The sequence below is a fragment of the Canis aureus genome, chromosome 17 (assembly GCF_053574225.1).
Source record: "Canis aureus isolate CA01 chromosome 17, VMU_Caureus_v.1.0, whole genome shotgun sequence".
Classification (NCBI taxonomy): Eukaryota; Metazoa; Chordata; class Mammalia; order Carnivora; family Canidae; genus Canis; species Canis aureus.
In genome coordinates, this window is record NC_135627.1 from 59,820,043 (window position 1) to 60,108,400 (window position 288,358).

Sequence of the window (288,358 nt, forward strand, 5' to 3'; positions counted from 1 at the left end):
CCAGCAATAATGAACTGATATCCTAGCTGCACATGATTCACTTTGACAAACTGTCTACCTCTCAGGGCTACAGTCCTCACCTGTAAAATGATGATGGAATTCATAGAGACCCTGCGGGAAGTACTTTACACAAGTCATTTATACAAGTCCCGATTATAGTTAACTGTAGTAACAAAAGGGATTTTACTTTCATTATAAGATGGCTGTTGACCTCTCAACTGATCAGGATATAGTGAGAATTTTCTCAAGCTTTAATGTGAAAATGATTTACCTAAATAGATTCTTCAGCATAAAATCTGAGAAAAATCTGTTTTATTCTTTTGTGTGCTCAGGTTACAAATATGACTTATGTATGAAATGTTGATTGCTAGAATTCTAGGGTTTTGGCATGACAGTTCTTATTTAAAGAAAGCAGTTTTTAAAATAATGCCAACAAGAAATGGTATAATAAAACACATTGCTATTAAAATAAGTAAAAGAAAAAATAATTTTAAAAAAGAATAAAAAAATGGAAAAATAAGAAAAACCACATTGTTAATGAAAATATTAGGTCTCCCAAGAGCATGGACAGCAACAAACCAAATGTATTTCAAATATTAATTGCCTTGCCAGCTTCTCTTTCTGTATAATGTATACTAGAACTTTTCCTTGTCTACTTTAAGGTGGTCCTCTGTCCTATTCTTTTTTAGAAGTAGCTTTATTGAGATATAATTTACATACCATAAAATTTGCCCAGATATATATACAATTCAATGACTTCTACCCATTATTACACAGAAAATAAACTGTACTCAGTTTCTTTCCATCACTGCACTTATCAAAATTTGTAATTACCTATTTACTTGTTTATTTATTGTTTATGCAACAGGATCCCAATTTTGTGAGAAAAAATAATGTGTGTATTGGAAAGACAAAGACCAGAAGAAATATAGGCTTATGATAAATTTTATTTTCTTCTTTGAATTTTTTTGGTGTGTGTTTTCTAGAGTTTCTACAATGAGTTTGGGTCCTTTTTTTTTTTTATCAGAAAATAGAGGTCTCTTTAAAAATAGCCCTCAGTGCGACCATATAGGTGAATCTTTGCAATGTAACGGTTAGCTAAAAAGGAGTTCCAAAAGAGAGCAAACAACATGATGTAATTATTATGGTATCAGAACAACCAAAATAAAAATATGATTTTTGTGAACAAGTATAAATGCAATAAAACTACCCCCCCAAGAAAATGAAAATGAAAACAAAAAAACTGCCACCTGAAAGTTGAACATGGGTTCAACATTCAATTAGAATGACAATTATTTCAGATGGGTGAGGCCAGTGGGATGGGACAGGAGAGTCATATAGTTAGAGAGAAGATGTTGTTAAAAACCTAAATTTGGGGTCACCCGGGTGGCTCAGTTGGTGCCCTTGGCTCAGGTCATAATCCTAGGACTCTGGGATCGAGTCCTGCATTGGGCTTCCTGTTCAGTGGGTGGGTCTGTTTCTCCCTCTCCCTCTGTCCTTCCCCTGGCTTGCATGCACTCTTTCTCTCTCTCTCTCTCTCAAATAAATAAATAAAATCTCTATAAAAAAGAGAATCTAATTTTTGTTTGTTTTGTGGCCCTTACAATATTATTAGCATAAAGACAGAAAGGGTGTGTGGGGGGTACCTGGGAGGAGGAAGAGAAAGGGAAGGGATGGCTGGCTGGATAGATAGATGATAGGTAGTCGGAGACCGTATCTCCTTATTCAAGCACCTGTCTTTTTTCTTTTTTTTTAATTTTGTTTTTATTTATTCATGAGAGAGAGAGAGAGAGAGAGAGAGAGAGGCAGAGACACACAGGCAGAGGGAGAAGCAGTCTCCATGCAGGGAGCCTGACACGGGACTCAATTCTGGGACTCCAAGATCACACCCTGGGCCAAAGGCAGGTGCTAAACCCCTGAGCCACCCAGGGATTCCCTCAAGCACCTGTCTTGCATATTACAGCACTTTTCAAGTAAATCCTGTCACTAGGAAGTGCTGGGGTCGCCAGGGCCAGAGTCGCAGGCCCAGCACCAGCAACCCAATCTCTGTGTCCTCCTTCCTCTGCGAGGAGCCAGAACAGGAGTCCGTGTGGGAGCAGGCAGGGCTGACAGTCAGCTGGGACACAGCTGTGTGGCAGGCCAGCCCATGTCTGTGCTGTTGATTGGGTGCCTGTTCTGATTGGATGGGCCCCTGTCCTGGCTGTTCAGTATTTTCAGCATTTCCTTCTGTGGGGGCAAAGCTACCCAAGCTCATTCACCGACAGGCCCATCGACCACACTGACGTGCGGCAGCATGACCACAATCAACTTGTACTTGGGCTGATGATTACAAAGAGGGGGAGAAAAAGAGATAATTGCAAGGTTCAAAGAGACAGTACCTTTTTGTGTGATCAATTAGAACTGTATGTGGAGTGAAGAATTCGAAGCCAGAAAGAGGCTCCACATCTCATGGTGCTCCCGATGTCTGTTCGGCTCTGTTTTCATAGTATTTCCTGACGTGAGATGTGTCATCACCTCTCGTCTCGGCTACTCATTTTAGACACATACTGTAGATGAGAAAGATTTCCAAAGAGAGGAAGTAGACAGATGACAAGAGGCTCTTTAATAAGCCTTTCCAAATATAGATTCAGGCATCTGGCGTGGTCCTCAGAGAGCTCCCCACTCCACGCGCCTCACTACACAGGCAGGACAGAGGCCCTGTGGGGCTCGGAGCTCTGCTGGTAGTGGCAGGTCACCCCCAGGACCTGGTCTCCACCTCCCATCCCGGCGGGCCTTCCACTGTGCCACACCGTGTAGAGCATTTGCATGTGAAGAAATCTTCCCAGTTAGTATTTATCTCATGAGTTTTACGCTGCCTGACCTCAAAAAAGAATCTCAAATAGCTTATAACGTCATGATACCCTAAAATGCAGAAGAAAAAGATAAAGAGGTTGGAAACCACGTAGAATTGGTCTCTGTGTTGGAGCCTGAGTCTCTGGAACATATGGGTATCCTAGCATCCGAGGAAAGTGAAGGCCTGGGAGTATCTTCATATATGTGCAGAAAGTGGTGAGAGCGTGCAGACACCCAGACATGGTAAAGGGCCACTTGACCCAATACAACTGAAAAGTTGTCTGAAAGTCAAAACAAATCCTGTTCTGTATTGGAAACGTGTCCTGGGTCTGCGGACTGGAAAGAAGTCTTGTTTAGCTTCTGGAGCCTGAGTGCTGTGGCTTCTGACAGGGCGCTCCTTGCTGTGCGGGGGGCCGCTTGGAAGGTGGAACCAAGCCCCCCCACCATAGGCCGGGGCTGGTGGAACCGTCTCTACACCTCCCTTCGCCGCCATTTAAACTCACGGGCGAACCTGGAAGAGGACAGGAAGGGAGGAAGCTCGTAGCTGGAACTCACTGGATAAAACCACGTCACGTGCTGCCAAGAGGCGGGCCTGTAACGTTGGTTGTGAAGAGGCTCATCGAAGCGCCGCCCACTGTGGGACTGGCCTTTACGGTGTTTTCTCTCCTCTCAGGAGCCAGGCTCGCAGGAAGACGGTAGGCCGCACCAGGCTGGCTTTGTCCTCAGGTGGCCCTGGTGTCTTCTGCTCTGCATCCAGGGGTCACCGTGCCTCTTCCCTGGTGAGTAACCTTAAACCATTCCAGTAAACGTCCTTGACCTGCTGTGTTGGTAGCCGGCATTAGCTTCTTGTTGAATTTTCTAGGATCATGGTTGCACCCTAACAGTGATCTTAGGGCGTTTCGTTAGGAAAAGAGAAGGTGATATGGGCATTTCAGGCAGTTTCAGGGTAAGAGAGAGGCACGTTGTGGGTAGGGGACTTTCAAGCCACACCAAGTAGTTGCTTGGCTTCCACTTTGCAGAAGAGTGTTCTCGGTGCACGCTGCTGCAGAGCGGTCCTTGTTAATCAGAACACAGGAGTTGCCTCTACTCCCCATCTGTGTTCTTTGATGACCGAAATCAGAGCTAATAAAATCTGTTTGGACACTTTCAGAGACCTCCAAGGTTTGGATGGTGCCAGGGTGTCAATGATTTCAGAGGCTGGAGCTGAGCGGGGGTCGGGAGGTAGCTGTGGCGCGGTATCATTATCTGGGTTAACACCAGGTGGGTTAAGTCCCCCCACCTGTTGCTCACAGCCGCCCAGACTCTGGGGAAGAGTCACATCTTGGATGGTTTGGTCTCCGGGCAGCCCCCACGTCCTGCCCGGTGGTTCTTGCAGAGTGTCTGAGGTGTGCTCCCTTAAGAGGCCCCGGACTTGCAGAAATTGTGTTTGCAGCCAGAGAATTTATAATTTGCTACATATGGCCAGTCTTTTTTAGCAGCTTTCCTTCTTTCTTTTGCATTTTCCCACACCCACTCCCACTTACTGTTGGCTGCCCTCCCAGTACCTTCTCCCCACCAGGGACTTATATTAATAGGCAGATTTCTGTAGGCAGAGAGAGAGAGAGAGACAGAGAGTGAGAGCCCCCAATGGCATTATTTGCCTCTTGTTCTCTTTTAATTATTATTATTTTTTACATTACTGATCCTTTACCCTTGGAGGTTAGACATTAAATAGAAGTCAAGGACATGGTCATTGGGCCAGGAAAGGAATCAGGGACCCCTGGCTGCTGGGGAGTGGGGAGGAGACAAGACAAGGCAGCGCGGGACAGGAGAGGGTTGCCTCCTGCAGAGGCGGGAAGGCCGGGGCCGGGGTGACAGGCCGCGTGGCAGGGACGGAGTCCCACGGAGCGTGCGTGGCATGCCAGCTCAGCCAGCGGCCGCCCGCCTGGTCACGGGCCTGGCATCCGACCCCCCTAGGCTTCACTTCTCTTTACCTTCTCTGTCGAATGAAACGGAAAGCTTATTCTGATAATCAAACGAGATGATGGATATGAAAGTACTTAGTGGTGCATAAAAGGCACTTTGTAAATATTATTTTCTTTTTTCCTTTCACTTTGAGGGAATGAGGGGAGAAAAAAACCCCAAAGACATGAAAATCTCCATGTTCTATTAATAACAACTCCCATTTTTTCTTTTCCATAATATTTTCATAATGCTTCAAACCATGTGGGTAATTGTTTCAACATTTAATTTTTCCACTGAATTATTTAATTACATTTATGACAGGCACATATTTATTTTGAGTATGTCAGTGGAACCATTCATTTATTCTAATGGATTTACAACATGGCCAGAATTTTTTTTTTTTTTTTTCACCATTCACTTTGCGGTGATAGAAAGCGGTGCGGCCTGCCATCGATTGATCTTGCGTCAATCATATTTTAATCAAAATGAATTCTGGAAAAGTCTAGATAAGGATTCCCCCTAGAGGAAAGGTGTAAGGAGATCTTCTCCAAAAACTGTACCTAGGCCTGATAGCGCATCATCAGGATGATAGGACTCCCCCCTTCCTCCAGCGCTAGTGCTCGGGAAGCTTGCTCAGTTTACCCCTGGTGGGGGGCAGAGAAGTAGGGAGGGGAGGGCTTTCTCGAAAGGAAAGGGTCATTCTGCCCACGTGGAGACTGGTGCAGTCGTTTGGCTGCTTCCCCAAGCGTTGGCAGCCTGGCATCTGCGAAGCTGTCCGCCCCGGCGCCTCTGGCCTTCGGGGAGCTCTGGGCCCGGCAGCAGTGCTCCCGCCTGGCCGCTCCCGGCCTCTCCTGACGGTGCCTCCGGCTGGCCGCCCCGACGGGAGGCTGACTACCCGACTCCCCAGGTCGTCCTCTCGGGTTTTAAACACTCAGAATGACAGGACATAAAACACCTGCCTTTCTTCACTTTTATTTTCCTATCCGCTCAGGGCTCGGGAGTCTAGGTTGACCTCTCAGCTGTAACGGGGTTGAAAGGAGCAGCGAAAGCCTCCTAACAGTTCTTTTTGCAATCTTTCCTTTTTAATTGTATTTATTTATTGGAGAGGGAGAGGGAAAGCATGAGTGGGGCCGGGGTGGGAGTGGGCAGAGGGCAGAGGGAGAAGCAGACTCCCTGTTGAACGGGGAGCCCAATACAGAACTCGATCCCAGGACCCTGAGATCATAACCTGAGCCAAAGGCAGATGCTTAACTGACTGAGTCACCCAGGTGACTCCTTATTAAATTTAATAATTTAAATTTATTTAATTTAAATATTAATATTAATATTTAAATCATATATTTTATCATCATAAAATTATAATATTTAAATAATATAATATATAATATTATAAAAATTATATTTAAAATTAATAATGAATATTAATTATTATTATTTAATAAGGCCCCTCCTTTTTAAATTAAAAAATTTTTCATTTATTTATCGATGGGGAGGGGCAGCAACTGGGGTGTGAGATTTGGTCATGAGCAACAGCTGCGAAAGGAGATGCTAAGCACGGATAGTTGCAGGTGAAAAATACTTTCACACTTAGTGTCTTCCACCTAATGGTTTAAAGGTGGAAAAAAAATTTTCCAACTGCTGAAAGATATTACAAAATAAGGACAGGCTGATAGATCTTGTATTAAAAAAAAAAATCTCATTCTGGGAAAAGCTTTACCCTTCTCATTCTTAGTCACAGTTAAGACATGGCAAGTAATTTTTTTATTTTTTTATTTTATTTTTTATGTATTTTTTATTTTTTTCAAGTAACTTTTTTAATTAGTGTGTCCAGTGGAACAAATTTCTCCATGAAAAATTTACAAAAGCTCCAGAATAAACATCTGGAGAGCTGTATGGGCCTTCACTTGAGCTAATAAGGATGCAGTGCAGATGACCATGTTCACAGCTTAGAAATGGACTGTTTGCGTTAGCATGAGGTGGGCTGACCTTAAAAGTGTAATAGCCACCATTTATCTCCCTTTCTGCTGACTTTACTTCAGAAGACTTCCATGCTTGAAATTTGAGGAGGTCATTTCAATGGCATTCCCTTTTTTTTTTTTTGATAGTCATTAATGCTTTGTCACAAATACATGATTTCAAATGGCTTGTCACATTCTTTATATGTCTTATGCACAAGATGTTTCTTTTATGGGAGTATTAACGAAAATCAAGGGTAAATGTGATGCTATTTATAGAAATTTGCTTTTTTCCTCAATGACTTTTTGAGTCCTACTTCTACATGTTTTATTCACTCTCAAGTTGGGTAAGACAATGAGGAAAGAAAAAGTGGCTTCTGAATTCTTGAAGACCAAACGTGTCACCTTGTGGAAGGGCGTTCTTCCCATTTAAGTTAGGAAGGACTCTGTCAGCAAAGGCCCAGGACACCTTCATCTGCCCTCCGGGACCCTTCTGAGGCTCTGTTGGGAGGCTGCATCTGGAAGTAGGCCTGAGGACACTCAGTCAGCCACTCACTGGGTCTTGGTCAGACACCTGGCTTCCCTAAGCCTCCAGGGCCAACTCCTAGAGTATCAATGATGACACCAATGAGGAGACCGCACCTAAATTGCAAAGTGGCCTTCTCAGGTCATGCATCTACTAATCTGAGAGCTTAGGGAAAGAACAACATAAGAAGCAAGCGTGCGGGCAGTTTTCATCAGGCCAAAGCTTCCAGATGTCTTCCCAGTTAGCCCGAGCTATCAAAGTGGTTAGGACTGCTAAAACAATTTACATGGGAGTTTTTTTGAAGAGCAAAAATTCAAAACAATGCCAAAGGCAGCCCAGTGAGCCTAGTGGTTCTCTCAATGAATTGTAAAACATTGCAAGCTGTCAGTGCAGACGTGTAAAACAAAGTGCTGCTTTTTTTTTTTAATTATATTTGGCTCTTAAAAAGCATGATTTTCCTGGGGGAGGGTTGGGAGAGAGGGTTAAAATGTTGTTTTACTTTGTTTCAGTGGGAGAGTAGAGAAGAACTGTTGACCAAGATGCCTAAGGATGGAAGCAAAGGATGGAAGCAAAGCACAGGTAAGGACAGTAAAGGTGCAATTGCCTTGATGGAACGGGACACTCAGAAGAATGACGGCTTGGCCCGGTGGAGGGAACATACATATATTTTATTTTATTTTATTTATTTATTTTTTTCATATATTTTAATCTTTGTATGACTTTCATCTATATATAGGCTATTTCCAAAAGCGATTTGAGGTGGTTTGTTTTTATCCAGGACAGCTTGGATTAGGGTAAGACATGGATGCCCAAGAAGGGTCACAGTCTGATGCTGTTCTCTTCTGCCCTGAGACTAGATGTTGGGCTATGTGATGACTTCAGGCCTGAGGTGGTGACAGGAGTCAGGATGAGGAGGAGATGGTACCAGCTGCTGGTGCTAATGTACTCACTTGTCCCATAGAGTTGGGGTGTGTGTGTGTGTTAAGCATAAGATGGGGTGGCTGATGGTAACTGTCTCCGTACGTTCTCCTGGGGCTTTCGATGGCCATTGCTGAGAGTGGCTCACCTTTGTTCTTCCTCCCTGTGGAACATCCCTACCTCCTGTTTATCACTGTCTTGCCTGGTTAAAATGTGGGCTCCACTGAATGGGATTGGTCTTTTTTTTTTTTTCTTTTTTAAAGTCTAATCTGTTTTCAAATTTTTTTTAAAATTTTTATTTATTTTATGATAGTCACAGAGAGAGAGAGAGAGAGAGAGGCAGAGACACAGGCAGAGGGAGAAACAGGCTCCATGCACCGAGAGCCCGATGTGGGATTCAATCCCGGGGCTCCAGGATCACGCCCTGGGCCAAAGGCAGGCGCCAAACCGCTGCGCCACCCAGGGATCCCAATGGGATTGGTCTTAATGTTCATCTGCGTAAGATTTTACCTGTATTTGCCTCTATGTGTGTGTGTTTGGAGGCACACGCACACACGTTTGCATTTGTATCTAGTAGTTTGCTCTGTGTTCTACGCTTCTCGGAGAAGTTGCTGACCCTTTCCTAGCTTAAACTTAGCAGGGAGATAAAATGGGCCCTTGCCCTCTGTGGGTTTAGACAAGGTATGGGACCAAACAGATGTTGTTTTCTCTCCTAGAACTTGCCAGCAACCTTCTCTCATTAGGAAGTGGTGTAAAGTCAGGAGACCTTTTCTTTCCTTACATTGCCAATAAAGGGAGACAAAACGAATCTACTAACACTAATTTATCTACTCTGTTGCATTCAATAGAGATCGTTGAAGATCTTATACCATAATCCAAAGGAATAATTCTTATCATGGAAAAGTTAGGCTAAGTGGAGAGGCTTTCGGAATGCTTCACATCACCTATAGTGGTGATCACCTGCTGGCTCCAAGAAGCTGGTATGACTTTTTGGAGAAAATGGTTGTCATGTTGTATTTACGTTGTCTGTGAGACATTCAGATGAGAATGTGAGGGGATAACTAAAAGTGCAGTTTTGGAACTTAGGAGCTAGGAGAGGGCCAGAGGTGGGAAATTTGGGAGTCATTGCTCTGTGGGTAGCACTAGAAGTTGTAGACATGAAGAATCACAGAAGTGGGACGGCCTGCACTAATGTGTGGCTACCCTCTTAGTGACCTAGTGATCGATCTTGCTAGACTGATAACACATATACAAGAACCGATTGCACGATACTGCAAGTTTAAGGAACAAATTATTTTAAGATTTGTGTGGAATCAGAAAAGACCCTGAATAGCCAGGGGAATTTTAAAAAAGAAAACCATATCTGGGGGCATCACAATGCCAGATTTCAGGTTGTACTACAAAGCTGTGGTCATCAAGACAGGGTGGTACTGGCACAAAAACAGACGCATAGATCAATGGAACAGAATAGAGAACCCAGAAGTGGACCCTCAACTTTATGGTCAACTAATATTCGATAAAAGAGGAAAGACTATCCACTGGAAGAAAGACAGTCCCTTCAATAGATGGTGCTGGGAAAACTGGACATCCACATGCAGAAGAATGAAACTAGACCACTCTCTTGCACCAGACACAAAGATAAACTCAAAATGGATGAAAGATCTAAATGTGAGACAAGATTCCATCAAAATCCTAGAGGAGAACACAGGCAACACCGTTTTTGACCTTGGCCACAGCAACTTCTTGCAAGATACATCCATGAAGGCAAGAGAAACAAAAGCAAAAATGAACTATTGGGACTTCATCAAGATAAGAAGCTTTTGCACAGCAAAGGATACAATCAGCAAAATTAAAAGACAACCTACAGAATGGGAGAAGATATTTGCAAATGACGTATCAGATAAAGGGCTAGTTTCCAAGATCTATAAAGAACTTATTAAACTCAACACCAAAGAAACAAACAATCCAATCATGAAATGGGCAAAAGACATGAACAGAAATCTCACAGAGGAAGACCTAGACATGGCCAACAAGCACATGAGAAAATGCTCTGCATCACTTGCCATCAGAGAAATACAAATCAAAACCACAATGAGATCCCACCTCACACCAGTGAGAATGGAGAAAACTAACAAGGCAGGAAACCACAAATGTTGGAGAGGATGCGGAGAAAAGGGAACCCCCCTGCACTGCTGGTGGGAATGTGACCTGGTGCAGCCACTCTGGAAAACTGTGTGGAGGTTCCTCAAAGGGTTAAAAATAGACCTGCCCTACGACCTAGCAATTGCACTGCTGGGGATTTACCCCAAAGATTCAGATGCAATGAAACGCCGGGACACCTGCACCCTGATGTTTATAGCAGCAATGGCCACAATAGCCAAACTGTGGAAGGAGCCTCGGTGTCCATCGAAAGATGAATGGATAAAGAAGATGTGGTCTATGTATACGATGGAATATTCCTCAGCCATTAGAAACGACAAATACCCACCATTTGCTTCGACGTGGATGGAACTGGAGGGTATTATGCTGAGTGAAGTGAGTCAATCGGAGAAGGACAAACATTATATGTTCTCATTCATTTGGGGAATATAAATAATAGTGAAAGGGAATATTAGGGAAGGGAGAAGAAATGTGTGGGAAATATCAGAAAGGGAGACAGAACACAAAGACTCCTAACTCTGGGAAACGAACTAAGGGTGGTGGAAGGGGAGGAGGGCGGGAGGTGGGGGTGAATGGGTGACGGGCACTGAGGGGGGCACTTGACAGGATGAGCACTGGGTGTTACTCTGTATGTTGGCAAATTGAAGACCAATAAAAAAAAAGGGCCAAATTTAGTGGGAAGTTAGGCAATCTGCTTAATTGTTGTTGAAAATGAATTTATCAGACTCTTTTAAAAAATATTTTATTTATTTATTCATGAGAGACACACAGAGAGAGGCAGAGACCCAGGCCGAGGGAGAAGCAGGCTCCCTGCGGGGAGCCCGATGTGGGACTCGATCTCAGGACCTGGGGTCACGCCCTGAGCCCAAGGCAGACGCTCAACCGCGGAGCCACCCGGGTGCCCAGACTGTCTCTTTTGTCCAAAGATGGAGGTTAATAGAACGCAGCCTACCAAGGATTTACTAACTGTAAAGACCTCTGTTCCATGCCAACAGAGAAAAACCACAGATAAATTAGATCGGTTCTTACTTCCAAGAAGCGAGGGAGGCAGATGTGTCAGCGCCTGACTGTAATGTGAGGGTGAATGGAATAGGGGCTTTGATGGTTGAACGCTGTGGTGGGAACTTAATTTTAAAGTGGAGTTTGAGGCAAATCTCACAGCAGAAGGGGAAGGGTGAGTGGGATTCCACTAGGTAAAGAAGTGAGGGGGAGACCCTCGGAGAGATGATGTGCGTCGTGGCCAGCGAGAGGCACCATAGGCTGAAGCGGGCTACACCTGCCGGCCACCTTGTTAGCGTCTACACCTCAGGGCCTCCACGAGAGGACGAGGGGACGAGGGCCTCTTCCTAACCAGCAGTGAACTGCGCCCTCCCACTAGAACTTCCCAGTGACACTTCCAAGCAAGGAAAACGGGTACTTCACAGCTCCTCATACGCGGGAAAGGGAACGCGGGCCGAACAGTGCGCCTCCCACGGCTTTCCTACTGAAATACGGCTGGGGTCGCTTTCAGAGCACCCAGGGAATTTTAGCAAGATACAGTCTATTTAAAAGATAAAAAACATCGGGACGCCTGGGTGGCTCAGTGGTTGAGCGTCCGCCTTCGGCCCAGGGTGTGGGTCCCGGGATCGAGTCCTGCATTGGGCTCCCCGCTGGGAGCCTGCTTCTCCCTCTGCCTGTCTCTGGGTGTCTTTCATGAATGAATGAATGAATGAATGAATGAATGAACAAATAAATAATCGATCTTTTAAAAAAAGAAAAGATAAAAAACATTGCTTTCAGTAGCTCAAAAAGAATAAAACAATAACAGACCAAAGCCTACTAATTTGGTGGGAATTTATTCTGGTGGAGATAGTGCCTGGAGTCCATACCCATTTGGTTTCCTCTTTTCTTTCTTTTTTCTTCTCTTCTCTTTTCTTTTCTTTTTTTTCTTTTTTCTTTTTTTCTTTTCTTCTCTTCTCTTTCTTTTCTTTCTTTTCTTTTCTTTTCTTTTCTTTTCTTTTCTTTTCTTTTCTTTTCTTCTTTTCCCTTCCTTCCTTCCTTCCTTCCTTCCTTCCTTCCTTCCTTCCTTCCTTCCTTCCTTCCTTCCCTTCTTACATTTTTATTAGATTTATTTATTTATTTGAGACAGATAGAGTGCAAGTGGGGGAAAGGGGCAGAGGGAGAGGGAGAGAGAAACTCAAGGAGACTCCATACTGAGCACTGACCCTGACTCAAGGCTCAATCCCAGGACCTTGAGATCAGACCTGAGCTGAAACCAAGAGTCAGATCCTTCACTGACTGCACCACCTAGGTGCCCCATTTGGTTTTTAAAAGGAGAAAAAGCAAAAATGAAAGAAGAGGGGACTACTTTTCTCACATTTAAGTCTTTCCCTGGCATGCACCATGTTGTCAGTGTATTTACGAAGCCTTTGTATTTGAAGAATTTTGCAGGGTGGATGTGAAGTTTAGTCTTTCCTTCATGTGTTTATTGTGTGAGACTTATTTTTAAAATATTTTCCCAATCTTCTGTATCGCATTTAGTATCACATTTAGTTTGCATCACATTTCATTTAGTACATGGACTGCACTGGGATTACACCTCAGATTCCTTTTCATGCTCTCTTCCCAAAAGTTAAGTGCTAATCCGTTTGTTAACAAAATAAAAGAAGCATCCAGGGTATGAAGTAAATTTAAGTAGACTATACTTTCCTCTCTGAAGCCTTCCTTGATGTCTCTGACAGCTTCCTCCATTTTATGACTTCTATACTGTCGTAGTTGATTTGAGCTGCTGTAACAAAAATAGCCCAGATTAGGTGGTTTATAAACAATGGAAATATATTTATCATAGTTCTGGAGTCAGAAGCCCAAGATCAGGGTGCCCAGGGTGAGGGCCCAGGTCACAGACATTATATCTTCATATATGGAAGGGGTGAGCATGCTCTCTGAGGTCTCTTTCTATTAGGGCCCGAATTCCAGTCATGAGGATACCCCATGATCTAATCACCTCCCAAAGGGCCCACCTCCTAATACCATTACCTTTGATATTAGATTTTCAACATGGGGGTGGAGTTTTGGGGGGGACACATAAACAATCATATTATACCATGTACTTTGTAGTTATAACTGTTTCATATTATGATGGGTAATAAGAATTCAATTTTATTGACTGTTGTCTCCTCCTTTGGACTGTGGGTGATTAGAGGGCAAGGACTGTCTTGTTAAGTAGTTCCTGCACCCAACTTGGTGCCAGGCACATGGTATGAGCTCCATAAATTCTTTTCAAACTGAATATATGAGTATTATAGAAATTATTATATCCTAAAAATCCTCTTTGAATTCTCCGGAGCCATTTTTATATATATTGGCCAAACTGCTGGAGAAAATTTGTGAAGACAAATTATGTTCCTGAGCACATTCTACTCCTAGATAAGGCAATGCCAATACGGCTTGGAGGAGCCATAAGACAGTGGGTGTTATTAATGATCTAGGTATAACTGGGTCCTAGCTGACTTTGCACTGCAAGTCTTGTAGTGGTGGCCAGGTTTTGTTTTATTTTGTTCTTGTTTGTCTTTTTAACCTCTCCAAGTGTTGTTTTTCCATCTTTAAAATCATATTATTGGACCAATCAGCATTACAAACTGCTTGGGGGTATGATCACTGAATACAAAGTGGGATTATTATATCCTGTGAGTCCAGCTTTTGTGAATTTATTTATTAATGAAGCCTAAGGTTACCCACCTCCCTCAATCTCTTTTTTAAAAAATTTATTTATTTATTCATGAGAGACACAGAGAGAGAGGCAGAGACACAGGAAGAGGGAGAATCAGGCTCCCTGCAGGGACCCCGACACGGGACTCGATCCCGGGACCCTGGGGTCACGCTCTGAGCCGAAGGGAGACTCTCAACCACTGAGCCACCCAGGTGCCTTGATATATTTGAATTTTAGTTCTGTATTTTATTTATTTTATTTTATTTTTTAGTTCTGTATTTTAACATATTAGTTATCCTGTTCATTGTCAGGTCATTGGTAGATCTGAAAAGTGTACTTCCTAATTTCCATATAAATTATTAACTGAAAATATTAATTATAACAAATTTAAGGATAGAGCTCTGTGCTACTCTGTTGGAGATTTTCTTCCAGGTTGATAACAACTGATTAATTAGCACTCTGGCTATTCTTGTTTATAACTAGCTATAAATCTGTCCTTCCCAACTAACTAGTATTCAATATATGCTCACAAATATTCAAATTCCTGTCTGACCCTAAAATATTGGAGGACTCACTAAGTTGAGATGTTTTTAATTTGTACTACCTGGAAGTCCAAAACAAATTTAAATGTGAATTTCCCCCATAGGAGCAACCAAGACTCCTGAGGGGGTCCTAGGACCCGTCTCTGCCCCCAGTATAGGTTCTACAAGGTTAAAGCTGCTTGGTCAGAAGAGACCTTAAAATTGGTATATGTAGGCCCTCAAAAAGCTCAGCTATCTGGTTCTTTCTTGTGATCTTAGAGTAAACTTGGCTTTAGGGTAAACTAAAAAGTGGACCAAAATTACCTTATTGCAGTTTGGGGGAACTTTCCCTTCTCCCGTGACACCTCTTGCTACTGGGGGTTGGTTTGGTCTTCCTGGTTTCTCCCAGCTTCTTCTCCTTTATCACTCACCAGCTGGGACACACCCTGTTCTCTGAGCTTGCTCCTTCCTATCGGGACGGTCATTCTTTGGTGACCATTGCCTGCTGCAAGGTAATGGAATGGAGGTATTTGCTTACGTGAGTGCAATGTATACACATACACACACTCATGCGTGCATGAGAGTGATAAACCAGGGGACTCTTGGTCTTCTGGTTACATAGCCTCTGAGAGCTGTCTTTCTGACTAGTGTCAGTGCTACCCTCCTTGACTCGTTTTACTGTTGTGGATGAAGAAAGAGCAGGGCATGTGACCTGTGCAGTTGCTCAGGGATGTTGCATTCAGAAGAGCCCTGCATTTGTTTGAATTCTCTGTTGTTGCCATCTTTAAATTACTAATTCTTTTTGGATGGGTTACACTGCATTTGTGATTTGCACTGGGCAACACAAATGATGTAATACGTCCTGAGAAAGAGTTAAGCATTCTGCTGTATGCTGTGCCTATGCCCTGTAGCTGGGGAATCTCTCTATATGCCAGCAATTGCTAGAAGAGTCCACTTTACACTTATTTTCTAGCTGCATATATACAATAAATTATCTTTTAAAGCTATTAATGAGTGGTCTTTAAGAAAATTGTTTCACCCAAGCATTTATCGGATGGAACTATTTATTTTACTATGCTGAGGTCTCAGTGGTCTCCAGTCCTGATTTTAGTTCATATTAATGTCTATGTGTTCTCTAATTCTAAAAAATTCCAACCAGGACAAATCTATAATTGGACAAGGAGAGATGCAGGATATATTTGAGATTCAGCATAGATTCATTCAGTACCTAATAGACGCTAACTCTGTTCTAGAGGTGGGAGATAGAGCAAAGATTATGACAGCATCCCTGATTTCATACAGACTACATTCTCGTGATGGAGACAGACAATAAACTGATGAATGAATAAATAAACTAGTAAACACACAAATAGGTGAGATAATCTCGGTAAAGGCAGAAGGTTAAATAGGGTCATGTGGTAGAGTTATTGGAGGTGGCTTTAGTTTGATGGTCTGACAGGTCTCTCTGTTCAGAGGAGGTGACGTCTGAATTGAGACCTAAGTTATTTACTTGGTAAATTTAAAGTTTTTGGTAAGGTTTAAAATGTTAGCTGTGATTTAAGCATTGTCCACTGTTTTAGTCAATCATGAAATGTATTTAATAGATGTTCACAGAACGATGGTGGTAGTTCTTAATGAAAACATACATGCTTCCCGAAGGCATCAGGCCCGAACTCGGTGGTTGAGGTCACTGGTTTCTACTCCAGGGCATTTCCAAGTTCTACTTCACTCTCTCATCAAGTCGATTAGTCTTGTTTATGTGCCACATAATGTGTGGGACACTTTACCAGGAGTCATTTGTAGTTTTAGAGGAAGCAGAAGCTACAGAACCTACCCTTCCAATTTACTGAAGAAGACTGGGCAAAATCAAGGAAAGGTAAATAAGACTGCAAACTACAGAAACACAGACATTATCAATGACAGCTGCACATGCCCAGGAGCCAAACAGGATACTAGAGCACTGGAGCCCGATGGGAGCAATCTCCATGTGCATGGATTTTTCCTAGTTTTAAGTGAACCTCTAATTCCTCTATTTTAGAACCCCATTCTTTTCCTTTCTTGAGGTTCTTTTTGAGAAGATAGTCAGAATAGACATTTTTTACAAAGAAGATATCCAAATGGCCAACAGGTAAATGAAAAAGTGCTCGATATCACTAATTGTTAGGGAAGTGCACATCGAAAGCACAGTGAGATATCACGTCACATCTGTTAGAATGGGCATCATCAAAAAGATAAGAGGCAGTGCACTCGGGTGGCTCAGCTGGTAAAGCATCTGCCTTCAGCTCAGGTCATGACCTCAGGGTCCTGGTATCGAGCCCCACATTGGGCTCCCTGCTCAGCGAGGAGTCTGCTTCTCCCTCTCACTCTTTCTCTATGCTCTCTCTCTGTCTCAAATAAATAGATGAAATCTTAAAAAAAATGATAAGAGGCAAAAAATGCTGGCAAAGATGTGAAGAAAATGGAACCTTGTACACTGTTGGTGGGAGTGTAATTTGGTGTAGCCACTATGGAAGTTCCTCAAAAACTTAAAAAAAAGAACTACCATATGATCCAGTAATTCTACTTCTGGGTATTTATCTGAAGGAAACAAAATCACTATCTCAAGAAGATATCTGACTCATTGCAGCACTATTTAGAATAGCAAAGACATGGATGCCTAAGTATGCATCAACAGATGAGTGGATAAAGAAAATATGATATATATGTATATATAATGGAACACTGTTCAATCATACAAAAAAAAAAAGGAAATCCTGCCATTTGTGACAACATGGACAGACCTTGAGGGCATGATGATAAATGGAATTAGTCAGATGAGAATTTAATGGAATAAGTGGAATATAAAACAAATAAACTTACAGAAAAAGAGATCAGAGTTATGGTTTATAGAGAAAGGAGATGGGGAGAGGGGGAATTGGAGGAAGATAACTAAAAGGTATGTACTTCCAGTTATAAGATAAATAAGCACTGGAGAGGAAATGCACAACAATATGACTAAGGTTAACACTGATATGTGGCATATTTGAAAGTTGCTAACAGTAGATCTTAAAAATTCTCATCACAAGAAAAACATTTTTTTTCTTCTTGTAACTATATGAGGAAAAAAATATTAACTGAAAGTATTGTAATCATTTCATAATATGTATATTAAATTATATAATACCCCTTAAACATGTCCAGAGGTGTATATCAATTATATCTTAACAAAACTAGAAAAAAAAGAAGGTCAGAAACCAGGTAATGTGTACATGTTGGAGGGTTGAGGGCATGGGGAAGCACTGGTCACTTTTTTTAAATCACTTAATTGATTATTATTCATGACCCCTGTGATTATTTAATTATATCCCAAACTGAACTCATGATTTTGCCTCAGTGCTCCTCCTCTGACTTCAACATTTATGTTCCTTCCTCTATCAAATACTATTGGTCAACTCCTATATTTTTATTTATTTATTTTTTAAATATTTTATTTATTTATTCATGAAAACACACACACACACACACACACACACACACACAGGCAGAGACACAGGCAGAGGGAGAAGCAGGCTCAAGGCAGGAAGCCCGACGTGGGCCTCGATCCCGGGTCTCCAGGATCATGCTGTGGGCTGAAGGCGGCACTAAATCGCTGAGCCACCTGGGCTGCCCAACTCCTATATTTTTAAAACCACTTTTACTTTTCTCTCTTTTGAACTTTCCAGTAGTCTTGTAATTAACTCTTTGTATTATATTCCATTTGTCTGACACAACTGGAGTAGTTTCTGTTTTCTTGATTATATGATCGTTGTATCTGGTTTTTTTTCCTTCGTTCATCAATTTAAGACATTTTCTCTTGTCTCCTCCCTGTAAGTGGGAGCTTAAGCCACGTCACAGCATCCATTTATCCTCTTTTTCAAATTTGATACTCACTACTTAAAAATTTTCAATGTTTTTTATGTACCTATAAACCTCAAACCTTGTACAATCAACTGTAGAGATGATCTCTTGACTCCTCACTATGGTAGATGGGGATATTTATATTCTTAGGCTTCCTTCTAGCTATTTTATATTATCCCACCTCCCATCTTCTGACCATTGAATCTTTATTTTTATATTATTAAGGCTGTTAGCATTTACATTTTGTTCTATGGCAATATTTAAATCTTATATAGTCGATTGATTATAAAGATTTAAAGCTATTTTATTATTATGCATGGAAATAATATGTTGCCATTTCACAACCCCAAATTTTCTTTCCTAAGATTGTATTTCCACAGTCTAAGGTTATATTTATTTCTCCTTTGTCTGACATCATAAACTCTTGACCCTTAAACAGACATTATTCCCTCTGCAGAGGTCAAAAGGATAAATGGGTTTTCTTTTCTTATAATTCATTAATGATTCAAAATTATTTGGTGGTTTGGTATTTTAATTTTCTTTATATTTGTACTATGATTTTTTTCAAGACCTTTTTCAAGACCTCAAGACCTTTTTCAAGACCTTTTTTCCCTTGGAGTTTCTAAATGTTAATTCATTATTGGGATAGGAAACTTTTCTCCTTTTTCCAAGTATCATGCTCTTTTTGATTCTGTCCATTGCTTGAAATCTATACAGTTTTTCTTGAAGATATTTTTCATGGAATGTACTGATACCTTGCTCCAATTGGGCCTGCTGCTAGGCCAAACACAACTGTCATCCATATAATTTCTTTCTGTTTGTTACTTGGTTGAGTTCCAGCCTTTTTTTTTTTTTTTTTTTTTTTTGATTTCCAGTTTTTGTATTTTGCTTTCACCTTCCTGGAGCAAATCCTCAAGTAACTTTCTCATAAAAATTGCATACGAGGTAAATATTCTGTGTATTTCCTGTCTGAAATTGGCATGGTGATATAGCTAGGCATTGCTATTTTTTCCATTAGTTCTGTTAAATGTGTTAGGTGGTTTTTCCTCTGGGTATCTTCTAAACAGGGAAGGCTGCCCGAGGTTTGCATATGAAGGTGGAGCATGTGGACTGGTAGGCCTTACTTTAGAGTGAGTTGATATGGAGGCAGCCCTTAAACAAAGAGAGGCCTTCACATTTCAGAATGAGAAGAGTTTTCATCTGGGCTTTTATCTCCCAAACAGCCCTAATTCTTCCCAAGAAGTTGACTTAACTTCTTTAGAGAAGATTCCTCTAGTTGTTAATTGTTTTGCCTATGAGATGGAGAGAGAGAGAGAGAGAGAGAGAGACCAGAGAGAGACAGAGACGCAGAGAGAGAAAGAGAAAGCCAGAGCCATACTTTCAATGAACATCATTGTTGTCCGTGTCACAAATTACTGACAAGGTCAACGCTGGGGTCCAGCTTTCCCGTGAAGTCAGGTGTATGCGTCTTCCCTTAGATTGCAGGTTTCCTTTTGTGCCTGAAAGAACTCATGAGAAATTTCTCCACCTTAAGTGAAAGATATGTTTATGATGAAAAATGAACATTAGCCAAAGTATTTCAATAGATAGATACCTGGACTTTGTTGGATAAACGTAGTAGCAAAATTTTAGGTCTTTCCTTAGCTCCATGTTGTTAAACCTTCATGTGGAAAATAATAGTTTGGCGACTAGAGATAAAAAGGAGGAAGAAACATCTGCCTTTATTTGGTGGCCACATTACCAAATAAAGTAATAGTTTTTTTCTTGCTTGGCCAGATTCAATTCTGATACAAGCTTTGGTAAGTCTTATGAAGCATTTGCAAATTGTCGCAAAACTCCAGCCTTCCAAACTGCTGGAATTTTTTTTCCTGTAGCTTTTTTTTTTTTATGGTTTTGTGACAGAATTATAAGGAAGTAGATGTTACTCTTTGCTTTTGAAAAAAGAAATAGTTCACATGTGTGCACTTTTTAGAAACTTAGTGTGGAATATTACACTGTATGTTAACTAACTGGAGTTCAAATAAAGATTTAAAAAAGAAAAAAGAAGAAACTTAGTGTGGAGAACCTGACTGGGATACTTTGCACCTACCTAACTCTTAAGAATGTGAACTAAATTAAATGGGAGGATGCACCTGTTTTATAATAGGTACTGGAAAATGCACTTTCTATCACCAATAGTGCATATTCAAGGATGGAAACAGGAGGATAAAAGAGTTATAGTGTGTACGGTGAACAGGAGATTTTCATTCTGAATAAATAAGATCGAGCAGACCAGTTTTATCTATGTTGTTGCAGATGCATGACCTCTCAGAGACTTACAGAAGTGATCTTTAAGTTGTATGACACCATCATTTTGGTCTAAAAGAATGATCAGTGGGAGAACAATCATCTCTGATAGTAACCTGGATTTTAGGTTTCTCCTTCCCCACCAGTCCATAGCAATGTGGACATTTTGGGGAAAAAAATTAAGAGAAAGAAAGAAAGTAAAAGAAAGAAAGAAAAGCTTTCCCACATTTATTTCTTCAAGGATAGGTTTCTATCCATGTCTTTCTGCTTATTAGGACAAGGATTATGAGTGGCAGTTTCCAGATGTATTTCTAAAAAAGGATGAGTGAGAAGGAGCTGTGTTTGGTTGACCCTTCCATTCCTGGGAGCAGTTGAGTTAGTGGAAGTAGAGAGGGAAGTGGATCATGGGAAGACCGACGTGGGCGTTTGCCCTTCTCATCCCTGTGTTGGCATGTGCTCGTGCTTAGGTGTTTAATGTTAGGTATGCTTAACCTGGGTTTCGGTCAGTGTGGAGTTTAGAAATAAACCTTCAACAGTGCATGTGGATAAAACATCATCCTTTAAGTGAATTTTCTTATGTATTAATTTTAAGTTTACTCTCTTTGGCATTGTAGCTGAATGGCTCTACTTAAAACATAGATCTAACCTTGTTACCTCCCGGATTATGATCCTGTTGTGGCTGGTCCCCAAGCTTCTAAGTAATAGTATATGAGCCCTTTGTGCGATGCCTTCTCTTGGCCTCCCCAGCCTCATTCCTGCCCCCCTCTGCTTTGCACTTGACATTTTATACTCTAGTGAACCCAGCACTACATCTCCCCACGAGATTCCCTTCTCTTTGGAATGCCCTTCCTGTTTTCCTTTTCTTGGATGACTCTTCCTGAATAAACCATCATTCTCTCCAAAGAGTCTTCCCTTGAATGAGGTGGGACTGAGGGCTTCTCTAGATTCTGTGGCTGCTGTCTTACTACTGAATATATATTAGCACTTCTGCTCAGGTGTCATTTAACCTTTTAGTCTAGAAGCATCTTATAGGAGGAGACTATGCCTTATTTGTTTTTGCATGTATCAAGTGCAGTGCCAAACATACAATAGGTGCTTAGTAAGTGTTTACCAGCAACTTCTGAATATTAGACATTCATCTCAACTAATATTTCAGTTACTTCCTACTTAGTGGTAAGATTGAACTGAAAAACCACAAGAAAGTTTCACGATGATAAGTGGTAAGTAGCAGTTATATCAGGAAGTGACTGATAGATTATTATTTTTCTGTCAATGGTAGGGTCACAGTATTTTTAATGAGTTTATTTTTATTTTATTATTTTTGGGGGGGTGGAGGAAGGGCAGGGGGGAGAGAGAGAGAAAATCGTGAGCAGGCTTCACATCTGGTATGAAGCCCCAAGCGTGGCTCAATCCAGGGCTCAGTCTCACAACCCTGAGATCACCACCTGAGCTGAAATCAAGAGTCAGACACTTAACCAACTGAGCCACCCAGCGCCCCTTTTTAATAAGTTTAGATAAATCCACCACACACGTGAAGTATATGTGTACATACAGCATGTGCAGGAGGGATCACAGATACTACTTAGTCTTAAGGGCTATAAGAATTGGGAAAGGCCCTTGATGTCTTCCAGGCCAATTATCTGTGGCACAAGAATACTTTTTATAATATTTTTGATAAATAGACATGTAATTTATATCTAAACACCCCCTGTAATGGCCTGTTTTCTCTCATTAGGCAGCTCATTCCATTTTTTGGACCATAAAATTTTCGGAAAGCTCTTTGTACTAACTCAAACCTACCTTTCCTATAACTTCTATCTACTGGTCCTAATTCTTCCTCTTAAAGAAGAAGAAGATACAATAAAGCCAGTCTCTCTTCTTCCTTAAATCTTGAAGATATTGGTGAGGCATCAAGTGTCCTGTAAGACCCCCTCTTGAGGTGAAATTTCCTTCCATTTGACAGTTGTTCTTCAGCTTTCCTGGGTTTGTTCCCCTCACTATGCCAGGCCCTCTACTCTGCTTTTCTTTAGTTTGTCTGGATGGGAGCCTATAGTCCAGGTTCTGCTATCAGCACAAATTTGAGCAGAACTCTGACAAATGTTAAACTGAACGCTGTACTTCGGTTCCTGAAGATTGAGGTTGTGTTACCTTCTCAGTTAACTATGCTTTGGAGCTTGTAATCAAATGAATTCTTAACACTGTCCCCCTCATATCATTGCTGAGCCTTTCTGTGATCCGGTGATGTTGCCTAGGTCTTCAGAACAACACCACACAAGAAACTTTGAAATCAAGAAACATTGACCAACTGTTGATAATGTGTGTAGACCAAACACAGGATGAGGCAGTGCCTGTGCCTGAAGACATGAAAAGTACTTTCTCAGTGTTTTCATTTTATTTACTTGTTTTTCCTGCGACAAGTCATCCAACCATTTAAAAACTAAAATTTCCAGAATTTAGTTTTTCAAACAGTATTGCTCTTTAAATCAATGCCCTTGTAAAATTATATGCTTAGTCTAATGATGCTTTCTTTTTTAAGTTATTGGGACGATACAAATTTTTTGAGTGCCTACTATGAGCTTAGTGCTCAAATACTTTTTAAAACTTCTACCTTTGAATTGTTTTTAAAGTCAGCAAATGAAAAACAGGAAAATCATTCTATATTCTATCACATTTTTTTTTTTTTGATCCCAAGCTTCTAGTACAGTGGACTTGGTGCCATATGACCTTTAGCTATTTCCAAAAATCAAATTTGTCCAACCAGGGCAGTTAACAAATGTCTTCACACAGGCCCCAGGAACAGGTTGTCTTCTGGGATGGCCACAAAGCTTCACCAAGGCCTTACTTGTGCCTCCCTAACAACAGGACTCCTAGAAATTCTGTCAGGAGTTCCCAGCTCCTGTCAAAAAAAATGTATTTTCTCCTCTAAGAGCAATTGCCAATTGCTCTGTGGCAAACCCAGATGAAATACTGTATTTCCCTACCCAGTTGGTAAGAGAAGGAATTAAACTAACCTGCTGTGCAGAGCAGGCCTGAAGCCATGCAACAGTCACAGCACCTGCAGCGGGTGCACTTATACGAGAACAGGTGTTACAGGCCTGTGCATTTCATAATCACTGTCCTCAGCAATGGCAACCAAGGGCCCCGTCTTGGTTCAGAAAGGCAGTTCACAGCCCTTGTGGGTATGGTTTGAGCTGCCATTAAAAAGCAAAAATTTTAAAAAGCACACACTAAGTGTGCTCGTCACCACGGCTGGCAATGGTTGTTCATGGAGCTCAGATAAACAAGTATGGACCTACTTAACTGGATCTAGGATGGATTTGCTCTCAAGAATTGCAGTGACATGAGCACAACTTTTGTTTGATGAAAGATAGCCTTTGCTTTTATTGGTCAACCGTTCCATCCATCAATTAGCATCAGCAAATTCAGGAAGCATATGACTTCTCTTAAGACGAAAAATCACAAGGTATCCTGTAACCTACAGTTATCAGTCAGGGCAATCTGAATTTCTATAGCCTCTTTGAACTTACCAGGGTTTGCTAAAATTCTGGAGAACTGTAGAATCTCTAGTGTTTGAAAAGTGTAGTAACACACATTTTGTTTCAAATGGCAGACTGAACAAATTAGATATAATTCATTGTCCTTTAACATTGCATAAAATTTGGTTAAAAAATTTGTTTAGTCCTTCCTAGGTTATTAGGAAACAAACAAACAAACAAACAAACAAACAAAAAAGAACAGAAAAAGAAAGAAGAAGAAATGGAAAACTATCTTGCTGAAATAAGGAATGTATTTCTTTTAGTCAATAATAATAATAATTGTGTTGCTGGTGGCAGTTTTGAGACCATGGATTTTTTTTTTTTTTTGAGACCATGGATTTCTTTAGCTGAAAAATTGTCCATAGACATGCAGTACTTAAGAAGTTAGTCTGAGTAATAGAACTAAAAAAAAATTAGTGAAGCAAGAATTTCAATGATTTTAAAAAGACTAATAATGTATTGTATGCACATAGCACTATGAAATTTATAAAGCATTTTCACATTTCAGTAAAGAGTTTTGCAAAGGAGGAGGCAGGTCTCGGGCAGTTTAAGTAGCAGGCCCTGGATTTGCTATTCTGGTGCCAACTGTTACTAGTTGAGTAAAATGCACTCAATCAATCCAAGTCTTCCTGATTTGATAGAATTTTTTTTTAAAGATTTTATTTATTTATTCATGAGACACACACACACACACACACACACACACACACACACACAGAGGCAGAGACACAGGCAGAGGGAGAAGCAGGCTCCATGCAGGGAGCCCGACGTGGGACTTGATCCCGGGACTCCAGGATCACGCCCTGGGCTGAAGGCAGGCGCTAAACCGCCGAGCCACCCAGGGATCCCCTGATTTGATAGAATTGTAAAAGACTGTGTGTTGAGTTTGCTTGTGTCAGATAGATCCTTGACCTTAATGGTGACAAAAATATCTTTAATGGAGCTGTATTAAAATTATTTTTCAGATGTATTGCCATCTACTGTGAATCTTGATATTTTGGGGGCTTCTCACTTATTTTATTTTTTTTAAAGATTTTTTTTAAAAAAGATTTTATTTATTTATTCATGAGAGATACAGAGAGAGGCAGAGACACAGACAGAGGGAGAAGCAGGCTCCTCGCAGAGAGCCTGATGTGGGACTCGATCCTGAATCTCAGGATCATGCCCTGAGCTGAAGGCAGATGCTCAACTGCTGAGCCCCCCAGGCGTCCCAGGGCTTCTCACTTATTGAAATGATGGGCTCAATAGACCAATGGAAGTGGCTTTTCTAAATATCTGTAGACTATCAAGAATCTGGTCTGGTGTGCTCAGATCATTCAGATTTTTGATGAAGTGTTCAGAAGATTGCTGTTCTGCCTCTGTAGGTAAAGCCAAGGGTCTTGCCCTTGGGTAGAAGGAAGATATGATGTAAAGAGAAGTAAGCAAAGTTTGCTTTTCCAATCTGGGAAAATTAAGGGGCTAAGGAGAAAGTGAGATGTCAGGGTCCTTGTTTCTCTTTTTTTCTTAGGGCCCAATGTGGGATGGGGAAGGGAGTGTAGCTTTAGAAAGTGTCATCCATATTGGAATGGAGAAGCCAAATAAACATTTGTTCCTTTGGACTAGTATGATGAAGACTGAAGCCCTGTAGAAAAATTGCAGCTGTGAGCCTGGTGCCACGGGCAGCGTAGCATATGAGCAAATTCAGGTGGTGTTAAGAGTCCAGGTCAGCAATGCTGGACCCCCTGGACCTCTACATGGTACCAGGACTTTTAAGTTACTTCATGTCCTAGGGAGGGGAGGTGGAGATGCTGGGAGTCCTGGTGAACTAGCAGAGGCCCTATTATAGGAGAGAGTTCATTTTGGGTGAGCCCTTCACGATGAGGATGAATAACCTGGATCATGTGTTCCTATAGTGAGTGCTAACAGGTGACCTCAAATGGCGAGGTATACCTACCCCATTTGTACCTCTGTGGTCACTAGTTCAGAGAGGGCCTCAGTCTGTCCTCTCTGCAGTAGAGACCTAGTGAGAATCCAGATGACCCCGTGTGCCTCTGAGGTCTCCCTCTTCTCCTTTGTCACACTGTTAGGTATGACCACTGCTGTCCTCTTCAACCAGCCACCATCTTGTATTAGAGGACGGGGAAGAAGAGGAGATTTTACCCGAATCAAATGGTTAATTAAAGTGACTGCTATAATTGCTGGATTGGAAAGACATTTTAATTTTTTCCCCAGGTTTGGTTAGTGGGTAGGGGCTTATGAGGATAATCATATGGGCTATGGAGAGAAAGTAGAAATTCCTATATTTTATCAAAGCTAAGATACCATAGACTATTAAAGGAACCATTTTTTAATGAATTAATGAGAAAGAAAAAAACTATATTAGTTAGAGTTCAACTAGAGAGACAGAACTTTTCGGAGATATATATTAAGAGATTTATGGCAAAGAATTGGCTTACATGATTGTGGCGGCTGCCTGGGTGAGTCCAAAACACTTAGGGCAGGTTGTAAGGAATTGCAGGCTGTAACTCTTGGGCATGGGATGAAGCTGTTGTCCACAGGCAAAATTCTCCCTTCGTCAGGGAAGCTTTAACTTTGCTCTTAAGCCCTTTCAGCAGATTGAATCAGGCCTACCCAGGTTACCTAGGATGATCTCCTATACTTAAGTCAACTGATTATGTACTTTAATTACATCTATAAAATACTTTCACAGGTCACATAGATTAGTGTTTGAATAGCTGGGGACTGTAGCCCAGTTGACACATACAACTAACCATCACAACTACCAAGTAAACTATGATATGTTAAGTTTTAGGTATGTTAAAATGTAAAAAAAATTATATTTTAAGCACTATGAAATATAGTATGTTTTCTGGATGTAGTGTGAGTGAATTTAGACATCTGCTAATAACTTCATTTAGTAATTCTGGAGATTAGTAGTGATTCTGTAACCCTGTAATGGTTCGTAGTTCTAGAGATTAGTAGTGATTTTGATTGCCCATTTGCATACAGGAAGTCTGAGATACGGAGAACAGGAAGCCATTTCCCAAGGGGTCACTTCAGACAATGCTAGAATTAGGATCTGGTTTTCTCCCTCTTTGTTCTTTGAGTCTATCTTTCTGTTTTATTAGAATCACGTGTAAAGCAGATTGGTAAAATGTGAATCGTGATTCCCAAACTGGTGTCCCTAAGTACCTGAGGGGTCCAAAAGCCATGCAAACTATTTCAAGGAGCCTAATGGAAAGTGTACATTTAATCTGAGGCAAAGCTTCATGGGCTAAATAAGATGTCAAATGGGTTTGTTTTTGGCCAGACTTCTTTCTAGTCCCTTGAATCACTTTGTTGCCATATGCTGATCAGAAGATCTGGTCGCCAGTTAACCGGGTTTTGTGGGTCATTTACCTGTTTGCTTTCAAATCCGTTGTCCATCTGCTGTCGCCCTGCTCTGTATCCGAGGGAACTGCATTTCCTTGGTTTACTTGCTAACCGACTTCTGAGTAAGTTCAGTCAATGGGAGGCATTGGAGCAACACCAGAGGGGGTGTGTGGGGGGAACCAGGAACCTCTCCCTTCTGCTCTGCCTCAGGCCATGCCTCCTTCCTTGGCTGTGTTTCCTCAGTGGCTCTGACTTCCACTCGATAGCCCTTTGCTCCATAGTCCCAGCCCACCAGGCAGCCTCTACTGTGGGTCTAGCTCCTGATAGATGATCCCAGCTTTGGACACTAAATGGCAAATCTTCCATTTTTTCTTTAGCCGTAGGAATGGCAATGGCTTCCTGTTCTTCTGGTGGTTTCCTGGGTACTCTCTCAGCTCTTCCATCATCCATGCCATAAATTCCTTGTGTCCAATCCTCTCTGCTTGGAATGTCTAGGGTGGTTTTTGTTTTCCTTACTGGGACCTCACCAATGCATAGAATTAAAAAAAATCAATTACAATGGGAAAAATTAGATCAATTGTTACCCGAGATACAAATTTGGTTAGATACCATCCATCTAAAAAAGGAAAAATATGAAAAAGAAGAAAAGGGTCTTTGGTACTGGAAGGGTGAGGAGGACTCCCTGAGCAGCAGGGTGTACAAGGTGGTGCTGAAGGGAGTCTTAGGAGCCACTTTTCCATAGGAGGAAAACAAGTCCCAGAGAAATAGGATGACTCGTCTCTGGTCACTCAGCAAGTTAGTAAATGAATGTCAGGACTAGAACTCAGCTGCTTCCAGGCACATCTCACAGAAGTAGAAGGGCATTTGCAATCAAGAGAGATCCAGTTACCACCCAGTTGCTCTGTGACTTGGGGCAAGTCTCTTATTATCTCTGAATCTCAGTTTCCTCATCTGCAAACTTCACAGAGTTTGTGAAAGTGAAAGCAGTCACTGTTAAAGAACTTAGCCAAGAGCAGGGCCAGAGTAGTCACTAAATGTGTTACCTTTCCTTCCTCCCCGTGCATGATTTTTCTAGAACACTCTCCAGGAACAATCAACATTTTCAAGATGGGTTTTTGTTTTTTTTTGTTTTTTGGTCTTATCTTGTTTTTAAACTTTCTTAAAATTTCTCTTTTGCTTTGACTGACTTGCAACCAAAGAGAATAAAGGGGTTGACAAAATATCTCAATAACATGACCTAATGCTTTTTTTTTTTTTTTAAAGTTCCTATAGTTGTGCTCTGAACATCCTTCTCCATCCTACGTGAAGAGTGCTCTGGAGGGTACCTCTTTTTATGCTATCTTTCGTTTCCATTCTGCCTCTTAAGACACTGAAGTGAGAATTATTATCTGTCTGAAGTCATGTATGCTTGGACTTGCTCTATGACATTGGCAATCAGCAGGCATTTAGGCCTATTTTCTTCCATTTCCTGATTGGTTACAGACCACAAATAGATTCTGTTACCCAAAAAATGATGCTTTCAGAAGGCTGCTCCTATGGGCCCATCCTCGGAGAGCTGCAACCCTTTGGCTCAGTTGAAAAGCTGAGCTATGTAAGTTGTCAGCCGCATGGCAACCAGTGCTCCCGCCCAAGTCGTACTGCTGAAGCGATGTAAAGAGGTAATTATACCCCCTAACTCTGTTCTTCTCTTTGAAACTCTATTAGATTGGAGAACACCTGTGAGAGCAAGGCCTGGAGCACAGTGAGTCCCCCTTCTCTTCCCCCTCATCAATCCCATGTTTTAGAAGTTGTGCTGCACTAATCTTTTATTTTCTTTGAATATTGTTGTTACTCATATATAACACCTTGAGATTCTTGGCTGCATATGGAGAGCTTCCTTACTTTGAAGTGAGTTTGGATTTAAAAAATTGTCTTTCTTGCAGTTTCCTTTCAGGCACTTAGGTTGTGTGTAGCCATGATGCAAAGCAGGCAGACAGCTGGCGCAAAGGACACGGCAGCCTATGGAAACAGACTTTCCCTGGTTAATGCTATAGGTTCGCTTTTATTGAACAAATGAATGGAATAGCCTGGGGAGGGAAGGTTCTGGAGTCCATAGTTGCCTAGCTAAGGCCACCAGAAACGTGGATAGATAGGTTTATGTTTAGAGCGCCAGTCAGAAGGATTTAGATTCTGTGCAGACTGCGTTGCAACTCTCCAGGTTAGAACGCTCTTTATGTTTTTTGCTAGCAGAGTGCTAGAAACGGGGACCTCAGGAATGCAGCTCTATGTATGACCTGGGGTGATGGGACACCTCTATTTATGGCAAATGGCTCTGACTTCTGTGGGATTGGGTCATATTGTTACAGCTGCAAGACTAAAAAGGATTTGAATGATTATATTTTGACTAGAATTCTTCCTACACTTTTAAGGAACAGGGAAGCTTTAGTCTCTTTTTTCTTTCTCCCAATCTCTCCTTATTTTCCCTCGTTCCATCTCCATCCCACTTCTCCCAAATTCCTTTTTTTGGTCACTGTGTAACACCAATCTTTTATTAGTTGTCATGGAATATGGTGTGCCACTCATCCGTTGCACCTTGGTATTCCTGGCCGCGTAGAGAGAACTTCACTTTGAAGTGAGTTTGGGTTTAAAAGTTACTGTTTTCTTGTGGTTTCCTTTCAGGTGATTTCTTTATATGTGATAATGATGCAAAGCAGGCAGAGAGCAGAGTTCAGGCTTTAGGATGGGCCAGAACTATGGAAACAGATTCTTCTTTAGTCAGTACTACAGATGTGCCTGACTTCAGCGTCATCCTGGGGACGCGGTTGATTGTTGCCAACAAAGAGGAGAATAAGCAAGAGAGAAGGAAGGAGTTGCATATGATTAAGAACAAAAAGAGAAGTGCTCTGTGTTTTCAATACTTAAATACCAAGAACATGTCTAAGTTATCAATTTTCCATCATAGTTATTATTTTTGTTTGAAAAAACAATTTATTTGCCCTTCAGTAGTACACTTTCTACTGAGTAGTGGAAAAGGGAACTAATTGTCAGATATTGTACTGGGCACTTTACTTCCATTATATTATGTAAGCCTTGCAACAACACTGAGGTAAGCATTTATGCTGGTCTGTGGAATGTTGGTCAAGTGCTTAGCACGCACACACACACATACAACATACACACACTGACAGGTACGCACGTGTGTCCACTCCCCTGTTGGAATTTCTCAATCTCAATAACTGGGATAGCCTCATTCCTCAGCCTATAAATCTACTGAGGATTTTGGTTCGTCCTATATCACCATCTCTTCCACCGACTGCAGCTGTAAACTGGATAAAATACAAACAAAACAAAACAAACTGTATTTGAGGATTCTGAAAATGTGGACACGTGACCACATGGTGGTGAGATTCTCATCTTTTCCCCTTCTTTTCTTAGAGCTGTACCCCAAGGGTGGTACTGATTATGGAGTAGTAAGGGAGTGATGGCAGGACCAGCAGATAGAATCTTAATAGAAACCCACTCCTTCTGGCTGGAGGAACCGGGAAAAGGAGCTGTTGCAGCGTGAGGGTGAGGGGAGAATGCCAACGTGGAGAGAACTGGAAAATAGATCCCGCATTCTGTGTTTGCATCTGCACAAATCTCAGGCTCATTCTTGAAGTGCAAATGGGAGTGACAGACTTAACTAGCATAGCACGGGCTTTGACAATGAAACCGAGGTTTGAACCAGTACCCACAGATGGTAAGATAGAACTTGCAATCTGAGCCTAAACAGTTGATTGCCACTAAAATAAGAACATCAACATTCTCTAGAGGATTATAATAGGACTCAGCATCTAAAAAATAGAACACTTACAATGCCCAGGCACATTTCAGCAGTTATGTGACATATTAAAAAAAAACCAAATGTGCTTACATTTTTACCCCAACAGAAAAGATGATCAACTTATGTTAGACTCAATGTGTCCTGGATATTGGAATTATGAGACACAGACTTTAAAGCAGCTATTATAACTATGCAGCATGAGGTAAGGAAACACACTTGAAATCTATGGAAAGATAGAAGCTTTTCGCAGAGAACTAGAAAGAGAAGCAAATGGATATTTTAGAACTGCAGAAATCACATAGAACATTTAGAACTAAAAAAAGCCCCCAATATCTGAAAACTGGATAGCCTCAATAGCAACATGGAAATGATAGAGAAAAGAGTCTGAACTTGAGGATAGAGCAATAGAAGTTATCTAAAGAAAGGAGAGAAAAGATGAACAAAAATAAATGTAATCTCAGGGACGTGTGGGACAATATCAGTACATGTGTTTGGAATCCCAGAAGGCAAGGACAAAGAGACTGAGGCAGAAAACATTTGAAGAAATAATGGCCAAAACACTCTCCAAATTTGGAAAAGGGCTCAAGAAGCCTAGTGAACCCCAAACAGTATAAAAATTTAAAAATACTATGCCTAGAACTCATCAAAATCAAACTTCTAAAAATGAATGATAAATGTAAAAATCTTGAAAGAAGCTGGAGAAAAATGGCACATTATATACAAGGGAATACCAGTTCAAATAACTTTAGGTTTCTCATCTGAAGCCACGGAAGCCTAGAAGACAGGGAGACAGCAAAAAAAAAGCTGAAAGAAAAAAACTGTTAGCCCAGAAATTCAACCACCACTGAAAATATCTTTCAGGAATGAGAGCAAAATACATTCTCTAATAAAGAAATTTTAAAATAATTTATCCCCAAGATAAGAAATGCTAGAGTGCCAAGTGCCCATCGACTGATGAAGAGATAAAGAAGACGTGGTACCTACGTATACACAATGGAATAATATTCAGCCATAAGAAGAATGAAATCTTGCCATTTGCAAAAAAAAAATGGATGGAGCTTGAGAGTATGATGCTAAGTGAAGTAAGTCAGTCAGAGTCAAATACCACATGACTTCACTCATATATGGAATTTAAGAAACAAAACAAGCAAAGGGAAGAGAGAGAGAGAGAGAGAGAGAGAGAGAAACAAAACAAGAAACTGGTTTTGGTATCAGGGTAATGCTGGTCTCATAAAATAAGTTTTGAAGAGTTCTCTCTTATTTTTTGGAAGAATTTGAGGCAGGTTGGGATTAATTCTTTAAATGTTTGGTAGAATTTACAGCGAAGCCACTTGGTCTGGGATTTTGTTGGGAAGTTTTTTATTAGTGGATTGTAAGTAAGATTGATCTCCTTACTTCTAATGGGTCTGTTGAGATTTTTTGTGTCTTCACAACTCAATCTTGGCTGGTTGTAACTTTCTAGGAATTTATTTCTTTCATATTCTCCAATTTGTTGATATATAGTTGCTTATAATAGTCTATTATGATCCCTTGTATTTCTACAGTCTCAGTTGTAACTTATCCTCTTTCATTTCTTTTTTTTTTAAGATTTTATTTATTTATTCATGAGAGACACACAGAGAGAGAGAGGCAGAGACACAGGCAGAGGGAGAAGCAGGCTCCATGCGGGGAACCCAGTGCAGGACTCAATCCTGGGTCTCCAGGATCACACCCTGGGCTGAAGGCGGCACTAAACCGCTGGGCCACTCGGGCTGCCCCTCCTCTTTCATTTCTGATTTTGTTTGAGCCTTCTCTCTTTTTCTTGGTGAGTCTGGCTAAAGGTGTGTTAATTTTGTTTTTCTTTTCAAAGAACCAACTCTTGGTTATGTTAACATTCTTTATTGTTTTCCTATGCTCTATTTCATGTAGTTTTGCTACAATCTTTATTATTTTCTTTCTTCTGCTAATTTGGGGCTTAGTCTGTTCCCTTTTTAGCTCCTTTAGCTGTAAAGTTACGTCATTTGAGATGTTTACTTGATGTGTTTATCACTATAAACTTCCCATTTGTTTGTTTTTTTAGAGAGAGAGAAAGTGCTTGCACAAGTGAGAGCACACGTGTGCAAGATGAGGGGAAGGGCAGAGAGGGAGGGAGAGAGATGCTTAAGCAGGCTCAATGCCCAGTGGGGAGCCTGCCAGGAAGCTTGCTCCCAGGACCCTGAGATCAAGACCTGAGCAGAAATCAAGGGTCGGACACTTAACTGACTGAGCCATACGGGAGTCTCTAAACTTCCTTTTTAGAACTGTGTTTGCTACATTCCTAGTTTTGGTATGTTGAGTTTTCATTTTCATTTGTCTCAAGACAGTTTTTGATTTCCTTTTTGTATTGTCCTTTGATATGTTGGTTGCTCAAGAATATGTTGTTGAATTTCCCTGTATTTGTGAATTTTCCAGCTGTTTTCCTGTAATTGATTTCTAGTTTCATTTTATTGTGGTCTGAGAAGATACTTGATATGGTGTCTATTTTCTTGAATTTGTTGAGACTTCTTTTGTGTCCTAACATGTCTATCCTGAAGAATGTCCCATGTGCACTTCAGAAGAATATGTATCCTGCTGCTTCTGGATGGGATGTTCTGTAAAAGTCTTTGGAGTCTGTCTGGTCTAACACGTCATTGAAGCCCAATGTTTCCTTATTGATTTTCTGTCTGGATATCTACCCATTGATGAAAGTGGGATATTGGAGTCCTCTACCATTACCATATTGCTGTCTATTTCTCTCTGTAGATCTGTTAACATTTGCTTTATGTACTTAGTTCTCCTTTGCTAAGTGCATACATATTTGCAAATGCTTTAGCCTCTTGTTGGATTGATCCCCTTGTCATTATATAACGACCTTCTTTGTCTCTTATTACAGCCTTTTCTTAAAGAATATTTTGTCTATGTATAACTAGACAGCCTTTGTTTTTGGTTTCTTTTTCAAAGATACTGAGACTTGGAGTGGGGCAGAAGGAAAGCACAAAGATGGCACTCAGTGGCCTCTCCAGTCTCTGAAGAGAATTGCAGTTTGCCCTCTAGATGTATGTTAAATTAGAAGCCTGCCTTCAGCCACAGCTTTTAAGATAAGCAGATAGTCCTATTTCAGAAAAACTGGGTGTTTCTTTTTGCTGCCTCTGCACTGTGCCCTGGAAGGAAAATCAGTAAGAACTTTCTGTTTATTATGATCCTTTGGGACCCACAAATGTAGGCCTCATTGTCCACCAGAGCCAGGAGATCAATATGAGTCATCTGGGAAGCAGCCATAAAAATTGGGGTGCCAGATGTGTGCACAAACTTCTTTCTGGACTATTCCGGCCACCTGTAGCAAGGCAGAGGGAGAGTGGGAAGATGGTGCCTGCTGACCTCTATGGTCCCTAGAGATTATTGCAGTTGGCCCCTAGATATGTTTTAAATTAGAAGCCTGACCTTCGGGCTACAGCTTTTACAATAAACAAATAGGCTTCTTTCACAAAAAAGACACCAAATTTTAGTCTGCTGCTTCTATACTGGAACCTTTGGGGACAGCTATAGTGAGTCTACTTGAGCCCTTAAAAAACTGTCTCGGTTTGCTATGACCTTTTTTGGTCTTGTGGATGCAAGCCTTTTTGGCTTTAAAAGCTAAATGATTTGGAGGCCCATTTTCAGGTGGAAATTTTAAAATTCGGGGCCCTAGACATGGGGTCTAAACCCTTCAGGTCCATACTTCTCAGAGGAAGTTAGGAGTTCTGTGTTTCCTCTCAATTGTGTGTCACCATGCCAGAGTTGGGATTTATGTTAGATTGTGTCTTAGCCTCTCCTACTCATGTTGATGTGGGTTTTTACTTGTTCCCTCAGTGTGTAGGAGTCACTCAGCTAGTTTCTGGATTTCTTTCAGAGCTAATATATTCACTGTGTTCATGCGAGGTGGAGAGTTCAGGAGTCTCCCTATGTTACCATATTGACCAGAATCAACAGTTTATTAAAGATTTAAAGTACACTTACTCCAAAATCATTCCACTCCTAGATATTTGCCCAAGAGAAATAAAAGACCATAAGCCCATACAAAGAAAATGATCATAGCAGCTTTATATGTAATAGCCTCAAACTAGAAACAACGCAAATGAACATAACAGGAAAAAGGATAAACAAACTGCTGTATATCCATACAATGGAATATTACCCATCAATAGCAAGGAATGAATTGTGGGTACATGGAACAGCATGGATGACTCTCAAATCATGGTGAGTGAGGGGTGGCAGGTAGTTCAGTTGGTTAAGCATCTGCTTTCAGCTCAGATCATGATTTCTGGTCCTGGGATTGAGCCCCACGTTGGGCTCCCTTCTCCATGGGCAGCCTGTTTCTCCCCCTCTCTCTCTCTGTTACTCTGTGTACCTACCCCATGCTCTCTCTCTTAAATAAAAATAAATAAATAAATAAATAAATAAATAAATAAATAAATATCCTAAAGAAAATCATAAGTGAAAGAATCCAGACACAAAAGAATATATACTATATGAATCCATTTATATAGAATTCCAGAACATGCAAACTAAATCTATAGTGACAGAAAGTTGATGGATGGTTCCCTGGAAGGAGGATAGAGGGCGGAAAGGATTGCAAAAGGACATGGCAAAACTTTGGGGGTGATGAAATATTTGTTATCTTTGTGGTGTTTGTTTCATAAGTATGTACATTTGTCAAAACTAGTCAAATGATATACTTAAAATTTTGTGATTTATTTATTGTATTTCAATTATACCTCAATAAAATTTTTTAAACTATTGGAGAGACATTGTAGGAAAAGATAAACAGAAATATGTTGCTTCTCTATGGACTCTTTATTCTTTTAACACTTGAATTTTAATGCCTTGTATATCTTTCATGTTAAGTTTAAGCTCTATCCACGTGCAGGACTTAAGAGAAAGGAATCTAAGCCAAAGATGCAATATTGGTTTTTGAGTAGGAAATAGTCCTTAAAATCTCAGGAGTAGATGTATTTACCAACACAAGTGCAAGAAATAGAGATAGAAAATCTGAAACTGAGCTCTGAGGAACAACACCAGCAATATGAAGGTAGGAAGAGGAGGTGGAGCCAGTGAAGGAGGCCAAGAAGGAGCAGCTAAGAGGGCTGAAGGAAATCCAGGGAGTCGAGATCAGGGAAGCCAGGAGAGAAAGGTGCTTCAGGAAAGAAGGAGGGTTCGCCTACGCTGAATTCTACTGAATGCTCAGTAAACTGAAGCTATAATAGTGTTTGAGAAGTATGGTATTTCGAATCTGGAATCAGAAAAAAAATAACACAAGTAGAGCTAAGCAAAAACTTGCCAAAATGTAACAACTTTTGCCTGATTTTTTTTTTGAGTTAATGATCTCCTCACTTAAATTAAATATATACAAAAGGCTGGTTTATTATAGGCCATTTTGATGTATCACTGGGTGTAAGTGATAGCATTTTACTGGTCCTGAAATTTTATTTTATTTTATTATTTTTTTTGGTCCTGAAATTTTAATTGTAAATAATCATCCTTCTTATTACTATAATTTTTAATGTTCATAGCTAAATGATTTCTGAGATTTGTGGCTGACCCATACGATGAAAGCACGAAACATCCTTATACCACCGAAATAGAAAAACCATGGCAAAAAAACCGTTGGAACAATTGAGTTACATGAATGGGTTACAAAATGGTTTACAGTGTTAGGTTTTCACCTGGAGTACCAGCCGTCAGACCTTCCTGGGAAATGCTAAATTAAAATAATGGTGTAATTCCATTTTTATTTGTATAGAGAAGGATTTAAATAGTAATGCAGTGTAAACAACCTTGACAGTAATCTTGATTTATAAGTTCTTGAGGGCTTCAGCTAGGACTTTAGGGCATGAAGGGCATAAAGAGAACTTGGCAAGAACTTGAGCTGAGGAAGGCAAAATACTAGCCAGCAGCGTGTATTTTCTCCTCTTCTCTCACAGGAGGAGGACATCCTCCAAAAAAATCACGGAGGCAGAAGTTGCCAAAGAAAGTTGCTAAAGCTAAAATTATAGAGGAGTTTGAGGCAATGACAGTTAATCATTTAGAGAGATGGACTCTAACTGGATGACTATACAATGCTATCCTTTCTAAGAAGTAGGATATATCTGCTGAGAAACAGCTGGGAATGAACTAAGCTTTGGCCTATAATCTTTTTGCTGACATTTTGCCATATTTTCAGTGATGCATAAGAAATACTATACTGGAATCATATGGTTGCATAGCTCTATTATCCATCCAAAGCATAAGAGTGCCTGGTTCTCCCTCTCCCCCTCTCCCCCAAGAATTTAACACCTCCTGAGCATGCAGGCCCATTTTGGCCATAACGGGGAAAGTTGGCAGCATAGTCATCCCTAGGGCCCAGCAGTGTCCATGATGGGGATGCATCAGTAAAACATTCTGGAGGAAGTTAGGGTGAAGGAGATGACCCTGCCAGCAAGTGTTTAAAGGCTTTGGCTGATCTGCATAGAAACTACTCTCTTTTTACCTTCTCAAGGCCAAGAAGGACTGCCCTGGCTTATGCCAAGTATATACTCTCCTTGTCTTTTGTGGTTTCTTTTTCTCTGTGTAGTTGCCTTCAATCAAGTTTATTTTAATTGGTTTCACACTTACACTGAACAAGGGAAATGCAGGGTGGTGATAAGGCTGACGGGCGGGGAAGTAGAGGCAGAAAAGGAGCTAAGGAGGAGAAGGGGTGCTTTTTCTATCCTGCCCTGGATCCAGATCTCTCTCGGATGGTCCTGGGCACCCTTGAAGTCTGTCCACTTTGGGCCACAATAAATGAGCGAAGGACTTCAGATCCTGAAGACACAAAGGCAACCGCCTCGCTTTGTACTATTACTTTCTGCTTTTTAGTTGGGAACCTGTAGGGCATCACTTCAGGTGGGTAAGAGATGAGACAAAGCAGAGCACTGGCTTATGAGTTAGGAGATGTATGCTCACTGTTTACTAGTGGAAACATTTGGAGCCAGTTACTCAAGTCTCTCCATGTAGGCTTACCATGTAAAATGGGAAAAAGAACATTCATTGTCTCTTTAGAGGATCTACCTAAGGATCTGAAGGTGATGTACAGTAACCTCCCCATGGGACTATAAACGTCTATTAAAAAGTAAAGTATAAAGGCCCTTTAAGAATTGCATTAAAGTCAGAATATTTTAAATTGGAGATTTGAAATCCATTAGGGGAGTTGCATTTTGAGGTCCCTTGGTGACTCTTGTGTGGTATGAAGAAGAGTTAAAGTATGCACTCTAGAGAGAACTCCGAGAAACAGAGGCATCCCGATACAGGAAGGTTAAGGGGTGATTCCACATAGGCAACTAGAGAAAGGTTGTTTTGAGTGTAGGAACCAGAATGTGTGTAGTGAACGAAAACCATTGGAAAGAGGTCCGTGCAGGTTTGTGATCTTTATCTAGAGCAGAACTTCCGGACAAGTGTGCTGTGATTGGATTCATGGCATGAAATATTCATCGGGAATAGCTTCTTTGGCGAAAAACACACAGTTCCAGGTGGCCACCCCAAACCTCTGCCCTCAGTTATTGGCAGATCTGTTCACGTGCTATTGAGAGGCCCTTTTGGTGGCATTCAAGTTGTCTTCAGAACTACAGCAACAACGTGTGTGCATTCTGTAAATTAGAATTTCATCATTATTTTGAAATTCTCATCATGAGAAATCTTGTTGGTTTTGAAACATATTTATGTTGTCAACAGACATTGCAATTTAAAATAAGAGGAAGAGGTTAGATTTGCTAAATATAGGGACTCCTTGGTGGCTCAGCGGTTGAGCATCTGCCTTTGGCTCAGGGCATGAACCTGGAGACCCGGGATCGAGTCCCACGTTGGGCTCCTTGCATGGAGCCTGCTTCTCCCTCCGCCTGGGTCTCTGCCTCTCTCTCTGTGTGTCTCTCCTGAATATATAAATAAAATCTTTAAAAAAATTTGCTAAATGTAGCTTTAGTGGTTGTAAATTATTGAACGATTATATAAAAATGTTTAAAAATTTTAAATTACCTGCAAGTTTCTCATTGATGGTGGTGATCACGAACCATACAGAGATCATGATTTAAAAAGGCTTCGTCAGAGAGTACATGTAACCAATTTTTACATGAAACCATATAAGAAGAAGCTATGTTCAAAGGAGTAATCTTAGATTTCTCATTAAAAAATCTGAAAAGGTCTTATTTGGAAGCTTTAGATATTTCAACACTTAGTATCTTCCCTGCTACTTTTACTTTATTTTTCAGTCATAAGTATATAACAATATAACATGAGGAGGCCGTAATGATTTCCCCCAGCCCTCCCCCAGTTTACCCCATTGTGCCACATGGGCGTCACCGTTTTCTCTGAATGCCACCATACGATGACGTCGAGGAGCAGTGGCCCAGGGAGAGCCCAGAGCACAGGGGTCGGCCACCTGTTCATCAGCGAGTTTCCAGGGAGCTGGCGAGGACCTTGCCTTCATCAGGTTAGCCCGTTGCCAAGAATTCTTTGCATCTCTTCTTTGTATTATGAGCTAACTTTACTCTAAAGCTCTTGAGTACTTGTGAATCCAAGCAGGTGTCAGGGCACGTGGGTTCAGGGACTGTGGATGGCAAATGTGCGTGTCTTACTGCACTCCAACCTCAATTTTATGCCGGAAAACAGCCCAAGCCACATGGTCCTAAATGGTGAAAGGTCGTTTTTGTTCAGAACCAAAATGTTCCTCCCACTAGCTGGTGTTTTAGGGGCTGCTCTGGATTCTGTAGATAATGGGGGTGGTTGCCTTGTGACCTGAACTCGGGCCCGGAAAGAGGTGGCGGTCGATGAGGGGGCCTGTGCTTCCTTCCCAGAGTGGGCTGGAGAGTGGGGTCGCTGCAGGGAGCCAGTGCTTCTGCCGTCCTTGGGGCCCGACAGCGTGAACGGGGAGTGGGGGGTCTTGCCAGAAGCGTAGTACTTCACGTTTGACTTTAAGTTCTTAGGTCTAAGCTTTTTCGGTTCTAAAACAGATAACGGTAGAAACCCAGTTTTCCGATGACTGCAGCTGTGCAATCTGGCTTAGAGGAGAGGACTCAGCCTTTGGAATCAGGCCTATGTTCAGGTCCTAATTCTATCACTTAGTAGCTAGACGTGACCTCTCTGAGCCTCAGTTTCCCCATTGTGTAATGGAACAAGCACTCCATAACTCATGGAGTTGGGACGAGGATTCAAATGGGAGAACAGACGGCAAGTGCCTGGCTTGGCACATATTTAGTATTGAGTAGATGATGGACATTATTCCTCTCACTACTATTATCCCACAGCTGTATTAAAAAGGACATATATTCAAACGAAGATTGCTAGAAGCTTGAGCGAGGGATAGCTTATCTAACTTTTGCGCTCATTGCAGGCCTAAATGTGAGTTCCGTTATCTCCGAACTCAATCATAACCGTTTCTTTCCTCCCCTTCTCACCCTGGGGCAAGGGTGAGGTGAGGGGTGGCTCACTAACCTGTGAGTGAAAAACAGAAGATCTTTAAAAGTGAAGATACTAACAGTGATTCTTTCTGCTAGTGGAATCTCAGGTGCTTTTTCCTTTTCTCTTCTTATTTTTTAAAAAAATGTTATTCTGAAGTCTAAAAATGTTAAGCTATTTCCATTTTGGAAACATAATCCAGAACAATCGAAGTAAATGAGTTTTACAACGTTGAGATTTCTTTCATTTCATTGGAAATGCGCACTGGCAGCCAGATGCATCCCACCCCACTCCACTCCTCCCACCAGGAGTTGTGTGGGGCCAGGTCTCCATCCTCCCTCTGCCCTTGCCCCTACTAGTCAGGGGCTGGAGCAGCCCCGATGATGGTGCTGGAAGGTTTCCCTTCTTCCCTCAGGCAGGAGGGAACATGATCCGCTTGGCACATGAAAAGCAGCAACAAAATAATACGGTTAATGTTAAAACGCAAAACACAACTAGAAGCCTAGTGCAAGTTTGAGAATCTGGGAAACCAACTAGAAAAGAGGAAGGGAAGAGGCGAAAGCAGGATGAATAAAAATACACGTACGACAAGAAGGAAATGGAAAATAAATAAAGGAAATTACTTAACCCAAACTTAGCCCCTTGAGGGAGTTTTGTGAGAGTAGATGGTGGTGGTGGTGGTGGGGGGGGGATGGATAAAATTCGCAGAGGATTGTGTAATTTGTGGGGGATTCCTCTAAAATCAATTAAAAAAGGACTGCCTAGAAGAATTCAGATAGGACTCATTTGGGTTTACTACCCTCCCTGGCAGTCTACACTTTCGAAATGTGTGGATTTATGAGCTTTAGATCATTTGTTTCCAGTCCCACTGAGGTAAATAGCCCAGAGCAGTTGGTGCATTTATGACTGTTGTGCAGAGGAATGCAGCTGATGAATTACTTCCTTTCATTTGTCTTTTGACCAGAAAATGTATGGTTTTCTAGCAACTTGACTTTTAATCTGTAACATTTTTCTTTTCGGGTTTGTCACAGGTGTAGTACAGCTGGTTCTAATCCAGGGATGAACAATAGTCTGCTAGGGTGACCCAGAGGGTAGGACTATTGAACACTTGACATGTGGCTAGTCTGAATTGAGATACGCACATTGGATTTCGGAGTCTTAGTATGAAAAAAGGAACGCAAACTATCTCATTAATAAATTTTTATGTTGATTGACATGCTAAAATTATACCCTGCGTATATTGGGATAAATAAAATACGTTATTAAAATTAATTTCATCTGTTTCATCCTCTTCTTAAATGTGGCTACGAGAAAACTTAAAATTACATATGTGGCTCACATTTGTGGCTTACGTTCTATTTCTATTGGACAGTGTTGAATTTAGAACAAGAGCATAGGAAGTCTCGGGGCCCTGCCATTTCCTGCCTCATGGTCTCGGATCAAGTATTCAAACTCTTAAGCTTTAATTTTCAACGCCAGGTGAAAGGGAGATAATAATATCTATTTCACAGGGTCGTTAGGAGTATTAACTGGAATAATTCCCGTAATACCTGGAACATAATAGGTTCTTGACACGAGTTCTCTTCCCTGTGCATTTGAGTAACTGCTAGTACATGGAGCCATTTGGTTTGTGAAGAATTGTTCGGGATCAGGATAAGGTAGCCTGTACTTTTCATTCAAAATGTTAAAATGGTTGGCAGATATGCAGTCATATGAGGTCTGAGAAAGGAAGACACCATTTTTGGCTCAATGGAGAATGAGTCTGTGATTGAGCTCTGCGCTGTTGGCATTTGCCCCTTTCGGTCACGCTGGCTGCCGTGATTGTTAGGTGCATTTGCAGGCCCTGGGTGATGCTCTGCTAAGCTGCTGAGGCGTCTGAGCTTCCATTGTACAGCCCCATAGAAGTCTCTGATTGTGCTGAAAGGACACACCTTCAGCTTCAAGCGCTAACCAGTAGAGTATTCCTGCAGGTGTCTTAAAGCACACAATTAAGAAACAGGGTCGACCTCTTTCCAACCCCACTCTGCCTCCTCCTTCATCTTCGCCCTTTGAAGGGGACAGAAGAGCACAGTTTGGAGTTGGTTTGCCTTTTCGAGTGCCAAGGCATCATAACCCCTTGGTTGTAGGTTATCTGCAGGGGTGGCACTTTGCCGAGAATCAGCCCCTCATCAAGCACTTGTGAAAACACATCTTTCTGTGTAGAAGGGTAGGTGTGGAGCAGAATAGAGAACGGAGAGACAACGCAGACGTAGATCTCCACAAATATAGTCGACTGATCTGTGGCAAAGAAGTAAAGGCGATTCAGAGGCTAAAGGATAGTCTTTACCTTTTCAACAAATGGTGCTGGAGCAATTGAAAGTTAATATGTTAAAAAAAAAAAGTGAACCATGACACAGATTTTACATTTTTGAATAGTTGATTTTTGAGCTGTCATTTTTTTACTTGAAATTTTATTAGTTTATATTTAAGAGAACTTAAGTTTCACCACATTCATAAATTTGTCAGATATATAGAATTACTTAAAGTTCATGGGAAAATGTGTTGGTTAAATATAGCTGAAATACTTTAAAAAATAGATGGAATATATTAAATTTATAAATTTAGTCTTAAATATTTGAACATTAGAACCGATAGTTTCCAGGATGAGCACTGGGTGTTATTCTGTATGTTGACAAATTGAACACCAATAAAAAATAAATTTATTAAAAGAAAAAGAACCAATAATTTCCAAAAGTTCTTAAAAATTATTGTTAAGGAGGTCCCTGAGTGGCTCAGTGGGTCAAGCTTCTGACTTGATTTCGCCTCCAGCCGTGATATCAGGGTCGTGAGACCACGCCCTGAGTCGGCCTCAGCATGGAGCCTGCTTAAGATTCTCTCTCCTTTCCCTCTGTCCCTCCCCTCCCACTCCCACGCTTGCTCCCTCTTTCTCTAAAAAAAAAAAGTCATTGTTAAAATTTGCTAGAGTTACAAATATAATATTTATAAGTTGAACTTAAAAGTTTAGGGAATGTGCATTCTTTATCAAATGGGCATCAGGTGCTCAGAACTGGATCAGTTGGGATCCTTGGTTTGCGACACATATCCATCATCGGTCCATGTGTTTATTGGTTGGTGACTTTAATACATTTAACACATTTAATATTAATCTTTAAAATGAAAGTAAACCTCTGAATCATCTTCATTTCAAGATTTCTGTGAGCACATATTCATAGGATGGGGAAGGGCTGTGTCAAGTGTCTAAAACATGTTTTTATGTATAAAACAACTTCAGAAATAGCAGCATTTATCTTGTTTATTAAAGAGAGGACATTTCAGCAATAAAAATAATATGGATAAAATGGGAAAACGCTTTTTGGATGAGGTCTCATTGTGAAAGGCCAACGGATAGGAAATTTAAAATAAAGAATCCTATACTTGGAATTAAATGGATAACTAAATTTAATGGGGTGATTCCTGACACATAAGGACACTCAAAATGTTATTGCTGGAGGTTCTGGTGAGTTATATTAGTGAGCGATGAGTTTGGGCCATCTATTTTTTTTTAAGTTTTTTTAAAAAAGATTTTATTTATTTATTCATGAGAGACAGAGAGAGAGAGAGAGAGAGGGAGAGGCAGAGATACAGGCAGAGGGATAAGCAGGCCCCATGCAGGGAGCCTGACGTGGGACTTGATCCTGGGTCTCCAGTCTCAGGCCCTGGGCTCAAGGAGGCGCTACACTGCTGAGCACCCGGGCTGCCCAAGTTTGGGCCATCCAGATGAAGACATGGGTGATTACAGACATGTTACCAGCACTTTTTCAGAAATGGGGATTGAATTGAAGATGACAATGTGGGAATCACCAGTTTAGAGTCAAGAGCACTCTTATCTGCTCGCACCTCTGGCAGGGAAGCCCCCACTCTCCTTGGACCGTCTGCTCTGGACTCCAAACTGTATTTTCTCATAATTCTAGAGCCTGGAGGTCCAAGATTAAGATGTTAGTGGGTGTGGTTTCTCCTGGGGCCTCTCTCCTTGGCTTGCAGGTGGCTTCTTTCTTGCCCTTCCTCACATGGCCTTTCTCTAAGTGTGTGTACTCCTGGTGTCTCTTCCTCTCCTTATAAGGACACGAGTCAGTAGGGGCCCATCCTTATGGCCTCATTGATACTTATTTATCTCTTTATTTATTTAATTAAAAGATTTTATTTATTTGACAAAGAGAAAGAAAGAGAGAGAAAGAGTGCAAGTAGAGAGAGCAGCAGGCGGAGGCAGAGAGCCCAATGTGGGATTCCATCCCAGGACCCCGAGATCATGACCGGAGTTGAAGGCAGACGTTTAACTGACTGAGCCATCCAGGTGCATCCTTATTTATCTCTTTTAAAGGCTATTCTCCAATTCCAGTCACGTTGGAAGTTTGGGATTTGGGAGGGGGGGCGGGTACAGTTCCATCCATAACAAATGGTAAACTGAGATTTGTTTACTGCAGGCTCCCTGACACACGGTGCTCAACTAATGACTGTAGAATGAATGAGGTTGTGACTAGGTAACTCATGTCTTAATGTGTTGCCATATTTTGTTAATCTTCATAAACTGCAGCCAAACAAATCTCCATGTTGCAAAGGTTGGGAAAGATGTCTGAATAACTTGGTAAATGTGTTAAAATAATAAACCTATCTTGGGCCTGGACCCTAGAAAAGGGTCAAGTGCAAGACCATAGTAGGGTTGGTTTCCTCTCTTTACCCAAGTGTAGTGCCTGAATAACACTGCAGTGAAAGTTTAAAGCTAAATATTGAAGATCAGATAGTTGTGTCATCTTCGGAATGATACGTGCTCATAGGCCAAGGGCAAGCATCTCACTTCCTTTTTACAAAGAGAGAAACAGATTGAAGTGGTTGAGTAACGTGTCAAGATCTCACTGCAGGTTAGTGCCAGAGGTGGGATTAGAACTCAGTCTCATGTGATACCAGAGTACAGGTTTCTTTGATGTACCTTTTTTTTTTTTTTTTGAGAGAGAGAGAGAGAGAGAGAGAGAGAGAGCCAGCATGCACAAGTGGGTTGGGTGGGGGGGGGAAGGAGAGGCAGAGAAAGAATCTTAATCAGGCTCCACGCTGAGGCACAGGGCTTGATCTTGGGACCCTGAGGTCATGACCTAACCAGAAATCCAGAGTCCGATACTTAACAGACTGAGCCACCCAGCTGCCCCTGATGTGCTGCTTATTTAGCACATTTAGCCAGTGAATGTCAAGGTCCAAGGAGAAAGGCTCTTCGTGTCGATATACAAGCAGCTAAGTTCTCTCTCTCTCTATTTTTTTTTTTTAAGATTTTGTTTATTTATCCATGAGAGACAGAAAGAGAGAGAGGCAGAGACACGGGCAGAGGGAGAAGCAGGCTCCATGCAGAGAGCCCGACGTGGGACTCGATCCCGGGTCTCCAGGATCATGCCCTGGGCTGAAGGCGGCGCTAAACCACTGAGCCACCTGGGCTGCCCGCTAAGTTCTCTCTTGAGGAAATTTTTCAGGCACGTTCAGGTGGATTTGATGAATTGATCATTGAAGGAATCCAACAATAACCTTGTATTCATGAAATTCACCATACTTATCAATTTTCGGTTTACAGATTAAAATAAGCCTATTACTTACATTCAAAATATTATCTTTGCCAGTACATCAGTACAGCCTGAAAACCTTGAACCACACACAGAGTTAACTGATAATACAAATCGAGTAGTTTGCAGAAGTGAAAGGACTTAGGGATGAATTCAGCCAACAGTGATATGCTTAAATACAATGACCCGAAAGAACTGTCATGTTTCATAATTGAAAATAAAAGCGTGCATGACAATTAACACTTTCGGTGGGTCCAGTCAACACTAGTTAATAATTTTCATCATTCCTCAGCGAGGTGAACATCAGCCTTATTTTGCAGATGCACTTGGAGTCCTGAAAGATTACTAGAGGACACCTCCTACCTACCTCAGTGCTATGGAGGGTGAGCATTCATGATATTTTGCTGAATTGAACAGGACACAATTTCTTTTAGCGGCTTTATTGAGGTGTGATTCACATACAATAAACTGCATAGTATGTGTGAGAGAGAGAGCACATGAGTGGGGGAAAGTGGCGGAGGGAGGGGGACTCCCAAGCAGGCTCCACACCCAGCATGGAGCCTGACGCAGGGCTTGATCTCACAACCTCAGGGTGAGATCTCAGGATCATGACTGAGCCAAAATCAAGAGCAGATACTTAATTGACTGAGCCACCTCATTGCCCCAATATGTACTATTTTTTAAGTCTACTTTCTTTCACTCGGAATAATTGTTTTGAGACTAATTGATGTCATCGATGTATAAATAGTCCATTCTTGTTTGTTGCTGAGTAGTATTCCATTGTATGGTTATACTACAATTTGTTTATCCATTCACTAATTATTTTTTTAAAATTTTATTTATTTATTCATGAGAGACACAGAGAGAGGGGCAGAGACCCAGGCCAAGGGAGAAGCAGGCTCCATGCAGAGTTACTCGATCCCAGGACCCCAGGATCATGACCTGAGCTGACGGCAGACGCTCAGGTACTGGGCCACTGAGGCACCACCATCCCCCCTCTCTTTTTAAAAGATTTTACTTTATTTACTCATGAGACACACAGTATCCATTCACTTGTTGATGGACGACATTTGGGCTGTTTTCCAGTTTGGGGCTATTACCAAAAAAACCCAACTATGAACATTTGTATATTTGTGTACAAGTCTTTGTGTGAGCATTTTTTTCTCTTGGGCAAATATCTGTGAGTAGAATTGTTGGATTATACGGTAGGCGTATACTTAACTTTTCAGAAATTGCCAAATTGTTTTCTGAAGTGAGTGCACCATTTTGCATTTATATTAACAGTATCCGAGAGTTCTAGTAGCTCCGATTCCTTGCCGTCCCTGGATATTAGTCTTTTAAACTTTAGCCATTTTCATAGTTGTGGTGTGGCACCTTGCTGTGATTTTAATTTGTATTTTGCCAAACACTAATGATATTGAGAATATTTACATCTGTTTGTTTGTCAGCTGTGCATCTTCTTTGGTGAAATTTTTGTTCGAATCTTGTGGCCATTTTTAAATTGTGATTTTTGTTTTCTTATTACTGAGCTTTTTATGTGTCCTTTGTCAGATGTGTGATTTCCAACTATTTGTTCCCAGTGTGTAGTCTTTTCATTCTCTTAGCAAGGCTTTTGAAGAGCAGAAGTTTTTGGTTTTGATGAGTTCTAGTTTATTAATTTTTTGCATGTATTGTGCATTTGATGTTATATCTAAGACATTATTGCCTAACTCAGTGTCACAGAGATTTTCTTCCAATTTTTTTTTAAAGATTTTATTTATTTGAGAGAGAGAGAGCAGGAGTGGAGGTGGGACCACAGAGGGCGAGGGAGAAGCCAACTTCTGACGTGGGGCTTGATTCCAAGACCCTGAGATCATGACCTGAGCCGAAGGCAGACACTAACTCACTGAACCTCCCAGGCAGCCCTCCTGTGTGTTTTTTTTTTAAAATTTTTAAATTTATTTATGATAGTCACAGAGAGAGAGAGAGAGAGAGAGAGAGGCAGAGACATAGGCAGAGGGAGAAGCAGGCTCCATGCCCCGGGAGCCCGATGTGGGATTTGATCCCGAGTCTCCAGGATCACGCCCTGGGCCAAAGGCAGGCGGTAAACCGCTGCGCCACCCAGGGATCCCTCCAGTGTTTTTTTAATATACATTTTATAGCTTTAGGTTTTACATTTAGGTAAGCCTATGTTTCATTTTTAGTTAATTTTTGTATATGATACAAAGTATGGATATTTTTGCATGTGGATGGTCAATTTTCCCAGCACCATTTGTGGAAAAGTTTATCATTACTCGACCATCTTGCTTTGCGGTTTTGTCAAAAATCAATTGTTTGTGTATTTGTGGATCTATTTCTAGACTCTCTCCTCTATTCCAGTGATTTATCTATCTCTATGCCAATAAGTATAATATAAATATAATATGTCTTTATAATAGGTCTTGAAATCAAGGAATGCTAAGTCCTCTAATGTTCTTCTTTTTCAAAGTTGCTTTAGTCATTCTAAATCCTTTTCATTTTCTGTATGAATTTTAGAATTCAATTCTCAATTTCTGCAGAAAAATTTGCTTTCAAGCTATGACAAAAAATGGATTTTTGATTGGAATTGCAGTGAATGAAGAGGTCAATTAGGAGAGAACTGACATCTCACCAAAATTGCGTCTTCTGAGGTTGCTCACAAATCCACTTAATTAGACAAAATGACAACCAACCTCTGTTATGTCATGGAATTTCCACTCTTCCCTTGGGGCAGCATATGGAATTTGATGTTCAAACTGAGTAAGATGTTAGTGCTGGTTCATATAATAAATGCAATTCCAGTAAATCTTAATTCTTTGTCCTTTAAAAATGAAAATGAATTGAAAATCCAGTTCTAATATGTTCTTCCCATACCTCAGTGGATCAGTATTTTCTTCCCAGTACCTCAATGGAATGACGTTCCCTGTCTAGGAGAACACTGACAATGCCTTTCTCTCTCTGAAGTGCTTCAAAGGAGTGAAACAAAATGCGCTGTGCTCATCACAGTGATCAGAGTTGCACTCTGTTCTGTGATCACGGCATTTGGTCTCCGAGGTAGCAGCCATGGTGTCTTACCTCTTACCCTCTGTGACCTGGGGGAGAGAAGAGATAATAGGCAGCAGTTGGCAGCCTAGCTTGGCACAGTGTTAGAAATAAGACACAGCTATTACTTCTTAGCCATATTGCTCTGATTGCTATTTGTTGATGAAAGCTGTGGGAAGAAATGGCAATGCATATAAACAGGAGAAATTTAGTCATAATTTATACTTCTTTAGAAAATGCCAGCAGCAAAAATCACTTCCAAAGTATTCAAACCACCTATGACTAATCCCAGGATGACCTGTGTTACCCTTGAGGAGTGGTAATCAAGCGCGTTGAAGACATTCCCCCTCTAATTTTGAGCATTTTTTAAAGCAATATGATGCCACAATTCAGATTTTCCTAGTGCAGGTGTCCACAGTGTTTCCAAGTTTATAATATTTTGGAGCCTGTACATTTTTCCTTATAGGCATTGATGGTGCACACTAAGTAAAATTAGCAAAGTGGGGCCTTTGGTTGCTAAGCAATTCTTAGAGTTATGACGAGCTGGATCCTGTTCGAGTTTGTCATGGCAGCTGTTCCAAACTTTTGCATTCATTAACATCCAATAAATATTGACTACAGCCTTCTCTGGAGCAGTACTGTACCCCCACCTTCTATCCATGTTTTCTTCATTCTTAGCAGATGAATAAAGATTTCAACTTTTCAACTAAACATCTTTTTTTTTTTTTTCTAAATGTGTCCATACCCCCACATTTTTAACTCTATCCATCCAACTCTCAGGAATAAGCATCCTTTTAAACTTATCCTCACCCCCCTGCCCTTATTCCTGCTGATCTTCCCATGTCACTAGGAACTTGTTCAGATATCCTGCTTCTCTTAGGCCTTCAGTCAGTCCAACTGGATCCATCTTTCCAGAATGCAAATCCGATAGTGTCTCCTTGCCTGCCTCCCCATCTCCAAACACTTAACGCTCGAAGGGCCACTTATTACTCTTAAGATATCCTAAGGAAGAACTCTTCGATGTGACCTCCGAAGCCCTACACAGTCTGGCTCCTGCCTGCCTCTCCATTCTTGCCTTGTACTCACTCCTCCTCTCTTTGCTCTACACATGCTGGACTTTTCAGTCCCTCAAACACATCCTGGGCTTTCTTCTACTGCAAGGCCCTGCCTGAGCTCTTTTTTCTTGGCTTAAGTTCCACTCGTCATTTTCGTTTGAGCATCATTTCTGTAGGGAAACCTTCCCTGACAAGGTCTAATTCTTCTACTGCCAAGTCTAATACTTCTAGACTCCCATGGGTTAGCATGTGTCTTTTTCTTAGCCCCTTATCATAATTGCCATTTTATATTTGGTTCATATGATTATTTGGTGAGTGTCCAGTCCCTCACCAAGCTACAAACTCCATAAAGGCAGATGCTTGTCTTGCTTTTACTATTTAACGCCAGAGGCTGGCCCTGTGTCTGATACTTTAGAAATGCTCAGAAAATAATTGTTGGATGGAGAAGCTGTAGTTTCTCAGAGGTCACCTGTGACCTTCAAATTGTCATATTTCATACCTCCCTTTCCCTGATCTTATCCTATTTAAACTCTGCCATCTTTGACACTGCTAACTACCCCATCCTTGAAATTCCTTCTTCTCCTCTTTGTGACTGAACTCACTTTTATTTATTAATTTATTTATTATTTATTAATTTATTTTTATTATTATTTTTTAATGTTTTAACTTCTTTTTTATTTATTTTTTCTTAATAAATTTATTTTTTTATTGGTGTTCAATTTGTCAACATATAGAATAACACCCAGTGCTCATCCCTTTAAGTGCTATTTATTTTGAACTCACTTTTAAAGTTTTATCACTCTTCTCTCTTCCTTCATTGTCTTTTCTTTCTTTCTATTTACAGTGTCATTATAGGTAACAAATATTTGTTGGACAAATAAATGAAATGTTAGTTTTCCTTAGAGTTCTGCCATTGACCCTTTTTCTCTTTTTCTCCTGCCCTCTTTTCCTTGGTGATCTTATCCACTAGAGTGACTTCACCAACATCCATAAGCTGGCCCAGACTTTTATTTACAACTACTTATCTTCATGGAGTTGTCCTAGAGGCATCTTAAACTCAACCCAATTCAAACTAAAGCAGTTTTCTTCCCTAAATGTTTTCCTCCTCTTGTATCCTGCTCTCAGTAGAGTTCCTCCCTACCCAATTTGGAGAGTCTAAGTATGAGACCTAAGACCATCCTCAACTCTTTTATTCTTTTTACACCAATACCAAATTCTGTTGATGTAGGTGAGATGTCCTACCCCGCTATACCCATCTATGTATTCTTAACTACTAGCACCTAGTTCTGTAGTTCTCAACATTTTTTAAGAGAATGTTTTTAAAAGTGAATCTTACACAGAGAATTATTATATAAGGCAGAGGAAGGGGAGCTGCTCTATTCGAAGGTCAGGGAAGAGATCTTGGAGCACTCTCCCTTGCCTCTATGAGGTGAAGATTCTGTGGTTTGAGAACCACTAGCCAATGTGATTGCAACAACCTTTCAAAAATGCTTTAAAATTGTATTAATATGTAAAACACAGAAATAATACTCAAGAGAGTAAGAAAAGAGAATTATGAAGATTAAATTAAATATAAGGCTCTTGGCATGTGGTACACACTCAGCAAATGATGAGTATAACCATTGTTATTCATTATAATCTTTCTTCAAACTAACTTCTTAATAAGGCCTTGCTCTTCTTCTTAGACCTATCCAACTAATCATGTAGTCTGGACACTTCTTAATATTTCCTCTCTTTTCATTTTCATCCTCACTTTTTTTGTCTAGACTTTCATGGCTTCGTTACCATCTCCTAACTGGCCCTCATTTCTCCCATCAGTTCCCCTACTGCTCATCTGCACATTTTATTCCCAGGCCAAAAATACTTCTTGGCTCGGTAATGACCACAGGATAAACTTCAAACACCATGGCGTGGTCACTACCCTGCTCTGTGACTGGTCTTTACTTTCACATTAGCATTTTCTCCTTTTACTTCCTCATACAGTCCCTCTTTTGGAGATAACCTAGGTTCTTCATTGCTCTGAAGTGCATCAGGCATATTCCTGTTGCTTCTGTGTGTTTTGTTCTCATTCACAGCAGGAGAAGCACTCTGTTTTTTAAGTCCTAAGTCTCATTTAAGGCCTATGTACCTATAGTCCAATCTGTCTTATCAGTTCCTGAAGAACTCAACTGGGTTCACTTTTGCCTGTTTGGGGCTTTCTTAGATGTACCACGCACCCCAGCAGGTAGGAACCGATTTATTAATTGGTTCATTCATTTATTTAACAAGTATTTATGAAACACATATTGTGAACTGGACATTGTAGTAGGTGCTGGGAATACAGCCTCTAACCTCAAGGAGATTATACCTAACAGGGATGGAAGGGAAAAAGGCAATTATAGCAAAATAAAGTAAGTGCTCTGATGGGGGATGCGAGGAGTTGTGGGTGTATATAGAAGAACCTAGGATAGTGCAGGGACAAGGCGGGGTGCACTAAAGGTGGCTACCTACTGGAGGAGACTGTTAGGCTGAGACATGAAGGGTGAGTGGAGTTAAGCAACAAAGAGGAGGGATGATATTCCAGACAGAGAAAACATTGCTGTTGGCTGTCTCAGGCAGGTCAGTTACTGGGAAGTAGAGTAGCAAGAAGTGTTCCTGGCAGGGTTCATCTCTAGCTTTAAAAGAACCAGAGAAACTCTGGAAAGTCAGGATGTAATGCTTTCTCCATCTTTTCCTTGGCCCTTCCCTCCTTCCCTCCCTCCCAACTCCCCCCCACCCCACCGCCCCCAACTCCCGCCAATGCACATGCACCTCTTCTTTCAGTTTTGGTACTTTTTGGGATTAGTTCCTCACTTCTAAGTTTCAAGCCAATAATTTGATCTGAAGCAGATGACTTTCAGCAAACGACCAGGAGCCTACCCCTTCCCCACTTCCATGTGACAATCCAAAATGATTCAGAGCTACACAAACCTTGAAACCACCTAAGCCCCGCCCAGAGGTCTCATAACTCTTTTTAAAAAATCTTCCTCAAAAAGAGGAATTTTGTGGGGCTGTTTGATCTTTTTATGTTGCTGTTTTCAGGATGTAACTTTTCTCTTTTTCTCTCAAGCCTGATCTCTAGGCAGTTATCCAAGAGAGGAGAGGTCTGGGGTCTTTGGCCAGCCCCAGGGCACACATCAAGGCAGAGATGAAAATATAGGCAAATAGGCTGGGATGTCTTTATGAACACTACTCAGATGACTTGGCTGATGTCTTCTTCTTACATCACAACTCAATGGTTTTAATGACACAATTTGATAAAAACATTTTCTTTAGCAGTCATGTTACAGTCATTAAGATGTAACCTAAAAAAAAAAAAAAGATGTAACCTTAGGAACTTTATACATGATTTAATTCCTCTTTGAACTAATTTCACCTAGTTTTATAGACATTTACTGAGTTCCTTTCCAGCTACAAAAGGAGTTTTAAAAAATATTGTCATATGAATTCTCTGCTTAGCAGAATTCTCTAATGTTTGAGTATACTTAGTTAAAAGTTAGTATTATACACAAAGCAAAATAAAAATTAGTTTGAGACTGAGGTACTTTCCAGTCTTAAAATAGAGATAATAATACAGGTCTGCAAGTTCTTATATGAAACTTTTGAGGCCATATGTATGTAATAATTAGATGTTTTGCAGATACCGGAGCAATAATATGGTGGCTGTATTACATAGTATCCCAGGAAGGACTGGGGGCAGCATCCTCTAACCAAGCATACTATTTCTGATATGGCACATCTGAATATTCAGCTACATGGGATGACCTGATGTTAGTTAACCAAATGAGTTTTTGATGCCAAACTTAGTAAAAAGAGTTTTGGTTTCCGTAACATTTGGGATTTTGGAATTGGTAATAAGGAATTATGAACCTGGCCTCATTTCACTTCACTGAAACAGTTGTATCAAATGTGTTGTTAATCATAAAAATGTTATCTCAACATAATATGTTATTTTATAGCCTAGCTCAACAGCATTAGAATATCTGTCCTTTCTGGCACATATATGCTTACAAAATCCTTTATAGTTATAAATAAAGTAATTCATCTGTCTGGAAGTTCTATATACTACCCTCTGATCTTACTGCTTATCTTACTATCAGCTGCTCTTTGCTGAGCTGGTTGGCATATATACATACACATATATTTCCTTTACTACAAATTGTAGGGTTTCTCTTGCTAGATGACCTATTGAACACAGACCCTAACATCTTTATCTCCTGTTTTGAGAACATTATATTATTTATTTATTTATTTTTTTGGAGAATCTTTTAAAAGTTAGTTGTTTAGTTGACTTTGTCAGCCTGATGGCAGTGGAACCGGAGAACCCTAGGCTGGCCTAACCCCAGTAGCACAACTAGATAACTACCAAATCATCCTAAATACCCCCAAATTGACCAGAAGACTGGCAGAACAAACTCACAACTAAAGACAGAGAAGAAGCCATATTGGAGAAGGAAGGAGGTTTGGAGATATGGTTTAGAGGAGAAGTGGCTCATGGCCACTGTGGTGGGGAGGGAGCCATTCATTGTCCTAGAGAAGAGTGAGAGACAGGTTGGCACACAGGGGAGCATATGGCGAAACGGAATTGGCTTGGAAAGTGAGAGGGCCTGAACTCTATGACTTCTGGCAACCAATGGGCCTTAAAGTCCAGAGTGTTGAAGGTTAGCAGACTTGGCTGGGATAGAGCCCAGAGGGCACTGTGTTGCTCTTGGAGAGAAGACAGACAAACAACCCATGGACATATAGCATGGAAACAGCAATCTGAAGAGCACCGGCGCACATACCAGGGGAGGTTATTCACTCATCTCAGGGCATGTTCCAGAGAGACAGTATCCACAGAGAGACCCCTCTAGAAAAAAGAAACTAGTCAACACCATTTCCCTCCCCTGTCCCTCAGTATAAGCATAGGGTCACCTGCAGGATCCAGTGTAGCACCTAAACTGGCTGTTTAACTTGCTTATACCAAGCCTCACACCCCCCACACTTCAGTGGAACTGCCCTTCCCAGTCTCTCTTGCCTCAATCCCAGTATAGCAGGCTGCCTGCCCCAGCAGATGGGCCCAACGCATGCTCACATCACATCTCCCAACTGGGGAGTTTTGCAGAGCCTCAGTTTTGGCAATAGTGGTGACAGGTCTTGTTTCATAAGAAGACCAGGGAACGCCTGGTTAAAATGCACCACATGCAGGTCAGGGACCAAACACTGCCCATAACAGACAAAGAGAGCCCCTACAGATTGGCCTGGAGGATAAAGTGGGCAGGACAAAACAGCAGAGCACACACAGCACATTGGAGACACTCCCAGAAGCACCAGGCCCTGGGGAGCAGGGGACACTATATGGTAGGTGCCACAGGGCCTCTTCTTTATAAAACCATTACTCTCAAGAACAGGAGACATAGCTGAATGCCCTACATAGAGAAACAGGCACAGAGACGTAGACAAAATAGTAAGAGAGATTTATCCCAGATGAAAGAACAAGACAAGACCATGGCCAGAAATCTAAGTGAAACAAATATAAAACATACCCGATAGAGTATTTAAAGCAATGGTCATAAGGATACTCACTGGACTTGAGAAAAGGGTGGAAGACGTGAGTGAGACCCTTAACACAGAGATAAGTAATAACATAGCTGAGATAAAGGGCTCAAGAAATGAAATGAGAAACATGCTTGATGGAATGAACGGTAGGCTGGAAAAAGTAGAGGAGGAATTAATGACTTGAAAGAGCATGGAAAGTAATCACACTGAACAAAAAAGAGGAAAAAGAATTATGTGAAACAAGAATAGACTTAGGGAATTCAGTGGCTTCATCAACGTAATAACATTTGTATTATAGGAATCTCAGAAGAGGTAGAGAGAAAAGGGGGCAGAAAATTTATTTGAAGAAATATCTGAAAACCTCCCTAATCTGAGGAATGAAACAGATATCCAGATCAAGGAGGCACAGAGAATCCCCAACAAAATCAACAAGTCCACACCAAGACATATTGTAATTAAGTTTGCAAAATACAATGATAAAGAAAAAAAATTTAAAGGCAGCAAGACAAAAGAAGACAGTGGAAGCCCCATAAGGCTAGCAGGGTACTTTTTAGCAGAAATATTCCAAGCCAGAAGGGTGTTGCATGATATATTCAAAGTGCTGAAAGGAAAAAAAATCTGCAACCAATAATACTTTATACAGCGAGGCTTATCATTCATAATAGAAGGATAGATAAAGAGTTTCCTAGACAAACAAAAACTAAATGGAGTCCATGACCACCAAACCAGCCATGCAAGAAATTTTAAAGGGGACTCAAAGTGACAATATGAAGGTAGGAAACACAAAACCAGTAAAAATTAATATTTCCATACAAATCAAAGAACTCACAAAATTAAAGGATATAAAATATGACAACATATACCTAAAATGTGAGGAGAAGAGTAAAGAATGGTTTCAAACTTAACCATCAATCTAATATAGACTGCTATATACATAGGATGTTATATACAAGTCTAATGGTAATCACAAATCAAAAACCACTAATAAATATGCAAAGAATAAAGAGAAAGAAGTCCAAATGTATTATAAAAGAAAATCAGCAAACCATGAAAGAGAGTAAGACAAGAAAGGATCAGAGAAAATCTCCAGAAACAACCACAAACCAAAGAATAAAATGACAATAAATACATCTTTATCAATAATTACTTTGAATATAAATGGATTAAATGCTCCAATCAAAAGACTTAGGATGACAGAATGGATAAAAGAAAACAAGACCAATCTATTTGCTGCAAGACACTCATTTTAGTCCTAAAGACACCTGCAGATTGAAAACAAGGGAATGATGAAACATCTATCATGCAAATGCATATCAAAAGAAAGCTGGGGTAGCAATACTTATATTGGACAAAAAAGACTGTACAACAATGATTGTAATAAGAGGCACAAAAAGGACACTGTATAATAATAAACAGGGCAATCCAACAGGAAGACATTAATATTGTAATTATGTAAGCACTCAGCATGGGAGCAACCAAATGTATACAATAGTTAATAATAGCTAGTTAATTGAAAATAATACAATAGCATGGGACATTAACACTTCACATACATCAATGGACAGATCATCTAAACAAAGTAAACAAGGAAACAATGGTTTTGAATGTAGCATTGGAACAGATGGATTTAAGATATATTCAGAAAATTCCACCCTTAATCAGCAGAATACACATTCTTTCAAGTGCACAGAGAACATTCTCCAGAATAGATCACATATATTAGGTCATAAGTCTCAACAAATTTAAGAAGATTGAAGTCATATGATGTATCTTTTCTGACCAGAATGCTAGGGAACTAGAAATCAACTATAAGAAAAAAAAAATCCTGAAAGAGCAGAAATACATGGAGGTTAAATAACATGCTACTAAATAGTGAATGGGCCAATCAGGAAATAAAGAAATAAAAAAGTATGCAGAAACAATTTTAGTATATATGTACACAGAAACAAATGAAAATGAAAACATAATGGTCCAAAACTTTTGGGACGCAACAATAATGGTTCTTTTTTTTTTTTTTAAAGATTTATATATTTATTTATTCATGATAGACACACACACACACATACACACACACAGAGAGAGAGAGAGAGAGAGAGAGAGAGAGAGAGGCAGAGACACAGGCAGAGGGAGAAGCAGGCTCCATGCAGGGAGCCCGACGCTGGACTCGATCCCAGGACTCCAGGACCACACCCTGGGCCAAAGGCAGGTGCCAAACTGCTGAGCCACCCAGGGATCCCCAACAATAGTGGTTTTAAGAGGGAAGTTTATAGCCTCATGAAGCAAGAAAAATCTCAAATAAACAATCTAATCTTACACCCAAAGGAGCTAGAAAGAGAACAACAAACAAAGCCTAAAACCAGCAGAAGGAAAGAAATAATATTATAACAGAAATAAATGATGTACAAACTAAAAAAAAGCCAGTAGAAAAGATTAATGAAACGGGGAGCTGGTTTATTGAAAAGATCAAGAAAATCGATAAACCTGTAGCCAGACACATCAAAAAAAAAAAAAAAAAGGAGAGGGGCTCAAATAAACAAAATCAGAAATGGAAGAGGAGAAATAACAACCAACACCATAGAAATAAAATTATAAGAAAATATTATGAAAACACTATACGCCAACAAATTGGACAAACTAGAAGAAATGGATAAATTCCTAGAAACATTCACAGTAGCAAAACTTAAACAGGAAGAAATGGAAAATTTGAAAAGACTGATAACAGGCAAAGAAATTGAATCAGTAATAAAAAACAAAAACTCCCAACAAACAAAAGTCCACGGCCAGACAGCTTCACAGGCAAATTCTACCAAACATTTAAAAAAGAGTTAATATGTATTCTTCTTAAACTATTCCCCAAAATAGAAGACGGAAAACTTCCAAATCTATTCTATGAGGCCTGAATTACCCTGATGCCCAAATCAGATAGATACCACTAAAAAAAGAGAACTATAGGCCAATATCCCTGATGAATATAGACACAAAACCCTCAAGAAAGTATTAGCAAACTGAATCTAAAAATACATTAAAAAAATCATTCACTACAATCAAGTGGTATTTATTCCTGGTTGCAAGGGTGGTTCAATGTTCACAAATCAATCAACATGATATATCACATCAATAAGAGAAATGATAAGAACCGTATGATTATTTCAATGGATGGAGAAAAAGCATGCATTCATGACAAAACCTCTCAACAAAATAGGTTTAGAGGGACTAGACCTCAACTTAATCAAGGCCATCTATGAAAACCCCACAGCTCACATCATTCTTAATGGGGGAAAAACTGAGAGCTTTTCCCTTAAGGACAGGAGCAAGACAGGGATGTCCACTCTTACCACTTTTATTCAACATAGTAGTGGAAGTCCCAGCCACAGCAATCAGACAAGAAAAAGATATAAAAGGCATTCAAATTGGTAAGGAAAAAAGTAGAACTATCACTCTTTGCAGATGACATGATACTCTGTGTAGAAAGCCCTGAAGACCACCAAACAACTGTTAGAAGTGATAAATGAATTCAATAAAGTCACTGGATGCAAAATCAGGGTACAGAAATCTCTTACATTTCTATGCACTAATAATGAAGCAGCAGAAAAAAATATTAAGAAAACAGTCTCATTTATAATTGTATCCCAAATAATAAGACACCTAGGAATAAACCTAACCAAAGAAGTGAAAGACCTGTACTCTGAAAACTACAAAATACTGATGACAGAAATTGAAGACGACACAAAGAAATGGAAAGATGTTCCATGCTCATGGTTTGGGAGAACAAATATTGTTAAAATGTCTATACTACCCAAGGCAATCTACACATTTAATGCAATCTCTATCAAAATACCAATAGCATTCTTCACAGAAGTAGAACAAACAATTCAAAATTTGTATGGAACCACAAGAGGCCTTGAATAGCCAAAGCAATCTTGAAAAAGAACAGGAAAGCTGGAGACATCACAATTCCAGAGTTATATTACAAAGCTGTAGTCATCAAAACAGTATGGTATTGGCACAGAAATAGACACATGGATCAATGGAACAGAATAGAGAACCCAGAACTAAATCTGTAACCAGATGGTCAATTAATCCTTGACAAAGCAGGAAAGAATATCCAGTGGGAAAAGGACTGTCTCTTCAACAAATGGTTCTGGGAAATCTGGTCAGCTACATGCAGAAGAATGAAATTGGACACTTTCTTACACCACAAACAAAAATAAATTCAAAATGGATTAAAGATCTAAACGTGAGACCTGAAATCATAAAAATCCTAGCAGAGAACACAGGCAATAACTTCTTTGACATCGGCTGTAGCAACTTTTTTCTAGATATGTCTTCTGAGGCAAGGGAAACCAAAGCAAAAATAAACTATTGGGATTTCATCAAGATAAAAACCTTCTCTGCACAAGGAGGAAATGATCAACAAAACTAAAGGCAATGTACTGGGTAAGGGAAGATACTTGCAAATGACATATCTGATAAAGGGTTAGTGTCCAAAATATCTAAAGCACTTATAAAACTCAACACCCAAAAATAAATAATCCAATTAAAAATGGGCAGAAGATATGAACAGATATTTCCCCAAAGACATCCAGATGGCCAACAGACACATGAAAAGATGCTCTTCATCACCGACCGTCAGCGGGATGCCAATCAAAACCACAATATCGCTTCACACCAGAGTGGCGAAAATCAACAACACAGGAAACAGCAGTTGTTGTGAAGATACGGAGAAAAGGGAACCCTCATGCACTGTTGGTGGGGATGCAGACTGGTGCAGCCACTGCGGAAAACAGTGTGGAGGGTCCTCAAGAAGTTAAACGTAAAACTGCCTTATGATCCAGCAATCACATTACTGGGTATTTATCCAAAGAACAGAGAACACTAATTCAAAGGGATACATGCGCCCCTAATGTATAGCAGCATTACTTACAATAGCCAAGATATGGAAGCAACCCAAGCGTCCATCAGTTGATGAATGGACAAAGATGTGGTGTATCCATATGTATAACAGAATATTATTCAGCCATAAAAAAGGAATGAAATTTTGCCATTTGCAACAACATGGATGGAGCTAGAGAGTATAATACTAAGCAAAACAAGTCCGTCAGAGACAGACAAAGCCCATATGATTTTACTCATATGTGGGATTTGAGAAACAAAACAAATGAGCGAAGGAAAAGAAAAAGGGAGAGAGAGAGAGAGAAACCAAGAAGCAGACTGTTAACTATAGAGAACACACTGATGGTTACCAGAGGGGGGGTAGGGGGGCAGAAGGATGTGTTAATAGGTGAAGGGGATTAAGGAGTGCCCTTGTCATGAACAGCGGATGATGTATGGAACTGTTGAATCCCTACGTTGTACACCTGAAACAAATTTATTTTAATTTTTTAATTTTTTATTTTTTAATTTAATTTTTTAATTTTTTAATTTAATTTTTTAATTTTTTAAATAAATTTATTTTTTATTGGTGTTCAATTTGCCAACATACAGAATAACACCCAGTGCTCATCCTCTCAAGTGCCCACTTCAGTGCCCGTCACCCAGTCACCCCACCCCCCGCCCACCTCCTCTTCCACCACCTCTAGTTCATTTCCCAGAGTTAGGAGTCTTTCATGTTCTGTCTCCCTTTTATTTTTTTATTTTTTTATTTTTTTCACCTGAAACAAATTTAGCGCTGTATGCTAGCTGATTGGAATGAAAGCAACAACTAAAAGAAGAGTGAAGTACTTAGAATACTCAGAACTCTGGAATTTTTACTTTATTTCTATCCCTAGTAATGGGCGTGCACAGTTTCTTTGACTTTTGTGAGCTTTAATTTCTCAGCCTCAAAATGGGGATGATCATAAATGCCTGGGCTATTTCGCAGGCATGGTTGACATGCAACAAGAAGCTGTTGGCGCGAGCAAGTAGATCCACTGGAAATTCGCGTTCAGGGAGAGGGGACTGTCTAAATCCAAGGCACGCAGGGGAGTATCTATTGATAAATGTTGGGTTAAATGACTTTATTTTGCTCAGCCCTGGATATGGACCATTTATTGTCTGCTCTGTCAGGAACCGAAGGAGGCATCCTTGATTAATCCCAACAACACTCCCCTCTGAGGTGGCTGCCATCATTCTCCATTGGGGAGATGACAGAGACTTGGCCAAGGTCACACTGCTGTCTCGTTCCTGAGCCAGACTGAAAACCAGATTTGTTTAGTGGTTAAGTCAGCATCCCTTCTAATTGTAAAGACTATTTTGCAACAGTGAATGTTTTGTGTGCGTTGTTTTGTGTTTTGCAAATTGAGAACAAGATGGGATTCATAAAAACGTAGATAATTTACTTCTCACGAACGTGAATTCCAGACGGTATCAATAAATCACACGCTTTAGAAGCTTAGGGAAATTAGCCATGATCTGAAGCCTTGGAACCTCTTCACTCACTCCTGTTTGCGGTAGAATTTATTCTTATCGTGCAGTCCTTGTAAACAAGATAGAGTGTTTCGCCGGTTTAAGAAAATGTTTACCAATCTACTCTTCCCTCGTGAGTCTCACAGACAGTACAACAGCATCGTTTCTCTTTAATATCCTTTTGGCTGGATCGTTGGCTTGCCCTCAATGAATTGTTGAATCGGGAGTGTCTGGCAGGGCCTCTAAAGCCTTCTTCCCTCGGGTCCCCAGTGTGCGGCCCAGTCCTCGCCGCTCCCATAGCTGTCAGGGGGCTGCCCGTGGGGGCCCCCGGCCGTACTCTGCGGAGCTGAGGATCTGACCAGGCCTTGCTGCTGCGAGAAACGCAGCCCCAGTGCGTTAGAAGGCCAATGAAGACCTTGCCTGACTTATCGATGGCCAACTGGAGTTTTGTTCTGGAGAGTCAGAGACTCTTGATGGATTCAGACCCCTCGGGTCTGTGTCCAGCCAAGTCCTCATCAACGTCCACGTGTCGGTGGCTCTCATTAGGTAAAGTGTCTAGAAGGAATCAGTTTTGGTGAAAAGTACTCCAAGTGGGTATGGATTTTGAGGAAAAGAATGTTGGATCCCAGTGATCCTATGGTTTCCGTCTAGGGATGGCTATAGGGGACAGGGAGACAGAATGGGGGATGCCTATGAGTGGGTGAGTGTCCCACTCTCCTGGAGGCCCCCATGACCTCAGAGCTCCTTGTTTTTTTTCCTTCTTTCTTCTGCGTACTCAGAGCTAATGAGCACCTCCTAGGCATCCAGGCGTACTGTACCCCGGGCCATACTGCAGTCATCCACTATGTAGGGAGCCCTTGCTCTCCCGGAATTCCTGCTCTAATGGAGCACATTAATCAAATAACTGCATAATACATTATAAAGTTGTAACCGAAGAAGAAGGTGCTGTTAGAGAAGGCTTTCCTTCTGCGTGACGATTCACCGCTGGTGGCGTTGCTACGCCCCACGTCTCGGAAACATCAGAAGCCCTAGCTACTTTCATTAGGTATTAAAAGGAATATCATTGTAAGAAAAAGATTAATCATATATTTTTTTAAAAATTTTTAAATAATAAATTATTTTTATTGGTGTTCAACTTGCCAACATACAGAATAACACCCAGTGCTCATCCCATCAGGTGCCCCCCTCAGTGCCCGTCACCCATTCACCCCCATCCCCCGCCCTCCTCCCCTTCTACCACCCCTAGTTCGTTTCCCAGAGTTAGGAGTCTTCCAAATCATATAGTTTATGGATAGACTGCACTAACGTTCAAGCACACACGCATATGAAATAAAATATATACTTCGTTGTATATATGTATGAATATATATGTTTTGTATATATGTATGAAATTTGTGTTGTTTCTTAAACTAGCGTTTTTGCCTGATTATAAAAGCAATGTGACATTATCACAGAGAATTTGTAAAATTGCAAAACGTTTAAGGGAAAAAAAAGTTAAAATTCCCCAGAAATAATCAATTGTCATGTTTTGATGTATATCTTTCCAATCTTTTTCGAAACAGATAAATATTTAAGAATATAATCTGGATCATACTGCAAAAGCAATTTTCATTTTGTTTTTAAATTTTTCATTGAATTATAAGCATTTATCATGTCGTTAAAATAATACTAGAAGGAAAATTTATTTACTATATTATATTCTATATTTGTATCATAGTTTAATTATTCCTTTATTGCCCCACGAATGATGTATCCTGTTTTGCTACATAAACAATGCTGGGAAGTAGAAGTTTCCACAATTTATGACAATTTTCTTAGACTAGATTTTGAGAAGAAAAAACATAGTCCAAGGGATGAAATTTTCAGGCTTGTGATATGTACTGCAAAATTGCTTTCCATATAGAAAATATAAATCTAGTTCCCATAAGCAAAGTATGAGAATGATTATTTTACTGATTACTCTTGTCATCATGAATATGGTCGCTGTTAATTAAATAGTTAAAGGATATTATCTCTTAATTTGCTATTTTGGTCTACTAGTGGGATTAAGATTTGTAAGTGTTTATCAGCCATCTGCCTTCTTTTGTAGATCTCAGTTTATGTCCTTTGCTCATTTATTACAGTTTTTTGTGCTTTTCTTATTGTTTGTTAAGCCTTTCTTTTTATTTATTAAGGATACCAATGCAAAATTTCCAAGTCCAGAGAACAGAAGTTTCTAATTTTCATGTGCATATATATTTTTTTTTCTCCTTGATTTCTATTACTTTCGCACTTCAGAAAGTCTTTCCCTATCTTACTGGTCAGATAACATTTTGTCTATGCGGTGTGAATCTGGATGAGTTATTATCTTGCTGCACATAGGATACTTCAGCAAACCGGCACAGGGCCTTGTTCGGCGTTTCTGAGTGTGTCATGCGGGTGCCTCACGTTTGCCAAATAGTTGGATCTCAGTAGACACGGATCGTTGGGGCAAGTGTTCTTTAAACCAGGTTCTGAAGGAGGAGGAAGTCTCACCTGATCAAACAAAAGGGAGGAAGGATGTCCCAGGGAAGGGGACTAATACGCGAGGGGTGAGAGACAAAAGCCACGCTGTGCAGGGCAGGCCTCCGGCTGGCGGTCCGCGTGCACGCTGGCGAGGCTGGAGCTTCACACGGGGCCGGGCTGGAAAGGGCCTTCCAGGCCGCGCAGAGAAATTTAAACTTACGTTATAAAATATGGGAAATCATCACCTTGGGTTATTTAGGGAAATCATTCTAATCAGAGCAGAGACCTAGAGATGATGAGATTTGAATTGGGGCCTTCTGTCAGGAAAAAAAATGTAACTTTTCTCGGCAATATTTAAGAAATGTGGCAGGTGGAATGTTACGGGCTGGATGGAAACCGATTCAAGAAATATTTAAGTGGGAGGATTAAATGTGGATGAAGAAAGCAGCACGGCGTCAAAGAAGAAAGCACCCAGATTGGGAACCCAGGGTCCCCGCCAGCTCATTGATCCTTATTCGCCTCTTCTCCTCTGAGGGCTTCTACTCCCTTATCACTGCATGTACTTTCTAGACTCGATCATCTTTAGTCCTGTGGAGCTCTGACCTTTCTCTGTTCTCAGTCTCAGGAGGCACCGACGTGGCATTTGAAACTGCACAGGAGCTTGAGAAATCTTGTTGAAAATAGGAACTTGCACTCTTCTAATATTCCTATTCCCCGTTTCCTAACATCTGAGCTAGAGGGGCCGTTAGGAAATAGGAGGCCGTGGCCCTGGCTGCGCGGGGCGAGCTCATCGTGGAGGTTCCAGTGTCCAGGCCTTGCACCCTTTGGGGGACCATCGCCACAGCTCCCGCGGCTGGGGACCCGCGTCGCCCTGTGCGTCTCGGCTGCCATCGTCCTTCCAACCCTCCCTTGTCTCGAGGTGCAGACCCCAAACGAGCACGCTCAGGAATGCCGGTCGTGTAGCAAGCGACGTTCAGCCGCGAGGCCCAAGAACTGTGCTTCCAATCCAGCTGGCCGTTGAGGTAAAATCTGTTTGAATGGATGCGGCTGCTTGCTGACCCGCAGGGTGGCGCAGGCTGTCCCTGTCCCCAGAGGGGGCAGGAGGTGAGAGGACACTTGTCTCGCGTCTCAGGAGTTCCTTGCTTTTCCCGTATGTACTTTGCTGTTCTCTGTCGCTTTTGTCTCGGGGCATTAGAGTTGGGTCCACACCCCGAGTCTGTTCTGTGACCTTAGCTAAGGAAGCTGTAGGTAGCTCAGCTCCTGGGGGTCACTGTGCTGAAATGACCTCTGCAGAAGGCCCGAGAACCCCACCGCCCCGGCATCGTGCTAACTAACCTTGGAGACGCTGCGCCTTATCCGGGCCTGCCTCCTACCTGATGCGGAGAAAACCGTCAAGTGTTCTCCTGGATTACTGGGGAACGTCCAGCTTCGGATGCTTGACGGGCAGACTGTGGCCTCCGGGATGACACCCCAAAGACGAGGTCCAGCTTCCCCAGCCCGCCGTTACTCCACTGATGTTTTCTGTTATTTTTGTCGTGAGATCCCTGAGCCCAGTCACCCAGCGCTTGGGAAACTCACTTTAGGAAAAGAGCGTAGTAGGAGAGAACTCGTTCCCAGTGGAGAACTCTTAGAGGGGCTTTCATCCATCTGCCTATAAGCTTAAGAAGGAGTTTTAAATTAGATGCGGTTATTGGAAATCAATTAACGTCTTTAAAAGCAATTTCAGGGAAGGCCTAGGCTATAATCTGATTCTTTATATACTTAAAATTAACCTGCAGATGAAATCAAAGACAAAGTTTCTATCAGCTCTTCCAAGTTGCTGACAACATGGAATTTTCTCCGATCTCTTGCTTTTTGTTCTAGAGCTGCTTGCGCACGTAAACACTCTTTACACATTACGGAGTTAGTGTCTCCACCTCCGTTCTCTAAACCAGAAGCCGAGGGAGGGTTCCCTCAAAGCCACGCGCTTTCCTTCCCCCTCAGTTGTGTTCATTCTGTCATTGAACCTGAAATGTCCTTCCCTCTCCGTTTCTGCCTTTAAAAATTGTATTTCTAGGATTCAGATCAAATGTCACCTTCCTCTTCCTCCGAGGACAGATTCTCTTTAAAGGGGAAAAAAAAAAGTCTGTGACTATTTAGGGAAGGCAGCAGTGATCACCATGGATCGTTGATAAAGAAGTCGTTCCACACTAACCTCATCTCCTTTGGGGGATTATTAACTTGTGTAATAAATAAATGCGGTAGACGCGGGATCTTCGGCTACCAGCACGTCTTTGATCAGGCCTCTCTGGGCAGCCACGTGGGCCATGGGACAGGACAGTCGGGTAGGTTAGTGACTGGCTAGCTAAGCCGGACGTTGCTGACTAATGGCGCGAGGCCAGTGAGACCGCCTTCTGCGGGGTGCTGTCCGCGCTCGTCCTGGACTCCATCTGAGAGGAAGAGTTTTACTAATGATTCATCGGTTGGGATCGATTTAGGCCAGGCTGTCGTAAAGAACCACTCTTGGCATCTAGTAGTTGAAACAATAAAGGTTGATGTCACCTGATGCAAACCCACCGAGGTGTGGGGGACAGGTGGGCTCTTGATGTGGGCCACTGTCATACCCGTTATGTGGGCCACTGCTGTGGGGAGAGACCATGTGAAAGCTCTGTGGATGCAGATCATATACTCTGATCTCAGGTGGGTGGGCATGTGAGCCAGCCGTGTGCCTTCAAGGAGACAACTGTCATGTCGATGCCCCGGTGCGTCTTGATGACCACCGCACGTGCTTGGACAAACAGAGACATAAGCTACCAGTGGATGACATGAATTTGGGGATAAGGTAAGTGGGATTCCCGGCAGCAAGTTCTGGATTCTTCCACTTATTATCCATGACCCCGGGCAATCAGTTAACATTCCTGAGCCTCAGTTTCCATATTTATAAAATAAGGCCATTGGTGATGTCAAAATCTCAGGGTCGCTGTTGAGGTGTGATGGAGTCAGGTGCCGGCCGGTATTGGTATCTCTGGGCTTGGAATTTAGCTTTCTGTAGGGGTGCTTTGTTCTTAGATGTCTAAAAGAGTTCTGTTGTAAGTTTTATTTTTAAATATTTTACTTATTTATTCATGAGAGACACAGAGAGGGGCAGAGACACAGGCAGAGGGAGAAGCAGGCTCCCTGAGGGGACCCCGATGGGGAACTTGACCCCAGGATTCCAGGATCACGACCTGAGCCACTCAGGCCTCCCTCTATCATGAAATATTTATCATGGATAGTACCATTTGTCATTTTTTAAGAATTGGCTTCTTTTTAAATTTAATGTAATTTATTTTGAATTGCGTGTTACGTTTGCAGGATATATTTTTGCCAGTCTTAAAAATAATATACAGAACCTTTTATATGTAGCTTATTATTATTTATCCAGTCTGAAAGTCTTTTTTTTGTTTTTTTTCAGTATGGGCATTTGATACATATAGTCTCATAACCTTTTAACTAATTTTTCTTTTATGTATCTTGATTTATAATTTCAGTTTCTATATTTCCTTTTTTTTGTTTTGTTTTTATAAATTTATTTTTTATTGGTGTTCAATTTGCCAACATATAGAATAACACCCAGTGCTCATCCTGTCAAGTTTTATTTTAATTTGTGCCATGTATACTATTTGCTTCCCATTTTCTTCTTTGAGTGTCAACTTTCTGGTTTTCATTCCATTAATATACAGCTTAAAATGTAAAAGCCTCATAAAGCCCATCTTTTTCTGAAATATCAAAGTCGAGAACAGAATCATCATTTATGAACCCCAGTTTCGATGAGTGTAGTATTTGAGATTTCAAATGTCTAATGTGTGATTATAAGCCTCACCATTTAATTTGAAAAAGTAGACAATGTGTATCTCCTTATAACCTATTTTTCCTATTTTCCAGTGAGGTTTCCAATGAGATTGACAGTCCTTAATTAGACCCGTATCCATGATTTAACAGTTTTCATGCTTCCAGGATTCGTTTTGACTACTACTTCTTCCTTCTTGGGTTCTTCATTGCATTGCATTTCTGTGCTCTAGGGATTTGCTGCAGGTACCTTATTCAGAGAGATTGGGACATTGCTACAAGAAGGGCGAGAGCTGCGTATAAATTCCTGGGTCAGCCTTTCTTCTCTGTAAGCTCTGCAGCTGCTGCTCCACCGCCCTGTGGCATTTGGTGGGTTGTGCCTTATCAGGACCAGGAAGCCGGCCTGGTCTGCTATTAGTGTTGCCAAGGAGAAGTCTGAAGTTGACTTCGGGTCTTTTGTCAACGGAGCAGGTGCTTCAGAATTTGGGGGGCTCACTAGTGTCTGGAGCCCTGGCACTTGTTCTGCCCTGGGAGCCGCTGCGATGACCAGTGTAAGCTGCCCACCGAGTCACACGGGCACAGCCGCCAGCGCCTGGCCTCGGGTCAGGCCGCGTGTCCCTCCATCTCTGCCCTGGAGCTTCCCTGATAATGCTGAGGCACGGAGCTCTTGGGACTTGCTGGGCGTGACGCAGGGATAACCCACAGACATGTGGAAGTCAACACTCCCGGCTCTGGGTGTGTGCGTGCAAATCTTTGGCCAATGGGAGTTGAAAACCAATGGATAAAATCCTTTCTCCTCGTCTTGTGGTCAGACTCTGCTGAGTTGGAGGAGTTCAAGGGACTTCTTGGAAGATGGTCCTATATGGTGAGTTTTTTTTGTTTTTGTTTTTGTTTTTTGTTTTCTGTTTTTTTGTTTTTTTTAGATTTTATTTATTTATTTTAGAGGGAGAGAGAGCATCTCCAGCACACTCCCCACTGAGTGCAGAGCCAGACCCCGGGGCTCAATCTCACAGCCCATGAGGTCACGACCTGAGCCAAAATCACTAGTCCTCAGCCGACTGAGCCACTCAGGCACCCTGGTCCTGTGAGGTTTTGAGAAATTAGCTGTGCTGACTCGATAGCGAGGTGGTCTTGTCTGTGCTCCCGTGGGGTTGATGCTGTCCACTCACCAAAATAGCAGCATGTAAACCTCTGGCTCAGGCTTTGCTTTTAGGGAAACCCAGGCTAAGACTATAGGTGATTCGCAGTTTTTGCCTGAAGGCATCTAGAAATGCTTTCTTTGTTTTTGGATTTTTAAAATATTCACTAAAACATGCTTGGTATAGAGGCGCCTGGGTGGCTCAGCGGTTAAGCATCTGCCTTCGGCCCAGGGTGTGACCCCTGGATCCTGGGATCGAGTCCCACATCGGGCTCCCTGCATGGAGCCTGCTTCTCCCTCGGCCTGTGTCTCTGCCTCTCTCTGTGTGTGTCTCTCATGAATAAATAAATAAAATACTAAAAAACAGAAGCAAATGCTAGGTATAAACTTCTTTTCAAAACGATTACCTGGGTTATTGCAAGGACTCTATAATCAGGCTTGGATCACAAAAAAAAAAAAAAAAAAACCACAGGATAATTTCTCTTTAGTACGTATTGTTTTATTGTCTGTTCCAGAAATGCTTATTATTTTTTGGTTAAATCCTTACTCTATCTTACCCTTTCTTCCTTTGGATGCAGGGAGTGTTGCTCCAGTTTGCCCTTCGTTGGTTTTATTTACCACTACTATTTTATTTCTTAACTTTTGGTCCAGACGTCACTCTTCTTTGGGCTTTACTCTGCGTGACGTATGTATTTTTGTTTTCCAGATAGTTCTCTTTTTTACTGTGGTTTATCTTTTTATTCACAGAGATCATGCACTCTTTTATTTTTATTAGTAACATGAGCATGTCGGGACATTTCTTTTTTTATGATGTGCGCTTTAGAGGGCAGGGGGTTGCACAGAGGGTCTGGCCTTTCTTCTCAACTCTTTGTGTTTTAGAACATCTTCATATGCCCAGATTTACTTCTCTTGACTGATGCATGTGAAGAGGGAGCTGCGAAGCCCAGAGTCTAAGAGCAGACAAGATCTGGGAATTGCCCCGTGGGGAGATAAGGGAAGATGCAGAGGGCCCTCCTTGGGGCTTGATTAGGAGACTCAGCTGGACACGTGGAGGTGCTGAGGTGGCCGTGGGGTGGCGGGGGTGTGGGAGGAGGGCTGCTGTGGTCTCGTGGGACCCAGTCCTGGGTGGCCTGGCACAGAGTCACCACTGCGGGGGCCAAGGCCCGCTGCCACTCCCTTGGCCCCCGAGCAGCCGGGATGAAGTCCATGTGCACGTAGCCTCCTGCCAGCGACACAGGGACCGAGTGGTCTCGGGGGACAGGGGGCAGGGGGGGACCAGTCCGGGCCTGCCGCAGGTGCTCACTTACCTGGTGCCGGGATGGGGCACGCTGCGACGCCCAGGGTGTGCGCTTAGCATCCGGGCAGCTGTTCTTGCTCCATAGTTTCTCTGTTCACGTAGGTGGTTTCTGGGGACTCGATGTTCAGATGGTTCTCCCGTTGCTGGGGCACACGCCGGGCCATCGCTGTGTCCCGGACGACAGTGCTCCTGTCACAGGCCCGTGGCTCCGGCTTGCAGGCTGGGTGGCCGCCGGGGGTCCGTCCTCCCTTCGGGTGAGGGTGGGGGTGGCCCTGCGAGGCAGCTGGAGACGGGCGCTCGGGGAGCCTCTGGGCGACAGTCTGAGAAGCCGTCGAGGCGGCGCAGCACCGTCCCTGCAGCGGCGCCGAACACCTGGGAACTCAGCCCGTGGGGAAACGTGGATGCGCGGCCGGAGCAGGCGGAGCTGTGAAGGGCTTCTGGGGTGAAGGCACTACAGACCCGGGATCGTGACGGCAACGCCCAGTGGCTGCAAGGTCCGGGAGCGGCAGGTGCAGTGCTGAAGTGACCCCGAGGCTCTGCGCGCCGGGGACAGGCCGTGGGGGTCCCTCTTAGCCCCTCACCCACAGTGCAGCCACCTGGGGGCCAGCTGCCACCCCCACCTGCGGGTGCAGTGCTGAAGTGACCCCAAGCCCCTGAGCGCTAGGGACAGGCCCATGGGGGTCGCCTCTCAGCCCCCCCACCCGCAGTGCAGCCACCTGGGCACCACCTGCCAGCCCCGTCCACAGGTGCAGTGCTGCCCACAGGTGCAGCCACCTGCCACCCTGCCCGCAGGTGCAGCGCTGAAGTGACCTCGAAGCTCTGCATGCTGGGGACAGGCCCGTGGGGGTCGCCTCTCAGCCCCCCGGCCTGCGGTGCAGTGCTGCCTGCAGGTGCAGCCACCTGGGGGCCACCTGCCACCCCGCCTGCAGGTGCAGCACTGAAGTGAACCCGAGCCCCTGAGCGCTAGGGACAGGCCCGTGGAGGTTGCCTCTCAGCCCCCGCCCGCGGTGCGGCCACCTGGGGGCCAGCTGCCATCCCCGCCTGCAGGTGCAGCGCTGAAGTGACCCCGAGCCCCTGCACACTGGGGACAGGCCCGTGGGGGTTGCCTCTCAGCCCCTGCCCGCGGGTGGTACCTGCTGCCGGCAGCCCCGCTCCCCGCGGAGGGACAGTCGGCCCTGCTTCACGGCTCGCCCATCGCCTACGCTGCGCCGGGAACATTCTCGGCCGTTCCCTTTAGCACGGGTTAGTAAGGGTCCCACTGTTTCCTCCTTTAGCCCCCAAGACACCAGTTCCGAGGACCTCATGCCGTCTGCCCCAGCCTGGGGCGCAAGGCCCTTCCCAGGTCCACGGGCGACCTGCGTGGTCCCAGAGGCCACGGGAGGGACAGGGACACCGGCCTGAGCTCCCGCAGTGCTGTGGGCTCAAGCCCAAGGGGGTCCCAGCGGCAGAGCGGGTGGCTTCCAGAAGCCTGTCCCTCCCGGCTTCCCCAGCGCAGCCCGGCCGTGTGTTCTGGCCTCTGATGCTTTGTCACCCTGCTTCCGAGGTGGCACCGTCCCCAGAGCCACAGCCGCGGCCCCCGTTCCGCTGCACACGTGTGGCTGCTCCAGCCCTGCTGTCACCCCTCCCGTCGGGGCACCTTGGCTTGGGTCCCTCTGCGCCCTTGCAGCGTGCTCGTCCACACCGTGTTCTCTGTCCCGGTTCCTAGGTGTCCCCAGGCCCCCCGAGATTACCACCTTTGCTCACACCAGCCTTGCCAGCTGTCCTCCGCTCCCTGGTGGGTGGTGCCGCCTTTTGCTTTCCCACCTGGACGGCGACTCCCGCCACGGGCTGAGACCCCGGGGACTTCACCCAGCTTCCCCCGCCCTCTGCTGCAATTACTTGCTGCCTTCGGGGGTGAGACGAACGTCCCCCTGGGACCTGCTGGGTGGCGGGGCCAGAGACGCGCGGGGAGGCCCGCGGGAGCCAGTCCCCTCGGAGACGCCCCCTGGGTCGGCCAGGACGCTGGGGGCAGCCTGTGCCCCGGGGTCACCTACGGAGCATTCCCAAGCCCCCAGCCAGGCTCAGCGGGCTCTCCTGCTCCCCTGTGCCTGCTGACCCCCAATCCTCTCTGTCTTCTTCTAAAGTCCTTTATTGTCTGTTCCCCCACCCGGGAAGCTCCGCAGAGTTTCACTTCTGTTTCCTCTTTCCAGATCTTAGAGTGAACTCATGACTTTAAGGTCTTCATCTCCTTCAACATGACATGGTGGCGTGTTGGCAAGAAAACGCACCCGGCAAACTAAAAAAAAAGCAAAAAACAAAAAACAAAAAACAAAAAACAAAACCCCAAACCCATGTTAAATGGTGCACACTCGTAGTGAGGCTCTGGGGTCTGCTCCCTTTATAAGCCTCATCAGACGTGATCCCCCGCCCTGATGCCTGTGTGTTTCTTCCCTGCAGGCTCCGCTGTGTGACCCAACCCATGCTGTCGGCACAGGCTGTCCTTTTTCCTGGTGAAAATGATCCCGGGGGTGCTGTGCGCGTAGCACACATCACTGCATCATGCTTTGTGGGCTCACATGTCACATCAAACTGTCAATCCTACAACTTAAGCGGAGGGACGAGGCCTCATTTGGGAGTTAGGACAACGAGGGGGAGGTAAGCACGCTGGTCACTGTCCCATCACATGGAATCTGGCAGACGGAGGAACTCATGGGTCAGATGAACTCAGGGACGGTGAATGTGTGGGATAGGAGGGAGTTTAGTGATGCTCTAGTCCCACATGCCTATTTTACAGATGTCAGGATGGGAGCCCAGAGAGGGAAAGTGATAGATGTCCATGGTTCTCGGAGAATTAGTGGCCAGTTGGCCTGTTTGGTGGCGCCCTTTCCACCACACTGTCACCCCCGGAACTCTGGGGTTGCTGTAAACTGTAACCTTATTACAGCAGGTCCTGCGAGGTCGGTTCCTCTTAATCCATTGAGGAGAAAACGGAGGCATCTAGAAGGTAAATTACATTGCCCAAGATCATGGAACCCTTCTCGGTCAAGACATTCTCACACACAAAATGGGAATACAAAAATCTCAGTCTATGGAATTCTAGGAATTAGGGAGATACTGTCTGTGAAATAGTGTGTCGCGAGGCGTTAATTTATATGCCATTTCCCTTCACGCTCCCTTTCGCCCCTTTTGTTGGAGCAGCTATGTAGGGGGGAATCTGAGCATTGAGCCAGAGATCAAAGGAATGAAGGTTCTTAACCTTTATTTTAAGTCCTTGCAGGGGATGTTTACCTCTTTTCATCTGTCAGGAGTTCTGAGGCCTTTCCTGGGTCGGGGATCCCTCGGTCGCATGAGCCTTGGAGGAAAGGGGGCCCCTGCCTGCCCTTGTGGGGAAATGTGGGGGCTGGATGTCCCACCTGGCAGCCAGCTTGTGGACGGACATGTGACCTGGGCATGGCTCCTGCCAAAGGCGCTGTGTGAAGGCGGTGACCCCGCGCTGTAGGGACCCTTCCCGCTAGTCACAGCGGCAACAAAGACAGGCTCAGTGGCGGCAAGACCCTGACCATTCAGTGTTTAGTTTCTGCTGTCCGGCCTCCTGGTTTTCACTGGATTTTCTGGCTTTCCCAGCGAGTCTGTGAACTGCCCAGCATCGGTTCAACAGCACTCCCTTTTCTGCTTGGGTTGGCTGGAGTGGTTCACCACACCCCCCAGGTACTATCCAGGTGCAAGAAATACTTGAAGCCGAACCTGCAGGACACATTTCCCTCAGCAGAGAAGTGACGAAGCCCTCTGTGGTGGAGAGTGGGAGAATTGGGGGAGGGAATGTGTGCCCCCCCGCCTCACTCAGCAAAGTTGACCCCAAAGGAACATGACAATAGGACATACAGGAGAGTTTGTGCTCAGGAACACAGAGGGTGTGTGCCTCATTCTCTTCAAGCCCCGGAAGGAGTTTGCTTCCCACAGCTTCTCCGTGTTGCCGGGACTGGAAGCCAAGGCTTAAGATGGCTTCGTTGGGTGCCAGGCAGAGAAGGGGCCCAAGACAGCCCATCTGGACCTCTCTTGTCCCCAGAACAGCTGAGTTTTCCTGTGTGCCATGGAAGGTGTGGAAGTTGGCTGAGGGAGCAAAGGATGACTAGTCAGCACCAGTCAATAGGAGAGCCGGTGGACCCAAGACGGGCACTGGGGTCCTACTGAGAGGTCTTTGCTGCAGAAGGCGGTAGTGGCTCCATAGTCGAAGACAACGTGAGTATAAGACCCCTCAGTAGCGCTGGCCTGAAAGATGGCCACCCGTGGGGTCAGCTGGGGTAAGTGACTCAGATATCTTGGGGAAGGGGGAGGATAGTCCCAATCCCAAGACCTCCCTGTTGTTAATGCTGACACTAAGGCATTCTAGAAACCTTCTGGGACTCAGGTCAGCTGAGGGGAGGAGGGAGGGAGGGCGGGCAGGAGAAAACCTGGAACAGACGGAACAAAAGTGGTAACGATTGAGGAAACTCCAAAGTATTGAGTTTCTCTAGAATTGATAAGATCCCATTGGTGAACTGGAGTTTGAGGCAGAAAAGCAAGATGGCATTTTTGTAGACCTGAGATGCATGGCCCTTGATTAAGAAGAAAAATGCTAAAAAAAAAAAAAAAAGCTAAAAAAAAGAGGAGGAAGAAGAAGAAGAAGAAGAAGAAGAAGAAGAAGAAATGAAGAAGAAGAAGAAAGAAGAAGAAGAAAGAAGAAAGAAGAAAGAAGGAAGAAGAAGGAAGAAGGAAGAAGAAGGAAGAAGAAGAAGAAAAGAAAAATGCTTTCAGTGAATCAGGCCTCTGGCGGATGTTATTATGAAGAAGGCGCCCAGCGCCGCAGATCGAGAGTTCCATCCGTGAGCGACGTCTCTGTAGCCCACGTGTGATGATGGGAAGAAGGTGGCCCTCAGCTCTCCGGGGTGGCGTCCGGCCCCGGCGCTCGCAGCTTCACGCAGCAGAGTGGCCACCGGGTAAGCAACCATCTGGAGGTCCGCGGGGTGAGGCTTGGCGGAAACCAAGTCCTGAGCAACCAGCGTCCCAGACACACGCGGAGCTGTTGGCCGGGAGCACCTGCGGGGCCACGTGAGATTCCCTTCCTCCTTTTCTTGCTATTTCATACTTAAAGCAGTTAAAAAAAATTTTTTTTATAAAGACCTTTCCGGGAGAGCAGTTGCGGACTGAATATTGCGAATGCCTATTGCCCCTTGTTACGAGCTTGAAGGAATGATTAAATGATGGTCCACTTGGGCCTCGCAGAGGTTTGTTTCATTTATTTATTTATTTATTTATTTATTTATTTATTTATTTATTTATTTATTTGATGTATTAATTAATTTATTTATGATAGACACAGAGAGAGAGAGAGAGGCAGAGACACAGGCAGAGGGAGAAGCAGGCTCCATGCAGGGAGCCCAACGCGGGACTCGATCCTGGGTCTCCAGGATCATGCCCTGGGCCAAAGGCAGGTGCCAAACCGCTAAGCCACTCAGGGATCCCCCTGGCAGACATTCTAGAGGAGCTTATCATCATCTGCAATTTCTCACCCCCATGACTTTCCATCATCCTTCGAGATCAGTTTTCTGCAAAACAGAGTCAGCGAAGAGATGGCCTAGGCAGAAAGATGCATCCTGGTTCGACTCGCGGGGAAGAAGATCTGACTTGGGGCCCTTTCCACGTACTCCCCCAAATGAGCACCACCCCACAGAGGCTAATGGGGTGAATAGAAAGAAATAGCAGAACTAATGACCACTGCCAACTCTTTGGTTTCATACATAGACACACACACACACACACACACACACACACACGGGCCAGTTCTGGGTGAGCACAGCCCTTGGTGTGTCACCCGAGAATATCGCCTGCCGGTGAGGTGCACACCGTCCTGCACCAGCCCTGGAATCTGAAGTGTGTGGTACGTGTGGTGAGGGCGGGAATGGGGTGAGACTGGCGTTCCATAAAAGGCTTGGAGGTGTACCCTGGGACTCCGGTGAGGCTGATTTGTTTTTTCCCTGAGGCTAAACCTGGTGTTTTGGTCTGTGCTGAAGCAGAAATAGGTGTCGGGCACAGTCTAGACACATCAAAGTAGATTAATGTTCCCCTTTGAATGAGGCTTGCACGTCTGGTCCTCAGGGGAGCTTCAGACTGGGGCTGAGCCAGGAGCAAGAGAGGCCTCCAAAGACCCCTCTGAAGCACGAGCTGGGCCCCACTCCACCTTGTGCAGGAGAGCGACGAGCTGCACCCACGCTGGACTTCTGGGATGTGCTGAGCGTCACCTTGACTCGCCCCCGGCCCGGGGTTTGGGGCCCTGGGTGGTTTAGTCAATAGCTCTGCAGATAACCTTTCCTCTGTGATCCTCACCGGTCCCTTCACCTCTCTGTGCCTCAGTTTCTTCTCCCAGACAGCTCCTTTCCTCTAAGGCCTGCAGGGAGGATTAACTGAAAGTTGAACCCCATGCATTTTCGCACGTGGCATGCCTCATGAATACTGAACACCGCCGTCTCTCAGTGGCACAGGTCTCTAAGTATCAATCTTGCGTCTGTGTTCTCCGCTGGCCCTAGTGGACCTTAAAGATAACTGCGTGGTGGGTTTGGTGCAATGGGAAAAGAGTGTCAGCCTGCCGTGGGCCCTCTTTTGGACCAAAAGTCTACTGAAGCTGGGTCGGCGTGGTGCCAGCAAGTTAGACACAGAGAATTGGGTGAATCATCTAGATTCTGGCTCCTTGCTACTGTGTAGGCAGATCATCCAGATGATTAAACGGTCCTTTTCAACCTTGTGCTTGGAGATGTGTCCGTGTAGGTAGGTTTGTATGTCATTTTGTGCTTCCGGCAAGGGTGAGTCGCTAAATTATACAGGAGTTAAATCATGTTTTTTGGAGATGTGTTCAGGCTTAAAGCTCACTTTTGTGGCAAATTCTGGCTTCTTTGCTCTAGCGTTCCAGGGGCCGATTTCTGTTTCTCATTTCCTCTCCCGATGCCTCATCCCTTTCTGTTCTGTGCCTCTCGCCATGTGGCTGGAGACGGATGGGCTGAAGTGATTAGGCCCACAGACCCCTGAGCTCAGCCCTGCTTCAGCAGCACCTGCTACCCCTTTATTTCATGTTTCTCTCAACCTCAGATCTTGCCCTTTTACTCATCTGCCATCTGGCAGCCCCCCTACATTCCATTCCATCACCCCGGGGATAAGGCCGGGGGCGAACCAAAAATGGCAACTGCCTTGGTTGACAGACCCAACTTCCAGGAGGCCATGGCCCAGAGACCTGGGTGATGATGTGCAGCTCGGTGAGCAGACTGGCTGTCAATTAGCGGGCCATGCCCGGAAATCTAGAAAGTAGCTTTTTTTTTTGTGCCTGGCCACTAAATTCCACTCACCTGGATTGTTTCTCCGATAGAGGTGTGCAGCCTTTTTTTTTTTTTTTTTTTAAATTGTGGTAAAATAAATATAACACAAAACTTACCATTTTAGTCATGTTTAAGGATATGATTTGGTGACATGAAGCACATTCCCAACTGCTGTGCGCTCATGACCACCGTCCATCTCCAAAACCTTTTTCATCTTGCAAAACTGAAATTCTGTACTGTTAAACAATACTGATATTTAAAAAATACCTATTTCTTCTTCCTTTGGCCCCTGGACACCACTTTCCTACTTTCGGTCTTTATGGGCTTGAGTACTCTGAGAACTTCATCCAAATGGGATCATGAGTATTTGTCCTTTTGTGAGACTGACTTATTCACTAAGCGTAATGTCCTTCAGGCTCATCTGTGTTACAGCATGGGACTGAATTTCCTTCTTTTCAAGGCTGAATAATATTCCATTGTGTGTTTATACCACATTCAGTTTATCCAGTCATCTATCAGTGGACACTTGGGCTAAGGATATGCAACTTTTTAAAAAAATATTTTATTTATTTATTCATGAGAGACACAGAGAGAGGCAGAGACACAGGCAGAGGGAGAAGCAGGCTCCCTGTGGGGAGCCCAATGCGGGACTCGATCCCGGGACCCCGAGGTCACGCCCTGAGCCCAAGGCAGACGCTCACCCCCTGAGGCCCCTAGGCATCCCAGGACCTGCAACTTTTATGTAAATGTAGTATTGGGGAGCCGGTATGTATGTGAAGTGATAAAAACACCATGAACTTTATGGTCAGACAGACGTGGGTCCCCTGTGGCTCTGTTACTTTTTAGTATGACCTTGAAAATGTTAGCTGACCTCTGTTTGAAAGAACATTTCTTAAAATTTAAAGCACATCTTACATACAAAAGAGTATAAACTCACATGTCCAGTTTAAAGAAAAATAATCTGTTCATGACACAAAAATAGAAGAGCTATTTACTGATCACATGGACTAAGAAACTGAACATTATTCAATCCTTCGAAACTCTTCAGTCCCCCTCCTGGTCACACATTCCTGACTCTGCTTTGAACTGAAAATGTATGAAAATTATTCCTTTGCTTTTATTTGTAGTTTTACCATATATATAGATCTCTAAGCAATACATTATTTAGTTTTGGTGTGAGTTTTGAGATTTATGTAAGTGAAATTCCACTGGTTTTTCTCTTCTTGTAAGCTTTAAGTTTTGAGGTTCATTTATGTTGAATTGTGTAGTTGTAGTTGATTTATAATTATTATCATAAAATACTCCATTTCCATTTATTGGGTTTCTTCCCTTCATTCCTTACCTCTCTCCTCCCCTTCCCTCCTCTTCCTCCCCCTCCTCTTCTTTCCTCTCCTTCTCTCTTCTCTTCTCTTCTCTTCTCTTCTCTTCTCTTCTCTTCTCTTCTCTTCTCTTCTCTTCTCTTCTCTTCTCTCCTCTCCTCTCCTCTCCTCTCCTCTCCTCTCCTCTCCTCTCCTCTCCTCTCCTCTCCTCTCCTCTCCTCTCCTCTCCTCTCCTCTCCTCTCCTTCCTCTTCTCTCTCTTCCCTTCTCTTCTTTCTCTTCTCCTTCTTCCTTTTCTTTCTCCCCTCCTCCTATAAACTCTGATGTTATGGACTTTCTGTACATATTTCCTGGTACTCACATACAAGAGTTTCTCTAGAATATCTGCATACAAGCGGAATGACTTGGGCATAGGCACTGTGCAGGTTTCATTTGACGAGGCAATGCTTGGTGTTTTCCTAAAGTTGTGTTCATCCAGGTTGTGTTCCCACCAGCAGTGCACGGAAATCCCCATTGTGCCAGACCTTTGCAATGACATTTAAAAATTCTCAGTTGGGGAGCCTGGATGGTGCAGTCGTTTGAGCATCCAGCTCTTGGTTTCCGCTCATGTCATGGTCTCGGGGTTCAGGGATGGAGCCCTGCTTCAGGCTCCCTGCTCAGTGGGGAGTCTACCCAAGAGTCTCTTCTTTGTCTACCCCGCCACTCTTTTCCCTCTAAAATAAATACAAATCTTAACATTTTTTTTATTAGTCTGGTGGGTAGGAGATGGTATTATTCTTTCTTTTCAAATATTTAATCTCACCTATCTTTATTGACCACTTCTATGGTGATAATGCAATGTTTGTAGTGCACATATGAGAATTATTTTAACGCAAAACTGTTCTATGAATGTGAACAGCACAGATAACTTGGAAACTCTCTGTAGAGATGACTGTTTTGGGGAATCGATACTGATATAAGTATTGATTAATCTTTAAGTTGATCTCCTGATTTCACTCAAGGAGGAAGAGAGACTTTTTTCCTGGCCCCCAGCTCCTAACCACAGTGTCAGTTAGAGGTATTTATTAGGCGTCTACTCGGAACTTACAAAGCATGGAGAAATTACAGATCTGAATTTATTAGTAAAGGGGAAGAGAAACATGAGGGTCTGCTGAGTTCCAGGCAGGGTGACAGGTACTTTCCTGTATGTTAATCCCCGCAATATACTCTTCAAGATAGGTGTAACACCTGAGTTCTTACAGATGGGGAACTGGACCCAGAGAGGTTGTCAGTCAACTAAAGATATATTTTAGTTCTGAGTGTTCCAAACCTTGTCTTTGAATACAAAATGAATATCCAAGGTTCCTGCTCTCAAGAATTTTATACCTAGTCTGGCAAGGAAAGCAGATGTGAATTGAATACACTCATAATTACATTTCCATGTGCGAGGAGGTATGATAGACATGCACATTCTAGAAACAGCGAAGGCTTCTCGGGAAGAAGAAACTTAAACCGAGTCTTGAAGGGTTAATAAGAGCTGGTCAGGAAGCAAGAAGGAAAGTTTCAATTAGAAAGGAGAGCGTGAGCTAAGTAATGAATATTGAAATAGCATTCTCTTTCTTAAGACTGTGCAGAGTTCCGGTTGTTACAGAGTGGTAGCGGGGATCAGAGGGAGGAGTTTTGGAGAACAGGCAGGGGTTAGATCTTATGGGACTTATGAGTTCAGTGAAAGGAGTCTGAACTTTATATTTTGGTTCTAGAAAAATCACTCACATGGCTATATAATTGGAGAGGTGAGGCTGGGGATAGGGAGGTTAGGGTAGGATAATGATAGTTCAACAGACAAGGAGGGCAGAGGCAGCAAAACTACATTTTGAGTCTCTTCAGGCTTTAGTGACTAGTGGACATGGTGGCTGAGAGGGCTGACAGTGTCCGAGCATCATTCGCTGAAATACTGAATGAAAGAAGGTGAGCAGGTGGGATGTGGTGATGATTTTAGGGATGGACGTGTTAAATCTGTGGTACACTTTAAGTAGAAATGTCTAGTAGGTGCTTAGAGTTTGTTTGCTTAAAGTTTAAGTTTTTTAGGGTGACCAACTCTTTCTGGTTGGCCTGAGACTTTCCCAGTCTTAAAACTGAGAAGTGCTGAGTCTCAAAAAATCTTTCAGCCCCCAAAAAACTGGGATAGTCTAAAACTCAGTAGATTCTGGGACTAATCTGGAATTTATGGAGGCCAAACACATGGATGAGCCTCCATAGGGAATATGGAGAGTGAGCAGAGAAGGCAGTCAGAGATGGTCACATATCAAAGATGATTATATATAATATACATGGTGACTAATTAAAGTGATGAAATAGGATAGAAAATTTAAATTAAAATCTAGGCATAGATCACCATCCTATGTCTGTCAGAATATCAGATAAGTACATAAAATATGTGATACATAAATATGTCAGTACTCTACATTTTATGAATGGAATTTTCTGGTAATTGTGATATGCTTATCATTTATAAGAAACATGATTTTAGATGTAAAACTGTGATAAAAATATCCATAAATTATACATCTCAAGACATACTTGTCCCTTTAAGACATAAAATATGAAAACTTAAATGTATAACACTAAAAATGTGAGTGCCATAATGTTCTAAATCTTATTTTTGCATGAAATAAAATTTGTGAGTGTCTAAAAAAATATATATATATATGTGGTGTTATGTAATATGTATGTTCTGTGTGGTTCTGAGAGCATCAACCAGTGGTCAACTGTTGGAAACTGCAGAAAATTTACTATAGGATTGGCTTTTAGAAGTGGTCAGGACTTCCCGTAAGAGCAGATTCATTTTTTAATAGGAATAAAACTGGAAGCAGAGGATGATTAATGGGCAAAGAAGGGAGTGCACACTTTCAAGAAGCTATATGGTGAAGTGACAAAGAGAGAAAAGCTATTTAGCATAGGACAAAAGGATGAGAGAGTTTTGAAAAAAATAGATAGGAGCTTATTAAATGAGAGAAAGAAGTTCATGGAGAAAGAGATGGAAGGCACAGAGGTAATCTGTTCAGTTAGTGAGAGACGTAGGGTCAAGAAATGCGTTGAACCAGAGCAGACCCCTCTTTTGAAACCAAAGGTAACGGAGTGCGAGGGAAGTGTGTAGTTAGGTCATGTAGCCCCTTATTCACAGAGTTGGGATTTGAATCAATGTCTGCCAGACTTCAAAAGCCATATTATTTCCACTTCATCATAGAAAACTACATGTGAGCTTAGCAAAGAACGAGTACACATATGCATAATCACTTAGTGCTACACGCAGACAGATCTGTGTTGTGGGTGAAATTGGGGAAGCATCTGGAGCCAGGTGTAGCTCATCTGGGAGCTCAACAGGAAAGGTGAACTTTGAGCAGAATTCTTAGAGAATAGAAAATACAATGAGGCAAGAATTAGTTTAAATGATTAAAAAAAAAACACCTTAGGTTGTTTTTCCAATCATAGTTCTTTTAAGAAACTTATTTTGATGAAAGAAGAACTTTGCTTCTTGTTCTTACTCGAATGCAGAGTCTCAGATGTCACGGATGGAGAGCTATGCTCACCCCTGCAGAGCAGGATTGCTAGGCCCTGCCTCTCCTGTATGCATTTTTCCTCTTCTTCGATAGTAATTGAATTTTTAAGTGAGACCATGGCTGCGTTTCCTGAGGACTGCATTTCCTAATGTTCCTTGCTAATGTTCTTGGCCAAGTTCTGGCCAAAGGGATGTGATCAGAAGTGACGTGGGCAACTCCTGGCTGTGCCTGTAAGGACAGAGCTGCACCTCTCCTCCCCTCGTTCCTCCACCCGCTGCCTGCACCACACAACAGCGATGGGGAGCCGTGCTGGCCCATGCAGAGGAGGCGACATCCTAGTCATAGTGGAAAAGAAACAGAGTTGGGGTTTGGGTTTCTAATGCTGACCAGCTGCCATTTATGAGGCTTTGTTAATTTGGATTTATATTACAGATGAGCACAGAGCTGATCACAGCATTTGGGTTATTTACTCCATTGCTAGTAATAAGACTAACATGAAATTTCTTATTTTCTCTGCAGAGTTCATACACTTTTCCAGTATTACAGTGATGCCTGGATTCTTTGCTTTTCTCATTTCTGTGCTAAAAGCTTCCAAAGAGATCATCATCTCCGCGGAATAGAATTCCTTTGCCTAAGGCCTAACTCAGAGGGATACTTATCTACAAAAAATGCCAACCAGGAGGGGTGGCGTGAGCTGGGTCTTGGTCCACATCCTGCCCGTCCACCGTGTTTATCCTTGGTCACCATGTGCAATCCGTATTTCCTTCTTCATCCACCTCGATTTCTAGCAGCTGCTGAGGACTTGGTTTATCTGTTAGTGTTGCGTTTTGCTGTGAATAACAGAAACCCTGACGAGACATGACTAAACAAGTTAGGATTTTAACTTTTCCTGTGAAACAAGAAGGCTGGAAGCAGGCACCAGAGAGCTCCACCGTGTACTCAAGGACCCCCTGGGCCACCTCTGTTTTCTACCCAGCAGTTTTTAGCATGTGGTTTTTGTTCTCATGCTTGTCACCTTATGGTTCCACTTCAGGCATCACATCTGTGTTCCAGACAGGAAGAGGGGGAAAGGTGAAGGAAAAAGTGCAGGCCCAATGAGTTGGCTCTCTCATTTTCATAAAAATTTTATAGTGATATATAACATATATACAGAAAAATTCACAAATCACAACTGTACCGCTTGATGAATTTTTACAAAGTGAACGCAGTCATGTGCCTGGCACCTAGGACAAGAACTGGAACAGTCCCAGAACCTCATAATCTTCCTCATTGCCTCAGAGGTCCTTCTTCTATACCCAAAGGAACAGCATAGATTAATTTTGCCTGATTTTGAGCTTTATGGAAATGTACAGCATGTACTCTTTTGTGTCTGGCTTCCTTTGCTTAATATAATGTTTGTGGGATTTGACTATATTATTGCATGTAATTTTAGGATATTTATTCTCACTGCTATGTTATTCCAGTGTGTGAATATAATTTTTTAAAAATCCGTTCCAGTATTGGTGGGCATTCAGATAGCTTGCAGGTTTTAGCCATTATAGAAATAGGACTTTAATGACTTCTACAAAGTCTGCAAAGACTTCTACAAGTCTTCTGGTGAATATATGTTCACATTTCTGTGGATATATCTCAAGAGGAAGAGTCCCTGAGTTATGGATTATGCTTGAATTTAGCTATGATACTGCCAAACCGTCTCCCGGAGTATTTGTGCTCATTTACTGTTCCATCAACAGTGTATAAAAGTTTTGGTTGCCCCACATCCTTGTCAGCACTTGGTATTATCCGACTCTTTCATTTTAGCCATCCTGGTGGGTGTTATACTGTATTTTTAATTTCTGTTTTCCTGATAACTGGTCTATCAACTGAAGTTGAACAACTTTTCGTATGTATATGTTTATAGGCTATTTGGATATCCTATTTTAGTGACGTACCTGTTCACATTTTTTGTTTTATTGTCTTTACGTTGTTGGTCATTTTCATAGTTTAGTTAGAGATCCCTACATCTTCTGAATATGAATCTTGTGTTAATTAGTTTTCTGGGGCAAGTACTACACAATACCACAGACTGGGTGGTTTAAACAACAGAAATTTATTTTCTCATTGTTCTGGAGGCTCGAAGTCCAAGATCAAGGTGTCAACAGGATTAGTTTCTCCAGACGCCCCTGTCCTTGGCTTGACCACGGCTGCCTTCTTGCTGCCTCTTTACATGGCTGTTGCTCTATGCATGGCTGTCCCTGCTGCCTCTCTCTCTGTCCCAATCTTTTCTTACACGGACACCAGTTAGATTGGATTAGGACCCATCCTAATGACTTCATTTTGATTTAATTACCTCTTTAGAGACCCTATTCCCAGGTACATTACATTCTGAGGTACTAGGGTTAGAGCTTCAATATTTGAATTTTGTGGGGACATGATTCCATCCATAAGAAGCTTTTTGTTGGATATATGTATTGTAAACGTTTCCCCCCACTTTGTTAGTTACCTGCTTATTCTCTTAATGTTGTTTTTTTAAAATAATTTTTAAAATTCCAATGTAACTAACATAGGTGTACAATATAGTGATTGAACAATTCTATGCCTTACTCAGGGCTCATCACAATAAGTGTACACTTGATCTCCTTCACCTATTTCTCTCATCCCCCCGCACACCTTCCTTCTGGTAACCACCAGTTTGTTCTTTATATGAAAGAGTCTGGTTTTTTTGTTTGTTTGTTTCTCTCTTTTTTTCTTAGTTTTGCTTCTTAAATTCCACATGTAAGTGAAATTATGGCATTTGTCATATGGTAATGGTATCTTTTGATGAGCTGGGGTTCTTATTTTTAATATTTAATTTATCAATTTTTTCCTTATACTTGGCACTTTGGGAGCCTATTTAAAAGACTCTGCTGATTTCAAGGTCATAAAAATATTTCTTATGTTTTTTTTTTCTAAAAGCTTTTGCTTTACCTTTACATTTGGGTGTACAATATTTCTGGAAGTAATTTTTATTTGTGGTGAGAGATAGTAGTTATGATTTATATTTTTCTATGTGAGCCCAACATTATTTATTGAAAAAACCATCCTTTTCCTATAGCATTGCAGTGTTATCATTGTAAACCAGGCATCCACATTTGTGTGGATCTACTTTTGGGTTCTCTTTATTTTCTTTGGTCTGTTTGTGTATCCTTAATTCAATACCACTGTTTTATTTAATAAAATGGGTCTTGATAGCTAGCGGTTTAAGCCTTGCAATTGTTTGCTCTTTTCCTAGATTGCCTTGCTATATTTAACCCTTTGCATTGCCATATATATTTTATTTTATTTTTAATTTTATTCTTATTGGGATATAACGGACTTATAACAATGTGTAAGCTTAAGGTGCACAACATGATGATTGAATACATTTATATATTGCAGTATATTGCAGTATGATTACCACTATAGTGTTAGCTAATACCTTTATCGTGTCACATAATTATTACTATTTTCTTTATGGTGAAAATAATGTAGGTCTAGTTTTTCTTCAACTTAGACGTTTATAATACAGTGTTATTGACTATAATCATTATGCTGTACATTAGATTGTCAGGACTTATCTACTAGTTGTAGGCTTTTACCCTTAAACAACATCTTTCCATCCACCTCCTTCCTCCCCACCCCCCACCTGCCCCAGTGACCACCATTCTACTATCTGTTCTTACGGGTTTGACATCTATAGATTCTGCATACTGCATGAGTGATATCATACCCTATTTGTCTTTCTCTGCCTGATATCTCATTTAGCATAATGCCCTCAGGTTTCATCCATGCTGGCATAAATGGCAGGATATTCTTCTTTCTCATGGTTGGATAATAAATCATGAAAGAACTGGAATCTTTTTTATCCATTCATCCATAGATACTTAGGTTGAATCCATATCTTGGTTATTGTGAAAAATGCTGCAATAAACATGGAAATGCAGATCTCTTTTACTTGTTTCATTTCCTTTGGATATTTATCCAGGGGTGGCATTGCTGGGTCATACATTAAAGTTCTACTTTTAATTTCTTGAGGAACCTCCATAACGTTTTCCACAGTGGCTGAATGAATTTACATTCTCACCAGTTGTATGCCAGGGATCCCATTTCTCCACATCCTTGAAAATACTTATTATATCTTGGCTTTTTGGTAATAGTCATTCTAATGAGGTGATATCTCATTGTGGTTTTGATTTGCATTTCTCTAGTGCTTAGTGATATTGAGTATATTTTCCTGTACCTGTTGGCCATTTAGATGTCTTCTCTGGAAAAATATTTAGTTACTCTGTCTTTTTCTTTTTTTTTTTTTTAATCACACTGGGCTCTGATGCCACCCCTGTGTCCCCAGCAGCCAATGCCCTAGAGGTCGACATGTGCACCAGAACTGGAGGGCCTCAGAGCTAGTTTTTCATGGGGAGCATGGGCAGGTAGGGGATGGGGCTGGGCATCCCTGCCTTGGGTTGGCACGCTGGCCACCAGGGCCCAACCGTATCTCTGAGTGTTTGCCTTCCACCAAGCTGCATGCCTGTTGCCCTGGTCTCCCAACTTCCATCCTGCCCCACATGTCTGTGACTCTCTGCCTATTTTTTTAAAGGTTTATTTATTTATGATAGACATAGAAAGAGAGAGAGAGAGAGAGAGAGAGGCAGAGGCACAGGAGGAAAGAGAAGCAGGCTCCATGCCGGGAGCCTGACGCGGGACTCGATCCCGGGACTCCAGGATCATGCCCTGGGCCAAAGGCAGGCGCTAAACCGCTGAGCCACCCAGGGATCCCCTCTCTGCCTATTTTTTAATTGATTGTTTTTGTTGTTATTGTTGTAATTGAGTTATCTGAGTTCTAGATATAATTTAGATATTAATCTCTTATATGTGGTTTGCAAATATTTCTTCCATTCTGTAGATTGCCATTTCATTTTGTTGATTGTTTCTTTTGCTGTGCAGAAGCTTTTTAGTTTGATGTGGTGCCACTTACTTATTTTCTTTTATTGCATGTGCTTTCAGTGTCATCCAAAAAAAATCATTGCTCAAACTGATGTCAAGGAGCTTCTTCTTTATGTTTTCTTCTGGGAGTTTTATGATATTAGGTCTAATGTTTAAGTCTTTATTTTGAGCTAATTTTTGTGATGGTTCATGCTAGGGATCCAATATCATTTTTTTTCCCATGTGGTTATTAGCTTTCTCAGCAACATTTGTCAAGACTATCTTTTTCTCATTGAGTGTTCTTGGGTTCCTTACCGAATGTTAGTTGACTATATGCAGGGGGGTTTCTTTCTGAGCTCTTTATTCTATCCTATAGGTCTATGTATCTGTTTTTATGCTAGTTTTGATTATGCTGTTTTTATTACTTATAGCTTTATAGTATAGTTTGAAATTCAGAAATATGTTTTTTTAAGATTTTATTTATTTATTTATTCGAGAGAAAGAGAGAGAGAGAGAGAGAGAGAGAGAGAGAAGCAGACTCCATGCAGGGAGCCTGACATGCGACTCGATCCTGTGACCCCAGGATCACACCCTGGGCTGAAGGCGGCGTAAACAGCTGAGTCACCCGGGCTGCCCCAGAAATATGTTACTTCTAGTTTTATTCTTCTTTTTCAGGATTGCTTTGGCTAGGATTATTTTTATTTCTTTTTTTTTTTTTTTACTGTTTCTGTGAAAAGCATTATTGGAGTTTTGATAGGAAATACATTATATCTATAGATGGCTTTGGGTATGAAGGATTTATTAACAATTAATTCTTTATATCCATGAAAATGGAATATCTTTCCATTTGTAGTATCTCCTTCAATTTCTTTCATTCAAGGTTTGTACCTTTCATCATACAATCTTTCAATTCCTTGGTTAAATTTATTTCTAAGTGTTTTTATTGTTTTTGATGCTACTGTGAATGGAATAGCTTTATTTTTTTTTCAGATGTTTCATTGTTAGTGTATAGAAATGTAACTGATTTCTGCGAGTTGATTTTATGTCCTGTGATTTCATTGAATATATTGATTAGTTTCAACAATGTTTTGGTTAACTCTTTAAGATTTTCTCTATATAAGAGCTTATCATCTGCAAATAATGATGATTTCATTTCTTTCTTTCTTATTTGGATGCCTTTTATTTTTTTGTCTTGCCTAACTCCTCTGGCTAGGATTTCCGGTACTACGTTGAATTCTTAATCAATGAAGGGGCACCATTGTCTTCGTTCTGATCTTAGAGGAAAAGCTTTCAATATTTCACTATTCAGTATGATGTTAGCTGTGGAATTGTTGTATAATCCATATATATTTTAGAATCAGTTTATCATTTTCCACCCGAATCTTTAGATGACTCTCCTTTAAAGAGGTCTCATGGGAGTTCCAACCAATGACTTATTACATTTCATTGGTTAGAACTATGTTACATGACCAACCCTAGCTGCAAGAGTGACTGGAAAATATAGTATTTTTAGATGGACTTATTTATCTCTGAACAAAATTGAGATTTTCTTAGGATGAAAAAAGGAGAATGTACATTGTGTAGCAACCAGCAAGTTCTGACTAAGTTCTTCCAAAACTAGTGGGGATAAGGGAAGAAGAGGTGAGTTATACCCTCCCTACTTATGAAATGAGAGGAATTCCAGGGCTTTTGCTATCATAGTTGGAATCACATTGGTGCAATTCAGGAGAATTGATGGTTCCTATTATTTTCTTGTCTGCTAGGATTGGGCTAAGCAGGAATGAAGGTCCCAGCAACTCCTCTGGTAAGACTATAGGGTTGCCCATGGTGGTTTCCATTGAGAGTTAATAGGCCAAGAAGATTTCCTGTTACAGTGTCACTTTCAGTTTAATGGACTGGAAAGGGCCAAGAAAAGTATCCATGGCAATACATCTACTGATAGAAGAAAATTATTAATGTTGGGACAGAAGATTATTAAAAAATTTTGATTAAATGAGTCTTTATTCACATTGTCAGATATAACTTCAAAAACTAAACCTTTGAGATATTGGACTATCTTGCTTATAATTTTAGTAGGATGATTTTTAGTGTCTTTCATCAACCCTAATTCACCCTTCCTATCCCACCTTTTAAAGTTGAAATTAGTGAACTTAGGAGCAAGGACTAGCATACAGAGTAATCTATGCCCTGAAGAAAGAAAATGTGAGGTCATCTGTTCTCTACTATGCTGGTTTTATCTATTCCCTCTAGACTATGACCCATAGTCTCTTATGACTATAAGAGAAAGTAAGGAGCCCATATTTGTGTACTAAGATGCAGTCTTCCCATCTTTATTGAAAAGGACCAAGAATGAAAAAGCAAGCTATGTTAGTCTGTTTCTCTTGGAAGCAGACACTAAGATGGGATTAAATGTGCAAGGATTTTATCAGGGGAATGCCTATATGAGAGGAAAATGGAGAGGGAGTTGGAGAGTCGTTAGACTATGATTTAAATCTAGTAAGTGAAAGAGAGAAGAGAACTCTGTTGAACAAAAGTGTCCTTGACCACTGTGCAACCTAAGAAAGGTTCAGGAAGGCCACTGGGGAGTCCTTGACCCAATGTTAGCTGTCTGGTGAGTCCTCTGTTTCCTAGGAACAAGACTGCCTGCCACAGCTACTCATTGGCTGGGAGTGGCCTGTGGTACGTGTGCTCTAGGGACAGATGTGGCAGCAGATATCAGAGTGCAGTACCTAGAGATCTTGGTCAGTTATACTCCCCATTGTTGGAGAGCTGCAAGGCACCGTCTCATGGCAACCTCAAAGCCTTAATTAGCTTTTGCTAGAAATTAAAGAGAGTATTAGATGCCCCTTTTGCAAAATATAGAAACCCACGTTTGTTGGCCTCTGTTGGCATGGATAACTTAAAGAAGGGAGGGAAAGAATGGTAAATCAAAAGAGAAGAAATAACATATATTGGATATTCCTAGAAGTATATAAATTAGAGCTGAGTAGTTTATGAATTATTTTCTAAGTTCTGTTGCATCTTCTTGATTAGGTGCCGTTAATAACTTTCTTAAAAATTTAAACAAAAACTTTTCAAGTAAGTTGACTTCTCAGGTCCAAAAACATCTGCATTGGACATTTGGTGTGTAGTGACATAGCAAAACAAATACAGGGCAGGATCTCTGACCTGTGACTTGTTGACAGATTCACGGACGATCATGTTCTTGTTTTAAAAACAGGCAACCTAGGCATATAAGCAAGATATCAGATATCTAAGAATTGACTTTTTGCTGGTGGTTTTATTTTTATTTTTCACACTATCAAGTCCTAGAATGGGCAAACATAAGAAAGCACTAAAATTAAGGTCACTAAGACGTCACCCAAACAGGGATGAAACATCCACAGCCTTCAAACTGATTTATTCTTCTGTCTTCTCTCTAAATCACAATTTGTACTGATAAGGTGACCTAATTTATTTAAAAGTGAAATGGAGAAGCTGAACAAAAATTGAGTGAATCCCGGGTTTATGTGTTGAACACATCCATTAGCAGCAGGGCCATAGGCAAAAGGGGATGGGAGATATGTAGCCAGAAACAAGATTTAGAGATGAGAAAGCTCATGAGATAATCTCACTTAACGCACCATTTTACTGCTTGAAAGGCTGGGGAGAGGAGGAGGATGTTCTAAGTAATCTGTTTTCTGATTCTCCTTCTTTATTATAAATGATTTAGTTCATAGCTCTTCTGCTGTTTCCCTCAGGGAGATAGCCCTCAAAAAACAAAAAACAAAAAAACAAACAAAAAAACCAACCCAAAACATAAATAAATAAAAGTCAACAGTATCAGAAGATTTTCTCAGATGAATTTCATTTTTGCAGATAATTCTTTTATTGCATTAATCTTCCTGGAACAACTCAAATTATTTTCCTCCTTGCATTCACTCTCCCGAGCTACCTAAAAACTATCACTCGTCATTTTAGCCTTCCCTTTATCTGGCTGTGGCTCTTCTTCCCTTTCTGATGAGTGGGCACGTCAAATCCTTTGGATTTGCCGCACCTATGATTTTACCAATGGCTGTTGGTCTCTTCTGTTTTTCACTTAGCTCTTGAGAGGTCCCACAGCCTGGGACCAAGTGGCGCATATTAGTGATCTCTTCCCAAAGAAATGTATTCAAAAGCAACAACATTTCTTTGAATATTTAAATCAACTCCTGCAGCAATTTGGAGCTGTGAGTCCTAGCTCTGTGAAATGGAAGATTAGACATTCCCATAGTCTGTAAGGCTTGAAAATGTCGCAGGATGTTTGGTAAACAAAAAAAGCAGTCTTGGGAACATCTTCAGCATGCAGGGGCAGTTCCAACACATTTCACAAGAGAAAAAAGTAATGCGCAGAAAGAGGAATTTCAGTCTTCTCTGCTGATTACCCCTCCTAGAACTCAGCCTGCCCTCCCTCCAACGGGGTTAGCAAGGGCAGCTGTTGCAAGGCTGCAGCTGTTCTTAATTGTTGATTTTAGCTTTGCAGTGGTCCCAGGTGGGAGAGGATGCCATATCTGCCCCCTGGAATGGACTTACAGGTGTTTGAGAAATGTTTTCTTTCCTACGGGTTACTTGACACTGTAACAGACAAGCTATTATGATATCCTGGCCGATGTCAGGAGACCTGGGTTTAATAGTCCCTACTTTCTCTTTCCTCTCATGTATAGACCTGCTAAAAAAAGATCTGCTTTCTGTGCATTTCCCAGTCATTTTCCTTTCCATGATCTCTGCAAATGAGCAGGATACATTGACAGCAAAAGAGAACACTGGGCATAAGATCTCTATGAACTCGCTCAAGGCAGGCCCTGGTTAAAATGGGTTCCAATTTGAAATGCCATTAGAAAAAACAAAACAAGTATATCAGAAATTGGCTCTTTAAAAAAGCAAATAAAAATGCCACTTGAGTAAAAATAATGAAATCTGGTTTTATTTTTGTTTTGTTTTCTAAGAATGAATGCCCTAGAACTTGGGTTCTAAATTAGGCTGGGCATGCATTCATGATTGTTCTGATGAGGTAAGGAGGTTTCACTAGTGGGCCGTGGATGTCACATGTGTCACTTTGAATGCATTAATCTGAATATATTGATACTAGCACAGGACTTGTGCCTCTCCCCACCCACACTTAGGTTTTGGGCAATTGGGGCTCCTTCCTTGGGCGCCGTGTCTGCTCTGGCCCACTTCTGACCCATCCCTCATATCCCCTCTGACAGCCCACGTCTAAACTATGCTCTGAGACCAGCACCTCGGTATCCCTGGCCCTGTGTCTACCCTGGCATGCACCCCTTTAGGTCTGGGAGTGGCTATATTTGGGGTGGAATTAGAGGGTGCAGAGGCTCCCCCCTCACGTGCTGGCTGGAGTGTCCACATGCATTGACTTAGTTCTCCTCAGGTGAGCAAAGTAAGGGGCACCTAAACCTGGTCTCCTTATGTGTTCTTGCCTGGATATTCCTAATATTAGGGATGAGCCTCTCCTGCCAAAAAAGGTAATGACTATGAGTTTTAATTTAAAAAATACATTATTTCTCACTTGTTTTAAATATAAAGGCAAGCGCAAAGGAAACTAGTCTCAATGGAAACAGAGAATGAAACTGCCCACGTTGGTTCCCCCTTTTAAAGATCTGTGAATTGTCTCTCTCAGCGTATCATGCATTTATTCAGACGTTAATTTGAATGTTTGTAAATTATTGGTATTTTAGTAAAGTACCTTTGAAGGGTCAACAGTAACATTTTGTTGCAGTACAATACATGTCGAACAGTATTTTAAAAACCTGCAAATTGTGTCAGGGTTCTGAAGGCTGTTGGGGCTCAGGATTATTGTAATAAGCATAACCACAACTCTGAATTATATTAGTTCAATCAAATATCTGGACTATTCAACCCAATAAAATGATCCACACATTTATTTTTTTTATTTTTATTTTTTTTTAAGATTTTATTTATTTATTCATGATAGTCACACAGAGAGAGACAGAGAGGCAGAGACATAGGCAGAGGGAGAAGCAGGCTCCATGCACCGGGAGCCCGACGTGGGATTCGATCCCGGGTCTCCAGGATCGCGCCCCGGGCCAAAGGCAGGCGCCAAACCGCTGCGCCACCCAGGGATCCCTGATCCACACATTTATTATAGTGCCCAGCCTAGTAAGGGCTCCGGAAGTATTCACTGTATCTTAAAAATCAAATATTTAATAAATATTTGGTCACAGTAGTTCATCCAATAGTCCAAGATAGAGTCAGCCTAAACCTCTTGATGTTTCAGTGGTACACGGAAAACCAACCCTAGTTTCCAGAGCCAATGGCTTGGACGATTTGTCAGATACTTTGGATGAGAAAGCGGAGCTAAATTTTTCATTTACAATGTAAGTAGATGCAAGAGTGCGGTCAAATCAGTGCAATTTGACTCATCCAGAAAACTGGCCCACTTCAGTCTCCGCTGAATAATGGCGTCAGGCCGTTTGTTGGGCATTGTCCCTTTGATCTTTGTTTCGATGCAGGGGTTTGAACTGGCCTCAGTTAAATAACGCATGACCAAAAAACCAAAAACAAGACCCCAACAAGCATGATGTCTTCTGTCAGATTCATTTCAGGATGGTATAGTAGCTTTCTGTGGTTGTGGACGAGTTTGGGAGAGTGTGGGTCGAGGGGAAGTCATGTAGTCAGAAGACTGAACGGACTCCTGTGACTTTGCCTCAAAGCCTCGTGGGATTTCCCTCCTAATCTTATTTTCCAACCTTGAATACCCTAACTTGTATTTTATCAGTTCTGTTCCAAAATGGCCTTAAATCTCAGTGTTTTTCATATCGTGAATCTTGACCCATTAGCGGTTGTTAGGTTAATGGGTAGAAACGGCACCGAAAACTGAAATAGAATGCAACCCAGTAGAAGTTGTCAGAGCACATCTTAGGCAGCAGAAAGGACCTGTTCTATGGCAAAACCTGTGTTTCAGTTGTGTGTGTATGGGACGGTATTGAACATTGCTATGAAACACGTTCTTTGCATGGGTTGTAATGAGAAAAACGTGAAAAAAGCACTGACTTAAGGCAAATTGTCTGAGAGTGGATCTTAGGGCTGTGACAGGCAGTAGGAGACCTTCTGTGAAGAACTCCCACGACTCTACGTGGGCAGCTAGCCCCTCACGTTACCTGCTCATTGGGGTTGCACCCTTTGATGTTGCTCTTTTATACTTGCTTTGTAGAGGGCCACCATGAAGTCAAGATGCTCGTCAGTGAAAAACGGTTTTCAGCGCGTAAGGTGCTTTTGCCCATGGTCTCCTACTTGATTATGGATTCTAGATTCTAGATGCTTCGTTTGTCCCAGAAAGGAGGCCGGGTTCAATTCTCTGCCTCTAAGGAGGCCTCCAGCAGGATATTCTCTAGCCTGTTTTGATGATTCAGTGTTCCTGTGGCTACTGCACTTATCCGAAAGGATTTTCTGTGTCCAGTAAACTTTTAACCTTTGATGGTATGTTGCTATTAGTTGGCCCGAGTAAGGTTTGACTGGCCCTTTGCTATCTCCAGTAAACACGGGTGGATATCAGAAGCGAGTGAAGCAAGAGGGTGGCACTGGCTCTCCAGCATAAAGTAACAAGTAGAAGGAGATGGCTCCTGACGCTGGGCGGTTCCATGGAGGCAGGGGTGGCCTCGGATCTTATTGCTACCGGTTCATAGAATCCTCCACTGAGGATCACAGACAGACTCAGGCAGCCAGTTGCTTTTCAAAGGGACTGTTTTTGGTCGTGTTATCCCATCTCCGTTCCAGGGGCCCAACTATTTCACCCTGGAATCGCTAACAATCCCATTCACTCCACATCAACTGCTATTTATTACAAGCCTACAAGTACTTTTCCCCTGGGGAAGCACAGGGACATGGCATGCTTGGATGAAAAGATGGGGGGTTACCTCTCGGGCATTTAATTAGCGGAATCTATTTTCAAGCCTCCTCGATCAAGTAACGCCGGCTGATGCCAAGGAGAATGGGAGTCACGTTGGCTCCGTCGTCTCTATTGAAGGCTCCTCGTATTCACCAAAAAAGGCCTTGGAGAAATCTCAAGCCCAGAAGGAGTTAAACTGTGTGTCTGCACAGTGCGGCTTTGTTCTGGCAACGTCCCATCAGTTTAGGTCATTTCTAATGACTTCACTCTCCTGGTGACATCAGCTTCTAATCTCCTGAAGGTGAATTCATGTGCGATTGCTTCAAAATACTCACTCCCTGAGTTCCAGGCCATTCCCATTGATATATGGACAGAGCTTGTCTTTCCCAGGCCACAGTCTGGTCTGTTCACGGCATTTATACTTACCACATCATATTACTGTGTGGACATTATGTCACGAACTGGCACAGCCCAGCTCGGAAAGGAACTGTGTTTATTGCAAGCAAAAACCCAAAAGCTAACATCAACTCCTGCAACCGACCCCAGGCATAAAGTAAAAAGATTAGAAGGGCGCCTCCTCTATGTTTTGGGCTGATCTGCTAATTGGTCTCTCTCGGTGCCCTCTCCATGTGGCCTCAATGTTGATAGTGTCTTTCTCATAGTTTTCAGTCCATTATACCCACTAACTCTCAAAAATATTTTGGGTAACTGAGGGCACAAGTTAAATCTGAGGCTTTGAAATAGCTCAGTTTAGTCTTGACCCAAAATATCAGTTCTGTGCATGAAGGTAACCTGTTCACCTTCTAAAACCATGTCCTATACTTTGTCTTTCAAGTGTCATGAAAAAAATAAAGGGCGGCAGGAAAGTAGCTCAGGCTTATAGGGTGAGTGCCCAGAGTTGGCCGTGCCCAAGGTGAGCAAAGCCGACAGGGCTGTGGATGGCTCGTGTCATTGTGGGACGTGGCCTGGAAGGGTCCTTGGAGCTTGCCCAGTGTCATAGTGCAGGGTAAGCACATTTTATACAGCTTACTGCCCTTTTCCTGTTACGCACAGGCAGTGGCGCCACCCGGGTATGTCACCAGGGAATGTCCTGAGCCCTGTGGTTCTCTCATGGCTCCCACCCCTGGGAGGGGGAGGGGGATGTGTTGTACTTGGGGTCCTATGTCTTTGGCTGGGACCACAGTGGGGCAGCAGAGGGGAGGGTCTCTGTGGAGAAGCAGAATCCTTCTACCATTTCCAGGACCCCACACATCCATTGCTTCTTGTGGTGAGTAGCTCTGGGCAGTCAACCGTCCTTCCGGTGCACCCTGGGGTGTAAAATCACGTCAGGGAAGTTTCACACTAACCCGGTATTTTTAAGAGGAGAGACTGGTGTTTGAATAAACCAGTACAGTGACCGCCCCTCTCGCTGTTCATCTTCATTTCATATCGAAGGGCAAGAAAGCGAGGACTAGGGCTGTTCGCCCTTGCAAGAGTAACCGTGCAGTCTTCAAAACCAGCCATGGCCACATACATTTGCTTTTGGGGCCAGCCTGCAGACTATAGGGGTACTGAAAACATATTCCCACCCCCCCATCGCCCTTCCTCTTCACAAAATAAATTTAGAGGATTTTCTTTTTTTTTTTTTTTTGAGGAAGGAAATAAAGTCACTGGATGACTTGCAAATATATTTTTAAATGCAGGGATGGTTAGGCTTTCTGAGTTTCAGATCTGTTTTAGTGGAGGAGGGGGTAGGGTCGGGAGATTGGCCGCAGCAGAGGAAACTGGTGGCGTCTTAGTCCAGGACGCTGGCAGCGTGGCCATTCACATCTGCTCAGGATATACGAAGCTCTCCGAGGATTTTAAAGGCCTACTGTAAAGTACACCAACTTTCTCTCTCCTTTTTGCTGCATCTCCAGGGAGGTAGAGATATTAGAGAAGCTTCTTCACAAATACTCTGTCAATGCCATTCTCTTCGTCAGTTCATGTAGAAAAAAATAAAAAATAGAAGGAAGAATAAAGAAAAAAAACCAACCTAATTAAGTGGAAATTAAAGAAAACATCTCTTGTGCCCATTTTTTTTTTTTTTACTTATTCTCTTCTGGCAGCACAGCGTGCTTCATAAACACCCATTTTTATACCCTTCCCCCCAAAACAAAGAAATACTCCCGAGGGATTGGACTTTCCCCCTCCTGCTCCCCACAGCTTGCTCGGCCATGTGGACTGTGGGGCGAGGCCTCATCCGGGGGTGGACAGGGGTGGGGACGCGGGGAGGAGGGTGGCTGGGGGCAGGGGTGACGGCCCTGTGCCTCTCCCACACACGCTGTCCGTGGGCCCTGCAAAGGCGGTGCTTTCCTTCTGTTTCTGAGGACACACAGACACGTTTGCCTTTGCGTCTGGAGGGGAGAGGCTGGCAGCGGGTGCCGCCAGCTGGGTACTGTGTGCCTCATGTCATTCCTTTGTTTGCATTTATTCTGGCTGTTTTCTTCTTCTTCTTTTCTTTTTCTTTTTTTCTTTCTTTTTTTTTTTTTTTTTTTTGCAAACTAATGGGGAACAAGCTCGCCTTGCTGTCAGTTTGCTGAGAGCTTTTCTCCAGAGTGAGGTTGCTAAACCAGCACCAAGGCCTACCTTCAGCAGCCTGTTCCTGGGTCACTAACACCCCCCCTCATGGGGAAAGCCTCCCCCTCTCTCCCCACCTCCCCTTGAGCCTTGTGCTTAAATCAGGCCTGGGCCAAGGTCGTGCCACGCTCAGGATTAGCAGCACCATCACACTAACACGCAGACGGGGGAAGATGCTGGGCCCGGAGGCCCCGCTCCCCAGAGCTCGGGGGCACCCATCTCTGTACCCAAGGGCGTGAGCAAGCAGGCGAGTCAGCCGACCCTGGGCGGACGCTCTGCCCTCTACTGCCCGGGTGAGCCTGAGCAAGAACCATGGCCCCACAGCAGGTGTTTTATCATCCGTCCTCAATGCTGGCTCCGAAGGGAGCCCTTAGCACCTGCAGCCGGCGGACGACAATCGCAGGTGTAGCTGCACTCACCGAGGATTGGTTTAATGAATAAAAGAGCTAATTTGGTGAAAAAATTCTTCGAGAAATCTCCCCTTTCTGGAAGGCCAGATTAGGGGCTCTGGGTAATGAGGGTGCAGGCATTGCCTGACCTGCCCCAACCCACCAAGTTCCTTCCAGTTCGTGATCTGGTCTGAGACTAGACACGTTATCTGACGTGACATTCGCACCCAGGACCAGTCCCCTCAGCAGGACCTCATGTGAGCCCTGGCGGCTCCTTGGGGCACTTACGTCTCGGTGTGGCACCTGCACCCTGGTATCCTGTGCCTGGAGCAGAGCCAGGAGCCTGGCGCACATGGGCTCTTGGGAACTACCTGGTGGATTTGAATTGTTGAGCTCAACTAAAAATTTGCTGTCCCAAATAAGCCCTGAACATGAAAAACAGAAGCTACAGATAAGCCGTGAAGTTTCAGGGATCTGCGGGGTGCCACACATAGAGTTCTTTGCAGGGACCCACCTTGATACTCATACCCAAGTCTACTTATTTTCTTCCGTTTGACATTTCCATAGGGTGGTCATGGAGGGGCTTCCAAAAAGGGCTAAGTCTGAGAGGAGGGACCCACAGCTTTCTCCAAAATCAGAGAATCTTAATATCTTGTTGGTTTGCTGTTTGACCTTTAGTTAAGGAATTCGGGGAGGTACCTTGCGTAGAGATGGCTTCTCAGGCGACCTCTGCCCTGGAATATCCTCGTGTAGACTTTTGACAAAAAAGCTGTGGCATGTGTGCGTTCACTCCACACCATCTCTAATCTTGGTTCTCCCCTCCACACCCCCCTGAGCCCCTCCGCCCCACTCGGGCTGCCCTACCCTGCATGGGGGTTATTACTCTGTGAGGACAGTGACCATGCCTCACTTGTTCACCACTGAGCTTCAACCTCAGCACCTTGCCCAACCAACACTTGGGCCATAGATGGTGCTTAATTATTGTTGTGCTTGATGAATGAACTGGTAGAAGCGAATGATGGCTTCTGACAACGCAGGGGTTCCTGCCCCTGGCGTGGTTTATTGCACTAGATCCCGGCCACCCTCAATACATGTGAAAAAACAATTGAAAGACAATTCTCTGGTGAATCTAGTTTTGGCAGCGGGTGATTGGTGTTTGGCCAACAGCTTCTCCTTGTAGGCAGTTCTCATACGTAAGCCATATAAGCCTGCCCGGGGAAGTCTGGCTTTGTTGTTGTTGTTAACTTAGCGCTGTAAAAATTGTGGAATATTATATATGTAAAAGCTGCACGAGACAAGTATGTACAGCTTAATAATGCATCATAAACCAAATCAGTGTAGAACGACTGCCCCAGAAATAGAGCATCGCTGGCTTCCAGGAAGGCCCCTTCATGCTCTTGTGCCACCTGGGCACCCCGTTGGCGTTTCTCTTACTGATTTGTAAGAGTTGCTCAAGTATCCTAGCTATGAGCCCTCTGTTAGGTAGATACGCCAAAATCCTCTTGTACTGTGTGATTTTTTTTTTAATGCTGTCTTTTGATGAATAGAAATTCTTAATTTTAATGGGGTCAATTTGATCTATGTTTTCCTTTACAGTTAATGCCTTTTGTGTTCTGTTTCTTTCTATCCCTCTCCCCAGAGATTATGTATATATTTGCCAATATTATATTCTAACACGTTATTGTTTTATCTTTTTTTGTTTGATCTGTAGTCCACCTGGAATTGATTTTTGTGTGTAGTGTGAGAAAGGGAGTTGAATTTCAACTTCTTTCCCATAGTGATATTGTATTGCACCATCTTTGTCATAAATCTCTTTCTGGACTATTCTATTTCATTCGTCTGTCTGTTTTTAAGCTAATATGACACTTCTTTTTGCTGTGCTTTTTAGCTAGTCTTGTGGTGTAGTAGATGGAGTCTTTCAAAATTATTCTTTTTAAAAAAATATCTTAACTATTGTAGGTTTTTGCATTTATATGTAAGTATGGGGGGGGGGGATCCCTGGGTGGATCAGCATTTTAGCGCCTGCCTTTGGCCCAGGGCGCCATCCTGGAGTCCTGGGATCGAGTCCTGCGTCGGGCTCCCGGCATGGAGCCTGCTTCTCCCTCTGCCTGTGTCTCTGCCTCTCTCTCTCTCTCTCTCTCTCTCTCTGTCTATCATAAATAAGTGGATAAATCTTAAAATAAAATAAAAATAAAATAAAATAAAATAAAATGTTTATATGTAAGTATTGGAGTCAGCATAGAGCTTTATGCCTATACCACACACTGTGTTGGTTACTATAATTCCATAAGTCTTAAAATCAAGTAGCATAAATCCTCCAACTTTCTTCTTGTTTTTTGAAATTGTTCTGGCTACATCAGGTCCTCTGCATTTCCATCTGAAGTTTAGAATCAATTTGTTAATTTCTACAAAATATTCACTGAGATTTTGATTGGGATTGTGTGTTGTATCTATAGATCCGCTTAGCAAAATTCGTATCTTAAACTCCAATCCGTGAACAAAATTTAGCTCTCCATGCATCTTCTTAAATTCTCTTAGCAATGTTTTATTTTTCAAAGATTTCCATATTTTTATGTTATTATTGTAAATATTTTAAAAATTTCCTGTTCTGATTGTTCGTTGCTTCTATGTAGAAATATGATTAATTCTTATATGTTGATATCATAAAACTGCAATCTTGTTGCATTAGTTAGCTCATTATTCTTCTAGTACCTTCTTTGTACATTCCATAAGATTTTCACCCAGATGATCATGGCATCTTCCTTTTACTTTTCTCTTTCCAATCTTTATGCCTTTCATTTCTCTTTTTTTTTTTTATCTTATCGCACTGGTTATAACCTTCAGTTTAATATTGAATAAAAGTTGTGAGAGTAGATATTCCTGACCTTAGAGGAAAGGAATCCGCACTATTAAGTAGAATGTTGACTCTAGGACTTTTGATACCCTGTGTCCATTTGAGGAAGTTCCTTTCTATTTCTAGTTTGCAGGAGTTTTTATAAGACTGGAGGTTGGACTTTGTCCTCTACTTTTTATAGATGTATTGAAATGATACTTGGTTTTTCTTTGTTTGTTTGTTATATGGTGAATTACATTGATTGATTTTTGAATGTTAAATTAGCCTTGCATTCCTGGGACAAACTCCACTTGTCTATGATGTTTTAACCTTTTGTCCTATTATTGAATCTGATTCGCCAAAACTGTGTTTAGAATTTTTATATCTATATTTATGAGGAATAGTGACTGTTGTTTTCTTGTAACGTCTTTGGTTTTGCTATCAGTGTAATAATGACTTTGCACAATGAGTTGGGAAACTTTCTGGAAGAGTCTGTATATTAATGGTTTTATTTCTTCTTTAAATGTTCAGTTGAATTTGCCAATAAAGCTGTTTGGGCCTGGGTTGTCTTTGTAGAAGAGTTTTAACTACAAGTTTAACTTTTTTTTAGAAACTATAGTACATTTCAGTAACATTTATTTTTGTTCAAGTTTTGGTGACTTGTGTTTTTCAAGGAATTTGTTCATTTTACTTAAATTGTCAGATGGGCATTAGGTTTTTACAGTATTTCCTTCTTTACCTTTTAATATCTATTGTATCTGTAATGATGTTACTTCTCTCCTTGCTGATATTCACAATTTGTGTCTTCTTTTTTTTCCTTTTCGGTCTGTGTAGAGGTTTATCAATTTTATTGAACTTTCTGAAGAGTGAGCTTTTGGTTTCATTAATTTTCTTCATTGTTTTTCTTTTTACTATTTTATTGATTTCTTTTCTGATTTTTTTACTCGCTATTTCTTTCATAGTTTCTTAAGTTGCAAGCTTTATGCTATTGATTTTATTTTATTTTCTAATGTAGGCATTAGGGCTATAGATTCTTGTTAAATTATGGCTGTAGCAGTGTCCCATGCATTTTGGTAAATTACATATTCATTTTCATTCAGTTCAAATATTTTCTAATTTCCCTTTCGATTTTTTTTTTATCTATGGGTTACTTACACATATTTTATTTAGTTTCTAAATATTTGGGAGATTTTCCAGAGATAATTCTATTACTGATTTCGAATTTAATTTTGGTGTCAGAGAACATTCTTTGTGTGACTTTTGTCTTTTCAAATTTGAGACTTCCTTTGTAGCCAAGAATATGTCTATTTTAGGAATGGTCTGTGTGAACTTGAAAAAAATGTGTATTTGCTATTTTTTGGTGGATTGTTCCTGAAATATCAACTATATCAAGTGGGTTGATTATCTTTTTCAAATGTATATCCTTACTGATTTTCCCTGTACTTATTCAGTCAGTTATTGAGTGAGTGTATTGAAATGTCTATCATTGTGGATTCGTCTTTTTCCCTTTTAAGTTTTTTCTTTATGCATTTTAAATTCTGTCATTGAGTATATAAACATTTAAGATTCCTATATCCTACTGATGAATTGACTTCTTTGTCAGCTTTATCCACCAAAATATTCTTTTCTCTAAAATTTACTTTATCAGATATTGACATAGTCTCTCCAGTGTTAGCTTGATATATCTTCTAGCCTTTTAACTTGTGATCTATTTGTGGCTTTGTATATAAAGTGTGGTTCTTTTTGGCAGCATACAGCTGGATCTTACTTTTTAAAATTAAATCTGAAAATTGAATTTAAGTAAAATATTAAAAAATCAAATCTGGAAATCTGTGCCTATTAATGGGAATATTTAGACTGTTTATATAACTATTGATATAGTTAAGTTGATATTTATCACTTTGCTCTTTGTCTTCTATCTATTCCATTTCTTTTATATTTCTCTTCTCCTCTTTCATTGTTATTGTTGTTTTTTTTAATTTTTTTAAAAAATTTTATTTATTCATGATAGTCACACACAGAGAGAGAGAGAGAGAGAGAGAGAGAGAGAGAGAGAGGCAGAGACACAGGCAGAGGGAGAAGCAGGCTCCATGCACCGGGAGCCGGACGTGGGATTCGATCCCGGGTCTCCAGGACCGCGCCCTGGGCCAAAGGCAGGGGCTAAACCGCTGCGCCACCCAGGGATCCCTATTGTTGTTGTTTTTGATTGAATTGTTTTTCTCGAGAGAGAGAGAGAGAGAGAGAGAGAGAGCCAGAGTGGAGTGGGAAGGAGCAGAGGGGGAGAGAGAGAAAAACACAGGCCTGGATCTCATGACCCTGATCATGACCTAAGCTGAAATCAAGGGATGGATGTGTAACTGACTGAACCACTCAGGTGACCCTAATTTGAGTTATTTGTTTTCTTGTTATTGAGTTGAGTTCCTTATATATTTTGGACATTAACCCCTCATCAGATGTATGGTTTGCAAATATTGTCTCTCATTTCATAGGTTCTGTCTTTACCTTGTTGATTGTTTCCTTTGCTGTGCAGAAGCTTTTCTAGTTTGACGCAATTCCATTTGTCTAGTTTTGCTTTTGTTGCTTATGCTTTTGGGGTCATATCAAAAAAAATAATTGTCCACATCACTGTCAAGCAGCTTTTTTCCTTGTGTTTTCTTCTAATAGTTTTATGGTTTTAGGTCCTGTAGTCTTTAATCTATTTTGAGTTGATTTTTGTATATGGAGTCAGAGGATGGCTTAATTTCATTCTTCTGCATGTGGAAAACCAGTTTTCTCAGCATCATTTATTGAAGACATTGTCCTTGCTCTATTTTGTTTTTTTAATTTTAAAGATGTTGATCTACTATCTTTTTGTTTACATTATTTCCAACCAGAAATTTTCTGTCAGTCTTACCTTTGTTCCTATGGCTTTTTCTATGGTTGCTTTCTAGTTTTTTCTTCTTTTGTTTGTTTTTTTTACCTTTCAGGGTTTGAGCAATTTGATTATGATGGGTTTTGGTGTAGTTTTCCTTATATTTCTTGTTCTTAAGGTTTATTAACTTCTTGGATAGGTAGATTTGATTTTTATCAAACCTGGAGGTTGTCTTTGAGTTTTGTTGACTGTATCCTTTGCTGTGCAAAAGCTTCTTATCTTGATGAAGTCCCAATAGTTCATTTTTGCTTTTGTTTCTTTTGCCTTGGTGGATGTATCTTGCAAGAAGTTACTGTGGCCAAGCTCAAAAAGGGTGTGGCCTGTGTTCTCCTCTAGGATTTTGATGGAATCTTGTCTCACATTTAGATCTTTCATCCATTTTGAGTTTATCTTTGTGTATGGTGAAAGAGAGTGGTCTAGTTTCATTCTTCTGCATGTGGATGTCCAATTTTCCCAGCACCATTTATTGAAGAGACTGTCTTTCTTCCAATGGATAGTCTTTCCTCCTTTATCGAATATTAGTTGACCATAAAGTTCAGGGTCCACTTCTGGGTTCTCTATTCTGTTCCACTGATCTATGTGTCTGTTTTTGTGCCAGTACCACACTGTCTTGATGACCACAGCTTTGTAGTACAACCTGAAATCTGGCATTGTGATGCCCCCAGATATGGTTTTCTTTTTTAAATTTCCCCTGGCTATTTGGGGTCTTTTCTGATTCCACACAAATCTTAAAATAATTTGTTCTAACTCTCTGAAGAAAGTCCATGGTATTTTGATAGGGATTGCATTAAACGTGTATATTGCCCTGGGTAACATTGACATTTTCACAATATTAATTCTGCCAATCCATGAGCATGGAATATTTTTCCATCTCTTTGTGTCTTCCTCAATTTCTTTCAGAAGTGTTCTATAGTTTTGAGGGTATAGATCCTTTACATCTTTGGTGAGGTTTATTCCTAGGTATCTTATGCTTTTGGGTGCAATTGTAAATGGGATTGACTCCTTAATTTCTCTTTCTTCAGTCTCATTGTTAGTGTATAGAAAGACAACCTACAGAATGGGAGAAGATATTTGCAAATGACATATCAGATAAAGGGCTAGTTTCCAAGATCTATAAAGAACTTATTAAACTCAACACCAAAGAAACAAACAATCCAATCATGAAATGGGCAAAAGACATGAAGAGAAATCTCACAGAGGAAGACATAGACATGGCCAACATGCATATGAGAAAATGCTCTGCATCACTTGCCATCAGGGAAATACAAATCAAAACCACAATGAGATACCACCTCACACCGGTGAGAATGGGGCAAATTAACAAGGCAGGAAACAACAAATGTTGGAGGGGATGCAGAGAAAAGGGAACCCTCTTACACTGTTGGTGGGAATGTGAACTGGTGCAGCCACTCTGGAAAACTGTGTGGAGGTTCTTCAAAGAGTTAAAAATAGACCTGCCCTGCGACCCAGCAATTGCACTATTGGGGGTTACCCCAAAGATACAGATGCAGTGAAACGCCGGGACACCTGCACCCCGATGTTTCTAGCAGCAATGGCCACGATAGCCAAACTGTGGAAGGAGCCTCGGTGTCCAATGAAAGATGAATGGATAAAGAAGATGTGGTTTATGTATACAATGGAATATTACTCAGCTATTAGAAATGACAAATACCCACCATTTGCTTCAATGTGGATGGAACTGGAGGGTATTATGCTGAGTGAAGTAAGTCAGTCGGAGAAGGACAAACATTATATGTTCTCATTCATTTGGGGAATATAAATAATAGTGAAGGGGAATATAAGGGAAGGGAGAAGAAATGTGTGGGAAATATCAGAAAGGGAGACAGAACGTAAAGACTGCTAACTCTGGGAAACGAACTAGGGGTCGTAGAAGGGGAGGAGGGCGGGGGGTGGGAGTGAATGGGTGACGGGCACTGGGGGTTATTCTGTATGTTAGTAAATTGAACACCAATAAAAAATTTAAAAAAAATGGAAATAAAAAAAAAAAAAACCTGGAAAACTCTTGACCAGTATTTCCTTGGCATTATTTTGGCATTATTTTTCCTGCTTCCTTTCTGGGGACTCCCATTACCTGTATATTAGTTTGAAGTTGTACTGTAGTTTACTTTTAATTATTTTTAAAATCTTTTTCTAAGCACTTTATTTCAGTGACATTTTCTTCTTACTGCTATATCTGCTGAATTTCTTCCAGTCTAGTTTTTGTCCTTAGAAGTTTGATTTTCTTTTTTAGAATATCTTTTCTGTTACTATTTAACTTTTTGAATTTATGAAATATACTTATTCTTTTAAATGCTGATGTGTATTAATTTTAACATCTGTGTCAGTTTGGGGTTGGTTGATTTTTTTCCTCAATACTTTCTTGTTTCTTTGGATACTTTTTTTTTTTTTTTTTTGAAAAGTACTTGTTAGCATTTAATGAGCCTCCCTCTGCATGGCTTAAGCTACAGGACACAGCTCTTCCTCACCCCCTTAATCTCTTCAGCTCTTCTACTGAAGAATTTGGCCTTCATGATGACAGGCTGTTTTGGGAGCTGTTCTTTCCCCAAAGCTTTGTAGTGGCCTGACTGTACCACATCAATGATAGGAACAGCTCCAGTCTTGTTTTTGGCAGCATTTACCTGTGCCTGCCCACTGACCAAGGTCCACAGTTTATCCAGGTTGACAGTTGGGCACAAGCTCTGGCTCCTTTTTGAGTGGTAATGCCTCATACCAACTTTTCCAGAATAACGTGGGTGATATTTGTTGAAGTTGATCCTGTGATGATGCATGCCACTAGCATCACCCAGGCCTCCTGGGTGCTCCCAGCGCTTGTTGATGTGGCCTTGGCTGTGGCTCATGTGGCCCTGGAGTTTTCAGGTCTTCTTCAGTCTGGATGGCATGTTGGCAGCCCAGATGAAAGAGTATGTCCAATATGTTTTGATAGAATATAAGACATTATAAATTTTACATTGCTGGTTTCTGACTATATTTTTATTCCTATAAATTTCTTGGGCTTTGTTCTGGGATTCTGTTTCAGTTTCTTAGGAACTGTTTGATCCTTTTAAGTCTTACTTTTAATATTTTTTTAGGTGGGACCAGAACACTGTTTAATCTAGGGCTAATTATTTCCTACTACTGAGGTAAGAACTTTCAGGGTACTCTATTTAATTTCTGTAAATTATGAAGTTTTCCAATCTGGCTGGTGGGAACAATCAGTTTTCCTGTCCTTATGTGAGCTCCAGGTGCTATGCTTTATTGCTTTTGTTTTTTAATCTTTAAACCTGTTTATTTATTTACTTGGGATTTTTCGTTTATACAACATTCACACAAATACATTCTCCTAAAGAATCAAGTAACACAAAGAGGATGGAGGGGGAGAGGAGCTCCTATTATGGCTACTCATGGTATCATTTTCTCCTCTCAAAGGTAGTTGCTGTCAATATTTTGTTGTAACTCTTTCTAGTTACCTTTCTATGCATCTTCATATGCATATATGTCCCACACACTGCTGTCACACTTATTTTCTGCCTACCATAACATCTTGATGATCTTTTCATGTTAGTGCTGAAGATTTTCAACACTGAATGCCCTGTATTTTACTTTTGAATAATCTCCCTCTGTCGTCGTCTTCTGGTCTGTTGAGACATTCCTATGTTCTCAGACTTGTGTTTTCTCCCTCAATGCGATCGTGGGCTTATGGGATGCCAGCACCTGGCATGAACCTGTAGGTAGACCCTTCCTTTTCCTGGTGATGGTTGATGCACCTAAGTCCCCACAGAACTGTGTGCTCCATAGCGTGGACTCTCATCTGCCATGGTGTTCCCAGGGCAGGGTTGGCTGATGAAAGTTATGAAATGGTGAAGATGAATGACTACCATTTATCCATACCCCTTTCATCCTCACTCAAAGGGACCTATCCTGGAGAAGCAAGACATCAGACCCAGGTACTGTTCTTTCTTTTTAAGTCTTTCGTAGAGTTCTTCTCTGACCCCTGCTAGTTTCCTGACATGTATGCACTGGTCAGTACTTTGAAAATGAGGGGGACCCTCTGCAGATGCCCAGTTCTCTTTCCCTGCAGCTCTTTGTTCTCCCTGTATCCTGCTAACTGTAGCCACCTTGGTCTTTCCAAACCCTTAGGTGCATACCTTCATCATAGGGAGTCTGTGGACTGCATCTGAGTTTTCCTTTCCTGTGCCATGATCTGGAAACTATTTCATGGCAATAGGCTGGAGCTATTTTGGTCTCTCCTCATTCTTTTTCTGTCTGACGTCTCCTCTTAGGTTCTGTTCTGATAATTATTCACTATCATCTTAACTTTCCTATGCCATCAAACATTTTAAAAAACATTTTATCCAGTTTTTCCTAGTTTTCTTTTGTAAGAGGTTTGACAGTAATTGTTGTTTGCAATTGTTGGAATAAAAGCCCCAAACATTTTAATTTCAACCAAGTATTTTTCAGAGGAGTAAGCAGTTGGGGTCCTCAGGTAGAGTCTAAGTGGGGTTCGGAACTGATTATCTGGCATGTCTGGCAGTTCTGGTGAAAAAGCCTACTGGAAGTCTCTTTTCTGATGAGGACTGAGGAAATGCTTGAGAGGGGCTTGTCCTGGGGGCAGGAAAGGCTAGACAGGATGAGCTTGACTTAACTAAATCTTGGTTATCAGCGAGGAGGAGGAGTGAGAATGATGTCAATCATTCATGTTTCTTTTCTGCCCAGGTCCCATTGGGTTTATGAAGAGTTGTATATATAGAGTTTACTATATGTTAAAATAGAAAGACACTTTTACTCAAAGTTCTGAATAATAAAAAAAAAGGAGGCAAAGGCCCTTCATCAGCAGGTAGGAGCTGTGATTTCCAGTGAAATTTGAGTTATTACTGTTAATATGACTCTTTAAGCATACCCAGCTGGTGAAGCTTGGAGAAATGGGGTTAAGAGAAGCCAAGTTAGCCTGAGTGCAGCTGAAACTTTACAGAGCTTCATTAGAAGGAATAGACGGAGTCCTTGGCACAGACCCATTGTCCATTAGAAACTAGCCCGAGGCCAGAAACTCATTTTACCTTGACCCCAGAATATCCATCAGATGGTGAGGTTCTTGCCTGGGACTGATATTTTTCTGGGCTGGTATTCAGAGAGATTGACTTAAGAGTCCTTACATTTGTGTAATGAGTCACACATAAGGCCAGGTTTGCTGAAGCTTAATGTGTTAGAACTGCCTGGGGGCAATTTGTTGGGAACCTGTAGGCACTGAGAAGATATAAAAAGATTAATACAATGTGTAAAATGAAAGACAAATAGTGGAGGTGGGGAGTGAGGAAGCTATTTGCAGTGAACATAGCTCTAGTTCGTAAGATGAAATCTATATTTCACTCAGTAGAAGGTACAAATCTGTATCGCATTAACTCTGCAATTTTAACCAAAACAAAGACAGGATGGCAAATATTTAAACAGTGATTAAAACATTGCCCAGGCAATAGGAAATGCCTCCTCTTGCCAACTGTTTGCTTGGAAAGAATAAAGTAAATGAGGGGCATGCAAACCATTTTCCTGGTTGCTCTTGGGGACACTTCTCTGGCGTAGGGGCAGCTCCCTCAAACATTAACTGAAGTCCTGTGGGCCCCACTGGAAAGAGCCTAATGAAAAAGAACTCTGAAAACTGTCGATTGCTAAAAAGGGATGTCATATATAGTTTTCTTTTAACATATTTTGCGTGTATAAATGACAGGGTGCAATCAGAGCGGATTCCCCTACCATAAGTTTGAATATTTAATTAAAAACAAACCCATATTTGATTGGGTAGCATAACTCTGCCCCCATCCCCTAATTTGGCTCTTTGCCTGCCATTAGTCTGATTGCACGGGTGGCAGTCTGATACTCTATGGCCCTTGAGGGCAAATTGAAGAAAACGTTGCCATTACTAATTATAGTGGCGCTGTGATTGAAAGGAACCCCCGTCCTGTGAAGGACCTAAACTGATATGAGAGCACAGAAGCACCTGAGTATGCCTCCTAAGTCTAGATTCTGTTAAAGTTCAACATTTCCATCAGGTCATAAGTGGCAGTGACAAATTCTCATTCCAGTGCTCAGCCAGGGTGGCCACCGTTTTGACCAAACCCCACCCAGTGTTTTCTCCAGTCATGTTGAAAGTGAAGGTGTTTGGTGTGTTGGCACAACGTAGCCCCGGTGCTCTGGTGCCCTTTGTAGACAGGCAGATGAGTGAGCCGGTAACTTGAATCACATCAGTAAATAGCATTCACGGTCACATTCTCGGAATTGGGCTAAATACTGAAATACTGGAGGTGAGTGGCCAAGAGAAAAGAGTGTTATGAATTGAATTGGGTTCCCTCAAAAGGAGATGTTTTGCGATCCTAACCCCCAGTACCTCAGAATGTGATCTTATTAAGAATAAGGTCATGGCAATTAGTTAAGGTTGGGATAGCGTGGGCTCCCAGTCCACTATGACTGGTGTCTGTATGAGAAGATGGCCACGTGAAGATAGAGACCCAAGGCGAATGGCCACTAAGGATGAAGGCGGAGATTGGAGTTGGGCAGTTGAAAACCAGGGACTGCCAAAGATGGCCAGCAAACCACTGGAGGCTGGGAGAGAAACAAGGAGGGACTCTCACCTACAGCTTTTAATGGAATTAGCCCTGCTGACGCCTTGATTTCAGACTTCTAGCATCCTGAACTGTGAGACAATAAATTTCTGTTGTTTTATACCACTGGTTTGTGCTCCTTTGTTCTGACAGCCCTAGAAATGAATGTGTCAAGAACGCATCTTGTCCTTAGGACGCATGGAATCTAGGATGGATATGTTGCGTATGCAGTGTGCAGCGAGGATGAGGTGCGGAATGCAGGGGAGGGACAGTGGAGATGAAGCTATTAGAGTTGCTGAGTTTTAGGCTGGTTTCAGAGTGTCCTGGTGAAAGTCCTCAAGGACTTTTGAATGGACCTTTTCCCTCGGTGAAGTCTGGACCCCGAGAGAAGGCTGTCCGCAGAATGGCCGAAGTAGCCAGAACTTTCTCCTCCCACAACAGACTCCAATGACCTGCACTAGCCCTAGCCTAACAGGCACCCTCTTTATTACTGGAGAGCCAGCTTAATGACGTAGACGAGAGGAGTTTGGAAAGTGGAATGTTAAAGCCCAGAGTCCAGTGGCTGGTTGTTCCGCATTCACTGTAACCATCCTAAGCCCAGTAGCTGTGCTAACAGCCAGGTGACTAGAGCCCTGAGAAAACAACCCTTTAGGGTGCTAGGATGGAGGTGCCACGTCCCTGGATTTGCCGGTCTGGGCCAAATGTGGGTCCGGTGCCAGGTTAGCAGGCTGCTGCCACTGCCCCAGCACCACGGCAGGGCTCTGGGGGCCGTGGCCTGGGTGTCGCCCACCCTGGAGGCCCACCTCCTGGGGAGTGAGCACCTCGCAGGGTGCTCACTGCGCCCAGCCTCGTGGGGTTCCGAGCTCCTGGGGATCACACCCCAGCAGCACGTCGTAACAGGCCTCCACCATCCATCCCTGCCACATGCTCTCTTAATTTGACTCGTAGCTGCACAGAACTACGCGCTTACAGGATGCGTCCTTATATGTCCTGCCCCTGTGACTTTAGTTCACTACCACCCAAACATAAAATGCCTTTACTTCCTTTTCTGTTGGGAAAACTAGCTAATCTTCAAACTTTTTAAGAAACACTTCCCATGAAAGCCTTCCTTGACCACGGGGGCTCCAGATAGATTTTTTTTTTTTTTGACTGTGACGTTCACTTCAGGTGTACAGCATGGTGATTCCATAAGCTTCTACAGTGTAGCTGCCATCTGTCTTGATACACATCTAATATCACGGACTATGTTCCTCATGCAGGGTCTTTTATTCTCGTGACTCCTTCATCCCATAACTGGGAGCCTGTATCTCCCACTTCCCTTCACCCATTTTTGCCCATCCTCCTGCCTCCCCCCACCCCCGGCAACCATGAGTTTGTCCCTCGCATTTATAGGTCTGATTCTCCTTTCTGTTTGTTTTATTTTATCTTGTTTTTATATTCCATTCCTAAGTGAAATCATGGTATTTATCTTTCTCTGTCTCACTTATTTCACTTAGCACGATACCACCTAGTTTCATCCATGTGGTTGCAAATGGCACAATCTCATCCTTTTTTTATGGCTGTGTAATAATATTCTAGTGCACGTACGTGTGTGTGTATGTACATGCACGTATCTATATTTATATCAGATCTTCCTTGTTCATATGTCATATTTATATCAGGATGTCCAGTAGTAAGCACAGTGCCTATAGCAGGTGTTTAGTAACTCTTTAAATGCACTTATTTCCTCAACAAATATTTATTGAGGCCTTTAATGTGCCAGATGTTCTGGGCCTTGCAGATAAAGCCGTAAACAAGACAGATAAGGACCTTGCCTATATGGAGCTCACATTCTGGTAGAGAAGATGGATAAACAAGTAAACAGGTAGATATGGTATATACTTGTAGGTAATAACACATGCTATAAAGAAAAACAAAGAAATGTAAAAAGTAAGATAGTTGATGGGGATTCTCTTAAATTCATAAGTCAATGGGTAGTCTAACAAAACTTGCCAGGAAAGGCAGAGACTTGTGTCTAATTAGCCTTAATTACTGATAACCTTAATAGCCTTGATTACCGTAACCTAAGGTTACAATCAGGATGAAAGAAGAGAACATATGAGACCAACTGGGCTGGATTTACCTACACCATGTTACTGGAGTTTAATAACACCCTTGAGATGGGTGCTGCTACAGGTGTGTTAACCTACATTTCAAGGGTGTTAAATAATGTGTCCACGGTGTAGTGTCTGAGTGTATGGGCCAAGATTCAAATTCAGGTCGTGCTGGGTCTTCTGATTAACACCAGTTCTACAGTTGGGTTCAATAAGCACATACAATAAAGTGTTGACTTTGTGCTGAGCCCTGTTCTAAGTGCTTGGCATATACCAGTGAGTAGAATAGACAACAATTTCTGCCTTTATGGAAAATAAGCATTGGTGAGGATGCTGCGAGATTAGAACTCTTGTGCAGTATTGGTAGGTAGGAATGTAAAATGGTGTGGCCACTGTGAAACACGGTATGACAGTTTTTCATTGAAATTAAAGTACAGTTACTAGATGATCCAGAAATTCTACTTCTGGATATTTAAGAACTGAGAGCAGAGTCTTGGAGAGACACTTGTACACCCATATTCATTGCAGCATTACTCACAATGGCTAAAAGATGGAAGCAACCCAAATGTCCGTCAATAGACGAACATAGAAACAAAATATAGTACATACAACGGAATATTTTTCAGCCTTATAAAGGAAGGAAATTCTGACACAAGGATGAATCTTGAGGACTTTATGCTAACTGAAAGAAGTCACTCACAAAAAAGACAAATACTGTATGATTCCACTTGTCTGAGATGTGTAGGGCAGTCAAATCCATAGAGATAGAAAGTAGAATGGCGAGTGTCAGGGGCTGGAGGAAGGGAGAGTGGGGGGTTGTGGATATCAAGTTTCAGTTGGGGAGATGACAAGAGTCCCATGGATGGATGGGGGTGATGATTGCCTAACAATGTGAATGTACTTAATATACTGCACTGTACACTTAAAAATGGTTAAAATGGTAAATTTTATGTTGTGTTCTGCATTTTACCACAATTAAAAAAAAAAAATCCCTGCCCTTGCAGGGATCGTACTATAGTTGGTGGAGATGGACAATGAACAATAAACAGATTAAAATGTCTATTATAAACTTTTGTCAGAAGGAGATGAGCTATGTAGAGGAAAACAGAGAAAGTCAAAGAGCAGATTGAGAGGGCTGGGGGCAGGGAGAGACTATTTTCAGTTTTTTAAAAAGGTGGTTTGTCCTATGGTCGTCTTCAGCTGATGTTAGGACATTGTCCGAGAATGTGTCAGCCCTGAAACTGTGATACCTCCCTTGACATCCTAGAAATTTCTGGCTTGTTGGAGTCCTACGTGGAATTGAGTGGGAATTTCAAGTTTTTCCGGAATAACTCTCAGACACCATTGTGAGGCCAGTGGATTTTCACATGGAAACACCCAGAAGGGCTTGTTTTCAAATATGTGAGGGACATATTCAGGAGGGGCGTGTACCTTAGGAAATAAAAAACAGTAAGTGGAAGAGGTAGGAACAGAGGCAAAGAACTTGGCAAAGTGGGTGGTTTTAGGCAAGGCAACAGACTTTAAAGTTGGTAGGCTAGGGGTGTCGGGGGAGCTCGGTTGGTTAAGAGTCGACTCTGGGTTGTAGCTCAGGTCATGGTCTGAAAATGAGCCCCAGCATCAGATGGACGGCTCCTCAGAGTGTGGTCTTCAGACTGGCATCTGTCTGGGGACCACTCATTGGCTGGTGGCATTATAGGTACAGAACATGAGAGGGGGCATTTAGAAACTTTATTTTATTTTTATTTTATTTTATTTTATTTTATTTTATTTTATTTTAGCATTTAGAAACTTTTAAAGTGAGGTGGCTGGTGGCTCAGTTGGTTAGGTGTCTGCCTTCAGCTCGGGTTATGATCTCGGGGGCCTGAGATGGAGCCTCACATTGGGCTCCACGCTCGGCAGGGAGTCTGTTTGTCTTTCCCTCTGCTCATGCTCTCTGTCTCTCTCTCTCAAATCAATCAATCAATCAATCTTTTTTTTTTTTAAGCTGGTAGGTTAGATGTTGGTAGGCACAGGATTTTTATGGCTGACTCTCTTTTACCGCATCCAATGACTCCTTCTTCAAGTGTGGTGAGGGCCACTTCTGCATGTGCCCCTGGGCTGGGTGCTGGGGCTCAGGATAGACAGTAGCTCTCTTCAGGGAAGTCCATACTCTACAAGAAGACCAAAACACATGCCCTTTGCAAAAACTTGAATAACAATGGTACATAGTTTATGATAAAATACCCAGATGAGTGATGGAGAAAATAAATGCTATAGGTGAGAACGACAGTCAAAATATTTAACAGCTGGCATTAGGGATTAGAATGGATGCAATTCGATCAGAACATGCTCCGGGAGTGAACGGTCTGTGCATCACGACCACGAATATCGGTTCTGGTTCTGGGAGCTTCGAGGAGTGAAGGGCCCTGGGGACTGGGGCCACTGCAGGACCCTTCAGGGAGGAGATGGAGCTTAGAATGAGCCTGGAGGGTGGAAAGGGAGAGAGTAGCAGGAGTAATTAAGTTTGTTTCATGATGTAAGTGAGATTCTTGGAAGATTATTCTGACAGCTGGGGTGGGATGCAGGGGAGCAGCAGGAAGGAAGGAGGAAAACCGGTGAGGCTGTCCTAGGAACTGAGGTGTGAGATGGGGAGTGCAGGACAGGATATTGGGAGGAAAGGGAGCGCCGAGGGCAGAGGCTGAGTGACTCCATCCCATACGACCAAGGGCCAGAGCGTTTCTTTCTTAACATGAATTGTTGAGATGTGACTGGGAAATGTAACAAACGCATAAAAAGGTGTGAACTTAAGTTGCTGATGATGCTCCCAATCCCTTCCCTGAACTTCCCCTCTTATGACCCAACAAGGGAGTTGGAAAATAATATTTGTGGAGATGGCTTGCAGAATAGAGCTGGGGCGCCCAGCGGGGTGACCTTGCCGTCAGGGATCACCCCAGGGCCTGCGGTATTTGAGGGCACACAGGTGGCATCTCAAAGTCCGCCTTGGTTTACATCTGGAAGAACATTATAAATTCTTTGAAGCCCCCAAGTTCTGGAAATGCTATCCTGGGAGGTCTCACCTTAGGACTGCGTCTGGGGATCCAGGACCATGGGAGGTTCCCCGACCTGCTGTTCCAGCAAAGCCCAAACTAATCTTGTTAGCAGTGGCCTTTGGGCCCGCAGCTCTCCAGCTCTCCACTGAGGCAAGCCGTGTAAGAATTCAGGGGGCTCCAAGGGCGTAGGTTTCCCTCCTGCAGTTTTAAAGTTTTAATTTGAGGGCTAATGGAAAACCCTCCAGGCAAGGAGTGATGTCTGCACAGACACCTTTGGAAAGAGGAAGAGGAAGATATCGGACTAGATGGGTTTCAGTTTGCAGAAGACGACTTAAAGAGGATGAGGGATAAGAGGAAGTAGCAGGTGGACAACCCGGCAAGCCAGTAGGATCTCAGGAGCTTTAGCTACGATGACTTCACGAAGCCACTGCATGCGTGACGTCAATCAGAAATACATGTGGGTTACTGTGCTTCCGGAGTCTAGGGTTGAACCTAAAAGCCATCACATTTTATTAGGATGTATGGTAGAGTCGGGTAAGTCACGTGGGGTCGGCAGCTCTCAGGGGATGGACCACTGGGCAGAAAAGACGGGAGTGGGAGGGTGAAGGGGGCTGTGAGCTACAGAGAGTGACTGAAGCAGGCCAGAGGGGGAGCGCCTGGGTGGCTCAGATGGTCCAGCACCTGCCTTCGGCTCAGGTCATGATCTCCAGGTCCTGGGATGGATCCCCACATTGGGCTCCCTGCTCAGTAGGAGGTCTGCCTCTCCCTCTCCCTCTCTCTCTCCCCCTGCTTGTGCTCTCTGTCATTCTCTCAAATAAATGAATAAAAAAATCTTAACAAAAAAAAAAAAAAAGAAAAGAAAAAAGAAAGAGGCCCACCCAATGCAGGCAGGAGGGGAGGTTTCCGAGAGTGAGGATGGCGTTGAATGATCAGGTGGCGTGAGGCCCTGGGGAGAAGCGCAGACGGATGCGAGCCCTGATGGACGGAGAGGTGGGGGCCCCAGAGACGAAGCAGGTGCCACAGAGTAGTTACTGGGTATAAAAGAGGAATAATGAATAAATAAATAAAACCTTAAAAAAAAAAAAAAGGGGATCCCTGGGTGGCTCAGCGGTTTGGCGCCTGCCTTTGGCTCAGGCCATGATCCTGGAGACCGGGGATCGAGTCCCACACTGGGCTCCCTGCATGGAGCCTGCTTCTCCCTCTGCCTCTCTCTCTCTTTCATGAATAAATAAATAAAATCTTTAAAAAAGAAAAAAAAAAAAAAGAATAAGACAGTCGGGCGCCGAGAAATAGGCGAGCCCACGAACGATTTGCACAGAATATTTTTAGTTGGAGTAATTTATACAAACTCAGAATGAAGAGGAGTCATAACCACGAACACCCGCTGGACACTTTGGTGCCAGACACAGTGCTGAGTGCTTTGTGCGCGTCGCTCCCGCCCTGCTCCAGAGGAAGAACCAGGCTGCCCGGCAGAGCAAGGGACTCGCTGTCGCGGGGGGTGGCAGAGCCAGTTGCATGACACGCTCCCCACGCATTCCAGGATTGTTAATTGTTGATGAGCCGTGACTTTAGGCTGCTGGTGCTCCTTGCCTTCCCTTCCCGGAGAAATAAATCTGGGGGCTAGGAGCTGGATTTTTAAAATTCGTACTAAAAGGTTCTGATAAAGAAGAGCAATCAACATGGACTAGACCTACCAGACATGAAAGCTATGAAGCTATGATAATAATCTGGATGCTGGGATGCTGGTTCTACGGATGAAGAAGTGAGTGACACAGAATAGGGGGGGACATATGGAAATGTATGGCACTTCTATGACAGGACCATGGTGTGGGATAAGGTTATGGTATGCACATGACGTCCGATGGAAACACCGTTTATTCTGTAAAAGGCAATGAGAGAACTGGGTAGGTATTTGTAAACACACGCACACAACATACAGACTACTTTGTGCATCAGGCGCATCCAAGACTTAAATGACAACATTTACAATAATTTACCACAGGAAGGGGTTTCTAAGCATGAAACATTCCTCTGAAGCTGTTAAAGGAAAGGTTAATAAAATGAACAACATAAAAATATATATTTTTTAAGATTTTATTTATTTATTCATGAGTGACAGAGAGAGGCAGAGACACAGGTAGAGGGAGAAGCAGGCTCCATGCAGGGAGCCCGACGTGGGACTCGATCCTGGGATTTCAGGATCACGCCCTGGGCCAAAGGCAGACGCTCAACTGCTGAGCCACCCAGGCGTCCCCATAAAAACATTTTTAATCATTAAAACACCATAAAAAAGTCAAAAGACAAACAACAAACCGGCAAACGTATTTGCAACGCACGACCTAGACAAAATGTTTTTATTTCGTTCTTATATGATGGCACAAGATATTTATGTGTTTAGAGTCAAAGGAGTTTTTAAAATGAAACTTTTAGTTTTTTAAAAAAAGGTTTTATTTATTTGAGAGAGAGCGAGAGAGAGCACGCACAGGAAAGCACAGAAGAGCCTGGGGAGAGGCGGGGAGGGGCAGGGTGAGGGAGGAGGACAAGCAGACTCCACGCTGAGCAAAGAGCCCGACAAGGGGCTTGATCTCATGACCCTGAGACCATGATCTGAACTAAAAGCAAGAGTCAGACGCTTAATTGAGCCACCTGGGCACCCCAAAATTAACCTTTTATTTTAAGATAATTGTCTGCTATCATCACAACCTTGTTCCAAGCATATTGTTCCAAAGAGTAAGATTTCATTCCTTTCATGGCTAAATAATATTCGTATGCACATGAATATTCATATTCATATACATATTCACGAATATATGAATATTCATATATGTGAATATTATTTTTATTATTTACATATATGTATATATTGCATCTTCTTAATCAGTTCGTCAAATTAATAGACACATTACTTGCACAATTTGGCTGTTGTAAGTAATGCTGCAATAAAGGGGTGCATGTGAACCTTTGAATTAGTGTTTTGTGTCTCTTTGGGTAAATGCCCTGTAGTGTGATCACTGGATCATAGGGTTGTACTATTTTTGAGTTTTCGAGGACCCTCCCCACCTCCTTCCACAGCGGCTGCACCAGTCTGCATCCCCACCAACAGTGCACGAGGTGTCCTATTTCTCTGTGTCCTGGCCGGCATTTACTGTTTCTTGTGTTTTGGCTGCTATAGCCGTTCTGACAGGTGTCCGGTGGTACCTTATTGTGGGTTTGATTAGCGTTTCCTTGACAATGAGTGCTGTTGAGCATCTTTTCGTCTGTCTGTTAGTCATTTATATATCCTCTTTGGAGAAATGTCTTTCCGTGTCTTCTATTTATTTTTAAATTGGATTATTTGTGTTTTTTTTCAGTGTTGGGTTGTATAAGTTCTTTATATATTTTGGAACCTAACCCTTTATCAGATACATCGTTTGCAAATTTCTTCTCCCACTCAAGGGCGTCTTTTAGTTTTATTGTTTTTTTTTTTTTCTCTCTATGCTGTGCAGAAGCCTTTATTTTGATATACTCCCCTCCCCCAATTTTTTTTTTTTTTATGCTTTTGTTTCCCTTGACTCAGGAGATATATCTAGAAAGATGTTATGGCCGATGTTAGAGAAATTATTGCTTGTGCTCTCTTCTAAGATTTTTATGGTTTCAGTTTAGGTCCTTAATCCATTCTGAGTTTGTTTTTGTGTATGGTATAAGAGAGTGGTCCAGGGGTGCCCAGACGGTGCAACTGTGGTTAGGAGTCCAACTCTTGGTTTCAGTCCAGGTTGTGACCTCAGGGTCATGGAATCGAGCCTCATATTGGGTTCCCTGCTCAGCATGGAGTCTGCTTGGGATTCTCTTTCCCTCTCACTCTGCCCCTCCCACTTGTGCTCTCTCTAAAATAAATACATAAATACTAAAAAAAAAAAAAAAGCGGCCTAGTTTCATTCTTCCATGTAGCTGTCCAGTTTTTCCAAAGCCATGCTTGCATCCTGAGACTCAATTGCACTTGATCATAATGAATGATGTTTTAAAAATATATTGTTGGATTCAGTTTGCTAATATTTTCTTGAGGATTTTTGCATCTATGTTAATCAGGGATATTGGCCTCTAGTTCTCTTTTTTGTTATGTCTTTTTCTGGTATTGAAATCAGGGTAATGCTGGCCTCATAGAATAAAATTGGAAGTTTTCCTTCCTCTTCTATTTTTTGGATTCATTTAAGAAGAATAGGTATTAACTTTTCTTTAAATGTTTTGTAGAATTCACCCTGTGAAGTTGTCATGTCCTGGATTTTTGTTTGTTGGGAGTTTTTTGATTAATTTCAATTTCATTGGTGGTAATTGGTCTGCTCAAATGTTCGATTTCTTCCTGTCTCAGGTTTGGTAGGCTATGTGTTTTTAGGAATATATCCATTTCTTTTAGGTTGTCCAGTTTGTTGGCATGTCATTTTTCCTAATATTCTCACACAATTCTTATTTTGGTGGTGTTGGTTGTTATTTCTTCTCTTTAATTTCTGATTTTGCTTATTTGAGCCCCCTACCTCCCCGAGGAGCCTGGCTAGAGGCTTACCAATTTTGTTGATCTTTTTACTAAACTAGCTCCTGGTTTCATTGATCTGTTCTATTGATCTTTTGAGTTTCTATATCTCTTATTTCTACTCTAGTCTTTATTATTCCATCCTTCTGTTGGTTTGGGGCTTTGTTTATTCTTTTTCTAGTTTCTTTAGGTGTAAGGCTAAGTTGTTTGACATTTTTTCCTTGCTGTTTGAGGTAGCCATGTGTTTTCATTTTCGTTTATCTCCATGTGTTTTTTTATTTTCTCTGATTTCTTGGTTGACCCATCCGGTGTTTAGTAGCATGTTATTTAACCTTGGTGTATTCGTGCTCTTTCCAGATTTTTTTCAAATGGTTGATTTCTAGTTTCACAGTGTTGTGGTCAGAAAAGGTGCATGGCATAACGACAATCTTTTTGAAATTATTGAGTCTTGTTTTGTGGCCTAATATGCGATGTATTCTGGAGAATGGTCTGTGTGCACTTGAAAAGAATATGTATTTTGCTGTTTTAGGGTGGAATATTCTGAATATATCTGCTACATCAATCTGGTCCACTGTTTTCTTGTTGATTTTCTGTTTAGATGATCTGTTCATTGATGCAAGTGGGTATTAAAGTCCCCTACAATTGTGTTATCATTGATACATACCCTCTGGAAGTTCCTTTATATTTGTTATATAAGTGGTTTTATGTATTTGGGTGCACCCATGTTGGATGCATAAATATTTACAGTTATTATATGTTCTTGTTGGATTTTCCCCTTTATTGTTATATAGTGTTCTTGTTTGTCTCTTGTTAGTCTTTGTTTTAGAGTCATTTTTGTCTGATCTAAGTATTGCTACCCTGGCTTTCTTTGACCTCCATTTGCATGCATTTCTCCATCCCCTCACTTTCAATCTGCATGTGTCTTTAGGTCTAAAGTGAATCTCCTGTAAGCAACATATAAATGGGTCTTCTTTTTTTATCCATTCCATCACACTATGTTGGGTCTTTTTTTTTATCCATTCCATCACACTATTTTTTTTTTTTTTACTTTTGTAATATTCATTTTCATTTTCTTTTTTAATGTAAGCTCTACACCAAATATGGGGCTCAAACTCATGACCTGGAGATCGAGTCACCTGCTCTACAAACTGAGCCAGGTAGGCGCCCCACTCTATGTCTTTTGTTTGGAGCATTTAGGAATTTTACATTCAAAGTGATTAGTTTTAATTTTTTTTATTTTAAAGATTTTTATTTATTTGAGAGAGAGAGAGTGAGCACACAATCAGTGGGGAGGAGCAGAGGGAGAAGAAGCAGCAGACTCCTCACTGAGCCGGAAGACCAATATTAGTCTTGTTCCAAGAATTCTGAGATCATGACCTGAGCTAAAGGCAAATGCTTAACTGACTGAGCACTCAGGCACCCTTCAAAGTAATTATTGATAGTCATGTATTTATTGCCATTTTGTTATGTTTTGTGTTGTTTTTGTGAGTCTTCTGGTTCCTTTCTTGCTTTGCTCTCTTCTCTCAGCATAAGTTGGCTTTCTTTTTTTTTTTTTTAAAGGTTTTATTTATTTATTCATGAGAGACACACAGAAAGGCAGAGACACAGGCAGAGGGAGAAGCAGGCTCCTTGCAGGGAGCCCAATGTGAGACTCGATCCCAGGACCCCAGGGTCAGGATCTGAGCTCAACCACTGAACCACCCAGGCATCCCAAGTGGGCTTTTTTTAGTGATATACTTGGATTTCTTTCTCTTTACTGGTTTTTGATTTGTGATTACCATTAAATTTGTATATAACCTCTTCTGTACATAGCAATCTATCTTAAGTTGACAGCTCCTTACTTTTGAAGCCATTCTTTACTTCTCTCCTCACATTTTAGATATATGGTTTCATATGTTGCTTTGCAATATTCTGTGAGCCCCTTGACTTGTTTTTATAGATATACTTATTCTTACTCCTTTTGTGCTTCTTACTTTTCTTACTCTTATACATGGTCTTTCCTTTCTACTCACAGAGTCCACTTCAACGTTTCTTATAGGGCTGGTTTAATGGTCATGAACTCCTTTTTACTTTTGTTTCTCAGAGAAACTCTTTATCTCTTCTGTTATGAATGAGAGCTATGCTGGATAGAATGCTCTTGGCTGCAGGATTTTTCCTTTCAGCACTTTGAACAGATCATCTACCCCCTTCTGGCTTACAAAGTTTCTGCTGAGAAATCTACTGATAGCCTTATGGGGTTTCCTTTGTACGTAACTTTTCTTTTCTCTTGCTGCTTATAAGGCTCTTCTTTTTCTTTTTTATCACTGCTTTTTGCCATCTTGATTCTAATATGTCTTGGTGTGGATCTGCTTTTGTTGATTTTTGTTGGGAGATCCTGAATCTGAACTTCTGTTTCTTTCTCCAAATTTAGGAAGTTTTCAACAATTATTTCCTAAAATAAACTTGCTGCCCACCTTTCTCTCTCTCCTCCTTTTGGGATCCCTATCATGTGAATGTTATTATGCTGAATGGAGTCACGGAGTTCCCCAAGTTTATTCTCATTTTGCATATTTTTTTTCTCTTACCTGCTCAGCTTAATTACTTTCCATTACTCTGTCCTCCAGATCACTGACTCCTTCTGCCTCATGTAGCCTGATATTTATTTCATCCAGTGTATTTTTAATTTCAATTATTGTTTTTTTCATCTCCAATTGTTTCTTTTTTTATCTCTATAGTACAAGGGATGTCACTGATGTCTTCCACTCTTCTCTCAAGTCCAGTGAATATCTTTATGGTCATTACTTTAAATCTCTATAAGGTATATTACTTATTGCCATTTTGCTCGGATCTTTTGCCATGATTTTGCTCTATTCTTTTATTCAGGACATATTTCTCTGTCTTCTTATTTTGCCTCTTTGTGTCTGTTTCTGTGTGTTAGTAGTCAGCTGGTCTCTTTTTTTTTTTTTTTTTTTTCAGCTGGTCTCTTATTCTTGAAAGTAGTGTTCAGGGCGTGCACTTTTAACAAAGTGGCACTGGTCCCTCTCCACAGGGGACACCTAGCTGGTGTTGAGACCAGGGTGGCTGAGGCCACTCTGCAAAGTGTGTACGAGTTGGGGGTATAATTCCAACAAGGTGTGCACCTTCTCCCTAGGAGGCAACCAGCCACCACTGATGCAACTGTAGCCCCCAACATGTGAGGTCAGAAGGCATGGTGTCAGCAAAGCATTTGCAGGTCTAGGGGAGGGGACCCACAGTGCTGGTCTGAAGCAGGACTGGATAGAGGTGGCAGGATGTGGTGTAGGTAAGTTAGTGAATGCCAGGTGCTGTGCTGGTTCCTGCAGGTGGCCATGTGTTTATTCTGGGGGACAGGGGAGGGAAATGGTGACTGCCAGCTCCTTTGTTTCTGGAGATGTCCCTCAGTGAACTCTGAGATTAGTAAATAATTCTCCTATGTCCCAGGCATTTTTCCAACTGCTGCTTCTATGCTGTATCTCTGTGGCTATTTGCTCTCCTGTCTTTTTAAGGGCAGGGACTCAGCTTCCTATTTCCTCTGGGCTCTCCTAGAGCTAAGCCCACTGATTTTAAAGATCCAGGCTTTAAGTCCCTCTGGTTATAGGAGTTCATGAAATTCAACCCATTGTTTTTCAAAGCCAAATGCTATGGGCATTCATCTTCCCTGTGCAGGCTCTGTGGTATGATTGTTTCAATCTCCTTTTCACCCACAACTCCCTCCCTCCAGAGGCCAGACCTGCAGGATGTAGCTCCCTACTGCATCTCAGCCCTTCCTACCCTCCTTGATGTGGCCTCTTCTCCACATTTAGTTGTGGAATTTGTTCTGCCTGTCTTTGGGTTATTCTGTGGGTTATTTACACTGATCTGAGTGCTACCTAGTTGTATTTGTGGGACAGGGTGTGCCTAGGGTCCTCCTATTTTGCCCTCTTCCCCAGAATTCTCTCATCTCTGGAGACATTTTTGGTTGTCATGACTGGTGAGGAGGATGCTACTGTCATCTAGTGGGTAGAGGCCAAGGACTCTGCTGATATCCTATGAGACATGAGGACAACCCCTATGACACAGAATTATCTACCCCCAAATCAATAGTGCTAAGGTTTAGAAACCTTGGTTTAGGGGGCCTTGATTAAAAAATTTCAACTGGACTACTCTGAAATGGTGGAATGCACTCGTGTGTATTACCAGTGTTTCATAGCCTCGACTTTTTTCCTTCTGTAGCATGTGAGCTAAGATCTTCCGAAGTGCCAGCTGCTGAGGAAAGACTAATCAAACAAGAAGCTCTCATCAGCTTCCTTTTACCAAATTCTTTCTGCTGGTTAGAAAAAAAAAAATGACTTTCTATATTTTAGCAAAAGCTCCATCTGTATTCGAACATGGTCTTTTGGTTTTAACAAATAATGTGCTTCAACAAATGGAAAAAGTACCATAAATGGCAACAGATGTAGCTTAGTGCTGACTTTAGAAGGTGGCAAGGCCTCCTATAGGACAAGTATTGCTACACACTTCCCACTCAGAGCCATCGAACAGAATGCTTACAAATTAGAAAGTAATGACCATTGATTTGCTTGTTATGATAAACCAGAAAAACAGGCTTCAGCTTATTGAATCTATTATTGAACCCTAATTAGCTGTGGTGTTTGGATATTCTGAGGCCTATGGTAAGATAAATAATATTTATGGTTTCTTCAATGTATCAAATCATTGTTTACGAAATGCAGTGTAGTATGAAATGCTCTCTTCTCTCCGAGTTTAGACCACAGAGTGACCAGGCGTTCATTCTGGGGTTGTGATTGAAACACTGGAGCCCAGCATGGGTAATCTTCACGTAGACACTCTAACCACAGAATGTCAGAATGCTAAGCAGTGCCTCAGGCCCACGCAGACTCCTCGACGGGTTCTTAACCAATGCCCTTAACATCACCATGTGAGCTTTGGGTGGAATTGAGGAAGGGTAGCATTAAATACACTGAGTAATCTGAAAATGAAGGGTGGGGAATTAAAAGTGAGTTCATTTGGGTTCAAGGAAATTTTCTGAGGATGTCAGCGTTTTCTATTTTGGGGAAAAATGTCTTTTAAAACTTTTCTGTAGGAGAATTTGCTAAAATTTCATCAATCTATATGTGAACTGAAATGGTATGGAAAAAAATCTTAAACCATTAACCAAAAAAGTAAAGTATCGAAGACTCAAACTAAAATACCAGGATAATATATCAATGAATACAAATAAACTTGTTTCCTTATCTATCAAATAGGGAGAAATAGTCCCTTATCTGAAAGTCCTGGAGCTAGATGAGTTTCACAATTGGAGATTTTTAATATTTTAGAAAGCTAATAAAGTACAATATGTCATTTATTGTAAGAACCCTAGGAGGGATTCAGGACATTATTCTCTAGTGAAACATATTAATATTTCTGTAGTGAAATGTGCACTGAGTGGTTTAAATAAAGACTACAAGTAGCTTCATATTAGATCAAGTCAGGTTTTGTTACCAAATGCGTTTGCTCTAGACTTATTAAAAACTTTGGGTTTTCAGAACTTTGAGATTTAGGAATTACAAATGAGGAGTTGGGTATCTGTATCTGTCTCAAAGAGGTATAATAAGAAGAAAATGCTATAGTGGATATGCTGTATAGTGCTGTGTATAATAAGCATGCAATAATAGCAGTTATTATTAGACTGAGCCATATGAAGTTTTTGTTTTTGTAGATAAAAAATAATCAGATGCTTTAGTTAAATATTATTAAATTATTGGAATTCTTTGGATTGATATATATTTTGGCTCCATTTCCTTTCTTTTCCTCCTTCTTCCTTCCCTCTCTCCCAAGAGCTTACACCTTAAAACCCTTACCTATAAAAAAGTGATGTGAGTGGTCATCTTTGACCTGGTTTGATTACTGAACAGGTTTGTTCAGCTTCATCTACTTATACATGGGTAGAAGGATTTTGCTTTAAAAAGATAAAAACAAAAACAAAAATAGCAAAACAGGCAGCAAACATTTTACTTGTCTTATATTTCCATGCCCTTCTTTCTCAGCAAGACCTAAGTGTTCTAACCACAATGATTCTGGTGACTAGGAATTTTAGCCCTGGCAGTCTGGGCTGAGTCAGAGGGATCGGAGTTGGATCAGCAAGGAGTCCAGGCCAAAGTCATGGTGAAGTGGCAAAAAAAAAAAAAAAAAAGAAAAAAAAAGAAAAGAAAACAAGCAAAACACAAAGCAGCCAGCTGCTAACCACCTCAGAATTGCACCTAAATAACCTGCTGCTCGTAACTCCATTTCCTGGACCCCATTTCTCTGTATTCCTCTCTGACTGCAGACCCTCTGTCATTCTCTCAGATCAAACTAGATCTTAGATAATGTGATGGACCATCCACAAGGGCAGAAAACCCAACAAACTCATCAACTGCACTCTGTTTACAAGTTCGTTTCCAAGGCTGATTATTTATTTGTTTAATTAAGAAGTTCTGTATCCCTGAGAGGACCTTAGTAATTGAAAGCTGCTTTTATTCTACTGATATGCTTAATAATTCCTGATTTTTTTTAGTAGGAATGAATCTAGGTTTGTCAAATATTTTCATGGCGTTCATGCTATTTTGTGTTCTTTTACTTAACTATTGTAAATATCTCCTTTTTATCACAATATATTTGATGGTTAAGCCTTAATTTGTTGTCCGTACAAAGTTTATTTAATTCCCAATGTTAGACATTTTGGTTGTTTATTTTGTTGTTAATATAAACACTTAGATGAGAAATAACTTTGTAGCTAAATATTTGCACACATATATGATAATCTTTCAGGATAAAGTTCTAGAAGTGGAGTTATTGGATCAAAATGTATGCAGTTTTAAGGATTTTGATTCTTTTTTTTTTTTAAGGATTTTGATTCTTAATGGATAAATTGACCTCCAGGGACTCTGTACTGATTTACACAACAATCGAGCAGTCTGTTAGTCAAGCTTTACTTTCTGTGGCTTCTCTTTCCAAGCTTTCCATAGCTTTTGGAACCAAATCGCTTGTCCTGAACTTTCAGTTCGAGCTCTGGCCACTTTGTCTCAGAATACTACTCCACTCTTCTTTCTTTTTCTGCCATTGGATCTCCTTCTATTGAATTGGTTACCAAGCAGTACAGGAGAAAAGTGTGCCTAGAGTTTTTTGCACCCCATTCAGCCTTGGGGAGGCAGTAGTAGCAGCAATTTAAACTCGAGACTTGCAAGATTTGCTTCCATTGGGAAATGAAAGACCCACAAGGTTCAGGAGCCCATTAGTGGCAAGTAAATTAAGAGCATAAACCCAAAGAATTGCCTGCAGCTTGCAGCTTGGTATTACAGGGTTGCTTACGATTCATGTGATGTCTTGTTGCTGAAATGTGTTTAAAACACAATGACAACTCCAATTACATTCCTGATATAAAAGCTGGGGCCAGCCACCTGTGGCCCCAGTCAACAATCAAAGATGGTTGTGACAAATGTTGCACAAGATGATAATAGTTTAGAGGGGAAGAAAAACATCAGCACTGTTTTGGTTTTGTTTCTTTAATTGTTTAGCTTTTCATCTTATGTGTTTTGGGGAGCAGGACCTGAGAATCCTACTTATGGGCTGTATGATTCTTTCTTTTGCCCTTGGTAGTCAAAAGGGCATTTGGGGAATTTTGTACTGGCATTTCCAGTGTAGCAAGCAAAGACAGGCTGACAAAACAGTTATTTTTTACTGCCTGTTTGCCTCTCTTGTAAGAACTTCTGAAACGTCTGAGAAGTTTGAGGTTACCCATTAATTGTGTAGTTGGGCTTTTGCGAATTACCTGTTTTAGTTGTTTATGTTCTCTCTAACCAAAGTAGTCCATGCCATTGAGAATAAACTGTATTTTTCATACATTTACTTACTCACTTGCTCTTCCCTTGTTCAAAAAACATCTACTGAATCTCTATTATGCTGCATGTTTTGCATACATTTAAAAAAATTTGTATATATTTTATTTGGGAATTTAAGACTCATCAAAAACAGGGGTTTACAATTTTTAGATATTATTATGCCTGGTTTCATTACAACTTAATCTACTTCCTGGAAGCCTTCCAGACCTCTGCTCTTCTGCGTGGCATGGGAGGGTTGAGAGACTGCTCTCTAATTAAGTAAAAAGGGATGAGGCATGGCAGAAAGATTGGAGCCTTACCCAGGGTTCCCAAGAAGGATTTTCTGTGAGGTTGAGTGTGGGTCCTTGTGCTGTGACCTGTGACTCTGCTGTCACTAGCTGCCATAGTGTCTTGTACGTCCTGGGGCAGAGTTCTTATCTTCCCACTGCTGCCTCCCATACTGGGTCTCACCCCTTTTCAATTCCCCCAAAGTGCTGTTAAAATAAGACTGTTTGCACGAAGTAGATTTTCCTGAGAGTTTTGGGGTAATGCAGGATAATTACAGTGGAGTTTGCTGAACTTCAGGGTCTGAGGGAGTGCCCTCATTTCTAATTCCAACTAGAAGTTCAGGGGCTTCCCCAAACTACCCTCAGTTTGGATAATTTGCTAGGAGGAGTCCCAGAACTCACTGAAAACTATACTCATGGTTTTTACAGGGAGAGGATACAAGTTAATATTAACCAAAGAAAGAGACATGTAAGGCCGAGTCAAGGAGAGGTCCAGATGTGGAACTTCCAATTGTCCTTCTCTCTTGGGGTCATGGGTGGCATTACCTCCTCCTGCCCATGATATGTGACAGTGTTGAGAATATTGGTGACCAGGGAAGCTCACCAGTCTTTGGTGTCCAGAATTTTTTTAGGTGCTTGATCATACAATGTCCATGTGACTGACCTGTACTGTCCAGACCCTCTCGGAGATTCAAGCTAACTCCTTTAGTCTCCATTTTTCTGAACATGGGATTTACATAACATGGCCCAAAGCCTCCATTATAAGTCACATTGTGAGACCAGTCAGTGGCCCAAGGCCTCAGGGCAAAGAAAGATATCCTATCATGTAAGACAATCCAAGGGTTTATGGATCACCTTCAAGTAGCCAAAGGGCAAAAAAAGACAGACCTCTTTGTGCATAAGGTCAATTCTTAACCACATAATTATACTAACAGGAAATTTCTAGAAACTTATTGGTCATTTTTAATTTCACTGACTGGGTCATACACCTTTTCTGTTATGTTTTTTGAGTTTCTTTCTTTAGATTTTCTTAATCTTTCCCTTTTACCTAATTTCTGGAGGCATATGCTTCCTTTGTAAGGCTACCCTTAGAAATGCAAAATTCTCACTTCATAATGCAGAGCAATTCATCTTTCTTGGACTTGTCTTAGTACTACCAGACTGAGCCCAAGAGGCCTGCCTTGATTTGTCCTAAAGGCCCATCAAAATCCATAAAGTATTTTCTTCAATTAAAGAACCATCTGTTCTTAACTCAGGCTACTCCTTTAGAAAGCAAATACTGAGTGAGAGTAAGCATCAACCACAGGTTTCTATACCTAATGAAACTATTTGCAAAAATGAAAATAAAGACTGTTTCAAACAAAAGCTGAAAGACATCCACTATTAAAAGTTCCTTCCTAAAAGAACTTTCAGAGGATATACTTCAGGAAGAAGAGAAATGGTCCCAGGAGGGATATCTGAGATACATGAGAAAAGTGGAAGGAACAAATAATCAACAAACAAAAAAGTAAATGTGTGGTAAATATTTTAAAAATTGTAGCTGCAGTTGTTTTTTGTTTAAAATAAGGGTTTTTCCCCCCATTGCATGTACTACTTTTATGATTATATTACTTTTATAACCATCTGTGACCTTTTCCTGATATTGCTCACAGTCACCTTTCCTTAGAAAAAAAAGAAAAAAAAAGAAAAAAAAATTTTCAAAGAATCTGGCCCTTTTACTTTAGTTGTCAAATCAAATGTTTCTTATTTTTCAGCTTAAGTAAGGAGACAAACCGGTCTTTTATGGATTTCATAGCAATGATAGAATGGTACAAATCAGAGATTATTAAAATTGAACAGAAATGAGTTAAAAAAATCCATGTCCAACTGGAACATTCCGTTAAATATTTCTCGTCAGTGATTCCTTGTGTAACTGCTTAAATTTTAAGTTCAAGAGAACTAGTATGGATGGTAAACTTCTCTGCATAATGTTGTTTAGTAAATGAACAAATAAGATCACAGAGATCAGGCTCTATGTAGAATTTAGTGTTTTAGAGTCCGAAGAACACTCAGAGCCTTTCTGGCCCAGGTAGAAAAAAATAGAAAATCGGGAAAGTATGATAGAGCAGTTATGATCTGACATAGCAATGGGACCATTCTAGAGCTCTGATGGGTAGAGGGCTGCAGAGCATTTCCAACTGGCAAAGCTGACCTGTGCTTCTCCAACCAGTGCTCTTCCACTGGGGAACTTTAGCGAAAGCCTCTTTCATTTCAGTGCATGTTGCTCATTGCTGCCAGCAACAATGGTGCAGCTCTTTTCATTGCCCTTGTAATACTTTGTTCTTCCAGGAGATTTTGTTGTCAGGTAACCATCATATCTGGACAAAAGCAATTGGGAAAATTTGAAGCCAGGGCCAATTCACTTAAGATTGTTATTGTTGTTTTAAAACAAGTGGTCAGCCTTGCAAGTTTATGGATTGGTGTCCAAAGTCTGTGCTCTGTGATGGCTTTTTCTTGACAGGTTAGCAATGGAGAGACAAAGGCCACGCCATAGGAAGGAAGAGCGGTAGGCATGTTGAGAGGTTGAGGGGTCTGTGCGTGTGTGTGTTGTGGGGTGGGTGGGTATTGTTGGAGAAAGATGACCACATGTAGGAGAGAAGAGACTGGTCACCATTCTTTTATATTTGAAAGAAATTTCAGAATCTCTGTAGAGATTTTCTTTTGCTATGCATGGACATAACTGGGAAAACCTCAAAAAGTTGAATGCCTTAGACGCCCAAATTTCATTTATTTTCTCCAAGAGAATACCTATTTGGCTATGGCAAGCAGCCCCTGGGTGTGCAGAAGTGTGGATGTATGTCCTTCTTCTCTTGGACCTGGAACGGGCCCTGAGCATGGGCATGTCTGCAATTGTGGATGAGTGGTGCAGGGTTTGCACCAGTGTGGGAGACCTTCATGAGTGACCCAATCTCTGTCATTTCTAAAATGTTCGTATAGACTCTGTGTCCTTTGCTTTAAACCAGCTGCTGTTGGGATGCCTGGGTGGTTCAGCGGATGAGCGTCTGCCTTCAGCTCAGGTCATGATCCCAGGGTCCTGTGATTGAGTCCTGATGGGAGCCTGCTTTTCCCTCTGTCTGTGTCTCTGCCTCTCTCTCTATGTGTCTCATGAATAAATAAATAAAATCTAATAATAATAATAATAATAATAATAATAATAATAATAATAAACAACAACAACAAAGAAACCCAGCTGCTGTCATTTGTCAGCAATGCTGTCTCTTTACCGGTGCAAAGTCTTAGGCCTGTCCACCACTTCCTCAAAAACTTTTTTTTTTTTTTTCTTTATAAATTGAAATATAATTGACATTCCTGGGGTGATTTTCCAGGCCACTTGTATTGTCTCATTTTGGGAGACAAACTTGTGAGTTGTGTGGTCAAACTGAGCTGTTATTACTGACTTAGGGGTATTTTATTCAGTTGTCTCTATTTGAAAATGGAGATTGCGGAGGTCTTTTTTCTTGTTTGGGGTTATAAACACACACAGATGAGGAAAAACAGAGGAAAGCAGTCTTTTGGAACTTACACAGGGTGCACAGATTCCTAAAACATCAGCCAATCTGACTGACCGAGGCATAACCAATAGAACACCAGGAGACCTAATTAAAGAAATGAATAAATGAGTAAATAATGCAGTATGAATCTCAGAATATTTAGTGACTTCTGGAATTAAAAGATATCTTAGCAATAGTTTTATCTTACTAATTGTCTTATAGATAAGAAAACAATGAAGATATCTCCTCACAAATTCCTGTTTTCTAGGTTAGAAAATCTAGAATCTAGGTTGCTAGATTGTCTGGGAAACTGGCCTTTAATCTAGGACCTCTGACTCTAAGAGATCTGGGTTTGGTTAAGAGCCTTCAGCTTTGTACTCCCGTTTTGGGGACATCTTTGTTTGGCATCATTAATGATGTCATTCTCCTCAGGGAAGAACTTTTCCAAGTTCTCTGCCCAGATGATCCCCTTTAAAATGTATCTTCTACTCTCTGTAGCTTTGTCCCTATGATATTCCTATATATCTAACTTTTTATATAATTAAAACACTGTTAAGTGTGTTTTTGCATTAAGACTGGTTTGTTATGATGATTTAAGTCCCTCTTCATTTTTTCCTTTAGAATTCTTGCCCAGTATAGTGTTATCTTCTCTTTGTTTTTTTTTCACCTATACTTCAGGTTTCTTGTTATAAGTTTAATTTTTCAATATCTTTTTTTGTGGCGATGATGATGATAATGATAGAAAACAGTTACATAGCAATGACTATGTACTGATCATCGTTCTAGGACCTATTGTTACTCCTCATTTATATATGTACGTGTATTCAAATATTTTCTTTTGATTAAAATAGATTTTAATTCTGATTTTTACCTAGTTTTGCACCTTAAGTTTCAAATCTATCATTTTTTAAAAGATTTATTTATGTATTTTAGAGAGAGAATGTGCGCAAGGAGGAGGGGCAGAGGAAGAGGCAGAGAGAATCTCAAGTCGACTGTGCGCTGAATGCAGAGCCCGAAGTGGGACTTGATCTCATTGCCCTGAGATCACGACCTGAGCAGAAATCAAGAGTTGGATGCTCAACCGACTGTACTACCCAGGTGCCCTCAAATTTATCATTCTTAAAGTTTTATTGCTAAAATTTTTTCTAGCTTAAGCTCAACTATCCAGTACTTTCCATTTTCCTCTAATTTTTGTATTTTACTTGCTTACTTATATTTAATAACTATTTTTTTGCTGCCTTCAATCGAATATTATTTGTATATTTTAATCCATCTTTTAAAAATTCTTCCTTTCAAACAAGAGATCGAGAAAAAATTAGACAATAGCAAGAGGATATATTTAGACAAATGCAAGAAACATCACGGAGGGGAAAAATAATGAGAGTGTGTCCCAGATTAAATAAAAGATATCAAAAAGAATTAACCATATGTCACTTGTGAGCCTTGATTAGATGCTGGTTCTAAAACAAAACAAAACAGTTAGCAAAGGCATTCTTAGGACAGTTGTGGAAACTTGAACATGGGCTGGAATAATTGTTGATCTTCTTAGGTGTGATAATGGTAAGAGGGTTGTGGCAGAGAATATCCTGGGGGCGACTATCCCTTAGGCCATACATGAGAGAGATGGGTCAAGCAAGTTTCACAAAATGACAATGATTCTTGAATCTAAAGAAAAGATAAAAAGGTATTGACTTTACTATTCTTCAGCTTTCCTGTAGATTAGAAAAGTTCCATGATAAAGGTGAGAAAATACAAACAGAACCAAACACAGAAAAATTCTTCTACCTTTTATTATCTCTTATTTTTTAATTTTTTATCTCTTATTTTTGCTCATAATTTGAGTATTATTTTTATTTACATTATTATTTGGCTTCCTGCATTTTTAATTTAACACTTTCAATCATCATTATCTTATTCTACATATTCCTTAGGGTCTATTTTATCAAATCAGGTAATGGCTTTGGGCCTACATGGTGGTTGGGGGAAAGGAATGGCGTGCCTATGTTAACCAAGATAATCAGGTGAGGGTCGGAGATCATGTGCTTTCTCTGGCCTCCTAATCAGATCACCTGCTCTTCACAGTTGGTTTTCCCGAACACATGTAATGAGGGAAATCACAGGTTTACATCTTTCTCCTAAGTTACTGGGTGACCCCAAATGGAGAAGCTTCATTTTAGGAATTCCATCTTCCCACTGCAATTCTCATGAAAACAACAACAATAACAAAGGCAAAGTGCAGCAAGCAGGAAACCTGCAGGAGCAATTTCCAATGGCCTGGATGTAGGAGCAGCTCCGCGGGAGGACAGCAGCAGGTTTCCCTCCCACGCTCCTGGGGCCAGAGGGCAAGCTGGCCCAGAGCTGCCCCAGGTGTACGTGCGGTTCGTCCAAGGGAACACAAGGCTGCAGGCAGGACACAATGCAATTTCCTTAAGTGTGGATTTCACTTTAAGATTTGAGGGAAGTTACTTTTATATTAACATAAACACAAGTCTAGGAAAGTAGACCTTAAAAGTTCTCATCGCAAGAAAAAAAAATTTAACTACACATGTTACCTAGACTTTCCATGGCGATCGTTTTTGCAATATATGCAAATATCAAATCATGATGTTATACATGTGAAACTCGTATAATGTTATATGTCAGTTATGCCTAAATAAAAAATAAGGAAACTAAACTAAGCTAAACATGGGTGTATTGTGGACTAGCTTGCAAAATAGTGATTCCAACGGACTTTCATGCTTATTGAAGACTGTTTTTGAGATATCCTTTAAGATTCCCAGGAGTAGAGTGGAAGGGTTTGTGAAGCTCTGTATTACGGTTTGTTATGGGTAGCTTTGGTTAAAGAAGGTTTTATAGGGAGACATTTTATTGTGGGCTAATACTGAATACATATATATTTGGTATTTTCATATATGTTATATATCAATATTTTATATATATATTTATATATATCTATAATCGCATACCCCCCAAATTTATATTTTGAAGTGGTTACTCACCAGGCCTGTATATACATATTAAATTTTTCTGAGTTGTTATAGCAGCTGTTGCAATTGAAAATAATTCAGCAAACAGGATCATTTTCTGTGTAGTTTATGGGCTCGGGAACAGGCCAGGAGCGTTGCAGCTTGAGTTACCGTTAGCCCACTCAGCCAATCTCCACATGTCACAGGCTGGTAATTTGACCTTCAGCTCCCTTGAAGTGAGTTTGCACTGAACACAGAAAGCTCTTTTTTTTTTTTTTTCTCCCTTTTTGCCAAACATTAAATGGACTTTTATGTGTGTCTTTTTTTTCCCCTTACAAAATCATGATTTGATTCAACAAAAATATTACGCACCTTCTTTCTGAGGGTTTTGTATCCTTTCCTTGGCCCCGCAGCCCTACTTTTCCGGCAGCTTTCTGCCCTCCGTTCACCAGAGAGACTGGGAGAGGCAGGCCTGGACTTCGGCGGCGCCTAAGAAAACACAGGAGGCAGGGAGAAAAGAGCTTCCAACCCCCTTTCTTTTCAAGACTCAGGAAGTCTGCTGCTTCTCAGGGCCCTTATCGTTGCTGCGGGGTTTTGATTTTTCCAATCTCTAGTGTGTGCACATTGGAGGTACACTGGAGCAGAGGCTCAAGAGCTTCCTGTATTGCGAGAGTCTGAGGGACTCTCCCCAGGATGCAGGCAGCGCCCCGGTCTCTCCACCTCCCAGAGGCCAGGGCCCGGGGTGTGCCTGATGCTGGACACAGTTGGAGGCCCTGCAGCAGTGGAAGCTGGCGCCCGCTTATGACATCCGCTGGTGCGTGGATTGTGGTGGGCAGGGCAGCATGCCCCGTGGTACCACGGCCTCACCACTTCGCAACAGGCAGCCCGCCTTCCAGCCGCTTTGCGTGACAGCCAGCCTTCCTGGCAGCGGGGCTTGGCGGGTCCCCGAGCCTGAGGCAGCACCACTGAGCTCAGTGCCTCCCATTCTTCAATGATGCCCTAACCAGTGGTTGAAACGCCTAAGGTAATCGTGGCCACGGTGATGTGCTATCTTGGGTCACTGACAGTGTTTTTTGCTGAAGACTGTCTATCAAACAGTCTAGTAACTTTCATTTTATTTTGTTTATTTATTTTTTTAGTGACTTTCATATTAGCAATACTAGGAGTCCTGTCTGTCTTATCAGCTGGTTGTACTATGAAGGAAAGAGCAAAGTCTTCAGAATCACTGAAGTCATTATAATATTTTAAGTTAAACTCCATAGAGCTGTCTAAACTTATTTGATCCAAGATTTCAGAGTCCTAAAACCGTTGTGGCTTAGATGGTACCCGTTTATGATTGATGCAAATTGTCACAAATGTACAAAATCTTGAGTTGTGGAGTCTTGCAGTCCGTCTGATCGACCACCTGCACACAGCAGAAATCTGTGTTTGCTGGAATGTCCAAGAGGAGGAAGGTGGAGGTTCAGATTTGCCTGCGTGAAGTGCAGGATTCAAACCGCATGCACGCTGTACTTCAGGGAACGAATCCCAACTGCTGCAACCTGCTTCTAGTTTTTCAGAACTGAAACCGGTTATGAAGGAAGCAAACAACAACAGAAAACCAACCAAATGTTGGATTATGATATTTATTTTTTGTGGCCATTTCTATTTGTGAGCACGTGAGAGATATTTATTAGGTTCTGATTCTGCAACAGGCCACACTTTGGCCTTGAACCCAGCTCTGTGGGATAATGTCCCCCAGGAGTCTCTGCTTCTGCACTGACAGCCAGCAGCTGGGGAGAAAGCTACCCTGAAGCTTTGCACAGGCAGGATGGACTCCGTGATTTTGGCCTTGTTCATGCACTTACCAAGAGGAAGATAGACTGGAGCCCCCCCTCCCCCACACACACACTTAGTGCAATTCTAGGATACAAGATTTCAAAGGTCAAAAAACCTTTAAAGGGGGGATCCTTGGTCTCCATGTGGAAGATGAACAAATGCTATTAAAACATTCCCATTTCTGGTCAATAAATCCGTTTCCAAATACTTACGGAATGCCTTGCATGGTCAAAATCTTGATCGAAGATTGTTCATTAGAGCACCTCACCTACATCAAATGTCAAGGTTATAACCATGTACAAGGGCAAACTGCATAGCCCAAACAGTGACATGCCCTTTTCAACTCATTGGTGGGGGTGTGGGATGGGGAACATCCTCCTATCCAGACTCTATACTAAGAAATTAGGTGATTCAATGACAAGAATACTTTTAGCTAAAGTTTAAGGGAAGTTTACAGCTGTAAAACAGGAAATGGAAAACAATAAGTAAGAAACTATAAAATAAATTGAGCACACAACTTTCTGTTTTATTTTATGACTAGTGGTAGATAGCTTTTACTTTAGGGAATGATAGGCTTATTTGGAGGGCCAGAAACTTCCAGAATCTCTTTCTTTTTAATTAAAATGGAAGTGGGAGAAGTGTTGGTTTTTTATTTTAATTTCTTTGTAAATTTCAAATTGTGTCTTTTATATGTGTCTAAAAGGATTTTTCTTTTAATATTTATAGGCCATCTTACGGCAAAATGAATCTTTGCCGTAAATTAGTATCTAGGTGTAATTATTAGTTACATTTTATTGAGCAATTACAGTAAGCCTGGTCCCACATTAAGCACTAAAATGCATTAGTTTTTAATTAATTAATTAATTAATTTATTTATTTATTTATTTATTTATTTATTTATTTTAATGCATTAGTTTTTAATAAACAAATGCGTTAAATCTTATTTAATATTATGATGCAGGTATTATTATCATCTCCATTTTATAGATGAGAGAAAACTGAGGATGAGAAAAGTTATACTGCTTGCTAGCAGGCTACTAGCTACTAGCAGGTTTTGTACCAGGACCTCTGATGTGCCTCCAGAGCCCGAGGTCTTAGTCTATTCTGCTGACTTTAATTCACTATCATAAATTTAGGAATTCTTGGGGAGCTGTGGGTTCATGGTAAGGAGACATCATTAGATGAGTTGTACATGCGACAACCCCCATATTGTATTGAAGTTTCTTTTACAGTTTTTTAAAAATAAATATAAGAGGAGTCTCTGACCAATGAACTCAGATCTCTAAACTGGCTCAATTTGCCATGTGCTATTTCCCCAGGATTTGGGTTTTAACAAACAGCAAAGCTGGAATGACCGCTCCCTTCCCTGGGCTTCAGAGACTTTAATGTCCGGCCCCGATGCTGGAGAGCTCTGAATTTCAGCACTGGTGGCATGTGTTGTCTGAACGGGAAGGGTCTGGGTATAGTGGGAGGTTGGTAGGACTTGTAGTCCGAGGGAGGTCAGAAATCCCAGTGACTCCACTCTGCCTTAAAATTGCAGTTTTCTTACCTTTAATAGAAGTGGTATCAATACCTATTCAACTAGAATATTAGCATTAAATATAATGATAATAATACATATAAATGAAATTTATGAGTTACTGTTTTTGGAGGCAGTCGAGTTCTCCTCCACTGCTTACCAGCATGTGGGCTGGTATTTTACCATCTTCTGTTTCCAAGGACCTGTTACAGTCACTTTTTTTCTGAGAATCCTCTATCTGGTGGGATCTGGCTGGAAACAGATGGTGCACTCTCCCACTGGGAAGAGTTTGGCAAAGGAGCTATTAGCCAAGATGTGCGCTGGATTTAGGAGAAGCAGCAATGGATGTGATGGGACCCCAGCCGTTACCGACGCTTAGCCTGGAGGGACAAGGAGAGGAGTGTTTACCAGAACCCAGAGTCTTTGGAGAGAGCCTCCTGACAGAAACCGTGGCCTTTGGTGGAGGGATACAATCTACCCACAAAAACCTACTTGGGAAATCCTGTGGAAAAAAGTTTTTTTCTGACCTCACTTATCTTCCCTCTCTTTGATCTCCTGCAGATACTCACTACTGGCTGAATTCAAATGGGAGCCACAGGGAAGGGGGCTCTTGATGAAGCCCACGGCTCATACAGGTTGGTTTTTGGGGCAGAGAGCAGGTGCAGAAGAGTGGAAAGTAGCTCTGGGCAAGTAGAAGGTATTGAGCACAGCCACGTGGCCTTCCAAATATGTTAACCAATACTGTTTATCACTTTAGCCAGATTTGGCCTAGTCAACCCTAATTCAACGTCAGGTTGTCTTTCATGGCTATTCCTCCCCTTCGGTGTTTTCTCTCTTTCTAGAGACATTCACTCTTCACTTCTAAGCTGTCTTGTGCTCTTTTCCTCCTCTAAGTCTTCTTGTCATGAAAGAAATGAATATAAGACATTACCTTGCACACTTTAATGTCTTATGCCTAAATGTTATTTTAAAAATGCATACTGATTTTCACTCCTGTGATGGCTACGTGTGCTACCAAACTGACGGCAGATGAAAAGTACAAAGAACAGCTACCTGAAAGCACTGGAAAGTGAATAAATGCAAACAGATTGTGGAGGGTGGTTGGCACTTGGATGAGAGGACAAGACAAGGAATTCATTCCTTATTTATGGTTTTTAGCTGACGTATAGGCCGGAGGCAATGTCCATAGTATTTTTGACCTGAAGAATTAGAGGAAAGAGATAGGGGTGCCTGGGGGGCCAGTTGGTTGAGTGTCTGACTCTTGGTTTTGGCATGCGTTGTGATCTCGGGGTCGAGGGATTGAGTCTGAAGCCTGGCTCCATGCTTAGTGCAGAGTCCACTTGGGACTTTCTATCCCTCTTTCCATGTCCTTCCCCTCCGCACTCTCTCTCTCAAATAAATAAATAAATCCTTTAAAAAATCATTTTGGGGCACCTGAGTGGCTCAGTTGGTTAAGCATCTGACTTCGTCTCAGGTCATGATCTCGGGATCCTGGTATGGAGCCCTACTTCAGGGTTGCTGCTCAATGGGGAGTCTGCTTTCACCTTCTGCCCCTCCTCCCCCCCTTGTGCGTGCTTGTGCATGTGCTCTCTCTCGCTCGCTCCCTCAAATAAATGAATAAGTACATCTTTAAAAAGAAAGAATTAGAGGAAAAGAGTTGAAAGCAACCACAGCCATTGAAGAAATCTCTATAAGGAGGCAGCCAGAGAAGGGAGCCCTAAATTCTATAAACTTCCCAAATTTCTGCCTGGCCCCTGGCTCATGAATGTATGTGGCACACTGCAAGCAACTCAGTAAAAGGTAAGTAAATTGAACTGAAATATGAACTATTGCCCAAAATATAAAGTACTTAAAATTTTTTTTTGTAGTTTTGCCAAAACAAAAATAGTGTACTCTTTGGGAGAAGTATAATAGAACCCAGAGTCCTCCCAAGAAAAAATTCACAATGTCCAGGATACTATCTAGAGTTACTTGACATACAAAGAGCAAGAATAGGGTTCTTGATATTTAAAAAAAAAAAAAAAAGATTTACTTATTTGGGAGAGAGAACACGAGAGAGGGAGGGGGCAGTGGAAGAGGGAAAGAGTCTAAAGCAGCCTCTACAATGAGCACAGAGCCCGATGTGGGGCTTGATCTCCCAACCCTGAGATCACAACCTGAGCTGAAACCAAGAGTCAGACGCTTAACTCACTGGGCCATCCAGGCACCCCTTAATATTTCTCAAAAGAAAATATAATCGGTGTAGATCAATCCTGAGGTTACTCAAATGTTGGAATTAACAGATATATGGATTTCAATCCAACTATCATAACAGTAATTATGGGAAAATTATATCTTTAAGGGCTTATGTTATAAAAGAAGAAAATTCCAAATTGATAACCTAAGTTATTATCTTAGAAATCTAGCAATATTAGAGCAAGTTGAATTGCAATTCAGCAAAAGGATGGAACTAATTAAGATAAGAACAGAAATTTAAAAAATAAACATTAGAAAAACTATGTTAGTTACAAGAGTTGTACTTTAAATATACGTATACGTAGGTAAAATTGGTTCTTGAAAAGATCAATAAAATGGACAGACCTAAAATAGCTAGACTGATTAAAAACAAAAAAATAGAACACAAATCACAAATATCAGGAATGAAAAAGAGGATGTAACTACAGAGATAATAAGACAATATGCTGACTGTTCTTTTTGCCTGTGATTCCAGGACACTAGGAGACCAACATGTCCTCAACAGTCAGAACTTAGGGTTTAATGGGACACATTAATGTGTCCTCTGGCAAGACTGTACCCTTTTAGGGTCAAGGCCTCCATCTCTGCAGAGCCCAGAATTGTGGGGACAGGAAGGACTCAGTGGATCATTGGAGGTGGTGGCAAGTTGTGGCCTCTCCTGTCACACCAGAGCATTTGGGTTGTGAATTTTGGGTACAGAAATACTGTCATAGCCTTCCAAAATTCCTTCCACAAATATGAGCAGTCTCTCTCATCACTATGACCTGACTTCCATCTTTCTATTACCCCTGTCCATGTAATACACCTCAAAGCAGACCCTTTGCTTAAAAAGTATCTTTTTATTCTCCTACCATTTCTGGAGGGGAAGAGGATGTGGAGTGGGGGAAAGAACTAGGTTTATCTGCAGGAATATAGGTACTTCTCACTACGCACTCGCTCCTCTATGTTTCCTACTTTCCTTTGGAGTTAGTCTCCGGCCATGTGATTAGTTCTCGTCAATGGATTGTGGGTGGGTCTCCTGAGTTGATGCAGTTAAGAGCCAGTGTAACTCCTTCATGGCATTCTATGGCACCCTTGACCTAGTATGACATCTTTGGAGGCCACAAGTGAGAGATAACATAGCTATGATATGAAGGACTGTTACCCAACACATCAACTAACCTTCATGGTGCTAAGCCTCTAAGATTTCTGGTTTACTTGTGGTAGCAAGTGCTAGTTACCTTGGTTAATGAATCTTCTCTCTGACATCCACTAATCAATAAAATACATTTTAGGAATCTAATTATAAGTGTATTTACACTTGGAAAAAGATGGGTCAATTAAGACGTTAGTGTAGGTTATATGCGCTTAGTACTATGCTTCGTGTTCTGCTGTGGAGCGCCAACTCTGGGTAGATGGAACCCTTTTTCCTGGCAGTTGTGGCCTTTCTTGCATAACCAGATAAATAGAGGCTCAGATATATGAAAGCATGCCATGCCAGCTTTATCCAGTTCTTACCAGGGCACGGAGAAAGTTATCGGCTGCCCAAATATGCAGGGATGTACATTGCCGCACATTGGCGCTTCTTCTCTGGATTACTTTGTAATCCTTTCTAAGTCTCATTCCTAAAGCTGGAGCATCACTAGATAATCTCTTAATGTAAGTACACCCAGCAGTTTCTAACTATGTGTTCTCTGTCGAGCCATGAGAATTAATGCTTCTGCTGCAGCAGCACCTCATTCCGTTATCTGAGTCGTGGGGTTAATTCACGAGCAGTTCCTACTGCTGCGGTCATTGGATCCTTCATTAGTCTCTATCTTATCAGTTTAGGTGTCTTTTGCTTTGAATCTACACATTGTTGCCTCATCCTTATAATTCCTCTATTTTCCTCTTTGTCTTTTTATGAAATAAGATGTATTGGCCCTATCAGCAGACCAGTAGCACTGTGCAACAGCCACAAAGGGTAATTGATTTACATGGGCAGTTTTGCGTCTGACACCGTGAGGTAGATGTTTCTGTTCTCTCTTTACAGATGAGAAAACAGAAGTAGAGGGAGGACACAAGAGGAATGTTAATATATGATTCTCTGTGATAGACTCAGGTGGAGAAATAATATGGACATGGAGGAGTCATTAAAATAATAGCACTCTCTGTGTACTCTGAACAACTGAGCTTTGCTAAGAGAAATTAAGGAATATATAAATAAATAGAGAAATATACTAAATCCCTGGGTTGGGAGATTCAATATTGTTGTCAGTTTTCCCCGAATTGATCTATAGATTCAAAATAGGCTTTATTTTTATTTATTTATTTATTTTAGAAATTAAGAGGCTGATCTAAAATTTATATAGAAGTGCAAAGGCTTTAGAATAGCCAAACAGCTTTGAAAGAGAACAAAGTCGGAGGACTCCTATTACCTAATTTCAGGACATTTTATGAAGCTACAATGATCAAAATAGAAGGGTAACAATGTCAAGATGGACAGATGTCAATGGATACAGTGGAAAAATTAATTCATATATCTACAGTTAATTGATATTTGATGAAGATGCAAAGGCAATTCCGTGGAGAAAGGGTAGTCTTTTCAACAATAGGTGCGTGAAGAAATTCTTGGGGGGTGATGGGTATGTTCATGACTTGATTGTGGTGACAGTTTCACAGGTGTATGATATGTCAAAACATAGACTGTACATCGCAAATATATTTTCCACTTACTAGTTGTATGACGGGATGGAATAGCTCCTCTGAACCTGTTTTTCTGTATGTAAATTAGAGAACACAGTTCCTACTTCATTTGGTTGTTGTGAGTGGTGTTACTTTATTGATGCAAAGCCCTTATGGTATTACAGGAAGTATTAACAAATGTTAAAAAGTAATGTGCTGGGAATTATGCAGAGTGCATTGTAAGAATCATCTTACTTAAACTTCTACAATCTTATGAAATAAGTACCAATATCCTTATTGTACACATGGGAAAACTGAGGTGTCAGGAGGAGGTATAACCTATCCTCTGGTTGGTATAGCCAACCTGTGCTGTTGGTTGCACAGCACACAAGTAGCAGAATCTGGATTGAAATAAAGGCAGTCAGACTCCACACACTTTAATTCTATGAATAAGTGTTAACAGATGAGGCACTGACTCAAGTGCTAGTAAGAAAATTGTCCAGACAGTGCCCATGTTTTCTAGGATGTTACTATCTGAGATATGTGAAAATATCAACAACCAACAAGTTTGGGCGGCCTTCTGGGAGTTCCTTTTGTAATTACTCCTGGCATCTGGCTCAGTGTTCACCAAACCTGTTTCTTCTTCCTGGGCACATTAGTCAAAATATTTCCCAGGACTCTTATATCTAGTGAGGTCATGTGGCAAGTTCTTGCCAATAGAATGTAAGAAAAAGTAGTTTTATATCCTTTTGAGGCAAAGAAAGTAGGAATAGATGGACTTTCTCCATTTTCCACTCCCATATCCCCCTCAACTGGTTTGAGTTTAAGACGAAGGAACCACAACATTGGGAGGAACTGGTTCCTGAATGACCACCTGGAGCAGAGCTCTTACTGTTGACTGAGTTGAACCACCTTTGATGTGTAAAGCAACTAGAATTTTGAGATTTGAGGTTATTATAGCAATTAGCATACTCTGACTAATGAATGGTTCTTATGTAATTTTACCTTTGCTGACATATCCCATCTCTAGAAATTTTGACCTATAGATCAAATATCTAGACCAACTCTATTGTGAGGGGATGGACCACAGAGGAGTTAGAATAGAAGTTTAAGGGGATCCCTGGGTGGCACAGCGGTTTGGTGCCTGCCTTTGGCCCAGGGCGCGATCCTGGAGACCCGGGATCGAGTCCTACGTCGGGCTCCCGGTGCATGGAGCCTGCTTCTCCCTCTGCCTGTGTCTCTGCCTCTCTCTCTCTCTCTCTCTCTCACTGTGTGCCTATCATAAAAAAAAAAAAAAAGCTTCAAATGTGTATTTCCTTTAAAAAAAAAAAAGAATAGAAGTTTAATTAAGAAATAAAATCTGGGGATGCCAGGGTGGCTCAGTCAGTTAAGCGTCTGGCTCTTGATTTTGGCTCATGTTATGATTTCAGAGTCATAAGATCGAGCCCCACATTGGGCTCCATTCTCAGCACAGTCTGCTTGTCTCTCCCCCTCTGCTCCTCCTCCCACTCATGCTCTCTCACTCTCTCTAATAAAAAATAAAAGGAAATAAAAGGAATAATATTTAATTAGTAGGAGATAATATATGAATAGTACATGGAACCTAAGTGTTTCAATACTTAAATTCTTCCCCAAATTCTAATATTTAAATATCCTTCATTCTCACTCATGGTGGTTGAGTACTGGCATATGTTCATGGTTCAAATTCCCTACTGGCTTTTGCTATATCTGCTTCCTGTTTCTTAGGGCTTCAGTTGTGGGCATCAACTTTAGGCTTTCCAAGACCCACAAGAAATTGAATCATCTCTGGCTGTCTTAGATGTATAATTGTTTCTCTGAGTTGTTTTGAAACCCTCCATTGACTTCTCAAAAACCTATTTGATGGGACAGGTTGATACCATCTGTTTTTCAACTATCGTTTTTTCCCCCTCCTTCTTGCTCATTGGAAGGTTTGCTTTCCACTCAGTTTACCGACTTCCCAATCTGTGGTGTGTCTTCTCTCAGAGTGTACCTTCTCTCAACTCTGACAATTCATGGTTTGCTGACAGACCTTTGGTTCCTGGCCAATTACAGCTGGGTTATGACTCCAAAAATCTCTTGGCACAAGAGGATTCTCTTGGTTTTCTAGGGCTTCTGAGAGAGAGAGAGAAAGAGAGAGAGAAAGAGAAAAGGAACACTTGCTATCCTGGCTTGAGGACCATATATGACAGCCTGAACATGTAGTACTACTCTTATGTTTCATTTCTTCCTTTTCTAGTTCTAGATTGAAAAAAAATCCCGGAGGCAGTACAATTTTTGCAGTTTGAATTAAAGAAATTTTGGGAGAAATAGCTGTTTATAAAACTGAACAGTGCTTACCTTATGCTATTGTCATGGAGAAGGGGCTTGGTTCTAGACACCTGGTTCTGAGCACCTATTGTTTTGCAAATGGTGATCACTTATAGCATTCCAGAAGCTATCTGTGAAGAAACATGAGATCTGATCATCGGGTCCCATGTTTTCCTTTACGCATGAGGAAAATGGGCCCTAGCATCAGGTGGACAACTCCCCAGAGTATGGTCTTCAGATGGGTGTCTGTCTGGGAGTCACTTATTACTGGTTGGTGGCAATACAGGCACAGAATGTGAGAGTAAGCATTTAGAAACATTAAAAAAATATATTTTATTTATTTATTTGACAGAGCGAGAGAGAGAGTGAGCACACAAGTAGGGGGAACAGGAGAGGAAGAAGCAGCTCCCCACTCAGCTCACTCTCTCCTCTCCCAAATAAAGAAATTATTTACTTTTACTCATTAAAAAAAAACAGGCTTATGTATATTTTTTAAAAAATTCATTTATATTTAATCTATTTTTTATTATTATTTTTTAATAATAAATTTATTTTTTATTGGTGTTCAATTTGCCAACATACAGAATAACACCCAGTGCTCATCCTGTCAAGTGCCCCCCTCAGTGCCCGCCACCCAGTCACCCCCACCCCCACCCACCTCCCTTCCACCACCTCTAGTTTGTTTCCCAGAGTTAGGAGTCTTCCATGTTCTGTCTCCCTTTCTGATATTTCCCACTTATTTTTTCTCCTTTCCCCTTTATTCCCTTTCACTATTATTTATATTCCCCAAATGAATTTATTTTTAAAGATTTTATTTATTATTTACTTGAGAGAGAGAGAAAGAGCATGAGGGCAGGGAAGAGGCAGAGGGAGAGGGAGAAGAAGCAGGCTCCCTGTTGAGCAGGGAGCCCCATGCAGGACTTGATCCCAAGACCCTGAGATCAGGACCTGAACTAAAAGCAGACACTTAACCCACTGAGCCACCCAGGCACCCCTAATTTATTTTTTTATAAGAAGCTTTATTTTTTAGAACAAGTTTAGATTTATAGAAACATTGAGAAGATAATGCAGAGAATTCTCATAGCCTCTGCCAACAAGTTTCCCCTATTATTAATATATCACATTAGTATGGTACATTTGTTATAATTATTGAACCCATAATGTTACATTATTATGAACTAAATTCATATTTTACTGATATTTCCTTAGTTTTTAACTTGACATCCTTTTTCTATTCCAGGTTCTCATCCAAATACCACATTATCTTTAGTTGTTGTGTCTTTTTAGGCTCCTCCTTATTGTGATAATTTTCTCAGATTTTTGTTGGTTTGATGACTTTGACAGTTCTGAGGAATACTAGTAGGGAGTTTTATGGGATATCTTTCCGTTGGGATTTGTCAGATGTTTTCTCATGATTAAATTGGGCTTATGGGTTTTTGGCAGGAAGACCAGAGAGGAAAAGGGCCATATTCATCACATCATATCGAGGCAACGTATTGCCAACATGACTTATTATTGTTGATGTTGACCTTGATCATCTGGGTAAGGTCATGTTTGTCAGGTTTCTCTGCTGAAATATTATTTTCCCAGGTCCCCCTTTTATAGTGTACTCTTGAAGGAAGTCACTATGTACAGCCTACACTTAAGCAGGGAGTTATAATTTATTTTATTGTACTTTATAAAAATATAGTTTATAATATATATTAAATGCATAAGCGTATATATATTTTTGGATATAAAAATACTGTTGGTATGTGATAGACTGAAAATGACAAAGGTCCTTCGCCACTGATCATTTGAGAAGCATTGCTCTAAAAAAACTTGATTAAGGGCACACTGAAGAAGCTCTGGGACTGAACCCAAAACATGTTGGCTCTAACCCAGCTTTCTTATTCCCCAGAGCTCAATATCCCTCTCATTGTGGAGCAAGTTGATGGCTGGCTGTGTGATACCAAAGATTACCCCATGACCATTTCCATGGACCTTAAGGAGTACGTCAAGTCTTGATGGAAGTTTCTGAAATACCAGTTTCACTGAACCTTGAAATATTAGACTGACTGGGCTACTGTTTTAGGTCACGTTCGGAGAGTGAGACGGATTTGCACACTGGAGTTTATTGGGAGCGAGGGGAATGGGGTTGGGCAGAAGGAGTTGAAGTGCAGTGTAGTCCAAGCAGAGGCCCTCACCAGCCTTATGGGAGTGCGGGGGCTGAGACGGCCATTCAGAATCGCTCCCCACTTAGGGAGATTCGGCTTTGAGGCCCCCATGTCGGCCTGGTATTGGATGCTGTCTGTCTTTGGGAAGAAAGTATAAACTTAGGAGAGGTGGCTTCTTAGCTTAAGGACCTAGCCCAGAAAGGGACTCCGTTGTGCCCTCAAGAGCCAGCATGGTTGGCAGCTGGGGGAATGGGCTGAGGGGGAGATCTGGATGGCACCCCATAGCACTAGCTGCAGATACTATTTCTTTGGAAATTTCTTTTGCTTTTGTGTTGTGTCTAGATTCCAGGAATCAGGAGGTTGTTTGTGCCACTCTCCCTAGCCTTGTTAGCTGTCTCTAGTGCTTGAATGCACTAATTGTACTTTGGGTATGGATGAGGTAATCAGAGAAAGGGATGCTGGGAGCAGAGGCCGTATGAGAAGGTTAGTGCGGGCGTAAGACACAATGCGGAGGATTTGTATTTGTGCAATCTGGCTGCTTCTATGATTCATTTGGGTCTGTGGACCCTCATAATCAGCAGGCTCCAGTGAGCTGAGTGTTGCTTTCTAAAGGAAAATGCAAGCTGGGACTTGGGCAGGGAGGAGTGCACATGCCCCACAGTGAGGGGTGCTCTCACACAAGCACAGGGAAGCCGCGCAGAATGAAGCTGCAGGGAGATTCTTGTGATTTTTTTTTTTCCAGGGGCTAGTGATGCAAATGGCAGAATTACTATGATTGGTCAAGGATTGATTTCTCTTGTCCCTTGTCCCATGTGGGATTTTGAGCTTACTTTTCCCCACCCATTTTGTTTCCGAGTGGGAACAGGGAATTTCAATTTCCAGGCAAGAGGTGGAGTTCCAGAGGAGAGCAAATTTGCCCAAAGTAAATTCTTATACAGAAAAAAACAAAACAAAACAAAACAAAACAAAACAAAACAAAACAAAAAAACATCTTTCCTGTGCTCAGCACCTTGTTTCCCTGACTTTGCCTCATGGCCCTTTCTTTTGTTTATTGCAGTTTGAATTCACTAATGAGTCTTTCCTTTAAGCATCAGCCCAGATTGGAGGATGTTTGGTGTGAATTTGCTCTCCCTGGTCGATGGGAGAAGCTTGTACTTAGCAAAGAAGCTCCAAAGAAGGAAAGCCCTTTTCCCTCATTAGCCTTTTCCACCCGTGGCCTCAGGCCTTGGCACCCACCGTTTGGATTGTATGTAACTATGGGGGCAGAAAAAGGTTAGACGACTTAGAAAGCATTGAAATGGATTTCGTTTTCCTATTGAGATTGTGAAGTTTGAATGAGAACCGCCATTTTTGCGTAATAACCGCAGACATAATAATAGCTGACGCTGAGCTCTTTCTGAGTGCTGAGCACTGTGCTAAGCACCTTGTAGGCATCGTCTCATTTTACGTATAATGATTCCATGCTGTGGATACTATTACAAACTGTTCAACACAGATGATGTGACAAAACTTGGAGAGATGAGGTAAGTTGCCTGTGTGTGGCAAGGGGACTCAGATCAGGTGCTGACACCTTTGCACCACTTCCTATCCTGCTTTATTGGCTGTGGGATTGGGACAGGGGAGTAGTTTGAATAGGAAAACAGGAAATGTGCTCAGACTGGCTTCTTTGGGACAAGACCTTCTGAGGAGCAACCTCCTGTAGGCTCCTTCCTGTAGCCTAGGCCTTCTTCTCTTGGACCTAGAAGGAGAGCCCAAAGGGACAATTAAGATCTAAGGGTTAGAATCCTAAGACTGAATTTGGAACTCTGATCTTTATTTGGGAGTCTGTGGTCTGAAGTTGATAGTTGAGGTCCCAGGTACGGATATAATAGCCTGAGGAGAGAAGGTGCAACCAAGAAGTCAAAGGGCCCAGGCTGGATTCCTGGAAACCAACATGTAAGGGAAGTGTAGAGGAAGATGAGCCAATAGGAAGGTCCAAGAGAAGAGTCAGTTTTGCTGTGATCATCCAGGACAGGATGGTGTGTGGTCACCCAGGACCGGGTGGTCATCCAGAAATGAGAGGAGCCATCAGGGAGGAGTGATACAAAGCTGTCAGGTTAGGTGACATCGCATCCTTAAGAAGGGAGAGAAGAAGGGAAAGATGGAAGGAAATGCAAACGCGTCAGAGAGTAGAGAAAGGGCAAAGTTAGGGAAGGTTATGTCAAGGCCTGTATATTCTTAATGAAGTACAATGTTTTTTAGGTTTTTCTGGCCCAGTTGTTTCTTTCTCAAAGTATCCTGTTCATGACTCCTCTCCCGTGGTGCTCAAGGAGGAATATCTCAACCCAAGGGTAACCTAGCTGTGGGCCATGCCAAAATCATGACAGGGAGAGGCATATCTGAGCCTCTGCTAGGTCACTGGTGGTAGAGATTGTGGTTGCAGCTCTTAGGTTGCCCTATTGGGTGGGTTTTCACCTCCTAATGAGCATCTCTAGACTTTCTTGGAAAACAAACTGGACAGTTTTACCTTTTGTCTCTTTATCTTGGAGAGACCTCAGTTCTATCCAGGTTATCAAGTATTCTCGGCTGCCTCCTGCCAGGGGCATCCAGGGAGAGGGGTCTTGGGGACACTTAGCCCACTCCTGTTTTTTTATTTTTTATTTATTTTTTATTGTTATTATTTATTTATTATTTATTTTTTTATTTTTTTTACCCACTCCTGTTTTTACTGAGAACTTGGGGCTGCAGCCAAATTACTTGAGTGTCAAAGGGGTCAAGGATTGGCAAATTCAGGGTAATCGCTAAGGTCAGACTCCAGTGAGACATTCAAGATCTGTGCTTCGTAGGTGCTCACCTTGCTCTTCAATACTCTGGTGCCGGCGTTTATGTGCACCATAATGCACATTTATGCTGAATTTATGTGACTGTTAGTGGAAAATTCTGTACTTTGAAAAGATATGAAAGCCATGAGTCAATGCAATAGGATTTTAGCAGCCTACATCGTTCATTTTATGGGGAAAGTGACTGAGATTCAGAGAGAACTGAGTTGTCCAGTTATGGCTGGCTGGGATTTGAACCCAGGTCTTCGGGTTCCTAGTCCGGTGCTCTTTATATACTGCATCCTCATTATGTAATAAAGGGTAGCTCATTACAGGAGTGTAAGGGGATGTATTGGTGGCTCTCTCCTTTCCCGTAATTCTCCCTAGATTTTTACCTCTCGCTCTCAGTTCTTTAGGATATAATGGACTTTGTCTCTCTGGGGAAGTGTAACCATAACTCATCCCCATGGCTAAAACCAACTCAGTCCCCTGAATCTTTCCTGTTTACAATATGCTCCTTAGAATTTTAAAATTAGTGAATAAAACTCTTCTTGTCATAGCTAGGGATAAACCCATAAGGTAGCCCTGGAGAAGTTTGACTTAAATTTGAACCAAATCATCAAATATTGGTATAAGACGTTTTCTGGGGAGCAGGCGTTTAGTGAAGGTGGGAGGAGATGACGCTCGTGGCTTCAGTGCTGGGTATTTTGCACAGTCTATTTGAAGTTTGTAACCATACTAGGCATTATCCCACTTTACTGCATGGGAAACCGGGTCACAAAGACGTTAAGTAATTAAACCAGGTCGCCAAGGGTTGGTCATGTCAATTAACTGTCCGTGCCAGATTTCAAATCTTGTTTTGTCTGGCTCCAAAATATGTGTTCTTTCTACTACCCCGTAATTTTCTAACTTGACAGAAAAGTTCCCTGCAAAAGTGGTCTAAAAAGCAGATTTCATCCAATCCAGGGATTTGAATTCAGCAAGACCGAGACAGGGTCAGGAATCTATCTTTTTCAAAAGTGCCCTCAGTGATCCGGGCATATGGCTCGTTGGAAACACCAGAGGGAAAAGACGGGGCAGTGGCCTAGAAGTCTCGCGCCCCTCCTGGGCAGGTTGCAGAGAAGCGGCCACCCTGCCGAGGCTCGCGGCCTCTCCCACTTGTCCGGTATCTTCTGACTCAGAAGAGGTGGCTTTCGGCCAGCGTCGCTAGAGGAACTCGCACGTAGACAAGGCTTCCCTGCGTGAAATCTACGGTTCATCCAGAAGTTTCCAAGGTGGGATTGTAGTCCCGTTACTTCCTCTAAGGGAAGAACCATTTGCCACCACACAGGGAGCTTTCCAGAGATGGGCCCCTCCCGTCCCTATCCTGACACCCGGCACAGACGCCTGGCGCACGGTGGGCGCTCCGGTTCCCGGGCCACCGAGCCCGGCGGGCCTGCTAGTGGTCCGCAGGCCTGAGGGCTTGGGAATCTCCCGTTCGGAGCCTGCGCTGTTTGGGAGCCCGTCCGTCGGCCGTGTAGCTCCGAGGGCCACGGCCAGATGCAGCCAGCTCTCTGAGGCGCCAGCGATGAGTGTCGGGTGGTCCTTTTCCTTCATAATGTTTTATAAGCTGAGCCTTATTTGCTTACGGGAAAGCACTGTGGGGATTACATTTCCAATCTAGTCCGCCCTGTAATCATTTCTTTACTGCGGTGGCTACTACGATTTCAGGGGGCGCCTCCCGGTTCCATCAGCAGCGTTGTTACCTTGCCTCCCAGCCTTCCTCCCAGATCATTAGCGGGAGATGAACAATCCGGAGATTCCAAGAGTCTGAAGCTTAATCAAAGAATCTGGTCTTCTGGCCCGGACAGAGCATCACACGTTCCAGGGCTCCGATTGCCCAGGTCCACGGACCCTGGGAGCCCAGGCGAAGGCCTCTGACGGTTTTCAGTAATGCAGTTCTGCATTCCAGAGAATTCCACTCCTGCTCCCCCGCTCCAGCCATACCCTACATTGGAAGCAAACCACACGTGCACGGGAGGCGTAAGGTAGCTCAGCGACCTGATATTCAGATTGGTGTCCTTTACGTGAGTTTCAGATCTGCCTCGTGGCCCATGTCGTCCAGATAACTGAGAATGGTTCAGGCACAGGTGAGTGAAGGGGGTGGATGCAAGGCACCTGGACGTTGTGGTAGCCTCAATGAGCTGGCCGGGGCATGCTGGCCCCAGAGGAAACTCAACATCTGCTTTTCCTTCCTCCCTCCCTCCTTCCTCGCCACCTCCCACAGTCCACCTTTTCCTCCCGCCACGGATGCTTCTTAAGCTGCACCCTTCCTATATCCCAGCTATCGCAGCAGGCCCCCGACAGTACAAGGCAGCAATGATGTGGCTTTTGCCTGTTAGGAGCGCCAGGCTCACTAGAGCTCGTGATTTGTCCAAGTGGAGCTGTGATTACGTGTATGTCTTCTGGACCATTGTTTCTACATCCCTGACCCTGGGGGCTTTGCAGAGCCTGCTGGCTGCTTTGATGAAGGATCAGGTGAGAAGGTGCTTAAACTCTGCTGTCCTGTAGCAGAGCCTCCTCCCTGCTCTTCGGGTACCCACCTCCCCGCCCCCCCCTGCTCTGTCTTTTCCCACAATCCAAGCATTGCCCCATTTGGATCACAACGGATTCTGGGTTTGTGGGGGGGCGGGTGCCGGGGGGTCAGGAAGCATGGAGCCATCTCCGGGCATGTTGGACAATGACTGCCGTACAACCGAAACAACTCTGATTTGGAGTGGTCTTGGGTTTGAGGATTTGTAACTGTTGCTTCTGTAATGCGGCTGCTGGTAGCTGGTGGTGAAAAGGACAAAGAGAGAAGTAACCTTCACGTTGGAGAAACAGAGTATTTGTAAGGAAAGAAACGTTATAACATTTCTAAGAAATATCCAGATCAGTAAAATATTCACCAGACCGTCTGCAAGTTTGGGCGACACAATGCTCAATTGCTCGCTCAACCACTCACCCATCCGTTGTATCGGGCGCTGGGTGAGGGGCTAGGGATACACATGAGCTGCAGCCCTGCTTGCTCTGTGGTTGAGAAACCCGTGTTTCCAAACACTGGATCTGACTCTCTTGGCATCATGAAGAGAAGGACTTGTGGCTGCATATGTCTGGTGGGTAGAGTGGGGGTCTCTTGGCATTTAATCTATGTTAAAAATACCTTCCAAACTCATTTTACCAGCACCTCGGAGCTGTAAAATATGTTACGAAGTTAAAAGAGAAAAATCAGAGAAGCAACTATTAAAAATGTAGAGTATTTCGGCTGAAAAACTTGGACCTAAAAGAAAAAAAATGTTCTACTCGGGACCACTTTGTCTCGAAGGAGGTTTAAAAAAATCTTAAAAATAACAGGAGCTTTGTCACTTGTGGTATTCAGGGCTGAAGGATGCTTAAGCTCCTAATGTTTAGTGATTTTTAAAATGCAGCTACAAGACATTATTTTGGGGTAGAAAAAAGTCTAGTTGTTCCTCAACTCCAGCCACTGCAAATCAGGGAATGGATTCTGTTCCCATCTTCCAAATGCAAGTGAGTTTCCATTGGGTTGAGACCAAGCATGGACAATTTCAGCCTGAAATGATTACTTTCTGGAAATTTTCGGTGAGTGGAAACAGTCATGTAGAGGTGTGGATCTTGCTACCTGGATCAATAACTTTAGCTAGTTAAGGTGCCTGCCAAGAAAGGCAAGGGAAGATCAAATTTCATAGACCTAACAAACCACTGGAAACTTCTTGCACGCGTGTGTTCAAGGATTGCTTTTTATGATTTATAGAAACCAAAGCACTCATTGGAATATGAATAATAGCTAACATTTACTTGTCATTTATTATGCTGGCTACTAGGCCGACTCTTCTATGTACGTTGACTTATTCAATCCTAATGACAACCCCTGAGCAGGTACTGTTGTTTTTCCTAATTTACAGATGAGAACGTTGAGGTTCAAAGAGGCTAACTTGATGGGGATCCCTGGGGGGGCTCAGCAGTAGAGTGTCTGCCTCCAGCTCAGGGCGGGATCCCGGGTCCTGGGATCGAATCCCACGTCGGGCTCCCGGCATGGAGCCTGCTTCTCCCTCTGCCTGTGTCTCTGCCTCTCTCTGTGTGTCTCTCATGAATAAATAAATAAAATCTTAAAAAAAAAAAAAAAAAAGAAAGGCTAACTTGCAGAGAAGGGTCAGTGTGTCCTTCCCTTAGAAGAGGAGTCAGGCTCCGTATGTGTGGATAAATGCGAGCGTTTCTACTTCCTTGTCATTTAGTTTTCTCTCTCAAGTTTGGGGTGGATATTGGTAACTTCTTAGTCCCTGGGAGAAGAGTAAAAATTTGAATTCAGAAGGGCATTTGGAAACCCACGAGATGAATGTAAGAAGCTCAAAGCAAATCTAAGTCCACCAATGGGATACGAACACCTTGGAAAAATCCATTGCCATCTCAGGGTTCGGTCTGGGGAGGGGGGCAGCGGGTGGGGGGGCTCTGTCTTTCCCTCCAAGCACCCCTCACGTTTCCCTCTCAGGTAGAGGCTGACAACAGGAAACCAACTGACTCGTTTTCCAAGTGAGCCGCGCATTCACCTACTGCAGGAGCTCGGAGCTGTCAGCAGTTTGCTGATGCACAGGCCGCAGGAGATCTCATTTCTCTTCCTAAAACGCTCGGCCTTCTCCAAAGCGCCTTCCCACGGCATGTCCGGCCGTGCCCACAGGTGTGCCTTCTGTGCACATTCCTGGACGTGCCTGGGCCTCCAGCGGTGTGAGAAGCCAGGTAGGTAGTGGCGGCTGGGTGACCACTGGCAGGGCCAGGGCCGTTGGAGGTCACCTCCAGGCCCCATGTCACCAGGGTTGTGGAGGTCACCTCCAGGCCGCATGTCACTGGGGCTATGAAAGTCACCTCTAGGCTGCATCTCACCCAAGCAGGTGGTGGCGCTGGGGGACCTGCTCCGGGCCACAGCCCCCCCCGCGCTGGTGTGAATGGAAGGAGAGTGATTGCAAGTGTCAAAGGCCGGCAGTGTTTGCCAAATCATGGGCTTTTTAAAAACATATCCATGGACTACACGAAGAGTTTGGCCTTATAAAAAGGATCGTGTAAGTACCGTAGTCTTTTATCCAGAATGTTGTTAAGGACTTTTTATTAAAAATTAAGATGCTTTAGAAACCACATAAAATTTTAAAAGGCTCTACCTCTCCACTTGGCCCTTGCCAGGGCACCTCGGGGGGAGACGGTGCGATGCCCCAACAGTCGGGGAGGCCCGCGGAGGGACGCTGTGCACTGCAGTCTGTCCCCAGAGTGGCCGCAGTGGTTCCCCGGCCAGGCGTCCCCCTCCTCCCTGGCTCACCCGGCCCCCTGGGGGCTCTCCGGGGTTGGCGGGGTGCTCCTGTAGACCATGCACCCAAGTCCAGATTGGACCTCACGTCTGTCAAGACCAAGGGGCAGGTCTCTTGGTTCAGGTCGACTCAGCCCGGGGGCGGCGGTTCCTTCCGTGGGCTCCAGCATCCGCCCTGGCTTCCTCCCTGCCGGGCCTGCTGACGGCCGCGGGGCCTGGGCTTGTCCTGGATGCACTTCCTTTTACAGTCAGGAGGTCCTGTGCCATGCTGGGTGCTGTTCTATGGCTCGGAGCTGGGTAGTCCGCCCCCGCCCCCTCGGACGCCCCGTCCTGGCCCTGCCGTGATGCGGGCCTTGGAGCGTTGGAGCGCTCACCATGTTGGGGGCCACTTGCCACCATCCCTGGAGTCCCCCTTCTCTTGGATGCCCTTCCATCTCTTTTGTGTTTCTCTAACTCCTTCAGCAAGACCGCAGGCCCAGGGTGTAAAAGCGCATCTTCCCCTCCTCTCTCTCCCTGTGATGGTTTCAATTTCCCTTACCAACAGCTCTCGAGTTTGAAAGACCTGAAAACTCTGACTTTGTCCTTTGCTGAAATTCTCTTTTTTGTTTTTGCTCGTAGGGAACCAAGGGATGCTTTTAACCATTCTGACACACTCAGGAATTTTCTGGCTTGCTGCTGCTGTGTGTGTGTGTGTGTTTCATTCAGTAAATTAGAGGAATCTCTTCCTTGTAATTGAGGAGCCCTTCTTTGTGCGAGATAGTGTCCTAGGTGCTGGTGATTCGGAGAAGACCCGGGTCCTGGCGGGAAGAGCTTGCAGGCCGGTGGGGAGACCCATAATGACACATCCTCCACCGCGCTGGGGGGATGGTGGGGAGGAGTCGGAGGGGGTTGTGCGGGATGCTCCGTCTCGTCTCGTACCAGAGAGCAGGTCAGCGAATTCAGCAAAAGGTGGGAGGTGAGGGCAAGTGTCACCAACAAGTGCTGGTTGACCTGAGTTCCAGAGCATGATGAGGCATCAGCCACGGCATCCGTGGCGGAGAGAGCAGCACGGGCACCGGCCTGGAAGCGTGAAAGAGGGTTGATGGTGTCCAGTCTGCTTATGAACCTTGTCCAAGATCCGATCGCCTGGCCTTTACGCAGTTTCTTGCCCGCCGTACAAGCAGAATGTGCTTTGAGCGGGTGATCAGGGGAGGTCAAGGCCTGCCCGGCTGGTGTGAGGGACTCAGGGGCTGGGTAGGGAAGGGTTAGTCACTTGAAAGTTTTGTGTGCTGAGACAAGGCTCTTAAAGGAGCTCTGGGGTTTTTACAGGGGAGAAAGTGCTTAAAGGCAGATTATGCAGCCAACGGTGAGCCAGTAAATGGTTTCACTGGGGCCAATACTGGGATATTTTGGCAGCCCTCTTTATTGGGCGTGGGGCTCTCTGGCTATTCAATACCATTGTGAATCTCCTTGCGAATGCCCATGAGGGGTTAGGGTGAAAATATAGAGCTTTTAAGTATTTTAACGTGATTTCAATTGCATTTTAATTTTTAATAAAACTTTTAATAAAGTTCTGCTTTAGGAGCCACAGAGATCAAACGTTTCTACTTAATAGGGAGTCCAGTATTGTCGTACTGGGAGATAGATGGGCTTCACCAGCCCGCGCTACGTCTCTTTCAAGTAAATGCAATAAACGGTTCTATTGGAATGGGTAAAAAGGGAAGATGCGTGCACGCATACATGCATATATCCTTTTTTTTTTTTTTTCTCCGTAGCCAATAATTTCACTCTTTGGAAGTAAACTCTGAGCTCCTGGCGTCTTTGACCAATACCCCGCTCACGTGATAGTTACACCACTCCAAAGACAGTACGGACATCTGAGCCAAATCATTTTCTCTTTCGTTTGCAAGGAATTGAACTGACAGATATACCTGTCTATTTTGGTTCCAAGAAAATGTCTTGTTAGAAATGTGTGATAATATATTATATGACAGTCGCTGAAAATGTTTCAGATGCGGCCGTACATCGGTTGTGGTTTTCAGCCCAGATGTGCACCATGTTTAGAATTTGCTGGGCTTCTTCATGGGCTAGGCTGGCGCTAAGTGAACAGAAAGAGCTGTTTTGCTTTTCAGTGAAACCTCTTCAGTGAACGGATGGCTTTTCTTTTCTTTTCTTTTCTCTCTCTCTCTCTCTTTTTTTTTTTTTTGTGATAGGAAATTATAGGAATCATGCAGATTGGAGCAATTCACTGTCCTCACACCCCCTGGGTGGCTGAATGGCTCCTACCAAGGCCTCCTTGGTCTTGTCTCCTAGGGTCGGGACGGCTGGCAGGTGACCGTCGCTGAACGGAGCAGCCCTTCCCTGCTCACGCAGTAACTAAAGAAACCTGCTTCGTATCTGACGGGAGTTACTATCTTAGGCCCCTGCCTGGTGACTCGGTGTAAGGCACGAGCTAATCAGAACTCACTTCATTAAAAAGGCTGAGGGGGACGTCTTTGTATTGCACATCCCAGCGAGGCTCCAGGCAGCCTGGGCTAAAGGGGTCGGGGCCGGGACGTCTGTGTCTCCACGCGTGTTCAATAAAAGGTCTTTCTAGGCAGAGAAATGGTCTGTGTGCCCTGACCGGTCGGCTGTCTCATGCTGTCTCGTCTTACGTTTCGATTCTGGTGGCGCGTTGGTTATGAGTGGGGGAGATCTGCCTCCTTTCCTTGCCAACCAAGCTTGTGCTTCCGAGTCTTTGTTAATCCGTGCGCCTTGACGGTGGCCCACGATCATGTCCTGCAGCCTGCGCTGGGCGTCTGTGCACCCAGGGACGGAGCTGCCCTTGGGATAGCAGGGGGGTAGTAGGTGACGGGCAGGACGGGGAGGACAGGCAGGATGGGGAGGATGGAGAGGACGGGGAGGACAGGGAGGATGGAGAGGACGGGGAGAATGGGGAGGACAGGTGGGACAGGGAGGATGGAGAGGATGGGGAAGACGGAGAGGACGGGCAGGATGGGGAGGACGGGGAGGATGGGCAGGATAGGGAGGATGGGCAGGATGGGCCCAATGGGTAAGACGGGGAGGACGAGGAGGATGGGGAGGATGGGTGGGACGGGCGGGATGGGGAGGAAAGGCAGGACAGGGAGGACGGGCGGGACGGGGAGGACGGGCGGGATGGGGAGGACGGGCAGGATGGAGAGGACGGGCGGGATGGAGCCGATGGGCGGGATGGGGCAGACGGGCGGGACGAGCAGGACAGGGAGGACGGGCGGGACAGGGAGGACAGGCGGGATGGGGAGGATGGGGAGGACGGGGAGGGTCTCAGTTGCAGAACTGAGGTGTTTAGAGCCCTGTGAGGAGCTCCCCACCCCCTCCGTGTGTGTGTGTGTGTGTGTGTGTGTGTGTGTGTGTTGTGCACGTGGACACACACACACCTGGGAAGGTTTTAGAATGTGGAGGAAAAGTGTGCCATTTAATTAAAAGGTGGATTTGGGGGATGCGTGATGTTGAATCTCCCCTTGCGTCCCCTCATGCGTCTTTTCCTACCAGGAAATAAAGTAAGTCAACCTCTTCGCTGAACTGAAAGCGTCGGAGATTTGTCGGCAAAATCAACAAATTCCCTCTGGGTCTTGGTGAGAGGAGGAAACGGCAGAGGGGCGAGGGGCCAAGTCAAGGACGATGTGGGTGCAGCCAGCGTCTGGCAGTGTCTCTGCTTCCCTGGAGATGCCTTGGCGCTAGGAGGCAGGCGCCGCAGATCTGGAGGGAAAGCCCATGAAGCCGGGAGCAGGAGGGAGCGTGCAGGCCCTCTGGGGGTGGGGGTGGGGGGGCGGCTGGCATTGGCAGGGGCTTTACTTACCATCACTCCCAGAGAGCCCTTCTGCATGTCATCCTTGTGCACGAGCCACGCTGACCTTGTCCATATTGTTCTGATTTTATGTGTATGTGCTGATGAACTGAGCATAGTAAGACTTTTGAAATGTTTGCAACAAATATATATTTTTCAAATGTTTTATTTATTTATTCATGAGACACACAGAGAGAGGCAGAGACACAGGCAGAGGGAGAAGCAGGCTCCCTGTGGGGAGCCTGATGTGGGACTCGATCCCGGGACCCCGGGGTCATGCCCTGGGCCCAAGGCAGACGCTCAACCCCTGAGCCTCAGGCGTCCCTGCAACAAATATTTTTAGTACGAGGCATGTCGCACAAATGTGAAGACATAAAGTACAATCTCCCTCTTTCTGTTTAAGGGGAGACAATGTGCAATTTTTTAAACAATTTTTAAAGTGATTGGTGACTTGTGATTTTATAATCGGGCAAAAGAAAAATCTGAGATTCGACAAGTGACTTAAGATTCCCTTCTTTGGTAAATCATGGAAGCTTCTCTGTGGATACGAATCCCATTTCAAACATGGAATCTGAGTTTAAGAGAACGGTGCACACCAAAGTCACACCTGCACACCTGCATTTTTCTGGTTTGAAAGGAAGTAAGGGAATTTTGTGGTGGGTTTGCAAGTTTGATATGAAGATTTCAGTGTGCACAGAATCATTTATGTGGCAGACGATCCATCGGATACCGGGGGATCCAAAGAGGAAGTCCCAGAAACGTATGAACTGTTGAAGGCAGCAGAGAAAGAGATAATACAAAGTGATCGGTCCTACAATATACAAAGAGTGGTTACAGAACAATGATTCACAGGCTGGATAGATGAGTCCCTAGGGAGTGGGTTTTGCAGTATAGACAGGAGTCCAGAAGGGAACAGAGAAGTGACATAAAGGAGGAGGGGGAGGGGCGTTGTAAGCCGAGCAATGTGTAAGTAAAAACTTAAGCACGTTGAAGCACACCATCCGCTTAGGGACCTAATAGCCCAGCAAGGGGGCTGTGATGTATAGTAAGGAAAGAATAATAAGATACGGGGTTATGAGAACAGATCAGAGACAGATGGCCACCGCCTTCAATACCTTGCTAAGAGGTTTGAACTTCATTCCTCAGGCTTGTGCTTCTCAGGTTTTTTTTTTTTTTGTTCTGCTCTGTTTTGTTCTCAATATCAGTCCGGCCACAAGCTCTGGAAGGGAAGGGTTCTACAGTCAGAAGTTTGGGAGACGCGGTAACTAGGCATTGTTCCTCTTAGATACGCATACGTGGTCCCTATCCTGATGCATTTCAGCACTGGGGCAGCTTCGAGAATGCCCGAGAAGGCAGCACAGCCCAAGAGCCTACCTTGGTTATACTCGTTGCTTCCTAGATGTATGCTACTGTAGACCTCCTTCCCGCGGAATACCTTCTCGGGGTTCCTGAAACTACTATTCTCTTACCCTAGATTGGGAAATGCCCCTAGGGGAGCCACTGAGTGTTTCAGGAGGAGGGGGATTTGATCTGGAAAGCACTGGAGGAAGGGAGCGGGAGCCCGAGGGGAGGCCGGAAGAAAGGTGGTAGGCCTGGCACTGGGACATCACAGAAGACTGAACCTAATGCTGGCAAGTTCTCTGTTGCAGACCTTACTTTGTGCTGTAGCTTCCATTTCGTCCACTCACCTGTGAATTTCCCGCCACCGTTATTTTGCATCCCATGCCCAGCCCACGGTAGTTTGTGATTATGACTGTGTTGAATGAATCAAGGGAAGATTGAGCCTACAATTGCCTTTGGTTAAGAAATCCTTATTTTTTTTTTTAAGATTTTATTTACTTATTCATGAGAGACACATAGAGAGAGAGAGAGAGAGAGAGAGAGAGGCAGAGACACAGGCAGAGGGAGAAGCAGGCTCCATGCAGGGAGCCCGACGCGGGACTCGATCCCGGGACCCCTGGGTCATGACCTGGGCCGAAGGCAGATGCTCAATCGCTGAGGCACCCAGGTGCCCCTGTTTGGTTAAGAAATCTATTTGAAGATCTGGGCCTCTTGGGGAAGCTTGGAGAAGACAGCATTCTTTGGGAGCTACGAAATAAGCAGCAAATGCCTAAATCAGGTGTAGATACAACTCTCACTTTTGACGCTGACTCTGAATCAGCAGTATGACTCATTTTTTTAAAAGAATCATAAAATGTGGTATTTTATGTGTCTCTATTGTCTGTAAATCACCAATAAATTATTTTGTCCACCTCGAAATGTCTTTCTTACTCTCACAAGATAAAAAAAAATATATAAAATAAATATATATAAATATATATAGGAAAGTATTATTTAATATAGTCATAGAGATGGAGGAGCACACGAGGCACGCTAGATTGTGGTCCTTCTGGTGTGGAGTGACAGTTCTCTTTACTTTGCTGAGGGAAAGGAAGAGTTCTCTCCATGCCCGTCATAGCTCTCATGGAAAAGGGCAAATCTCCATTTACAATGTACAATTTGCTCCCAGATTTCTCAGCGTGAGACCTGCCATCAAGGGGAGTCTTAAGGAAAGGTGGCAAAATGGCTCAGGTACGCAAGGTCCATGGTCATACCTGGAGGGGAACGGTCACAGAGGCTTCGGCTCCGTGGAGGGCTGGAGGCGCCCCCCTTCCGCTCCGCCAACAGCACCCCGAGGGAATGCACAGTGAGATCAAGGCCTTGGGCTCCGAGAGCCTAACGGGGTCCCCTGCGGTGTCGTGGGGCAATACCTGAAACATCAATTGAGGATTTTTTTTTTTTTAAGTATTTTCTTGGGTCACTTGGTTCTGGCTCCCATTCGGTCAATTAGGCCATCTGGGTTCCTTGCCTTGGGGAAGGTGCAACAAGCCCAGGAAACTAAGTCATATTCTGGCTTTTAGGGTTCCGAAGTCCTGACTCCCACGGGAGGGAAAAGGACCCTGGGGAAGTGATAGTAGGTGAGCCTAGAACACGCCGAAGCTGAGGACCGGCTGCCCGGCTTGGGGGGCTGCACTCTGTGGAGAAGGGAGCACCGGGGGGGTGTAGGTCCACGTTTAGGAGTTTCTGTGTGGATGATCCCTGAGGACGGCTGGTGCCCAGGCCTCACCACGGCCGAGCCGTGGGCGGGGGTATGACCGTCGGGACCCAGCTGGAGCTGTGCAAGTTGGGTGCACACAGCAGCTGCACCCCGCTCTCTGAGTATTCCTCCGAGGAGAAATGACTGTGTGAAGAGGGGGGCCTCGGACACCATCGGGTTCCCATGGGCTGGCTGATGGGAAACATCATGCTCGGAGCTAAGGCAGTGGGCTTCCGACCGGCCCCCGTTTCCCACAGCCCAGCAAGGTGGGGGGCAGGAAATGACCTCCTGGGTACCAGCAAGGAGCACAGGGGAAGCAAAGCCAAGGCACACGTGGGAAGGCGGGCCAGGCCGCGGCGAGGCTGTTGTATGAGGACCGGGCCTGGGTGGGCCTCTCCGTGGATGCCACCGGCGACGGGGAACTCAGTGCCCACCGTCCTCCTCCCCGCTTCCCTGACACTACTCAGCTCCCCCGGCCCCTACACATCTGCCCTCCGCCCCCCCATCCCCAGCATGTTCTCTCAAAATAGAAATTGCACTGTGTTCTAGAAAATTCCAGTTGCATTTGTTACAGGCACGAGCCTGGGGATTGAGAGGCAGGCCTGCTACTGGCATAGGATGGAAAATCCCATTTGATGATGTTGGGTCAAGAATGGGCACTTCTCTTTCCTGCAGAGATCAGGGTGCCTTCTGGCGCAAGCCCCCACGAAGAGGGGTTTGTTGGAAAGGTCACACGGGGACCTCTCAGGAATCAAGAGCAGAGGAGCGTGACGGGGTCCGAGGGGATTCTCGGAAAGGAGAAAACGGGAGGTTTTCACCATCTTTAAGGGCCTCCATGAGCTCTTTCGGGCCGTCCTGTATGCCTTCCCCTCCTCCTTCATTCCTGGCTTCCCCTGCCCGGCGGTCTGCGGTGCGACGCCCCAGGTCTCTGCTCTCCCGTCGCCCCACTGCGTCCCCTGGGCTGTGGGCCCCACGCAAGCATCCGAGCAGCTCTTTGAGCCACGTGTCTGCGACCGGCTGCGGGCGGGGTTGCATCCGGGGCAGCAGGGGCAGGGCTGCCACCCTGAACGAGTCCAGCAGGTGCTCGGCCAGTATCGCGGCGGGAATGGCTCCAGGCATTTGGACGGTGCACGTTCCGCACGGCCGGACACCGCCGTCCTGGCGAGATGCCTGCTACCCGCCCGTCTCACGGGGGAGCTTAACCGTGGTTGGACTCGAGTGAGAGCCGCCCTCCCGTGCCCCGTGGCCGTAGGGTGCTCAGAGTAGGATGAGGGGGGCTGAGCTCAGCACCTGCGTCAGCCTGGATGGTTGTCTGGTTAGTGCAGTGGTTCACAGGACAGGCTTGGACGCTCAACAGAACCGTGTGCAAACCCCAGCTCTGCTTAGAAAACGTGACGGTGCTCAGGTCACTCGATTTCCCCGCATCTCGGTGTCTTCATCGGTAGGGTGGGGATGATGATTCCCTTCTTACAGGGATGCTTATGAGGATTACGGGGTTTAATGCATTTAAGGAATTTGGGCCAGTATCTGGGCGCCCATGAGGGCCAGATGGCAGCGGGCTCGTTACAGTGATGATAAACCATATGAACTAACGACCCTTTATAAGAAAACCCTTTATTTATCTGCATCCAAGGTGATTGCTGTGTATTTGGGAAAGGTCTGTATCGTTAAAATTGAGATCAGGATCGCGATGTTACACCAAAGTCAATACGAGTGATGATTAGGAACGATTATGAGGACATTGATGACGATGAAGAAATGAACTTGGATAAACTCTGGCCTCGGGCCTGTGTGGCACTGGTACGCATGGATGAATTCTATCGGATTGGGACTTTACTTAAAAATCTTTGTCTTATTGGCTTTTCCCTTCGCATCTTGACCCTGGGGTGACATCCAGCAAGATGTGATCTCTTCTTTCAAGCTACATGTTTCGTAAACAAGCTGTATGTTTATATCCGACTGTACCCAAGCTGCTGATTATGGGCATCTCTTTCTATAGCTCACTATTAATCACTCACGTCTTTAGGGTCATATAGAAAACAATTTATGTTACAAAATAAAATCTTCCCTTAAAAACCTTTGCCCTGGGAGTGAGGAGGGAGGAAATTGCAAACTGTTATTGTTTTCCCTTAGATGGATCTAAATATTAACATTCCCTTAGCTTTAAAGATTATTTTTATGCCGCTCCTTTGTAAACCATCGAAGTACACTAACCCTTCTGTTGTCTGCGGCTCTGTCGACAGCAGACCCAGACAACTGGGCTATGAGACAGAGCGAGCGAGAGAGGGAGGGAGGGACAGAGAAGCAATTCAACAGGTTATCGGGCATTGCACGCACGAAATCATAAGGTCTGAAGAGCTTGGAGCATTCTTAAAAGCAGGGCCTGGAGTCGCTGGGTCCTGAGGCTTCCCTGCAGCCCATGGAGCCTTCCCACGGGGAGGGGGGTGTCCACAGCTGCAGCTCTGCTGACCCCCTGGACCCCAGCAGGGCCATGGGCCGGGATCCCTGGGGGGGGGGTGCAGGGGGAGGACAGGACGACGGGGCAGCAGGAGGCGGCCTGGGACCGTGACTCCAGGCAGCGCCTGGCCTCACGCAGCAGCCCGGGGAGGCCACACCATTACCCCCTCCTTACAGAAGAGGAAGCAGGGACTGAGGGGTGCAGAGACGAAGGAACCGAGATGCGACAGCCCGCAGCGAGGATGGCCCCTGGCCCCCGGGCAGGGGACGCAGCCTGCAGGCCGCACCCACAGAGGCCAAGGTCCCAGGCCAGCGGCCCGAAGCCACAGCTGCAATCCTGCTTCCGGGTGCGGGGCTCACAGGGTGCCCTGCACGATCTGGGGGACGCAACAGTGGCAGAAGGGGCGTCATTGAAGTGGGAGCTGCAGCCTCAGGTCCCCCCGCAAAGCAGGTGCTCTTCCCGGTGGGGCCCTGACGGCCGGCGTCGGGCGAGGCAGTGCGGAAGGGGAGCCAGGCCACAATTTAAGGCAACACCAGAAATTCAATAATTCATTAGTGTTCAATACTATTTAATATTTCACTCTTACTATTAAATGCTATTTAATTGAGTTAAATAGTATTCAACAAATACTCTTGTAGATGGCAGCGCTAAACATCATGTAAGTGTTAAACATGTACTTAAATGAAATAACCAACTTAGTCGATATTAAATATCTTTAAAAATCCATGATTTGGACGAAAATATCAAGGACAGGATCAGTCGGGTCCTTGAAGTCGGGGTCTTCTGCGCCAGACCCCGGGGCAGAAGTCAGGCCGCTGGCCCTCTGCTCACGGCCACCACGGGGTCTTCACCGTCCGGGTCGGGGACCCTCGCGCCACGAAGGAGAGGCCTGGGCCTTGAAAAGTGAGGATGGCGTCCTTGGATCCAGTGAGGATGCTACAAGAGTGAAGCCTCTTCCCTTCCTCTCCTTTTCTCTCCAGAGCTTAACTAAGGAGGTTGTTGAAAAGAGAGAGCCAACGCCTTTCCAACTTTAGAGCTGCGTATTGGGCCAGCCTTGGTTTCTCTTTTCTTATTTACTACTCGGGGTGTCAACTTAAGAAAACACTGGCCGTCCCGCTGGCACGTCAGCTGGGACACATGTGTCTTGCTGGTCACTTCCAAAAGCACTGCAGGCTTGTCCAGTCCCTGTGGCCTCAGCCTTTGAGGTCTCAACCCAGCAGTCATGCTGTTGAATATGAATATGACTGCTTCCCACCCCAGAAGACATTTTATTTATTATTTTAAAAATATTTTCTTTGGGCTCCTCTAATCCTAGGGGACATTCGCTTGATGAATAGCAAATAAGTTCCCTTAACCAGACTGTTGTTATAAATATCCGTGGCATTAATTCAAACCATTTGCATCGGAAACTTCTTCTTCTTCTTCTTTTTTTTTTTTTTTTCTTTTCTGGAGGAAAAGGGGTGGCTGACTTAACCTCAACATTTGGGACATGATTTTCCCTAAAATAACCACAACATCCATCATTTTTTTTTTCCTGCTGGTGTGTCAATTTTTTAATGAGAGGCCGGGTCCCTTCAGTACCTTCGGTCTCCGTGGTAACAATTCCGTGTGTTTATCCTGGCTCACAGAAACAAAATGCTGAGGGAAAGGTCAGTGACTCACTTGTGATTGGGGGTTCCTCTAATTAGAGGATGAATATTTAGAAGTTGATCACTAACGCAGAGATGCCATGTGCCCGAAAGTAAGGTCTGTGGCAAGCATTTTAAACGACAAGCTGTAAAACTTTAGACAGATGTTTGCGAATTCTGGCGGTTTCTTCACAGGTGCAGGTGTTTTCAAGACTATTATTGTTTCATCCATGTATAACCAACCTTGACTTCCTGCCATTCCCTCCTGGTACCAGGATCTGAGTAATGCATTAAGTAATGGATTAAAGTATCTAGAATGACTAATGCAGTTATACGAGTCTACTTGGACTTACAGTGTGTGCATCTGAGATGAGCTCAATCAATACAATAAGTCCTTTGGGGGTGGCCGCGGGGTGGCCAGAAGAGGCAGAAACATTGTTTGTGTCCCCGTTTTCCCATGTCCTCTGTCACTCTACGCTGTGTTTGGGCTCCATGGGAGGCAGAAAGGGGCCTGCGGCGCTCTAGACCGTTGCCTTGGGTTGCCGCCGCTGGACTTGGTCAGTATCATGCTCCTCCTTCCTCATCTGTCAAATGGGAACTGCATCACGGTGTGCTCCGGGGGCTTAAATGCAATAATGATGTCTGCAGTGTGCAAAGCAAGTACACACTCTCGGGAAAACACCAAGTAAGTGCTGACTGTGATAATTACTCTTTTTTTTTTTTAACTTTCACTTTTAGATCAGCATTTTGGCCTCTGGATGGAGTTCCTCTGCTCTCAAGGGAATTGTGCTAAACTAAGATAAGACTGAGCAGCAAAGGAAATTTCTACTCTAGAAGGCAAGAAGTCAGTTCAAGCAGATGTGGATCTGTCAGTCTGTGGGGAATGTCACCCCTCCATCCCCATCCCAGGGCTCCGTGAAACTCAACTATTTTGTGCCTGGGGAGCCATGGGACATTTTGTCTTGAGCCCAGGCTTATCTGGACAGACTTTCAGGACTAAGGGCAAAGCTTAGGTGGAGAACCTGCTCCTCGTGCCCTCATGATTGAATCTCAACCAGTCTCTAAAATATGAAGGTGTGAGGACTATAAATACGCCAAGCTCATAGAACCAGAGAATACAACAGGGGTTGCCAAGGGCTGGGGGTCAGAGTCATGGGAAGATACTGGTCAAAGGGTATAATCTTTCAGTTACAAGATGAGTAAGTTCTGGGGATCTAATGCACACCAGGCTGACTAGAGTTAAAAATATGGTATGTGCACGTGCACTTTGCTGAGAGAGTAGATCTTAAGTGTTCTCACCACGCACGCCCATACACAAGGTCACTAGGTGGAGTGATGGATGTATCTGTTACCTTGATTGTGGTGATCACGGGCTGCCCCAAAATGATGATTTAATATGTACACATTATAAAGTGATCACCACAATCAAGGTAACAGATCTTTACAATGTGTACATGTTAAATCATCATTTTGGGGCAGCCCGGGTGGCTCAGCGGTTTAGCACCACCTTTGGCCCGGGGCGTGATCCTGGAGCCCCGGTATCGAGTCCCACATCAGGCCCTGCACGGGGCCTGCTTCTCCCTCTGCCTGACAGGTCTATGACTCTCTCTCTCTCTTTCTCTGTCTCTCTCTGTATGTCTCTCATGAATAAATAAATAAAATCTTAAAAAAAATAAATCATCATATTGTACACCCTAAATATAGATAGTTTTTACTTGCAATTATAACTCAGCAAACCTGGAAAAACAAAGCACTAAGAGATCCAGTCTCGGCTGGAAGAACTGGAAGTCGGCTGCGTCCCTGCGACCCCTTGTTGAGGTCCTAACTCCGTACGACTCCGTGAGACTCCCTGAGGCCGACGTACACACAAGCTGGGTGGGCTTGCAGAGAAGCTGCAGAGAAAAGCTGATATTTTTTAGGTACAGTTTTAGACATTTGCATGAGGCGATTTTCTAGCTGCTCTTGGAAATCCATCCGTTTGATGGTTCTTGGTAAACTGGAGATCCTAGAAGCCAGGCCTTCATTAGGGAGCTTTAGCATTCACTTACTTCTGTGGCATGTCGGGCAGGTGGCTGGGTGAGCTGCGGACACAAACGGCGTCGGCCTCCTCCCTTGGGGCTCACATTCCAAGTTGAGGAGATAGAAACAAGTGAGAAAAGAAGGAAAATAATTTCAAATGCTAAGAGGGAAACACATGTGCCAGGGGGCATGTATGTGAGAGCCCAGCCCTCCATGAGCAGCGTGTGCCTTCTGCAGCTAATGAGAATGGAGGTAATATTCCACTTGCTTCCTCTACGGTGAAGAAAGAGTCCTTGTCCTTAAATGTCGATGCCAGCTATGCCTTTCCTCTCGGGCCGTGCAATTGGAACGAGCAAAGTGATACTGCTATTGCTGCTTTTATTTTACTTGTGAATAATAATGTTGCTAGGGCCCTGGGTCTCAGTTAAATGCTATAATTACTATTTTTTATCTTCATTGTCAGAAAATACAGCTTTGCAAACTGATTTGTTCACAAACTGCTTTTTTTTTTCTTCACAAAGCATCTCGTAGGTCTGGGGTTTGCCAGAGCCCATTTTGGGAAACCGTGTTTTAGAAAATGCAGTTTGGGTGGTCCCCCTGCGATATGCATTTCTAAAGAGCAGTGGGTCTTTGAAGAGAACCGGTGCAGATAAGGCATCTACATTGGTTGGCTACCTACGTTTTTGAGTGTCTAGTTAAGGTCACTGTTTTTTAGCTTATGCCCTAGATCTCAGGCACTTGCCTATGATTTCTTGAGATTCGTAACCCATCTCCTTCCCTACCTGCCTATATTATTGCAGAAAAACCTAAAAATAGCTCCCTAAATAAAGCAAAGCAAAACAAAACAGTGGAAAACAACAGGTATTTGATGGCAAGCATGTAAGTGGATCCTGTCTTAAAGATCAAAGCAAAATAGACATAAATCAGGCTTGTTTCTAAAGCTTACAGAGGCATACAATGACACAGAAATTCTTTGGGGGGAAATATTATACATGACAAAAAATGCGGGGCTACTCTTTTCCATTTTTAGATCATTTAGTTCTTAAAAGATTCTCTGAAAATTTAAAATGATCATGCACTTTTTCTCTTGCTTGAAATATTTAAGAATATTATAGATTTAAAAGGAATTCCCATGCATATCCATTAACTTCTTTTCTTTTTTTTTAATAATAAATTTATTTTTTATTGGTGTTCAATTTGCCAACATTAACTTCTTTTCCATCAGTAGAGAACACAGCAGCCTGAGACCATTTATTGATCTGGGGGCCACTGCAGTGTCCGACTTCTCCTGACCGCCTCCAGCTATATGGAACCTGGGTGCTAATCATTTAGGACCAAGTTTGAATCATAGAACCCCAGTAGTAGGTCGGAAGAAAAATTGTAATGCTCTAGAAACTGGTTTAGGTGAAAGTTCTTTTTTTTTTTTTTTTTTGTCCTTTAAAAGTATTGAGAATTATCCAGAAGATAATAGTGTTGGTATATATGGTCCAGCATGACCAAATGGTTCCATTAGGGGAAACCCCTACTTGCTCTTATCTCCTCTATGGTCAGGACAACACAGCACCTCATAGCTAATTGATTAAAAGTCAAGGACGCCCGGCTCTGGGTAGAGTTCAGAAGGTAGCAGAGCTTCAGAATAGCCAATTTTGCATCATGAACTTCAAATATGTTCTAGAAGAAGGTGCTTATAACTCAGGACACCATGCAGTAAGTCCAAAAGAGAATACTGTGGCTGGGGACCCCTTCTCCTTCTCTAGCCCTATAATTTCCCATTGCTCATGCTACTTCCCATTTAGTTCTTTCTGTCCCTCCCCCAAAGCACACTCTCTTCCCCACATTTGTTAGCTTACCTATTTTTGGGGTCTTCCTTCAAATGTAGAAGTAGTTCTTAAACATTCATGTGCCTCAGAATTAGTTGTAGGGCTTTGTTAAATATGCAAATGTTGCAGTCTCTAGGTAATCAATAAAAGGATAGAAGAGAACAGATCATCTAGGGAACAGTGCTGCTATCCGCCCCTCGGTAATACGAATACTCGGGTTTGGAAAGTACTTTGTCATGTCTAGGCCGCTTTTGCACAATGTGAGTATTTCCCCCATTCCAACCCGTCCATGCACCATTCATTCCTTCGGTGCCCGTTGGGCTTTCAGACCTGATACCATCAACTTCCTTCATCACCTTCCCCTCCTCCTTAATTACAAGAAAGCACATTTAAAAAGTGTACTCTCGTGACTGTCCCTTTCCTACCTCTGGCCCCTTCCCACTCAAGCCCTTCCTCCCGTAGTTTCTGTTTATTCATCCATCTGTTTATTCATCCAGTGACAAACATTTATTGTCTGCACAGAATCAGCCGCTGTGCTAGGGACTCTCTTACATCATCTTGAATTTTCACATAACTCTGAAAGGTAGACGTTTCACACGGCCAGTGTAGACGGTCCACACTATCCTGTGACAGAGGCAGGGTTTGAAGCCTGCATAAATACACCTCTTTGTTTGGTGGGCTTCTTCCTAGCTAGAGAGTTAGTGACTCGGCCCTGGAATAATAACTATTAAAGTTCACTGGCTCCCCAGAGAAGCAACAGGAGGGGAGAAAGCACAGAACAAACACCCACCTTTATGAACTACTAAAAGTCGAAAATAACCTTGGAGTGTCTGTTGTGAGAAACCTGTTTTTGATAACTGGTAGGGCACGGGAGGTGGCTTTCATTCTGATTGTGCTGAATTTGCATCCAAAGTTTATTTGGTTATTATGATTGTTGGCACATCCTATGCAATATATCTAAATTGAATTATGGTATCAGATAAAATTATAGATGGGATTAAAGCTTATATATCGTCCATTATCATGTGTAATCAATAAACGATTTAATATTCTCTTGAAAAAAAAAGTCTCCTGTCTTACTCGAGGGGAGAAATGATAATAAGGCTTCTGGGGAGAGAGAGAGAGAGTAAGTACATTGTGGATTTTAGGTGATTTGGGCAGGTTTTGTCAAAGTTTCCAGGGCACATGAATTGCCAGGGCTCTTATTAAAAAAAAAAAAAAAAATCTGATTTTGTAGATCTGGGAAGGGGCCTGAAACATCTGCATTTCTAGCAAGCTCCCAGGTGATACCTGGCACCACACTTTGGGAACCAAGGATGCAATGTGCTTGGGAGCTAACTGCACCCTGACAAAGCTTGCGTCACGGGGGTGCCGCCTCTGGGGAGACTTGGGAGATTTGGAATTGAAGCCAACTCTGCTACTTTCTAGTGTTGAGGGAGACTTTCCCCCTAAATGAGGGCAGCTGTTCCGCTGAGAGCGGTAGGTGAAAGCACTTCGCAGACGATGGAGCGTTGGGTTACAATCCTCCCCGGCTGGTGCATCGGGCTGTCACTGTGTGGTCGCGGCCGGATGTTGCGGGAAGGCTGCTGCCACACCTGGGCTTAGCGATTAGTTCCCTAAGCCCGAGGACAAGGCAGGGAATCTCTGACAGGATGGAAGGAGAGGGGACGGCTGGACCCCAGTGACCGCGGGGCGGGAAGGGAAGTAGATGCCGGCAGGAGGGGGCGTCCAGAGCTCCAGTGCTGTCCGGAGCCGGGGGCGGCTGGGGCTGTGCTCAGCCGGGGTCTGGCAGGCGGTGACCCTACATGAGTCGAGGTGGGCAAACACCTGCAGTGGAATTCCTTTATCCTTGAAAAACACATCGGGATGAAACGTGGCTCCATCTCCAGATGCGGTGTCTCCTCTTGGGGACACAAGACAGGGAAGAATCCGAAAACGAGGGCGGTGACAGGCACCTGCTGCTCCAGCTCCCTGACAGTCTGTGAACTTACTTCGGTGACCGTGGGGTCGGGGCGTCATACCCTTGCGGGGTCTCAGGCGAGGCAAGGCCGTCGAGAGACGAGCCCTGGGGACTGAGCCCCCTGCACGCACCTGCCTGGAGATGAGGCCCTCAGGCTCCTGGCCCGGCTTTCTGGTTGCTCCGGCCCTTCCTTCCCTTTCCCTCGCTCTGCAATTTGTTCAATAAATGTTCATTCAGTGTCTTCTCCGGGCGGCACCCCGTTGTGGGCACCGTAGAGGGCATTCCCATCGTCCTTAGGGCGCAGCAGCTGAGCCAGTGCATTAGGGCCCTGCTGAGTGTTGGGGAGACCGCACGTTTCCATGCACACATGTCGTCTTGGGCCTGGAAGAGTCGTGTGGATGCAGTGAGGCCTCAGCTCTGCGGCCCTCGGGGGGGCCTGGGGGCGCGTCTCCCCTGTCTGTCCTCACCTGTGACACTCCAGCTTGCTCAGTCCGGGTTTCAGGCCCCCCTCCGCGGTGTGGAGCTGCTCTCCGTGCCCCCGGACCTTGGCACGCACCGTGTCATCCTGAGGGCGGCGTTCAAAGCCTTAGAGGCCTGTGCCCAGAGGTGGGCCTTCAGCAGAGGCTGGCTCCTGGGCTCCCAGTCACCCGATGGGAACTGTCCCCTGCACCCACCCTGGGTCTGGTGGCCATTGTGGGCACCTCCACGCAGCCATCGCCTGAGGTGCTGTCTTTGACCCGTGACCCCCGGGGCCTCCCCCGCTCCTGCTGCTGAAGGTCAGAAGCTACCAGCTGTAGCCCGGGCTGACACAATCCTGGGGGCTGCAGCGCTGCTGGCGGGGTCCCAAGTGGCTGCCTGGAGATGGGGCCTCTCACTGAGCCTCCCGTGGGGGTGGCGTCTCTGAGAGCAAGTGACTCAGCCTCACGAGTGAACAAGAGAGTGAAAGACGGAGAGTGAGTCCAGTGTGGAGTCCAATAATGCAAAGGCAGCCCTACTGCCACATGAGCTGTGCATCTGGGCATCTGCAATGTCGGAGTCTCAGGCCTGCAAACAGAAATTCTGGTTCTTGAGTAATTGAAGTGTTAACTACAAGTTCACTGAGGGACAAGCCAATTTTTCTCTGCAGGGTAATTATTCAAGAGCAGCCACATGTTGGCAAAAGAAACAGAAAGGGCAGCCCCTGCCTCCTGTTCCTTCCAGGGAGAGAAGCCCAGGGCTGCTGTGCGGTTGGGGCGCATCCTCTGTCACCTATTTTCAAAGCTTGGGAAAACTGACCCGGTTGAAAGGCTCAGCTGGAGCTCGGGTCACTGGGGAGCCATTGTTGACAACTGTTTGCTGTCCAGTCAAAGAATACGTTTTCAGGTTACTTGTTCAACTCTCTGCGTCCCCTTTGGGGCCTGGGCTGCTCTGAAAGTTTATGGGAAAGCCCATTCCCCTTTAAAGACTGGCTTCCTCTTTTCTTTTTGTTTTTTTGTTTTTTTTCTTTTTCGAAAGGTAGCAGAAATTTGGTGCCGGATACGTGGGCCTGTAAGTTTGAACATTACCACTTTCCAGTTACATGAACCCATTCCTGTCCCCTAACCTCATGGAGACTCAATTATCCTGCCCCTCGGATCGGGATACCCGGCTTGCTCTAACAGAAATCAGATGTGTCGTGATTTTGGGGACTTCTGTGCATGTGAGTGTGTGTGCATGTGTGCTTTTCAGGACATCATGATAAAAAGCAGGAAGCCGGGTTTCTTTTCGTCCGTTGCTCATCTTTGCTTGCACACAGAGAGGTAATGTTCGAGGATCGGCAAGGACCCCTGAGCCTGGGCCAAGGGGCGGAGGGAACCTGCTGCCCTACAGGACTTGGCTGCTGCGAACCTATGCTCAGGGCTTGCCCCAGACACTGCTCATGACACCTCGAAAGGAGTGAAGCAATCAGAGGTAAAATGTGCATGTGGTTCGACGTGTACAAGTGGCACTTGTCATGGTCCACTGTCATCATCATATAGACATCACTAGCTCCAGCGACGTTCAACGCAGACTTGGAGTGAGGAATACCTGCGAAGCAGAGCCAAAGACTCCTTCCTTCCTTCCTTCCTTCCTTCCTTCCTTCCTTCCTTCCTTCCTTCCTTCCTTCCTTCCTTCCTTCCCATTCATTCATTCATTCATCCATCAGATATTTGCTGGGCCACCCCCCAGGGCCAGTGCTGGGGGGTATTTAGTGAAGACAACAATGTTCTGCTCTTAAGAAGCAAAATTCCAGTCACAAAAATAAACAAAACAAAACAAAAATTCCAGTCACACAGACAAACCAATTAAGAAATTAAAATTAAGAACCAATTAAGAAATTAAAATACTATATATATTTATTATTTATTATTTATATATAGTATTTTAATATTTTAATTTCTTAATTAAATATATATAGTATTTTATTTTCTTAAATATATAGTGACATTTCTTAATTAAATATATATAGTATTTTATTTCTTTTTTTAAGTGTTTTATTTTCTTAATTAAATATATATAGTGACATTTCTTAATTAAATATATATAGTATTTTCTTTTTCTAAAAGATTTATTTATTTATTTATTTATTTATTTATTTATTTATTTATTTATTTATTTTTATTCATGATAGACATAGAGAGAGGCAGAGACACAGGAGGAGGGAGAAGCAGGCTCCATGCTGGGAGCCCGACGCGGGACTCGATCCTGGGACTCCAGGACCGCGCCCTGGGCCAAAGGCAGGCGCTAAACCACTGAGCCACCCAGGGATCCCCAGTATTTTATTTTCTTAATTAAATATATATAGTGAGATTTCTTAAATATATATAGCATTTTATTTTCTTAATTAAATATATAAATTAAATATATTAATATTAATAATTGTCGCTGGAGCTAGTGATGTCTATATGATGATGACCATGGACCATGACAAGTGCCACTTGTACATGTCGAACCACATGCACATTTTACCTTTGATTGCTTCACTCCTTTCGAGGTGTCATGAGCAGTGTCTGGGGCAATCCCTGAGCACTATATATATATATATATTATATAGTGACAAAGTATTTGAAGCAAAGTAGAGCAGGAGAGGGCTTAGAGTTGTTTTCACTAGGGAGGTCGAGGAAGGCCTCTCCGAGGAGGTGATGTTTGCTCAGACACCCAGATCAAGTGAGTGGATGAGCCAAAGGGATATGGGGGGAGGGACCCCATTAGCCATAAACCTGTTGTTCAGGAAAACTAAAACCTACAGTTACCTGTAGGCCCTGGTGAGGACTTTGGATTTTAGTCCAAGTATGAGGAGAAGCCTCCAGGGAGAGACATGATCTGATTTTTGTTTTAAAAAGATCACACTGGCCGCTGCATGGAAGGTAGACCATAGAAGGGTAAGATTGGAAACAGAAAGCCCGGTTAGGAGGACATTGCAAAAGCCCACCCAGAGGGCACAGCTCATCTGGCAGTAGGGCTGGCTTTGCATTATTTGACTCCACACTGGACTCACCCTCAGTCTTTCGCTCTCTTGTTCATTCGTGAGGCTGAGTCACTTGCTCTCAGTATTAAAGACAGTTGGAAGGATCAGCGATTCCCATCATCTCCCTTCCGAGGATGGCACTGGGCTGGTGGATGAAGGCATAGGCCTCCTGCGGTGTTTCAGGTCCTCTCTCCGTTTTCCTTCCCAAGGAGATATCATCAGCCTCTCTACTTGCTCTTCATTTTCGATCATCTTTTGGTTCCAGAACTGAGTGTCTTCTCCTCTTTTTCACTTTCCAACTGTGAATCAAAAATTTCCATTCACCTTCCAAAGTCATTTTGAGCACGCACCAACTGCACCATAAACAGTCCCATCAGGGACATTCTGTATTTCACTGGAGTTGGTCCAAAAGTCATGATATAGGATTTTGGAATTGTCTTTCAGTAGTCCTTGGAAAAGTTTTATTAGGTACGTGGTGGACCTGGGAAAATGTGTTGGAACTTGTAGGTTATGCAACTCTAATAGCTTCATTGCTAGAATGCTTGGGACTCTGACTCATGACTTCATTTCTCCTGAATGTGGGTTTCACGCATCTGGTTGCTTGGCTGTTTTCAGAAAGTAAGGGTAATAGTCACATTAATGTATCATCTTTTCCATGATTAGAAAAGAAACCTGAGAATGCTTTCCCAGCAAATATGTAGACACAGTTTCCTCCAACACCTGTTCTTTCAAGTCATGAGATGTTTGCAAAAAACCATATAAGTTCCTATGTCTGATCCAGTCTCTTGAATACCTACTGGGGCAACATAAAAATTTTGCTGGTGTGAGCGAACAAATGTCAACATGCCCCCCGCCCCTTTTCTACCCCACACATGGACTCAAGTACAGCAAATGTCTATTGATTTGGAGTGACCAGTGGATGGGTTATTTCTGCTCTGTGTGATTAACCAACAGATGAAAAAAACATGTTTTTTTTTTTTTTTTTTTAAAGTAGGACGAACTATACATTGCTATGAAGTTAAGGGACTGGGATTCTGATTCCATATTCTAAATACTCATCCACACTGCTGTTCTTTGAAAAGTTTAAAAATTTTGCAAAAATGCATTCTTATTGTGGAAAATTAGAAAATGCTGATGGATTAAAAAAAAAAAAAAAACGAACCCCTCCCCCGCCAACCCAAAAAGTCCACCAGTCAGAGATAACCGCTATTAACATTTTGGTTTACTTCTTCGTAGATGTTTCCCTACACGAACATAATTACAATTGCTTTGCAAAGATGACTACTACCTACAACTTCATTTCCCCTTTCAGGATATCTTGTGTTTTGTTCATGTCTATGTCATGAAAATTGTCATTTTCAGGTTTTAATAACTTTTCATTAAAAAAAAATCTCTATGCCCAATGTAGGGAGCTCGAACTCACCATCCTGAGATCAAGCATCTAAAGAACTAGTGACTGAACCAGCCAGGTGTCTCCAGCATTATCATTCTTAAACTTGCATTGTTTTCCGTTTCAGGATGCCGGTACTACTTACTAAACGCTTCATTATTATTATTTTTCTCTCCTGAGTTGGACTACCACTTGATTACCCAATCCCCCTGTTTTGGGACATTTATTGAGTGCTAATGATATTCCAGGCTTATGCTAAGCACTTTACATATGCTATTTCATTTCTTTAATTTGCTTGAAACTTCTTGGCATTACTGACCATGCTTCTTCTGTATGTACATTTCTGTATGACCATGCAGTCATTATTTAAAGGCTTTCAAAAAAGTATCGCCAAAGTATCCTTCAGAAAATGTCTAACAATTTATACTCACAAAGCATTGAAAGTGTTTAATTCTTCGCTTCCACATAGCCACTGGGTGGTACCAATTTTTAAAATCTTCTCTGATCTTTTACGGAAAAATCATATCTCATTATTTTGCTTTGAATTCCTTTGCTTACTAGAAGAGCAGAGTATTTTTCTACCGAGCTATTTTTCTTGAAATATTTTAAATATAATATATACTTTAAAAGAATACATATTGTAACTGTATGTGCCCACATATACATAATTTTGTCAAACGCATACTTGTAAAATTATGAAGTGCTCCTTTTACCGCAAGTTTTTCTTTCTTTCTTTTGTTTTTTTTGTTTGCTTCAACACTCTTCCTTTCACATCAGTCTCTCTGGCTCCCAAGTAGCCCTTAAAATAGCTCTAAATGCATCTTTTTCTGCATATTTTTATATGTCCTCGTATAATCCTCATATAATGTATAATATACATGCCAACACACATAATATGCGTATGTAAGATTTATGTGTTTTTTTAATGAAAGTACAATCATATATTACATGCTTTTCTGCAGCTTGCTTTTCTCATTCAACACTATCTCATTTGAAAATCCTCGGGATCCCTGGGTGGCGCAGCGGTTTGGCGCCTGCCTTTGGCCCGGGGCACGATCCTGGAGACCCGGGATCGAATCCCACGTCGGGCTCCCGGTGCATGGAGCCTGCTTCTCCCTCTGCCTGTGTCTCTGCCTCTCTCTCTCTCTCTGTAACTATCATAAATAAATAATTAAAAAAATTAAAAAAAAAAAAGAAAATCCTCTAAGTCATTTGGAGGTCCAATTCATTATTTTTAATAACTAGAATTTTTAAAAGCTATCCTTCTATTGATAGGCATTGCTTTTGTTTCGAGTCTTTCCTTTTCTTCCACCGCTACTGACAATGTTGCAACCAATATCTTTTTACATTTGTCTGTATAAATAAATACTTCTATTTTTATGGAATACCCAGGAGGAATGCTATTGCTGGGTGGATCTAAGTGTGAGTATGTGTTTTAATTATAATAAATGATACCAGATTGCTTTACCCGAAGGCTATATAGCACTTCGCATTTGCACCAGCAATACACGATAGTATCCTTCTTATTACATCTCCGCCAGCAATAAATGTTGTGGCTTTTTTAAAGTTTTGTCATCCTGATGGGTGATAATCACCTGTTACTGCAATTTGCATATTCATAGTCACTACTTGAAAATTTGTACATCTCTTGTTTACCTCAGATTTGTCCATCTCTTTGCCCATCATTTTACTGGGTTACTCGTCTCATCTTGTCTATTTGTAGGAGGTTTCTGCATATTAGCTAACTTTTGTTATTTGTTACAAATACTTTTTCTCCCACACCTATTTTTTGTCCATTATCTTTACTTATGAGATCTGCTGCCATATGAAAGGTTTTAGTTTTTAGTTTTCAAGATCTTTTATTTAGCCACACGCATTTAGCCATAACTCCTGGGTTTCTAGTCATATTAGGAAGTAAGGAATTCTAGGCCCTTGTAGATTGTGAGTCGCAGATTTTCTTACAGTTTCTTAATTTTGTTATTTAGAACTGTAATCCATCTGGAGTTTATTTCTGTATTTGTTATAAGAAACGGTCCAGGGGCGCCTGGGTGGCTCAGTCAGTTAAGCAGCTACCTTGGGCTCACTCAGGTCATGATCTCAGGGGTCCTGGGATCCTGCCCCAAGTCAGGCTCCCTGCTCAGCGGGGAGTTTGCATCTCCCTCTGCCCCTCCTCTGGCTTGTGCTCTGTCTCACTGTCTCTCAAATAAATAAATAAAATCTTAAAAAAAAGAAAAAGAAACCGTCCTTATTTATTTTCTTGCAGATATATATCAAGGATATTAGTACCAATTATTAAGTAACCCATAACTTTTTCCTATTGCAAACATACCACCTTTATAATCTAAATAAATTCTGGGATTTATCTCTGGAGTATCTATCTTGTTTCAAGGCTTTATTTATTTGTTCCTATTTGATTACAGTGGCTTTATGATATATTCTGATATTTGGTAAAGCAAATCTTCCCATATCATTTTTTTTAAAAAGATTTTATTTATTTATTTGAGAGAGAGAGATTGGGAGAGGGAGAAGCAGGCTTCCCCTGCCGAGTAGGGAGCCCCATGCAGGACTCGATTCCAGGACCCAGAGATCATGACCTGAGGTGAAGGCAGATGCTCAACTGACTGAGCCACCCAGGTGCCCCCCATATCATTTTTAAATGTGTTTATTGGATGTATGTTCTTTCATATACAATTTAAAAATAATTCCCCAATTAAGGAAATATTGGAATATCAATTGAAATTGCATTTAATTTGTACATTAATTTTTAGAGAATTGACATTTTTTAATGTATCCTTCCTTCTAAGAGTATGGAATGCATTTTGATATATTTTTAGATCATACATTTTATATACATATGTATATATATATTTATGTTTTTAAAGATTTTACTTATTTATTCATGAGAGACACAGAGAGAGGCAGAGACATAGGCAGAGTCTGATGGGGGACTGGATCCCGGACCCCGGGATCATGACCTGAGCGGAAGGCAGACGCTCAACCACTGAGCCGCCCAGGTGCTCCTACATTATATATTTTAATAAGATTCTGTATATCCTGTGTCTTTTTTTATTAAATTACTTTTAAAGTATTTTATGGTTTTTGTGACTATTGTAAAAAGATTTGATTTTTCATTCTTTGATCTTAGTTGCCAGAGAAAAGCTGTTAATTTTTAAAACTTTATTTTTAAACAAGAAATTAGAATTAATAATTTTACTAATTTTAGAATTTTTTGTACTAGAAATTCTTGAGTTTTATATTTACACAAGTATACAGTCATGTTATCAGCAAGAGTTTTTTTCAATGCTGTTTGCTAGTTATTTCATTTTCTTTTAGTATTTACTGTAATACCTATAATAATGTTAAAAATAATGTTAAATAGGTCATCTCTGCTTCAGATTTTAGAATTTGGTGCTAGTTTTTAGAAAATTGTCTTTATTGAATTTGGATACCTTTTTTGTAGTGCTATTTTTAATTAAGACTAGCTATTGAATTTTGCCAAATGCCTTTTAAATATCTACTGATAAGACATATACTTTTATCTCTGAGTTTTTTGCTGTACTGGATTAAGCAGACACATTTGTTTCCTGATATGAGGCACCTATTATTCTGAAATATAATCTACTTAGTCTTTTGATAGATTGATAGATTCTCTTTGCTAATATCTTATTAGAGTCTTTGCTTTTACAGTAATAAGTTAAATTGATTTGTAGTTTTCTATTTTGCTTCTATTTTTATCAAATCGGAACATGAAAATTATGTTGGCATCACTGGGAAGCTTTATATATTTTTCTGTGGTTTATTTTAAACAGCACAGAAATTTTCTCTTCTTTAAAGGCCAGGTAAAAGCTACGAAGCCATCTAGTCTTGGTATCTTTTTGAACAGTAGATCTTGGTCATTTTATGGATTATTTGGTAATTGATTAAAAATTGTCCACTTTTTATAAAAATTATTTATTTATTTGAGAAAGAGTGAGCAAACGCACATGTGTGTGGAGCCGTGAGTGGAGGTAGGGGGGCAGGGGCAGAGGGAGGGGCAGAGCTGAGTAAGGAGCTGACATTGGGCTCCAACCCGGGACCCTGACATCATGACTTGAGATGAAGGCACTTGCTTAACTGACAGCCACCCAGTGTCCCAAAACTGTCCACTTCTTATTGGGTTGGTTTTGTAATTGATACTTTGCTAAGAAGTAAGTTATTCCTCTGGTCTTTCAAATCTTTTGTCAGAGAGTTGTATTTAGTATTCTTATATTATTCTTTCTTCTCTCCTGACTCAGTGGTCCTGGTTCCCTTTCTCATTCCTGAATCATGTTTACTTTGTACTTTTTCTTTTTTTTATCAAGCTTTCAAGATCTTTATTTATTTTATTGGTTTTTGTAAGGGATGGGCTTTTGGATTTTTTTTTGAACTGTTTTTGTTGTTTCTCATATTGTGAATTTTACCTTTTATCTTTATAAATGCTATTGTCCTAGTTACTTTTGTTAATTTTGTCATTATTTTCTTATTTATTAACACAACGTTTCCTTATTTTCTGCCTTTTTAAATAAACTAAGGCATTCAAAGCTATGTATTTTGCATTGAGTATAATTTTATTTGTGTTCTATAGGTTTTGATATGAATGTTCTTTTTTATTTCCCCAGTGATTTTCTAATAGTATGTATTTTTCCATTTCTTTTTTTTAGATATTTTTATTGTTTTTAGCTTTTAAAATATTATCAACTACATTGTGACAAATATTCCTTAGTTAAGTCATAGTTAATATACAATATTATCTCTTCATAATTAATTACTAGAAATTAATAGTCAGATTCAAGGCTTTGGATAGATATTGCCAAATTGCCTTCAGAAAAGTTGCTCCAATTTATAATCCCTGCAGTGTATGAAAGGTCCATTTTCTTAAGCGCTCATTAAACTAGGTCTGCATTTTTTTATTATAGTGAAATTGAATTAAAAAAAATTTTATTGGAGTTCAATTTGCCAACATATAACATAACACCCAGTGCTCATCCCACCAAGTGCCTCCCTCAGTGCGCATCACCCAGTCACCCCCCACTCCCCGCCCACCTCCCCTTCCACCGACCCTTATTCATTTCCCAGAGTTAGGGGTCTTCATGTTTTGTCACCGTCACTGATATTTTCACTCATTTTCATTTCTTGGTAAACATTTTTGTCTACCTTTTTGTTATTTTTTTTGTTTTATTTCTTTATTTTAATTTTTTAAATTGAGTTACAGTTGACATACATTATATTAGCTTCAGGTATACAACATAATGGTTCAGTATTTATATATATTGCAAAATGATCACAAGAAGTCTATATTTAATATCCATCACCATACCCAGTTACACATTTTTTTTCTTGTGATGAGAGCTTTAAGATTTACTCTCTTAGTAACTTTCAAAAGTGGAGTACAGTGTTATTAACTCCTCCTGATGTGTTCTATAACTGGAAGTTTATAACTTTTGATTCCCTTCTATTTTACCCTCTCCTGGCCTCTGGCAACCACAATCTGTTCTCTATCTCTCTGAGCTTTTTTATTTGTTTGTTTTTTGTTTTTGTTTTAGATTCCACATATAAGTGAGACCAGAAAGTATTTATCTTTCTCTGTTTGACTTATTTCACTTATCATAATGCCCTCAAGGTTCATCCATGTTGTTATAAATGGTAAGATTTAATTCTTTTTAATGGCCAAACAATATTCCACTGTGTGTGTGTGTGTGTGTGTGTGTGTGTGTGTGTATTACATCTTCCTCGCCCATTCATCCACTAATGGAAACAGGTTGTTTTTGTATCTTGGCTATTGTAAGTAAAGCTGATATGAATATGGAGGTGCAAGTCTTTTTGTGTAAGTGTTTTTGTTCTCTTTAGATAGATTTCCAGAAGTGGAATTGCTGGATCATATGGTAGTTGTAGCTGTATTTTTAAGTTTTTAGTTATTTTCCATAGTGGAATTTACAATTCCACCAATTTACAATTTACAATTTACAATTCCACCAACAGTGTACAAAGGTTCCTTTTTCCACATCCACACCAGAATTCATTATCTCTCGTCTTTCCAATGGTGGCCATACTAATAGGCATCAGGTGATATCTCATTGTGGTTTTAATTTGCATTCCCCTAATGACGAGTGATATGGAGCATCTTGTCATGTACCTGTTGTGACCTTTCATTTACCTTCTTTACAGTAATGTCTACTTAGGTCCTTTGTCCATCTTTTAATTGGATATTTGTTTTATTTTATTGTTATTTTGCTATTGAGTTGTATGAGTTCTTTATATGTTTTGTATATTAACTCCTCATTAACTATATGGCTTACAAATACTTTTCCCCATTCCAAAGGTTGTTTTTTCATTTTATTGATTGTTTCTTTTGCTGTGCAGAAGCTTTTCAGCTCGATGCAGTCCTACTTGTTTTATATTTCATTACTTGTTCTGCAGGTGTCAGATCCAAAATACAGCATCCATTCCTGATCAAAACTCTTCAGAGTGTAGGGATAGAGGGAACATTCCTCGACATCTTAAAAGCCATCTATGAAAAGCCCACAGCAAATATCATTCTCAATGGGGAAGCACTAGGAGCCTTTCCCCTAAGATCAGGAACAAGACAGGGATGTCCACTCTCACCACTGCTGTTCAACACAGTACTGGAAGTCCTAGCCTCAGCAATCAGACAACAAAAAGACATTAAAGGCATTCAAATTGGCAAAGAAGAAGTCAAACTCTCCCTCTTCGCCGATGACATGATACTCTACATAGAAAACCCAAAAGTCTCCACCCCAAGATTGCTAGAACTCATACAGCAATTCGGTAGCGTGGCAGGATATAAAATCAATGCCCAGAAGTCAGTGGCATTTCTATACACTAACAATGAGACTGAAGAAAGAGAAATTAAGGAGTCAATCCCATTTACAATTGCACCCAAAAGCATAAGATACCTAGGAATAAACCTAACCAAAGATGTAAAGGATCTATACCCTCAAAACTATAGAACACTTCTGAAAGAAATTGAGGAAGACACAAAGAGATGGAAAAATATTCCATGCTCATGGATTGGCAGAATTAATATTGTGAAAATGTCAATGTTACCCAGGGCAATATACACGTTTAATGCAATCCCTATCAAAATACCATGGACTTTCTTCAGAGAGTTAGAACAAATTATTTTAAGATTTGTGTGGAATCAGAAAAGACCCCGAATAGCCAGGGGAATTTTAAAAAAGAAAACCATATCTGGGGGCATCACAATGCCAGATTTCAGGTTGTACTACAAAGCTGTGGTCATCAAGACAGTGTGGTACTGGCACAAAAACAGACACATAGATCAGTGGAACAGAATAGAGAATCCAGAAGCGGACCCTGAACTTTATGGGCAACTAATATTCGATAAAGGAGGAAAGACTATCCATTGGAAGAAAGACAGTCTCTTCAATAAATGGTGCTGGGAAAATTGGACATCCACATGCAGAAGAATGAAACTAGACCACTCTCTTTCACCATACACAAAGATAAACTCAAAATGGATGAAAGATCTAAATGTGAGACAAGATTCCATCAAAATCCTAGAGAAGAACACAGGCAACACCCTTTTTGAACTCGGCCATAGTAACTTCTTGCAAGATACATCCACGAAGGCAAAAGAAACAAAAGCAAAAATGAACTATTGGGACTTCATCAAGATAAGAAGCTTTTGCACAGCAAAGGATACAGTCAACAAAACTCAAAGACAACCTACAGAATGGGAGAAGATATTTGCAAATGACATATCAGATAAAGGGCTAGTTTCCAAGATCTATAAAGAACTTATTAAACTCAACACCAAAGAAACAAACAATCCAATCATGAAATGGGCAAAAGACATGAACAGAAATCTCACAGAGGAAGACATAGACATGGCCAACATGCATATGAGAAAATGTTCTGCATCACTTGCCATCAGGGAAATACAAATCAAAACTACAATGAGATACCACCTCACACCAGTGAGAATGGGGAAAATTAACAAGGCAGGAAACAACAAATGTTGGAGAGGATGCGGAGAAAAGGGAACCCTCTTACACTGTTGGTGGGAATGTGAACTGGTGCAGCCACTCTGGAAAACTGTGTGGAGGTTCCTCAAACAGTTAAAAATATACCTGCCCTACGACCCAGCAATTGCACTGTTGGGGATTTACCCCAAAGATACAAATGCAATGAAACGCTGGGACACCTGCACCCCGATGTTTCTAGCAGCAATGGCCATGATAGCCAAACTGTGGAAGGAGCCTCGGTGTCCAACGAAAGATGAATGGATAAAGAAGATGTGGTTTATGTATACAATGGAATATTACTCAGCTATTAGAAATGACAAATACCCACCATTTGCTTCAACGTGGATGGAACTGGAGGGTATTATGCTGAGTGAAGTAAGTCAGTCGGAGAAGGACAAACATTATATGTTCTCATTCATTTGGGGAATATAAATAATAGTGAAAGGGAATATAAGGGAAGGGAGAAGAAATGTGTGGGGAATATCAGAAAGGGAGACAGAACGTAAAGACTGCTAACTCTGGGAAACGAACTAGGGGTGGTGGAAGGGGAGGAGGGCGGGGGGTGGGAGTGAATGGGTGACGGGCACTGGGTGTTATTCTGTATGTTAGTAAATTGAACACCAATAAAAAATAAATTAAAAAAAAAAAAACAAAAAACAAAACAAAACAAAACAAAAAATCATTATCAAAACCCATGCCAAAAAGCTTTGTTTATGTTTTTTTCTAGGTGTTTCATGGTTTCAGGTCTTGTATTTAAGACTTTAATCCATTTTGAGTAAATGTTTGTAAGTGGTATAAGATATTTGTCCATTTTCATTCTTTTTATGTGAATATCCAATTATTCCAGTACTTTACATTGAAGAGACTATCTTTTCTCCATGGAGTATTCTTGATTCTCTGGTCAAATATTAGTTGACCTTATATACTTGGGTTTATTCCTGGCCTCTTGATTCTTGTGTTCCATTTGTCTGTTTTTATGTCAGTGCCATACTATAGAAATATATATATATATATATAGTTCTGCTTGAAATTGAGCAGTGTGATACTTTTTGCTTTATTCTTCTTTCTTAGGATTACTTTGGCTACTTGGTGTCTTTTAGGGCTCATTTTAAATTTTAGGAGTATTCTTTCTACTTCTTTAAAAAATGCCATTGAAATCTTGATAGGGATTATATTGCAACTGTAGATAGGTTTTAGTAGTATTGACATTTTAACAAAATTAATTCTTCCAATCCATGAAGATGAGATACCTTTCCATTTATTTGCATTTTCTTTCATTTCTTTCTTCAGTCCATTTACTTTTTTTCTTATTTTTTTAAAAAATTGTTTGAGTATAGTTGGCATGCAATGTTACATTTATTTTAGTTGTGCAACATAGTGATTCAGCAAGTTTATACATTATGCTGTGCTCACCGCAAGTGTAGATACCATCCGTCACCATACAACACTATTACAGTATCACTGGCTGTATTCCTTACGCTATATCATAAAGTATCACATTACTTTTAATGTGATTATTGATATGGTTAGATTTATATCTATCATGTTGCTCTTTTTTCTGCTTATCCCATCTTTTCTTGTTCCCTTTTCTCTCATTTTGATCATTAATATAATTTCAGATATTAAAAGTTCTGTCTTGGGCATCTAGGTGGCTCATTTGATTAAGCATCTGCCTTCTGCTTAGGTCATGATTCCAGGGTCCTGGGATGGAGCCCCACGTTGGACTCCCTCCTCCCTCTGCCTGGCATTTCCCCTGCTTGTGCTCTCTTCCTCTCTCTCTCTGTCTCTCAAATCAATCAATCAATCAATCAATCTTTAAAAATGTCCTGGGTTGGCAAAATTAAAACTTCAGTTTTACTTTGAATTTAAACTCCTCCCCCATCCACCCCAGGTCTGACCCATTGACCAAGGATCCCTTCCTGTTCTTCATCTTTTACTTTTCTTTCTCTACTGTTTTTTTTTTTTTTTTTAATGCTTTTTTCTTCTTCAGGGCCAAGGTAGGGGGAAGCTGGATTAGAGTAAAAAAGACAATAGTCTTTTTATTCAACAGTAGCCACAACAAGCAAAATCTTTGTTTTTACTTTATTTATGAAGTCTCACATGTTCAGCCCATGAGAAGCCTCAAATACTGAGAAGCAGACCCTGGAATCAGTATATTTACAACCTTTGCTAGCCTGTTGGATTGGAATGCTAGAGGCAATGGATGTTAAAGTTTGGTGTACAGTTGAGTCACTCACTTCTAACTTATCCCTCAATAAGAACATTTCTTTGGGCTGGGTTGGGGTGTAGATTACTCATAACATAAACACCAAAGCTCTCAGAAGTGGCTAAACTTGAATTTTTAAGAAAATGTCTTAATAGGACTAACCCTTAATAACAAACATTTAAAATATTAACATTCATTAAAGTCAAGCAGTGATGTCTTCATATCTCCTCTTGAGAGTATTTTTTCTTTTTCTTTTAAAATTAACTCTTGAATATCTTTCTAAACTTACTTGTTATTTAAAAGTGGAACTTAAAGTTCTGTTTTCTGGCATTTTGATTTCAGACAAAAAGGCATTTGTATAAAGAATCTTTTAAAGTGTTTATACACGTCTCTGTGTTTAGTATTTTTCTTACAAATCCCAATCCTCTGGAGTCATGGGGTACTCTGGGCTCAGGGACTCCAGTCTAACATTAGTTTAATGATTTTGACCCCTGCTCTGAAGTGGATTTATACAGAGGAGTCATGCCTTGCATGTCCTCAAGTCATTAGTTTGGCATGAAATGGTCCTGCTGCTTGTGTTATCTTAAAATTATTTCTGAGTTGGGCTTCTGTAAAATGACCATGTCTATTTTAAGACCTGAGGAATTTAAGACAAACTACTTGTGAGGATGATAGCATCTGAGGGCCAGGAACTATATGATCCTATGTTCCAAGGGGTAACTCTCTCCACCTACTTAATTATCTTAGGTACTAACTCATTTAATGATTTGAGTGACATCCCTTTCCAAAAATGACAAGTGTTTCCCAACGTGGCTATGGAAATGGTTCTGTATGTCGAACAAATCAGCTCTGAGCAATCTGTTGGGAATTTAATATGCTTACTTTATTATTGAATATTTTGCTCATGAATTTGAGGTTCTGGAGTGTTTCTTAGTTTTTTAATAAATGGTCTTTGGGAGTGATAGCTGTTTTAACTTCTGTGTTAGGAGCTAAAGCTTGTAGCCTTATTAATTTGATAACGATTTGCTAAATGCTTACTATGGGCAGGTGTCTAGAATTAGATATCTCTCAAATAACTTTTGAATGACAGAGTGACCACAGTCAGACTAATGGGAGGATTTAAAATAAATTGAATAAGTACATTTTGTGTGGTATGTTAAACTTTGGCAAGTGCCCTGGAGAAAAATAAATCGAAATGGGAAGTTTGAGGGTGGTGGATATTAGACATTTCAATAGGGCAATCATGAAGATGACATTGGTTATATGATATTTGAACAAAAACTTGAAGGAACTAAGGGACGAGCATTCCAGACAGAGAGAAAAGCAAGGGGAAGGACTTGTAAACTGATATATTTAAGTTAGCAAAGAGGCCAACTTGTGTGGCAGGCAAAAGTGAATGAGGGGAGCATGATAGGAGGTGAGGTCAGAGAATCCTAGCTCAGGGATGAGTTAGGCACGAGGGACAGAGGGGATTAGGCACTGGTCAGGGCCAGAACCTGAAGTGTGTGGCATCCTGGATGCCAAGTGAAAAAAGCATATCCAGGAGGGAGCGATAAACTCTGCCAACAGATACTAGTGGGTGGTATAAGACACAATGCGAGGAGTGACCATTGGATATACATGTGTGCTGAGTAGTTGTAGTGGAGTTGAGAGTGAAGGAGAGGAGAGGAAATATGGGTATCTCTTTAAAGTTTTGCTGCAGTGCGTGGTAGATAGGGGACGCATAAGAGGTTTTTTTTTTTAATTTTTAAGAAGGTAGAAATTACTTCATGTTGAATGCTGATGAGAATGATCTAAGAAAGAGTGGGAAATCGATGACAAAATGAGAGGAAAGAATTAATAGAGATGAGAAGCAGAGTGTCTAGTGCATGAGCAGAGAGGTTGGTCTTAAATCAAAGCCTGGTCGGAGTGTGCATGAGGGCCGAATAAATGGGCACACACCCTGGTAGGGGGGTAAATACAGAGGTGGGAGCATGTGGAGCTCTCTTCTAATTGCTACCATTTTCTCAGTACTGTATGGGGCAAGGCCATCAGCTGGGCGTTGGATGGGAGGACTCTTGGAGTTTTGAGGAGAGTGGAGAAAGTGTGATGTAATTGTCTATGAGAGAAGGAGAATGAATGCAGCAGGGAATGGCACTGTTTTTTTCTGGGTAGCTGTTGGTATAATGGACACAAAGAACTTAAAGAGAGGTAAGAATTAGGGTCTGAGGGACAAGTGGGGGCAGGTCTAGAAGGGCCTTGTAGACTATGTTGATGACTTTGGATTCTGTTCCAAGTGAGATGAGCATAGGCCATTGGAGGCTTTGAGCTGTGTGGCGGCACTAGCTCACTTTCATCACTCGTGTGTAAACTGCTCCACAAACAGGAGGGAGGCTCATTCAACGGTCTAAGGGAAAGATGCTAATGGCTTGAACCACGGTGGAAATGGTGAAGGTGGAGAGAAGGATGGAAGTGGTGAAGGTGGAGAGAAGGGGCTGGATTTTGAAGGTCGAGCTGACAGGATTTACCAGTTAAAGTAGAGTATGAGAAAAAAAAGCATCAAAGATGAGGTTAAAATTTAATCCTGAGCAATGCGTGAATGTTAGTGCCAAGATATCAAGTTTCTTAGCCTCAAATACACGTACAAGATCAATACCAACTATCTCAGCCAAGAGGTGAAATGATCTTGATGTGGACTGAAGCAATAGTCCCATCAGGTTAACATCGCCAACAGCCTCCTAGTTTAGGCAAAAAGAAAGCAGATGACCTAAGAGGTCTAAGATGCATTGTTATCCTGAGTATTTTAGCATATTTTCTTTTAATTTGTAATTCCAAGATTGATACCAATTTAACCTAACTTCTAGAAATGTGCTAGCAATGTCTTCTTTGAAAAAAAAATTACAGAATCAGTTAATAGTCTGGAGCTCGTTAGAGTTTTCCAAACAATAAGGCAGAGTGTGTTTATTTTAATGGGAATCTCTGCTCTGTCCATTTAGTATTTTAATGCTTTCACTTTTTCCTTCTTTAAAACTTAAGTAAAACTATAAAAAAAAAAGTCTGAAAAATGAATATGCCATCAACTTCACGAAGAAAGATGACACTTTGCTCCTCCCTTTTAAAGAGCGGCTTGTCTCAATTTTCCCAGCCTCCCTGTTTTTGAAATTTTACTCGCTTTCTGACTGGGCCAATCTCTTATCTTACCTGTTTGCTACTTCATTTCTTTTTCATCAGCACACCTCCTGGACTACTAGGAAACAACGTGCCCACTTCTGTCCTCTTCAATGTAATGACTTCAGAAGTTCCCACAACAGCTCACTAGCCAGAAAAAGTGGAACAAAAGGATGCTGAGATACTTCCCCCCACCCCCCGCCCCAGCCAAGATGCAGTTTTGTCCTTTTCTTTATTGTGTTTTCAAATGATGCCACTGGGACTGAGGGAGGAAATGAATGTATTACACAGGAATCTTTGTTCTGTGGCTTGGGGAAATCAAGAAGAAAAAAGGACCTGGATCTTCCACTCCTGTCTTCACTTTGTTTCTTCTGAACTTCCTTCCTCTCTGTAGGGTGAGGGGCTTAGTTTCAGGTGGAAGGAGGCGATTGCTGTGGTGCCTTTTCCCCTAATCAGGCTCTCGACGTGAACGTGATGGTTTCCATAGTTGGCATTTTGGTGCGCACACGGGGGCAGGCTTGTGGCCTGACGCTGGGTCCAGAACGCCACTTGTTACTGCAGACGTGAAAGCAATGTTGAGCGCGTGGGCTCATCGGGAGTTGCATTTAGGTAAGGATTAGCGTTACCGCCCTAGCTGGCCAGGTCACGTACCCTTTCTGAGGCTCAACTTATGCATGTAAAGATTAGGATAAAAATATTTACCTTATAGAGCTGCTGTGAAGATTAAAATAAGTAATGTGTCTTATGCCACTACCATAGTGCCATTGTGCATAATAAACAACTATTTTTCAGTTTATTAATTTGTCATTTGTGGGGATATCATAAAATACGATTATTTTGGCTGTGTTATTTTATATCTTACTGTATGTTACCTAAAGTATTATGTATATGTATACTATTATATATACATGTGTGTATATTTGAATATATGTATGTGTGTGTATATATATATATATATTCAGATTTAAGAAAACAGTACAGTTGACTCTTGAACAACATGGGTTTGAACTGTGTTGGTTCACTTACATGCAGATGTTTTTCGGTCACTACAATATGGTACTGTACATGGATTTTCTCTTCCTTATAATTTGTTGAGTATCATTTCTTTAGCTTATTTTATCATAAGAATATAGTATATAATGCATATAAATGCCAAACAGGTGTTAATTGACTGTTTATGTTATTGGTAAAACTTCTGGACAACAGTAGGCTATTAATAGTTAAGTTTTGGGGGCGTCAGACGTTCTATGAAGATTTTCGACTTCGTGGTGGGGCGGGGAAGGCCAGAGCCTCTCATCTCTGGATTTTTCAAGGGTCCCCTCTACTTTACTTTCTCCAGGCACCTGTGAAGGTCTAGACAATAGTTGTTAACACGTAGTGTTCAGACCAGTGGCATCAAGATCACCTGGGAACTAGCTGGAAATTCAATTTTTTGAGCTCCACCCCAGAAATTTTGAGAATGGGACTCAGAAATCCATGTGTCCATGAGTCTTCCTGATAATCCTTATGCCCTGTAAAGTTTGAGAACCACTGGAACAGAGCTTGTCACCATTCTAGGTTAATGATTTTCTTTTTTTTTTTAATTTATTTTTAATTTTTTTTAGGTTAATGATTTTCAATGACAAACACCCTTGGTTTAGTTGGCATCTCGTTTCATGGTGACACTTTTAAACAAATGTTTAAATGCTGAACCAAAATAAAATGGTAATATAGAAATATAAACTTTTGGTTCAATAAATGTGCACTGAGTGCTTACTGGGTGCAAGGCATGTGCTAATTTGCTCTGATGTACATTTGGTATCACTGTGTTTGGGTAAGACACAGCAATACCACTTCTTTTCTTCTTGTTTGGAAAATAGCATGATAAAGCTTTCTTCCTCTCATGTCAAGAGGTTGATTGAAAGAACTTGGGGTCAGCACTGTCAGGTTTCCTAAAATTCAAGGAATGGCACACCCACAAAAAACTAATGAGAGTGTCAATCCTGTTGGCATTTATTGACTGGATGGCCAGTGGGCCAAGTGCAGGAGAAGGGACCTGAGTGCCTGTCAGTCCCCCAACCTCCGCGGCCTCCAGGATGACCTCACCAGTTTGCAGAAGTACCCCCTTCTCTGTAAGAAACTTTTATTCAGTGAAATGTAAAACTATTACGACCTCCTGGGAAGACTTAGTTCTGTGTCCTTGTTTCTAGTGTGATTAAATTTTTTTTTATTTTTTAATTTTTTTTTTAGTGTGATTAAAATTATTGATGTTTTCTTTGTGGCATCAGATTAAACAATGACTGTATAGATGAGGGGAATATTTAGAATAAAATAGCATAGAGGATAATTATAACACAACCCTATACAGTCACTAGATCGAACACATTTTAATGCTTTGCCGTTGTATTAGCTCAGGCTATAGTAACAATATCATAGACCATCTGACTTAAAGGACAGAAACTTGTTTTTCACAGTTCTGGAGGCTGGAAGTCCCGGATCAACATGCCAACTGATTCTGTTCCTGGTGAGAATTCTTTCTAGCTTACAGACTTCTTACTATGTCCTCACTTGGCCTTTTCTCAATGTGTGTGCATGGAGATAGAATGTGAGCTCTTTGGTGTCTCTTCTTCTAAGGACAGTAGTTCTATTGAATCGGGCCCCACCCTTCTGGTTCATTAAATCTTGATTACTTCCTTAGAAGCCCTGTCTCCAAATATAGCCACACTGGGAGTTAGGGCTTCAGCCTACGCATTCTGGGGACACACAATTCAATCCATAGCAGACATATATCTAATTTTACCTCCTTGATTCCCATTTCCCTTCCTTCCTTGCCAGGGATACACTTTTTTGAGGTTAGAATGTTCTTCCTTTCTTTAAATTATACGTTAACTATACACATGCATGCACATATTTACGTCTTAAACACTGTAATACATCACGTGATATACATCACACTTGACATAAATGGTACTTGATTTTTTTCTCTATTTTGTTTCTGACATTTATTCATGTTGGTACTTATGGGTCTGTTTAATTCATTTTAACTGATTGAGTAAATATATTAACAATTTATCCTTTCAGTAGTAATACACATTAAAGAGGATTTCCACTTTTTTCACTATTATAAGTGAGGCTGTAAGGATGAGCATCCTTGTGAATGATTCCTTACAGATCTGTGCTGAAGAGGCTTTAGGGTAAATGTCTGGGCTTTGCATTCCTGGCTGGTGGAGTGTATTCATCACCAATTTTATTAGATATTGCCAATTTACTCTCTCAATAAACGTCACAAATTTTAACTTCCGTCAGTAGAGTTTTCATTGTTACCCATCCCTCATAGCTTTTGTGAGACTTCTTAGTTTTTGCTTATCTCAGAGTATAAAATGCTATTTTACTGTTGTTTTAGTTTATATGTCCTTGATTATTCATGCAGTTAGGCATCTTTCATGTCACATGGCTATTTTGTGAATTGACTATTCATGTCTTTGTCTACTTTCTATTGAATTGGTTGTCTTTTTATGTGCAACTTATTTATATATTTTCAATACTAATATTTTGTTTGTTTATAGTTATTGCAGCTGTCTGCTAGTCCGTGGCTTCTGAAAAATAATGTTCTAATTCTATAGGTTTTTTTTTAATGTAGTTGAATTTATCAATTTTCCCCTTTATGGTTTGGGCTTATTATGTCTTACGAGACTATTTCCTACCCCAGTTTATAAAGATATCTTCTTTGACAAGTTTTAATTTCTGAGGTCTCCATTCTTTTCCATTGGTCTGTCAATTTTTTTTTGCACATTGTTTTAATTATCGCAGCCTTATGGTAGCTTTGGTATCTGATGGAGGACATCCCTTTTTAAAAATCTTCTCTTAGGAGGTCTTGGCTATTTTTGACTTTTGCTCACCTAAATAAAATTCAGGAAAAGCCTGTCAGCTTTCATGGAAAGCTGTAATATTCACTGGAATTCCCTTGAATTTGCAGTTTAATTTGGGGAGGATTGACATCTTTATGATGTTGAGAGCCTTCTGTTAAATGAATATGACATATCTTTCCATTTACTGGAGTATTCCATCTTTCATCAAAATTCTATAATTTCATCCTTTCAGGTAATAAACTGGTTTTGTTAGATTTATTCCCAGGAACTTGACAGATTTTAAAAGATTTTTTTCATTTATTATGGAATGGACATTTTATTTTTTTAATAGGTAGTTTTTGTGCATGGGAATACCATTGATTTTTTTTTAATTAATTGATCTTGTATTCAGTGACTCTACTGAACTCTCTTATTAAGTTCCAAGTTTGTGAATTCTTTTGGCTTTTCAGTAGATGATATGTTCTATAATGACAATTTTGAACCCCCCCTCTCCACTTTTTTCTTATTTCTATTCCTGTTTTATGGAATTGGTGAAGTCCTCCAGTTACTGGTTAAAGACTTGTGTTAATAACAGGCATCTTTATTGTATTCCTCTTTTTAAAAAATATTTTATTTATTTATTTATTTATTTATTTATTTATTTATTTATCTTTAAGAGGGAAAGAGAGAGAGAGAGGCAAAGACACAGGCAGAGGGAGAAGCAGGCTCCATGCAGGGAGCCTGATGCGGGACTCGATTCCGGGACTCCAGGATCACGCCCTGGGCTGAAGGCAGATGCTCAACTGCTGAAGCACCCAGGTGGCCCTATTTTATAGCAGAGGCTTCTATCATTGACTATAAAGTAGGAAACTTATTTTTTGTACTTTTTCTAGGTGAACTAAGTTTTTTCTCTTCCTAGTTTCCGAGGTCAGACGAGATCGGGCACGTTCAGGGTGGAATGGCTGTAGACTCTCTTCCTAGTTTACTCAAACTCTTTATTATGAAAGGATGTTGACTTTTTTCATCATGTAATATTCTATATCTTTTTCTAAAATTTTCTGTATCTATTGAGATTTTTTGTTGGATTTGTTAATGCAGTGTTTACATCAATAGATTTTATATTAATTTAATCATCCTTCCATTCCTGTTTAAAGCTTGTGCAGTTCACTAACTTACACTATTTTCATTTAGTTTTGATATTAACCTTTTACTAGTCTCATAAAACAAATTGGAGAGCCTTTCTTCTCTTGTAGTCTCTGGAATACTTTGAATAAGAGATTATGTAATTATTTAAAGCTCTGCTAAAATATGCCTGTAAGCCTGTCTGGTTCTGGTGCTTTGGCACTTCTGGATGGGGCACTTAAATTTTTAACTACTCTGTTTCACTTCCTTAATGGACATTATGTCTTTTCCAGGTTTCTTCTTCTTCTTGAGTCAGTTTTGGGATATTCCAAGGTTTATCCAGGAAGCTGTCCATTATATTTAAGGTCTTAAAACCTACTGATGAATTTGCTCCTGGTATTCTCTTATAATTTTATACACTTTTACAAAATATCTTTATTTTGACCCTCTTTTCATTTCTAATATTGTTTACTCTGCATATATTCTCTTTCTCTTCTACTCTGTCACCAGAAATCTATTCCTTCACTTCAAAGAAAGAGCAATTGATTTTGTCGATACTGTTTTTTCTACTATTTGATTAATTTCTTCTCTGACATTCTCTTCCTTTCTCTCCCTTTTCTTGGTTTACTTGGTAGCTCTTTAAATAATGTCTTGAGTTGGATGCATTAATTATTGATTTTTAAACTTTTTTTCTGGATCTGAATTTAAGTCTATTCATTTGCCTTAGGTACCACTTTAGTTGCATACTGCATAAGGCATTGTTTAATTCTAAGTATTTCATAATTTCCATTACAATTCATCTTTGACCATTAAATTATTTCAGAGTGTATTTTTTGCTTCAAGATATATGAATTCTTTTTATTGAGTTCCCATTTTATTGTATTATGGTTAGAAAATGTGGTCTATATGTTATGTCTTTTTGTTGGTTGAGACATCTTAATTTACTTCAAGGATATTTTTGGAATCATTTCATGTGTACTCAAAAAGAATGTCATTTTGTATGTGATACATGTTTACTAGATCAACCTTGTTTGTTCTGTTGTTTGAATCTTCTATATCTTTACTTATTTTTTTTCAGTCTGTTGCAGGAATGTTAAGATCTTTCGCTCTTAGTAGTGATTTTTCAGATTCTCTTTACTCACTGGTTTATGATTTACATATTTTGAACTTATCTTGTGAAGTGAATATAGCCCAGTATCTATGGGGATGGGAAAGAAATAGACCATAACGATTGGCAGATGTTGGATGCCACAGATAAAGGCCAGAGGGGCCAGAGAAGAAAAGCTTTTTTCTCAAGCTCTAAGCCAAGTGTTGACACAAAAGAAGAGCCAGGTTATGTCTACCAGCTCATGGGAAACAGACTCCTACTAGGGTCTGTGTGCCAGATGAGGAACGAAAGCATAAGCAGGGGGCCAGTGGAGTCAGTTGGATGTAACTCACAGCCACTGTTTTACCTGCTGCCTTACCTGCATATTTGTTAGAAAGTGGCTGGGATTGAAAGTTGCTACCTGACACTGAATCCTGGGAGGACTTTTGTTGACTGAAGCATATCAGAGCGACCTCTAATCAATTCCCACCCACATTTTTATTTTGGAAGGAGATTCCTGACTTTTGTATACTTCTTTTTAAAATCTTAATATCACATTTCATATTGCCGTTTGCGTTTTGTGCTCCAGGAGGATGAATTATTCCAATTGTCTTACTTAACTGGTTGTTATTGCCTAGAGGGAACCTCAGAGAGTTCAATTTACCTAGTAGCTTTTCCCTCTGAGATTTTATTTCTGGTAGACTTCACCACAGAGCAGAAATACTCCTATTACAGAGCTCGGTTTATCTGTAGATGAAAACCTTTGCATCTTAAATAAAACACTCAGCTAGTGGGGTCATGTTTGGCTCTGTTTCTCTTCATCAGTGCTTCTAACTGTTTGCCAAGTCTGAGGTCCTGGACTGAGACATCTTGGAGGAACACTGGAGGTAAAGGAGCTTTTCACTGAATGTGAAAAATAGCATTTTGCTAAAGGCTATTTTGCTCAATTGCTCCAAAGTAATTTACCTTGCGGAGCAGAGAACAAGTCTGAGACATTCAAGACTAAAAAGAAACTAGGTTGTTGTTTTTTTTTTTTTAAGCATATATAGTTATAAGCAATCAACAAAAGGGAGCTTATGATGAAAATTATTCTTCGGTCCTGACAGTGACATTCTCTGTGGTGAAAGACACAGCTCTCTCATAAACATAAGGAAAACGTAACCTCTCCTTCTCATTCCATTATTACATTCAGGTCTCTTAATTTTGGGTGAAGAAAACAAGCAAACTTTATGGTGAGATTTATTTTAGTAAAACAGACAATTACCCAGATGATTTCAGATCCCGCCCTTCCCCAACTCCATACAAACATTTATCTTCTTTATTTAGTTTATGCAAATGAAAGGGCTCATGGGGGGTAGAGAGGGTGTGCCAAATAATCTATAATTACAGTTTTAAATTTTGGTTTCCTAGTACAAACTCAGTACCTAAGACAGTGTGACATTTTCTGTCTCCAGACATCTTATAACAAGCTTTACATATTGTGCAGTTGAGTCTGAGCATTTTCCTCTTTGGTCATTTTCATGCTATTAGATTGTGCAGCTCCAAATTCTACGTGGCACCAGATCTCTTCCATGAATATCCATTACTTTTCTAAATTCAAAAATATGGAATCAAAATAGCTAAATTTAACAGTAGATAATGTGAGAGTTAATTCTTCTGGGGAGGAAAGAACAAGACTCCAATTAGACTGCATTCACTTTAGGACTAATGCTTAATTACACCAGTTCCAGAATAATCTAACCCAACTGTAGCCTCCAGATTTTGATTATAAATCTGCTAAATTACTCAGAGCTCATTTTAAACTCAGATCCCTTCTAGGGTAGATCCAAATGGCTGGGGCTTTAGGCCAACTTGGTGTTAAAATTCCCTTCATGTGACTTTTTTTTTTTTTTTTTTTGGGGGGGGGGTTATCAGCAAATTTTCTCCTTCCCAGCTGAAGGTGGTCTAGTCACCCTGCTGATGTTGGTAGAATGTGGACCTGCTTCACCAGTTAGTTTGTCTCTATATACTCAGTAGTAAAAATCCATGCTACTTTCTCTCCCGTCTTCTCATTGGACAGAAGGTAAAAGGGCCCAGAGGCTGCTGTACGCTGTCAATGGAGACCTGACTGGAGGTTGCCCAGTTCAAAAGCAGTCCTTGTCCACTATAACCACAAACAAGAATAGTAGGTCTCCTTTCCCAACAGTCTTTGAAGTTGAAAGCAGGAAATTTACACAAAAACAGAGGTTTACAAAATGTTTTTTGGTTTAAAGATACTTGTTGCTGAGAAACTATAGTTTGCACGGCACTTTGCTCAACGATGTGTGTGATTCCACGTTTTACAAATTAGTAGGAAAAATGAACATACATACTAGCTAGTGACTACAAGCCCAAGCAGTATAGAATGAGAATCCTATGAACAATGCCGGCAATTAATGTTTACAAAGTGATGCTTCCTAGCCCAGGAAGGCTTATGCAGAAAGTTGCCCTCAGAGACGGGTGGGCATTATCAATGGGCAAACATATTTCAGTGATATTAGGACTACCTTAAGTGGAATATGGTTCCAGGCACAACAAACTGCATAAACAAGACCAAGGAAGTAGGAAAGAATGAGTCACACTCAAAGACAAGGAAAGCCAGGGACACCTGGTGGCTCAGGCAGTTAAGCATCTCACTCTTGATTTGGCTCAGGTCATGATCTCAGGCTCCTGCGATGGAGCCCTGTGTTGGGTTCTGTGCTCAGTAGGGAGTCTGCCCGAGATTCTCTCTCTCTCTCTCTCTATCTGCCCCCCCCCCCCCCGCCTCCCTCATGCTCTCTCTTTCTCTCTAAAAGGCAAACAAATAGGGGATGCCTGGGGGGCTCAGCGGTTAAGCATCTGCCTTCAACTCAGGGCATGACCCCAGGGTCCTGGGATAGAGTCCTGCATGGGATCCCTGCATGGAGCCTGCTTCTCCCTCTCCCTCTCTCATGAATAAATAAATACATAAAATCTTTAAAAAAAAAAAAAAAAAAAAACCCAAACGACCTCCGAGGTGAGCTTGGGCATCAGGATGTAGTACAGACTCCCTGACAACTTCGCTGGACCACCGGAGTCAGAGTCAGGGTGTGTGGTCTCCGGTGCCTTGCGGTGACCTGGCTGTTAGGCCTCGAGCAACCTGACTTCAGCCACAGGTAAGATTAGCTGAGGAATCTTTGAATGTTCTTCTTTTCTATTGTGTTATTCTATCAAATAAACCATAAGCCATTACTGAGATAGATAAATCTCAAACAGTGAAGAAGATTCCAAGAGTGAGTTGAAAAAAAGAAGACCCTTCATACTCATTCTTAACTATATTAACTTCTTCTAAAGCCTAATCTCTTCACAAATCTCTATTACAGTGGTTCTTGTTACCCGTTGCTGTTTCTCTTCACTGAAACATAAAAGTCCTTCCTGGAGTATTTTATAAAACCCTGAAAACAACGATCCTTCAGCGTCAATGATCACGCACTGAGCATTTCCAGGCATCGGGTCCTGGGTTAACTCCATGTGCGTTACCTCCTTGTCCTTATGAGTCTCGGTAGGAGGCAGGTACACTTATCCCCATTTTAGAGATGGGGGGTGGGTTTCTGGGGTCACATACTTGGTATGAGGCCCAATTTAAGGACGTGCCTCCTAGAAGGGAAGCAGAGTAGGAGAGTGGCGGGGAGCTCCGACACAGGGTCTGATAGACCTGGAAGTTGCTAACCTCTACTCTATGCCTTGGTTTCCTCGTCTATAAAAAAGGGAAGAAACACTCACCTTGCAGATTCGTTGTAATTGTGAGGGTGATAACCACTGAGGTGCTGAGTGCTCATGACAGCAGCTGCTAACAAATCAGATGTGGGGATGCCCAGGGGGCTCAGTGGTGGAGCATCTGCCTTCTACTCAGGTGTGATTTGGGGGTCCCCAGATGGAGTCCCACATCGGGCTCCCTGCAGGGAGCCTGCATCTCTCTCTGTGTCTCTGCCTCTGTGTGTCTCTCATGAATGAATAAATAAAATCCTAAAAAAAAAAAAAAAAAATCAGATGTGTTGCTATGAGAGGGTCCTATTTTTAAAAATATACTATAGGTTTTAAAATAAAAATATACTATAAAATATACTAATCTACTAATATATACATATATAATATAAATATAAAATATACTATAAAATAAAAATATACTATAGGTTTTTAAATAAGTTAAAACTTTGTATTTATTATTTCAGAAGACATGCATGTTAATTATAAAAAAAAAGGAAGCCAAGCAAGCAAATATTAAACAATTTTTGAAGCAAGTTTTTAAAGCAAAATTTTTCAAGCGACAATTTTTAAAAATTGTCTTTAATCTTACAACTGAGAACCGATTTAGTTCTTTTCTATCCTTTGTATTTTCTCTGTGCATATACGTACACACATTTAGAATGGGATGGTACACACTGTTGTTTTTTAAATGCCTTTTCAAAATGAGTGGGAAATATCAGAAAGGGAGACAGAACATGAGAGACTCCTAACTCTGGGAAACGAACTAGGGGTGGTGGAAGGGGAGGAGGGCGGGGGTGGGGGTGACTGGGTGACGGGCACTGAGGGGGGCACTTGACGGGATGAGCACTGGGTGTTATTCTGTATGTTGGTAAATTGAACACCAATAAAAAATAAATTTATAAAAAAATAAAGAAGTGCCGTTTCATTCAGTAATGTGTATGTTTTCTGTTTTGCTATAGTCCTGCTGCTAGGCTTGCAGTGGATGGTCATGTTGATAGATGTTTAATACCATTAAGGGTCAACCAGGCCCTTGCCCCAGGGTCGTCTATGGTTCAAAAACTTGCTGTTTTATGTAAGATAATTTGCTTTTCCGTGGGAAGGGCGCGTTCTCCTTATGTTACATGGGGTGCAGTCGGCGCAGGTAGCACAAGGAGGGAGGCAGGACACGGCTTGCCTAGAGGAGGCCCGGGAGAGGCCTTGACCTGGCGCCGTTGTGGAGGCCGCAAGTTGGGCGTGTTAGGAGACACTCGGGGTGGGGGGCCGAGGGGTGGCTCTAGGGACGTTTGCACTGCAAGGGGGGGCTGATGTCAAGCGGATTCCTGGGGCCAGGACTTGTGACAGAGGGAATGTGTGGCTGGACAGTTGCTGGACATACATTGAGATAGGCCTGCAGCACCCAGCCCGCAGCACCCAGCCAGTGGCACCCAGCCCGCGGCACCCAGCCAGCGGCACCCAGCCTGAAGCTCCCCACCCAGGAAAGGCACCCCCTGATCTGCAGGAAACATCCCGGGGAGCGGAGGCAGGTGTGCGGGAAGCCAGACCGCCGTCTCTGGTAACCATCCATCCGGGAAGCCGAAGGAGGATCTCTGTGGCCGTCAGCCCCTGGGAGCCAGGCCCTGGTTAACGACGGGCGCTTTCCCCTCCTGTGGTCCCTTCCTCCAACCTAGGGCCGACTGGAGAAGCCAGCTGCCGCCCTAACCAACGACGGAGGAGGCCCTGCGGTGAGCCACCCGCGGTGCCCACCTCGGCTTCTCGGCTTCTCTGCCCGGGGAGGCCTCCGTGGGACTGCGGCCGCCCAAACTGCCGTGGCCAGGCCTCAAGGGGCAGCCTCTGTGGCCTTACCTGCGTGATGACCACGCCAGGCTGCACCTGTGCGACCCCTGGCCGGCGCGGCCCTCCGTCTCCGGGCCTCCGATGGAATTTTCCCTGCTGCCTGCGTGTGCGCCACAGGCATTTGTCCTGGAAGGCAGGGGTCGCGCCTTCCCGCCCCAGCCCCTCTGCTGCCAGCACCGCCTGACCCCAGCTAAAGGCCGCTGAAGGGGCGCAGCCGTTCTCCTGCCGAGGGTCAGGCCCTTCCGTTGCCAGCGTGCAGCCAGGAAAGCCCGCGTGGCTAGTCGGTCTTGTTCGGACATAATGAGACGCCCCCACACCCTCAGCTCAAATGTGAACTCGAGCTGGGAGTGACCTGGCCGGGCGGGCGTCGGGGAGGATTTTGCAGCCTGAAGGTTTTTGTAGAATCTCTAGAAAACTAGTTTTTAATCTTTTTTTTTTTTTTTGGCAAAACTTCCCTTGCTTTTTTTTATTTTCTATTTTTTATTTAGCACCTTTCCCTAATCTAACCCCACGTGAATTGGGGGGAAATTTAATTAAAGGTCTTTTTCTCCCCCTCGCTAAGTGGAAGCAGGTGAGACTCCGACAGTAAAGAGAACCATGGCTACGTGCGTCTGGCCTGCTTCTCGTCCCCGCTTCCCGGGGAGATGACAGAAACGTGCCCCGTGGCCGCTCGAGTGTCACGGAGGTCAAGTTTTGTGCGGCTTTTTCCACTGGCAAATCGACAGCAGCTCCAGGCCTGCGCTTTGGGGACAGAAGCACCTGTCTGGCGGCGGCACTGGGGCCTGCAACACCCGCTCGGCGCGCCCTTGCCCCTAACTGGTGCTCCTCCTGGAGATTCTCCGAACTCACACGCGGAGGCGACTTCACCAAGCAGCTGCGACTTCTCCGTGGTGGGAGCAAAGCCCGAGGGTGAGCACCTGGAACCACTCACCCTCAGGAATTCCACCCCGGGCTCAGGGCTCTCGTGAACCCCGAGACCTTCCCAGAGCCGGGTCTACACTCTGGCTCTCCGGGGCACGACCGCATCGGTCTTACTTATTTCTGAGTCTCTTGCACTTGACGTACAATAGCACTTGGAGGGAATCCTGGACGCCTGATGGGAGGGCGGCTTCAGGGTCACCGGACGGAAGGGGCTGACGCGCGGAGACCCTGCGCACGTGCCTGCAAACATCAATAATACTGTGCACCTCTTCTTGCAGAAATAGAGGTTATTTTGGCCACATAATTATTAAGATAATTCGGGACGCCTGGGTGGCTCAGGAGTTGAGCATCTGCCTCTGGTCCAGGCTGTGACCCCGGGGTCCCGGGATCGAGTCCCACATCAGACTCCCTGCATGGAGCCTGCTTCTCCCTCTGCCTGTATCTCTGCCTCTCTCTCTCTCTCTCTCTCTCTCTCTCCCCCTCTCCCCCTCTCTCCCTCTCCCTCTCTCTGTGTGTGTGTCTCTCATGAATAAATAAAAATCTTAGAAAAAAAAAGAAATAGATAATTCTGCTAGTAGCAGAGCCCTGGGATTCCTGTCTGAACCTAGTAAGGAGCCTCGGGATAAGTAATCCGATCGCCTCATTCTGAAGACAAGACTGAAAACCCACCACGTCACACCACATGGCTGGTGGATGGGGTATATAGCCCAGTGACAGGGGAAGCAACCCCGTGTTTCCCAAGCAAAAGAAAAATGCTTTTTCTGGAACTTTTTTGGCTGACGGAGCGAGCTTTCCCTCGGCTCGGTTGTAACTCCTCCTCCGAAGCGGCCTCATGGAAACAGTCGCCCCAAGTTGAAGCCGTTCATCTGTAGACGGAGTCCTGGCTCCATTCACCACCCCCTCCCCCCCCCCAGCTTCTTGGTGAGCAGCTGGGTATAGAGGAGGGGATGAGCGGCTTCCGGGGTGGGCGTGAGGGGTGAGAGCGCAGACCTGCAGCTGGGTTGTGGGGACATTGGATGCTCTCACCTGGAAGGCTGAGGTGGGCCATGGCTAGGCCCCTGCTGGGGGATCCGGGGGCAGGTGGTCCGTGTGCGGCCCTGTGGGCTCCACAGCTGAGTTGTGGGGGCATTGGACGCCCTCACCTTGAAGGCCAGGCCCCTGCTGGGGACCCGAGGGGGGGCAGGTGGTCCATGCGCGGCCTTGTGAGCCCCACAGCTGGGTGTGGGGACATTGGATGCTCTCACCTGAAGGCCGAGGTGGGCTGCGACCAGGCCCCTGCTGGGACCTGGGGGCAGGTGGTCTGTCTGCGGCCTTGTGGGCCCTGCAGCCAGGTTGTGGGTGTAGATGGTCACCAGAGGCCACAGCCGGCTCTGCTGCGTGGCCCGGAGCTGCCGCGGGTGGGGCCTCGGGTCTGTTCGGTCAGCACCCCCGCCTCGGGCCCTGCAGGCACTTCGGTGCCGCCATCACCCCACTTCTGCAGTCCCTTGCTGGGGTGACCTCATCCATCTGCCCTGGGCCCCCCTTGCAGACTCTGGAGCCAAGGCCGGACCAGGCTGCAGGCTAGGCGGTCGCTGGTGACGCGCGTGTGGACCGTTACTGTGAAGCCGCAGAGCAGGTGGGCCGTCGGGGCCCGAACTCCTGCCGCTGCAGCCTTGTCCACTCTGTCCTAGGAAGTGTGGGCAGTTGGAAGCCCAGGGTTAGAGGGTTACGATGTTTTGTAAAATATCGAGTCTGCGACACATTAAATTCAGACATGTTTAAAGATTTTTTATTTATTTATTCATGAGAGACAGAGAGAGAGAGAGAGAGGGGCTGAGACCCAGGCAGAGGGAGAAGCAGGCTCCCTGCAGGGAGCCCGACGTGGGACTCGATCGCAGGACCCCGGGGTCACACCCTGGGCGGAAGGCAGCCCTAAACCTAAACCGCTGGGCCACCCGGGCTGCCCTCAGACACGTTTAGAGATGCGTCGAGCCACTAAGGACCCGCCCGGGGCCGTGGCTTAGAGTGGCCGTGCCTGCTGTTGCTGCGCCTTTGCCCCTGGATGTCTCCGAAACCTCCGGGTGCCTTTAATATAAAAGCGATACCAATAACTGTTAAAATAAAGCATTATGTTTGGGTCCTTTTTTATGGTTTTTGACAACACGATCCCTTATGTCAGAGTTAAGGGAAGTTACTGCAAAAAAAGTAAAAAAAAGAAAGAAAATTAAGATTCCAAGAAGTCTAAGTTTTCGCAAGTCATGGGGCGCGTTAATAGATAACAGAATCAGGGGATCCCTGGGTGGCGTAGCGGTTTGGCGCCTGCCTTTGGCCCAGGGCGCGATCCTGGAGACCCGGGATCAAATCCCACATCAGGCTCCTGGTGCATGGAGCCTGCTTCTCCCTCTGCCTGTGTCTCTGCCTCTCTCTCTCTCTCTGTGACTATCATAAATAAATAAAAAAAAAAAATTAAAAAAAAATAGATAACAGAATCAGGCCAGTTCTAGGTCAGAAAAGCTTATCTTTGAAACCAAGAAAAGTAACAGCTTGATCTAACAGGTTTCCTCCAATAACCAGTCAAGAATAGTCCGAGATATGGGATGCAGCTGGTTCTTCCCCTTTTTTAAAAAAAAAAAATCTAGCTGAAGAAGGTTCTTTGGATGCGACAGAAAGCGGCGGGCGCCTTTAGAACCGCCAGTGTGTGCAGAAGCCTGGGGCCCTGACGGGCCTTGGGGCCTGTAGAGAGAATCCGGGCTCAAGTGGTTCCTTGCAACGTCTGTCGGGTCTGAGGCGGGCTTGGGGCGCAGGTTAGTCCGTAAAACAAGGGTGTGAGAAGCAGCCTTAAGGAAGAGACACCGGGATGGGCCGAGGGGGAGCGCAGGGGCGCGGGTTGACTGCAGGAGGGCCTGGGCCCTCCTCAACTCGATTCCCTGTTGTCGTTCTTGCTGTCAGCTCCTGTTAGTAGAGTCCTCCCAAGAGCGCTGGGGGCTCCCAAGAGAGTGGGAGTGAGCGTGCGGGCCTCCAGGTGTCTCGTGGGCCTCCCCGCAAGTCTTCCTGGACTGGTTCTAGCTCTACTGGTCCGTGAGGAGGTTTCCTCTTGCCGTGGAAGGATCTGCCTGCGGCCCAGTGTGTCACAGCCGAGCCGGGCGGCCTGCAAGCCCTTCCTGGGAGTGGCACCTAGTTCAAGGGCGGGATACTTCCCACCAGGTGGGCCGGCCCTGAACAGTGTGACGCAGCCGGCTGGTCCCAAGAGCTTCGACAGTAGACACTTGGCTCGACGCGAGCAGAAAGACACCCACCTGGGCAATGGCCCGGGTCTGTCTCAGATGGTGCTGCCACCAGGAACCTAAGCATCTCTGTTGCCACCTGCTGTCTTGCTTGCCCGTTGGGTGGACCAAGCCGCTGCTCAGTAATGGCAATTGAAGCCTGTTGCAGTGGTGTTGCCCACTGTTCCCCCAGGAGGCAGAGTGGTGGTTGGGAAGAGGGAAGAGCCTAAGGCTCCCTATCCCGTTCCAGGACTTGCCTCAGAAACCCCACCTGGGTGGGGGGACCTAGGGGGCCCAGCGGTTGAGCATCTGCCTTGGGCTCGGGCCGTGACCCCAGGGTCCCAGGATCTCCCTCTGCCTGTGTCTCTGCCTCTCTCTGTGCCTCTCATGAACAAATAAATAAAATCTTAAAAAAAAAAAAAAGCTCTTCCTACTCCAATTTGTTCTTCCCTAATTGTCTATTGGTTGTAAGCACGCAGTTTACGTGCAGTGTTTCCATTTCTGCATCTCCAGACCCCAGTATTAAAAAATAAACGTTCTTCATCATGGTCTTGGCAAAGCAGGTAAGTGTCCTTATTTCAGAGGTGGGAATAATGAGGTAAGAGACGCTCGAATGAAAAGGGTAGAGAGAGACTAGAACAGGAGTCCTTCATGTGAAGTGCATGGGCTTTTAACTCCCAGAAAATGAAGACAAAAAACTTGGGGTGCGTTTTGATCGAGAGAAGGCCTATGGGTTGTACCGGACTCTCGGGGTTCTGGGCTCCCCTCAAGGCCTTATGAACGACTGTGGTCAAAGACCTCAAATCTAGAGAACTGCTCGAAGGCAGCTTCTGGTTCCCACGTGTATGCAGACGGGAGAGCGGTGTGAGGCTGGGCTGCCTCAAAGGGCAGACTCCGCAGCCCCAGCTCAGACCTACAGAATCAGAGTTTCAAGAACCGAAGCTGGAGAATCTGGCATTTGAATAATTTTTCCACAGGTGATTTTTATGGCTGTTAAAGTTTGGCATTCCGCTGGTTTGGCCGTGTGGACGGCCTTTGAGGTCAGGTGACACAAGCATGGCCCTGCCACTTACAGCTGTGGGAGTCTGGGCTTTTACTTCAGTTTCCTGATCTGCAAAATGGGGATAATGATTGTACCTTTCCCATAAAACATCCCTGAATATTAAAAACGGGGAATGATGTCTGTCTAGTGTTAAATTAAGGGCTTAATATGATAAATACTCAATACATATTAGCTGAACTGATTAAGAACGATCATTATGAGCGTTATTACCACTATTATTAGGGGAGGTAGGAGCAAATTGAAGGTTCTGACTTTCTGTGGGAACTCAACCGAGCGTTTACTTCAGTTGCTCAAATGAGTCATCCGGTTCAACCACACAACATTAGTCAGTGATCACTTCTAACGAAACAAACAAATCAGTCCCGTTATAAATAATGGAAAATTTTTCTTCTTTCTCTTTACTTGTTAGTTTTCTACTACCAAGATGTCTGATTTTTTTTTTAAAGATCTTTATGATTTCAAAAGAGAGTCTTTTACTATACGATTCGCTGAAAAATAATTCATAGTTTATGATCTGCGACATTGTGGTAAGCTCTTTGGTTAACCGATCACGAATTTAACCTCCTCTGTTCTGTTGCTTGAGAAAACGAGATTGTACCTAAAATGCGTTGGCTTAAAAGGACCATCGTCAGAAACGAAAACACACAGTAGGAGGCCGGAGAGACATGGCATTATTGTTGGAGGAATTAGAGTTCTAGAGGATGTCACCCGATATTGGAATTGTTGCCGGTCTTCAGTTGAGAGTCTTCTTCTGGGAGAGTTTACAAAGTGGCCGAGAAAATCTTACAAAATACTCTCACACATCTCCAGAGGAGCAGGCAATACTTTTCGTATATATTAGGCTTCCATTTATTAAAAAAAAAAAAAAAAAAGATTAAAAAAAACTAAAAAAAAAGAACTGGCACACAGAACATCATTGCTTAGGATGTAGACATGTATATTATCTATCCAGCCTATGCACACATATTTTCAACTCTGACAGCGATGGCCTGTGGATTGAGAAATCACACAGTTCAAATCAAAACCAGGAGTTAGACCAAGAGAAAAGCTACCAAGGATTAATAATAATGCTACTGTCCAGAGTGGAACCTGGGATTAGTACCAGTTGCCTTTTTAATGAGTTGCCAGCGACAGGAAAAAGGGACGAGGTCTTCGGGTGACAGTGAGCTACTCAGGTTAGAAAGTCGTGCGGCAAAGGAACAACCCAAATCTGGGGACATGAGCTCACCAGGAGGAGCTCAGTGGTTGAGCATCTGCCTTCGGCCCAGGCCATGACCCCGGGGTCCCGGGATCAAGTCCCACATCGGGCTCCCCGGAAAGAGCCTGTTTCTCTGGAGGAGATCCCCCCGCCGCTTCAGGCGTCCCAATAAATAAAATATTAAAATAAAACCCCTAAAACCCAAAAGAACCAACTAGCACAGGATGGTCAATGAGCAGGAGCAAGCGGGCCGAGCCGATCCCCGGTCACCTGCGGAGAAAGTGGCCTGATGGGAGCCCAAACCGTTTGTGCCCTTCAGCTCTGCGGTGGGCGGCCGCCGGGCCGGCCTGAGGTCCCCGTGTGCCCCGCGTCCCAGGCCCGGCCTGCTAGCTCGGCGCTCGGCTGTCCTCCAGGGCCAGGCCTGGGCCCCAGCCCCTAGCCTCCAGGAGTGGGACAACAGAAAGCTGCATTTGGGACAATCAGGGAAACTCTGGGGAAGAAAGGCTGCGTGGGCCAGCCAGTGTCGCCTTCCCGTGACAGCTCCCGTGAGGCTCCCGGGCCTCAGGCTCGAGCCCCCGTCACACGCGCACCCTGCACTCAGCTCCTGCTGAGCGTCATCATTTCCCTCGAGTTAATAATGACTTTAGCGCTGGTTCCCATCCCCAGAACCATCGCTCCCCGCTGCCCTAATCAGTTTTCAACGTCGTTAAAATTTGTGGACATGACTTTTTGCATCTCCCCAAATTTCTCTCTCTCTCGCTCCGTATGTACATGTGAAATGCGGACAATGAAACGACAAGGGGGCACATCTTCTCTCCGGGGGGTCTCTGGACACCTTAACCTTTGCTCAGCTCTTCTTATAAAGTGACACCCCGCTGTCGTGTGCCCCCAGCAGATGACTTAGTACCTGTAGGACCGAGGAGTGAACTTAACTCATTGGTACCCTTTGTGGTTACCTTGCTAGCTCTTGAACGACTTGTAAACTTTATTTTGTTAAAAAATCAAGGAATGTTTCTAGGCACTGATCTCCTGTTGGAGCATTTTTTTAAATTAAAATTTTATTATATTTAAATTCAGTTAATTAGCATATAGCGTATCATGAGCTTCAGGGTAGAGTTCAGTTGTTCCATTGCGTATAACACCCAGTGCCCATCACGTCGCGTGCCCTCCTCCCTGCCCAGCGCCCCGCTGCCCCACCCACTTCCCCTCCCACAACCCCCAGTTTGTTTCCTAGAGTTGAGTCTATTATGGTTTGTTTCCCTCTCTGATTTCATCTTATTTGACTTTTCCCTCCCTTCCCCTATGATCTTGTTTTGTTTCTTAATTTCTACATATGCGTAAAATCATAATTATCTTTCTCCGACTTGTTTCGCCTAGCATAAAGTTCTACCCATATCGTTGAAAATGGTAAGATTTCATCTTTTTTGATGGTTAATATTCTATTCTATATATATTTTTTCTTTATCCATTCATCTGTTGGTGGACATCTGGGCTCTTTCCATAGTCTGGCTACTGTGGACATTGCTGCTATAAATATCGGGGGGCCTATGCCCCTTCGGATCACTGTGCTTGTATCCTCTAGGTAAATACCCAGCAGTGCAATTGCTGGTTCATAGGGTAGCCCTATTTTTTGACTTTTTGGGGGAACCTCCACACTGTTGTCCAGAGTGGCTGCACCAGCTTGCCTTCCCACCCACAGTGTGAGGGGGTTCCCCTTTCTCCACATTCTCGCCAACATTTTCTTTTCGCGGAGTCAGCTCAAAAGTCTCCTTGTGATGTGCTGAGGGGGGCTGGCACCAGAGCAGGGAATGACCGGGAGCTCCCTGCGTCAAGGCCCCTGCATCGCACGGTTCTGGTCATCAAGCTGGCCTTCCAGCACAGAGCCAGGCGCGTGAGTTTCCCACTGAGGCTGAATACAGCAAATGAGGAAATGCGGGAGGGTGTTGGTTTCCAGCACTTCATCTCCTGCGGCTGGGCCCGCAGGCGAAGCTAGCGACCATCTCCAGCTTGAGTCTCTGCAGCACAGTAGGGTTGCATGAAGGAAAGTAGTTAAAAGTTGGCAACTTAATTCAGAGGCAATCAACCTCATGTCTCAAGGGAATGGTTTGGTGAAGTGGATCCAAAAGTGGGGAGGAAGTTCATAGGCTGAGATGCTGAGATGCTGGTCTTCTTCCCGGCTTGCTATTCGTGTGATGTGCACCTGGGCCTGCGCCTTGTCCTATTTTCCGAGCTGTACAGAAGACACCAAACATCAGCTGAGCTGGTGTAAGAATTTCCTAGCATATGTGAGGTGACTTATCGCCCTCAGATTAGTAACGAGGAGCATGGGATCATCTCACATTGTTGTACACCGGCCACACCTGACTCGACATAATCTAGTCTAGCAGCTCTTAATAGTGATTAATAAAATATGATTAAAATAAAATATGTTATTAATAAAATATGATTGTATTTATTCTGTGTTTAACTTGTTGACAATATCTGTATTGCCTTGTGCTGCTTTGGTCCATCCATTTTTTTTGAAGTATTTCTTCAACTTAATTATTTACATATGGTGCTTCTTTTAGATTATTTCTATTCTTTTTTCCCCCCTCTACCCGTTTGCAAGTGTTAGTCTCTTTAAAAATTTTTTTTCTGCCTTTGCTATCCTAGAATTTTGTTTTGTCCTGGTATTTATTGGACGTCTTCTCCACACTTCCTTAGCATTTTATCCATGGCCTCTCAGGAATCCCTCACAGGCTTCAGCCATTTCTATACTTCTGAAAACTTTTAAGCCTTTGATTAAATAAATACATGCTCCAAAACACATAAAAATTCCTTGGGTTAGGAAGAAACCTTTCAGAAATGATTACAATTCTTACAAACATGTTTATGTGCCATACGAAGTTCAAAATAGTGTGTTTAACATTACACATTTTAGAAATTCTAAGTTTGATTTCTAAAAGGTTGAGTAAATATACACTCAGAATTGCCTACAATTGATATAAACAGTTCCTATCTACCTGTCAACTGTCAGTGTTCACATCTGTAAGTTAACAGATGATCTGCTTTGACATAATCACTAAATCTTTGTTTATTTCTAGAGTGATCATGTGAAAGTCACATCCAGTTGAACCTTGGAAAAACATACAAATTTTATATAGAAAGAACACATAGAAAATAAAGATTTTTCAACAGTGAATCTGTTTAGAAGTCTTGGGTGCTTTGTCCATGTTTAACTGGGCCATGTTTCATCTCTTATGGACAGACCTATGATTCATAGATGGTGGTATTAAATAAAGCTTTCGGTTGCCAAAATACTTTTACTAAATCATGCCCATAGATCAATTGAGACTGTGTGTACACACACATGCGCTCACGCTCACACACACACAACCATAAGAAATGTCAGAATTAAAAGTATGGGGGTACAGCCATTTACCAAGTGACAGCTGGTGATGTACCCCACAGGGAGGGGGGATGTAGGTTAATCTGATTCTGGTGGGTGGACTGCATCCGTGACCCCAGGGAGTGGCTTCTCTGTATTCATACCCTTTGCATTGTGACTCTGTTGCCCCTCCAGTAGAGTTTGTTTCCCTCCTTCTCGGATTTGGCTGGCCTGAAACTTGCTGCAGCCACAAGAAAGCAATGAAAATGATTAGTGGGCCAGGTCCAAGCCTAGGCCTAAGAGGCCATGGGTATTTCCACTTCATCCTTTAGGACCCTGTTTCCATATGAAAATAAGCCTAAGCTAACTAACCTGCTGGAGGACAAGAGATCACACAGAGTCACGTCATCTTAGCCGAGGCCAACCTGGACCCACAAGCTCCTGGCCACGCTACTAGCTGTCTGCAGGCACCTAAGACTTGCCAACACCAGCTGAGCTCCGCAAAGAACATAAGGACTGCCTAACTGATTTGTGAGATAAATAAATATTTATTATTTTGTACCATTGTGTTTTGCAGTTGTCACACAATATTGCTGTAGCAGGTAACCGGCCCACTAACTTACGTTTCCCCAAAGCAAAAGTAGCTTTAGTGTTTATTCTGGTTATAAAAGTAAACATAGGGGGTGCTTGGGTGGCTCAGTCATTAAAGTGTCTGACTCTTGGTTTTGGCTTAGGTCATAGTCTTAGGGTTATGAGATAGACCCTTGCTTCAGGCTCTGTGCTGGGCATGGGGTCTGCTTAAGATTCTTTCTCCTTTTCCCTCTGACCCTCCCCTCTTCTTTCTTTTTCCCCTCTCATAATAAATAAATAAATAAATAAACAAACAAACAAACAAACACAAATACATAAATACATAAATAGTTAATATAAAAAGGCAAAAAAATACAGTTGTGTTAAATAAGCATTTCATTGCCAAAATATTTTTGCTAAACACTGCCATGGGTCAAGACTTTTGTATACACACGTGCACACACCTCATACATGCACACGTAAGACAATGGAGAAAGTTCAGAGTCACTCTCGACCTCACCACAGAGACAGTCACCTAAATTAAGATTCTGCTCAGACCTATAAACACAGAGAACAAACTGTTGGTTGCCAGAGGCAAGTGGGGCAAGGGGACGGGCAAAATGGGTGGAGAGGAGTGGGAGATACAGGCTTCCAGCTATGGAGCGAACAAAGCACAGGGACAAAAGGTAGAGCACAGGGAACGTGGTCAATGATATTGTAGTAGCGTCATTTGTTGACAGATGGAAGCTGCCCTTGTGGTGAGCACGGCACAGTGTTTGAATCAGTGTCGTACACTAGAGCTAACGTAACGTTGTGTGTCAACTACACTCAAATAAAAAAGAATGTCATGAAAAGTAAAGAATCGGGAATATAGTCAATAATATTAGAATAACGTTGCATGGCGACAGGTGGTGACGACATTTAGCCTGGTGAGTACTGAGTCACGTGTAGAACGTATGGAATGACTGGGCTGTACACCTAGAACTAATACAACATCGTAGGTTAGTTATACTCCAATAAAAAAACATTCTGCCGAGTATGTTAAAAGTTGCTTTTCTGCATGTATGTGTATGTATAACCACATACAACAAGTTCTGCATATATTACATCATATATTCATGTTTCTCCACAACCTTCCTTTTTTTTAACTTTTTTTTTTTTTAATTTAAATTCAAGTTAGGGGATCCCTGGGTGGCTCAGCAGTTTGGCACCTGCCTTCGGCCCAGGGCGTGATCCTGGAGTCCCACGTAGGGCTCCCTGCATGGAGCCTGCTTCTCCCTCTGCCTGTGTCTCTGCCTCTCTCTGTCTGTCTCTCTCTGTCTCTCTCTCTCTCTCTATGTCTATCATGAGTAAATAAAATCTTTAAAAAATAAAATAAAATAAATTCAGGTTATTTAACCTACAATGTAGTATTGGCTTCAGGAGTAAAATTTAGGGATTCATCACTTACATAGAACACCCACTGCTCATCCCCCAAAGTGCCCTCCTTAATGCCCATCACCCACTTAGTGCATCTCCTGCCCTGTTTCCCTCCTGCAACCCTCAGTTTGTGGTCTATACCTAACAGTCTCTTGAGGCACCTGAGTAGCTCAGTCAGTTAAGCCTCTGCCTCCGACTTGGGTCAGGTCCTGGGGTCCTGGGGTGAAGCCTCAGGATGCTGCTCAGCAGGGGGCCTGCTTCTCCCTCTCCCTCTGCAGCTCCCTCTGCCTGCGCTCTCTCATGGTCTCTCTCCTGCTCTCTCTCTCTCTCTCAAATGAATAAATAAATAATAAATCTTTAAAAATGTGTCTTACAGTTTGTCTTCCTCTCTGTTTTTATCTTATTTTTTTTCCTTCCCTTCCCCTACGTTCATCTGTTACTTAAATTCCATATGAGTGGAATCTTATGATATTTTTCTTTCTCTGGCCAACTTACTTTGCTCAGCATAATGCACTCTAGCTCCATCCACGTTGTTGCAAATGGCAAGATTTCATTCTTTTGATGGCTGAGTAATAGTCCATTGTGTGTCTATAAAAATATACTATTATTATATATTTCTATAATTTGGCTGTTGATGATATTGCCGCTATAAATGTTGGGGTGCATGTTCCCCTTTGAATCAGCATTTTTGTGCCTTTTGGATAAACACCTAATAGTGCATTGCTGAGTTGTAGGGTTTTTCTATTTTTGAATTTTTGAGGAAACTCCACACTGTTTTTCTCAGTGGCTGCACAGGTTTGCAATTCCCACCAACAGTGCAAGAGGGTTCCTTTTCTCTGAATCTTTGCCAACATCTGTTGTTTCCTGAGTTGTTGATTTTTGCCATTTTGACAGGCGTGAGGTGATATCTCCTTGTGGTTTTAATTTGTGTTTCCTGATGATAAGTGATGTCGAGCATTTTTCATGTGTCGGCCATTTGTCAATCTTCTTTGGAGAAATGTCTGTTCATGTCTTCTGCCCATTTCTCCATTGGATTATTTGTTTTCTGGGTGTCAATTTTGTTGAGTTCTTTATTGATTCCGGATAATTGTCCATTATCCGCTATGTCATTTGCAAATATCTTCTCCCATTCCATCGGTTCCTTTTAGTTTTGTTGATATTTTCCTTTGCTCTGCAGAAGCTTTTTATCTTGATGAAGTCCCAGTAGTTCATTATTGCTTTTGTTTCCCTTGCCTCTGGAGACATGTCTAGTAAGAAGCTGCTGTGGCTGAGGTCAAAGAGGTGGCTGCCTGTGTTCTTCTCTAGGATTTTGATGGTTTTCTATATCACATATCGGTCTTTCATCCATCTTGATTTTATTTTTGTGTGTGGTGTAAGAAAGTGGTCCAATTTCATGCTTCTGTATGTCGCTGTCCAGTTTTCCAAACACCATTTGTTAAAGAGACGGTCTTTTCTTTTCCATTGGATGTTTTGTTGAAGATGAGTTGACCATATAGCTGTGGGTATATTTCTGGGTTTTCTGTTCTGTTCCACTGATCTGTGTGCTGGAGGGTTTACTGGAGCAGTAATCTCGGTGCAAAAAGACAATGTTAGTATAAAGAGGAAAATGAGGGGACATTTTACATGGTACAAAAATTATAAGCAAAACATTAGCAAATGGAATTCGACAACGTATTTTAAAAACACATCATGATGAAGTTTGATTTTTCCAAGAAATATAAGAATTATTTGATATTAAAAAGCCACCGGTGCCACCAACGTAATTCAAAATATTAACAAAGTAAGGAGGATAAAATATATGTAGAAAAAATGAATAAATACAATTTAGCACCACATGTATGATTTTTTTTTTAAAAAATGGTCTTAGAAATTCTATCCGTTTCTGCGACTGCTACCACAGATTATTGCAAACTTAGTATTTTAAATCAACACAGATTTATTTTATTTCAGTTCTGGAGGTCCGAAATCCAAAAAATTTTAAGGTCTGTTGTCAGGTATGATTCCTTCTGGAGATTCTAGAGGGGAATTCATTGCCTTGCCTTTCCAGCTTCAGGAAATCACCAGTATTCCTTGCTTGCTTACGACTCCTTCCTCACTCTTCTCTCCCTGCCTCCATCATCACATTGTTTTTTTGGTTTTGTTTTTTAAATTTCTGTAGTCAAATTTCCCTTAATCACTTCTGTAAAGTCCCTTTTGCCATAAAGTTAACATTTATTTATTTATTTATTTTTAATTTATTTTTTATTGGTGTTCAATTTACTAACATACAGAATAACCCCCAGTGCCCGTCACCCATTCACTCCCACCCCCCGCTAAAGTTAACATTTAACAACAGTTCTGGGGATTAGGATCTGGATGTCCTTGGGGCCATTATTCAACTCTCCATAGCAAGTTAAGATTAAAAATATAAATTGGCCAGTGAATTTGCGAGGCCAGTTTTGTCATATCTTATAACACTGAGGATGTATGAATTAAATTTTCACTTCAGGAACATGTACAAGGGAGACAAGGCCAGGGATGTTCATTGCAGCATTATTTATGCTAGAAGAAAAATCCCATCATACTGTTATAGGGAGGCAGTGAAGTGTAATGCAACACAGTAGTTAAATTACATAGTTTTTGGAGCCAGCCAGACTTATATTTTTTTTTAAATTAATTTTATAATTTTAATTCCAGTTTAGTTACGATACAGTGTCATGTTATATTAGTTTCAGGCATATAGTATAGTAATTCAGTGCTTCCACACATCAGCACAGCAGGTGCACCTTTACCTCCATCACCTATTTAACCCCCCCCCCCGCCCCGGGTCACCATCAGTGCCTATAGTCAAGAGCATGTTTCTATCTTTCTTGCTTTCTCTTTCTCTCTCTCTTTTTTTCTTTGCTCATTTGTTTTGTTTCTTAAATTCCACATACGAGTGAAATCATATGGATTTGTCTTTCTCTGACTTATTTGGCTTAGCAATATATTCTCTAGCTCCGTCTATGTTGTGGCAAATGGCAAGATTTCATTCATTTTTGTGGCTGAGTAATATTCTATTGCGTATATATACACATCTTCTTTATACATTCATCAAATGATGGACACTTAGCTGCTTCCCTGACTCAGCCACTGTAAATAATGCTGAATAAACATAGGGGCAACGTAATAATGTAAATAAACATAGGGGTGCACGTATCCCTTTGGATTAGTGTTGTTTTCTTTGGTAAATACCTATTAGTGCAATTACTGGATCATAGGGTAGTTCTATTTTTAACTTTTTGAGGAAACTGCCTACTGTCTTCCACACTGGCTGCACCAGTTTGCGTTCCCACCAGCAGAGCAATAGGGTTCTTTTATTTCCACATCCTTGCCAACACTCGTTCTTTCTTGTGTTTTTTATTTTAGCCATTCTGACAGGTGTGAGGTGGCATCTCATTGTGGTTCCGATTTAAATTTTTCTGATGATGAGTGATGTTGAGCATCTTTTCATGTGTCTGCTGGCCATCTGGATGTCTCTTGGAGAAATGTTAACATCTTCTGACCATTTTTAATTGGATTTGTTTTTTAGGTACTGAGTTGTGTAAGTTCTTTAATATTTTGAGGACTAACCCTTTATTGGATATGTCATTTGCAAATATCTTTTCCCTCTAAGTGGGATGCCTTTTGGTTTTATAGATTGTTTCATTCACTGTGCAGAAGCTTTTGATATATATTATATATATATGTAGGATTATATTTTGATATAATCCCAACAGTTCATTTTTACTTTTGTTTCTCCTGTGTTAGGAGACATATTTAGAAAGATGTTAAGGGCAGGTCAGAGAAATTACTGTCTATGCCGCTCTGTAGGATTTTTATGGTTTCAGGTCTCACATTTAGGTCTCTAATCTGTTTTGAATTTATTTTTGTGGGTGGTGTAAGGAAGTGGTCCAGTTTCATCCTTTTGCACATAGCCCGTCCAGTTTTCCCAGCATCATTTGTTGAAGACGTTTCTTTTCATTGCATGTTCTATCTCCCTGTCTTGAAGATCAATGACCGTATAGTTGTGGGTCTGTTTCTGGGTTTTCCATTCTGTCCTACTGATCTATGCCATACTTCCATTTTTATGCCAGTACCTTACTGTTTTGAGTATTACAGCTTTGCAATATAGCTTCAAATATATTTGAAGTCTGAGATTGTGATACTTTCCGTTTTGTTTTCCTTTTTCAAGATTGCTTTGGCAATTGGGGGATCTCCTATGGTTCTATACAAATTTTAGGATTGTTTGTTTTAGTTCTGTGAAAAATGCTGTTGGTATTTTGGGAGGGATTGCATTCAATCTGGAGATTGCTTTGGATAGTATAGACTTTTTAACAAAAGCATGGAATGTCTTTCCATTTGTTTATGTCACCTTCAATTTCTTTCATCACTGTTTTAAAGTTTTCAGTGTGCAGGTCTTTCACTACTTTGGTTAAGTTTATTTCTAAATATTCCATTGTTTTGGTGCAATTGTAAGTGAGATTGTTTTCTTAATGTCATTTTCTACTGTTTCAGTATTAGTGCATAGAAATGCAATGGATTTCTATATGTTTGTGATTTTGAGTCCTCTCTCTTTTTTGATATCTAGTAGAGGTTTACATATTTTATTTATCTTTTTAGTAAACCAACTTTTATTTTCATTGATCTGTTCTATCTGTTTTATATCATTTATTTCTGCTCTAATCTTTATTATTTACTTCTGTTGATTTTGGCCTTTGTTCTTTTTCTAGCTCCTTTAGGGATAAGGTTAGATTTGAGATTTTCTTGATTTTTGAGGTAGCCATGTGTTTTCATTTTCATTTGTCTTTATGTATTTTTCGATTTCCTCTTTGATTTCTTGACCCATTCAGGAGTTTAGTAGCATATTATTTAACCTTCATGTGTTTGTGCTCTTTCCAGATTTTTTCTTGTGGTTGATTTCTAGTTTCCTAGCATTGTGGTCAGAAAAGATGCATGGTATGACTTCAGTCTGTTTGAATTTGTTGAGACTTGCTTTGTGGCCTAATATGTGATGTATTCTGGAGGATGTCCCATGTGTACTTGAAAAGAATGTGTATTCTTCTGTTTCGGGATGGAATGATCTGAATATATTTGCTAACTCCATCTGGTCCAGTGTCTCATTCAAAGCCACTGTTTCCTTATTGATTTTCTGTTTGTATGATGTGTCCATCAATGTACATTGGGTGTTAAAGTCCCCTACTACTATTGTGTTACTATTAATTCCTTTATGTTTATTAATAAGTGTTTTATGTATTTAGGTGCTCCCATGTTGGGTGTATAAATATTTACAATTGTTATGTTTTCTTTTTGAATTGTTCCTTTATTATTATACAGTGTTCTTTTTTGACTCTTGTTACAGTTTTTTTGCAAAGTCTATTTTTTCAGATATAAATATTGCTACCTGGCTCTTTTGACATCCGTTTGCATGATAAATGTTTCTCCATCTCCTCACTTTCAATCTGCAGATGTCTTTGGGTCTGCAATGAGTCTCCTTGTTGGCAGTGTATAGATGGGCTTTTTTTTTAATCTACTCTGTCAACCTATGTCTTTGAATGAAGGGTTTAGTCCATTTGCATTCAAAGTAATTATTGATAAGTATGTATTTATTGCCATTTTGTTAGTTGGTTTTGGTTGTTTTTGTAGTTTTTCTCTGATCCTTTCTTCTCTTGTTCTCTTTCATGATCTGCTGGCTTTCTTTAGTGATATACTTGGATTCCTTTCTCTTTTCTCTTTGCATATGTTACTGGTTTTGGGTTTGTGACTACTATTAAGTTTATATATAACATCTTCTGGCTTATGGCAATCTATATTAAGTTGTTGTCATTTAAGTCTGAACCCATTCTTTACTTTTCTCCCCCTACGTTTTAGGTTATATGTTGTCATATTTTACAACTTTCTATTTTTTTAATATCTTGGCTAATTTTTACAGACACACTTATTTTTTAAAATAATCTTATGTTTAAGTAACCTCTATACTCAACATGGGCTTGAACTCACAACCCTAAGATCAAGAGTCTTATGGTCTATGACTCAGCCAGCCAGGCTCCCCAGATATACTTATTTTTACTGCTTTGTGTTTTCCTACTTTTCATACTCTCACTTGTCAGGTCTTTCCTTTTCACTCAAAGAGTCTCTAATGTTTCTCATTGGGCTGGTTTGGTGGTCATGAACTGCTTTAGTTCTTGTTTGTCTAAGAAACTCTTTATCTCTTCTATCTGAATGATGGCCTTGATGGGTAGAGTATTCTTGCCTTCAGATTTTTCCCTTTTAGCCCTTTGAATATATCATGGCATTCTCTTCTGGCCTGCAAAGTTTCTGCTGAAAACTCCACTGAGACCCTTATGATGTTTCCCTTGTATGTAACAGTCTTCTTGCCCCTGCTGCTTTTAATTTTTTTTCTTTATCTCTACATTTTATCTTTTTAATTATTATGTGTCTTGATATGGATGTCCTTCAGTCATTTTGTTCTGGGATCTGTGTGCCTCTTGAATCTGGATATCTGTTTCCTTCCCTAGATTCAGGAATTTTCAGCTATTATTTCCTCAAATAAAATAAAATTTCTGCCCCCTTTTTTTCTCTTCTTCTTCTTCTGGATCCCTATAAAGAAAATGGAGTCACTGAGTTCCCTAAGTCTCATTTTGTGTGATTCTTTATTCTCTCAGTTGTTCAGCTTGATTACTTTCTGTTACTCTGTCTGCCAGCTCATTAATCCTCTTCTCCCTCTAGCCTGCTATTTATTCCATCAGGTGTATTTTTAACTTTAATTATTATGTTCTCATCTCTGATTGTTTCTTCTTTTACCTCTGTGTTAAGGGTCTCATTGATATTCTCCACTCTTTTATCAAGTCCAGTAGGTATATTTATGATCATTATTTTAAATTCCCTATCAGATATATTGCTTATCTCCATTTTAGTCAGGTCTGTGATTTTGGCTTGTTTTTTCATTTGGGACATATTTCTTTGTCGCCTCATTTTGCCTAAATCTCTGTGTCTGTTTCTGTGTGTTAGGAAATCCAGTCAGTCTCTTGCTCTTGAAAGTAGTGGACAGGGTGTGCGCTTTTAACAAGGTGGTGCCTGTTCTCTTCCACAGGGGACAGGTAGCCTCTGTGGAGATCCAGGCAGCGGGGCTGTTGTACAAAGCACAGGCGGCCAACGAGGTTTAACGAGGTGTGCACATCCTTTGCAGGTGTCAGGAGTCACAGTATTGGCAAATTTTGTGCTGGTCTTCTTGAGAAGGAGACTTGCAGCACTGGAGGGGAAGCAAGCAGGTCAAGCTGGAGGAGTGGAGCAAGGTATAAGTAAGTTAGATGGTAAATACCTGAGCCACTCTTGTTCCAGCACCCAGCTGTGTGATTATACTAGGGAGTGGGGGAGGGAAGTGGTGCCTGCCAGCTCCTTTGTTTTTGGAGGAGTCCCTCAGTGAACTTGGAAATTAGTAACTAATTCTCTCTCCTGTATCCCAGGCATTTTTCAACTGCTATTTTTAAGCTCTATCTTCCTGGCTGTTGTACTGTCTCTTTAAAGGTGGGGGACTCAGATTCTTATCAGTCTCTGGGCTGTCCAGAGCCAAGCTGCTGATTTTTAAAGTTCTAGGCTTGAAGTCCTGCTGGTTCTAAGAACTCATGAAGTTCAGTCCCTCTGATTTTCAAAGCAAAATGCTATGAGGATTCATCTTTTCTGTGCAGGCTCCCTGTTATGAGTCTGTTTCTCAGTCCTATCTGCACCCCTGCTTCCCTCCCTCCCTTTCTCCCTCTCTCCCTTCATCCTTCCCTCCAGTGGCCAGACCTGCAGGATTTAGCTCCCTGCATCTCTGCCCTTCCTACCCTACTTGATGTGACCTCTTCTCTACATTTAGTTGTGGAGTTTGTTCATCAAGTCTTCTAGTTGTTTTCTGGGTTATTTGCACTGATGTGACTGTTATCTAGTTGTAACCATGGGTTAGGGTGAGTTTAGGGCCCTCCTACTCTGCCATCTTCCTCAGAACCCCAGACTTAGATTTGAGTCTTGGTACTATCATTTATAAGATCACATTAATAGTTTATTGTGAGAATTAAGTAAATCCATGCAAAATGATTAATGACACAGTGCTTAGTGCTTAGTACATAATATACTCTAAAAACATGTATAACAACAATTAACAGCACAGTTGAAGGATTGGGCAAGTTCATAGTGGGGCACACGATTAAATGAAGCAAAAGTCCTCTTCAGACTATGTTGCTTCAGAAGACAGCCCCAGGACCCGAGTGGTTATTAGAGGCTGACACATTTTGAATAAATTCAAGAAAGATCCTTCCAACAATTACAACTCTCCAATGATAGAGCAGGGAGCTGAGTAAAAACAAGAGAACTCTCTGTGTCTGGACATTTTAAAACAGTCTGGAGGACCATCTGGCAGAGATATTGCCAAAGAGAATCCTGTTTGGGTAAGAGTTGGAAGAAACAAATTCTAAGGTCTCTTCCAGGTCTAATAATGTAATTATATTTTATTTATTTAAAATATTTAATTGGGTTTTTCTTTCAAACTAGCATTCTTGTAACAAGCCAAACCACAGGGTGACCCAACAACGGGGTGGAGTGGGGATGAGAAGGCCAATCTCCACACCTCCTAATCCTATCCTTCTGAGGTAACCAATGTTGACAGCTTGGTTTGTGTTCTTTTTCTGGGCTTTTCTTTGTATTCGTACAAATTTATGCAAACACACATATGCACACCATCCCTCCACTCACTTTCCCCTGCCCCCAGTGTTTTATTCAGTTTATTAAAAAAAGCGATCATAGATCATGCTGTATATGCTGTTCAACAGCATGACATTTTTTACTTAATATATCATGGATATAGCTGAATTTAAATGTCATATAGGAAAATAAGTGTGCTTGAAACAAAAAGACTTTTAAAAATTGCCTTATAAGATATTAAAATTTGTTATGAAACCACTGAATCAAAATTATGTGGTATCAGCACAAAATAGATACATAAGTCATAATAAAGAGTTCAGGAATAATTCTAAATTCGTACAGGAATTTGACCTTTTAAATTGGTAAGAAAATGATTTCCACCCTTCTCATCTACATACATGCTTACTGTGTACTGTATATACAGACTAGTATATAAAAATAAAAGTAAATTTAAGGAATTAAATATCAAATATTGAAAATATTAGACAAGAACTTAGGACACCCTTTTGTATAATGTTGGATATGTGTGTGTGTATTAGGGTAGACTTCTAAACAACATAAGAAGTCTAGAAGTCAAAAAGATTGACAAATTTGACCATATATAGAATAAAGACTTTTGCTAGGATAAAGACAATAGATAAAGCTGAAAACAAATCATAAAGGGAGAAAATGTGTGTAATACATGTAATAGTCAAGGGGCCAAAGTCCTTATTTTAATAAAAAAAAAGTCGTACAAACTGATAAGAAATGTTTAAGTAAATCAGTTTTACACTGGGCAAAGCATCTCAACAGGTTAGCCAGAAGAGGAAATCAGATGGGCAATAAGCAAATGAAAAGATACAAAGATTACATGTGAGGGAAATACAAATCAAAGCAAGAACAACATGTCATTTTCATGCATTGTATTGGCAAAAATGTCCAAAATTTATAACAACTAGAGGGAAAAGTGTGGGGGGATATAGTTCTCATAAATTGCTCTTAGGAATGTGAGATTTCACTCTTTTGGAAAAGTGATCTGAGAGATTAAAGATTAATAATATTCTTTGACATATCAGTACTGCTTTTAAGCATCTCTCCTATAGAAATAAAATCATCAGAGGGTAAGGCTATATATTCAAGGATTCTTATTATACAATTGTTTGAAGGGGCAAAAAGCTGGACAAATCATCAATGTGTGCAATTAGAGCATATGTTGAATTAAGTACATTCATATGTATCATTTTTAAAAAGATGTTGATTTGATGGGAAGATCACTAATTAAAAGAAACATTTCTAAATTATAAAAGCACAGAGTCAACATAGAAAATTGAGAAAATAAGTCTTAAAAATACAAACTTAACTTAGGTTTCTCAGAGTTACATTTTGATCAGTTTTCCAATTTATGTGTGTGTATGTGCACATGTATACATACATACTCAGTATATATTTCTATGGTTATACAGTTGATCCTTGAGCAAAATGGGGGTTAGTGGTGCTGACTGACCCCTTGTGCAATCGAAAAACTGCATATAACTTGTGACATCCCAAACCTTAGCTATTAATAGCCTACTGTTGACTAGCAGTCATAATACTATAAACAATTAACACCTTTGTGTATGTTATCTGTATTATATACTATATTCTCACAATAAAGTAAGGTAGAGAAAAGCAAATGTGATTAAGAAAATCATAAGAGAAAATATATTTACAGTATTGCACTATATTTACCAAAAAAAATCTGCATATGAGTGGATCAATGCAGTTTAAGTCGGTATTATTCAAGGGTCAACTGAATTATTCCTATTTATATTTGAATTTTTAAACAGGCATTTTTAAATACCTTCATAGCAGTCCCTCCTGAGGCTGTGGCATTATTTGCTGCTGCCACTAGGAGTGGTTTACTGTTTTTAGTGTTTAAAATAATACAATGGATCACTCATACATTGCTGGTGGGATGTCAAATGGTATGGGCAGTCTGGAAAACATTTTGGCAGTTTCTTAGTAGACTCAGTATGCAACCACCCAGCAGTTGAACTTTTGGGTATTCTTCCCAGAGAAATAAAAACTTGTGTTCACAAGAAACCTGCATAGAAATAATCTTGGCAACTTTATTCATAAAAGACCCCAAATGGGAACAACCTAGATTGAAAGATACCTTTCAATGGTTGCATGGTCAAACAAACCACAGTATATCTATTCCAGGGGCTACTCTGGGGAATGAACTTGGGTGAATCCCCAAGATTTATGCTGAGTGGAAAAAGCCAGTCTCGAAGATTTAATACATTATGATTCCATTCATGTAACATTCTTGAGATAACAATATTATATAAATGGAGAACATACACGTGATTGCCAGGGGTTAAGGAGGAGGAGGAAGAGTGTAGGAGGGACATGATATGGCCATAAAAGGGCAACTTGGAGATCCCTGTGGTGATGGCATGGAGTTAATGTCCTCATTAAAAAAAAAAATCAGCATTTTGACTGTATCAGTGTAAATATCCTGGTTGTGGTACCGTATTATAGTTTTGTCAAATGTAAACATCAGGGGACCTGGATAAAGGGTACACAGGATCTCTCTGTATTATTTTATACCACTGCATGTGAATGTACAATTATCTGAAAATTCTAAGTTCAGATTGAAAACATCAATGCAATGAGCATTCCTCTGCGTGTGAGTCTGTTTCCTTGGGCTGTGTTCCTAAAAGTGAAATTTCTCCTACAAATTGTACTGACACTTTTAAGACTTTCGAGGCGCACTGTCAAATTGCTTTTCAGGAAGATTTGTGCCGTTTGTATGAGCTTATGTTCTCAGATAGGCCTGTTGTTGCCTTCACTTTATGGATGAGAACACTGAAAGAGAAGTTGAGGAGCCCGTGCAAGGTTTCATGCTGGCAAGTGGCATCTGATAGGATCATACTCGGTTCATTTAGTGCTAACTAAAGCCAGTGTGTTAACCACTGTACCATCTCTGGCTCTTATTCATCAGACTACCTGTTAATCAGTGGGCGTGCCATCTAAGCATTAAGAGAATATTGTATAGAAATAGGAAAAAATAATTTCTGTTGAATTGTGCTGGCACATTAGAAGACATAGGGTCATGGGACGTGGATGGAATTTCTAGAATCAATATTCACTAAAATCAGGCTTTTCCCTTGTCCTCTGGCTCTACAGAGCTAAATGATGAACCTAAGATTTCATAAGAAATCTCCAGCTTGCTTTTAAAGCATCGAAGTGAGGATGGTTGTCTGTTGCTGATCCATTTCTACTTAGTTTTCAGTTTTTAATCATTGTATCTATGACACATGCAGTTTTGTTCTCAATCATTTATAGACCAAGTGGAATGTAAAGATAGGGAAGGGTACATTACACACTGTGCTATGTATACTTCATTTATGTGGGGCCGCTCATCATTGCTCTCGTAAATGTGCCAAAGCTTTCATCCTTCAGTTGTTCTGAGTAGGGAGTTAATCATCTTTATTAAGTGTTTCCCAGAGAGTGTTGTTTTAGCAAAGCTTCTTTCTTGGTTGTATGATTTTCAGATTTCATTTTATGTACTGGGTTGAGTCCTCCAGGAAAATGACATTTTCATGGCGGTCCTTTGTTTATGTGGGCTCGTGTTTCGCTTAAAACTACTTAATTTGATATAAAAAAAAAACTACTTAATTTGATCTACTTGTATAGTTTATGAAAGTATAGCTGACAATATTTAAATTAGAGGTTGATAGTTTTCTAGCACAGAAAAAGTCAGAAATCAATTGGTTTTGCTAGTCTTTTAGGAACTGGAGTTGTATATGATTGTACACCAAAAATCATTGCCTTTAATTAATTTTAAATAAATACTATAATAACTCAAATCAGTTAATAAAATTGGTCTAAAAATTCTGAATTATTGTTGTAATTCTGCCAATGTAGGATTTGATTAAAGTGAATTGGTTTTTACATAGTATGGCAATAATTTATTCCTTCATTTGTTTTAATTCATTTTGCTACATCTTTGCACATTATTTCACATTTCTCTAATTACACTTAAGCATTGTGTCTCTTACCAAAAACAAAGTCCTAGGCTTTCTAATCCCTCTGTATGTGAAAATCCTCATTCTGCGTTGCTTCCTTTTTATTGCTCTTTTGTAGAACTTTCCCTTTTGGGAGAAGATGACCCTAAGTGATAAAAATAAGTCATGGATGATTTATGAAATAGAATAATAATATATTCCATAATTTTTCAAATTCTGTTTCTGACTTTTTTTTTCTTGATGACCACTGTGTATTGAGCATACGTCTTCATTGAGCTGTCCAGAAAGACACCTAAGTCTTTTTACAGGCCTGGAACCTCTCCATGTCTTCCTCAGAGCCAATGTTAAGAGGGACTGTAAATTGCCAAGAAAGCAAAAATAAAAATTCAGATGTAATAAATGTCTTATGACAGAGGTGATTGAGTTCTTGGAAGTGAAAAGTAATTGGATCTAATTGTGAAGCCCAATTGTTTATAGTAGGAACATGTGTAGAATTTATGAGTTTGGATGGTCTATTCCACTCTGAATGTAAGGAGTGTAAGCCCCAAGTTACCACATAAATAAAGTATATTACCTTAAGTCATGCTCCTTATTGCTGAAGCATGCGGGGCAAACCAGATGACAGTCATACTGTCCTGGTGATGTTTCAGGAACTTCCAGGTTTGGAGTAAGAGTGCTCCATGGTGATTCTCACCATTTTCTTTTTAGTGGCTTCAGGCCATTTGCATGGATAAGGTGCACCTTTCAGTAGTTGTTCTCATTTCACCTCAGTGAGTCTCAACAATGTCAAGAGCAAAGGAGGTGTGGGGTAGGGCACATGAGGAACATTAGCAAAATGTTGGGGCATATGTTCTAAAAATGCCCCTCAGGAGATTATGTTTCATTATTCCCCTCAGTGCCACCTCCCTCCTCCTGTTAAGAATAATATAGCAAGGAAAAAAAAAGAATAATATAGCAAGGAATATAAAGAAAGACTACATTGAACTCTATCCCAATAAAATGGAAATTTCCAAATAAATGTACTCTTTTCTTGGGCAATTATGAATTATCAAGATTGATTCTAAAAGAAAAATGTTACATAGACAAATATCAATAAAAAATGTTAATGTCAGAGACTTACATAAAAAAAAAGGCTTTAGAACCATGAAAATCCATGGGTAAGTTAGTTTGAACTTTCAGGGAACAAAGAATTCCAGTGATATAAATAAGCTATGTTCCTGTCTAACCATGTGTTATCCCAATATTTTTTAAACACAGTGCATATGCATGCTATTATTTATTTTTAAAAAAGCATTGGAAACAAAGATCTCAAAATATGAAAAGCATTTATACCTGGTTGGTGAGATTTGAGGTATTATATTTTTCTTCACACTATATTTTCCAAATTCTCTATATTGAGCATGGAATATTTTATAATTTTATCTTTATAATTTCAATCAATTCAAAATAAATCCATTATCTTTTCTTGAAGAAAGAAAGTAGATGTGAATACAGTGAGTGACAGGTCTTTCAAACACAGGTGCAAAGTCTACAATGAATGTTCACCTTGTATTGAAGAGGTCTCTTTACAGAGTTGTCACCGTTGTGGATGGGACTTGAGTAAACCTCCTAGGCTCATGGCCCTCAGCCTTGACTACACATTAAAATCACCTGAGAGGCTTTCAAAATCCTCTCCCAAGCAAAGAATACTCAGGTGATCTTAATGTACAGCTGGGTTCAAACCATTGTCAGAGGCTCACAGCATATGTGTTCGGGAGTTCTGACATTTTAGCTCATTTCAGCAGCCGAGGAAGTAGAAGCCAAGCAGGATAAACTGAGGCAAGTGAAAACCCATCCCTACCTCCAGTCTGGTTTTTGGCCCTTTGACTGTAGGGGCAGAGCCTGCACTTCACCGCTGTATTTGCCAGGTATCCAGTTTGAGTATCTGTCCTTCACTGAGATGCAATTTGGAATAATAGCTCTCTAGTGAAAATTACTCAGTATGAGGCTATTGTTTACATGAACTCTTCAGTTCAACCCTTCTTAGGGAATGAGAGGTTTAGTTTGGTTTCTAGTGATGTACAATTCCAAGAATTTCCATTACACCTGGCCTGAATGTCAATTCTATTTCTTATCACTCAATAAAACAATTTATTAGGAAAATAAGGTTTAGAAGTGCCAGACTACATACAATACGGCCCTTGCAAATCATAAATGTCCTAAATCTTGTTGGACAGCAAAAGAGGTAACTAAGATATGCCGTTCCTTATGGCTGCTGGCTGGGAGCTGAGGAATGAGACTGTGCAGATGGTCAGAAGCCAAATGTGAAGGGCCTGGACAAAGGTTGCTGGCTCTAGTCTGAAGGCTGGCTATGGGCTTGGGCTTGGGAGCTCTAGATCTACGTGGTTATTATCACCAGTAGGAAGGCCAGTTTCTTGGCAGTAGCCGAAAATGAGGAGCCAGGTGGGCTTAAGGAATGTGACACGGAACGCTACTCTATTATGCAGTTCTTGGTTTTTCCACTGAGCTTGTAAAGGTGGAGGCAGTAAGAATAAATGGTCAGGGAAGGAATGAGAGGGGGAACTTTCCTGTCTTTTCCAAACATCTCCTAAATTCTGGTATGTCCCTGTCCATTTTAGGTGATTTATCTTTAAAATCTGCAGCCCTCTGGAGCGGTAGGATAATCATGACTATCCCTAGCTGCAGAACATTGAAAGCTTTCATAAAACTCAACCTCTCTTCCTTCTTGCCCTCGTCATCCAGTGAACCACAGAGATTTTGTAGATACAAGTATTTTCCATCAAGCTTATGAATAACACCCTTTGGCAGAAGACCCCGCACAGAGAACGAGGCTGCAATGTTTTGTAGCGACTTTACATACAATGTGCCTTAATTACTGGCAAGCCTGTCAAAAGCTTATTCCCACATGTGTCAACACTTTCTTAATACACTGTAATTCATCATGTTAGCATGGCAAAAACAAGGTATTCTCCGTCCTTACACTCATCCTTCCCCAAGTGCTGGTCCTGAGCTGCGTGTTCCCCTGTAGTGTCTTCGTCTGGTGAACAAAGAACAGACGATAGCATTGAAGCAGTGAGATCCCTGGAGTCCATCAACGTCGTACATCACCGAGCACTTTAGCCTGGTTGCATAGCACTGAACCTCCAAGAAGCGCTGCTTTATCGTCAAAAGGATGTTTGCTTAATAACGGCAGTAAATCCTGAAAGGCAGTCTAATTTTAGACAGAAAAGTTGGCTAAGAGGGAATCCTATCATTTACCCGTCTTGACAATTTTATTCATTGAGTTCATTTTCATGCTAGTTGTGTGATTAAATTAAGATAGGGATTTATTTCTTTTTATTAAAAAAAAAAAGAGAGAACGCCTTCTGAGTTGAGGGAAGGAGAGCAAGAAGGAAAAAAGTCTGAATAATAAACACTGTGCTTCAGTTGGAAATAGAGTGATTTGAAAGGCTGTGTTATACTTTCTGGATCATTTCTTAACCCTTTGGCTCTTCTGAGTGAATCCAGAAATGGGCTCTGAGCCTGATTTTAGATGGTTTGGGGAAGAAGTGGTGAGTCTGAGTCCTGTCTCAGATGAAAGCTGGCATTGACTTCCGGAGCAGCTTTGCTTTTCATAGTCATTCAGATTGCTTCTTTCACTTTTGTGTTTCATTTTTATAACCAAGGAGAGAGAAGATAAATATACATACCCGAAGTTTCAGATTGTGTGAGACATGCTTCACACGATCTTTCAAGTAATGCAAGCATTTTTGAGAGTTCAGAAAAAAGGAATGGGGATCTGGGTATGGGAAGCAGAAACTTTCTTTTTGGTAATGCTGAGAATTTAAGAAAAGTTCTCTCTGTGTCAATATTATCTTCTCTTAAACCCACTCTTTGATGGCCGTTCCTCATCCTCGACTGTCGAAATACGTGAGTAGGGTTAATGGTGATACTTTGGTCAACAAGGGAGAGACCACCTGTTTTGCATCAATCTTTTATATTACTTTATAATGTATTTTTCAATAATTGTAACAAATCACACATGGTAGATATTTTAACAGTGCTTAAATTTTAATATTTGTCAAATATTGGGCATGTATTTTATTGGGCGTAAGAATGCTGTGGTTCAAACATATAAGTAATAACTACCCTCTCCCCCGTCAGAGCAGCATATCTCTCTCGCTCCCTATGCACATAATCTTGATGCAAATTGATGAAATTTAGGCATAAAAAGCATATATTTTTCTGCCTTTTAGAGACTTGTAATCCAGGTGTGTGGTGCATGGATGGTAAAGTGCCAGTAGGAAGCATACGGATAGTAAATGGCCTGGATGGAACAGATGTGGGATAGTAAGCTTTGGTGCTCGCCACTGAAGTTAGGCCCTGCCTGCTAGGAGAGCTTCTTACAGCAGAAGAGAGCAACTTCCAGGAAGAGAGGAAAAGAATGTACAATAGCTTTTCTGAGGACACCGTACAGACATCTCTGCAGGAAGCTTTCTAACACTGTAGTGAAATGTAGTATGTTTAAATGTACACTGAATGACCTGAAAAGATGATAAAGCTGAATATATAGCTTTTGCTCTCCAGACTTGCTTCTTTTCTTGCATTTCTTTGTGTATTCATCGAACCAACATCCCATCTGTGTTCCAGGTTCTCAATCTCAAAGGAATCTTTGCTCCTTCCCTTTTACTCTTTTTTTTTTTTTTTTTTTTAAGATTTTATTTATTTATTCGAGAAAGAGAGAGAGAGGCAGGCTCCCTGAGGGGAGCCAATGTGGGGCTCGATCCTGGGACTCCAGGCAGATGCTCAACTGCTGAGCCACCCAGGCGTCCCCTTCCCTTTTACTCTTGGCCACCTCTGAATGCATACAAAAATCCTGGTGATTTTTCTGTATTATCTCTGCAGGCTCTCCCTTCTCTCACTGCTGCCTCTTCCTCATCTCAGGCTAACAATAGCCTCTCCATTGGGCTCTTAGCCTTCTGTCTCTCTGATGAATTTATTTTATGCTTAGCTGTCAGGTTAGGCCTTTTTGAAGCTCAGCTCTTACACCCATCTGCTCAGAGGCCTTCAGTAGTTTTTACTGCCTAGAGGAGACATCCCAAATTACCTATCCTTGCATGCAAGAACCTCTCCTTTTGGTTCTGTAGAGCTTTTTATATGTTGTAATTTAGCTCAGCAGAACTCTAACCCATACTTTCCTCTTTTTGATTGTTCTTTCTGCTTTGAACTCAGTGCCTGTGGTCAGTACTTACAACATGATTTGTTGAATCAGGATATTTGAGTTTTGAACATGAAAATTTAATACATTGGAGGCTTTTATGAGTTGGTTGAAATACTATTAACAGGAGTTAGGCATTGGGTATTCATAGAAGTCTTACTACCCATATGTAAGACCAACATTTAACTATATTTCTTCCATTTTCATTAAATCAGTGAACCTTTTGATTGCTGGTAGAATTAGAAATTCTTTGAATGTTTTCCTTCCCAATAAAATCATATTCTGATAACTAAAAATCCAGATATAAGATTATAGCTGCAGAGAAATAGGAAGAAGATCAATGCTCTAGAGTAACATTAGTTACTATGTTATATTGCAGTAATGAGATAGACGTCTGTATTCCACGATATATTAGAATAACAGCTCAATTTTTGTCACATCAAGTCCAATGTAGTTCAGGTGATCCTTGAGAGCATTTCTTTTCCAGGTGGATGATCTGAGTTCCTTTTATCATATGATGTCACTATCCCAACTCATGGATGCATAAGCACAATGACCTTTAATTTTACAGTTTTCTCTCATACCTTATTGATTATAACTAGTCACATGGCCCTACCTAACTAGGCATCTGGGAAGTGTAGAGGCGCATATGGGACATCTGGTGTGTACTACCCTCTGTCACAGAACGCAGGTAGTAGAGGTATGCTGGTGGAGCCCCATGTATTAAGAAGATTGTGGTCTACCTATTACCAGCTGTATGCCTTTTGGTTGGTTGTTTAACCCACTGTGCCTCATTTTCATATATATAACATGCATATAGTAATAGTAATAATAATAATAATAGTAATAATGATAATGTCACTGTCATAGGGTTGTAAGGTCTATAATTCCCATAAATCAGTTGGAAGTGTGTCTTGAACATTTTAGGTTTGAGTTGATGCTAGCTACTGTTATTATTAATAAGGAAAACTTGTCTTAAGAGAATCATTGGTTTGAAATAGTCTTGATGGAAAAAATAAAAATATCTTTTAAGCCTTGACAGACTTTGGGGAAATAGTCATGGTGGCCAAATGGCTTATCAGACTTTCCTGAGGATTTGGGATAAAGAAGAAATATGGTTGTTTTGTTATTTTTATGCTTTTAAGGAAGTCTTTCTGAAAGTTAGGCTCAGCAAACCAGATTTTACACTTAGAGCATGGATACAGAAGACTCCGTTGACAAGACCAGCCTTTTAATCATTAAACAGTAGAACGAACTGAAGGATGATTTTTCTACTCCCTGCAGCAGAGGATGGTGGAGGCATTTATTTATAAGGAAAAACTGCACGTGTGGTATCCAGATGAGCCAAATAGACAATGGAGGCTGTTGATGGCACAGAGGCGGGGTTGCTTATGACATGGTCTGTGGAACTTGGCTGCAGAGATCCACGTCCTGAGTCTCCCTTTTACTAATCATGCAGCCTTAATCCTCCTGTGTCTCAACTTCACTATTTGTAAAATGGGAATCATAACTGTACTCAGCCACCCAAGACAGTTGTTGTGAGGATTAAGGCCTTAATATATTTAAAGTGCTTTGAAAATGTTAGCTCCCTAGTAAATGCCCATGAATGGTTATGGGACAGTCACAATGCTGTGACTATCTAGCTGAGAACAATGGAGAAATATAAATCACCTTTATAAATAAAGGTGTTCAGGAGAGTAGGGCAAAGGTCATGATGAGAAATGAAGAAAAATGTCAACAGCACTCAGCAAATACTGGCAGTGAGGAATATTAAACTGTGGAAAGTCCCCGAGAACAAGGTAGAAACTCTGTAGTTGGGAGATGTGCAAGCTCAGGCTACATATGGGGGGAGTAAGTAAGAACAGGAAGTGTTCTTCTTTGTGTAAGTTTATGGACAGGAGGACCTAATAAGGTACTTTCACCATTAATTTCTCCAATGACTCGGTAAGAAGGCTGGGGAGACTGACAGATTGCTCTTTTCAGGGAGGGAACTATGCTGAGCATTTATGCCAGGGAAATTTGTGCTGATTTAGTTAGAAATGTGGTTCAGAGTTTAGTGTTGACATGCATCATCACTTACAAAGATAGGGGCTTTTAAGTTTCCAAAGTTAGGTGCAGAACGGAGTCAACCACCTGGCTAATTTGGGCCAAAATGCCATAGCAAAATGAGGGGAAGGAAGCTTTTCAATGTAAATTATCTGGAAAATTACTTTAATTCCCACTATCATTTTTGTGACAAACATTCCTGACTTTCAGATATTTTGGAAAACAAGTTTGTGGATTGATGATTTTCTGACATGCCTTAATGAAGAATGTTTGCTTATTTTGATATTTCTTGGCATCACTTTTAATGTGTCAAACCAAACACAAATGCTGGGTCCATGTTCAGATAAGTGGTCTCTACTTTCAATTTTATTTTTCCTTAGGAGGAGAAAACTTAGGTTCCATTGGCAGAAATCATAAGGGGAAGTTTAGTACTCCCCACAAAGTAACAACAGGATATGAGGGCTGGGGCCTAGTATGTCTTTAAAAAAGCATTTGCAATATCATATTATTTACATTTGAAAATAAAAACTTTCAGTTTCATAACATGAGCTACTTAAAGATCGTCAAAATTTTGGCTGATATAGAGAAGATGCAATGATTCTTAGTGGGTTTTTTTTGGGGGGGAAAGGATGTTATAAATATGTTAAAGGGAGGTGTGTGTGTATGTGTACGTAGATACACATACGTACATGTATCTGCTCATCTTTTAATGAACCAGGTTCAGGACCTCAACAGAAGGAAGGCCAAACTTTTTACTGGGACAATCTCAGTTTATGCACATACAAAGAAAAGCAGGATGGTGCAGTAAAACAATTCCAGGATCAGAAATTCAAGAGCTGGGTTCCTGATGAGCTGGGGTTCCAATTCTCAAACCTTGAGCTAGTCTCTTAACCTCATCAAGCCTGTCTCCTTATCTGTAAAATAGGAATAATAGTAACATCTTTTTATGGCCTCTAATGTTGAATATATGTATAATAAATGCCAAATATTTTTTAAATTGTAAAGTGCTGATACATGGAGATCTTACTGTTATAATACCATCACTCCTGTACCTGAACTTATCTCGAAGTAGGCAACAAAAACCCATTTATTGTCCATACATATGCATATACACACATATTGTTAAATATAACATAATTTTTCTATTTTTGGCTAAAATAGTCAATCTTTTAAAAAAATGTTCTATCCTCATGTTAGAGGAAGGGACAAGAAATACTTTAAAATAGGTGAAGGAAAGCATAGTAACTTTTATTTATTTATTTATTTATTTATTTATTTATTTATTTATTTTTTTTTAATTTTTTTTAGTAACTATCTTTTATATCCTAACTTTATCCAGCCACTCATGCCTGACAGTGAATGATCTGTGCATGAATACTTTTGAGGCCATAAAGAATTATTTTAACTTAAGCCTCTTTTCGAGGGCAATGGGAATATTTAAGTTCAGGTCTAAAATAATCATTTTTCTGAAAATAACATTCTTCTGCTTATCCAGACTTTCTCCTTTTGCTTTTGGTGTCTTTTTGGCATGTAACAGACAGCTGTAAATTCCAGACCTTCCAGGATCTTGTCTCCTCCCTTGGGAATTCACGATTGGACTCTTGACCTTTGATCTCCTCCATATTGCTCTCATGGAGAGCCCTCATCTGACAGTCCTGGAGCAAGAAGCGAGAGATATTTATAGAACATCAAGTTATTGTACAAGCTTGTGTCTCTATGGTTAAATACTGGGTTTCTGCCTCTAAATTAGTACTTTAGTATGTTTTCTTAAGTGCTGGAAATTTATGGAATTATCATAGCCGAGTTCTTGTTCCTAAAACAAAAACAGAAGAAAATACCACTTGCTGATTTCTTTCTATTTTTATGTCTTTGGATGGCTTATACTGCCTTGCAGTAAACAAGCAAGAGTGTTATAGAATTGTTTTCCTCAGGATCTGATTGCCTCTTGGGGAGTACTCCATGTATATCTTTTAGTAATGATGCTGTTCTCACACCCAGGAAATCAGTAATAGAAAGGATGATGTTTATATCTTATTAGACCATTAGCATTTCTTTGACTTCTTAATATTTTGTCTGACAATCAATGTAATCGGTGAAGCATTAAATCGTTTGCTGATAATTACCTAGGAAATTTAGAAAATATTTCCAACCATTTAAAACAAGGGAGAATATCGGTGGAAGTGATGGGATTCCTAAAGCTAAGTCACAGTATCATAAAAGCTCAAGTTAAAAAACACTTTGACCCTATGGAGAAGAATTCCAAATAATTTATGTAGATATTCACTCCTTCTTGAGGAGCTCCCATTCCTTAGGTATGATCTGCACAGAGACTTCCTTCCAAAGTTACAGTATGGACTACTAATAACCAAAGTTTATAGTCCATTCCAAATAATTTATGTAGATATTCACTCCTTCTTGAGGAGCTCCCATTCCTTAGGTATGATCTGCACAGAGACTTCCTTCCAAAGTTACAGTATGGACTATAAACTTTGGTTATTAGTAATAATTCAGGAATGTATCAATAATTGATTATTAATGATATATCAGTGTTGGTTCATTAATTGTAACAAATGTATTATGCTAATGTATGATGTTGATAATATGGGGATATTGGATGTGGAGTATGTGGGAATTCTCTATACTAGTTTCAATTATTTTGTAAACCTAAAATTACTCTAAGGAAGTACTTTAACAACTTTCTGATATTGTTCTAGTAGGCAAAACTTTGTCAAGACTAATGGCCTTCTTGAATTCCTTGAATTACAGGCAACTCACCAGTTCTGAAAGTAATACTTTGATTAATTCACAACACTTGGAGTTTTGTCTACTTTGTTTTTTGATAGGTAGTAAGAGCTACAGAAGAAATTGGAGGTGGCTAGGGTTAAGCTACTGTGCCACAAACTTCCTACATGGCTATAATAAAAATAAGTCTCATAAGAGATTCTTTCTCCATACATTTATTACCCTGTCTTCCATTAGCAAGCAAGCAGGCACAAAACAGTTCTTATAACCTGTTCTGTAAGTCTGATGATGTCTAAACTCTACTTTGGCACTCAGACCACATCTTGGATGAAAGATTTACTCTAAGCAGGCATGATATTTGAGGGTCAGGATATTGTGCCCTCTAGTAGGTACCATGAAATCAGAAATCCTCTTAAACTAATGACTGGAACTAGGACTAATTCCTATCATCCAGGTTGCAAGATTCATCGGATTTTCAAACTCCATTCATGCAAGTGTCTTTGAACTGTTGTGGCCAATTCACATATCTTGGTACTTCTAATGTCACCAATGAAAGCCTGTTTCTAATATGTCACTAGTTTAACCAATAGATCATTTTTGACATTATGGATGCTAATTAGTACCAAGTAGCTTGCTCATTCAGATGCTGGTAAATGAGGGACTTATAATAGATACTCTGGAACATGATCTTTTCTAATAATGTAGGTGACTACCATGAACTCTGCATTCTGGATTTCATAAGCTAACCCTCTTTAGAATTAAAGCTTTAGCTGGTCAAACATTATATTGATTATATGGAATATTTGATGTAAGTTACAGACAACAGTAGAAGCAAATTCCATTTTTTAAAAACACAAGAACCCAAAAATGTTCTTCTGTGTCCCTTCTATCCATTCTTTCTTTTGGGGCAAATAAAAGTATGCTTAAGTTTATATCTGAGATGAATATTAGGCCTGAGTATGGTATCTTTGAGAGTGAACTCCAAGTGTTGATAATTCTTGGGACAGTACAGTGGGAAGAAGAATGAGAGAGTGGGTAAACACAGTGACATAGAAGTGCTTTGGATTCACTGTCAGAGAACTACAATGATCTAGTGAAATCTTGTTTTCCTTTAATTTGGATCTTCTAAATTTTTTTTTGGTCAATAATAGAACTGGTTTTGAACACAGTATTTTTAAATGTTACACAAAAGTAATGTTCTCTGAAACACATAGTCCATTCCCTTTTCCAATACTATAGTAGAAGGTCAAGTGGGGAAGGGCTGGAACATATGTTCCAGGGATAAAAAACAAGACAAATAATATTTATCATAATAATAGTAACTAACATTTATGTATTATATACCATATTCTAAGTGTAACTTCTGTTAGCTGTTCTAAATACATTATATACCTTAACTCATTTAATCCTACAACAAATCTAAGCCATTTATTTATGAGAAACTATTACCAATGACTGGGGAGACTACCTCACATTGTATGCTGGAAAAAGTTGCTGTTCTATGACAAAATGGCTAGAGAGTAAATTAGAGAAAATCTAAAGCAACTAAAAAGAATGACCATGTAGAGAAGTAAAGAATTTAATACCATTAGCATTCATTGAGCCAACATTGAACGTATGTCTGTGTACCTAGAATATTCAAAAATAACTAGAAAAATTTAACTCACAGTCATTTCAGGTACAGATACAGAGCATGTTTTATTTAAATTTTTATTATCTTCTAAGTTTTTATTATTCCTTAGCTGTCTCATAGATGCAGAGATGAGATATAATCTGTATAGATGAAAAGTGACTTTATTTTATTTTTTTTTAATTTTTATTTCTTTATGATAGGCACACAGTGAGAGAGAGAGAGGCAGAGACACAGGCAGAGGGAGAAGCAGGCTCCATGCACCGGGAGCCCGACATGGGATTTGATCCTGGGTCACCAGGATCGCGCCCTGGGCCAAAGGCAGGCGCTAAACCTCTGCGCCACCTGGGGATCCCGAAAAGTGACTTTATTTTTAAGATCTGTTATATAAGAAATTAGAGAAATAATAATTCTGAGGAGATGGCAGCAATAGCAATATACTTTATGGCTGTCCCTGAATTCTCCAGTAAGCACAGGTAAAGTAGGAAAACCAAGACTACAAAGATGAAACCTACAACAAAACAACAAAATATGTGCCCTTATACATGTGCACGTGGGGACAAAACCCTGACAGCAAAGAGTTGAGTGGTATCACCAAAACTGCAAAAAGCAGAGGGAAGACATTGAGACTCTTGTTGGATTCTGGGCAGGAGCTTTGCAGGACCCAATTCTTGGTGAGTGCAGTGAGGCTATGGTAAGATCAGATGCTGCTATGGGTCTCTGGCTCTGTGAACTCTTGAAACTAACCAAGTGAAGCTCACTTTCAGAACAGAGCCCTGCACTGAGATGCTGGAAGCAGGACTCAATTTGAGCAGGATGGACACTATAGGGGCATGGAAAGAGAAGATCCCACCAAGAGTGAGGTGGAGGAGCAGAAGAGGCAAATTTCATAGGCCATAATTTGAGAGCATTCATGGAAAAAAAAAGAGAAGTTGTACTAGAGTGTAAATTTAAGCCCCCATTACTGCTGTAAAAGTATAAGCACACTCATTTCACTTTAACATGAGGAACAGAAAAGGATTACAGTAACATCCTATATAGAAGAAAAAAAAAGAGATGAAATAGAGTAATATATCTAAAGACAGTGAAGTCACTCCAGAAAGACTGGCCTACAAGATTGATAAAAATAACCTAATATTTCAAAATGAGGCAAAAGAAATTGAGAAGTCATTAATAGATATGAAAGAACAATGCAAATCTTAATTGTGTCACATCTCTGGTCGAATCACATCAGAGATGAAGTGATTGGAAAACAATAATATTTGGAAATACTGGAAACAAGTTAGGAAGAGTTGGCAATAAAATTAGAAAAACAAGTTCAGTAATGAAATCTAAACTAGAAGAAACTCGAGAGCAATAAGCACCTTAAGATAGATGAAGAAAAGAAGAAAAATATTATAAAAACAAATGAAGGGATTAAAAGGACTAAAGAGAAGGTGACAGCTATAAAAACAGGCAAAGGAAATGCAACATATATATAATAGGAGTTACCAGGGAAAGAATCAGGTCAATAGAAGAGAACAAGTACTGAAGAGTATGATTCAAAAAAAATTTCCTCACTTGAAAGTACTTAATAAAAGGTAATACTGCAAACCTGGGGAAATGAACTGAAATATATATTTCACCAGAACTATGGACTTTAAATAAAATGAAACAATCCTTTGGTCATCTAAGCAAAAACTTCATTGTAACACATTTAAGTGAGTCAGTAATTGAAATATGAGCCAAAGATACTATAACTTGTCAAACTGACATTTAGTTATAAAGGTAATAGACTGTTATGACTATGGAAAAAACTCTTAGGATATTGTATTTTTTGAGACTTTATGAAGCATCTACTAAAAAACAAGCTTAAGGCAACTAAGATGACCAGAGAGAATGAAATGAAAGCATTTTATTTATATCAAATGATATAAATAAACAATTAATGAATTAAGATTACATAATATTTATAGGGGAGACATTTTGTAATACATAATGGCTGTATGATCTGATGATGTAGATAGGTATAATTACAAAGAATTTGAGAGATAACCAGGAAATAATTAATGCAGATAAAATAAGTTCACTTAATGATCTTACAGATAAAATTGGGAATAAAAAGAAATTTTTTCAAGTTAGATACTAAAGAAATATAAAGAATGGTATAAGTATTTATTAGCTAATTTCAATCATATGTAGAATAGGGAACCAATAGACAATAGCAAAAAAAAATTGAAAGAAAGCTACGGATAATAGTATAAAGGTAATCATTAGAATTAAAATATAAGCTTCCTAGATTTTGAAAGATACATAAAAAGCAACAAAAGAGACAACATATTGAAAGACTGAATATACAGTACATACAAAGTACACAATATAAGTTTAAGGCAAGTACGTTGAATACATTGGTAAATGTAAATGGCACACCAGTGAAAAAATAAAATAAATAAAAACGGAGATTGTCTAACAGCAAAATCTAATACTGTTGTATACAGGCAATATACCTAAAAAGTTTTGTGATACTAAAACCTACAATCCACAGTGAAAATAGTCATTAATGTTTATATTTGCAATAATATAGCAATGAAATTTATAAAACAGAACAAGAAGAAAACATAGACAAAAGGATGCCAATAATAGGTGGTTTTGACATACGTCCCTCAATCAAAGATAGATCAAGTGGATACAAATATTAATAAGGATATAGAAGATCTAAATGACCTAATCATCAAGATACAGTTTATAGATAAATCTTCAATTCTGAATCCAGTTAATAAAGAATACACTTTGTTTATAAATCCATGTGAGACATTTACAAAACTTTACTATGTCTAAACATCAAAGAAAACCTCATTCAATTTCAAAGAATAGAAAAATTACAAATAAAATTCTCTGTTCATAGTGCAATAAAATAGAAATGAGCACAACAACCATAAAAATGCTATTAATTAGCTTTCAGGTCAAAGGGGGAAAAAACTAAATTGGAGAAATCTTTGAAAATAAGGGTAATGAAAACATGACTTATCTATAGTACACAGTCAATGCAGTTATCAAAGGAAAATTTTTAACTTTAAAAATACCTACAATGATAAAAAGTGAAAAAAAGAAAATAAATGAAAAATCCAACTTAAAACAACAACAAAAAGCAGGAAATAATAAGATGAAGGCAGAAATTAACTAGACAGAAACCAAAAAAAACACAAAAAACAAAAAACAAAAACGTGGAACAGCTCAGTAAGTAAAAAAAACAAAACACCACAAACTTTGCTTAAAAAATCAACAAAATCAGGGATCCCTGGGTGGCTCAGCAGTTTAGCACCTGCCTTCGGCCCAGGGGGTAATCTTGGAGTCCTGGGATCGAGTCCCATGTCGGGCTCCCTGCATGGAGCCTGCTTCTCCCTCTGCCTGTGTCTCTGCCTCTCTCTGTCTCTTTCTCTCTTTCTGTCTGTCTCTCATAAATAAATAAATAAAATCTTTAAAAAAAATCAACAAAATTGACAAACCATAGATTAATGGAGTCAAGAAAGAAATGAAAAATACCCCACAAATAGTAAAAATTAGAAATGACAAAATGAAAGAAATATCCAAGTAGACAGTTAATCATAAACTATTTTGCATATTCTATGCATATAAATTTGAAAATCTAGGTAAAAAAGTAGTTTTTAAGAAAATATGACACAGCAGCGTTGACCCCAATAGAGACAAAATAAGCTGATCTATTACTTTAGAAGAAGGAGAAAAGTAGATAAAGAGCTCCCCTACAAAAAAGCCTCAGGCTCTTAAATGTTCACAAGGGAATTCTATAAAAACTTTCAAGTATAAAATGATCCGAATTCTGATAAACTAAACCAAGACATAGGAAGAGAAAGAAGATTTTCAAATTTGTTTTAGAAAATTAGGTCTTCTATATCCTATTATTATTATTTTTATCCACTTGATCTATCTTTGAGAGAATTGTGATCTATCTTTGATTGAGAGAATTAGCATACTTTTATCTGTGTTTTCTTCTTCTGTTTTATAAATTTCATTGCTATATTATTGCAAATATAAATATTTAAATACTGAGCCCTAAGTTTGGCCAAGGGCTTCACCAAAAAAGAGAAAATTACAGAATACTTTTCTGTGATACAGAAATATCACATATGAATAGTGATAAAAAAATGCATAAATATAATATTAGCAAATAGAATTTAACAGCCTATTAAAAAATAATGTATCATTACCACCCAGGGTTTACTCCAAGACCAAAAAGCTTATTTAATATTGATAAATGCAGAGAAATAAGGAAAATATTATAATTATCTCTGTACCTGCAGAAAAGGTGTGTGACAAAATTCATGTTCTTTCATGTTACAAAACATTCAATAAAATAGGAATCTGTAATATTTTAAAAACATAGCACTTTGTAAACCTCGGTGTTAAAATCTCTTACTTGCTGGATAAATATAGTGTCTTTTCTTCTAAAAGTCAGAGTTGAGAATAAGACAATGATACTACCTTCACCACCATTTTATACTGTGTTGTGGGTGTCAGCCAATGGAATTGGACAAAAGAAGGCAATTAGCAGTAAGGAATTGAAAAAGCAAGATTATATTGGGTTTCACATCTGGAAATCTCAAAATTGTCAATTGAAAACTATTATAAATAGTAAAATAATTTGAGTGATGGATTATAAAATCAGTGTGCAAAAATAAAGTTTTTATATATAAAAATAAAATTATAATTTATAGATATATAAATATATTTATTAATATATTGAATTATATATAAATTATATTTAAATATTAAAATATATAAATATATTATGTATATAAAATTTTATATATATAACATGTAATAAATATATATATATAGCATAAAAGAAAACTTCACTTATAATAGCCGATAAAATAAAATAAGATAAAATAAAATGGAACGAAATGAAAAGAAATGTAGTAAAAGAGAAAACAAGGTGTATATTAAACTAGACATATTAAAAAACTACATAAAGAGAACTTACACGCATTTCCCTCAAAATACAAAAGTAAACTTGAACAAATGGAAAGGCATACTATGTTCCTGGATAGGATGATTCAACGTTTTAAAGCTGTCAACTCTCTTTAAATTAGTTTAAACCTTTAATGTCATCAGGTTTTTAAATTTTTATAATCAATTAGATGAGTTGAACAGTTCACTTGGAATAACATGCAAGAATAGCCAGGGAAAGAACAAAACAGAGAGCGGAGCTAGAACAAGCTGATAATAAAACACATTACAAAGAGAGGGGTTTGGGTACATGAATACGCAGTTGGGCTCATGCATTAGAACATCCAGAAACAGGTTCCGTTACACATGCAAATCGGTGAGGAAAGACATACACTTTTAAAAAGTGTTGTGAATTTAAAAAAATTAAAATTAAAAAAAATTTTTAAAAAAATAAAAAGTGTTGTGAGAGCTGGGTGGCCTTAGGCAAAAAGATAAACTGCATCCATTCTTCACACTGCACATCATTCAGTGTATTAGAGAGTTAAATTAAGAAAAAAACAACAAAACCAACCAAAAAACCCCACACCCTACCGGTACCATACAAAAATACAAAGTGAACAAAACTTTTCTGTGACTTAAAACTCAGAAGCAACAGTAGAAAAGATTGATATACAAACAGCATACATATAAATTTTGCCTGGCAGAGAAGATCTACTCTAAGGAAAGCAAGACCCGTATTTTCAAAGTTGTGTCCTGGACAAGAGATTGTTACATAAAGTGAGCTTCTAAAAACGGAGGGGTTACAGGCAAATAATCGCCACTTACAGGGGCACAAGGAACAGCAGGAAATACTCAGCGAGGCCATGGGGATGGGGTCAGCAAAACCCAGAGAGAGGACAGCGGCCGGAGCTTCTCAACCACGATAAGCGGTAACAGCAGCAGCCGGCGAGGAAAGGAGCGGAGCCACCCGGCTTTAAGGCAACGGGTCGACCAGACACCAGGTAAGGACCTTACCTGAATCTCAGTCAGGAGGACAAAGCTCCTTGGAACACTCACAGGTGGGCAGCCCCGGTGGCTCAGCAGTTTAGCACCTGCCTTTGGCCCAGGGTGTGACCCTGGAGTCCCGGGATCGAGTCGCTCCCTGCATGGAGCCTGCTTCTCCCTCTGTCTGCATCTGTCTCTCTCAAGAATAAATAAATAAAGTCTTAAAAAAAAAAAAAAGAAACATAGGATGTTCAGATACCTTTAGGAAATCCACGTTACACCTTTTTAAGGTATGGTCATGGTACTGCCTGCAGTTTTGTTTTAAGAAAGGATCTTTATTTCTTACCCAAGAATCCCAGAGTAAGAGAGATTCATGGGTGAAATCATACAATTTCTTGGATGTGCTTCAAATAATCAGGGGAGGCAGAAGCAGCTTGGGGGACAAACAGACGAACAAAAGTGGTGGCAGGTTGATAGTTGTAGAAACTGAGTGTTGGATGCCTGAGAGGCTGTTAACTCTGCTTCTACGTTGGGTTTGAGTGACACTTGACATTTTTTGCATAGGTGATCTTAGGAAAATTAGGGAGTGCCTCTTTACTTAAAACAGGGGTCAGACTTTAGGTTTGGAAGGTGTCAACCAGGCACGTGAGAACTTCTTCAGCGCCTGTTTGGGGGTCGCTGAAGTCCCAGGCGCACCATTCCGAACACCGTCCCTCTTATTTGACGAATCATTTGTGCCTTAAAAGTAATTTGATTTCGATGTTTCTACTTAGCTCGTTCAAATATTGTATGCGAACTATTTGATGTTCATTTTCCACTCCTCTCTCCCTGCTCCCCCCCCACAAAAAAAACCCAAACCAAAAGACAAACAATAGTTGCTCATCTTTTAAGTTGTCTTTCACTTAAAATCTGAAGCTGTCATTTTGCCCAAATAGACAGGAAAATGCCTGTTGAATGAACGCGGTGTCGTTTGTTGGGGGGGGGGGGGGGCCTGCACGTGGCTCCCTCTGCACCTGCCGTCTGGGTTGGAGCCTGGCCCGTGTCTGCAGGAGGCTGGGGAGGAGGAAGCAGCGGCCCGCCTTGTGGCCCACCTTGCATGTGTCAGGGCTTGGAAGGCCACCGCGACCTCCACAGCCGCTGGGTCAAGGGTGCAGGGCGGGGCCACCACGGCCATCCACCTGGGCCTAGGGCGTCTCTGTGTAAGCGAGCATCCTGCCGTGTGTGCGCATCTGCCAACGGCACACCCTGTGGCCGCGCACCACCCGCGGCCCCAGGCTGGCTTGGAAGGGAGGGCACGACTGGTACAGAGCGAGGGGCCCTGGCTGGGCTCAGGGAGCTCCTCTCGGGGTCTTCGGCTGGCCTGGGGTGCACCTGTCCTGGTGGCTGGCCTGGGGCGCACCTGTTCTGGCGACCTGGCCTGGGATGCACCTGTCCTGGCCACCCGGGGTTCACCTGTCCTGGTGGCTGGCCCGGGGCACATCTGTGCCGGGGCATCCTTTCCCTGGCGTGCCCTCCGCCGCGGGCACCATGACCTCACACCCGCCGGAGGCGAGGGGACAATAGACGCGTTTCTCGGCCCCTTGGACAGGTCATGCGGGAAGAGGGCCCCAAGGCCGCCCTGACCCTGCACGTGGCCTCAGGCAGTTCCGAATTCCATTTGTGCGACATGGAGCCGAGGAGAGAAGCGAACCAGCGAGGGTTTCCCTCGGGAGCTGTGGGCATGGGGCTCGGGGCACACGGCGTGGGGTGGGTGCATGAGCGCAGGGACAGGCCATAGCCGGGCGTCCCCCAGGCCGGGGCGGGTGAGGGGACCAGGGCCACAGGAAGGCCTGGCAAGGCCTCCAGCCCTGAAGGCCGGGGCCCCTGACACAAGTCAGAAGAAAGCCAGCAAGCAGTGCTCTGCAAACACCTAGGAGATCCCAGAAGGTGGCTCTCGCTGTTACCTGACTTTATCTGCCATCATTTTAATGGTTTTCGTAAAAAATGGAATACCAAATCCTTTCAAAATTTTTTTCTTTCTTTTTCCTGATTTACTGGACCCACGTGCTTGCACTGCGTTGGGGCAGGTCGCAGTGGCCACGGTGCACGCCCCCAGGCCGTGTGACCTCCTGTGGGAAGGCCGCCGGGTGGGCCCGCACCAGTGTGGCCCATGCGGGGGACGCTTACCCCGACCTGAGAGTACTTGGTTTTGGCTGGAGTACAGCTGCGCTGGGGAGAAGCTGGTGAGGTTAGATCCCCCTCGGATTTCTGGAAAATATTTTATTATGGTAGATCTGGCCATACATGGGAGGATTGTGATACTTCGTGGATCATCCAGGAGGGAAAAACCTGGCCTTCGATGCCATGATTTCCAGAAGCAAACATAAAAACACTTTAATCCGTTTCCCCACAATGTAGGTTTCTAAATTTGCAAAATCCTGCTTTAAGGTTGCCACACATAAACAAGAAGGGGCTTGAATATATGCTTTGCTGTAGAAAACTTCTGTAAAAAGAAAGAAAAATACAGCTCGTGGGGTCAAACAAATGCTTTTGGCGGCTTTATGGAACACATATTGGGAGAGGGGTTTGCTTCTCCAGTAAAAGATACGGGGAAATCAAAAGCCCCTGACTTATGTATGAGATGCACACACATGAGAATAAATGATAATAAAAAGGTTAAAAAAAAAAAACAAACCCAGCATGTCTCTCTATCAGGATGGAACCAAAAAAGCAAGTATGCATTGTAAATAAATCATGTCTGAAAGGCTGAGAACTTGGGCAATCTGAATTAAATTTGATGAAAATAGTGCATGGAACTGATGATTTCATTTTGAGTGCACAAGTCATTTTTCTGCTTATGTTTTTTTTTTCTCTTCTTTCCTTCCCTCCCTCCCTGTCCAAGTACCCCCTCCCCCCTCCACTTCCAGAAGAAGAGAACACTGTTCTCAGAACTCTCTCAGGCTTTCTTAATTGAAAGCAACGATTCTGAGTCACTCCTTTATATTAAGTGAAACACTCTTGCACGAATCTCCAGGGATGGAGTGATTAGCACAGCAAGAAGCCGGCAGACTCCGGTTGTCCCTGCGAGTGGTGGAAAGAATCAATACAATTTTGCAAAGATAACAGTGCAAGAACGGTGTTTTCTTTCAAAACACGTCCCTCTCTGAAACATCAGTGCAGACATATGTCAAGATAGAAACCGGATCGTGTTTCTAACAGTTGAGGACTCGGATTTCGTCAAAGAAGACTGTTTGTTCTCGGGCCCGAACTGTATCCTACGCTGTCCCCGCGCCTGGGCTATGATGGAATATAGAACATTAGCCTCGGACAGTGGAGGCTGAGCCAGTGCCAACGTCGCTAATGAACATGTGGTTCCAATAATCCTGTGGCTACTTGCACGTTAGGTGGCAAGGTGCCAGGTACTTAACGTCGAGGGCGCAGCCGTCGGAGAAGGTACCATCTCCTGACATGACGGCGTATCCAGGAATGCTCTGGGCCCAGACGGAGACTCAGCAAATGGGGAGCGGGTGTCACGGTCTGTATCAGAGGGTTTAAGGCACTCACCCATGGGGATGCGGCCTGCAGATGGGGCCGGGGGCCTGAGGCACCCCGGGGTGTTGTCGATAATGAAGTGGGTTACACCGCAGGCTGCAGAAACTCAGCCTGGCCCAGGGGGCGGCGGGAAGAGAAAGGATTAGGATCGCTCCCTGCTTCAAGTTCCTGATGTTCTGGACTCTGGGATTTGAGGGTCTGAAAGCTCGAAGACAGTGAAATGAATTACAGTTTAATGATATTCCCACTACACAGACAAAATGGATTCAATTACATAATGGTAGCATTAAATGTTATTAAGAAGGGATCCAGAGTCTTGAGGCCAGACTCTCAGAAAATCACGATAAGCTGCTTAAAACAGCTGAAATAGCACATTTATAGGCTTTCCAGTCCTCGGTTTATTGAAGAGGGAAAGGGTTAGGTTTGCCCAAACGGTCTGCGGCGCTGGTGTGTTATCAGGGCCTCTCGCGCAGGGAGGGAGCGTGGGGACGTACCTCATTCGATTATTCTATCTTAAAGTACACTCCCTCCCCCTCCAAGAAATGCTTTTGTGACATGCAGAGCTAAATGGCTTCCCCCAGGACTTGGGGATAGGGCCATGGTTTTTCTTGGGGGCAGGACCCCTTCTGTAGGATGACCAGATTTAGAGCAGATCTGAATTTTTTGAATTTTCTTCAATTCGAGCTTCTCCTTGGAATGAAGGACCTCTTATTTTTGTTCCGCTTTTAAGTTTGCAAACTGTAAAATGCACCCTTAGGGACGTACAGATTCAGCAAACACACAGCGCCGTGTCTCTACCACCACGATCCACAGACACTGGGTTCTGTTGCTTCAATAAATGACTTCACGCCGCTGGTCCATGTGCATTCTCTGTCTTCCAAGGGCGGGCAGACGCTGAGCTGGGCTCCATCCTGCAGTTTTGCCTTTTCCCGAAGATCATGTAAAGGGAATGTGCAGCGTGCAGCCTCTGGGGATGACTCTTCTCTTAGCAAAACCCCTTAGAGATTCTTCTGTGCTGTTGCGTGCATGGGTGGACTGGCTGTTCCTTTTCACCATCCAGTAGCAAAACTTTGCAGGGACGTGCCACGGTCTGTGCATCCACTCACCCTTGTGGTTGCTGCGGCGTCCAGTTTGGAGTGATGGTGAAGCAAGCAGCCGTAAAACCTTTGTGCACAGGTTTTCGTGTGAACGTGGGATTTTACGTCTCTTGGGCAGAACCCTGAGAGTGAGCTCCCGGGGCCATATGGTCAGCCCAGGGTGGACTTTGTAAGAAACGGTGAACTTGGTTTCCAAATGGGCTGTGACATTTCGCTTTCCCACCAGCAAGATCCGAGAGCATCTTGTGACACCACTTGGTATTGTCAGTTTATTTGATCTAAATAATCCAGGGTCTTGCCTGGGTGGCTCGGCTGGTAAAGTCACCAACTCTTGATTCTGGCTCAGGCCGTGATCGCAGGGTTGTGAGGCCGAGCCCCACATTGAGCTCCGTGCTGGGCGAGGAGCCTGCTTAGGATTCTCTTTCTCCCTCCTCTCTCTCTCTCTCTTTTTCATTCTCTTTCTCAAAATCGGTCAATCAATCAACCATTTTTGTAGGTAAATAGTGGTATTTCCTTTTTAATTTGGGTCCCTGATGACTAATGATATGAATATCTTTCATGTGCTTATTTGCCTTCGGGGTATCTTTTTTTGGGTGAAGTGTATGTCCAGATCTTTTATCAATTTTTAAAGTTGTTTTCTTACTAAGTTTTGAGAATTTATATACTCTTGATAGAAGTCCTTGGTCAGATATGTTATATATAAATATTTTCTCTCAGTATTTGACTTGCCTTTTGATTCCCTTACAGTATCTTTTATGGAGCAAAAGTTCTGAATTTTGATATGGTACAACATATAAATATATTATTTTACAGATTGGCCTTTCTGTGGTATATCTAAGAATTCATTGGTTAACACAAGGTTACACAGATTTCTCCTATGTTTTCTTCTGGGAATTTTCTAGTTTTATCCTTTACATTACATCAGTTTTGAGTTATTTTTAAATAGAGTGCAAGGTATGTGTTGAGGTTCATTTTTTGCATATATATGTATTTATATATGTATGTATAATATATATATCATATACATACATACATTGCTCTAATTCGACTTGTTGAAAATACTATTCTTTATCCATGGAATTGCTTTGCACTTTTGTCAAGAATTGGTTGACTATATTCGCATGTACGTTTTTTTTTTTTTTTTGGACTCTATTGTGTCTCACTAATCTGTATTTATCCTTTTATAAATATGAAGTTTTTCTTTTTAACCAAAGTTTTGTCATAAATCTTGAGAACATATACAGTGAGTTTTTCAGCTTTGTGTTTTCTTTTTCAGAATTGTTTTGGTTATTCTATTTGGCATTTATAAAGAAATATTTTTGAGGGCAGGCCTGGTGGCTTAGCGGTTTAGTGCCGCCTTCAGCCCAGGGTGTGATCCTGGAGACCCGGGATTGAGTCCCACGTCAGGCTCCCTGCATGGAGCCTGCTTCTCCCTCTGCCTGTGTCTCTGCCTCTCTCTCTGTATCTCTCATGAATAAATAAATAAAAATCTTTAAAAAAAAAAAAAGAAATCTTTTTGAGATATTGATTGAGTTTGCATGGTATGTATACACCAATTTAAGGAAAAATGAGATCTTAACAATATTGAATCTTCCATTTTATGAACATGGTATATCTCTCCATTTACCTAAGACTCTGCTTTTTTTTTTTTTTTTTTTAATCAGTGTTTTGTAACTTTTAGCATACCTATTCTGCATGTGTTTTGTTAGGTTTATACCTAAGTATTTTTGGGAGAAGGGTGTTATAAATAGTATTATTTTATATATTTTGAATTTCAATTATTCATTGTTGGTATACAGAAATATAATGGATTTTTGTATATTGATTTTTATCCTACAACCTTGCTAAACTATTAGTTTCAGAAACATTTTTTTTTGTGTGTGTGTAGATTCTGTGTTTCTCTTTAGACAAGCATTTGAGCTGCAAATAGGGACTTTCATTTCTTCCTTTCCAATCTGTATGCCCTTCTTTTATTTTTTCTTATTGCATCTGCTAGAATTTTCAGTGTGATATTGAATGAGAGTGGTGAGAGAGGACAACCTTGTCTTGTTCCTGATCTTTTCATCTATTAAGATGATCATATTATTTTTTCTCTATTTTGTAATATGGTGAATTATATTGATTTGTGTTTGAATGTTGAACCAACCTTACATTTTGGAAAAATCCTACTTGGTCATGATGTACTTTCTTTTAAAATATATTTTTATAGATTGCTACCTTAAATTTGCTAGTATTTATACAGGATTTTTGTGACTATGTTTTATATAAGAATTTAATGCTAACATTTCTCTCTAAGCACTGCTTTAGATACATTCCACAAATTTTTATATGCTGCTTTTTAGTTTTCTCTCAGTACAAAATACTTTATTTTTTATTTATTTTTTTTAGTACAAAATATTTTAAAATTGACCTTGAGACCTTCTCTTTGATCCTTCTCATTTAGACTTATTTAATTTCCCAATATTTGAGGGTTTACAGATATCTTTGTTAGTAATTTTTGAATTTAACTTTGATATGGTAAAAGAACACTCTTACTATGATGTCTTTTAAATTTGGTAAAATTTGTCGATGGAATAAAATATGCTCTAATTGAATATAATAATTACACCTGAAGAGAATATGTATAATGTTATTGTTGGGTGTAGTAATCCTACAAATATCACTTAGGTCAAGTTCATTGATAGTAATGATCAGGACTTCAGTCTACTTGTTCTACCAATTATAAAAAGAGGAATGTTGAAATTTCCACTACTATTGTGGATTCTCTATTTTCTCATTTATGTTCCATAAACTTTTGCTTCAAGAATTTTGAAGCTCTGTTGTTAAGTGAATACACACTTGGGATTGTTATATCTTCTTGGAGAATTTATCCCTTTGTTCAGAGATTATTTTTCTCTTTTTTCCTTGGTAACATTCCTTTCATAGTATACTTCATTTTATACTAATTATGTCAGCTTTTCTTTTAATTATTGTTGGTATACTATACATTTTTCTATCCCTTTACTTTAAATTCATCTTTATATTTAAATTGAATTTCTGGTAGACAGCATATAATCTGGATCTTGCTTTTTTGTTCAATCTGAAAATCTCTGTCTTCTCATTATTTTGTTGAGATTGCTTATATTTAATATAATTTTTAATGTGGTTGCATTAAAATCTGCCCACGTGCTTGCTATTTTCCATGTGTTCTATCTGTTCTTTGTTTATTTTGCCATTTTCAGCCTTTTGGGGGGATAATTTAATTGTTTATTATTTCATTTTATCTTCAATATTGGCTTATTATTTATGCTTCTTTCTTATTTTAACTTTTTGTGCTTGCCCTACTTACAACATGAGTCTTTGATTAATCTGAGCTTGCCTTCAAATAATACAATATTGCTTCATATGTAGCATAAGGACCTTAAGACAGTATATTCCCAATTTCTCTATCCTGTATCTTATGCTCTGCATTTTATTTTTGCTATGTTATAAACACACAACATAGTGATAATGTTTTTTGCTTCGCATAGTTATCTTTTAGAACACTTACTAGCATGAAGATGATTTTATAAACCTTTATTCATTCTCTTTACAGCACATTTCATTTGTTTGTGTAGATCCAACTTTCTGTCTGATATTATAGTCTTTCTGCTTGAAAGATATTCTTGAAAATTTTTATAGTGCAGGTCTACTGGCAATGAATTCTCTCAGTTAGAAAAAAAGAATATCTTTCCTTCATTAAAAAAAAATGCCTTCCTGGATACAGAATTCTGGGTTAACTTTTAAAAAATATCTTTCTTTAAAGATGTCACTCTATATTTTCCTGGCTTTCACAGTTTTGGATGAGAAGTTTGTTCTTATCTGTGTTCCTCTGTATGCAATATGTCTTTAGCTTTATCTGGTGTCTAATAAAACTTATTTTTAGAACAGTTTTAGATTTACAGAAAAACTGACTTGTGGAACAGTTTCAATATACACCATACCAAATTTCCCCTATTATTAGTATCTCATATTAGTATGATAGATCATTACAATTAGTGAAACAATATTGATAGCTTAGTATTAACCAAAATCCATACTTACTCAGATTTTCTTAGTTTTTACCTTATGTCCTTTTTGTGTTCTAGAATCCCATCTAAAATACCATGTTATATTTGGTCATGTTTCCTTAGTGTCCTCTTGTCTGTGACAGTTTTTCAAAATTTCCTTGCTCTTGATGATCTTGATAGTTTTGAAGAATATTGGTCAGATATTTTTTAGAATATCTCTTGATTTGGATTTGTCTGATGTTTTTCTCATGGTGAGGCTGGGGTTTTAGAGTTTTGGGAAGAAGACTGGAGGGGTAAAGTGACATTTTTGTGCCATCATATCAAGGGTATGTGTTGTCAACGTGACATATCGCCGTTGATGTTGGCTTGATCATCTGGCAGAGGTGGTGTTTGTTAGGTTTCTCCATTTTACATTTATTCCCTTCTTTTTGAACTTTTTGGAAGTAAATGTATATGCAAAGCCCATACTTCAGGAGTGGGGAGTTCTACTCTCCTTCCTTAAGGGGAGAGTATCTGCATAAATTATTGGAAATTCTTCTGCAAGGGATATTTGTCCTTTCTTTTCCAGTGTTTACTTATTCAATCATTTGTTTATATCAGTATTAATGTATCATTTATTTTTGTCTGCCTTCAACATTTTATTCTCTTTTCTTTGTTTTTTTGACAGTTTTTTTTTTGTTTGATTTTTGTTTTTTGGAGTTTGAAGAAGGTATTTCTAGGGTTTGCTTGTTTTGCATTGTATTGTGTATATCCTTTTTGATGTTCTCTGTGTTTCTTGGATCTGTATTTTGGTATCCGTCATTAATTTTGGAAAATTCTTGACCATTATACCTTCAAATGTTTTACCTGCCTTATTCCTTTTCTCTTCTTCTAAGAGAAGTTTAACTGGAGTTAAACAAACCATGAGAGACTCCTAACTCTGGGAAACAAAGAAAGTGTTGCAGAAGGGGAGGAGAATGGGGGGATGGGGTGACTGGGTGATGGGCACTGAGAAGGGCACTTAATGGGATGAGAACTGGGTGTTCTACTATATGGTGGCAAATTGAATTTAAATTAAAAAATAATTGTTTACAAATTACAAAAAAAAGATACATATCATTGTCCTACATCCTTTGGATGTTCTGTTCTGCTCTTTTCACTCTTTTGTGTGCGTGTGTGTGTTTCAATTTGGGTAATTTGTATTACGCTATATTCAGGTACTGATTCTTTCTTGGTGTCAAATTTATTGATGATCCACTCCATGGCATCCTTCATCTCTGTAGCTGTGTTTTTTTTTTTTTTCTAGCATCTCTATTCGAACCTCCCTTTGTTGTTTTCATCTGTCTGCTGAAATTACTTGTCTGATACTGCATACTGTCTTCCTTACCCATTAAAGCCTTTAACATATAATTATAGTTATTTTAAATTTCCTGCCTTATGGTTTCAAACTTTGTGTTATATCTGAGTCTTTTTGTATTTATTTACTTTAAATAGTGTGTTGTTTCTTCTTGCTTTATTTTTGTATGTTTGTAATTTTTTTGTTGAAGGCTAGATATCTTCTGTAGGACAGTAGATCCTAAAGTGTGGTTTTTATGCCTGGAAATAAATACTTCTTTCTGTTAGGCCTCAATGTGGATTATTGGTCAATCTAGTCAGGAATTGAGCTGGTATTGTGGACTATTATTATTATGATTACTTACAATGAATGCATCATAGATTTAAAATTTCTCTAGTGATACTATGTGCTTAGGGTGGAGATTGGTTGGCTGGGGGCTTTTTCTCAATGTCCATTCTCAGCTTTAGGTTTTTCCTTTACACTATGCCTCAGAGGGAATCTCTTTCCATATTTATATAGTTCTTCTGCACTGCTTCTTGTTACCTGAAGCTTGTTAGCCTGGTAATGTTGTTTTCATTAAACTTGCTTTAGGCAGGCATTGTGTCCCTGAAGACCTTTTTCTGCATTGTTTTAGTTTTAATTTTTTTACTTTAAAAAGTATGATATCTATTCTTAAGGATCTGGAAAGAAGTAAGGAGGTGTCTTGATGTATTTAATAATAAGAAAATTGCCAACTATATGCCACAGTGCTTGAGATGCAAATGTGACTATGACTTGTTTCATCCTACTCAGAAGCTCTGTAGTAGAGAACTACAAACTGGTAAACATTATAACCTAGTGTGTATCATGGTAGGAGTAGACTCTAGATGCTTTGAAATACAGCAGAGGCCTTCTTAGCCCAATGTGGTTTATGGTAAAGTTCAGGGAGTTCTTACTGGAGGAAACCCAGGAAAATCACTATTTCTCTAAGACATCTTATTTTGTGTTCCTTCAGGAAAGTGACAATGGGTTTGGGATGAGAGAGGGAAAGACCTATGAACCTGAAGTAAGGATGCAGGAAGTGGGTGAAGAAACTATGGAAAAATACAGCACATTCTGGAAGTCACATTCTCACATTACTTTAGGTATCTTCATGGTGTCATCAAGAAAAACCAAGATTTTTTTTACTTCAGACAAATCTGGGTTTGAAATCTTGCTTTCTCACCTATATCCCAAGGAACTTTGGGAAAATTACTTTCCTAAGGTTCAATTTCCTCATATACAAAATGCTAAAGGTGTTTCCTATTTCCCAGGATTGCTGTGAACATTATATGAAGCACCAGGCTTCTAGAAGAAGATCCATAATGAGTATCTATTGTTACTGTCATTGTCATTTGCAGCCACTAAATTAAATGTTTTGAAATTCTTTAGGTAACTAACGATGAACTCACTCCAGGGTCTTCTAAGGAGTCAACTTGGAAATGAGAAGCATCTGATTTTCCTGTAGAGGTTGTTCCCTAAATGGCTGATTCCATGCTAATGGTGAAGAAGCAACTTGAAAATAAGATCCCATAAAAGTATATTTAAAAATTCAGCTCCAGTGGTCATCTCTTCCAAGAGCTTAAATCTCAGAATTTTCTCCTGTGAGTATATTGACCCCACAGAGTTCATAACCCTGCAGTGTCTTGGCCGTGTGTACCCATCTGGTACATTCAACCACCAAACTGGAATATGATATTGTATTTTCTGGACAGGATTAAGAGTGAGTTCTCTTAGGCTCAAATGACCCCTGCAATCAGGGGCAAGAGGACTATAATTGACATGTCACTCAACAAACATACTAAGAATAATAGAAACAGAGATGACTACTTTGCTTTGTGGTGAATGCCCTCCTTTGGGGGATTAGCAAGATGGTTAGAGGATGAGCAGAAGGCAGCACTAACTTTCTTAGCCCTGCTTCTTCCTTTAGCATATAATATAGCTTGTTTTAGGAACTAAACATCAATGATGTGGCTATGACAACTTCTTCTTTAGAAAACCAAGATTTGTCTTGATTATGGGAGCTGGGTGGATGAGGAGTACTTCTTTGCCAGTCTTCATTCATTCATTTATTCCTTCATCTGAAATGTATTCAATACTTTGTTTATGATGGGCTAAACTTCAAGGAATCGTGCTGGATTTTTCTACTTTTCTAATGAAGTTTATAGTCTGCTGGAGGGACATAGCTACTAATCAAATAATCACAAAGATAAATGTATTTCAGAGATAATTACTCTGAAGGAGAATTATCTGATTTGGGGTTCTGGGAAGTCTTCCCCAAATTAGAAAATTTCTGAACTAGATGAGCTGGTCAGGGATGGGGTAAAGAATGTAGAAAGAAAGAAGCACACAACAGGCAATTGGAGAAGCATGCACAATGGTCCTGGGGATAAATGAAATGGCAAATTTGATGAAGAGAAAGAAGAGCAGTGAAAATGTAGTACGGAGAGTAAGGAAAGAGGGTTGTGCAAACTAAAGTTGAAAGGGGCGGGGGACAGGTCAGGCCAGCAGGGCTTTATAAGGCATTTGCAGAGTTTGGGTTATCATTCAAAGGGCTAGTGAAGCCACTGAAGAGTTTTAAGTGGGGCAGGGTTAGGAGGTGGTGACCATGGTCTAATTTGAAAAGATCACAGAGGCTGTGGGGTGGAAAATAGATTGGGAAGACAGCAAAAGTAAATGTGGAAAGACTAGTTAGAAGGTATGAGGATTGTTTCGTTTTTCCTTTGTAGATGGCAGAAACTTGAGTAAGTGTAAATGTCAATAGGAAAGATTCAAGTGAGAGGAAATGTGGAATATAAAGGAGAGAGAAGAGATGGTGAAAGGTACCTGGAAAGGCCAATGTAGCAATCGGAACAAATTGTCTTAGAAAAGAGAAGGACTAATTCTACTCTAACTGAAGAGGAGAAAGAACGATGAGTAGATATAAGGAGTTCACCATGGGAGCTTCGTCTTACGGCTTTTATTTTCTTTGTGAAGTAGGAAGTGAGGCCATTTTTTAAGAGTGAGAGGGAAGAAAAAAAAAGAGTGAAAGGGAAGGTGAAGATAAAAGGGCAAATTAGAGATCCAAGAAGGGTGGAGAAAATTTGAAGTATTTACTAGAAAGTGGGAAAGAGAACTGATTTAAATGCATGTAGGAATCTTGCTAAGATGTGTTGAGGACACATTTGTTTTGGTGTTTATGACTTCACCATGATCCCCATATGCTCCATATGTTACTTTTTCCATCAATACTTGTCTATCTTGACTCAGGAACAGGGTTGGGCCCTTTCCCTGAGGGAAAGAGGTTCAGGTAACATTGTCATTTTGTTAGCAACTGCTGATATAAATGTAAATAAAAAAAGAGGGAGTTTAGGATACTGGCAAACATATTATTGAAATTATGTAACATGAAATTCAAGTTAGAAAGGAGGGATTCGAAAAAGAAGCCTGATGGATTGGGAGGAAGAGGAAGAGTCTGTAGACTAGAGACCCTAAAGAGATTAAAGAACATTTGTAATCTAAGGAGCCCACGCAGCAACCTGGGTGGAAAGGAGTTAGCAGGAACATGATTTAATGATTTTGGTTATAGAGAGGTTTTGAGTAATGACCAGTTCTGGGGTAATTCTGAGAGATAATTCTCCATGCATATTTTTACATTTCTGCTCCGACTGGGCTTTTCAAGCAGAGAACACTAGCAAACTTGGTTAGATGATGACTGAATAACGAATATACCTTAGAAAGCTAGAGATAGTGTGTTACTCTAGAGAGACTTAGAGACTTACTTTTCATGGGGTCATGTGCTTACATTTCTGGGTAGTAAACACCCAAGGACCTTCCCCCAGAATCTCAGAGAGGATTTGTTTACCTTCCAGAGTAAAATTCTGTCTCTCTTTCTCTCTTTTTCCTTCCAGAAGGGAGGCGGGGCAGATGTGTTAGGCACCCTAAGTAAGCTTATCATCTCAGGTACCTTCCCCTGTATACAACCTTGCTGTTTGCATGGGGTACTTCTTTCTGGCTCTCATTATGTCACCTTATGGGGATTGAGGCTCAGGGAGCTGGTGCGAACATGCTCTGTGAGTAATAAACATGATGTTCTCTGATCCAGAGACTTTGTGCTTCCTGGCAGAGAAAACTGTGATCAAAGTCACAAAATCTTTGATGAATAAAAGGAATAATTAGATCAGTAGAGGATAGCATCAGGATAGTGGAGAGAATAGTATAAACAAATTATTGAATCCCAAAACTAATCATTAATTCATATGATTAACATTTTTTATAAGAAGCTAATAAACTAGAAACAGCAATGGGGAACAAAGAAGTTTGCTGATCCTACAGATATATGCAGTGTAAGATGATGACAGGTACAAGAGGGCTACAGGAGAAACAGTAACTTCAAGAGAAAAATATGCAGGTAGAAATTAGGTCCAGGGTATATAGAAGTTTGATTAAAAAATAGTTCCAGAGGTCCTAGTTAAAGATTATGGGAAATGAAGTATTAGGGTTGGAACAGACAAGGAAGGATCATTGGAATGGTGTTCTGATATGGGATTGATGCAAGGTGGGCTTATTCTTTGTGGTGTTGATGATGGTGGGACTATGCCCATGGGATCATCTGTTCCAACTGTTATAATCTCATTTACCTGTCCTTCTGTGGTACTAGGCCCAGTGGCTGACATCATTTGAGGGCTTCCAGGGTACAGCCTGACATTATATAGGCTAAAATCCCTGCACCATATTTAGTGTTGGGTGATTTTTCCAGAAATGTCATATAAACCTCAAAAAGTGATATTCTAGGTCCTTAGGTCAGGAAAATAATCCTTTCCATAGTTACTTATGATAGAATTTGGGTTTGTTATTTCACAAAAGTGGAGCTGAGATCAAGCAGTCATTTTCAGAAGAGTTAATATCCCTAGGATGCAGGTTAGAAACAACCACTTCTTGGATGACTTATGAAATTCTTGCAATTAAGCAACTTTCTTACATTTACTAAAAACTTTTTCCCTCCTACCCAAGCCTGTTCCTCCTTGTCTGCTCCCAACTGATGACAGTAAAAGTAAAGAATTTTATGCTTTGCTTAATAGTGCTCAGACATGGCCAAGTTAGAGCTGGAAAAGAAGCAGAATACACTTGCCCATTGGAGGATTTCATTATCCAGAGGGCCTGATTTTCCAGACTTTGGTCAATGAAGAAAACTTCAGAAGAGTCAAGTGGCCAAGGCAGTTTGATGCTCCTGCAGGAGCCAGGCGCTCTCACAAATATGGGTCGTGAAATTGCCATGAACCACCAAAAGTGGTTTTTTGTAGTGAAAATAATCTCCGAAGACCTGGGACTGCCCCTTGGTTCTTCATTCTGTATCTCATATCTAATGTAGAGGAATATTTTTCAACTATTTCCTAAATTCAACTAAATTCTAAATTCTACAAGAAAACTAAGAAGTTGGTGGAGGCCAAAGTGAGCAATCATTTGAAGGTACTGTTGGAGAGAAACTGGTGACAGGACTAAGTATATATTACATGAGTGTGAGGAATTACAAAGGAAGGAGACAGTTTCAATTCTTAAAAACAAAAAACAAAAAACAAACAACAAAAACAAAAAAAAACCCCTCTTTTTCTAATTAGGAAAATAATGCATGTTATATAAAAATTTAAAAATAGGGATAAATCATAAAAAGAAATTATAATTACTCATAGTTTCACATTTCAGGAATAACTAGTATTAACATTTTGTTGCACAGTGTTCTGCTATAATGTGAGTTGCTTTACATGCCAATTAACTCATATGTGATTGATAAATAGAGAAATGTGTCCATACACAGTAGTTTTATATCTACTGGGAGATTATTTTTTTCCCAGCATTTTAACATTTTGAAGAGATTAAGAGTGAGCTATCTTAAAATAATTTGAAAAAGCCTTATCAATATACTTCAAGAAAAAAACCTGAAGTATAATAAGAATTATTCACAATGCTAATACATTCTTTGATGAATTGCCATAGTTTAAATATATTTTTAAGTTTTGATGAGACTGGTATCTATTAGGAGCACATACACTGAAGGACTTAACTCTTGAAGTAGGAATCATGAGTCCTAGTATTTAAGGGTGAAAAAAATAATCTATTTGTGATGCTGGGTCTAATGCCTGAGAGGACTCAAATGTACTATTGTTTTGATTATTTTTGTCAGAAAGTTCTATAGGTTTTAAGAGGGCTGTCTAGCCTTTATGTTTACTGGTAAACCTTATTATTGCCAGTACTTGATTTTTCAGAACGTTAGGATTTTCAAGAATTACTTTGTGACTTTGTAGCAGATTGCCTGTATATCTTCCAGTCCTTTTGAGAACATAGTTTTCATTTGATCATAAAAATGTCATTTAAAAAAAAGATCATTTTTTTCTTTTAAAGTATGGCCAGTATTGTTGTAACTAAAGCAACAAGGAACATACTGCCTTCCATGTAACAGTCATCTTTTAAGTTTAACACAGATATATGTGTGTTATGTATATATATGTACATACACACATCCATGTTTATATGTAAATATAGTAGGCTTTAAAATGTAAATTTAAAAACACACACATGTATATATACATATATATGTACATATATATATATATACACACATACATATATATGTGTGTGTGTGTATATGATAACAGCTGGTTGGTTTTAAACTTTAATCTTATTTAAAATTATCTCTAAAATATCCAAAAGCAAAAATTACCTATAATCCCAGCACATGTTTTGAATTTTTATAAAGAAACAGAGTCTCACTTCTATCCATGTCAATCCTTAGAAATAACCATTATTAGCAGTTTGGAGTATATGGTCTTGAGTAATTTTTCCTATGCTTATAAAGATCTATTTATGTGTATGCCTGCCGTATACCTATCTATGTATCTATTTCTCTGTTGATAAACATAAGAAATATAGGTATGAATATATATTTCTTTTAATCAAAATGGAATCATACTATATTAAATACTTACATAATATGTATATTAAATACTTGTTTTTCTCAATTAAAGTCATATTACATACAGGTTTTATTCCAGATCTATCACATCCTTTTGAGTTTGTCATAGTATTCCACTGTGTGAGACAAGTTATGTGGACCCCACATTTAAGATATAATTATAAAACATACATAGGATAACATGGAAAAGATGAGAACTAGAATCATATAATAGTAACTATTCCATAGCAATTCCAAATCTCCACTAGGCACGTAATGCTAGTTGCTATATCAGGACCCAGCCTTACTACCTGGAAACATTTCTCCATGGCTCTTATCTGGCTTTCCAAGTCAATTTTCCTGATTCAGAAGAAAAAGTCCTTATTTGCAACTGAGAGGCTATCTCATTCTGTAAATGTTGAGGCCTTGAGATTTCTTCTCATTTTGAACTATCTTTGTTCCTTTTGGTCAAAGCTGGTGATGTTTCTCTGAAGAGTATTCTCTTAACAACTTTGTGTATTGCCTATGAATCTTATTGGGGCTCATTTAATTTAATGAAAACAACATTCATAAATCTCTTAAAAATTAAATAGAATTTAAAATTTAAACCTATCATGTATGCGTATCAATATAACACACATACATGTTTCGTGTATGTGTGTATCTTATAAACACTCATAAAACATGTATGTGTGTTGCATTTCACAAAATGTCTGACAGCTACATCTTTAATTTTTATCCTGAGGGCGTTTCTTACTTTGAGACCCTTTGCAAGACAGATTATCTTAGATATCATAAATTTTCTTTAAATTCTATTAAAAAATTGCTCTGTTTCTGACTCCTCTCTTTTTATCCATACTTTATCATATGTAGCTAAAAGAAACTATTTGGCCACTTGGATGTTCTGCCTAGAATTCTCTAGCCAAATTCACCAATTCATTAGGAATCCTTTTTGTTTTTCTCATTATCGTGAGTGACATATTGCCAAACTTTTCACCATTACGTAACACTAGTCCTTTCTTTCATCCTCCAATAAGATTATCTTCACTGCCTTTTTAGCCTTCATTTACTGTCTCTCGAGACCTTCTGGCCTCTGCCCAATGTCAAAGTCAAAGTCACCCGTTTTGGATTTTGTTATGGTGGCACTCCAGTTCCAGGTTCCAATTTCTGTTGTGACTATCTCTGGCTGCAAAACCATCCATTCCAAAATTTAGTGACTTAACACAATTATTTTGTGCCTCACAACTTCATGGGTTGACTAAGTTAGGCTGTGTGGCTCTAATTTAATGGCGGCTGGGACTGGAATCCAACGTTCGGCTGAGCTGAATATCTAAGCTGACTTCTTCATTTACATGGTTTTGGTGCCTCAATTAGGACAATTGGAAGAGCAGAGACTGGTTGGGCACTTTATTGCCTCCACGTGGCCTCTTCATGTAGGTACCTGAGGATGTCTCATAGCAGGAAGGTCTTAGGGCATCTAAACTTCTTACATGGCAGCTGGCTTCCCCCAGAGTATACTTCCCATTGACCAAGATGGAATCCTCAAAGCTTCTTAAGAACAACTTGGTATCACATTTGCTACATTTTATTGGACACACATGCCAACCCTGATTCAATGTGGGAAGGGCCTGGACAAGAACATGAATCTTAGAGAGTGTTCTTTGCAGAATAGTTATCATATGTGGATATACCATAATTTATTTAACCATTCCTTTATTGATTAAAATAACTTTGGATTACTTAAATTTATTACTATTGTAAACTTTGTTGCAGAGAGCATCCTTTAGTTGTGACTTTGTCAGTCCTTCTCAAATGTACACATAAGTGTAATGCTTAATTAAATATAGATGAGGATTTTAAGGAACTTTATATATTTATATAAAATTTTATGGAAGAGAAAATGTATAAAACATGCCAATAAATATTTGAAAAAGAATAGCAAAAAGACATTTGTCCAAATATTTCAGCAGACTCTAAAGCTACTATAATAAGAATCATATGGCACTTTACAGAGAAAAAGACAAGTAAATCAGTAGAACAGAGAAGAATCTAAGAATATACTGAGTATATATGTAAGTTTAAGATTTGATACTGATGGCATCAGTATCATGGTATCCATGGGATACTAATGTATTATTAAGAAATATATATTAAGATATTGATATTTTAGAAGAAAATGTTGTTAGATTTCCTCTCCTAGCTGATACAAAACCACATTATAGATAAAGATCTAGATATAAAATGTGAACTTGTAAAAAGATTAGAAAAAATGTAAAAACACTTTTTAAGAGTAAACAGAATGAGGAAAGACATGGAGCAAAAGAAAGATCTTTGATTACATAAAAATTTGATTTTTCAAAAGATATGTTAGCTTTAAAATTTTTTATCATTAAATGCAAGCAATAGAGTGAAGGAAAATATTAGTAACATAAGAAATTAATATCCTTAACATGCAAAAACATCGTATATTCATAAAACTATTTTTATATAGAAAAAAGGCAGAGTAGATAAAGTCTAGAAATAAGTAGTTCATCAAAGAAGAAATAAAAATGACCAATAAACATATGTAGAATTTTTGCTCTCACCCCAACTTAAAATCCAAATTTCTTTAATTTTTATTTTTTTCCAAGTTTTTATCTAAAGTAAGTTAGTTAACATATAATGTAGTATATTTTGGGAGTAGAATTCAGCATTAAAATCCAAATTTAAATGGGCTGATATAATTTGTTGCTCATCAAGATTTTTAAAAATCTGTATCTCCAGTGCTGGTGAGAATGAGGGGAAGGGAGTTCTTTTATACACTGTTGCTGGAATTAAATATATCACTTTGTTACAGAAATCCCATATCGAAGAATTTATCCTCTGGAAAAAAATTGTTGACTTTTTTCCTATCATTTAATTTGATCTCAGGAACATTTTCCCATACCAGTAAATAGTCTTTGAAACAATAAATAATAAATAATTGAAATAATGATTAATTGAAAAAATATTTTTACTGATTGTATATTATTTCTTTTCATAGTTATGATGTATTTAAGCATTCTTCTGTAATTGGAAATTTATGTCATTTTTAATATTTTGCTTTTAGATTTAAGAGAATATTACTGGATCCAATAAGAAGATATTGTTTAGATCTGATTGGAACAATCAAAAAGTAAAAAGACATTTTGGAAATAACTTGGACTTTTTAATATGAACTGGGCATTCAATGATTTAAAAATTAGCATTAGTTTAGTTTTGTTTTATTATATCAGCTTTTCAGATCAAGGGTCACATCAACCTCTATACTCTTTAAGCCCAGATCTGACCCATTTCATCTCGAAAATTTGCTGAAATTCCTTCTGGAATTTCAAGGAGATTGTGTGTTTCAAATACGAAGAGAAGAAAGACCTCAGGGATCCAAAGCCTTGTTTAGTTATTGTCCCTTTGTAGACAGGGAGGGATGAGAGGCATATTCTTTTGGGGGGGGGGGGGCATTTTTTATTTCTTTTAAAAAATTTTTTATTTAAATTCAATTTACCAACACATAGTAAGTACATCGTTTCAGATATAGTTTTCAATAATTCATCAGTTGTGTAAAATACCTAGTGCTCATCACATCATGTCATCCTTAATGCCCGTCACCCAGTTACCTACCCCTCAGCCTCCCCTTCTGCAACCCTCAGTTTGTTTCTCAGAGTTAAGAGGCTCTCATGGTTTGTCTTCCTCTCTGAGTTTTCCCCATTCAGTTTCCGCTCCTTTCCTTATGGTCCCTTGCACTATTTCTTTATTCTACATATTAGTGAAACTATATGATAATTGTCTTTTTCCGATTGAGTTATTTCACTTAGTATAATATCCTCCAGTTCCATCCATGTAGATGTAAATGGTTAGATTCTTTCTAATTTCATGAAGTCAACAAGAAACTATGATTGCTTATTTATTCACCAGCATTGTGTCCATTGTTTTTAGAAACATGTTTGCAATAATTTAGATTCTACTAAGACAGTAAAATATTATTAAATAAATAAAAAGGATTTGTGTTTACCAAATGCATAAAAGCCTAATAGTGAATGATGGAGCTTAAGAGAGAATTACATCAATAGGATGAGAGGTGTATTTTTATTATTTCATTTATTTACAAAAAATAAGGGAGTTCTTTTCACTGTAAAGATAATATATATTCACTGTAGGAAACATCAACAATGTCTAAAATGCCATTATTCAAAGATAATAATATTTTGGCAACTTTTCTTCTAATCTTTTCAATGTGTAATTATTACTTATTTTATAATTTTTTAAAATTTAGAAATTTTAAAATATAAGATTACATATAATTTAATATCTCACTCTTTTCATGTAAGTTACAATTTTTTCTATCATTATAAATTCTTGCAATATGTCATTTTTATGGCCTCTATAATACCAAATATACATATCACAGTTTATTCTATCACTATTGGAAAAATAATGTTTGCTATTAATTTTGAATACGAGATTTTGAATACAAGATTTATTTATCAGTTTTTGAATTGTTTTCTTAGGGATGCTCATTTTTCAGTATGTTTGCTAACCACTTGTATTGGCTCTCAAGGACTGTTTGTATTATTGACATATTTTTTTTTGTTTCCTATTCTACTGCACTATTTAAATATTAATCATTTAACTTAGTGTTTGTGACATTTTTTCAGTTTGTTGAGTAATTTCTAATGTGTTTTTTAAAGATTTTATTTATTTTAAAAAGAGACGGGGGAGAGAATGAGCACATGAGGGAGGGGTAGAGGGAGAGGGAGAGAGTCAGGGCTCCATCTCACCACCCTGAGATCAATCACTACCTGAGCCGAAACCAAAAGTTGGATGCTCAATCATCTTTGCCCAGGCACCCTGCCCCAGTTTTTAAATATTTTTCAGCTTTTTTTATATATTCAGAAAATTTTCATTTTAATATGTAAAATCTGCAAGTCTCCTACTTTGTGATTTCCACTCCCCGATTTAAAAAATTTTGGATTCAATGACATAGAAAAACTATTAGAGCACAAAGCTGATTTATAAACATTAAAATAGGAGCCTGCAAAGGTTTTCCTTCTCTTACACCATGTTAAGGGAGAAGGGAAGATGACATATGGAACTGGAACGAGGGCCTTTACAATCAGAGCAACCCAAGCAAGAGACAGCGATGGTGATTCTTAGACGGGTTGGAGGTAATGATTGGCGCACCTAGGTTGGTGGCTTTGGATGGATAAAGAGTGGCAAAGTGAGGGACCGAGCCATGGCTTCCTACCTGGTTATGCTGCAAGTGACCACGGTTCAGCCATTCTATTTTGTGTCCTCTTACCCAGGGTCGACTCTGAGCCTGTCCTGTTCCTACCGTCAGATGTGTGCTATTGCTGTAGCATCTGTAACACCCGCTGCACTTGGGAATAAGCCACTGAGAACTTATTTCAGTTCCTGTTTCTCAGAGGTTCAAGAAGTTGTCCCTCACCTACTACTGACTACCCTAGCATGTGCTAGCCATTTACTATGGGGCGCAAAACCGACAAGGTGGTGGGGCACCTGGGGGGCTTGGCTGGTTAACATCTGCCTTCAGCTCAGCTCATGGCCCCAGGGACCCCACATCAGGCTCCCTGCTCCGTGGGGATTCTGTTTCTCCCTCTTCCTCTGCTCCTCCCCTCTACTGTGCTGTCTCTCTTTCTCTCTCAAACAAACAAATAACATCTTAAAAAAAAAACAAAACAAAACAGACAAGGTGGAAAGAAATAGCCTGGTTCTGGATCTGTTTTAAAGACATAGCTGAGAGTATTTATTCAAGGACTGGTTGAAGGTTATGAGCAAGAGAGAAGCAACCGTGTCCCAGGGCTTTTGGCACGAGCCACTCAAGTAAGGAATTGCCATATACTGAGATGGGACAGACAGCTGAAAAAGGAGGTTCAGGAGGTAGAGATCAAGAGATCAGTTTTGGATGAGTTAAGTCCGATATCCTGTGACACCCAGATGGAGATGTACATGCAGGCCCAGATGAAGATTGCAGGGCGGGCTGCGGCTCAGAAGAAATACCGGCTTGAGACGACAGCTAGGCGTACAAGATCACCAAGGGGTCAAGGGACCTAGAAAAGTGAATAAAATGAAGGACTAAGCCCTGGGACCTTCCACTGGGACGTCGTTTGCAGGGCAGAGAGCTGAGAGTACACTAACAGAAAAGACTGAGGGTGGCAACTAGTGACACAAGAGGAAAGCCAGGAGGCTGTGGTGTCCTGGAAGTGGAGTGAAGGAGGTTTATCAGGCAGGAAAGGGGGATGAACTGGGTCAAATGTTGCTGGCAGGTCAGGCAAGATACGGGCTGAGAACTGACCTCTAGATAGAGTGAAATGGAGATTACTGGGCACTTTGGCAAAAGCAATTTCAGCAGTGTGGTGACGGCGAAAGCCTGACTAGAGTGGAGTCAAAAGGGGATGGGAGGAGGGATTGGGACAGCACAGAAAGGTACCGTCCAGGATGGGCCGCTGGATACCGGCTGCCACTGCGGACTTGAGCTGTGGCCACTGTAATTGAAATGTGCTATAAGGGTAACACCCCCATTGGAGTAGAATCACAAAAAGAACGTGAAGTACCCTAATAATTTTATAACAATCATGTTGAAAAGATACGATTTTGGAGATGTTGGGTTAAAGAAAATATATCATCAAAATTCATTTCACCTGTTTCTTTTCAGCAAGAGAATTTAATGTAGCTACTCGAAAAATCAAAATTACAAATGCGGCTCCTTGTATTTCTCCTGAAGAGCGCTGATAGAAACACTGCTTTTAAGTGGTTTTATTAGAAAGGAGGATGGATACACAGTAAACAGGGTCATAGCTGGTGGTGAAGGGGGGTTGGGAGAAACTCACAGCACGGAGCAGCGGGAGGTTCATGCAGAGTAACCGGAGGGAAGTGACGGGCCTGGAAGCAGAGAGGTGAGTATTTATGGAAGTTCCTCTTCTGCATTCTTAGTGAGGTAGGAAGGACGTTTTTCAGCTGAGAAAGAGCATGGGGGAGGAGGTCCTCTTTTGTAATCACACCATCGACCACAGAGCTTAACAAAAGCTGCGAGGCTGTAGACTGCTTAGAAGAGAAGGGCGGTATAGGGTACTTTCTGGGTTCACGGGTAGTTCATGACCAAAGACATAAAATGAAATAACCCAGGGGAGAAGTCGTCCCACTTGGTCATCTTTTCTTTTATTTCTTGGCCCTCAATTTCTTTTTATCAAAGCAGAAAACAAAAGACCCACTTCCAACCACCTCTGTTTGCTCAGTGTTCAGCATACTTCCTTCTGCTACAAGCGGCTTGGTTTCTTTATAATTTAATTGCCACAAAAATGTTTCAGTTTAGAGCCCTAAGTTTTCCAACTCGTCCTTTTGTGTTTCATGTTTTCCAACTTCTCTTCTGCCTTCAGGAAAAGACGCAAAAAGACAATTCTCTTGTCTCTACCACTCTAGAGAAGCCACGTGGGCTGGGGAGAGGCAGTCCACACCCGCCCCCTCCCCCCCCAACTTGGCCACTCCTGGCCTGGTAGCAGCCAGGCTTCAAAAAGAAACCACTACTTCCTCCCCCAGCCCCAACGCCAGCTTCACAGGCAGCTGGGCTGATTAAACATTGAAGTTTCACTTCAGGCTACTTTAAACATTTGCATTATTCCAAAAGTTATTTTCAGGTATCCCATAAGGGATCTTTATGCTCTAGTTTATTGTGTGGTTTTGAAACCTTTCTTCATAGTTATGACACCCAAAGGTCAAAAATAATGTCTAAATAAAATCCTTATACTGACCCCTGTGCTTCCTGAATGGGACCCCGGGCAACGTCAAGACGGCTGGACCGCCAGCCCAGCTGTGCCAACATTGACTTCCAAGACCTCTGATTCTTCGACGTGTCACATGGTTATGTTCTGGTGTGCAGGAAATCAAAAGGAGTCTGAGGTGACCAGTCTCAGAGTCAGATTGGGTTGGAGGTTTGGCTGGGATCGAAACTTAAAAATGGTCAGTGTGCTGAATTTTTTTTTTCCTCTTCCTTCTCTCGCTGTCTTGGGAGCAATGATCCCATAAAAATATCCCAAGTTTATTTTCTGTGAAATAGTTGCCATTCACCTTTGAGCTGATGAGCTTCTGTACCTAAAGGACCATAAAAATTGGAAGAGTTTATAAGATGCTGTGAGTTGGCACAATGTGGCAGGAGAGGGGAAAGCACTCAGGACGTGTAAATATTTTACAGCACTCACAGTTTTCAACTGTCACTGCTTTAGAGGATAACCGCCTCTTTCCTGCCTCCCTTCCCTCCCTTCCCTTTTCTGTGGCTTGCGTTCTTTCTGCCATGTTTTTCTTTCTCTCTCTCAAAATTAATTTTTTTGCATTTAATTCTATCTGCTTCCCCCAGTAGTTAACTTATTAGTGGACTATTTACACATTTTGTAGAATTCTCTGAGCTTGCCATCACTATTTTCTTGACTGACCATCTGGAGTCATTCCATGGCAGGAGATAGTCTGAACTGGAAAGATGGGAATTTTTGGGTGGGTTGAGTCGGGTTACACCTGCTATTAAAAAGCTGGGCTTTCAGAAAAAGAGAAACAAAAATGAACAAAATAAAAGGCACAAACAGCCAGCCTTAGTAAGCTTCATGCCTCCTTCGCTACCTGTTGTCACTTTTGTGTGCGAGAATTGTTTGGGTTTTAGAAGAGTGACCTCGATGCACAGGCTCCATCATTCTCACTGAATTAGTTTATGGTGAAATAAATCATACCAAGAGGGGCCCCTAAGTCAGAGAGAATGCTTGTTTTTTTGTTTGTTTGTTTGTTTTTGTTTTTGTTTTCCCTCTAGGGAGCATTTAGTTTTGACAGCAGCTTGCTCCAAGGAAATGCTCATTGAAACAGTGGAAAGTAGAATAGAAGAAAAACATGTTTCCAGACATTGTTGGTTTTTGTTTTTAGTATGGGGCTGAGTGTTAAGGCGGGTTAAATGCTTTTTCAAGTGAATGAATTTTCTCAAATTTTATAATGCTGAAAACTCAGTGTCCAGGTGGTAAAAATACTCCGACTATGGGCATTCTGTAAGGCATTAAGGGACACTGGCCATTGGAGGCAGGCGCAATTGTCCTCTGACTTGATGAAGAACTTAGATTTTCAAGTGCAGTTGGGTTGCATAGTCTATCTTAGTCATCATTCCTTGGCGTCATGTCAATCTACCATAAAAATTAGAGAAAGTGCCCATTGGTCAGGGGAAAAAAAAAGAAAGAAAAAAATAGAGACGTCCTTGCTCTGTTGAGAAGATAAATCAATTTTATGAGGGAATAAAAATATGCAGTATGTATGTGGCAAAGCGTCTTACATGAGGGCTCTCACATAACTCTTCTCTTCAAGAAGAAGACTTTGTCTCCTACTTTTTGCAAGAGGCCTAGGTTCACTAGGGCCTGGTACGGAGAGTGTGTTGACAGTTGAGAAAAGATGCAAATGCAATCATCGGAGAGCTAGTTCCTGCTGTTTGGGAAGCAGGAGGTTGAACTTTTTCTCATTTAACGCCTAAAAGTGGTGGTGGTGGTGGGAGGGAGCTCTCTTGGTATTTGTTGAGAAGTTTCAGTTAATGCAGGCTCAGTAAGTCTGGAGAGCTGATGGACAGCCTGGTGACTGTAGTTAATCATACTGCGGTCTCGGGGAGCCCAGGGGGCCCAGCGGTTTAGCTCCTGCCTTTGACCGAGGCTGTGATCCTGGAGACCCGGGATCGAGTCCCGCGTCCGGCTCCCTGCATGGAGCCTGCTTCTCCCTCTGCCTGTGTCTCTCTCTCTCTGGGTCTCTCGTAAATAAATAAGTAAAATCTTTAAAATAAATAATAATACTGTGTTCTTACTTGAAATTTGCTAAGAGGGCACAACTCAAGTGTTTCACCACACACACACAAAGAAAATGGTCATCACGTGAGGTGATGGGAGGGGAACCCGCTGGATTATGGCGATTGTTTCGTAACGTAGTGTGTGTATCAACACATCCACTTGCCCACCTCTGCTAGATACAGATTTCATTTGTGTATTACAGCTCATTAAAGCTGAAGAAGAAGGAATATGAAAAAAATGCAAACAAAAAAACAACAAAAACTCATTGGCAGACTGAAACTCGCATGGATTGTCTTGTACGCTGTCTTCTAAAAGTTGGTAGTTTGGCCGTTGACATTAAGGTTCATGATCCGTGTTGAACGACCGTCTCTGACAGGCAGGGGAAGAGATGAAGTGAGATTTTAGGTAAAGGACAGATCCTTAGAAAAAGAGAAAGGAAAAGGCGAAGAGGACGATAGTCCTTCGAGCTCTGGGGCTCCTGCCGTGAGGCTGGGCCCGTGGCTGGTTTCCACGCCGTGGGCCGAGGCTTGGCTTCTTTGTCCCGACGTTGGCTTCTTTGCATTGGCTTTGTGTCCTCTCATGGGCAAAGTCCCAGTCTAGCCCTTCAGAGGTGCCACATTTTAGTCTCGCCATGATGACAGTCATTCCCTCGCCTCCTAGCATGGCTCTTTCTTGATGATGCCAACCCTGGAATTTTAAAAAATAATTTTTCATCGTGGTAAAACAAACAAACAAACCCATCTTCACCATTTCTAAGTGTCTAGTTGAGTCGCGTTGAGTAGGTTGACACGGTCGCATGACCATCTGCAGAACCTGTCCGTCTCTCAGAACTAAAAGGCCACTGGCCCCAACCCCAGGCCCTCACCTGCCATCCTGGCTCTAGTCCTCTGCATCTGACCCTGGACGTGACTCATGCAGGTAGGATCCTAGAGTGCCTGGGACTTTGTGACTGGCTTGACCCACTGAGATGTCCTCGAGGCTACCCGTGCAGCAGCAGGTGTCAGGATGTCCTTCTTTGAAGGGTTGAGGGTGCTGCACCCTGTGTCTCGCGCGCCATGGTCCACCCTATCCTCCCCCGTGGGCCCTCGGGCGGCCTTCACCCCACTCCGCACTGCCTCCCATTGGGCCGTTGGAGGCGCGATGCCCTTCTGGTCGTGTCCCGCCACAGTGTGTCCCCAGCTGTCCTACTGCGGAGCGGCCTTCCCCAGGAGCCCGCGGCTGGTGTTGGGGGCAGGGAGGGCCCCAGGCTCTCGCTGCCCCCCCCAGGGGGCCTTCTATATGGGGCCCAGCCCGGGCCTGACGGTTCTCTGGGGGAGCCTTCCTTCCTCAGGAAACCCAGCGACTGACCGAGCCTCAGGCCCCATGGGGTAGAGTGCCGCCTCTGCCTCCTCCTCCTTCTCCTCCTCCTACTCCCCCTCCTCTTCCTTCTCCTCCTCCTCCCCCTCTTCTTCCATCTCCTCCTCCTCCTTCTCCTCCTCCTCCTCCTTCTCCTCCTCCCCCTCTTCTTCCATCTCCTCCTCCTCCTTCTCCTCCTCCTCCTTCTCCTCCTCCTCTTCCTCCTCCTCCACCTCCTCCTCCCTCTCCTCCTCCTCCTCATCCTCCTTCTCCTCGTCCTCCTTCTCCTCCTCCTTCTACTCCCCCTCCTCTTCCTTCTCCTCCTCCTCCCCCTCCTCTTCCATCTCCTCCTCCTCCTTCTCCTCCTCTTCCTCCTCCTCCTCCTCTTCCTTCTTGTCCTCCTCCTCTTCCTCCTCCTCTTCATCTTTCTCCTTATTCTCCTTCTCCTTCTTCAGAAAACTGGTCAACAACGCAACAACACATTGAGCCTGTAACTGGGTCCGAGCATTTTCATTTAACACGAGGGCCAAGCACACCTCTGTGCTGACGCTCAGACAGAACTTAGAACTGGGAGGCGTCTTTCCATCACAACTTAACTCTGCAACATGAGCCAGGAGGCTGGGGAGGTGTCAAGGTGTGCTTCCCACAAGTCAGAGGGGGAAGGCTGGCCAGGCTCACAAGTTTTAGCAAAGATAATAAAATAAATAAAAAGCTAAGTTTCCATAAATTCTGCATCCCGTAGCCACCTGCAGCCAAACCTCCCCGCTTGGAGATGTGCCCCCTTTCTTGCAAAGGGTGTGCTCTACGGCTCTGCGCCGCCCTGGCAAAGTGCAAGGGACTGCAGAAAGCAAGCCAGAGACACAATCCACCCCTTTTCCTTTCTACCTACGAGTGTGTGTGCGTGTGTTGGTAGTATTGCGCTGCACAGCCACAGCGCGTGGAATTTCAAGTATTCCAGAGATTAATTTATTTGACATTTAGTGAAGAGCAAGTGGCTCATTTTAAGAGTATAACCCTAAAGATTAGGGACTTACCCTCAAGGATGGAGATACTGTCTTGGTTGCCTTCCTTTTTTAATATCTAGAAGAGAGAGCAGCTCGAATTAATCAAGGCTTTGTTGAATTCTGTAAATCTTGCTTCTTCTTCACCCCATGTGAGAGACTACTCAGGCAGATGGCAATTTCTGGATTAAAATGGAAGGAAGATTGGAAAAGGAAATTAGGCATTTTCAGCGAGTACCTTCAAGGTTCTAGTAAGCGCTGCTAAAGGTCTCGCTTACAGGTGGCTCGTCACGGCCTTGCAGACTTCTCGGATAAAAAGAAAACCTTTAAACTATGGCCTTCCTCAGCTTTCTCTGTTTAGGTGTCGGGGCTCCTGCTGTGAGATCATCTGTGTGAATCCGACTCTGAATCATTCAGTCGGCCAGTGTTCCATTCTAAGTGGAACTGAATTTGACTAAATGCAAAGGGTTGGTGCTCTCACCCCGGGCCTCCAGAGACACCTCCCTGGCATCGCGGCCTCACCCTGGTTAGTCAACGGGATGATGGATGAAGACATTTCTCTGCTGAAGTTGATGAGGCTAATGCCTGTTTCTGGGAACTCTTTCTTAATCCTGGTTTTAGAATTTTATGAACCTCTGCCTTACATGTGATACTTCTGTTTAGGACCATTTCCGTCTTTAAGAAAAATTAGTACCCGAATTTGTATTGTTTTTGGTGGTGGTGTTTTTTTTTTTGTTTTTTTTTTTAAGATCTTATTTATTTATTTTAGAGAGAGAGAGAGAACATGAGTGGGGGAAGAGGAAGATGCAGGCTCCCTGTTGAGCAAGAAGTCCAACCCAGGGGCTCCATCCCAGGACCCCAGGATCATGACCTGTGCCCAAGGCAGACACTTAACCAACTGAGCCACCCAGGTGCCCTGCTGGTGGTTCTTGAATTCTTACTCTGATATCACAGTATTTTAGGAATAACCACAAGTGACTCTGTAATTTTTCCAGGTGTCTTATTTTAAACCCGAAGAAATCATGGTCAGTGTCACCGTTTGTTGAGCATCAGCTGGGTCAGAGGCCTGTGCCTGGCACTTTAACAAGTCTGTCCTCAGTGCTCTGGATTTCTAACGTGCTCCAGCCCCTGGATTGGGGGTCAGATATTGCCCCTACAGAGGTCCTCCTTGTCTCCTAAGTCTTAAAACTAAGTTGCCAATCTTTAAAGGCGTTGTCTGTAAGACTTAGCGGTATCTTAGTATCCGTGCCTAGTAGTTTTCATTGATCAAGTGCTTGGTATGGGCTCGAACCTGGGGTCCGCCCGTGTTTTACATGGTTTCCTTGTGCTGGTCCCCGCACCAGCCACTGCCTTGGGGGTCGGCTCCTAGATCCCCACTTTGGGGATGAGCGCCCTGAGGCTCAGCGAGAAGTGCTGCGTGTCGCAGGCCGCAGGGCCGGCCCGGCAGCCAGTTCTGAGTCCCCAGCCTCCCTGCTGCTCCACACCAGTTTTTCCGCTTTGTCTCGTTCTCGATGGCCTTCTGGAAGTTCTCAGTCAGTGCCCCCGCCGTTGGCACCGATGTGGCACCTGCTGATGCACTGGAACCCCTAGGGGCCAGGGCTGCCCCGCAATGGTCACCAGGTACCGGGGCCTGTCTGCAGGGATACCTGGCAGCCTCCCCGCCTGGCCTGGATTTCCAAGCTATTCCAGTAACGGATTATTTTGGTCACACGTGTTTCTGAAAGCGACTCTAATGGTGAAACTTCTTTTAAATTCCCAATTATCTGGGATAGGCTGTCTAAGGGGGGAAGAGCTGGCCGGTTTCATTCCCTAAAGTGTTGGAATTTGGTGGAAAAGAGAAACCCCGAGCCAACCAGCTTCAAAGGCTTCAGGGACCGAAGCCGCAGCATCGCGCTCCGGTTCCTCCTGCACATTCCCGGGGCGTCCCCGCAATCTGGGGGCGTCAGTTGTGCAGCTGAGAAAGCGGGTGGCAGGAGTAGGGGGTCGGCGGGACCCACACAGGGGACCCCGGGCGCGGCGGGTGTGTAGGTCGCCCTGACGCCGGCCCCCGCTCGCCTTCCATGGGCGCCCGCCTGCGCCCAGCCCTGGAGACGGCTCCTCGGGGACCAGGGCGGCCCTGTGGGTCCTGGCGGGCGCGGGGGGGATGCGGAGGGCGGAAGCGGGAGCCGGGATGCGAGGGGGATGTGGGCAGGAGGATGCGGAGGGGGATGCCGGCGCGGGGATGCGGGCGTGGGGATGCGGGGGTGATGCGGGCGAGGAGACGTGGGCGCAGGGATGCGGGGGGGATGCGGGGGGATGCGGGTGCAGGGATGCGGGGGACAATGCGGGGGGATGTGGGCACGGGGATGCGGGCGCAGGGATGCGGGGGGTGATGCGGGTGTGGGGCTGCAGGCGCGGGGCTGCGGGGGTGTATGTAGGTGAGGGGCTGCGGGGGGGATGCGGGGGGATGTGGGCATGGGGATGCGGGGATGCGAGGGGGGATGCGGAGGAAACGCACACGCGCACGGATGGTTGGTGGTGATCACGGCGGACACCTCAAATTAAATGGAACATTTGTCTCAAAAACATCCATTTCACACAGGCTAAGTGCTCTCCTCCGCTTTTCTCTTTGTCCCATGTGGCCCCAAGATTCTTCTTACGGGGCTGTTTGTGAGGGTAGAGGAGATCCCCCTGCCTCTGGGGTTCTTAGCAGGAGGACTTCCCCTTGTGGCGCATGGAAGACCATCATGATCTCTCTTTCTTTTTTCTTTTTCTTCTTTTTCTTTTTCTTTCTTTTTCTTTTTCTTTCTTTTTCTTTTTCTTTTTCTTTTTCTTTCTTTTCCTTCCTTCCTTCCTTCCTTCCTTCCTTCCTTCCTTCCTTCCTTTCTTTCTTTTTTCTTTCTTTCTTTCTTCTTTCTTTTTTCTCTTTCTTTCTTTTCTTCTTTCTTCTTTTTCTTTCTTTTTCTTTCTTTCTTTCTTTCTCTTTCTTTCTTTCTTCTTTCATTTATTTTGTTTTGTTTTGTTTTATTTTATTTTATTTATTTTATATTTTCTTATTCCTGAGAGACCCAGAGAGAGGCAGAGACCCAGGCAGAGGGAGAAGCAGGCTCCCTGCGGGGAGCGGATGCAGGACTTGATCCTGGGACCCGGGGTCACACCCTGGGCCGCAGGCAGACGCTCCACCGCTGAGCCCCCCCGGGCGCCCGGAGAATCCTGGTCTCCAGGCACCAGGAAACAGAGGTGCAGCTGAGGCATGACGAAACTTGCAAGTCAAGTCTGGGGGAGAAGGAGGGGACATGGAGTTGGACACTGGCTGACTCGGGCTCTTCGCTTTTCCCCTTTTTAGGCTGATGCGTTCTTTGCACCACATCTCCCGACTAAGCAGGAGGCTCCCCAGTGGCGGTCATGCTGTGGGCCCTGACCTGGAGCGCGGGGTCGGGTGCTCAGCGGGCCCCGGGGGACCAGGGCCTGTCCATGTGTCCCGAGGGTGACCTCTCAGGTCCCCACGTTCTTCTCTGCCGCTGACCTCCGGGCCCCACAGCGTTTCCCCTGCCTCCACCCAGCCTCCCAGAGGCCCTGTTGGACACCCGGACCTGGACCCAGGAGAGAGCCCTGCAGAACCCCACACGACAGCCACGGCCCTGATTACTTGCTTTAGAGGAGGTGGCGGCGAGGAAGAAGGTTGGGAAGGTGCAGAGCTGCGTGTGACCGGTGATGCCACCTGCTCAGCAACTTGCTCACCTGGGGGCCCTTCACAGCTGGCGTTCGAGGCCTTGCCCAGGGTGCCCCAGCACCCTCTGCACGCGGGCTTGGAGGGTGCCTCGTCTCTCACGGGTAACTGCTGGTGGGGCAAGAAGCAGGCACTGCAGTGTTCAGTGCACCCCCTTTGATGTGAGGGCGGGGGTGCGATGCCAGGGCTTCCGAGATCCCACAGAAAAAAAGCAAAGTCTGGCTTCTTTGAGGAAAGAGGCAAGGGCATCAGCAAAGTCAAATAACGGCGAGGGCAGCCCAGCAGTTCAGCGCTGCCCTCGGCCCAGGCCGTGACCCCGGGTCCCGGGATCGAGTCCCGCGTCGGGCTCCCTGCATGGAGCCTTCTTCTCCCTCTGCCTGGGTCTCTGCCTCTCTCTTGCTCTGTGTCTTATGAGTAAATAAATCAAAACCTTTAAAAAATAGCATATTAAAAATACCGGAGAGCCTTTCCTCAAATGCCCTTGAGCTTGATTTTTGGGTCAAGGTGGGGGAGGGAAGGGAAAAGAAACCCAACAGCCTCTGCCAAGGATTTGCTGAGTGTGTGTGTGTGTGTGTGTGTGTGTGTGTGTTTAATGCTGACGGGCATTCAATTAAGTAACAACCAAAGATTACCCAAGAGTAAACATCGCTGCTAATGTTTGACTAAAAGCTAGCAGAGGGCTCTCGGTGACTCCAGTTAATTTACACATCACGCCAATAACAGCCCCAGGGAGTGGGGCTGCTAAAGGTGGGGGAGATTTTTATAGCCAGAAGCCACGTTTTTAAATTTAGAAAAAGAAAACCAGAGCCCGAAGGATTGAACGGCTTTAGAGACTTCAGGGAAGGAGAGACAGAAAAAGAGAGAAAGGGGACTCGAGTGGCTGTGCTCGCTGGGCTTGGGGTTAAAAAAAAATGGGGGGGTGCGGGGTGTGACTTCTAAATAATTCTTCTAGGGGGAGGGAGTGTGCTAGGATCAAAGAGTTCACTGTTCCTGTGGGACACGAGTCCTAATAAAGGCTAGACTGTGCCAAGGGCTCCATCCATCCCAAATGAAAGAGCGTAAATTCCCCCGTGAGATCAAATAAAATTGATTTAACTTTGTAACATTTAGCATCAAGTTTAAGTGTGCAGCAAGTGAGGCTAAAATTATAGTCCCTCTTCCGCCGCGACCTCTTTTGCTGCAGCTTTAAATGGTTTTAAGATGGGATGTGTCATTTATTTAGCAGCACAGCAGTGGGTATCCCCACACCGGGGTTTCATCATGCACTTTAATTTTCTGGGGCACCGGGGACGACCGTAATTGCCAAACAATTCAATGGGACGGAATGGGCTAACTCAGCACTTCGTATTGCACTTTTCCTGCATAATATCTAAAAAAATCTCCTGTCTCGTCGCAGTCGGTTTAGGAAAGCGAGGCCCTTAACCCTTCTATTTCCTGGGCTTGAGTTAATTGTGTCACATGAGGCTTCCAACCGACGTCTGCAAATCTGCCCTCTTTCCGTGAGCGCATCCACGAGAAGGAGACAGGGCGTCCGGGCCCCGGCCCTGTTGTCTGGCGTTTGACAACCTTCGGGGGACACTCAAGGAAATCCGGTCGCTCCAAAGATCGTCTTTCTCCTCAAGGTTTTGTGTTCTCTCAGGCAAAGGCCAGAATATCCGCTGTGCCAGGCCCGCCTGGAGTGTAATCCTGGAGCCTCAAAGATAAACAGTGAGTGGTGAGGTCTGGATAACATGGACAGACGTTGCTGTGTTCTCCCAGATGCCACGTCACAAATGATAAAAGCCACCAAAATCTCTGCTCTTTCCCTTAACTGTCCTGGGTGATCAGCTGGAGATGCGGTGTGGGCCCATAGGTCATAGGGCTATGAAACCTCGTGTGTCCTTGACTGACGCCAGCCTTCGGGGTCTGCGGCCTTCTCTGCCTTCCCGCCTTCGGGGACCCTCCCAGGTGCCAGGACCCAGCACCCCGTCCGCAGGGGCAGCCCTGATGCTACACAAGCTGCGAGAGAGAGAGAGAGAGAGAGAGAGAGAGAGAGAGAGAGAGAGAGAAGATCCCGCTGTCTCCTCCTTCCCGCACCATCAGCTGACTCACTTTTTGACTTTCATTGCAAGAGCCCAAACTTGGTGGCCAACCTCAGGTCAGCGGGCCCGTGGAGCTATTCTAAAAAATTGAAATCGCTTGGCGTTTTCAGGTCTTGCCTTCCGCGAGTTTGCTCAAGTCTGTGACGGGCACTTCCCAGCACTCCATGGCCTCCAGCTCCGAGGCTGTGCCAGGCCGCGGCCAGCCCGACGGGGGCACCTGGGAGTGACTGGGACTAGCAGACACTGGCCGGTGCCTCGTCTCCTGCGTTCCCGAAGCTGCAAACCGTCATGAGGCCGACCCGCGTCCGCCGGACCAGTTTGTTAAGCAGACTTAGGGCTGTCGGGAGGGGATCGGCCTTTCCTGTACCGACCAGCTTTGAAACTTGAGCAATCCCTGCAATTCATCAAAAGCTTGACACGAATCCACTGTTATAGAAATCGTCACACCGTGTGAACAAACAGCCCGCCTCTGACGATGGGGCATTTCCTGCGCTTTGCCTTCAGGAGGAAGCACGATGTCACCTTACGGCCATCTGGCTCTCCAGCTCTTCTGCTTTAACCCAAAAGAGAGAAATTGATGTAATTTCTCAAAACTCCAAATTGCAAAGTTGGGGAACGGGGGAGGGGGTTGTAATAACAGGAACAGCTGAGATCTGCCGAGAGGCCACCCTGCGCCCTGCTCTAAGCAACGGCGCCCTGAGCCACGCACAAGTGCTCTCCATCGGCAAAGCTACGAAGGGAGGCTCGGGGAGGTGAGCCAGTGTCCACGGTCCCCGGCCGTTGGTGGAGGAGGCCGCCGCCGCACAGCGGTCCATCTGGTCTTGAGCTCCACCGGAGGGGAAGCCGTCGCTGCCTTCCCAGGCGCCCACACGCACCTGCTTACCGCTTTGTCCCCCCGGACCCCGGCATCTAAGCTATTGGCATGGCACGTCTGACACTTGGATTTGCACGGCCGGCTGGGCGCTCTCCGCTCGGGGCGGTGAGGAGCCACGGCCTGCAGCCTCCTGCTGAGGCATAGCCTTGGGGGGAGCGTCCAGGAGGAGGCGTGGCCTGCAGCCTCCTGCTGATGCACAGTCTGGGGCGGGGGGTCCAGGAACAGGGCACGGCCTGCAGTTGGGGCACCCGGTGGGGGGGGTCTGTTGGTTGTCCCTGCCCTCCTCAGGTGCTGTGCGCAGGCTCGACTCGAGGGGCCCAAAAAAGACGGGTTCCTGAGCTCGCCGGTGGCTCTGCTGTCTCTCCTGAGGCCGGAGAGGGTCGGCTTCTATTTCACCGCTTTCTGTTTCTCTAAAAAACATTTTTTATTTTTATTTTTAAAAAAATTTTTTAAAGATTTTTTTATTTTATTTATTCATGAGAGACACAGAGAGAGAGGCAGAGCCACAGGCAGAGGGAGAAGGAGGCTCCATGCAGGGAGCCCAATGCGGGACTGGATCCCGGACCCCGAGGTCACGCCCTGAGCCGGAGGTGGATGCTCCACCTCTGAGCCCCCCAGGGATCCCCGTAAAAATCATTTCAGAACTGCTTTCCTCAACGCCCCCACTAAAAGTTACCGTCCCCTCCCCTCTGCACTGGAAGGCCCGACACGCATTCACCGGTCCTGCTCCAGGTCGGCAGGTGCACGAGCAGGGGGGCTGCCCTCACGTGTCCCGGCCTGGCCCCACCTGTTGTTAAATGTGCAGGACCCGTGGCCATGACAACGAATGTCCCCAGGCCAGGTCCCTGCAGGCCACGGGAGCGCAGCCTGTCCCCTGTCCCTGTCCCTGCACTCAGCTCTAGCTGAGTGTCCTGCCCCTGCCCCCGGGGCCCCCCACGCTCCCAGGACGCCTGCGGTGTGCAGAGGCCCTCAGGCGCCCCGAGATGCGGAGTGCGTCCAGAGGGACCCGGGCTCGGCACAGGTGAGGGGCCACACCAGGTGTGCGCGCTGCTGTGGGGGCTCCTGCGCATCAGCGTTCCGGCCTCTGTGCCTCTGTTTCCCCGACAAGGCTGGGCAGCCGCAGGTCTGCTGCACAGGGCTCCCGGGAGCGCCGCACGACGCCATGAGCACCAAGTGCTTAGCTCAGGGCCTGGAACGGGAGCAAATGTGACTTGGACAAGAGCTTTGCTCTTTGTTATCATCGCCCCGTTTTCTCCGAAGAAGTAGCTGCTCCTGGCGCACATCTGCGTAGGCATCTGGGGGAGGCCTGATGGTTTGGGATCCAGGCCACATGTGACTCATCAGCATTACCTGCCGGCGGCCCCGGGCCAAGAGCCCTGCCCCCTTCACGTGGGCCTCCTCGCCTGGAGCCCCCCAGCAGGTGCAGCACCCACGGCACAGTACTCTCGTGGGAGGCCACAGGCTCGTTGGGCTCGGGGTCAATTCGGCATCACCCGGTGGCGCCCGGTACCGGGAGATGGTGGGGCCCAAGGCCTCCCTGCAGCCCCGAGCACCGTGAACCAGGACTTTCTCTCCCACCGGTGAGATTTGCAGCCCAGGCTCCGGGAAGTAGCGGCAAGAACGCTGGTGATGAAGGTGCCCAGCTTTGCCTTGCGAGGCCCCAGCTCCCTTCCACGGGTGCTGCAGCAGCTTGGAGTGAGGCCCTGCCGGGCCGGGACCGTCAGCCGTGGACCCGCGGGCAGGGGCAGGCTGGTGCCCGGTACAGCGAAGCCCGTGCAGGTCGGGGCTTCCCGCGGTGCGAGCCGTCCAGGCGCCGAGCTGAGGTGAGCTGGGCTCAGGGAGGCGGCCGGAGCGTTCCTCAGTAAGGGAGCAGGTGGGCGGGTAGAAGCTCCCCCGTGTTAACCTCTCCTTGCACGTTTTTTAAGGCGGGGCCATGGCCGAGTGTGAGCGGCCAGCCTCGAGGCCCGATGCAGAGGCACGTAGCTGGGGCCTCGTAGGAGGGAAGGAACGAAACCTGGCAGAGCCAGCCAGACCGCTGGTGCCTGAGGTCGAGCAGGCGCAGGTGGTCAACCAGCCCGGTGGCTTATGCACCCCGAGTGTCTGTGGCTGTGCACCTCAGCCCTGTTCTCCCCCGACGTGGCTTCAGGGGGACAATTGCTGGAAGCTCCAAATGTCCTTCTAGGCCTGGTTACCTGTCGCGCACGTCGAGAGGCCTTGGCAACCGGGAAGTGTGAGGCCGCCCGGGCGCCCCCTGGGTCAGCGCTGTGTCCCCACCCACGGGGACAGGCGCCTGGTTCCCCGCAGGGTCCGCGTGGGCCAAGGCCCGGGCTGCGTCTGGGGCTGCGCAGGCCTCGGGCAGCTTGGGCGAGGCAGGTGTCCCCTGCAGGCTGCAATCACAGACGCACCCCACTGGGCTGACCCCAACCCACAGACAGCCTTCCTCCCAACGGTGTTTAAGCGAGCTCGGAAAGCAGCCCCAGCCGGCCGTGGTGAAGCAGGGAAAGGAGTACCACGGGAGGCCTTGGACCTGAAAAGACAGGACAAAAACGCGGAGCCTTCTGAACCGCTCCAGACGTCATGCCTCAAAGGCGCTTTGCTTTGGCACCTTCCGTGTGTCTGGTCCTCAGGCCTGGGATCACCCCAAGGTGTCGATGGCGCCTTCGGGCTCCGTGGGGGCTCCGGTCCCCCAGCCCTGCCCCAGGCCACACGCTGCGCGGGGGAAGGGTCCACAGAGGACCGCTTCTCAGACCCCGCTGGCCCGGCTTGGCTCCGGGACGCTGGTGACCTGCAGGTGTACAAACCTGAAACCATCTGGGACCCCGGTGTGAGCACGTGCACGGCCGTGTGCAGCTGCACCCAGGCGGCGAGGGCCACCTTCCTGCTGCAGGCCCCCACCTCTGGGCCTGGCCTGGGCCCGCCGCCCAGCTGCAGTCAGGCCAGGTCTCACGGAGGAGCTGGGGTGCCCGTGTCCGCAGCTGGGGTTCAGGCTGCTGACACGGACGCCGACCTGCTGGTTGTCAGCAAGGAAGTGAGCGGCAGGGGCTGCGGGGCTGCTAGTTCCAGCCGGAGGTGCCCAGGGCTGGGGGCAGGAGCCGTGAGAAGGGCCAGCCCGACGCCAAGAGCTTCCCCGTGTCGGAAACATCGGTCTCGATTGAGGCGCTGGCGATGTGATTGTGCATGTTTGTCGAAACTCATACGACTGTGTCCTAAGAAGGAAGACTTCCACCGTATGTAAATCATGACTATTTAAAAATAATTAGGAATCCCCGGGTGGCCCAGCCGCTTAGCACCACCTTCGGCCCAGGGTGTGATCCTGGGGCCCCGGGATCGAGTCCTGCGGGGGGCTCCCTGCATGAAGCCTGCTTCTCCCTCTGCCTGTGTCTCGGCCTCTCTCTGTGTGTCTCTCATGAATAAATAAATCCTTAAAAAAAAATAATTAGAGGGAGACACTAACTTCTATTAAGTTGGCAAATGTTTTATTTTTTTTTAATTTTTATTTTTTGGCAAATGTTTTAAACAATGAAACAGATAATTACATATTTGGGAGAAAGTTCAGGGGGAAAGAAAAGTGTCATACGCTGTTCGGTTGGGGGCGGGGAGGATGCAAATATTTTGGGATTTTTCTGGTGGGAAAAATGGCGATATGTATCCAAAGACTTAAAGCGGTGGGTAAGATTTTATCTGAGAATTCCCCTCCTAGGAATCTATCCTCAGAGGATATTTTCAAAGAATATAAAGATCTGGGTACAAGGATGTTTATTGCAGTGTTATCTGTAACAGGAAAAAATTCAGAAATAGGTTTATTTAATTACAGTACGTCTGCAGGCAGTAAGAATTATAGTCTCAGGAATAGTTAAGACTTTGGGGGCACCTGGGGGGCTCAGTCTGCTAAGCGTCTGCCTTCGGCGCAGGTCATGACCTCAGGGTCCTGGGACCCAGCCCTGCGTCGGGCTCCCTGCTCAGCGGGGTCTGCTTCTCCCTCTCCCTCTGCCCCTCACCCCTGCTCTCATGCACACTCTCTCTTTCTCTGTCTCTTGCTCTGCTTTCTCTGTCTTAAATAAATAAATAAATAAATCTAAAAAAAATTTTAAGGCTTTGGAAAAAATGTAAAAAATTAATGTAAAGTGAAAAAATAGGATACAAAGTTGCAGGTACAATACGCTTTTGTAAAAAAAAAAGGTGGGTTTGGTTTTATATGCATATTTATATATACATATGTACAAACAGAAAAAAGACTGGAAGGATTTGCACTAATAAAATGTTCAGTTGGTTTTCAGGTTAGTGGAATTAACAGTGATTTTAAAAATTATCTTTATTTGGTATTTCTCTGGATTTTCTGCAGAAAGAATGTATTAACTTTATGATCAGACACATAAATATTATTTTTTGTAATTTTCTTTGTTATCAAGGGCTCCCCCTGCTGCTCACCTAAAAATATTTGGACGGTTGGCCTTCTCCTGCTTACTTCTGATTTTCCTCGTCTTCCAAAAAGTTCCATTCTTCATCTTGATCCACTTGCTACCTGTTACTTGTCCTTGGAGCAAACTCTTCTAATTTGAATACTTGGAATGATAATGCCAAGCTCTAGTCTTTTTGTAAAAATTGCAATGTAATTCGTGTACATTAGTCATTCATTTTAAAGTGTACAATTCAGCGTCGCTTTTTTTTAAAAAAAATTTATATTCACAAAATTGTGCAACTGTCATTCATATCTAATTCCGTACCATTTCCGTCATTCCAAAAGAAATCTCATAACCATTAGCAATGACTTCCCACCACCCTCTTGTCCAGTGCCTGCTAATCACTAGGCTACTTGCTGTGTCTGTGGATTTGCCTATTTGGATATTTCATTTAAATGGAGTCATACTGGGATGCCTGGGTGGCTCAGTGGTTGAGTGTCTGTCTTCAGCTCAGGACATGATCCTGGAGTCCCAGGATCGAGTCCCGCATCGGGCTCCCTGCAAGGAGCCTGCTTTTCCCTCTGCCTGGGTCTCTGCCTTTCTCTGTGTCTCTCATGAATAGATGAATAAAATCTTTAAAAATAAATAAATAAATAAATAAATAAATAAATAAATAAATAAATAAATAAATAATAAATGGAGTCATACCATATGTGGTCTTTTGTATCTGGCATCCTTCACTTAGCGTAATGTTTCCATCGTTATATGTGAAGGTCACAATCCGTGTCCTAGAATGTATCAGAACTTCACTCCTTTTATGACTGAATAATATTCCCTTGTTTGAATGTTTCACATCTCATTTATCCACTCATCAGTAATGGACATGTGGGTTATTTCCACTTTTTGGTCATCACGATTAATCTTGCTATGAATATTCACATATAGAGTTTCACGGACATAGGTTTTCAGTTCTCTTGGGAATATACCTAGATGTGGAATCACTGAGTCATAACTCTATACTTTGTTTTTGTTTTTAGAGAGAAAGTGTGGGGGATCCCTGGGTGGCTCAATGGTTTAGCGCCTGCCACCATTGGCACCATGGTCAAGTCCCACATCGGGCTCCCTGCAGCGAGCCTGCTTCTCCCTCTGCCTGTGTCTCTGTCTCTCTCTCTCTTTCTGTCTCTCATGAATAAATAAATAAAATCTTAAAAAAAAAGTGTGTGCATGCATATGTGTGAGCAGTGGTGGTGGTGGGGGGGCATAGAGGGAGAGGGAGAGAGAGAATCTTAAGCAGGCTCCATGCCCAGTGCCGAGCCCTACATGGGGTTCACTCTCATGACACAGACCATGACCTGAACCAAAATCAAGAGTCAGATGCTTAACCTGCTGAGCCACACAGGCGTCCCTACACTTAGATTTCTGAGGAACTGCCAACTCTTTAGAAGTGACCATCATTTTATATTTTTCTCTAGCATCCTATGAGGGTTCCAATCTGTCCTTATCCTCACCAATACATATATACTCTTTCTGATCAAAGCTATCCTAGTGGGTGTGAAGTATTATGTTATGGCTCAGATCTGCATTTTTCTAACGGCTAACGATGCTGAATATCTCCCCGTGTGCTTGCTGCCTGAAGCACAGAGCTTTCAAAACTGGGAAGTGTGAGTCTCCCAGCTGTTTCCTTTTTCTGGTTATTTTGGTTATTCTGAGTCTCTTGAATTTCCATATGAACTTTAGGATTAGTTTGTCAATTTTTGCAAATAAAAGCTGTTGGGTTTTTGAGAGGGATAGGGAGTTTGAAATCTGTAGATTAATTCAGAGAGTATTGCTATGTTAATGATTTTAAGTTTTCCGATCCATGAACACTAGATGCCTTTCCAGTTATTAAGGTCTTCTTTAATTTCTTTCAACGGTAGTTTGTATTTGTCAGTGTACAAGGCGACCTCAACACCAAGAACCACAAATTGGAAATTTAATAGGTCATTTTGTATCAAAAGATCAATTATGAAGCACCTAGAATTTTTCAGTTAAAAGAATATATTCTCTGGGTTCTGCTATGGCCCAGACAGTGTTAACTTTTTTTTTTTTCTATTGTGGGTTTTGACTTTTCCCCAGGAAATTGGTTTAATTTGATGTACCCAAATCTTAAGTTTCTCAATACAGAAAAAAAAAAAAAACCTCCATTTAAAAACAAACTGATCTTAGTAGGAAAGCTTTCAAGCCTTCAGCATTAACTATGATGTTAACTGTGGGCTTTTCTTAGATGCTGTTTATCAAGTTGAGGAAGCTCCTTTCCATTCCAGTTTATTGAGTATTTTAATGTGATTTTTACATGATTTTTATCATGGATTTGTTAAAATGCTTTTTCCGTGTCTTTGGATCATGTGATTCTTTTTTTCTATTAAAGTGGAGTATGACATTGATTAATTTTGGTATGTTGAACCAACCTTGCCCTTCAGGGATAAATTCCAGTTCATTATTTTGTGTAATCACCCTCTTCTCTTTTTATATCGATGAATTGACTGTGCCAGTACTTCGTTGAGGATTTTTGCATTTTACACTCATTAGAGATATTGGTCTATGGTTTTCTTGTGATGTCTGGCTTTGGTGTCAGGGTTCACAGATTTCTTGGAGTGAGTTAGGAAACATTACCTTCTCTTTTTGGAAGAATCTGTGAAGGATTGTTGTTAATTTTTCTTTAAATGTTTGGTGGAATTTACCATGGAAGCTATCATGTCCTGGGCTTTACTTTTGTGGAAAGTTTTTTCATTACTAACTCAATTTCTTTACTTCTTTAGGTTATTTGTGTTTTCTATTTCTTTTTTAGTCAGTTCCAGTAGTTTACGTCTTCCTAGGACACAGTAATTTGTGTATAATTTGTTGGCATACCAGTATTAATATAGTTCACTTAACCCTTTCTATTTTCTGTATAAATAAACTCTCATTTATTTTATTTCTGTAAGGTTTCCTTTTAATTCCTGATTTTGAAATTGAAGTCCTCTCTTTTTCTGTGGTAAGTCTAAGCTAGAGGTTTGTCAATTTTGTTCATCTTTTCAAA

The 288,358-nt window shown here is 42.1% G+C and overlaps 2 long non-coding RNA genes and 1 pseudogene across 5 annotated transcripts; 1 reads left to right on the plus strand and 2 right to left on the minus strand.

Moving 5' to 3' along the window:
- Positions 1 to 3,124: 3,124 nt before the first annotated feature.
- Positions 3,125 to 170,884, plus strand: LOC144288112 (uncharacterized). Of its 4 annotated transcripts, XR_013356110.1 has the most exons (7): positions 3,125 to 3,611; positions 7,767 to 7,836; positions 133,689 to 133,853; positions 139,620 to 139,693; positions 155,744 to 155,988; positions 158,840 to 158,898; positions 160,058 to 162,546. It is a non-coding gene; the product is annotated as an uncharacterized LOC144288112 (long non-coding RNA). The 4 variants fall into 4 exon arrangements; XR_013356109.1 differs by lacking the exons at positions 3,125 to 3,611; positions 7,767 to 7,836; positions 133,689 to 133,853; positions 139,620 to 139,693 and adding exons at positions 149,706 to 152,492; positions 152,976 to 153,735 and having other exon boundaries at positions 160,058 to 160,332; XR_013356107.1 differs by lacking the exons at positions 3,125 to 3,611; positions 7,767 to 7,836; positions 133,689 to 133,853; positions 139,620 to 139,693 and adding an exon at positions 149,706 to 153,735.
- On the minus strand, positions 107,347 to 107,784 carry LOC144287588 (large ribosomal subunit protein uL15 pseudogene; annotated as a pseudogene).
- Positions 170,885 to 235,313: 64,429 nt separating the features above from the next.
- LOC144287589 (uncharacterized) lies at positions 235,314 to 267,434 on the minus strand. Its single transcript, XR_013355369.1, has 3 exons — positions 267,331 to 267,434; positions 236,407 to 236,505; positions 235,314 to 235,764 (listed from the first exon to the last, which is right to left on the minus strand). It is a non-coding gene; the product is annotated as an uncharacterized LOC144287589 (long non-coding RNA).
- Between the last annotated feature and the right edge of the window lie 20,924 nt (positions 267,435 to 288,358).